This window comes from Equus przewalskii, chromosome 12 (assembly GCF_037783145.1).
Source record: "Equus przewalskii isolate Varuska chromosome 12, EquPr2, whole genome shotgun sequence".
NCBI lineage: Eukaryota > Metazoa > Chordata > Mammalia > Perissodactyla > Equidae > Equus > Equus przewalskii.
In genome coordinates, this window is record NC_091842.1 from 35,037,350 (window position 1) to 35,264,072 (window position 226,723).

Below are 226,723 nucleotides of genomic sequence, written 5' to 3' on the forward strand. Positions count from 1 at the left end.
CCCGTCTGTATATTGCACAGTCCCACTTCTTGGATGGACACATCGAGCCTCCGGGTCTAAAGGACAACTTCCAAGTTGCAAGGCCAGCGTGCCCTTCCTCGGGCTGACGGAGCTGCGCGGGGGAGGCCCTGCGGCCCGGCGCCCCTCCGGGGACATCGCCCCTGGACACCGCAGCGGCCGCCCAGCCGGTCCGCGAGGCCGAGAATAACCCGGAGCCGGAGAGGGGGTGCCCTCGCGCGTGTGGCGGCCCCCGCACCTGTCCTGAGCAGCACACTCCCGGGCCACGTGCGGCCGCCCGCGTCACGCGCCAGCCTGCGCCTCCTCCGGCAGGAACCCGCGTGGCCGCGCCGAGTGGGAGGCCCGGCTCCAGGGGAAGGTCCTGCGCCGGCCTTGTCACCCCGCCGTGCGCCGTCGCCCTGTCCCCGCCCCCTACACCCCCCAGCGACGGGGGCTGTGCGCCTGCAGTAGGCCAGGCGCGGGGCTGTGCGCCCTGGTCACCGGCCGGGGCGGCCCCCGGGGCGCAGGGTCTGGGGAGGAAGCGGCCACGTAAACCGGCGATGACCGCACAGAAGCAAACGGGCCCTCTAGACCTACACGCGGGCGGCGGGGGCAGGAGGGCCCCGGGGGTCCGGAGGAGTCGGCCACCATCTCCCGCTAGCTGCCTGAGTGCGCCCCTACCCAGCAATCCGGCTTTACGCCTTCGGAATTAAATCTGCCCTCCTCGCAATGGCCTAAAGGTCCCTGCAGGATCCGGCCCCGCCTCCTCTGTTCTCCTCTCACGCCATCCTCTGCTGGCTTATGCAGCCTGGCCGCACTGGCCTTCTTTCCGTGTCCCCAGGACGCCAAGCTCTTTTCTGCCTCAGGGCCTTTGCCCTCGCAGTTCCCTCTCTCTCGGAAGTCTTCTCCTCCTCCTTAATCCTCAAGGCTCTGCTCAAAAGGCCCGTAAGCACACAGAGTCCTTGTCGGATCAGCCTGGATAACGGAGCGCCCTCCACTCGCTCTCCGATTGCCTGGCTTTGTTTTTTCAGACCCTGTATCACTATCTGAAATGATGTGCTATTGGTGTGTTTACTTAGGGGTCTCCTCGCACCAAAAAAAGTAGGTTCTTAGAGGGCAGGGCTGTTGGTAGCCGTGTTTCTGGCTGAACCGTAGAAGATCCGTAGGGTTTAGGAAGAAAGGGAGATGGAGGCCATGGCAGAAAGGACCTGCCAGGCGGAAGTAGAGGTTGTAGGGGAACCCCAAGTTCTTTTATTGAATCACGTTCAATAAAACACGGTTTATGGATTCTATAATATGAAAAAAGGGTTTTTCAATAATGATTACAAAAGAAAAAATCGGAAAATCTTCGCTTATTTTTACAGCAAAAAAAGTTTCATCTGAGTGCATTTTAATATGTCTTCTGTGATAAGAGGTCTTTCTGAGACCCGCTAAGGTCTTAAATGAGTCTGTCTCTCACACACACACACACGTGCACGCACGCACACGCGAGCACACACACACGCGCACGAGATGACTCTGGAGACCAGGCTACTGGCAGATGATTTTTCTCTCTTTCTAGACTGCGCTTTATAAAACCTAAGCAATGTTATCACACGTCAGCACCTGGTGGGTGCTCACAGCTGATCAGCAAGAGCTGTGGAGGGAGGCTCACAAGCTGCCACAGAGAAAAGCGGCATGTGCCAAATGCCATGAGGGCATAGAGTCAGAGTTGTGGGCAGGAGAAAGCCTACTTCCCAGTGGCGGGAATCCCGGAGGGCTTCCTGGGGGAGGAAGCATTTTCACTAGGCCATGAAGTACAGACAAGGCTCCTGAAAGGAGAGGCCCCTCAGAGCAGAAGGACACGTAGATTCAAAGGCACAGCAGTGGAAAAGGCTTAAGGAACCAGGAATGATCTGGGTTGATTTGAACCACATTGTCTTTCTGGTGATGACGTGGTATCCTGTAGTATGGCTTCCTAAATAATTGTACCAGCACTTCCTAGCTGAGTGACCTTGGGCAAATTACTGAGTCTCTCTGAGCATGATAAATGGAGATGGTGACAGGAACTCACAGGGTTTGCTCTCAGGATTAAATAATAAAATATAATAATAAGTGAGAAAAGAACAGAGTGCCGTGCCAGCACACAAAATCACTCAATAAAGACTAGCACTCAAGGGGCCTGGGAAAGTGCCCCCGGATGAGCCTCTAACCTTGGAATTGGGAGGCCTGTATGTGCCACGATGAAGATGACATCTCTCCGCCGAGATCTGGAAACGTCACATCCGTTGAAAATCACTAGAGCTTGATGACTCAAGAAAATGTGGGTTAATGTCTACTTTCCATTTTTAACATCCTTCCAGACTTTTAAATATGTATATGTAGACGCTTTTTAACATAAAAGATGCATTACAAAGCTTGTTGTGAAACCTACCTTTTCTTTTCCATTTTCTATATCTTGGACCTCTTTTCCATGTCAACAGTATAGTTGCCTTATTCTCTCTTATTAGCAGTCACGTAGCGTCCCCAGGTCTGGGCACATCATAGTCTACTTAACAACTCTCTCCTTAAGGGCGTCTAGGTTGTTTTCAGTGTCTTAATCTCACAATGATACGTCCTCAGCCTCCTTGTAGAGTCGTCTTTGCACACTCGTTCAGTTACTTCCTTTGTATCAATTCCGTAAAGTACGGGCTGGTCCAGTGGCGTAGTGGTTAAGTTCATGCGTGGCCCTGGGTTTGCTGGTTTGGATCCTGGGCGCAGGCCTACACACTGCTCATCAAGCCATGCCGTGGTGGCGTCCCACATACCAAATAGAGAAGGACTGGCACAGATGTTAGCTCAGGGCCAATCTTCCTCACACACACACAAAAAAATCCATAAAGTAGAATCACTTGGTGAAAGCACTGTATTTTTCTGTATTCACTGGTTCTGTTATTATTACCACAAAAGCACTTGTTTCGCCTGAAGAATTCCAATTGCACAGAAGAACACAAAGCAAGAAGTACAAGTCATTCTACCTACCTTATTCCAGATCCTCCTCAATCCTATAACTAAGAAATAACTTGTGACCTTTGGAAACTGTGTCCGGGTGTATGTCATGTGCATACGTGTATACATGTAACTATGTACATGCATGTCCCCCTTAAGTGCAAAAAGGTCATCATTTTATATGTACTATTATACAAACTTTTTTCCCTTGATGTAATTTGGACATGACCCATGATACAATATAAATTCTTTTAAAATACTGTAAAGTATTTCATTGTGTGGACTGATTATTATGAAGTATTTAACACATTCCCTATTGATGGAAATTTTGGTTGTGACCAGTCTTTGGCTGTTATAAACAGGGCTGTAATGACCATCCTTGCATGTATGTGCTACAGTGAACATCTTTGCCTGTGTGTACATGGATGCATATGCAAATAGCCTCAGAAATAGTATTTTGGCATCAAAAGCTATAGGAATTAAATATTTTATAAGAGACTTTTTAAAAATGCCCTTCAGAGAGGCAGAGCAGTTGGCATTGCCTCCAGCGAGGACCTGAGTGTGCTGTTTTTCCACAGTCCTGTCGATACCGAGTATCATAAACAGCTTTGTACTTTGCTAGTCAAAGAAGCAAAGAAAGGATGTCTCCTTGTGGTTGTATTGTGATTAGCCCAGTTTCCCAGGTTGTTATTGGTTTTTTATTTTGTTTACACTTTTCCATTTTTCTTGCCTTGCCAATTGTTTTGTAAATAGGCAAATCTCTTACTATAAAGCTTCTGAGTTTCGCATCAGGCTTAGAAAGCCTTTCCACACTCCAAGATTATTTGTTAGGGTGACTGAATCAAAACCGAAACGGGAGCCCATCTTTTTCCTCACTTGCATGACTCGCGAACAGAAATGTCAAGTGATTACAGGATCCCAAGAGCTTCTCATATCTAACACATGCATTCATCACAGTAGACAGCAAAAGCGGTCTCGTAGATTATTTGCTGCTAAAAAAGGTCAAAGTTAGACTCCAAGGCATGAGTCAAAAGGGGAAAAGTCAAACAATATTGTAAGCACAAAAAGGCAATACAAACAGCAAGATAAAACATCCTTTATTTAACATTTAACAGCATACAAATCAGCAAGCATGTTTAAATAAGAGCAATGTTTTCGTGAGTTTTACTACATTCCCCATTCCAGTTTGGGACCAATGTTGACACAGTGATGCATCCTGGAGTCGGGTCCTGCATTTTGCTTCTGTGGCATGAAATACCGGAAGTCCAGTCCTGCACATGCAGCTTACAGCAGAGGCAAGAGCGCAGCTTGCCCATCCTGCTGCCTTTCGGCCCTGCTTCAAAAGTTACACGCCGCTTCACATTTGACGGCCCACATCTTTCCACGTGCTTGTCGGTCATTTGTTTATCTTCTTTGGAGAAATGCCTGTTCAAGTCTTCTGCCCATTTTTTATTTGGGTTCTCTTTTTACTATTGCATTGTCAGATTTCTTGATATATTCTAGATACCAGTCCCTAATCAGATATATGATTTGCGAATATTTTCCCCTGTTCAGTGAGTCATCTTTTCGCTTTATTGATGGTGTCCTTGGAGGCATAAAAGTTTTTCATTTCGACAGAGTGCAATTTATCTACTTTTTCATTTGCTGCTATGCTTACATACTTTTTTTTTTCTGCTTTATCTCCCCAACCCCCCCGCCGTACACAGTTGTATATCTTAGTTGCATGTCCTTCTAGTTGTGGGATGTGGGACGCTGCCTCAACGTGGCCTGACGAGCAGTGCCATGTCCATGCCCAGGATCCGAACCCTGGGCCGCCACATCGGAGCACGTGAACTTAACCACTCGGCCATGGAGTCGGCCCCCCACATACTTTTTTTAAGTGAGCTAAAATTCATATAACATGAAATTAACCATTTTGCATGCACTAGAAAAAAATAATTTTCCCAACAATGGATAAATGGATAAGGAAGATGTGGTATATATATGCAATGGAATACTACTCAGCCATAAAAAAGACAAAATCATGCCATTTGTAACAACATGGATGGAACTTGAGGGTATGATGCTAAGTGAAATAAGTCAGACAGAGAAAGACAAATACTGTATGATTTCATTCATATGTGGAAGGTAAACAAACATTTAGATAAGGAGAACAGATTGGTTGTTACCAGAGCGGCAGGGAAGGAGAAAGGGGGAAAGGGGCACACATATATGGTGATGGATAAAAAGTAGACTATTGGTGGTGAACACGAGGCAGTCTGTACAGAAACTGAAATATAATAAGGTACACCTGAAATTTACACAATGTTATAAGCTGATACGACCTCGATAAAAAAAAAATTTGTCGCAAAAATGCAAGTGGCATATTTAAAAAAAAAAAAAAACACCCAGGAAAAAAACATTGCTAAAATCTAATATTGTTGCAATCTGAAGAGAGAAAAAGGATCATGATTATCATTTATTGAGTGCTAACCAAGCACCGTGCAGAGCTAAGTGACCTGGCTCAGTGGTTCTCAAAGAGGGGTGATTTTGCCCCCATCAGGGGACATTTGGTAATGTCTGGAGATATTTTGGTTGTCATAACTCGGGGGGTGGGGTGCTACTGCATCTAGTGGGTGGAGCCCAGGGACGCTATTAAACATCTTGCAGTGCACAGGACGGCCCCACGACAAAGAGTTCCCTGGCCCAAATGTCAGTCGTGCTGAGGTTGAGGAACCCCTGATCTATTTCCATCAATTGTCCCCTTTGACAGATAAGGAGACTTATCTTAGAGAGAGTAAAGAACTCATGTGAAACCACGCAGTTGTAGGCAGGAGGACCAGGACGGAAGCCCAGGCAGCCAGTCTCCAGAATGCCCATCCCTCCTGAGGCAGGACATCAGAAAGAGGATGACTTTGTGAGAAGACCTCTTGGAGAGGAAGGAATCCAAAGGTTATCGCTGAGAAGTCTCGCATTCCTAGTCCACAGTCTGATCGTTCATTGAGCCAGCATCGTGCAATGAGCAATCGGGTCTAGCTAACCTGAAGCTGAGCAGGATGCTTTGCTCTGGAAAATTCTCCAAAGGCAGGCAAATGGGCTCCATAATAACCTCGATATGGTTCTAGAATATGCGTATTTTTGCTCCTCAGAATTACAATGGGGCTTTGTAGAAATATAGGCCCCTGGGGCCCAGTCAAAGCTGTGAAATGTCATCCTCCGGAGTGGGGCCCTGGAATCTGCATTTTCAAAAGTCCTCTGGTTTCTCAAGTGCAGTATTCACGCAAGGACCATATCCTGGGGTAGCTAGGACTGTTTTCAGATGTGTGACTTGTTCCTCTGGCCTGGATCATCCTCTTGATTGTTTTAATCACTTCAGGATTAATAAGAAGCTTTAGGAACTCTAGAGACAGAAATCAACCTAGGAATATCTCTCTCCACTAATTTCCTCCCAGATAATATTTAGCAACGTCGAGTGTGTTCGTTATCTACTCTTGTGTAACAAATAATCCAAACTTAGTGGTATAAAACAACAGTAAACAACAAAAATTCAGGAGCAGCTCAGCGGGGCACTCCAACATGGGGCTCTCTCATGAGGTTGCAACCAAGGTGTCAACCGGGCATCTGGTCATCTGAAGGCTTGACTGGGGCTGGAAGATCCACTCCCAAGATGGCGCCCTCGCATGGCTGGCAAGTTGGTGCTACCTGAGTGTCCTTAAGACGTGGCAGCTGGCTGCCCCCAGAGTGAGTAAGCTGAGAGATAACACGAGGCAGAGACTATCCTTTTTATGACCTAGCCTCAGAAGTCATGTAGCATCATTCTGCCACATTCTACTTCTCTGAAGCAAGACATTAAGTCTGGGCCACATTCAAGGGGAGGGAAATTAGGCCCCACTTTTTGAAAGGAGGGGTGTCGTAGAATTGGGGGACATATTTTAAAACCATCACATCCAGCTCTTACCCATGCTGCCTTCAGCTCTCTGCTGAAGGCGAGATTCTTTGACTGTCCGTACACTCCTTGCCTCAAAAGGTGGCATGGCTTGCCTGGAGAGGAGGGTGGGCCCAGAAGGCTCGCCACTCCCATTCCACTGCCATCATGTACAGGAACTGTTCTAGCAACAAGACGGGGAAGAGATGTGTTCTGATCCCTTTTTAATTCCTTTCCTGGGGCAGAAAGGGCAAGCTCATGATGGAATCTGGTCACAACTCACTCGCCTCATTTGGTACACTGAAGAACGTGTTTCTCCCTGAACTCTTTTTTAAATAGCAACACAGATTAAAAACAAAGTTAAATTTTAAAGATAGAAATTTTTAGCGGGAAAACGGAAGGCTTATATGTTCTCCTCCCCTTGTTATGAAATGCAGAATTTACTGGGTAAATAAATTCTATCTGCCTTAAAAAACAATAGAAAACACTGCTAGTCTGTTATCTGTGAGACAGAAAAACTTTTACCCAGAAGTGTCAAAGAATCTCAGACCACCCATCAATGGATGAATGGAGAAAGAAGATGTGGCATACAAACAATGGACTACTACTCAGCCATAAAAAAGATGGAATCTTGATATTTGCTATATAATGTTATAAACCTATGTTACTTCAATAAAATACATATATATTAAAAAAAAAAAAACTCAGACCTCATGGGGGAAATGGTGAATTTTCCTAAGAGTTTCTCAAAACTGAGTATGTATTGGGATAATATATACACAACAGAGTTTGCTAGCTCCCTTCCCAATATCCATTCCACAGTTATTCTTTGCTAACAGAGCCTAAACTGTACTCAACTGGGCAACGTGCCCAGCTTAAGAACTACATTTCCCAGCCTGCTTTGCAGCTAATGGAGGATGAGGAAATAAGAAGAGGAAGTCACTGGGTGGGGCTTCCAGGAAAGCTATTTAAAGGAAACTGACTTAGCTTGCCTTCTTGCTCTTGCTACTTCCTCTTTCCTGCTTCCTGGAACACAAACAAGAGAGTAAGGGCTGCAGCAGCCATCTTTGACCATGAGGTGACCTTAAGGAAGGAAGCCATATGCTAAGGATGGCGAAGCAGAAAGGAGGAAGTTTCGGGTGAATTTGTGGGTGTCCCTGGGCTACCTCTAGACTTTTTTTTTAAGTAGCGAAAAAGCCCTCTAATTTATATAAGCAACTGTGGGCAGTTCTCTGTACCAACAGCTGAAGACAATTCATTACTCTTTGTATATGTAAAGCTCATGGTAATTTGCACAGTGCTAATTAAATGGAATAGTCCATAGTTTGGGGGAGATTCGGGGTTGTTTGTGCGTTGGCTTTGCTTTCACCCACTGTATTTATGCAACTTTTCCCCATTACAACAGGGTGTTCCCTCCATGGCCGGTCCTCAGCCTGCAACTGTGGCTGCAAGGTGCTGCTGGTTACCAGGTAGGACTCAGGTTAAGAATGGGACTCTCATTCTGACTCTCTCTGAGGGGTGGCTCGCAGGCAGTTAAATGCCCTTTCAGAAAGACTGCCCGCGGTCTTCCTACTTGCGGCAACTTTGCGGGTGGTACCCAGAGCCCGGATGGGAGGCACGGTTCAGCACAATGGTGATGTCACGAAGGGGGCCTCATAATAGACTGTGCTTCTCTGGTCTCCTGCTGCTGACTGATGCCTTGATGTCCCTGAAAAGTGTGACAGCTCTAAAAGCAAAAACAAGGCTCAGGTCCGTTTGCCGGGGCGGGCATCATAAGCGGTCCAGCCTCTCCCTGAGGCAAGATGTCTACACAATAGATTCGCACTGTCTGACCACAGCCTGCATCCTGAAACAGCAGTCACTCGGCCCTCATATTCGATCCACTGTTCCGTGATTCTCACACGAATCCCCTCGAGGTAGCGTGGACTACAGAGTCTGGTTCTGTCCGTCTGGGGTGGGGCCCAAGTCTGCTTTTCCAACCAGCTCCCAGCAATGCCGAGGCTGCTGGTCCACAGGCCTCATCTTGAGCGTGAAGGCACTTTCTGGCTCTTCTCACCACACAGATCCCGGTCTTTCAGGCACCTTCTGGTCATTCAGGTCTCCGTTCAAACATCACTTCCTCCGAGCAGCCCTCCCTGACCAGCCAGTCCAAAACAGAGCTCCCCAACCCCCTTTGCTTTTTGCCACTTCACCCAGAGTTCTGTTCCTGGTGCTTATGCATCTTGGGATGAACAAGGCATATTCATTCTCTCACTTGCGTGTCCATCTCTCCTCAAACCCACTAGAACATTCCATGAGAGCAGAGACCATGTCGGCCTGCTGCCCTGTTCATCTCTCCATCTCCAGCGCCTAGAACAGTGCCTGGCACACAGTAGGTGCTTGGTAAATACCTTCAGCCAGAACGTCCTTCCAGAGATGAGGTACTCACTCTCTGATATCTTACGACTTGAAAGAAACATTTATTTCTGTTGAGGAAAGTACTGTGTCTGCTATGAAGAAAACTTCAAAAAATATGAAGAAGAGACAATTACCTGGGGTGGGTTCTCCCAGAGGTGGAACCTGAAACAAGGATGAGACGGCAAGTAGTTGACTTGGGAGGTGACCCCGGGACAGGGAAGCCAGGTGAGGAAGGCCAGGAGATAATTTGGGTATGTTAATGAGCAGGTTATTCGCTGTGGGCAACTGGGGTTCAGTCCCACTGGGGACCTCCAGGACTGAGGAAGCTGGGGCCCTGTCCATCACTGGTTGAGGTTTGGTTGCCCCAAGGGCGTGTGCATGCCATGGAGATACAGGCGAGCACCAACGGGGTCTGCCGTGCAACAGGTCTGTCCGGTATACAACCTTATTGTCTTCTCTAGGAACTGCCTGCCCACCACCCTATCCGCGGGTCACCAAGAGGAACCCCTAGAAGCCTTGTTTTGGGGACCACCACCAGCCCACCCATTTCCAGCCTATGTGCAAACTAGGACAAAGTTCCTCAAATTATTTTTTTCATTGAGACGTAATTCACACGCCATTTAATCCACCGTTTTAGGGGCCGGCCCGGTGGCATAGTATGTGCGTTCTGATTCAGCAGACCGGGGTTTGCAGGTTCAGATCCCAGGCGTGAACCTACACACCACTTATCAAGCCATGTTCTGGCAGCATCCCACATAGAAGAGCTAGAAGGTCTTACAACTAGGATATAAACTATGTACTAGGGCCGTGGGGAGAAAAAAAAGAGCAAGATTGGCAACAGATGTTAGCTCAGGGCCAATCTTCCCCACCTAAAAGCATAGCTTAAAAAAAAAATCTGCTGTTTAAAAGTACTCAGTTCGGTGGTTTTAGTATATTTCACTGTGTTGTCCAACCATCCCCACTGTCCGATTCCAGAACATCTTCGTGACTCTCATAGGAAACCCCACGCCCAGCAGCAGTCACTCTCAATTCCCCCCTCCCCCAGCCCCTGGCAATGACTAATCTACTTTCCATCTATGGATTTGCCTCTTCTGGATATTTCATAGAAATGGAATCGTAAAACGTGACCTTTTGTGTCTGGCTTCTTTTGTTTACCATAATGTTTTTGAGATTTATATATGTTGTAGCAGGTGTCAACACTTCATTCTGTTTTACAGCTGAATAATATTCCATTGTACGGGTAAACCACAGTTTGTTTATCCATTCATCCGTTGATGGACGTTTGGGTTGTTCCCACTTTTTAGACTATTATGAATAATGGTGCCATGAATAATTTCGTGCACGTTTTTGTGCGAACATATGTTTTCAATTCTTTTGAGTATCTCAAATGATTTTTTGTAAGTGTCCTAAGTAATTCCTGTGGCCGGGGGGCAGCAGCCCTGGCTGAGGCTCAGAGACGCCCTCACTTTTACCCACTTGAGGGCGTCCCAGGACTTACAGGCGTCACCAGTGTGTCAATACCCCACTGCCCTCTCCTTCAGATGAGACAGCCATGTCAGTTGGGGTGGAGGAGGCTCAATTGGTCCCCTGAGAAACGAGGGGCTCAGGAGATGGCCAGCCACGTGTGTGCATATGTAACAAGACTCCAGAGTGTGTACATGGCCATCTGTCCATGGGGCTCAGAACGGGGCTATTCCCTCGCTGCCTCGGGACTCAGAAGCCCAGGATTTCCAGGTCTGCCTGCATTCTTTCATATGAGTTGATATATGTCTATGATGTCAGTGGAACCCCCCCCAGATGTGCCCCTCCACACAGGACGCAACCTGGACACCTGCATTGTATGGGCCCCCCCACACCCCACTTTATATGCATCCTTCCCCCACTCCCACCACAATTGACATAAGATCGTGTTGGCTGATTTTGTCAGTCAGGAATTGAGAATTTGGGTTGAGACCAGAAATAGGGCCAGGTTATTCTATTCTTCTTGGAGGGCATAAACTAGCCCAGGAGCCGCCCCCTCAAATTCGGTTCTTATTAAGCTGGAGCTTGATGGTTTCTATATATGTATGACCCCACTATGCTATCATTAGCATCTTAGCATTCTTCCTTCCAGTCTTTTATATTAATATAATTCTTTCCAGCGGTGTGCTGGAGCTGGCTCCTATGGGCTTGGCTAGCCAGTTGTGTACATCTACCCAACTCCTCTTTCAGTGACATCTTGAGGTAGCTTGAAATCAGCCATGATGGGGGTCTTTCCACCACGGAAATTGGCAAATGCTACAGTTGAGGGATTTTCTTTTCAGAGACTTGGGTGTTAAATGTTTATCCTGTTTACCTAGTTGATTTTACATACAAGACATCGGTTTACCCATTCACGTGCCTGCCAACCATCTAACACTCTCCTTAAGAATACCAGGAGCTGGGCCGGCCCCGTGGCCAAGTGGTTAAGTTCACACGCTCCACTTCGGCGGTCCAGGGTTCCACTGGTTCGGATCCTGGGCGTGGACCTAGCACCACTCATCAAGCCATGTTATGGTGGCATCTCGCATAGCAGGGCCAGAAGGACCTAGAACTATGTACTGGGGGGCTTTGGGGAGAAGAAGAAGAAAAAGAAGATTGGCAACAGATGTTAGCTCAGGTGCAAATCTTTAAGAAAAAAACAAAAAAGAAAGAATACCAGGAGCTTACGTCCTGGTAAATAAAGACAGATGATATATAAGTAAACATGTAAACAAACAAGATCATTCTAGGTAGATCATATGGTATTTCTACTTTCATTTTTTTGAAAAATCTCCGTACTGTTTTCCATAGTGGCTGCACCAGTTTGCACTCCCACCAGCAGTGTGCAAGCGTTCCCTTTTCTCCACATCCTCTCCAGCACTTGTTATTTCTTGTCTTGTTAATTATAAGCCATTTTGACGAGTGTGAGGTGATATCTCAGTGTAGTTTTGATTTACATTTCCCTAATGATTAGTGATGTGGAACATCTTTTCACGTGCCTGTTGGCCATCTGTATATCTTCTTTGGAAAAATGTCTGTTCATATCCTCTACCCATTTTTTGATTGGGTTGTTCATTTTTTTGCTGTTGAGTTGTAAGAGTTCTTTATGTATTTTGGAAATTAACTCCTTTTCAGATACAATGTGATCTAGCTATTCCACTACTGGGTATTTATCCAAAGAATGTGAAATCAATAACGTAAAAAGATTTATGCACCCCTATGTGCGTTGCAGCATTATTCACAATAGCCAAGATGTGGAAACAACCCAAGTGCCCTTCTATGGATGAATACATAAAGAAGATGTGGCATATATATACTGTGGAATACTACTCAGCCATAAAAAAGACAAAATCATGCCATTTGCAACAACATGGATGGACCTTGAGGGTATTATGCTAAGTGAAATAAGCCAGACAAAGAAAGACAAACACTGTATGATTTCACTCCTATGTGGAAGAGAAACAAACACATGGAGAAAGAGAACAGATTAGGGAAGTGGGTTGGGGGAGGGTAAAAAGCATAGAGAGGCACATATGTATGGTGACAGATAAAAACTAGACTTGGTTGTGAACACGATGCAGTCTATACAGAAACTGAAATACAGTGATGTACATCTGAAATTTACACAGTGTTAGAAGCTGATATGACCTCAAAATAATAATTAAAAAAAGAGATAATTGGGGATGGCCCTGTGGCCTAGTGGTTAAGTTCAGCACACTCTGCTTAGGCGTCCTGGGTTCATAGATTCAGTTCCTGGGCACGGACCTACACCATTTGTTGGCAGCCATGCTGTGGTGGTGACCCACATACAAAATAGAGGAAGATTGGCACAGATGTTAGCTCAGGGTGAATCTTCCTCAGCAAAAAAACATAATAATAATTGTAGGTAGTGATAAAGTGTGAAGAAAATTACATGAAACAGCTGATATGTTGAATATACTCCTTTTATCCCTTTTTTTGTTGTTCATATCATATCATGAACAATTCCCCAAGTTTTAAAAAGGTCTCGGAAGCATTCTTCTGAATGGCTGCACAATATTTCTTCCTTGGGAGAACAGTCTACTTTATCGAAGCATTCCCCTCCACACACTGTAGGATGTTGATCAGCATCCCTGGCTTCTACCCCCCAGGTGCCAGTAGCACTGCCCCCTACACCAGTTATAACCAAAAATGTCTCCAGATTTTGTCCCCTGGCAGGGGGGGCAAAATCACATTGACTTTAAATTGACAAATTAAAGGCTTCCAGTAGGGACATGGGTCTGAGTGTGGCCACTGGACCAGCAGCATCAGCACCACCTGGGAGCTTGATAGAAATGCAAATTCTCAGGCTCCTCTCCAGAACGTGAAATCAGAGTCTCCAGGGTGGGGCCAGGCAATGGGTGTTTTAACAAGCCCTCGGGGCTTCTGATGCATGCTCCTGTTAACAGGGGGCTGAGGATGAAGGCTTTCGAAGTCAAAAGAGTGTTTGAGCATGGGTGGCATCCTGCAATGTGTGGTTGTGATTGCATCATGAGGATGTTTTCGCCTCCGGCTGAGCCAGGGCTGGTGTGGGTGATTAGTGCAAATTAGCTGAGTTCAGGTGTCCTTTTGACTTAAGTACCACCTTTCAGCTCAGGATTACCAAACACCACTTATTTTCACCCGAGGGAGGCTCTGGGAGGCTCCAGGGCCAGAGAGAAAGTTAAGAATAGAAAGCAAATGGGTCACATGACTCTAGGCTCTAACCACCACCGTTGTGTTTCACCACCGCCTATAAAGCTTGGTTCTTTACATAAAGAGCATTTTGGTCTTTTCAGAAACTGAAGAACCACAAAATGCAAGACCAAGCCAAGATGGTCACGAGCGGCTACCTCTCGCTCTTTTTACCGTGTTGTACCTCCAGCTACCATGGATTCAGTTCAGAAATATGGGTTCAAGAGTTTTCTCCCATGGTTCCTAAATGGGGGCTTACCCTTGCCCATGGCTGGAAAAGATCCTCTGGTGCAGTGGTTCTCAGCCGGCACAGCACTGCCCCATCCCAAAGGGCATTTGTAAGGGGGGTGCAGGTTGGGTTGTCACAATGACTAGAACCTCTGGCATTTCGTGGGTTAGCGCCATGATTGTCAAACATCCTGCAGAGTGCTCGTGAGAATATAAAGTGGTACAATCACTTTGAAAAATAATCCGAGAGTTTCTTTTAAAATTACACATCCAGGGGCCGGCCCGGTGGCACAGCAGTTAAGTTCACGTGTTCCACTTCCATGGCCCGGGGTTTGCCAGTTCGGATCCCAGGCACAGACCTATGCACCACTTATCAAACCACAGTGCTGTGGCAGGCATCCCACATATAAAATAGAGGAAGATGGGCACAGATGTTAGCTCAGGGCCAATCTTCCTCAGCAAAAAAAGAGAAGGATTGGTGGTGGATGTTAGCTCAGGCTAATCTTCCTCAAAAAAATAAGTAAAAAATAAAAAATGATAAAATAAAATAAAATTCAACATCCACTTAGGATAAGACCCAGCCATTCCCCACTTAGGTATATACCAAAGAGAAAAGGTATATACCAAAGAGAAAAGAAAGCATATGTCCATACTTATGCAAGAATGTTCATATCAGCTCTACCTGTAATAGTCCAAAACTGGAAGCAACCCAAATGTCTATCAACAAACGAAAGGATAAACAGACTGTGGTACGTCCATACAGTGGACCACTGCACAGAAGTAAGGAGGAATGAACTTTTGGTTGGTACACAATACAACATGGGTGAATCTCAAAATAATTATGCTGAGTGAAAGAAGCCAGAGAAAAGTGTATGTGCTTATGATTCATTCCCTTTACATAAAATTATAGAAAATGCAAACTAGTCTATAGGCACAGGAAACAGATCAAAGGTTACCTGGATGTGGGAGAGGGCAAGGTGGGAAGAGAAGGGGGATTATAAAGGTGATTCCATTGTGCTCTCCTTTGGGAAAGGAAGTAGTTTGGGGGATAGTTATATTAATTAACTCTCCATGGGGCAGCTCACAACCTGGCAGCTGGCTTCCTTCAGCAGAAAGAGAGAGAGAGAGGGAGCCCAAGGCAGAAGCCACAGGGTTTTATAACTTACTCTTTTTATTTTTTTAGCCCTGAGCTAACATCCACTGCCAATCCCCCTTTTCTCGCTGAGGAAGACTGGCCCTAAGCTAACATCCATGCCCATCCTCCTCTACTTTATATGTGGGATGCCTACCAAAGCATGGCTTGATGAGTGGTGCATAGGTCTGTGCCCGGGATCCAAACCAGCAAACCCCAGGCCACTGAAGCGGAGCAAGCGAACTTAACCACTGCCCCACCAGGCCAGCCCCTTTATAAGCTACTCTTGAATGTGACATCCATCACTTCTCCCGAATTGAATTCATCTGAAGCAAGACAGTAAATCTAACCCACATTAAAGGGAAAGGAATTACACAAAGGCATGAATACCTACCAAGAGGCGTGAATCTTTGGGACCCCTACAAAGGCTGTCCACCACTAGTAACTGATGCAGACAGGAATACGAGAATGCAAACATGTGCAGGGTCCCCAGCTCTGCCCAAACGAGGACACGTTCATCAGGAACTGGCAGATCAGAACCATTCACAAGGACATTTTCTTTCCTTCTTAAAAAACTGGCACCATGGCTCCCGCCCCAGAGGTCCTACGAGGGGATGGTGCCCATCCAGTTGGCAGTGTGTCTGTGGTTGCTCCCAGCCACTGCAGCAACAGCCCATTGGAAGAGATCAGGAGAGGCCTGGAAGGGCGGTGGGTGGGATGAAAGATGCGAGAGGTGGTACCCTGGATTCCCCAAACTGGTTATTTTCTGGAAACATCCATGGATAGGTTGTACCAGTCAGGATAGGTTATGCTGCTGTGAATGAGCAAACGGCAATGACGAGAAGATCTACTGGCTGGACACCACAGAAGTTTATTTCTTGCTCAGGCAAAGCCTGCTCCGGGTCCAGGCGAGTCTCCGGGGCTGCCGTCCTCCACGGATGACGCACGGTGACTCAGGGATCCAGGCGGCTTCCGTCTTGGGACTCCACCCTCTCAAAGCCAGGCCTCCTCCACAAAGGGGAAGATGAAGCCTGGAAAATCTTGCAGAGGCTTTTTGCTCCCTCAGAAAGGAAGTGACACATCACTTCTGATCACATTCCATTGGTCAGCTGTCATGTGACCCTAACCCAAGGGGACTGGAAAGGATGTCTCCACGTACCCAAGAACAAAGGAGAACTGGATACTGTTACGTTAACAATATGATATGTTAATAATGATTTTTTTTCTTTCTTTTTTTTTCTGAGGAAGATTAACCCTGAGCCAACATCTGCTGCCAATCCTCTTTTTGCTGAGGAAGACTGGCCCTGAGCTAACATCTGTGCCCATCTTCCTCTGCTTTATATGTGGGATGCCTACCACAGCATGGCTTGCCAAGTAGTGCCATGTCCACACCTGGGATCTGAACGGGTGAACCCCGGGCTGCCTAAGCCACCAGGCCGGTCCAAATAATGATGTTTTAACAGAGGGTCCCTCCACCACACATACCATTCCACATGTTTTAATATTTATGGTAAGTCTTTTGTGTGTGTTAACTCATTTGATGCTGACAATTCCCCAGTGAAGTTGGTATTTTTATTCCTATTTTAAAGATGACGAATTGAGGCCCCAAGAGGTTCCTGAGACCTGTTTCTACCCACAAAACATTTCTGACACCAAATGTGTGGAGGTTTTTCCCACACCAACCAATTCTCCAACTCTGAACAAGCAATTCAAGCCTGACTCTAATAACCTGGAATTTTCTTTTTTTTCCTCCCCCGTAGCAGCTAGTTATATATCCTAGTTGTGGGTCATTCTAGTTCTTCTGTGTGGGACGCCGCCACAGCAGGGCTTGATGAGCAGTGTATAGGTCTGCGCCCAGGATCCAAATGGGTGAACCCTGGGCCGCCGAAGCAGAGTGCACGAACTTGACCACTACGCCATGGGGCCGGCCTCCTACCTGGGATTATTGTCAGACCCCACACGTTAAGGGCTCAGTCCCACAAGACTGCCCCACTTCAGGCGCCAACCCCGAGTCCAGGCCTCCCGTACCTCTGACTGACCAGCTGTAAATGGGGGGTTCCCACAACCCCCTGCTCGAGTTCCATAATTCACTAGAAGGACTCCCAGAACTCAGGAAAATAGTTTTCTTACTATTACCAGTTTATTATAAAGGATGCAACTCAGCCCCGCTCCAACCCGTCCTGGAGGCCGGTGGTTGGGGCTAAAAATTCTAACCCTCCCATCACTTGGTCTTTCTGGTGACCAGCTCCATCCTGAGGCTACCCGGGGGCCCCACCCTAAGCCACCTCATTAACATAAATTAGCATAATAAATTAGCATAAATGCAGGTGTGATGAGGAGGAGCTGGTTATGAATAATGGAAGACACTCCTGTCACTCAGGAAATTCCAAGGGTTTTAGGAGCTCTATGCCAGGAACCTGAGATGAAGACCAAATATACTTCTTCTTATGTGACAGAGGTTAAACAACTCCTCCAAGGTCACGTGGCCGTTGTGCTGGCGGTCCTCTGACCACCGCCAGATCCACTCTACACCTTCTCCTCTCTGCTCTCAGCCCCATGAGGTGGACCCGTGCGGCCCGTGTCAACAGAGGGCTGTGCCCTCTCGTATCTGATAGTCTCAGCCAATGGGGAGCCCAAGAAGGAGAGCAGAAGGAGGAAGGGACAGAAGTTGGGGTCCTTATTCCCCCAGCTCCCTACCCGTGGGGTCGCAGCAGGTTGGTCTGTGCCGGGACCCAAGAACTCTCCATGGGGCTGCCCAGTCTGAGTTCTGGTGGCCGCTCTCTCTCCTCAGCCTTTGCAACACGGATGTGGTGACTCAGCTGTCATTGGCCTGAGAGTGTGACATGAGCCCTTGGACTGCACTCTCCTCAAATCACCCAGTCTGAGACGCCATCTCTTTGGCGCGGGGCCCCCGGCTGATCCCATGGAGCTGGGACTGGCCTGGTGTGAAGATGAAATTCTTTGTCAGGTTTCTTTCTAAAGTTCGCTTTGATGGCTGAATACATAGACGTCACGTCATTGAATACAGTAAATCAAAAATCACTTTTAAAATGAAACCTAATCTTTCCTTATCACAAAGTCAAAACAGATTAATTGCAGGGAAGTTTGAAAATACAAATAAATGGAAAGAAACAATCAAACTGTTGGCCCACCATCCAAAGAACAAATGTAACATTTTCATATATATCCTTCCGTTGTCTTTTCTGCACATAAACATATATATCTGTTTGTTTAACAAAGTTAGAATTTCCCTAGACACACTGGTTTTCGTTTTTTTTCCACTTTATAAATGGTGATCGTGTTTTTATGTCTTTACATCCTTTTAAATAGTGGTTTGGCTTTGGGTTGTGGGGTTGTGTCATCAATTTTAAAGCTGATTTCCTTTTGGGGACGCTTAGATTATTTTCAATTTTTAGTTCCTATAAATAATAGCATCATGAGTTGGGTTGTTTTTGTTTGTTTTGGGGGTTTGGGCCAAATCTTTGCACACATACCCATTTTCTTCATATAAATTTCTAAACACAGGGTTGATAGGTTAAGGCGGCACGTTGTAAGGCTTTGGGTGTGATTCCTAAATCTCTTCCCCGTCTCCACTCATGCCCCAGACAGCCTCTGCAATGTCTGTGTCTCTACATCCTCACCAACACTGGATATTAAATATTTGTTTAAAAATGTCAGGGCCAGCCCCGTGGCCGAGTGGTTAAGTTCGCGCACTCGGCTCCAACAGCCCAGGTTCACAGGTTTGGATCCTGGGTGTGGACCTACACACCGTTCATCAGGCTACACTGTGGCTGCATCCCGCATAGTAGAACTGGAATGACTTACAACTAGGATATACAGCTAGGTACTGGGGCTTTGAGGAGAAAAAAAAAAGGAAGATTGGCAACAGATGTTAGCTCAGGGCCAATCTTCTTCACCAAAAAAATAAAAGATCTTCATTTAAAGTGTGAATCCAAATCAAATAGTTAAAACTCCTCTTCCTTTGAATAGATCTGTGCTGCAAAAATGAATCTTAGAATTATAGCCACCTGGCCAGAGTGAAGAGGAAGCTGGTGCAATTGTCTATTAAAATCAGGCACTTTCCAGTGGAAAAACTGACAGCACTACCTGCGCCAGGTGAGCAGAGTTGGCATCCAGCGTGAGACGTCATGGTGGAGGTAGACACCTTTGAGATGAGTGATAAGAACGGCACTTTAGGGGCCAGCCCAGTGGCGCAGCAGTTAAGTGCACATGTTCTGCTCCAGTGACCCAGGGTTCACTGGTTCGGATCCCGGGTGCAGACATGGCACCGCTTGGCAAGCCGTGCTGTGGTAGGCGTCCCACATATAAAGTAGAGGAAGATGGGCACAGATGTTAGCTCAGGGCCAGTCTTCCTCAGCAAAAGAAGAAGGATTGGCAGCAAATGTTAGCTCAGGCCTGATCTTCCTCAAAAAAAAAAGAAAAAAGGAAGGGTACTTTAGCTCCATGGTCTTCCTCCCAAAAACCCACAACCCCAGCAGAATCGTGAGCAGCGCATCAGACAAATCCCAACTGAAGGACATTCTACAAAATACCTAAGCGGTACTCCTTAAAACTATTTAGGGAAGGCATAATAGCCAAAAGTGACGATGCCTATCAATTGATGAATTGGATAAGCAAAATGTGGTATATCCATTGACAGGAATATTATTCGGCCATAGAAAGGAATAAAACGCTGATAGATGCTACCACATGGATGAACCTCAAAAAGACGCTCACAAACGCAGAGGGCCACAGGCTGTATGACTCCAGAATTGCTGGAACAGACGGACCCATAGGGACAGGAAGTAGATTAGCAGTCGCCAGCAACAGGGGTTGGAGGAATGGGGAGTGACTGCTATGTGGGTAAGCGGTTTCTTACAGAGACAAAGAAAATGTGCTCGAATTAGATAGAAGCGATGGTTGCCCGATTTTTTAATATGCTAAAACCCAATGAATTGTACACTTTAAAAGGGTGGATATCATAGTATGTGAATACTACGGTGTGTCAATTAAAGCAAAAATCAAAGAAAGTCTGAGACACTATCCCAACCAACAGCAGCCTAACCAGATGTGGCGCCTGAATGTCCTGGGTCCCGGATGGGATTCTGGAAGAGGAAAAGTGCCTTAGTAAAAACTAAGGGAATCTGAACACAGTGTAGACTTTTGATAATCAGAAGGTGTCGATATTGGCTCATTAATCGTGACAGATATACAGTAATCATGTAAGATGTTATAATACAGGAAAATCACAGAGGAAAGACAGTGTGGAGAACATGGGAAATCTCTTACTGTCTTTTCAACTATTCTATAAATCTAAAACTGTTGTAACACTGAAAGTTTATTTAAAAAAATCAGGATACACGCAAAGGTGACAATTTGGGCCACTTTGAAAAAAAACAAGGGTTCTTACTTCTGGCTGTAAAGACACGGGTGATTCTGGTTCTGTCACCAGGAAAACCACCCATTTGGAAATTGAGCCCCGCTGTGGCACGGCGGGTCACTAGGGAAGCTGTTGGCTGGGCCGAGGATAAACACCCACGATTCTATTCTCAGTAAGTGGCTCTCACCACTAACCATCCTTCTGTCCCCTTCAGTTTGTCTGTATCATGCCTGGGTCTGAATTATCCTGTCTGGGCAAGTCCTGGTTCTAGGAACCTCCCAGTGTTGAAAAATATTAGAAGATTTCAGTGGATTTGTGCGAAAAGAAAAATCTCACTTTTTTTTTTTTTTTTTTTTTTTATGGGTGACTAACTTCGACATGAATGCCAGTGCTTATGACCATGGAAATCCGATGATGCAAGGTGAAGCAAGAGTGTCAGACTTTCAAATGACACGGGACTTTAAGTGACATCCAGGATGCGGATTTGCAAGCGTGCACTGGAGCACAGCCATGGGAAGCTGCTGCTGCAGAAACACCTAGGATATTGACGTATTAAAGGGAAAATAACCCCTTCAAACTTGGAAGTTCGGGTCTTGAGAAAGTTTACGTCAGGAGAAATGGTAATGGAAGAGCTTAAAACCATATGGAAAAACAGGGTTGAGCTGTCACCTCTGTGCCCATTCTGAGAAATTATTTACATCCGCTAAAATTATTATTTTAACAACAATAAAAATAGCAATGGGTAATATTTTTTGCACATGCAGTAACGCTACGTCTGTTCCCCTTTTTAAAGAAACCCTGTGACCCCTCTCTCCACAAAACCAAGTACTGAGGCTGAGGCCTGAGTCCTTCTGGTTACACCGCTGGGAGAGGCTTGATCTAACCCAATTCTAAAACAGAAACCCCCAAAGAGGCAAATTCTTGGCTTTTATGAGTTCCTAGGCAGGCTTTTGAAATTCACGGCAGAGATGATCATCTTGAAGGCCAAGGCTTTCGATTTGCAAGATTTGCAAAAGGAGACTTTTTTTTTAAAGGTCTCAACTTTGGTTTTGGGTATCAAAACTCTGGATTCAAGAGCAAATCCTTGAAGGAAGCTTGGAATAAAGTCTATGCCACAACAGACCGTCCATCTGCAGGGGAACTGATGAGAAGTCAGGCGACCCTGTCCTGAGGCTGAAAATTTTCGAAATAAACGAAAAAAAAAACCTGGGGAGGAGAAATGAACGATTCCAGGGGGCTGAGGAGCAGGTGAAACTGGACTGGCCGTGAGCCGATCATTGTTGAAATCGCGTTCATCATTCTGTTCTCTCCATTTTTGTATGTTTCTTGAAATTTTCCGTAATAAAAATTTTGCTCTGGTTAGCGTTCGTGTGGAAGCTGGGAGACCAGCAAGAAGATTATGGAAATCGTGCAGACGAGAAGTGGTGGTGCCTGGACCGGGCTAGCCATGATGGAGAGGATCGAGGATGCTGGAGAGAGGGGAATGGACTCAGACTACATCTGGTGGTATCCACCGGATTGTTACTTCTCGTGCCTTAAATCTCTATGCGTTTTCCCTCCTCCTTCACTTTGAGAGCTTACGGTACCCAGCAGTGGGCCCTCGGGAGAGAAGATGGGTTGGTAGAAGAGCGATATCCTGTTCACCCTGGGAGGCGTCCTGGGAAGGGTCTCCGTGCTGGACACCATCTACAGCCTGAATAACTTTAGGAAAATCCGGATGCCTTTGGGCTTCAGTCTAGGAACCGTGGGAACCTCAAGGGGTCTTCAATAGGCAGTGACCTGAGCTGATTTTAAAAGTCCCCTCTCCCCCAGCTACCGCATAGAGCACAGTTTGGGGTGGGCTGCCTGTAGAAACGGACCTGTTAGGAGCCACTGTAGCATTCCAAGTACTTTATATAAACATTCTCTTTTACTCCTCAAAGCAACCCTCTGAAATGGGGATTATTATCTTCATTTTGAACATAAGGTTCTGAGATCAGAGAGGTTGAGTGATGTACCCAAGGTCACTCAGCAGTTACCTGTAAGGTTGCAGATAAAATACAACAAAACGTGTCAAGAAACATACTTATATAGTACTAAAAATTTATTCGTTGTTGTCCTGAAGTTCAAATTTAACTGGGGGACCTATATTTCTATTTGCTCAATCTGGCAACCCTAGTTACTGACCAAACCAGGATGGAGTCTGAGGTCTGGCCCCAAAGTCCTGGTGCTTCCCCCAAACTGCCCCGACTGTACGGCAAGGATTTGCTCTGGTTCATTTTCATATCCCCGCTCATAGCCTCGCTGGGCTTGCCAACAGACAGAGTCCCCAGCAAATGTTTGTTGAGTGACTACACAGGAGGATGTGCAACGTCAGAGGATTCTGGGGCCTTTCGGGACTACCAAAAATTCTAGCAGAGCACGTCTGGTATAGCGGGTAAAAGCGAGGATTCAGATAGCAACTCCCTGGGTTCAGATCCTGCAACCATCACTGACCTACCGGCTGTGTGAGTTTGGGCAAGTCACGGGAACCCTCTGTGCCTCAGTTTCCTCATCTGCAAAATGGGGATGATAATAATAGCGCTAATAATGGCACATCCCTCACGGGTCTATTTCGAGGATTGAATGAGTAAAGCTGAGCTACGCCGTGCTTCAGAGAGAGTAAGAGCTCAGGGGATGTGGGCCATGACTGGGGGTCAAGAGGAAGATAAGGAAGCGACGGAAATGCCCCGAACCGTCCTCACACTGCCCAGAACACACAGAGAATTCGCTGACGTCCCCAGGGGGGGCGCGGAGAGCCCTGCTCCCAGTAGGGGGTGCACTAAATATTGATTTGATAACTAAATGAGCCCAAGAGGACTTTCTATAGAAATAACCAAAAACTGGGCCAGCCCGGTGGTGCAGCGGTTAAGTGCCCACGTTCATGTTCAGCAGCCCGGGGTTCGCCGGTTCGGATCCCTGGTGCACACATGGCACCACTTGGCACGCCATGCTGTGGTAGGCGTCCCACATATAAAGTAGAGGAAGATGGGCACGGATGTTAGCTCAGGGCCAGTCTTCCTCAGCAAAAAGAAGAGGATTGGCAGCAGATGTTAGCTCAGGGCTAATCTTCCTCAAAAAAAAAGAAAACCCAAAAAACTAAAAGAAAAACAGAATCCCACAAAAACAAGAACTATATTCAAAGGAAATAATTGGAGGAGCGACTCCTGAATGTGCCAGTGAGTCAAGCATCGATGACTGAAAACATCGTATTTTGAGATGAATGTTTGATGGCTCAGAAAAAGAAAAAGGGTTTAGGGGTGGCAAGCACAACAAATACTGTCATTAAAACAAAATTGGCACCGGGCTTCAATTCCAGAGGTTACGAAACAGCCCGGCTGAGGTCATTCGTGCCTAATTATTGTGCCTAATAATCACCTTAACTAATTAGAGCCAAGGTTTTGGAGCACGCTTCTATTCCCAGAGATGGAGTCAGCAGCGACCCGGAATAAATCATTTTGCTCTATTTATGTCTTGGATCATCCACGTGGAAGCACCCTCGGCCGCCCCCTCAGGGAAATTCCAAAGCCTTCATTAATTAATATTTGGAAAACAGGATAGCTTGTATTTGTCAGGCCTATAGAAACATGACATCAGTATGTTTTGGACGTTGGGTTCATTTAATTACTCAGCTCTGCTCCAGGTGCACTTAATATTTATTATTTATCATAAAGTATTAATAATGATCATACTGAGATGGGATCTGAAGGCGCAATAGCGAACGAGACAGGTGGGCCCCTGTCCTCATAAAGCTTATAGTCTAGCAATGGAGACAGATGGTAAGTCAAGCATCAAACAAAATAATTGCATACTGTGAAGTACTCTGAGGAAAACAATAGAACTCTGCCCTAGATAGCTGCAGGAGGCCCCTCCTTTTGATAGATGATCATGGAGGGCTTCTCGGAGGAGATGAAGCCCCAGCCGAGACGCGAACAATGGCAAGAAACAGCCAGGTAGAGCCGGTGCCCTGCGTGCATGGAAGGCACGCCAGGAAGCAAAACCGAGTGGGCAAGAATACTAAGTGGTCGTGACAAGCACAGGCCTTCTGGGTTTGAATCCTACTCTGCCGCTGACTTGCTGTATGATCGCAAGTTATTTGCCGTTCTTCCGTGCCTCAGTTTCTCCCTCTGTAAAACGGGGATAATAACAATACTAGTTTCGGGGTGCTGTCATGAGGAATCGGTGAGTTGATGCTGGTGAAGCACTGAAAGCTGTGACGGGCAGGGGTCACGCATCACGCACAGAAGGATCCCAGAGGCTGTGGATACTGCCGACCCACCTCCCCTCGCTCACCTGAGCTCACCTGCAGCTGCGGGCGAGACGGTTTCCGGTCCTCTCAGCACCGCCCGCCTCCGCACCTGCAGTTCTCCTCTTCTCCGCCTGGGGCGCTCTCGGGCTCAACCGCGCAGGCTGACACTGGAAATGTGGGGGGAGACCCGGTCCCGAGGGCCGCCCTTAATCAGTGAGGATCGAAGCTGGTGGATAAAGGCCCCAGGCTCTCCGCCCTCCCTTGGGGCCACCCTGACCTGCACCCCACATGATCTCTCAGGGGAGCCCCAGTGAAACTGAGCCCCAGCTGTCTCCGATGTGACCTGCTCCTGAACACACCCTTTATGGGTTCTCCTCCACCCACTGTCTCACTTCGGTCCCTCTCAGAGCTTCCTGGAATCACGGCCCGGGGCTGGGATGAGGCAAGCATGGGTCTAGAGAGTAAAATTTAAGGAGGCACTTCAATGAGGAAGAAACAAACAAAAGTGGGGGGTGGGGCGGGTGGGCACAAACGGTGAAGGGTTGCACCTACAACACGACTGACAGACAATAATGTACAACTGAAATTTCACGAGATTGTAACCTATCATTAACTCAATAAAACCTTTAAAAAAAAAAAAAGAAAAAGAAACAAACAAACAAGAGGGATCCATGCCTAGGATGGAATAGTATTCAGCCATGAAAAGGGATGGCGTTCTGATACCCGCTCCAATGTGGATGAACCTCAAAAACATGACCATCAGTGAAAGAAGCCAGACGCAAAAGGTCACAAATAGCATGCTTCCATTTCCGTGAAACGTCCAGCAGAGGCAAATCCACACACGCAGAAAGCGGACTCGTGGTTGTCAGGAGCCAAGGAGACGGGGGCCATGGGGAGTGACTGCTTAGTGGGTACAGGGCTTCCTTTCCAGGTGCTGAAAGTGTCTTGGAACTAGACAGAGGTGATGGCTGCACAACATTGCAAATGGACTAAACAAAGTCACTGACTTGTTTGCTTTATAATGGTTCGTGTAAAGTTCATGTTACGTAAATTTCACCGCGATAAGAAAATATATTAAACACACAAACTGAGTGGCTTCCTCTCCACGGCCCTGGGGCTGGGGATCCCCGTCCGGGAACGCTGTGTGGGAGTCGTCACCTTGCAATGTCCTCCCGGGAGGGGACGTCTGTTCAGTCCTGAAAACCGTGTGCCCCTTACTTCCTACACCACAAGAAGGGGAATTCCTATTTGCTGACTGAGGCCCTACTGTGCGCCAGACACTTCATAGGAACCCTCCCTATCGATCCTCTTGACCCACTCTTGCCTCATCCATTGAGTTTTTCTTCACTGTGCTTGTCACCAACTGACATCACATTGTACATATTTGTTCAGTGTTGTTTTTTCCCTCTAGAATGTAAGCTTAGGAGGGCAGGAACATTGTCTTGTTGACCGTATCCTCGAGCTGATGAGGTGAAGGAACCTTGCAAGACAGGCATTAGCATCTCCGTTGACAGCGGGGGAATTCGAGCTCAGCGATTTGCGGTTAGTAAGGAGCAGCGACTGAGTTTGAACTCAGGGCCCCGGGGCGGGGGGCACAGCCCGTGCTGTGGGGAGCTCTCCTTCAGCAGATTCCTAGCTCCTGCTGGGACGAGTTAGGAGTCTGAAAACTGAAGGGACAAGCGGATGACTCATCTCTGAGGCTCAGGGGAGGGGATCCTGACCCAGAGCTGAGTCATCACGGCCGCCTCCCTCTGTGCTGACTCGCTCATACCTCCATTTCTTGGCCTCCCCGAGTGCTGGGGTGAGGCCAGGGGCTCAACATAGGCCGGGGCTCCTTTCTCATCTCAGCTCTGCCCTCTTGGCTGGGACGGTCTGACCCAGATGAAACCACAGATGTGGGTCCGAGCCAGCAGTCTCCAGAGAGCCATGCAGATCCGGACACAAGAATCCAAGGCTGTTGCTATGTCTGAAGGAACGCTGGCGGGCTTGAGACCACGAAGAGCCCTCCTATTAGCTTTTCTTCGGTGGATGGCACCAGCAGCAACCCTGTGCATACCTGACTTACTGATTGCATAAATTAAATCTTTTTTGTTGTTGTTGTTTTGGTGAGGAAGACTGGCCCTGAGCTAACATCTGTTGCCAATCTCCCTCTTTTTGCTTGAGGAAGATTGTTGCTGAGCTAACATCTGTGCCAGTCTTCCTCTGTTTTATGTGGGATGCAACAACAGCGTGGCTTGACAAGCGGTGCACAGGTCCACACCTGGGATCTGAACCTGCAAACCCCCGGCCACTGAAGTGGAGCACTCGAACTTAACCACTACACCACTGGGCCAGCCCCATAAATCTAATTTTTAAAAAGAACACAAGCCTTAACATCAGAAAGAGATGGGTTTGAAGCCCAGCTCTGCCACTTATTAGCTGTGTGACCTTGGGCAGGCTACCTGACCACTCTGTTCTTCAATTTCCTCATATGGAAAATGAGGTAATAATATTATCTGCTTCCAAGGGTTGGCAAGAGGATGGAACAGGACATTTTGAGTGGGAGGCGGAAGGAGGAAAACACGCTCTAAGGGCATAAAGACAATGGAGTGTTGAGGACTGAACCCCATGGCAGAGACGGCAGTGGGGTGGGGTTGGAGGTAAACAAGTTCTGGGTGTGGGCCCCAGGCTGGCCAGTGAGTCAAGGGCTGAGGCTGGACAAGTGGCTTAACCTCTGGCAGCGTCTCGTTCTCCAACTGTACAAAATTGGGGATTGGATCATGCTAGAGCCTGCTCTGTCCCACACAGAATTAGAACATGATGCCTCACACGGAATGAGAATATTTCACAAAAGGAAGAATGTTAATTGACATCTGGTTGCGGATTTGAGGGTGGGGGATATTAAAATTATTACCCTAGTAATACATGAATATATTTTTATCCTGAAAGATTCTAACAATCCAAACCCATGTAGGGCAAAATATGAAATCCCCCTTCATCAGCTTCCGCCATCAACAGTTTGGAGCACATGCTTACAATTTCTTTCCTTTGCATTTATGTAGATAAGTTGCACAGGGCTAATAGCTAACACTAACTGGGCACTTAGGACATGGCAGGCACTGCTCCAAGCAATTTACATAGATGACTTTATTTAGCCTTCACAACCAACACCTGAGGCAAATTCTATTATTATCTCTTTATAGAGGAGGAAACTCAGCCCCAGAGAGGTGAAGTAACTTCCCCAAAGTCACACAGCTTTGGAGAGGATGAGTTGGGATTCAAACCCAGGCAGCCTGGCCGCAGGGTCTATGTACATAACCATTGCGTTCTATGGTCTCTCAAATATTTTCTTTTTTCCATAAATGAGATCCAACCTTATGCATCTTTTGCATCTTGGTTTTTGCATTTGATATATTTTAGAGAGGATCCCATGTCAGTTCATACAGGCCTACTTCTGTCACGCTAATGATGGCACAGTCCTGAGTGGTATATCACAGCACAAAGATGCCATAATTTATTTGTCCATTCCTTGCTGATGGACTGTTAGGGTATTTCCACTCTTTGATTTTTACAAACAGTCCTTTGACCATCATGATTTGTACATGTCTGTGCACTCGTAGCTATTTCTAGGGATTTCTGGAAGTGAGGATTTAAATCTTTGAGAAATATTGTTAGATTGTCTTCTCAAAATGATGCCCCAGTTTACACCCCATCATCAGTGTAGGAGCACCCCATCCTGACACTCTTACCAACACTGATGGATATAGCCTTCGTTTATTGCCACTGGATGGGGGAGGTGAGACTGTTATATCTCATTGGATGTTTTCCTTTGCATTTCCCAGGTTACCTGTGAGCTCAAGCATCTTTTCAAATTTTTTTTTATTGAGGTCACATTGGTTTATAACATTGTACATATTTCAGGTGTACATCATTATATTTCAACTTCCGCGTAGACTATATCGTGTTCACCACCAATAGTCTAGTTTCCATCCCTCACTGTACACATGTGCCCCTTTACCCCTTTCACCCTCCCTCCCCCCACCTTCCCCTCTGGTAACCACTAATCTGTTCTCCTTATCTATGTGTTTGTTTGTTTATCTTCCACACAGGAGTGAGATCATATGCTATTTGCCTTTCTCCATCTGACTTGTTTCACTTAACATAATACCGTCAAGGTCCGCCCATGTTGCCGCAAGTGGCAAGATTTCATCTTTTTATGGCTGAATAGTATTCCATTGTGTATATATACCACATCTTTATTCATTCATCTGTTGATGGACACATGTATTTTCCGCATCTTGGCTGTTGTGAATAATGCTACAGTGAACACAGGGGTGCATACATCTTTTCTAATTAGTGTTTTTGTGTTCTTTCAATAAATGTCCAGAAGTGGACTAGCTGGATCATATGGTATTTGTATTTTTAATTCTTTGAGAACTCTCCATACTGCTTTCCGTAGTGGCTGCACCAGTTTGCGCTCCCCCCAGCAGTGTGTGAGAGCTCCCTTTTTCCACATCCTCTCTAACACTTGTTATTTCTTGTCTTTTTACAAATAGCCATTCTGACGGATGTGACGTGATATCTCACTGTGGTTTTGATTTCCATTTCCCTAATAATTAGGGATGTTGAACATCTTTTCATGTGCCCGTTGGCCATCTGTATATCTTCTTCGGAAAAATATCTCTTCAGATCCTTTGCCTCTTTTTTAATCAGGTTTGTTTTTTTGCTGTTGAGTTGTATGAGTTCTTTATATACTTTAGCTATTAACCCCTTATCAGATATATGATTTGCAAATATCTTCTCCCAATAGGTAGGTTCTCTTCTCATTTTGTTGATTGCTTCCTTTGCTGTGCAGAAGCTTTTTAGTTTGATGTAGTCCCATTTGTTTACTCTTCAAATGTTTATGATGACCATTTCTATGCCATCTTCCGTGAATGGCCTGTTAGAGTGTCTTAGGGCTGTGGATGTCTAGTCTTTCTTTCTCAGTGCACCCCAATTCCACCCTGTGGTGGCCAAATGTTTTGCGTCTCTCCGAATCCTCCCCCTTTCCTGTGCTAACAGTTCTTGTGTCCTTTTCACCAGGCTCCTGTGTAGTCAGATTCACAGCCTTGACCTAAAGGGAGCCAATAGGGACACTCCATTCCCCCGGCCGTGGTTACCGGTCCAGGGCAGAGCTCAGGAACCAAGAAGGGCCAGCTAGAGAAAACAAGCTCCATTCCTGGACTTGTTTTCAAGCTATTGGACAGAGAAATTCTGTCCTCTTCTGCATTTGGTTCAGTGACATGGGGAACCTGATGTTGCCAGGGACCCCCAAGAGGAGCCAGAAAATGAAGACAGCACAGAGAAGGCAAAGCTGAGGAAGGCAGAGATTCTGAATCTGGATGGTATTATCCCCTGAGCCCCTGGATCCAGCCTCATCTGAAATCAAACTACCCCTGAACTTGTCGATTGCATAAGGGAATACATTCCTTTGTTTTAATTATTATTATTATTGTTGTTGTTGTTGTTGTTACTGAACAGCGTAGATGGAGATTGTTGGGTTTTTGGCTTTTTCTTCTTTTCGTTTCCCACCTTGCCTGAGTCCTAATTGATCCACATGCCCAGAAGGAAACAGGTTCACATTCAGTGGAACTCTCAAGCCTGAAGGCGCGTGGATATGCTTCTAGACCTGCCCAGAAGTGTGATTTTTTTTTTAATGCTAAGCCAAACGGAAGGAATGAGCCCCCACTGTTTTGGAGGGAGGCAAAGTAGGCAGAGAAAAGACAATGCCCGACTTAGCAGATCCTTAGAGACTTGATTTAAAAAAAAAAAAAAGGAGCTTTTGTGATCTGAGCTAACAGCATGGGTGGCAGGAACAAACAGACCTTCCGTTTACTTTTTGTTTGACTCAGGTTTTCTGCAATGGAGGGCTGGGGGTGGGGGGTTGGTGATAAGTGGGCTGGTGGCTCTCCTTTGTGGAAAAAAACCACAGCTGTCACCAAGAGCGGTTTTCACACATTCTGTGAGCAATTGTCTTTGAATTCAGATTTTTCTTCCAAATGAAAAGGAGTGCTCTTGAGATTAGTCAGAGGTCCCCAGGCTGGGAGAGAGGAGGCTGCTAACCGGTGATAATGCCGGCGTTCCCCCAGAGCAAGAGAGTGGGGAGGGCGGAAGTGGAGTGGAAAGAGCTGGGGTTCCCAGTTTCAAACTCCAACCCCCCCACTTACTAGCTGCTCCAGTTGCAGCACGAAGTCCCCCCAAACTTAGTCCCGTAGAACAACCACTGACTACGCTTACCAATGCTGTGGGTCAGGGATTCATGCAGGGCACATCAGCCGTGACGGCTTGTCTCAGCTCTTCCTTATCTGAGGCCTCAGCTGCAAGACTCAAGGGCCGAGGGCTGGATCATCCGAAGGCCCCCTCACTCACACACGTGGCGGGTGATACTGCCTGTAGGCCGGGCCTCAGTTTCTCTCCACCTGGGCCTCTCCGCGTGCTTGGCTTGGGCTTCCTCCCCACATGGTGGCTGGGAGCTAGGGCCACACATCCTGAAAGAGAGAGAGGCAGCTGGGAGTTGTACCACGGTTCACGAGCTAGCTTTGGACATTACCTGGCATCGCCTCCCCCGTATCCTACTCATTGAGGCAGTTTCAAGGTCCTGCCCAAGTTCAGATGGAGAAGAAATAGATTCTGCTTCTTGATGGGGAGCGACAAGGTTCTGGAAAGGCACATGGGACTGGAAATATTGCTGTGGGCATTTTTGGGAATTACAACCTGCCACTCTAACTGTATGAGCGACAAGGCAAGTTGCATCACGTCTCTGGGCCTCATGTTCCTCATCAGTAACACGGGGGTAATAATAGTGTCTACAGTCTAGAGAGGGAATCACATGAAACAACGTGTATAAAGTATGCAGCCTGGTGCCTGCCACACGGCAAGTGGTCAGTGAGAATTAGAAGTTATTGTTAGTAACAGTTATGATTGAACGATGAGGCGTCTTGGTATGGCTGACACAGGGTATTGGGGGTTGAGTTGTGTCCCCCAAAAAGATATGTTCAAGTCTTGACCCCTGGTACCTGTGAATGTGACCTTATGTGGAAATTAGGTCATTGCAGATGTAATTAAAATGCAAATTTAGAACTCCAGGGATTGCCGGCAACCCCCAGAAGACAGGAAGAGGCCAGGAAGGATCCCTCCCAAGCGCCTTCAGGGAGAGTGTGCCCTGTGGAGACCTTGATTTCAGACTTCGGCCCTCCAGAACCTTGAAGGAATAAATTTCTATTGTTTTAAGCCACTCGGTTTGTGGTGCTTTGTTACAGCAACCAGAGGAAACTGACACACAGGGTTTGCCTGGAAGCCAGGAGGATGTGGGTCCTAACCCCAGAGCTGGCTCCATTTAGACAAGCGATGTTGGCATCTTCCCTTCCGCTCTCTGAGTCTGTTTCCTCATCTGCAAAATGAGGGGCTGGGTTTGCTGGTTTCTAAAGTCCCTCACTCTCCAGGATGCTGTGATACATACAAGGCACGAAACTTCAAAACCCGTCATCTTCTGAACATTCTCGGGCTGTGACGCCACTAGAAACGTGTGACATTTAATGATGAAGGTGATCTTTTTGCCTCTGACCCTGAAGGTGGTTCCCAAACCCTCTTTCTGCACCTTTCCCAACTAACTTTGTTTTCTGATTAAAAACATTATTTTCAAATTAATTTGGCAGAAACAATATAGGAGTTATTGTAAAAACAAACAAAAAACAATACCAAAGCGTGTAAGTTAAAAAGAGCAATCCCTCTGCAGTCACCCATCCCACTTAATGTGATAAACACTGCTCACAGTTTGGCCTACATCCTTCTGTATATTTCTATGAATATGTTTGTAATTTGTGTACCATATGCGTTCTACAAAAACGAATGTGCGTAAAGCGTGTGTTTTTCAACAGTGAGATCCTGCTGTCCGCTCTCTTTTACTACCTGCCTTATTCAGTTAACGTATCTGGGAGATCAGACGAGGACTGAAGCCAGGACCACCGTGTGGCACAACTCCAGAGGGCGTCTTTGTAGAGAATACAATATGAATGGGTTAGAGAGGAAGCACCACAAGAAATAGCCTGGCCGTGAAGATTCAGCACTGTGGGCAGGGACAGCTCCCTCCTCCACTCCTACTCCTGGTAGTAAGTTGTTTGGGTTCATAGCAGATGCAAAGGTGACTAAAACACAGACATTGCCCTCAGGGAACTCACAGTCTTATGCGAGAGACAGCTACATGGTTGAATAATAAGTTAATAATGATGTATGTGGATTACACCCATCCAAGAAAAAGAATAGCAATAATGATCATCATCAACATTTATTGAGTGTGCTCACTGTGCTGAGAACTTTGCCTCATTCTCTCGGTTAATCCTCAGAACCACACTACAATGGAGATAATCTTCTGATCCTATTTTGCAGGCAAGGAAACTGAAGCTCAGAAAGGTAAATTAACAGGGGTGAGCAGTCATGCCCTACAAATGCACACATTGCCTGCTAGGGAAAACTCTAGATGCGGTATTTGGGTGGCAAGTACCTGTGGCCGGGCATGACAGCCAGCCAACTGGCCTTGGGCATTGAAGTGCATCCTCACAGCAGATTTGCCTCATTGTTTGGCTCTTTATTTGTTCAGGCCACAGTAAGGAACTGCTGCTGAAACGCACTCACCTTTTACTTGTGGCAGCACAGGAACAACAAACACGTGTCTCCTGGCCCAACGTGGCTGTGGTGTCCTTGAGGGCCATGGCCACAGCCACGTCCTGTATTGGCTTTGTTGCCGGAGATGACCTCTGCCGTCTTCCTCTCGCCCCCTGCTATCTGCTTTCCATACTACAGCTGGTGTCGGCTGTCTAACACGTGTGTATCTCTCCCACCTCTGTCACCCCTCTGGTGGCTGGGGACCCACAGTTCTTGGGTTGCAGTCAAAATGCCTCACCCCACCCCCAGCCTGGCATTTAGGCCTCACTTTGTGCGCTGGCCCTGCACCACTCCAGCTCCCTGTTTTTGCTCTGACGACATGCACTTTACAGTGTGGCGATGCCCAGCAGCTGTGGGCACCCTCACCCTGCAGCAGGTCAGCCTCGTCAAGCTGGCCTGTCTCCCCAGAGGGAGGCGTTCTCCACAGGAGAGGAGCCTGCTCTCCGCCGCTCCTGGCAGGCTTCCCGGCTAGTCACACCGAGGACCTTTTGTCCTTGTCACCATCCCCATCAATAGCGGTGGGACGGTACTCAGCAGATGCCTTTGCAGAGCTACAAATCATTGCCCAGGAAGCTCTGGAACACAGCCTTGCTTCCTCTGCTGAATCAGTTCCCTGGAGGAACTGGGAGGGCCTCAGGACTCTGGGGGAGGCCTCCGTCTGCCATCTCCCCTTCCTTCTTCTCCCCCTTGCAAAAGTGTCTCCCGACTTGTCTCTACAGATAAGCCAAAGCCTTGGAGCCCTAGTGCTCTCAGCCAGGGCCCGCAGAGTGGCTAAGTCTCAAGGAGGACAGAACCCCAGCAAGCGCCAGACCTCTCCCTATCTAGGAGAAAAAGCAAGTGGGACGAAATCGGAACCATATGTGATGTCTTCATCCATCCGGGTTTCTGTAACAAAAATACTGTAGGCTGGGCGGCTTCAACAACAAACATTTATTTCTCACAGCTCTGGAGGCTGGGAGGTCCAAGATCAAGGTGCGGGCAGATGTGGTGTCTACGAGGATGCTCTTCCTGGTTTGCAGATGGGCATCTTCTTGCTGTGTCCTCACATGGCGGAAGGGACCAGGGAGATCTCTGAAGTCTCCTTTATAAGGGCACTGATCCCCTTCATGGGGGCTCCACTCTCATGACCTAATCATCTCCCAAAGGCCTCACCTCCTAACGGCATCATGGCGGGCGGTAGGATTTCAACATAGGAATTTGAGTGGGGAGGTGGGGTGGGTGGGGACACCAACATTCAGTGCCTAACAGGCACCTTGGAGAGTCTCGTGTCTCTTTCTGGAAGACAAAGGCCTTTTGCTTAAGGGATTTGTTAACATTGGTCGTCAAAGAGCTGTAGTTAGACGCTCCACATCATTAGTCACCAGGGAACTGCCAATGGAAACCACGGTGAGACACCACTTCCCACTCACCAGGATGGCTGTAACGACAAAGAAGGAAAAGCAAATGTTGGTGAGGATGTGGAGAAACTGGAGCCCTCGCGCACTGCTGGTGGGAATGGCAAATGGTGCAGCTGCTGTGGAATCAGTTTGGTGGGTCCTCAAAAAGTGAAACAGAATTACCTTCTGGCCCAGGAATCCCACTGCTACGTATGTACTTAAAATAATTGAAAACTGGCACTCAAATACATATGTGTACATATATGTTTATAGCATCGTTATTCACGATTGCCAAAAGATGGAAACAGCCCAAATATCCATCAATGGATGAACGGATAATCAGTGTGGTCTATCCCCACGATGAAATATTATTCAGCCATGAAAAGGAATGAAGTTCTGACGCATGTGACAACGCGGATGAACCTTGAAGACCTCATGCTAAATGAAATAAGCCTGACACAAAAGGTCACAAATTGTGTGATTCTGTTTATATGAAATAGTCAGAATAGGGGAATCCATAGGGACAGAACATATATTTGTGGTTGCCAGAAGTTGGGGTTCAGGGAGAATGGAGACAACCCGCTTATGGGTACAAGATTTCCTTTAGGGCTGATGAAAATGTTTTGGAATTAGAGGTAGTAGTTGCATAACATTGTGGATGCAGTAAATATCACGTTAAACGGTTAATTTTATGTTATGTGAATTTCAACTCAATAAAAAACAAAAACAAAAAGAGAGAGAGCTGTGGTTATAAGTGCAGTTAACCTTGGGCCTCGGGCTAAGGCAAAACGCCTTCCTCGTGTCCCTCCCCTCCGACCCCGTGCCCTCAGCACACAGGCTGTCCACACTCACAGCCCACATCCGGATCAGCACTGCCTGCCAGATTAGGACACACACCACTCATGTACGTGTAAATTCTCCAGGAGCCACATTTTCTAAAACTAAGAAGAAAGAGGTGAAATGAGTGTTTATATTTTATCTAACCCAATATATCCAAAATATTATCCTTTCAACATATGCTCTGTATTTTTTAAGTGACTCATGGGATATTTTGTGGGTTTTTTTTTTTTATATCAAGTCTTGAAATCCTGTTTGTTTTACACCATCAGCCCATCTCGGCTTCGGGACTCTCCATATTTGAAGGGCTCGTTAGCCACACGTGGGTCACCCTGGAACACTAGTTCTCAACAGGAAGTTATCCCCCCGGGGGAACGTTCGGGAAATTTCAGGGGCCCCTTTTGTTCCTACACTTATTGGGGGCTACTGGCATGGAGTGAGCAACGGCCAGGAATGCCAACCATCCTGCAACGCATGAGACAGTGCTACAAAATGAAGAATTGTCCTATGTCCTCTTTGAGACTTCCGAATCTCCCATGGAACATTCACGAAAGTGCTAAAAAATAAAACTATACGCCTTGAACCTACCTCTGTTTTGTGTATAACCATAAAGTGCATTTGGTACAACGTTGTCATACGCAGAATATTCGACGACGTTAACGGCCACGGAAATCCTGGAACAATCAGCCTTCGCTTTGTTTGGAATTTGACAGTCATCTACCGTCTTGGAAATTCACGTCCCCAAAGATGGTCGCCGAGCGGCTGCACAACACGCCATCGATTTGCCTTCGTAGCTTCTGGCCGCTGCTTCAAGTCTTGGAGAAAAGTTGTGCCTAAGCATTTCCTTATAGAAATGCATGTTATTTTTTATTACAAGTGGCTTTCTTTTTATTTTTCCTTTTGAAAATACAGTTGAGGTATTGTATTCATTTTTGTAAATTCTGTGCGGAGAGACGCTACCTTGTCCACGCATTTTCTTTCAGTCGAGTAAAGTGAGATTACAGAATATCTGTATTCAAAGGGAGTTTGGGGTTGATGAGTTGCCTGCCCAACCCAGGCTCTGACCCAGCCCAGCTCCCGTGTTGGGCTTGAGGGGCTCAATTGTTAACTGTCTTTTCACCACCTGGGTTTTCTAGGGCATCGCTGATGACACACTTTGATTGTGTGTCCCAAACCCTAAATGATCTGGGAAAAGCAGGCAGAACCGGGTTGGGAAGAGCCTTGAAGGCCGTCCGAAGGGCTCCTAACTTAATCCTGAAGGCAGCTGGAAGCACTGGGGGGTGTGCTATTTGTCCTTTGTTTTGCTTATTTCAAAACTCCCATGCCCAAAGTACCTCTTCAATTTTCCCCATTTTTAACAAAGTGTTTACTTTGAAATAATTTTAGGCTTACAAGAGGTTGCAAAAAATAGTGCAGAGACCGCTTATCAAGCCATGCTGTGGGAGGCATTCCACATATAAAATAGAGGACGATGGGCACAGATGTTAGCTCAGGGCCAATCTTCCTCAGGAAAAAAAAAGAGGAGCATTGGCGGCGGATGTTAGCTGAGGGCTAATCTTCCTCAAAAAAAGAAAAATTAGTGCAGAGAATTCCTATATACCTTTCACCCAGCTTCCCCTAATGATAACCTCTTACATATCATATTAGTCCATTATCAAAACCGGGAAATTAACATTGGTGTAACGCCATTCACTAAATTACAAACATCATTCATGTTCATCAGATTTTGCATGCATTCCCTGTGTGTGTAATTCTACGAAATTTTGTCAAATGTATATTTTCCTGTAACCACCACCACAATCAGGATACAGGCCAGTTCCATCACTACATACGTGTTTTTAACACCTGTGTACTTTACTGTGTATTATTTCGGAGGGACGCATAGTACATCATTGTATTGATTATACAGACAAGGAAGAGGAAAAATGACAGGATGCTTCCCTCTTTATTTCCTTTTGACCACGAAGTTGGTGTCATGTGTTTTTGAAAGGGCTAGGAGTACCGTGTCCACGTTTTTAGCAGGCTAACGTTCCACTCCCTGCTCAGTGATAATAACCTTGTTTCATCAAAGTTTCTTATCTTTATCAAAGGACTTCAAACTAGAAACCAGAATATGCGGGGTGGCATGACACATCCCCTTGCCGTATCTTTTTAAAAAGGAATCATAAGAATAATTTGTGAAATAATTTTGATAATGATTCCGTACCTAGAATCTCAGAACCTGTGAACCTCAGTCTTGACCACACAATAGAAACAGAATGCTGGAAAGAGTCTATTTCTTAAAATCCCTATGTCCAGGCCCCAATTTAGACCAATTAAGTCAGAATCTTTTGGGATACTGTCCAGACATCAGTATTTTTTTTAACCTTTAATTTTGAGGTTATTTTAGATTCATAGGAAAGTTGTAAAAATAGTCCAAAGTGTTCTTGTTTACCCCTCACCTGCTTCCCCTGAGGTTAACACCTTGCGTCATCTCAGCACAATGATCAAAACTAGGAAATTAACACTGGTACCATAATATTATCTAAATGACACAGTTTGTTTGGATTTCACCAGTTTTTCCAGCAATGTCTTTTTTCTGCTCTGGGATCCCACGTTGCATTACATCATCCTGTCTCCTTAGACTCTTTTTTTTTTTTTTTTTTTTTGAGGAAGATTAGCCCTGAGCTAACATCTGCTGCCAATCCTCCTCTTTTTGCTGAGGAAGACTGGCCCTGAGCTAACATCCGTGCCCATCTTCCTCTACTTTATATGTGGACACCTACCACAGCATGGCTTGATAAGCGGTGCCATGTCCACACCCGGGATCTGAACCAGAGAACCCAGGGCCACCAAAGCAGAATGTGCGTACTTAACCGCTGCGCCACCAGGCCGGCCTTTCCTTAGTCTCTTCTTGGTGGTGACGGTTCCTAAGTCTTTCTTTGTCACTTTCCTTGACACCTCTGAGGAGTACTGGCCAGGTGTTTTGCAGGGTATTTCTCAATCTCATGACTGGATTGAGATTGCACATTTTGGGCATGAACATCAGAGAAGTCAAGCTCTATCCTTCTTGGTGCTGTGTCAGGCGGCCCATGATGTCCGTGTCTCCTTTACCGGTGACGTAGACGCCGATCACTTAGTTACGGTGGCGTCTGCTGGGTTTCTCCACTGTGAAGTTGCCCTCTTTCCCTTTGCAATTAATAAATATCCTGGGGGAGATCCTTTGAGACTCTCTTGTTCCGCCTCACCCTTTCCCCACTAATTTTAGCATCCAGCAGTGGGTCTTGCCTACAGCAATTATTTCTCTTTCCCTCATTCCTTCTCCATTTATTAATTGGAATTTTTCTGTAAGGAAGAGCAAAAATTATTTATATCAGGATGGATTCCTGCATATTTAGTCTATCCTGTGGATTAAGCAATCCAAGACCATCATTATTGCCCAAATCGTTCCAATTTTGGCCATTGGAAGCCCTTTCAGGTTGGCGCCTGTGCCCTTTCTACACGTCCCCATCCTTTTCTGAGCACTTTCTTCCTTTTTTGGCACCACAAGATGCTCCAGGCTCATCTTGTATTTTCCCTGCCCCGGTCCTGGAGTCCCACGGAAGGTTTAAAGTAGGCGGTGACATGAGCGGATGTGTTGTAGAAAGACACTCTGGCTGCAGCGCTGAGGTTGGGTTGGTGGCAGGGAGAGAGAGAATGTGGCAATCTGCCAGGAGCTTGCAGCATTCTCTCCAATTAATTATTGCTTTCCAGTTAAATATAATCACAGCCCTGTCTGGAGCAGTCACCCGGGAATGGACAAGAGGAGACGCGTGTATGAGAGACTGCAGACACACCTCGATCCTCAGAGAGCTGATGAAGGAATTTGGAAGAAAGGTGTTCAAAGGTAAGTTAACTGTCAGGCTTGGGTGACTAGAAGATGGGTCTGTCTTTTGACTTCAAGGACGATGAATGAAGCACCTACTATGTGTCAGATCCTAGGTGCCAGGTGCTGAGGACACAGAGTTCTCTTCTCCAAGAAGTTCTGAGTCCTAGTTGCTATGACACAGGGAAGGACACAGACCAAGGAGAGCACGGGTGAGGGCTGCAGTAGCCAGTGTCCAAGACGGTCAAAGCTCGCATCGCGTCCTTCCAGAAATCTGCTCTGTTTCTACAAGCATCATCAAATTAACATTCTTCTTAAAAATACCATAGAACTTAGATCATTCTATGCATTCGTCCCACAACCTACTATTCCAGCTGGATCTATCTTGGAGATGGTTCTATTTGGGGATATTCCCAATTTTTTGATATGACACTGCCTCAGGCACGTTCGAACAACTGTTGGACCAGGGTCAAGGTGAGAAACAAACCAAGTGAATCATGGGAGAGTCTTGTTTTGACCTGTGACAGATATTGCCATTTGGTTTTGCCAAATGATTCTCTTCTTCCAGCACAAAATGAGGACGTCCCTTTCTCTAGAACCCTCTCAGCTCTTGCACTATGGTTATCAAATTTTTTCAACATTACCAATCAAAGAGGTGGAATATGCTATTTGTTATAATTTATATTTTTAAATGATGTATGATATTACTTTTCTAATAAAAAATGCATACACTTATAAACAAAGATGATTTAAATCAACGTTTAGAAGATGGAGACAGACGACAGCATCTCTCCTCCAGACCTAAGATGGAGACGGTGTCTTACTGAGATCCCTGCTCCCCTGAGATCCCAAAGGCTCCCCTCCACCACCAGAGGGCGCCTGACTAGATGTTTGGAGGAACGAAGAGATTCTTTTCACCAGAAGACAAGCCAGAAAGTCATTTCAGGTCCTGGGGCCCAGACAGGGGTTTGCGGTGGATCCACATTCCTGCTTCCTGCTTCCCACACCCGGGGAAGCCATGGCTAAGACCTGAGATCCCTGCCTCCATCCAGACAGAGGAGTTAATGTACTGGCTTCTGTGCTGTGGATGGAATAGAGGTGGGAGAAGGGACAGCATCCCACGAGGGGGCAAAGGCATGCAGGGAAGTTACTGGAATCAACCCCAATCCTAATAAAGGTAATTTTATATAAGAGTTTCACATAGACACTGTAACAAAGGAAGAGGGGCCACCACTTAGATGGGTAGGCCAATGTTGGGACAGCTGGATCTCCACATGCTAATGAATGAATTTGCCTCCCTACTTCATATCATATACAAAAAGAGAACTCAAAAGAAATCAATGACCTGCATGTAAGAGCTAAAACCATAAAACTCATAGAAGAAAATACAGGCATAAGTTTTTGTGACCTTGGATCAGTCGAAGCTTTCTTAGATATGACACCAAAAGCACATGCTACAAAAAACAGATAAATTGGAGTTCATCAAAATTTAAAACTTTTAGGCATCAAAGAATATTACCAAGAAAGTGAAAAGACAACCCACAGAACTGGAGAAAATATTTGCAAATCATCTATCTGATAAGAGCCTAGGATCCAGAATATATAAAGAATTCTTACAACTCAACAACAAAAAAACAAACCACCCAATGAGGAAATGGGCAAAGGACTTTAACATACGTTTCTCCAAAGAAGATATACAAATGGCCAACAGAGCACATGATTGAAAAGAAGCTCATCATTAGCGATTAGGGAAATGCAAATCAAAACCGTAATGAGATAGCACTTCACACCCATAACAATGGTGCTAATTTTAAAAATGGAAAATAACAAGTGTGGGCAAGAATATGGAAAAATCAGAACTCTTGTGCATTGCTAATGGGAATGTAAAATGGTGCAGCTGCTGTGGAAAACAATCTGGTAGTCCCAAAAGTAAAACAAAGAATTATCTCGTGATCCAGCAATTCCACCCCCAGGTATATACCAAAAAGATGGAAAAAGGTGTTCAAGCAAATACTGGTATGTGAATGTTCACAGTAGCCCTGTTCACAACAGACAGAAAGTGGAAACAACCCAAACGTCCAACAATGGATGAAGGGACAAACAAATTATGGTACACGTGCAATGGAATATTACTGAGCCATGAAAAGGAATGAGGTATGGATACATTCTGTAACATGGATGAACCTCAAGAACACGAGGCTAAATGAAAGTAGCCAGTCATGAAAGGTCACATATGGTACAATTCCATTTATTCAAAACTTTCAGAATGGGTGCGTCCACAGAGACGGAAAACAGATTGGTGGTTGTCAGGGGTTTGGAAGAAAAGGGAAGGGGGCGAAACTGCTTAGCGGGTGCGGGGTTTTTTTTCGGGGGGTGATGAAAATGTTTTGCAACTAGATAGAGGTGGTGGTTGCCCAACATTGCAAACGCACTAAATGCCGCTGAGCTGTTCACTTTGAAATGCTTAATTTTACGTTAGATGAATTTCACTTCAATAAAAACAGAAAGAAAATAATAATTCTACCATAAAAAAAAAAGGAACAATTAGGCAGGCCAATGTGGTAGGTAAATGGGTAGATAGACAAGAAGGTAGACAGACAAACTGACTGACAAGGCCCAAATTTTACCCTCTTTCCATTCGCCCGTTTCCAGAACTTTAAACCGGCACCCAGCATAGAAGCTGACACAGAAGAGGAGTCCAGCAAGTGTTAGTTAAATCAGTACGTTAATCTATAATTATTGTCAAGTATTGACTATGACTTTGAAAGCAAGAAATGTATTTGGCCAAACTTCTGGCGTTTGACATCTGGCAGTTTAGTTAACCTCTAAAAACCTCACTTACCTCATCTGCAAATGGAACTGAAAAGAGTACTGTCACAGCCAGCCTCCAACGTGGCCCCCAGGCATCTCGTCTCCTGATTTTCACGCCTTTGCATGGCCCCTCCCACACTGAAAAGGGCTCGCCCAATGACCAATAGGACGTTGAGGAAATGACGATGCCTGACTTCTGGGGCTGCGTCATAAAGATGCTGCGGCTTCTGCCTTGCTGTCTTTTGGATCGCCTGCTGGGGGGGCGGCGGGGGAAGCCAGCTGCCACGTTGTGAGAACACTCAAGCAGCCCCGTGGAGGAGTCCACGTGGTGAGCAACGCTGCCTCCCGCCAATAGCCAGGTAGTAAAGATGCCGCCAGCCCACGTCAGGCCTTTAGATGACCACAGCCACAGCCAATATCTAATTCCGGCTTCATGAGAGATCCTGAGCCAGAACCATCCAGCTGAGCTGCTCCTGGATTCCTGACCTGGAGAAACTGCGAGATAACAAATGACCGTGGTTTTGAGCCACTAAATTTTGGGGTTATTTATTATGCAGCAATAAATAACTAATACATGGGCCTACCTCATCGTTTTGTGAAGATTAAATTTAATAATGTATAAAAGTCTTAGCATACTGCCTTACATAAGTGTTGGTGAATGTGTGTAAAAAATATATAATATACACACATGCACAGAGATCACAGCCTGATAGAGACCAATGGGACAGTGGCAGAGGGACAGGGGCCATCAGAATGCCTTAAGGAGAGGAAAGTACAGTGGTTATTGATCAAAGTCTAGAGAGATTGCTCAGGAAATTAAAGGAAAGAGGATTGCAAACTGGTGGCCTGGAATCAGAATTTAACCCAGAAATGTGTTTTTGTTGGCCCAGCAAAATACTTTATAAAATAATTGAGTCACTATGTAAAACTCAAGAAATTGTTTTAACGTCCAATTCCGCATATCTAGTTTCTCTTGAAAATTCTTAAGATATGGCAAAACGGTGCCCACATTTGGCCTGGAAACACCAGCTGGAATTCGGTAGCAACCGCCCCTTTAGAAAGGGAAAGGATGGAATTCCAGTTACTGCAGTCCCCACCCCTCCCTACAGCCCCCGCCCTGAGGCTGAGGCTGAAATCCAAACACACATTATTTGAGCATTTGAGTGGCTGTTTCTTTCAGCAGAGCGATATTTCTCAGCACCCACTTCTCTGTCAAAAACGGGAAAGAAAGTTAAATGAAAAGGCTCTTTCTCCCATTTGAAAAGTAACCCTAAATACTGTATTATGCAAAGAAAGATTACTCACTGGCTCCCTGGCATTTCGTTCCACGAACTTACCTTTTGAACTTTAGATTCTTGCTAACACCTGTCAGAAGCTGAGAAGACAGGAGGGAGGGGGCCGGGTGTGGGGAGCACGGAGAGCAGAGGAGCGAGGACAATTTGCATGGTCGTTGCAATCCCAGATGTTAGGGAATGCAAGAGAACTCTGGGCGGCTCTGAAGAACAGGAGACGGACCAATGGTTGTTTTCTTCAAATTCCTAAACGGAGCCAGCATTCTTGGCATGCGCTGAATCGTCTGAGACCAGAGAAGGAATTTCTCAGCAATGCAGGTTAAAATGTAAGGACTTGATTCGGGGCATTTTTTGCCTTCTCTGGGCAGAAGTCTCTGTGTACATACTCCTAGGAATTATTGCCTTGAAAGGTGTTTTGTGTTTTTTTTTTTAAAGATTGGTACCTGAGCCAACATCAGTGGCCAATCTTCTTTTTCCTCTTCTTCTTCTTCTCCCCAAAGCCCCCCAGGACATAGCTGTCTATTGTAGTTCTGGGTCCTCTGGCTGTGAAATGTGGGACGCCGCCTCAGCATGGCCTGATGAGCAGTGCCGTGTCCGCGCCCAGGATCCGAACCGGGGAAACCCCGGGCCGTCAAAGCAAAATGCACGAACTTAACCACTCGGCCATGGGGCCGACCTGAAAGGTATTTTTTTTAAGATACGAGGAAAGAACGAATAAGAAGAATGAGAGTAACCGTTTATCTGATCACCTACTTAATGTGCCACGTGCTTTAACATACTGTAAATTTTCTCCCCGTGTCTCTGCTTCCTCTTTCCTGAATTCACACTGAAGTCAGCCCCGCGCTCATTGCCTCAGGAGAGAGACGTGGCAAGAGATAAAGTAGAAATAATCAGGTTTTTTTAGTGAGGAACATTAGCCCTGAGCTAACATCTCTTGCCCATCTTCCTCTTTTTGCTTGAGGAAGATTGTCCCCAAGATAACATCTGTGCCCATCTTCCTCCACTTTGTATGAAGGAAGCATGGCTTGATGAGGGGTGTGTACGTCCGCGCCTGGGACCCAAACCTGCAAACCCTGGGCCGCTGAAGCAGAGCGCGAGAGCTTAACCACTAAGCCAACGGGCTGGCCCCAGAAATAATCTTTGGGGCTTTTGTTTTCGAAAGTCGAAAGCACGTTATGTGGAATGATATCCAAGACATGCTGTGAGGTGAAGATGCAGAATGGCTCGATCAGCTTGCTACAATTTGCGTGTGGGGAACAAAGGAGTCGGTGTAGCCCTCGTGCGCAGACGGCCCCTTGGAGAAATGGCTGATTTCAGGTCTGAGCAGGAACCGCCCGAGGCGAGTACGGCTGCTCTCAGAGACCCCTGGGCTCATACCAAGTGGCCCCCCGGTGCCAAGTTCGAGAGTCTCTCACACGCCAGAGGGGACCATTTGAGCATCAATAAGGACAACTGACATGGGTTGAAACACAGCAAATATATTTAAATCCATAAACTCATAATCATACTTTAAAACAGCCTTGCCTTGGAGGAGGCTAAGGAACCACCTGCTTATTTTGAAAACCGGTAAATGAAGGGAAAGAAACAAGCGTTGGTTCTGCCTTTCTTCTCCGAATGGCACCTCAAAAAGTCCATTAAGAGAAGATTCCACCTAACACGGGAAGAAGGAAGAGATTGAACCAGAACGTTACCGTTTTGCAACTTTTAATGAATTAATAGGTGGAGGCAATGACCATTAATGGCATCCAATGTGACCAAGAGAGACGACCTGAGATTGGCTGCCTCCCGATGGAAATACACACACCAGCCCGAGGAAGTCGTCTTGCTAAAAAGTGGAATCTGATTCTGATCAAGCCGTCAGATCTATAGATTGTGAGAGAGCCTAGCACGGATTACATACTAGGAGCCTTGGCACACAGATTCCATCTTAGGTGCTGATTTAACGGAAGGACAGGGAACAGAGGAACATACGAAACAACATAACCGGGGATGCAATCAGCGAAATCTTACAAGGAAAAAAGAGAGTGAGGGGGCGGCCTGTGGCGCAGCAGTTAAGTTCGCACATTCCGCTTCGGTGGCCCGGGGGTCGCCGGTTCGGATCCCGGGTGCGGACGTGGCACTGCTCATCAAGCCATGCTGTCGCAGGCGTCCCACATATAAAGTAGAGGAAGATGGGCACGGATGTTAGCTCAGGGCCAGTCTTCCTCAGCAAAAACAATTAAAATAAACATATAAAATAAAATGGATTTACTGATGAAGTCAGACTGCCTGAGCCAGAAGCAAAAAGAAGGGTGACGCTTCAGTTCCCAGAGCAGAAGAAGACTTCTCTTGTCTGAGGACAGGAGGAAGTGGAGGGGCAGGAGCAGAAGTCTGTGGGTCCTGGGATTGAGGGCTCCACCTTGAGCAGAGCTCCCGAGAGTGGGATGCAGGATGCTGGAGAGATCAGCTGGGCGCTGCGTCCCAGCCAAAGGGATCTCGGAATCTTCCCTCCCCATTTCACAGGTGAGGCAGCAAAGGCTCTGAAAGGTGAAGTGACTTGCAAATGGCAAAGCTAAGATTGAACCCAGGCTCCCTGGAGCCCCGAGCAGAATGTAGAAGCAGCAGAAAATTCCAGATCCTTAAAGGCCACGTAAACCAAGATGGTGGATGTCTCCACGACGACCTGTGTGGATCCAAGACAGAGGGACACTTTGGCACCATGCAAGACTCAGGACCACAGCACAACCATGGGGATGGGGGTGGGGGGTGGGAATCCTGGGAAAGACTGGGGTTGGGATGAATCTGGGTTCTGGAAAACCAAGAAAGTGGTATTTTTGCACACCTGCATTTGTGGCCTGTATATTATAGTAATGAGCCCTGGAATCAGACTAGCCCAGGAGCCCATCTTTCTGTGGCTCCACTTCCTTGTCTGTAAAACCAGATTAACGAGGATCCACTTCCTAAGATCATCGAGAAAATTCAAAGATACAGTGTATGCAAAATACTTAGCACACTAGATGAAGGTCTGGGTATAAAGGGGGACCCATATTAGATAGAGGAATGTTAGAGAAGATTTCTTTGAGGAAGTGATATTTATATTGAGGCATGAAGAGTAAGTAGGTATTAGCCAGGAAATGAGTGGTGTGTTAGGATAACAAGGTCAGACTAACGGGATAAAACAAGATAGATGTTTATTTTTCTCTTATGTAAGTCATCTCAGTCCAGGGCTGAGAGGGCAGCTCCTCAGTGTCAAGGATCCAGAGGGTCCCCTCATAGTCCAAAATGGCTGCTTAAGCACCTGCCATCACACTAACATTCTAGCCAGCAGGAAGGAAAAATGGAGCGCATGCTTCTTTCCTTTAAGGCCATGACCTAGAAGGTGAACGTTTCACATGGCTCACATCCCATTAGCCAGAATTTAATCGAGTGAGAAATACAGTCTTCCTTTAAGGGGCTGTGCGCTCAGTTAAGACACAGGGATCTAGTATTAAAGGAAGGAGAGGAGGATGAGTATTAGGGGACAGTAGGTGGTTTCTGCCACAAGCAAGAGGAATATTCTAGGCAGAGGGAACTGCATGTGTGCACAAAGGCTTTCAGAGCAAATGATACTCGAGCTGGGCGTTAAAGACCGACTAGGAGCGAGCCACGCAGAGGGCAGCCCGGGTAGAAGCATGCAGCCCTGAGAGATGCCAGCCTCTGGGGACACGCAGATTCAAGAGAAGTCTCCAGAGATGACGCAGCCGCCCCACCCTCCCTGCGTTACAGGTCACTAAAGATCAGAGAGGTTAAGCAACTTGGCCAGGCTCCCAGTGTGGACCCTGTGAAGTCAGGACTCGCACTGGGTTTACAGGACGCTTACGGGCTTAAAGTTGCCATTCGCTCAGCAGGGTTTTTATTTGTTCTTGTTTCTTCTCTGCATTAAACCACACCCCCAAATCCCACACCCACCCCCCCCCCACCCCCACTCTCCCGCATGGGGCCTGGGTGTCAGGACTGTTTTTAAGCTCCCAGGAAATCCCAAGGAGCGTCAGGATTGAGAAGAACCGTGTGGGGCGGCCCTCCCGGGTCCCAGAGCACGTTTCGGTGATCCCCGATTCCTTCCTCCTACTGTCCAGATGGATGCGGTTTCATCCCACCTGCTGAACGCGGGCGCCAAAGCCGAGCAGCTCGGGCGCGGCAGGACGAGGCTGGCCGATTTATTCGCGCGTCTGTGCAGCCCACGTGCAAGAAGGGAGCTGCGCGTGTCCCCCGCCTCTGATTTTTGGCTTTGCTTTTCTCCTTTTTCTTTTCCACTACGACTCCCACCCGGGGAGAAGCAGGAGGCGGGCCTGGCTGGGCGGGGAAGGCAGGCCGCTGCTGGGGGGCCGCGCTCTCCCCGGAGCCAGCGCGGAATCCTGACTCCCCAAGTGGTCCAGCCCCACCTCCCGCCCGCCCCGCGGAGATGGAGCGCTGCCCGGCCTGCAGGGCTCGCCTCCTGCGCCTGGTCGCCCCTGGGCTGCCCGCGCTCGATGCCCCTTCTCGCTTACCCAGGGACCCCGTCTCTCTCTCTTCTTTCCTATAGCAGACCACAAACCCCAGGTAATTGTGTGGAGCAGAATGTTACCCTGGCTTTGAGAGTGATCAGAGACAATGGTCGTCGAGGGCAGCAAACTTCCTATTCAGAGTTAGAGAACAACCTTAAACAGTCCGCGCTCACTCGCTTTGGTGTTAGCTAGGAGGGTTCTGGCTGCAAGTGAGTGAAACCCAGCCGAAATGGGCTTAAGCTAAAAAGGAAAGCGATTGAGTCACGTGATTGGAAAATCCAAGGTAGGATTTCAGGTCTGGCTGGATCCAGCACCTGTGTGAAGCTGGGTGCCTTTTCTCTCCTGTCTCCTCTCTTCTCTTGTCCCATTTGGTGTCTCTTCTCTTTTCTAATTACCCTCCCCCTCCTTCCCCTCCCCTTCCCTTCCCCTCTCCTCCCTCCTTTACTCACTAGATGCCAGTAGTGCACGCGTGTGCGCGCACACACACACACCCCCCCAGATGTGACAACCCAAAATGTATCTAAACATTGTCAAAATGGATGAGGATGAGAATCACCACCCCCTCCCCGTTTGAGACCCACTGGCCAAAAGGAAGAGACCTTTAGCTGTGAGATGATCATGGGCTGGAGCAGCCGCGAAGGGAAGCCTCTGGACCCTGAATCCAGGTTTCTCTAAGGATGAGATTCCTACGGCCATCTTTTCAGCTGGTTTGGGGAGAGCCTGCGGGAACTCACCTCTCCTCAGTCCCTTCTGGGCCTTTGTGGTTGTTTGTCTGATCATATTTTAACGCTGTGAGAATAAAAGAGATGATTATTTGAAAATCTATAGCTTGGCAGAAAAAGGACAAGATTTTTTTAAGGTCAAGCAAACCAATCATGGGAGCAGAGTTTGATGGTCACCTCTGCCTCAAAATCGTGGCTTTTAAAGATGTCTTACATTGTCCCTTTGATCTAATAATTGCCTTCTGCTGTGGTGGGGCCTCCACCCTGGAACCAAGAGCCACCGTGAACTCCTCCAGCTTCAAGAAAAACGCGATTTTCTCAGAGTACAAGTTTAGGAGGTGATGACTCGCCCAGAGTTGAGTTCTAACTTGACCATTTTTTCCCTAGATTTTGGCTGAGGATAACAATGGGCTCCCTTGTGAAATCAGCTCCTTTGACGCCAAAAAGCCCACAGTTTCAGTCTTTCTCTTTTTACCCTGGATTCCTGGAAACAACCAAACTTAAGTGCAGTGGCTGTCAAGGGCATTGACCGGCTCGTCCTGGGCCCCCAGTGCGATGGTCCTGTCTTCCTTCTAAGTGGTCAGAGGTGACTGTTTGTCCTTTATTTTAACATTGTGCTTGCTCTGGGTCGTCCTATTTCAGGAAGGAATCTCTGTAGATCCGTTTGGGGAAATGAGTAAGTAAATATGTGAATTGCTGGATTTTCAGCGGAATCATATGAAATTGACTTTGGTGGGTCAAAAATAGCTGAACATCTGCAATTTCACATGTCACAATCTAGTGTTTATGGAGCCCTGGAAAAGCCACAGGAAGAACAGCACTTCCAGCTTCTGGACGCAGGCTGTCAGGAGTGTCATTTCGTTGGAAACAGTCCCCAAACCCCAGCAACCCTTGGAAGGGCGTGTGGTGGGGCAGACCTGCAGCTGCCAGCTGCAATGCATTCGGGTGTGCTTTCCTTTCTTCCTCACTGGATGTAGGTGTCAGTGGTTGCTTGGAGACAGGAAGTAGAGGGGAGGGAGGAAAGGCGGGGGAGGGGTCACAAAGGGACCCGAGGAAATGTTTGGGTGAGGGAGACGTTCACTCTCTTGCTTGTGGTGATGGTTTTACAGGTGTATAGATATGTCAAAACTCAAAATCAAAATGTATATTTAAAATATATTTGTCATTTATTATATGTCAATTGTCCTTCAAAACGATTATAACAGGGGTCAGCCCAGTGGCGCAGCGGTTAAGTGCGCATGTTCCACTTTGGTGGTCCAGGGTTTGCCGGTTCAGATCCCGGGTGAGGACATGGCACCACTTGGCATGCCATGCTGTGGTAGGCATCCCACATAGAAAGTAGAGGAAGATGGGCACAGATGTTAGCTCAGGGCCAGTCTTCCTCAGCAAAAAAAAAAAAAAAAAAAAAAAAAGGAGGATTGGCAGCAGATGTTAGTTCAGGGCTAATCTTTCTCAAAAAAAAAAAAGATTATAACACATTCTGCACTGTTTCAATCAAAGAATATGTATCATTTTTTTGAAATTATAAAATGATGACTTCACACCCATCAGGATGGCCGTTATCAAAAGAACAGAAAATAACAAGTGTTGTCGAGGGTGCAGAGAAGTCAGAACCCTGGTGCACGGTGGCTGGGGATGTACAATGGTGCAGCCGCCATGGAAAACAGTATGGAGCGTCCTCAAACAATTAAACATCAAATTACCATCTGATCCAGCGGTCTCACTTCCAGGCATCCACCCAAAAGAATTCAGAGCAGGATCTCAAAGAGCTATTTGCACCCTCATTTTTATCACAGCGTTATTCACAGTAGCCAAGAGCTGGAAGCAGCACAGATGTTCGTTGACACGTGAATGGATGAAGAATATGTGGTGAGTGCTTGTGATGGAATATTATGCGGCCTTCAAAAAGAAGGAAATCTTGTCACATGCTTGAGGACATTATGCTAAGCTAAATAAGCCAGTCACAAAGGGCCAATACTCTATGATTCCACTCACATGAAGTATCTAAAGTAACCAAAATCATAGAAACAGAAAGTAGAAAGGTGGTTACCAAGGGCTGGAGGGAGGGGAGAGGGGGAAATGAGTGTTTAGTGGGTATAGAGCATCAGCGTTGCGAGGCAAAAAAGTTCTGGAGATCTGTTGCCTAACGACGTGAATATACTTAACACCTTTGAAATGTGTACTTAAAAATGATTAAGATGGTCAATTCAATGTTATGTGTTTTTTACCACAATAAAAAACATTATTTTTCAATAACTCCCAAACTAGAACAAGCTAAATGTTCATCCTCAGGAGAATGGACAAATAAATTGTGGCCCATCCAAACAGAGGAATACTACTCAGCAATGAAAAGGAGTATACTATAGACACATGTTGCCCTAATGAGGAATACCTTCTGAGAAACTAGGTGATTTCATCATTGTGTGAACATCACGGAGTGTCCTTACAGAGACCTAGATGGTACAGCCCACCACACACCGAGGCTCTATGGCACTCATCGTATGGGACCACCATCGTACGTGGTCTGTCGTTGACCGAAAAGTCATTATGTGGCACATGACTGTGTGGAGACGTGCCACAATGCTGATGACTCTCAAAATCATTATGCTGAGTGAAACAAGCCAGACTTCCAAAAACTAGAGTACATACCGTATGATTCCTCTTGTAGAAAATTCTAGAAAATGCCAACTAATCTATAGTGGCAGAAAGCAGATCAGTGGTGGCCTGGAGATGGGGGAGGGGGAAGCAGAGGAGAGAGGGAGGGAGGGTCACAAAGGACACGAGGAAACGCTTGAGGTGATGGAGGTGCTCCCTGTCTTGATTGTGGTGATGGGGTTACAGGTGTCCACGATGTCACACTCACCAAAATGCACACTTAAAATGTGTGCCATTTATTTATGATATGTCAATTATCCTTCCAAAGGAGCTTTTAACAAAACAACTACCACGTTTTGAATGCACACCAAGCACCGTTCTCGTCGCCTTATATCCATTATCTCAGTTAACTCTTATCCGGCTCCACTCTACAGATGAGGAAACTGAGCCTCAGAACAGTGAAGGGACTGCCGAAGGCCACACGGCCGACAGGACATCCATCTGACTTCCGAGCGCATTCTCTTTCTCCTCTCGCCTAAAGCAGTGTCCCTGCCACGTATATTGCCGCTCATCTCCATTATCCCTCACCAACGGCTAAGTCCTTGGCTCATGTCCCCTCGTTTACTCCTCCCGGGAGCGAGGCTTGGGGAGTTTGAGCTTGCCCAACGCCACACAGCAAGTCGAGTTGGGATTTGAACCCAGGGAATCTGAGGCCAGAATCTCGTGCCGAAGGCAAGCGCTACCCACAGGACCCCCTGCCCAGTTTCTCCTGGGAGCCCTCCTTGACTAGAATACTCGTCCATGAATCTCTGTCGCAGGGTCTGCTTCTGGGGACTGAGACCTCAGACAGCACGAGGATAAGAGGTTTCTCCTGAGCACAGGTGTTCTAACCAGCAAGAGGAGGGCGTGCCCCTTTAGAGCCCAGAGTCACTGCTGTAACAACAGAAATTAGAAATGCAGCATTTTGGGGCCAGAGGGTGCTTCGAGAAACAGGGATGCGGGTAGTGGCTGCAAAGCCCACTGCACATCCCCAGAGGAGGGGCTTTGCCTCGTTCCTCTGGTGACGTGTTCTTCCTCAACGGGACAGTTCTGTCGCTGATCAGTTTGACAATTTCAAATTGTCCCCCAACCCAGTGTGGCTCAGCCAGGGGGCTGGGAGGGGGACCTCAATTACAAAGGAAGAGATGCCCATCCATTCATTCGCTCAGCAACATCCACTGGGCTCCTGTCCTGGGTATTGCTCTTGGCAGTGGAGGGGTCCAGCGGTCTCATGGAGCTGGGGAGACAGCCCCGGAAACGAGCCGGCTCCACGGCACAGCGATGTGATGGAGGAAACCACAGAGTGCTGCGGAGATGAGATGAGAGGCATCGATTCCAAATGTGGTCCACGGACCTGCAGCGTCAGCATCACCCGGGAGCTTGTTATAAATGCAGGATCCCAGGCTCCACCCCAGACCTGCTGAGTCAGAATCAGCATTTTAACAACGTGCACTGAATTCACAGGAAAGCTTGAGGAGCATTTATCTCACGGAATCAGGGGCAAGGCAGGCGGAGGGATAGCGGGGCTCAGACAAGGCTGCCCGGAGGAGATGACACCCGAGCTGGACAAATGAATGGGAGTCAGCAGACGTGGCAGAGATTGGCTGGCTGTTCTCCAAACCCACTTCTTGCTGTGGGGCTGGATCGTATTCCCAGCTTCCCCTACTGGCCCGTGTTCAGGCCACGGGACGGGGTTCAGGCCACTGGAACATGAATGGTGCCTTGGGTGCCGTTTGCAATCCTGGCCAAGGAAAACCTCCAATGCTCGATCCTCTTTGCTCTTTTCCTGTTTGCCAACCAAAGGGAGAGGACAGCGAGGAGGCCACAGCCACAGGACGGACAGAGCCTGGCTCCCTGACTGACCGTGTGGAAGCTGCCCGCTAACCAGGGGCACCTGAGTGCACAATGAGCCAGAAATAAAATTCGATTGTGGTAAGCCCCTGAGATGTGGCGGCTGCTTTACGGCGGTTGGCCTGTCCCCACTAACCCAGCAGGCAGCAAAGGAGGGGGGCTTGCTATTTGTTTGTTTGTTTTTATTATTTTTGGAAGTTGACCAGAGGTAGAAACGGGCGCGATCATGCAAGCGGCAGAGGTCATGTTAAGAAACAAGGACTTTGGGGCCAGCCCAGTGGCGCAGTGGTTAAGTGCGCACGTTCCGTTTCGGTGGCCTGGGGTTCACCCGTTCAGATCCCGGGTGCAGACATGGCACCGCTTGGCAAGCCATGCTGTGGTAGTCGTCCCATGTATAAAGTAGAGGAGGATGGGCACGGATGTGCGCTCAGGGCCAGTCTTCCTCAGCAAAAAGAGGAGGATTGGCAGCAGTTAGCTCAGGGCTAATCTTCCTCAAAAAAATAAAGATAAAAAAAAAAAGAAACAAGGACTTTCAGTGATTCGTAAGCTTCTGGGGGGTTAGAGTCAGAGACCCCCTTTCTAACAGCCGATGGAAGTTACAGACCCTCTTCTTTCCCAAATACACACACTTAGGCAATTTAACATTATTTCCGAGGGTCTCTGAAGCCCGTCCTTGGAGACGCAAGCGGTCCATCGGCTCCAGATTAAGACACATTTCAGGTGATGGGGACCTTCTTTAAAAAGGGAAAGTCGAGGGGCTGGCGCCGTGGCCGAGTGGTTAAGTTCGCGCGCTCCGCTGCAGGCAGCCCAGTGTTTCGTTGGTTCAAATCCTGGGCGCGGACATGGCACTGCTCATCGAGCCACGCTGAGGCAGCGTCCCACATGCCACAACTAGAAGAACCCACAACGAAGAATACACAACTATGTACCGGGGGGCTTTGGGGAGAAAAAGGAAAAAAATAAAATCTTTAAAAAAAAAAAAAAAGGGAAAGTCGTGTCAGATGTATTTAGAGAAAGTTTTCCTAGCAGTCAATGAAGGGTTTTCTTTCGTTTGTTTTTTTTTTCTCATAAGAATCCATCTTCAATTCTATAGTGAAAAACAATGAGGAAAAAGACAATGAGATACCACTACCATCTGTTAGAACGGCCAAAATCCAGAACACTGCCAACACCCAATGCTGGCGAGGATGCAGAGCAAGAGGAACCCTCACACACTGCTGGTGGGAGTGCAAAATGGTGCGGCCCCTTTGGAAGACAATTTGGTGATTTCTTACAAAACCAGACATCCTCTTGCTACACCATTCAGCAATCCCGCTCCTTGGTATTTACCCAAATGAGTTGAAAATTTATGTCCGCACAAAAACCTGCAGACAGATATTTATAGCAGCTTTATTCATAATTGCCAAACCTTGGAAGCAACTCAGATGTCCTTCAGTAGGTGAGTGGCTAAATAAACTGTGGCACATTCAGATGATGGAATGTTACTCAGCGCTGAAGAGAAGTGAGCTGTCAAGCCGTGGAAAGAAGGAGGAACCTTAAATGCATGTGACGAAGTGAAAGAAGGCAGTGCGAAAAGGCTCCATACTGGATGGTTCCAACTATGTGACATTCTGGAAAAGGCAAAACCACGGAGACAGAAAGAAGATCAGTGGGTGCCAAGGGCTGGAAGGGCGGAGGGATAGATAGAGGATTTTTAGGGCCATGGAAATACTCTGTATGACACCATAATGATGGAGCCATGTCATTATACATTTGTCCAAACCCATAGAATGTCCAACACCAAGAGTGAACCCTAATGTAAACTACAGACTTGGGGTGATAATGACGTGTCAGTGTAGGCTCATCGATTGGAACCAATGCCCAACTCTGGCGGTGATGTTGGTAACAGGGGAGGCTGTGCCTGTGAGAGGACAGGGGATATCTGAGAATTCTCTGCCCTTCTCTTCAGTTTTGCTGTGAATCTAAAACTGCTCTAAAAATAATAGTCTTAACAAAAACAACAAGGAGAAAACGAGATTCCCGCTACAGCTAACACGGCTGGGCACATCTGTTTGGTAAGACCACGGACACCGCGTTTATCCAGTGCCATTGGTCCTTAGAAAGAGCTGTCTGACTGCGACCGTCCATTCTTCTGTGTTGTCTCTTCTCTTTACCCGGTTGTGCAAGGACGGGAGGGTCCGACTTTTCAGTGCCAGCGGGACCCAGCTTCCAAATCTGCTCAGAGCCGCTAGGTGACCCTTTCCTCGCCGTGGCCACTAGAGGGTGCAAGGCCCCTGAGTAGCTGCGGAACCCCGGAACCCCGGCGCAGCCCAGGCCGCTGGGGTCAGGGCTGAGGCTCCTGATGCAACTCTGGAAGGCCCTCCGCCCTCCTGAGGAGGCACGCAGGCTCTCCAACGCCCCAGGACCACAGGTAAGCACCCCAGCTCAGAGCATCTGCTGGCATCTGATCCAGCCATGCTGAAGACGGCCCAGGGTGGCAGTTCCAGGTGGCCCAGAGGAACACCTTCTGGGGTCTTTGCTCCCCCTCCGTTCTGTCTTCCTGAGCCTTGACCCCATGGAGCAGCCATAGGGCAGCTTGGAACCCTCCCAGCCCCTCTCCAGACAGTCTGGCTGTGCCCAGGGCGCCCAGGTACATTACAGGCTAGAATAACCCTGTAATGGATCAGGCTGTGCTTCCTGTACGAGTCTTGGTTTTCATTTACTGTAAGTAATCCTGCTTCTCCGATGAGACCCGGGAGCAAGAGGAGGAAAAGGGCAGGAGCGTAGCCAATGTGGCAGCCAAAGGAGTGACTGGGAGCCATCTAGGCCTCTGAGTATAATCTAATGAGCCTTGAAGACGGGTGGCACTGGGAAGTGCAAAGGGCCTGGGGCTCCACAGTTGGACAGACTTGGGTTCCAACCCAGCTTCCCAATCCAACAGCAGTTCTGGTTACCTTCCCTCTCAGGGCCTCAGTTTCTTCATCTTGAAGATGGGGGTGATACTCAGGACAGGGATACGAGGCCCACACAGTAGGGCCTCAACTCATGATAGCTACAATTGGACAGTGGCTTGAAACAGCCAGCTTGTTGTCCCCCCTGTTCCGTGGGTGGACCGGGCTCCTCCTCGCTGGCCTGGTCCCTAGCTGATCTTGCGTGGGGTCTCTCGTGCAGTCTGACAGGTTGGGGTCATTTAGAGGCTAAAGTGGGATGCTGGGGAGACGGGGCCCCCTCCACTCCACACGGCCTCAGGGTCTCTCTTCTCCACGTGGCCTCTCCAGCAGGACTGCCAAGCTTTATCCACTGCATCTTGGGGCTCCCAAAAGTGCAAAAGTGGACATGCCACGTCCTCTTGATGCTTGGGGCTGACCCAGCCTCCCATCCGTCACCGTCCATTGGTAAGTCCTGGCAGCGCTGACTCAGTGCCGGAGGGAACTACCCCAGAGAGCCAGCATCAGAGATGCCGCTAACACCGGGCCACTGTTAGGGACGAGACACCAGCGAGGCATATTAGTGTCGTTTTGCTGCTGTAACAAATTGCCACAAACTTAACGGCTGAAAACCACACACGTTTGTTATCTGACGGTCTTGGAGGTCAGAAGTCTAAAGGAGTCCTCACTGGCCTAAAGTCAGGGTGTGCCGAGGCTGCATTCCTTTCTGGTGGCCTAAAAGAGGACCTTTTCTCTTGCCTTTTCCAACTTCTAGACATGCCCCGGTTTGTGGCTCCCCCCACATCTTTAAAGCACGTTACTCCAACCTCTGCTCCCATCGTCACATCTTTTTCCGTCTATGATTCTCCTGCCTCCTCTCATAAGGACCCTTGTGATCACATTGGACGGATCTGGAGATTCCGGCAGAATCTCCCCCTCTCAAGGTCACCTGATTAGCGACCCTAATTCCATGCCAACTCCATGCCACGTGACGTAACATCTTCACAGGCTCCAGGCATGAGGACACGACAACTTTGGGAGAGGTTATTCTGCCTACCACAGGTAGGAAGAAAGACACTTTATTGACTTTCCTACATTTCTTCCCAAAACGTTTTTTAGAGGTAAGATTTATCGTGAATCATGTTTCAGGAAAAACGTTCCTCACGCTCTTACAAAAACACTCCATTTGGGTTTTTTTCATTCAACAAACATTGCTTGAGCTGCAATCTACTGTGCTCGAGACCGGCCCAAAACAGATGCACAGAACTTCGTCCCTGCCTTCGAGAAGTTCACGACTGTGGCTCCCCCAGAAATTATTTCCCTTTCTTCCTGCTCATAGGATCCCAATTTTGTGCAGACTGACACGGGTTCAACTCCAGGGCATGAATCACGATTGGTTTGAGCTATGGTCAGAAAACCATGGACCACAGGTCGAGCCCAGCCTGCTGCCTGTCTTTGTAAATAAAGTTTTATTGAGACACAGCCACGCCCACTCATTGACACACCGTCTGTGGCTGCTCTTGCACTGCAGGGACAATGTGGAGTGGTTGCGGGAAAGACAGTGGCCCACAAAGCCAAGAATATTTACTACGTGGCCCTTAGTAGAAAACTCTGCTGACCCCTGGTTTAAGTCCATGGCTCTTAACCCTGGCTGTACGTTAGAATTATTTGCGGAAAGTATCTTTTAGAAAGTGGCAAAACCCCGGGCCCCACTCCCAGAGCTTGTAATTTAATTGATCTGGTGGTGACCCTGGACATCAGTATTTCTTAAAAGCTACCCAGGTGATCGTATTGAGCAGTTAGGATTGAGAATCGCTGGTCTAAGTCAGTCATGGCCATCTGTTCCCCTTTAACAGGAGCTGACTTGGGAGTCAGGTGGGAATGAGCACCAACTCTGGCTGATGGACCACAATGGGAGGTCCACTGGGTGGTGAGAGTGGATTCTGGGAAAGCTTTCCCATCCTGGTATAAAGACAAGCATGAGGTGGAAGTGGCTCTGTGGGCCGCCTTCTCTCCCTTTCTGCTGTGGATGCTGTTGTGTAAGAGTTTGATGGTTGGAGCTGTGGCAGCCATCTGATGACCATGAGGGGATGAGATTGAGGTTGAAAAGCCACAATACTGAGCGTGGTAGAGAGGGAGGATAACAAGAGCCTGGCTTTTTTATGACATCTCTGAGCTGCCAGACCAACCCTGCATGGCCTCTGTCTGCACTTCCTCGTAAGTACCAATAAGCATCGTTGTGATGTGAGCCCTGCTGGGGGAGTTTCCGCAACTTGCAGCCAACTAGATTCCTATATGACACGACATTCTGGTGGGGAGACGAAAGGAAAGCAGCAATTACGATGGAGTGGGCGTAGTGGGTTGAATGGTGGCCTCCCAACAATATGTTCACATCCTCATCTCCAGGACCTGTGGACGTGGCTTTATTTGGAAATAGGGTCTTTGCGATGTCATTAAGGATCTTGAGAGATCATCCTGGATTATCCAAGTGGGCCCTAAATCCAATGCCAGTGTCCTTATGAGAGACGCACAGAGACAGACAGGAGGAGGCACAGGCCATGTGAAGACAGAGGTGGAGACAGCGATGCGAGCCACGCGGCCACGGGTCGCCGGAAGCTGGAAGAGGCGAGGAGCAGATTCTCCCAGAGCAGCCGGAGGGAGCACAGCTCTGCCGGACCTCAGACCGCTGGCTCCCAGAACGGGGAGAGAAGGAATTCCTATTCTTTTAAAACACGCAGTTTGTGGTCATTTGCTGCAGCTGCCACAGGAAACTCAAACAGTGGGGAAGCATTACAATGAAGCTATGAGGGAGGCGAGGCAGAGAACTCCGCCAGGAAGCCATCAGCTACATTTTCGTGAACAATCGACTCTTAAACTCATCCGTTTCTCCAACAAATGTTTGGTGAACCACTGCTCTGGCCTAACCATGGGATAGACGCAGGGGTTGTGGCACTGAACAAGAGAGACCGCATTCCTGAATTCACAGAGGAAGACAGAATGTCAAACAAGCCATTAGGACCCCACGGCGAGTGCCATGAGAAGGGGCTGTGGGGCTACACTGAGGGACATTCCGTTTTTGGTGGTCAAGGTAGGCTTCCAGGAGGAGGTGGCATCTGAGCTGAGAAATGAATAAGAAGTCAATTAGCAAGTGGAGGGAAAGGGGCACAGAGTAGGCCCTCAGATGGCAGCTCCTTTTCTTCCTTCATAGTGTGTCCACATCTGGCCTCTGATATGTAGAAATGGGTACTACAGGTGGACCGGACCAGACCACAAGCCCAAACCGTACCAGGCACAGACGCCTCCCAAAGCTCAAGGCCAGTGCTGGGTGCATCCGGCATGCTCAGGGAAACCTGAGTTCAAGTCCTGGCCCTGCCTGACACTGCCAGCTGGGGTGTTCAGAATGTCATTTCACTTCTCTGAACCCAAATCTCTTCTTTGATTACTCCTTCTTGGGCCTACCACGCCCCGAGGTCACGTCCTCCAGGGTCTAGATACAGACACTGGATTTCATTTGTCTCAGACAAGGTCATCAAGGTCAATGCCTTGGTTAAACAGAGGTGGAGACAGCCTAGGGAGCACCCCTCTAGGGAGCACCCCTTAGGGAGCACCACTCTAGGGAGCACCCCTCCCTGGGCAGTTTTGTAGCAGAATTGTCTGCAGCTCCAGCACTGCTCCCGGTTCCTCCAGTGCCTGCCTCCTGAGCACACGTGGCTTTCCTGGAGTCCAGCTCCTCTGTTGTGGGCAGCTGCTCCTGTCCTAGGCCCCTGCAGTGCACCAGCAGCCACCGACTTCCCCCTGACGCCCCCCTTGGATGGTTTTGTAGTGGAGAACCTCCGGGGAGACACCTCCCTGTGCGCAGCCATCCCCAGCACCCTAAAGAGCAGATTTCCACCAAGTTCCGGAAGGCAGATTTCCAGAAACATCTACCACCTCACTACTGAGGTCTGGATGTCAGCCCTGGGACCAGAGGGCGTCTTCCCTGGGTGTTCTATCTCATCTTTAGGGGCCAATCCCTCATTTCTTCAATCCCCTATTATAGTTAATAATTCCTTGTACTAAAGTTTCCCTGTTTTAATCACCATATGGTTTCCTTCTCCTGGTTGGGCCCAGACTTATGCATCATGCATATATGTATGTGTGCGTGTTTGTGTACACACACATGCACATGTACACACACATGTAAAGTGGCACAGGAGGGGGGTTCTTTCTCACTTCTAATTTAAACATTCTTATAATGGCTTAGGTTTTTTTTAAACAGTCACGTGTCCCCTTCGCAATTTTAAGGGTAATTAGGTTGTGAGGCGCAGTGGTTGAGAATACAGGCTCTGGAGCTGGGTGGAATGTGGTCAATCCCAGCTCTGCCACGTACTCCCTGTGGGATCAGGAACAAGTCACTTAACCTCTTGGTGTCACAGTTCCTTCATCTGCAAAATGGAGGTAATAATACTCCCCATTTCCTCTGGGTGTTCTTTATGCGTGCAAAGCCCTCAAAAAAATATTAGCTGCTGTGACATGTTTTAATGCAAATTGGGCGTGAGAGGGAGGAGGAAGACGAACCAGAGAGAGAAGAAGGAAGGACATGCTGGCGGGAAAGGTTGCGAGGAGCAGGGAGGTGCCAACAGTTGAAGGCGGGGGATGGGAATCACGAGTAATGGGTCCTGGGATAAGAGGAGAGCAAGAAAGGGAGGCCTCCGTGGGCCGGGGCGATTAGGAAAGGCAGCACGAGGGGAGGCAACATTTCAGATGGGCCTCAGGAAGGAGTGGAGAGAATGGGAGAGAGCTCACTGGGGTAGGGAGAAAGATACGAGCAGGACTCAGAGAGAGGTAGCGATACGGCGTGGCTGAGGCTTGAGCTCTGTGACTGAACAGTCATCGGTAATCCCTATAGCCCCAACTCTAACATGGGTATAGCAACATAGTGCAGCCGTGTGCCGCATAACATTCTGATCAACGATGGACCACATGCGCAATGGTGGTCCCATACGATGAGTGCCACAGAGCCTGGGTGAGCAGCGGGCCGTGCCATCTCTGTTCGTGTAAGTGCGCTCTGTGACGTTCACACAGCAATGAAATCACCCAATGACACATTTCCCGGAACATCTTTTTGTTGTGAAGCGACACACGGCTGTAGCATTCGATTTTTGTGAATTTGAAATAGTACGATAGACCAAATATTAACGAAGCTTGCTTGGTGCACCCAAGTTGAAACAATTCGGAACCCCTTCCCCCTAAATTTTAAATGCATCGGGAATCATCAAATTTCCAAAACGACTCAGAATGTGCGGCTGAGGATTTTCATTGATTTGATGACCCCTGCTCCATGCATGTCTTTGAGATATAGAAACATTTGCCAGTTTGGGTCAGGCTTGGTGGTGAATTCTATAAAATTAAAATTAGGCCAAATCTTTAGGAGCAAGCCCTAGATACAAAAGGTGTGCCATCCTATCTCTGCTCCATGGTCCAGTGTCCAGGGCTGAGTTCTCCATGAAGGACACCGGCAAACGGACTAGGTGCCTCGATACTTTTCGGGGCCCATGGAAATATTTTAATTTATTTTAATATCAGAAGAAAAAATTGAATTGTCTTTGTACCAATACACTCATAAAATATAATGGATTTTTTAGGGAGGAAGGGCCCATGAGAGTCATAATATGGCCCCGACAGTGCCTGGCACAGAATAAGCCTCACAGAATAAATGTGTTATTACGTGGTCCTTGTCAACGTTGCAATTATTGGCAAGTAGGGGCCACTCCTCTTTAGGGTGTGGTCATCAGACCAGCCCCGTCAGATGGAAGGGTAAATACAGACAAAGGCATAATGTGGACCAACAGTGACAAGTGCTGAATGGTACACGTAAACACCTTGCTTTGCACTAAAAACAATGGTCTTGTCTTATCCTCCCAACATCCCCACGAGGTGGGTATGTTATCCCCATTCTACAGGTAAGGACCTGGAGGCCAGAGCTGTTAAGACGTTTGCCCCAGATCACACAGCTGGTAAGAGGGGGAGGCAGGCTTTGCTTCCAGGTCTCTGGGATGCCACTGCCGGGTCCTCTATGTGCTAAGAGAGACAATGCAAATCAGAAAAGAGAGGGGCCTGCCTGGTGCCCTAGTGGTTAAGTTTGTGCACTCTGCTTCGGAAGCCCAGGGTTCTCAGGTTTGGATCCCAGGTGCGGACCTACACACTGCTCATCAAGCCACACTGTGGGGGCCGGCCCGGTGGTGCAGCGGTTAAGTGCACACATTCTGCTTTGGTGGCCCAGGGTTTGCCGGTTCGGATCCCAGGTGCAGACATGGCACCACTTGTCAAGCCATGCTGTGGCAGGCATCCCACATAGAAAGCAGAGGAAGATGGGCACCGATGTTTGCTCAGGGCCAGTCTTCCTCAGCAAAAAGAGGAGGATTGGCAGCAGTTAGCTCAGGGCTAATCTTCCTCAAAAAAAAAGAAAAAGCCACGCTGGGGCGGTATCCCACATAAAATAGAGGAAGATTGCCACAGATGTTAGCTCAGTGACAATCTTCCTCAAGCAAAAAGAGGAAGATTAGCAACAGATATTAGCTCAGGACCAGTTTTCCTCACCAAAAGAAAGGAAAAGAAAAGAAAAGAGAAAAACCCTCTAGGGACAGTCGTGGGAATTTGGATTCAATCATACAGTTGAGAACACTGGGAGGTTTTCGGCTCAAATGACATTTTGGGAGATGAATTTGGTAGTGGTGCTTGGAGTCTCGGAGAGTTGTCGTAATAATTCCAGAACATTCCAAGAGGTGTCTAAGATTGAGGATGGGCCCTAGCCACACAAGGGTAGGATTCCTTGTCTCTGGAAACAGCTCATGTGGGGCACACTCTGTCAAGTCTCTGCCCTCTCAGAGCTTAGGTTCAAAGGAGGGAGCCCATCCCAAAGGAAACATAAGGAACTAAAATAATGGATTGAGGGCCCGGCCCTGTGGCCGAGTGGGTAAGTTCACATGCTCTGTTTTGGCGGCCCCGAGTTCACCAGTTCGGATCCTGGGCGTGGACCTAGCACAGCTCCTCAAGCCATGTTGTGGCATCATCCCACACAGGAGAACTAGAATGACCTACAACTGGGATATGCAACTATGTACTGGGGCTTTGAGGAGAAAAAAAAAGAAGATACTTCTTAAAATAACAGACTGTGACCAGTGCTAGGAAATGAAGAGAAGGCTGCTTACAGGAAATGGAACAGAGATGACTGGTTGTCCCCGCGTATCTCTTCTTTTTTTTAAAGTCATAGATTCCCCCCAATTTGTAGCTGGGCACATGGCCACGCAGCATTTCCCAGGTTCCTTTGCAGCAGGCGTGGCCACGTGACCAAGTCCTGGCCAGCTGAATGAGTGTGGGCCCCTGGACTTCACCCACACATTCTGAAAGAGTGGGGTGGGGACTTTCCTTCTCTGGCTGGAAAGAGGCTGGAGCATCCATCTTAACCATGAGGGGACCTAGGGACGAAGGCCACACCCAGCAGAGTAAGGAGATAGAAGCAGCCTGCGTTTCAGACACGGCGAAGGCCCGTCCCAGCCTGGAATTGCCCACTTTCAGCCTTTTAGATGACAGAGAAATAAAGATCTATAACTGGAATCCATCTAGAGGGAGAAGGCTTACTCTAGGTGGGGTAATCCAGGAAGGCTTCCTAGAAGAGGGGGCATTAGAACGGCACCCCCCAGTAGAATCATAACGCAAGTCATATACACGATTTCAGATTTTCTAGCAGCTGCATTTACAAAGCAAGGAGAGACAGGTGAAAATAATTTTAGCAATATGTTTTGTTTAACCCAATATGTGCAAAATATCATTTCAACTTGTAATCAATATGAAAATTATGGATGAGATATTTTACTTTTTTTCACGCTAAGTCTTTGGAACCTGGTGTGCATTTGACGCTTATGGCGCATCTCAGTGAGGACTAGCTCCATGTCAAGTATTCAGGAGCCACATGTGGCTGGTGGCTTCTGTGTCAACACAGCGTTGCAGATGAAAGAGCCAAGGAGAAAGGCTGCCAAGAGCATTTTAAGCTGAGACAGTCAGGCTGAGCGCAAAGGGTCAGCATCAGGTCTGAGGACCAAAAGTCCTCGCTTGATAGAATCTTCAGCAAACCCAGCATCCGCCCAGCAGGAGACTGGCATGCTTTAACTAGTATTTCGAAAGCTCTCTGAATACCATAAAGTTTCCTTTCTTCCCCTAGGAAGTGTAATGCCACGGTCCACCATAATGAGTGATGAGTCAGCCTTTCTAGGTTCAAATCTTTGTTTTGTACTGCTGTGTGACCTTTGGCAAATCACTTAATCTCTCTGTGCCTCCAATTTTTTTAAAGGGTGGATGATTATAACAGAACTTAGCTCAGAGGTTCTTGCGAGGAGTGTATGTTAAGCACTTAGAACAGCGCTGGGCCTGTGGGCAGCATCCTTTAGATGTTGGCTGTAAAATGGGAATTGTTTTCAGCTCCTAAGTTACTGATGTGCAAGAAGAAATAAGTAGGAGATGAACCTATTGCCAGCTGGGTTTCCTGAGCTTCAGACAGGAGAGGGAAGAAGGGAGATGGCTGTTCCAAGAATGTAATTCATTTAAAGTCATAACATAAGGAAGTGGGTGGCAGAGCAGATACAAAAGCGGACTGGAAAAAGTTAGCCACCAAGAAAAATAAACCAGGAAATAAATGGACACAGAAAAATAGCGGCCACTATTTTTTCCCTCCCTGCTATGCTCCAAGGTTTGGAAACTCGAATGCCTCTAGGAGCGAGGCTGGTTTTGCAAATAAGTGAAGCAGCCTGAGTGTGAGACGATAGAGTGTGGTGGGGTCTGTGGCAACAAGTTTCTGGCCTCTGTTTAGCACAGTGAGTAAGACCATTTACTGTTGGAAGCTCATTAGCTGTGTGACCTTGGACAGGTTGGTTAAACCTGTGCCTCAGTTTCCCCGTGTGTTAAATGGGGACAACAGGAACTATTTAAAAGGGTGAATGCAGATGAGTTACTTAGAACAGTACCTGACACATGGTAGACATTCAACAAGTGGTAGCTACTACTATGGCTCTTGTTGTTGTTAGTTGCATTACAGAAATGGGGCTGTGGGACATGAACGCTCAAGCGAATCCCCGGACAGAAGTGACTAAAAGCATTAGCCTGGAAGTGAGACAGACCCAGATCTGCCACTTACTAGCTGAGTGACTCATTTCCATTATATAACATCCTTGAGTTCAGTTTTCTCAAATGTAAAATGAAAGTGAATTCTACGTGCAGCCAGATGTTTTCGCCTGTAAGGAACAGAAATTTGTATCAAACATAAAACAGTGGATCATCTAACATAGCAAAAAGCCCAGAGGTAGGGTGGCCTTCAGGAATGGCTACACCAGAAGCTGAATCTGGCCATCAAGGACCCAGAAAGTTCCCATCTTTATCCAGGATTCACCTTCCAACTAAAGTTGAGTTTCTTTTGTGGTTGCTAAGTGGCTGCTGGCTTCTCGAGGCAATTGAGGTCACACGCCCTGCTGTTCATATCCAATGAGCAATAGAGCATCCTCCCCCGATCACGGAATAAAATTCCTTCCTCCCGGTGCCATTGGTCCAATTGAGCTCTCATACCCGCCCCTGGACTGAGAACCCAGTCACTGGGGAAGCCTGAAGCTGATTGGCTTAGGCCTGAATTCCTGAGCCAATCACAGGCAGGGAAATGGGGCTGCCAAGTTTAGACCAATCAGAGCCCACCCTGGAGCTGGGGGTGGGGTTGGCATGCCCTCAGTCACGTGGGCCACATGCGGTTCTGGATTTCAAGAAAATGCAGGCTGCATGTGGAGGAGGCAATCAATGATGCGCCCCACACTGCCTCCCGGGGTTAGCAAGAAGATTAAACAAGAAAACGTCTTTAAAGCTCTTAGCACAGGGCCTCACACCTATTATTAAGCTTATCTGTGTTGTTAGTGGGAGCTGAATTGAGTGCCGAGAACTGCTAAATTGGTTTCCAAAGGAGAGAACAGAGAGTACTAGCTGGATGGATTTTTTTTTTTTTTTTGATACACTTAAAAGAGGAAGAGTATAAATATTCTTAACCATTTGCCGGTTTACCAGGTGTCTTGCAGACTCAGAGACTAATGCACTTAAGAGTAGTGCTCCAGCTTAATCTGATATAATATCCAGAAAAAAAGTAACTAATGCAAACAAATAAGATACAAACAGAGATGCCTTGGGGCCAGCTGGTGGCACAGTGGTTAAGTTTGCACATTCCACTTTGGTAGGCCGGGGTTGCAGGTTCAGATCCCGGGTGCAGACTTATGCACTGATCGTCATGCTGTGCTGTGGCAGCATCCCACATATAAAATAGAGGAAGACTGGCACAGACGTTAGCTCAGGGCCAATCTTCCTCCAGCAAAAAGAGGAAGACTGGCAATAGATGTTAGCTCAGGGCCAATCTTCCTCACACATAAAAAAAAAGAGAGATGCCTTAATGTGAAGATCACGGAGCTTGAGTTGGGTGCCCTTATTTATCCCTTCCTAAGCCTTTGCAGGGGCCCTAGCAATCTTTTTGTTGTAGATGTTGTGTTTCTAAAGTCCTGTGTCCCCCTTGGATGCATTAGATCAGGGGTCAGCAAACCATCGCTCTTGGGGCAAATCTGGCCAGCTGTTTGGTTCCTACCGATTTTATAATCATAATTTGACTTATTTTTCCTTAAGAAGTGCCTCTCCAAAATCATGTAAACTAGAGGCGCCGTAAAATGTGACTTTCTCCTCTGAATACAAACCCAAAGAGCTTAGCCAGAAGGAAATCGATGGGTGGATGTCACTGGGAACTTCAGGGCTGAGGAGGAGCCGTCTCCCTCTTTCCGTTTCTCTCTCCTTCTCTGCTCTGCGAGTTGAGTTGCTGTCTGGCTTTATTTGCATGGATCGTCTCTCCGTGTAGTGGAAACAACGACCTCCGGCGGCTTCAGATGCCCCGTTGAGCAGCCCCATTAGAAGGACAGCTTTTGCCTCTTAATATCTATCCGTCAGTCCTAGAGAAGATTCTGATTGGCCCAGCATGTGTCACGTGCCTATATCCTGAGCCAATCCACAGCCAGGGGGATGGGCTACACTCCCCAGCCTGAGCCACATGGAGAGAAGAAAAGGAGGGCAGCCCAGGACCACAGGAAGTTCTCCCAGAGGAACTCGGAGAAGGGGAGGTGGGAACACCCAGTGGTTAACTCCACAGCGTGTTACACTGAGGGACTGCACCCACTTATTCTGTCCTGTGACCCAGAGAGGGGACATTTCAATTTACACAAGTTTACCCTGGGTTTGTACAGGAGATCAATCAGTACTATGAAATCACAGACCTGATATAAGGTAATCCTATCCTGGGGCCAGCTGGGTGGCATAATGGTTAACTTCTCATGCTCCACTTCGGTGGCCCAGGGTTCACGGGTTCAGATCCCGGGTGCTGACCTACATGATGCTCGCTCATCAAGCCATGCTGTGGCAGCATCCCACATACAAAAGAGAGGAAGATTGGCACAGATGTTAGCTCAGGGCCAATCTTCCTCACCAAAAAAAAAAAAAATCTATCCCCACATGCCTGGGTGTTTAAGCACCATGATTACCGTGACACTGGATATGGACTCATCATCCCGGGCCCTGTGACCCAGAAAAACCGGAAAGGCCTGGAGTCAGCCTGTCTAGCACGACTCTTTCAGGGCTCATCAAAGGGATTTCTTTTCATATCCTCACAGAGGCTTCTCCTCATGGAAGCCACTCTCTGCTGCCAGAGCTGCTTTCCGAGAATAGCTACAGCTCAGGGGGGCGGAGGTGGGGATTTTCTCATCCATCCACCACAGAGAATCAGATGTCGCTTTCCATCGCTTCCTCCGGGGACACCGGCACCGCCACCACTCCCCTTCGCAGACAGGGGATAATCCTAATCTCACCTCCCCAGGGTGTTTGGGAAAAGCGTCTCCCAGTCCACCGGGGAGAATGATAGCTGTAACCAAAGGCTGCCTCCGTTAGCAGGAGTCCGCTGGGGCAGGAACTCTGGGAGCCTAAGCAGAAGGCGGGGCTTGCTCTAAGGATCTGGAGCATCTCACAGAACCTTAAGGCCCCAGGAGGGTTCACAAATGGAAAGCCATCAGGAACGCAGCCTGGATTTGCATTTCAAGAGCCTCTTGGCTCTGTTGCTCTCTTCAGGTGGGATTCATTCTCCTTTCTCTCTCCAGCCTGACTCCCTCTGCTCCTGGACCACTCCAAGGACTGTGGCAGCTCCAGAGCTCAGTCCCAGCCACACAGTGTCTTTCTCTCAATCTGTCTGTGTGGCCTGGTAGAAGATATTGGGTGGTCATGGATAGTTAAGCAGGTTCCGCACTGCACAAAGGCCCTGAGCAAGGAGGCACCTGGAGAGTGAACCCCACTTCCTCCTGTGCACATCAAGCCATGAGCCCAGGCTCAGGGGCACATCCACATGCAAGGAAGGTCTTCCTCTAATTCAACAAAGCTTGGACGGGTTAGTGGCGCCCAGAATGAACTGTGATGTGGACACATCCGCCAACCACAGCCCTGGATTTCCCTTCAAGGAACTGCTCCTTCCAGCTGCCTGCCGCTTGGCTGGGGTTGTCAATCGAGCCATCAGAGGGTAAGGACGTGCTGGGACCAGACTTGTCTTGGAATCTGAATCTTGGAGCCCGCCAGCCCCACAGTGGTGCCCAGGGAGACTGTGGGTTCCTGCCTCCTGGACCCCCTAGGCTGCTCTTGTCCCTCGCTGACATCTGGGTTGTCCAGTTTTCCTTCAATTCTCAGATCCATCTTGTCTCCTTCCAACAAACGCCCATTTTTTGGCTTAAGACAAAGTTGTATCTCGCTTGTACCTAAAGAACCCTAACTTAGGACCACAACCCATACCGACCGCTTGCTGTGTGCCAGGCACGGTTCAAAGCACATGATGAGTAAACTCACCAACTCCTCACAACAGCCCTGCGAGGGAGGTACTGTTGTCACGATCTCCATTTCACAGATGTGCAAACTGAGGCCGGGGGAGGAGAAGTGACTTGCTCAGGATCGCCCGGGTGTTAGGAAGTGGAGCTGGGACTCAGGTTCAGGCAGCCTGGCTGCAGAGCCCACGTTCTTTTGTGTGTGTGTGTGAGGAAGACTGGCCCTGAGCTAACATCTGTTGCCCGTCTCCCTCTATTTTGTATGTGGGATGCTGCGACAGCATGGCTGGGTGAGTGGTGTGGAGGTCCACACCCGGGATCCAAACCCATGAACCCCGGGCTGCCAAAGCAGAGCACGTGAACTTAACCGCTACCCCACCGGGCTGGCCCAGAGTCCACATTCTTATTCAGTCTCAATTCCCAGGGAAAAGATTCCCCTTTGCCCAAAATGAGCCAGATGCACAACCTTAGTCCAGGAAGTAGTGCAGGGGGCTGTACAGACATGGCTGCCAAGACTCCAGGCTCAGGGTGAGGAGGGCAGCATGATGTTCTCCAAGGATTCCTGGTCCCCCTTCCTAACTTCCCGCCCCTCGTGGGTGTGTGGGGCGCTGCCATTAGTCTGGCTGATGAGTCAGGAGTGGAAGTGACCGTGTGAGCCTTTTAGCAGCACCCCCCGCCGTCCCTTTGGCACTGCATCCGGCCATCTTAGCCTGGGTCCCGCAGTCACCACCAGGAGCAGAGCCTTCAACACCTGGCAGTGCATGTGAAGCATGAGCCAGAAGTCGATCTTTGTGGTTTTAGGCCACTGGGTGCCCAGGGTCGTTTGTTACTGCAGTGGAACCCAACACACCCTGACTGACACAGTCACAGGTGTCACCTTCAGAAGGTGCTCACCTGCATCAGTTGTGACGCCCGGCGTCAACGTTCTGCACAGTATTACTTTCCTACGGCTGCTGTGACAAATCACCCAAACCGTAGTGGCTTCAACGACACAGATGTATTGCCTTCTAGCTCTGGAGGTCAGAAGTCGGCTGTGGGTCTCGCTGAGCTCAGACAAAGCTGTCAGCAGGGCTGGGTGCCTTCCTGGAGGCTCCGGAAGAGAATCTGTTTTCTTGCCTTGTCCAGCTTCTCGAGGAGGCTGCCCACGTTCCTTGGCTCATGGCTCCCTTCCCCCTTCACAGCCAGCCACGGCCAGGCAAGTACTTCTCACCCTGTCGTATCCCTGGTTCTGACTTCTGCCCCCCTCTTCCTTCCCCTAAGAACTGTGATTGCATGGGTCCCCACTGGATAACCCAGGACATGAACCCCAATTTTAAAGTCAGCTGATTAGCAGCTCAGCTCCCCCTTGCCGTGTAAGGTAACATATTCACAGATTCTGGACATTAGGGTGTGGACAGCTTTGAGGGGTCACAATCCTGCCTCCTCCGACGGCACGCCCCTGAGGAGGTCATTAACCAGGGCAGCTACATATCAGATGTCATTTCTTTCTTTCTTTCTTTTTTTGCTGAGGAAGATTAGCCCCGAGCTAACATCCGCCACCAGTCCTCCTCTCTTTGCTGAGGAAGACTGGCCCTGAGCTAACATCTGTGCCCATCTTCCTTCACTTTAGATGTGGGATGCCTGCCACAGCGTGGCTTGATAAGCGGTGCATAGGTCCGTGCCCGGGACTGCGCAAAGTTAACCACTACGCCACGGGGCCGGCCCCAGATCTCATTTCTGTCAGTTTCAGAGAAAGCCCAGGCTCTATTGACTGCCCTGAGCCGCCCTGCCCCACAGGGCACACGTGGCCATCACAAACTGGAAGAGACGAAACTAAAGATGATCTCTTAGACATCTCTGACCTCTACAGAGAGAAGAGAGGGGCACCAGGTGGCCTTCCTCCTGCCCACATGATCTTCTCGCTCAGGCCAACTGGATCTACTGTCTGAACATTTTTAGCAATGACATCTGCCCTTTTCAGGGGGCTGCTATGCTAAAAACAAACCTAGTGCTTTTTGGATCCAAACTGTGGTCCTGCCCCATCCCCCATGCCCATGCATCAAAGTCCCAACCACTTCCCCTCAATACTGTCAACAGCATCCTCGCAATTAGGGACGTCTGATAGAGGTCTCTGTCGCCGCTGGAGGAAAAGACAAATGCGGTCCCATTGCCGACTCTATGCCCCGGGAAATGTCTCCTGGGGGTGCCCGCACTTCCTGTTTGTGGCGCTTACCGGAACCTGCCCCCTGGTCAGCGCGTCTGGTGTGTGAAGGCAGATGGCATGGTGGTTAAGCGCTCAGACAGCCTTGAGTTCAAATCGCTGCCCTGCCGCTTCCTCGCGGGTGACCTTGAACAGGTTATTTTGTTTCCTCCTCTGAAAAAAAGAGATGATCATTATCGTACTGTCTCCTGGGAGTCTTGTGAGGCTCAAAATGCAAATTTCGTGCCGATTCGCCTATTAGGTCCTAAATAAAAGTTTGCTCTTGCTGTTACTGTTGTCTCAATCGGAGTGAAGGAAAAGTAAGAGCGCAGACATTTCCAGACCCGGGCGATCTGTGAGCTGGTACAAACATGAGCAAAGAGGGAAAAACTCACACCTAGTTTAGCTCTCTGCATTTAAGATAAAAACACTGTATTGTATTCCCACGGTTTCCCTAGGACTGGGGTTTCCCCAAACCCACCCCTATCAGAGTCAGTGTGTGTGTGTGTGTGTGTGTGGCTAAGAGGGGCCTGGTGGAATCTGCAGGTGCCCAGGTCCCAGCCCAGCCGGACGAAGGTGGAACCGGGGAATCTGCATTTTAAAAAACTCCCTGGGGAACCTCGTGCTTATAAAATTTGAGAACCACTTTCTTGGGGCCGGCCCGGTGGTGCAGCGGTGAAGTTCGCATGTTCTACTTTGGCGGCCCGGGGTTCACTGGTTCAGATCCCGGGTGCAGACATGGCACCATTTGGCAAGCCATGCTGTGGTAGGCGTCCCACATATAAAGTAGAGGAAGATGGGCATGGACGTTAGCTCAGGGCCAGTCTTCCTCAGCAAAAAGAGGAGGATTGGCGGCAGATGTTAGCTCAGGGCTAATCTTCCTCAAAAAAAGAGGAAAAGAAAATAAAGAAAAACAAACTGCTCTCTTTGTAGAGAACCACAGCAGGGATAAGAAATTACCGTTGTTCGGGATGTCATGACTATCTCGGCAGAAGGCAGCCTGCGGGGACCAGGTATGCGGCTCTTTGTCTGTTCTCCAGACACGCTGCCTGGCGTCCCTCTGAGGGCAGACACGCAGAGAGGGTACTCAGCACCTGGTCGGAGTCAGCTCCTGGCTGCCCACATCAGGAGTAGGTGGGTGCTTTGTGGCTTCTCCTCAGGCGGCTCAGCCCATCAAGGTCACAGCCGGTCGTGCGGCCCCTGGGGAAAAGGCAACCCAGAGGTTCTGTGACCTGTCGCCAGCCCAACAAGGTGACAGCTGTGGCAGAAGAGGCTAGGCATCAGAGTGGAGGCAGGCAGACGGAGCAAAGAGGATGCCGTCTGGGCATCTGCCCTGCTTTCCTGCCAGCAGCAGGCCCGTGTCACCAGGAGGTGGCTCCCGGATGGAGCAGAAACCCTACCCCAGGTTTTCCTTGGGAAACTTTCGTTCCTTGTTTTGCCCTGCTTCTGGGGAAATACTCACCACTCTGGCTTCCCCTGAGCTTGGCATTGCGCAGAGGTCAAGAGTATAGATCCTCAAGCCAGAATCCATCCCTGGCTCTGCTGTGTGACCTTAGGCGAGTTACTGAACCTCTCTGTTGCCTCAGCTTCCTCATCTGTAAAATGGGGACCATAGAGGCTACACCTTAGTGGGCTGGGGTGAGGATTGAATGAGTTAATGTTCGTCAGGGGCCCAGAGCGTGTGCTGCCTGTCATACAGCAAGTGCGACATAAGCGTTCCTTGGTACCATTGTCGATACTCATACTACTACTAATGAAAAACGTTCCCCAGGCACTTCTCAACCCCCAGCCTGTGCTGAAAGCTTTAGGCGCATGACATAATCCTCATGAAAACCCAGTAGGTTCTGCAACCGCTGGATGATGATGGTTGCACAGCAGTGAGAGTGTAACGCTAACGTTGTCGGTGCCGCTGCATTGTGAACTGTGCACTTTAAAACAGATAAAATGGTCAATTTTATGTTGTGTATATTTTACCACACACCCCCCCAAACCCAACAGGGTACGAGCTTTTGTGATCACTCCTATGTCACAAATGAGAGAAACTGAGGCTCAGAGAGACCACGTGCTCGCCCGGGGTCGTGAAGCTGGGAGCGGCTCAGCCTGGATATTATCCTAGTGGGCGTGACACTGTCGGGAACCCAAAGACCCTCTGGGCTGCACTGTTCCTGCCCCCTCGTCCACATCCTTTTATTCTTTCGTTCCACAAATGCGAGTTGTACCCCTCCTGTGTGCCAGGCCCTATAGCAGATGCTGGGAATCCAGCCAACGGCAAGAGAGACGGTCGTGACACACTTGCCCACAGGAGCATGCATTCACAACCAGGGCAAGTGCTGAGAAAGAAAGAGCCTGGAGACTGGAAAAGAACTGGTTTGAAGTAGTCAGGGGAGGTTGGGGATGGCATCCTGGAGGAAGAGACCGAGTCAGCAACTGAGAGATGAGGAGGAGTCCCCGAGTGGAGATAGGAAGAGAACACTCTGGGCAGAGGAAACGGCCACTTGTGCAAACACCCTGTGGCCCGTGTGGCTGGCGAGGAGAGGTGGGGGAAATGGAAGAAGCCAAGGGCAAGAGGACCACAGGGGCCGGGCCACGCAGGCTGCCCCTCGAGGCTCGGGCAGCTTTGCCTGTGTCCTAAGAGGGACAGGGGCTCTCCAGAGTTCAAAGCCGAGGAATGACACAATGTAATGCACCACCCCTGGGAAAGCCCACCTCTCCCAGCCTTGACATCCCACCGGCAGCAACGAGGAGACCCCTCCACAGCCTGACCCCCACCACACACAACGTCCCAGCCCCGCAGCCCTGTGCCTCGGCCCTCCTCTGACTTCATTCCTCTCCAGAGACCCCCGTGACCCTGTGTATTTCCTTCTCAGCCTGTCTCTCCTCCGACTGGAATGAAACTCCTCGAGGCCAAAGATTTTTGTCTCCGCGGCACCCCTGTCACCCAACAGGGCCTGGCGTCTGTAAACAGACCCTCCACTCTTGAATGAAGTCCTAATGCCACCTACAGATGGGGAGGGAACAAGAGTGGCCGTGCAAGCAGGAATCTCCCTCAGGAGGCTGGGCGGGGCGATGGCGCCCACACGGGGGCTGCAGAGAACTCAGAATCTTCCAGAGATGGTCGGGAGCAGCCCTGGGAGGGCGTCTCAAGATCATCTTGGCCCAGGAGAGGAGGACATGTTTCCTTGTTGGGGGAAAGGTGGCCCAAGGTCAACCTGAGTGTAGGAGCAGAACCAGATAGAAGCCATCCAATGGGCACTCAGCAGCACGAGCCGGAGCTCACCAACCCCGAGAGCCAGGGGCCACCCTCCAGGTCGCCCTGTCCTGTCACCTCTTCGGTTCTGCCCCTCCCTCTGCGCCTAGCTTCAAGGCACAGCTTAAAAGCCAGTCCTCAAGAAGTGTGGGAGGGGCTGGCGGGGGAGGGAGGGAGGGAACAAGGGCACAGGAGGGTGCCTTTGCTTAGTTCCCAGCTTGTGCCATGAACGGAGGAGTAAGCCCACTTACCCCTATACAGAACATCCAAAGTAATAATAATCATTATTATTATTGGGGGGGCGGGGTGCGAGGGTGTTTTGACCTGAGAAGCAAAATAGAATGAGACTCCTGTCCTCTGAGGACCAGGCAGGACGTCTACTCACTCATTCAATGCGAATTTATTGAGCCCCCGCTGTATGCAGGGCTGCGGAGATGGGGGACAGTGGAGCAACTCTTATCTTGCCCCCTGGAGGCCCTGTTTGGTTCCATCCCGGAGGGAAAGAGCCAATCCCAGTTCGCTTCTAAGGTAAGAACACAAGGCACAGGCATCTCTTTCCGTCTTGTCTTAATTTTTTTTTTTTTTTTTTTGAGGAAGATTAGCCCTGAGCTAACATCTGCCACCAATCCTCCTCTTTTTGCTGAGGAAGACTGGCCCTGAGCTCACATCCGTGCCCATCTTCCTCTACTTTATATGTGGGACGCCTACCACAGCATGGCTTGACAAGCGGTGCCATGTCCGCACCCGGGATCCCAACCAGTGAACCCCAGGCCGCCGAAGTGGACCCTGGACACTTAACCACTGTGCCACCGGGCGGCCCCGCATCTTGTCTTTAGATTCACTCATTCATTCGTCCAGTCGTTCATTCTCCAAATGGGTCTCGAGCCCCAGTGATGTGGCAGGAGGCACAGGGAGCTCCTCCTGCTTCGTGGAGCTGAAGGTCAAGTGGGGGAGATGGACGTGAGCTAAACGTCTGACCGGATTATTACAATTATTATGATTCTGGACATTCTGCACTGAGGTGAGCTGACCTCGCTCCTCAGTCCGTGGCACAAGGTCAGAATCTGAAGACGTCGTCCTAGAAACACAGGGCGCCCTGCCCGGCCAGCGTACTCAGGACAGTGACATTCAGGTTCCCTGCACGTGGCTTTGTCCCATCAGCAGAGTCACCCCAGCATCAGTGTCTCCATTTTTCAGACTCCGAACACCGAGGCCCAGAGGGGTCCCCCTGCCCAGGAGCAGGGCTGGCGGTCCGCGAAGGCGGGGCTGTCTGCCTCTCACTTTGCACGGGGCCTCCTCGGGAGGCGCTCCTGGACCACCGGCTCTGCCAGGGCCCCCTGCCCCCTCTCCTACCCTCAGCCTGCCCTGCCTTCCGGGCCGGCTCTCCTAGACGTGCTCGTTTCTTGGCTGGCTCCTCCACACGAATGCGAAGCCAGAGGACGACTCGCAGATGAATCATCGCCTGCTGGTGGCATCGTGAGCACAGCTGAAAATAATTGGATTGAGACAGAAATGAGTTCAATGGACTTTGATCAGCCCTTTAAAATCGGATCGCTTCCCGGAGCTCTACTATTCAGGGAAATGGTTGCTAGACTTGCTTGGGTCGCACCCTCGTTCCAGGGCCTGGCACCATGCAGGGCACACGGGAGGGCACCAGAAAGATTGGTGGAGGAGAGTGGTGAGTGATCAAAACTGCTTTAGTCTTCCTTTCACTGCCAAGTTATATCCACATTGTCTTCCTTCTCTTCCTTTCTCCCTCTTTTTTTTTTTTTTTTTTGCTGAGGAAGATTGGCCGTGAGCTAACATCTGTACCAGTCTTCCTCTACTTTGTATGTGGGATGCCACCATAGCACGGCTGATGAGCGGTGTTCAGGTCTGCATCTGGGATCCAAACCTGCAAATCCTGGGCCGCCAAAGCAGAGCATGTGAACTTAACTACTATGCCATTGGGCCAGCCCCTTCCCTCCCTCCTTCCTTCCTGCTGTCCCCAGTGCCTGAGCCCCTACTAAGACGCCAGGCACTTTTTTAGAGCCTTGGATAATACAGTAAAAGTGATATGAAGCTCACAATAGTGGGTTCGACAGATACTTTTTAAATTCTCTTTAATATGATGTGCTAAGAACTATTTTTTCTCTTTTTGTTTTTGGTGAGGAAGTTTGGCCCTGAGCTAACGTCTGTTGCCAATCTTCCTCTTTTTTTTTTTTCTTCCCAAAGCCCCAGCACATAGAGGCATATCCTAGTTGTGGGTCATTCTAGTTCTTCTGTGTGGGACACCACCTCCGCGTGGCCTGATGAGCGGTGTGTAGGTCCGTGCCCAGGATCCGAATGGGCAAACCGCGGGCCACCAAAGCAGGGCACACAAACTTAACCACTCTGCCACTGGGCCGGCCCCCTATTTTATTTATTTTTCAGTCACTTGCTTTTTCTTTCAGCTTCATTGAGGTATACTTAATACACGAAAATCGCACATATTTAATGTGTGCATTTGGGTGAGTTTGGACACGTGCATTCGCCCATGATACCATCAGCACAGTCCAGGTAATAAACATATCCGTCATTCCCCAAAGATTTCTTGTGTCTCCTTGCTTTTTTCTCTTTTCCCTTTTTGGGGGCAAGAACTCTTAACCTGAGATCTACTCTCTTGACGAACTTTGAATTGCACAGCACCATGTTGCTAACTGCAGGCCCTGTGTCGTCCGGATCTCTAGGGCTTACTCACCTTGGAGCTGGAGCAAAGCGAGAGGTGGGAATAATCAATTCTTCCGGGAGCGGGTCGGGGCAGAGTATAGGCGGTGAGGAAGGTCCCTGGGGAAAGCTCCAGAAAGAGCAGAATTTTGAGCAAGACCCTGAAAAGGACCAAGATTGCCCCTCCTGCAGACCATGGCGAGTGCAGGAATAAAGATGTCACTGTTGTGACGACAGCAGGAACTGGAACTGCCGGGTGGGCTCTAGGGTGGGCGGGGCGAGGGGCTGTGTAGGGAGGAGCAGGGTGTCAAGGCAGCGAGTCCTTTTCGTAAGGAATTACTCATGCAGCTGCGTATTGAACGAATGGTTCTATCTGTAGCCGATTTTACTCAGCCATATTAGAAGGGTTTTATAACTTTATTGAGCTATAATGTACGTATCATAATATTAACCCACTCGAAAGTGTACAATTCAGTGATTTTTAGTGAGTTGACTGAGTTGGGCCACCTTTGCTCTAATCTAATTTTAGAAGCTTCCCGTGGCTCTAGAATGATCCCTTGGGCCCAGTTACAGTTAATCCTGTTCCTTCCGCCAGCCCCAGGCAACCACTAATGCACTTTCTGTCTCTACGCATTTGCTTCTTCCGGACACTTCATATAAATGGGACCCTGCAGTATGTGGCCTTTTGCGTCTGGTTTCTCTCACTGAGCGTGATGTTTTCAAGACTCATCCATGTTGTAACATGTTTGGTACTTCGTTCCTTTTCATGGCTGAATAGTACTCTGCCGTATGGATAGACCATGTTTTATTTATCCCTTTATCACCAGCTGAATGGATTCAGCTGCTTTTAGTTTTTGGCTATTGTGAACAATGCCGCTGTTTAATGTTCCCGCACAAGTCTGTATGGCTGTAAGTTTTCATTTCTTTGGGGTGGATACCCAGGAGTGGAATGGCCGGTTGTATGATAAATTTATGCTTCTTAAGAAACTGCCAGGGCCAGCCCAGTGGCATAGCAGTTAAGTGCTCACGTTCCGCTTCCGTGGCCCAGGGTTCGCCAGTTCGCATCCCGGGTGTGGACACGGCACCGCTTGGCACGTCATGCTGTGGTAGGTGTCCCACATAGAAAGTAGAGGAAGATGGGCACAGATGTTAGCTCAGGGCCAGTCTTCCTCAGCAAAAACAGAGGAGGATGGGCAGCAGATGTTAGCTCAGGGTTAATCTTCCTCAAAAAAAAGAGAGAAAGAAAGAAACTGCCAATACTTTTTAGAAGTGTTTTCTTAAGATGCAGAGAGTAGCTTGTCCGGGTCTCAAGACCTCACAGCTAGATGGTGGTGGAATTAGGACTCAACCGAAGCTGCTGGCCCGTAGAGGCCACGCTCTCACCACACACTCACTCTCAGACGCCCTCTGTACATTTAGAAACTTGAAATCTACCCTCACTCGCATCGTTCTGGAAAATTCCCAGGCAACAAAGTCTTTTCCCAGGAGGCAGAGACTCTCTCTTTTGAAAGAACAGCCCCGGGAAGCGTTGGGGGCAGTGATCAAAGTCTGCGCCAGCCTTCTTTGTAAGGTGATCTGGTCCTGAAAGCACGGTGACCACTCCGTGCTAATGCTGATCAGCCTGTAAACTTGCTATTTGACATTTTCGAGCATTTTCAGTTTTGCGTAGAATATGTTGTTTGGTCAGTGGGTTGGTGTCAGATCGGTACTTTGGACTGAGATGGTGTCACCATGACAGACTGTCTCTCTGCCACCAGCTGTCCCTATTAACAGATGGTTCTATTAACAGAACCATTGACAACAAATAGTCACTGGGTGTCACCTATACGTATAAAATTAGACTGGAAGCTAAGCAAGGGCGGGGACTGAGAACTTCCCATCTTTGTACTCTCAGTACTTATCACATTGTCCTGCATATAGTAGGTACTCAGTAAATGCTTGTGGAATGAGTAAGTGAGTGCGTGAATAAATGAATGCATGAACAAATGAATGCGTGAATAAATGAATGAGCGAATAAATGAATGCGTGAAAGGGTGGGAGTGTAGCCCCTAGTAATGATGATCTTCAGCATTTGCTGAGGCCACACTTTGTATCAGGCATTGTGCCAGGAACTGGCTAGAAACACAATCAGAGCACTGTCCTGGCCCCCGTGAGGCCCTCGGGCCAGTGGGGAGCAGGCATGTCCTGGACAGTGACAGTCAGGGTGGCAGGTGCTATTGTCGCGGTGGGCAGAGGGGGCTTAGAAGCCCAGAGGAGGGACGTCCACCCAGCCCAGGGGTTCTGAGATGTCTCAGCCCAAACCTGAAGGACGGGTCAGAGTTGCCCCATAAATCTGGGAGAAAAGAAGGGATGGAGGGCACGTCAGACTGAGCCGACAGCACGTGCAGGAGGCAGGAGAGCCAGCAGGTCACATTCAGGGGCCCTCAGAAAGGTCAGCGGGACTCCAGTGAGAAGAAATAGCTGGAGGACAAGTGGGAGGTGTATAAAAAAGGGCCCGAGGAGGCCCAGGACTGGGAGGAACCCATGACCAGGCGACACCTGGTATATAGGGGGGCTATGTGCACAAGACACAAAGGCATCCTTCCAGATGCAAGAACCGCAAAGAGGCACCCCTTCCCCGGATGGGGACCTGGGGACCCGAGGCTTAGTGAGCTGGCCCGTGAAAGCCAGGCCGCATTTCAGGCCCCACTTACTGCCTCCGCTGCTCTGCCCAACTGTGGGGGGGCGGGCCGCCGGCTGGGACTGAGGTGGCTAAGTTATTTTTTCATTTTTATTTTTTGAGGAAGACTGGCCCTGAGCTCACATCCATACCCATCTTCCTCTACTTTCTATGTGGGACGCCTGCCACAGCATGGCTTGACAAGTGGTGCCATGTCCGCACCCGGGATCTGAACAGGCGAACCCCAGGCCACCAAAGCAGAACATGCGAACTTAGCTGCTGCACCACCGGGCCAGCCCCTGAGGTGGCTAAGTTAAAAACAGGACTATAAGATTTCCTGAACGCTTCATGTGGTAGAATCCAGGGCGGAGGAGAACCATTCTATTATTTACAGGCTGCAAGCAAAGATGTTTCCAGCCAACCAAAGCGTAACCAGAAATTAATACATCATTGATTCTAATAACTAAGAAACTGGAAATGGCCTAGATGGTCATCGATATGTAGATTTATATGTTCTGAAATGGAAAGATGTCCAAGATAAATTTTTTTATTTTTTGGTGAGGAAGATTGGCCCTGAGCTAACATCTGTGCCAATCTTCCTCTATTTTGTACGTGGGATGCCCCCACAGCATGGCTTTATGAGCAGTGTGTAGGCCCGCACCAGGGATCCAAAGCCCACGAACTCCAGGCCACTGAAGTGGAGCACGCGAACTTAACCACTGCACCACCCGGCTGGCCCCTCAAGATTTTTTTTTTTTTTTGAGGAAGATTAGCCCTGAGCTAACTGCTGCCAATCCTCCTCTTTTTGCTGAGGAAGACTGGCCCTGAGCTAACATCCATGTCCATCTTCCTCTACTTTATATGTGGGACGCCTACCACAGCATGGCTTGCCAAGCAGTGCCATGTCCGCACCTGGGATCCAAACCGGCGAACCCCAGGCCACCGAAGCAGAATGTGCAAACTTAACCACTGCGCGACCGGGCTGGCCCATCAAGATATATTTTTTAAAAAACAACCTACATGGCAAGGCATCATGAGCACAGGATGAGATGAGGTACATTTGTGTGTACGCGTGTTTTAAGGACACGGGGGCGGGACCAGCTATGTAACTGGCAGGGTCCAGTACAAATGAAAATGCAGGGCCTCTAGTTCAAAAATTATTCAGAATTTCAAGATAGCAACAGCACAGCGTTCAACCAGCACAGCGACCTTCTGTGTGCAGAGCTGCCTGAGAAGCATAGGTTGCACACCTGGCAAGCCAGCCATGTGTGTAGGTTTATATACGCATGCAACCTTTCTGAAAGGACATACCAGAATTGTTAATACTGTGTGAAAGGGGCCAGATAACATCACTTCTGTGTCAAAAATTCTTTGTTGATACCCCATGTCACTCAGAGTAACAGCCAAGTTCCTGCAGACCACCCCTCCTCCTACCTCTTGACACTCACCTCCTGTCCTCCTCCTTGCTCTCTCCACTCACGCCTCCTTGTGCCTTTTCTCCAGTAAACTTTACACAGTCCCGCCTCAGGGCCTTTGCACGTGCTATTCTTCTCCTCATAGTCTCTTGGCTAATTCCCTTTGTGCAGGGGTCACCTCCCAAGAAAGCATTTCCTGACTGGTCTGGTTAAAGCTGCCACTCCCTCCCTCTGGTACTTTACACCTCCCACCCCAGACTCCCTGTTTCTCCACAGTCCCTGTTACCTTCTAATGGATTTAATAACTGAGTTGCTTTGTTTTGTCGCCCCTCCCCCGACTAAAGTGTAAGCTGCATGAGGGCAGGGATTTGTGTGTGTGTGTATCTTTTTTGATCTCTGCTATGGCCACAGTGCCCACAACAGCACCTGGCCTATGACAGGGGCTCAGTCACAGCTTACTGAGGGAAGGCAGACTTCCTGTGTACAGGCAGGTGCAGAGTAAGCCTTGAGTTAAACGCTATCATTAGTCCCTATTTTTATACAGTCACGCGCCACTAAACAATGAGCTCACATTCTGAGAAATGAGTCGTTAGGTGATTTTGTCATTGTGCGAACATGATAGGGTGTAGTTACACACACCTGATGGCACAGCCAGCTGCACACCTAGGCTCTATGGTGCTAATCTCATGGGATCATCGTAATATGTGCGGTCCGTCGTTGACCGAAACATCGTTATGCAGCGCATGACTGTATGAAGAAACTGAGGCATATTAGGGCGTCCGACTGTCCAGATGCTAGATGCAACCTTGGGACTTGGGGGGCGGAGCTTGTGCTTCTTGTGCTGTGCCTTTCTATACTGTTAGAATTTTTTGTTTTTAAAGACTTTGTTTTTCTTCTTCTCCCCAAAGCCCCCCAGCACATAGTTGTATATTCTAGTTGTAGGTCCTGCTAGTTGTGGCATGTGGGACGCCGCCTCAGCACGGCCTGATGAGCGGTGCCATGTCCACGCCCAGGATTCAAACCAGTGAAACTCTGGGCTGCCGAAGCAGAACGTGCGAACTTAACCACTCGGCCATGGGGCCGGCCACAATATACCATTAGAATTCTGATTTTTCACCATGTGTCCATCTTCTTTCTATTTAAGAAAAAATTCTGGGGCCAGCCCCATGGCATGGTGGTTAAGTTTGGCACACTTTGCTTTGGCAGCCTGGGTTTGTGGATTTGGATCCCAGGCGTGGACCTACACCACTTGTCAGCCATGCTGTGGTGGTGACCCACATACAAAATAGGAGAAGAGGGGCCAGCCTGGTGATGCAGTGGTTAAGTTCACGCATTCTGCTTCAGTGGCCCAGGGTTCGCTGGTTCGGGTCCCAGGCACAGACCTGTGCACTGCTCATCAAGCCATGCTGTGGCAGGCGTCCCACATATAAAGTAGAGGAAGATGGGCACAGATGTTAGCTCAGAGCCAGTCTTCCTCAGCATAAAGAGGAGGATTGGCAGCGGATGTTAGCTCAGGGCTAATCTTCCTCAAAAAATAAAAAATAAAACAAAACAATATAGAAGAAGATTGGCACAGATGTTAACTCACGGCAAATCTTCCTCAGCAAAAAAAACCACCAACAACAAAACTCTGCTACGATTTGCTAGGGGAGTGATCTCAAGAGCCTGTTTTTAATTTCTGAGAATTCTGTCATTGATTTCATAGGGCAGTGTCTTGGCATACAAGAGGTACTCAATAAATGTCTGTGGTGTAAAGGGAGACACGTTATACACTCAGCAGAGGGAGAAAATGAGAGAGAGAAAGATTTAAGAACAGTGCTGGCAAGTAAGTCTGTTTCTGAAAACGTGCTGGATGGCAAATTTTCTGATGCCGAGAGCTACACTCTATTTCCTTAAAGCTTTCTCCACTGAGTTATATAATAGTTTATCCTCATTATTCGTGGATTCTGTATTTGTGAATTCACTTACTCACTAAAGTTTATTTGTCACCCCCAAATCAACACTCACTTTGCTACCGATGTCATTCCCAGACACGTGCAGAGCAGCAAGAGATGAATCGCCCGACAGGTCGGTCCCCAGCTGAAGTCCAGTAAGGTGACTGCTGCTCTGCTTTTCATTTCAGCTCTTATAACGTGAGTCTATTTAGTACCATGTACTTTGCCTTCTTGCGCCTTTTGTCGATTTGGCTGTTTAAAATGGCCTCCAAGCAGAGTCCTGAAGCGCTGTCCAGTGGCCCTCAGTGGGAGAAAGCTGTGATGTACCTCCCAGGGAAAATCCACGTGTGAGGCGGAGCTCCACGCAGGCGTGAGTTGTAGCACTGCTGGCGGTGAGTTCAACGTTCACCACTCAACAGTATCGATGAAACAAGGTGTCTTTAAATAGAAACACACATTAAACAATGTTATGTATTGATTGGTTGAAACTGTGACCAGAGGCTCACAGGAACCTTGCCCTACATCTACCCTAGGATCAATGGCGCAGCCATCGCTAATTCAGCGTTTGAGGCAACTTTGTGGAACACAGCTACCGCGAACCAGAATCAGCTTACATACAGTGCAGTGCGCTCATCTTAAGTGTCCCGCCTGATGACTTTGTACATATATACACATCCCACAACCACTCTGTAAAACTAATAGACCATTTCCAGCACCCCACAGGTTGCCTCCAGCCCCTTCCCAGGCAGCACCCACGCCCCATCCAATGATAACCGTGATGCCAAGTTCTAGCACCATCAATTAATTTTGTCTGCTCTTATATTTCATATAAATAGAATCAAACACATTTGTGAGAGTCACTCATGTTGTTACGTCTCCATAATTTGTTCTTTTTTATTGCTGTGGAGTGCTGTATTCCCTTATATGATTATCCTAAAAATAATTTAGCCATTCTCCTGCTGATGGCCACTTGGGCTGTTTCTAGGTTTTTGTTTTAGTTATTAGTATATCCTATTATTTAAAAAAGGAGTAGGGGCTGACCCCGTGGCATAGCGGTTAAGTTCGCGCACTCTGCTTCGGCAGCCTGTGGTTTGTAGGGTCAGATCCCAGGCGTGGACCTACACACTGCTTGTCAAGCCACGCTGTGGTGATGTCCATATATACAAAAAATAGAGGAAGACTGGCATAGATGTTAGCTCAGGGCCAATCTTCCTCACTAAAAAAATAAATAAAAATTAAAAAAGAATAATGTGCTCCCAGCTCACAATATGTTCTTAAAACATACTACTATATGTTATAACTACTGCTAAGGACTTCTGCAAAATGTAAAGCATTTAAAATTACCCGATTAGGGGGCCGGCTCCGTGGCCGAGTGGTTAAGTTCACGCGCTCCGCTGCAGCGGCCCAGGGTTCGGATCCTGGGCACGGACATGGCACCTCTCGTCAGGCCATGTTGAGGCGGTGTCCCACATCCCACAACCAGACCTACAACTAAGATATACAACTATGTTGTGGGCGGGGGGGCAGGTTTGGGAAATAAAGCAGAAAAAAAAAGAACAAAGAGATTGGCAACAGTTGTTAGCCCAGGTGCCAATCTTTAAGGGAAAAAATAAATAAATAAAATAAAATTACCCGATTATTTCCCACTAGTGAACTCATTAGTGGGAGCAAAGTGAAGTAGGCATCAATATTGTATAGTATGGCACGCCATCCTTTTATTTGAAATTATGTTTCCTTTAACCATGCAGAGAACCTGTACTGCAACATAATTAATGAAATAATTTGTTAAGCATTATACGGATATTATCGAGAGTGGGCTTGATTCGGTAGCCCCCAAGGTACCCGGCAGAAGCCAACACTGAGACCCATTAAGAGCTAAGTCTTTAGGGGAAGAATGGGTAAGGTGAAACACACAATGTTGAAATGGCAGACACTTATTTGCATCATTGCTAAATTTATTCTTTATCTATCTGTCTATCTAGCAAAGTGTCATAGCGAATATTTGGAGTGAAAGTCCTAATATGAGGGGTTTTGCAGCTTACTTGATAAAAAGGTGGAGGCGGCAAGATTCCTTTTGAGTAGCCAGTTCTTTTGTGCTGGAACCGCCCCCTGAGTAAACCTTTAAGTTATGCAAATGAAGCAAGGATCCAGACCCTGCCTTTGGACCTGCTTGTGGATTGGGTGGGTGGGTGGCAGGGGGCCTATATAAGGCGAGGACCAGATCTCTTAACCTTCTCTTCTGGGTGGCTCTGAGTGGGCACAGGACGCTCTGTGAGGCCCCAGAGAACTTGATTTCATGAGATTGACCAAGCAGTCAAGGCCGCCTCAGAGACAAATGTCAGTGCCTAGATCGAAGCGTAGCCACAGGCGCAAAGGGCGGCCTCTCCCCAAAATCCTGATGGAGCTTCCCCCTGGGGTCCCAGCCACCAGCTTCCAATCCAGGTGTTCACTGGCTAGCTTTTCCTGGAGGGACAGCCACAAAAAACAAGGTACGTTTTTTAGAATCATATTTTCCAACTCGATCGCTGGTTCATGAGATAGCTGTTGGTTTCAGGAATGCGGAGTAGATTTCGTCATTGGCGCCTTATGGAAGTCTTGCATTGCCTTCGATAGGTGCTTTGTTTCTTCTCTGGAGGGTTTCCGGTGTGCAAGCGTGTGATTTGCAAATAAGCGTTTGGCCTCTTTCTCTGCAGTGGAACTTGTGTCTCAATCTCTTGCCTTTGGCGTTGGTCCTTTGGAAATTGACTGGATTGACCAAAATGGAGTTGGGTCTTTCCGTAACTAGTGGAAGGATGGATGTGGGGACAGAGGTGAGAGGCAGAGTGGAGAGCAGAGAAGGGTGAGCTGTTATCAGGTCTAACCAAATAACGGTTAACGGGCTCCTACACAGCACTCAGGCTCCGAGATGGTACAGATGCCAGTGTGGTCACGATTCCCCTTGAAAATCCCTTAAATCACCTTTGTAATGTCTTTTAATCCAATTCTCTTCCAAGGTAGAAACAGATTCCCTCAAAACAGACCATCGTATTGAGTACCTCTGAATTGACTACTGTATTTGGAAGGGTCATTTCATCCCGCCTCCAAAAAAAAAAGTGTTTTCTTTAAATCCGAGAATCATACCAGTCCAGAGCAGAAATCACATTAAGTTAACATTAAAATCCTGAACATCTGTTCTAGCTCCACAAACTCGCAAGGCGCTTCCCCTCCCCGCTGTCATCTGAAGCTTGGGGGCCCTTAGTCCCATTGCTCTGTAATTGACAGCCTGGCCCACCACCATCCTCATTTCCTCCTGCACATTTTCTTGTGGTTCCCTGTGCACAGGATGCCCTTCCTTTTTCTTTTTCTTTCTTTCTTTTTTTTGAAGGAAGATCAGCCCTGAGCTAACATCTGCCACTGATCCTCCTCTTTTTGCTGAGGAAGCCTGGCCCTGAGCTAACATCCATGCCCATCTTCCTCTACTTTATGTGTGGGACGCCTACCACAGCATGGCTTGCCAAGCGGTGCCATGTCCACACCCGGGATCCGAACTGGCGAACCCCAGGTCACCGAAGCAGAACGTTAGAACTTAACCGCTGCGCCACCAGGCCGGCCCCCAGGCTGGCCTTCCTTATTTTGCCTACTAAGAGAATTCAGCCTCCAGAACCCCAGAGACAGGGAGAGGGTTGTGTGCCAGGCGTGGCGTTGGAGCGGGAGCGAAGGAGGAGGGTGCGTGGCTTCACCGCTGTCCATGGGGCAGCTACCAAGCTCTGGCTCCTTCCCACAGCTGCCTCAGACATTCTGGCTCCCAGAAACCTACAAATGAATCTGTTTGTTCCTTCGGGCGATATTTGAGTCTTTCCTGTGGATTCTACCTCCAACGAGATAAGCCTCATGGAGGCTACATTCCAATGAAAGAGAAACTTTTTTGAAATCTACATTAAAAAAATTTCAACTCACATTTTTGAGCACTTATGTGTGCATAGCCCTGGGGACAGGGGATAAATGAGGCAGATGCGGCCCTGCTTAATTCAAGAAACTCCCACCTTGGGGCCGCCTGGTGGCGCAGCGATTAAGTTGGCACATTCTGCTTTCCACTGCCCGGGGTTTGCTGGTTTGGATCCTGGGTGTGGACATTTACACCACTCACAAACCACGCTGTGGCAGCCATCCCACATATAAAGTAGAGGAAGATGGGCCCCGATGTTAGCTCAGGGCCAGTCTTCCTCAGCAAAAAAGAGGAGAATTGGCAGCAGATGTTACCTCAGGTCTAATCTTCCTCAAAAAAAAAAAAAAAAATCAGTAGAAGCAGCTCCCATCTAGCAGGAGAAAGGCAATAAAGACTTATTAACTTGTGTAAACTCATCAATGCTTCTTATCAGTCACTCGCAGATGGCTACCAATGGCACCAGCTGCTGTGAAGGAGAGGTATAAAGAATAGTGATGGGGTGCGACAGGTGACCCTAAGAAAGTGACTGGAGTCACTCAGGGCACAGGTTGCTGGAGGGAAGGGGCTCAGGCATCTTGGGAAAGGTCCTGAGGCCAGAGGCACTTCCAGATTCAAGGTAGGGCAGAAAGGCAGGCAGGGAGAGGCCAGATCAAGCAAGGCCAGATCTAGGAGGTTTTTTCAGAAAGGGAGTTACTCTGTCAAATTGCATTTTGAAAGGATGACTGGCTGCTGTGTGGAGGAACGGCTTAGAGGTGGAGAACGCCTAGACAGGCTTGGGAACACCCTTAGGAAATTGCACTTGGCCCACGGAGGGGGAACGACAGCAAGAGGATAGGAGGGTGAGAAGGGATGGTGGCCTGAGCTGAGGCAGGCAGAGATGGGTGGAGACGGGCGACTCATTAAAGAGATTAGGAGGCAGAATAGAGTTACGGATGGGAAGCAAGAGGGACAGACATAATGGACGGGCTTGGGACTTGCCCAGCCAGGAAGTCTGAGCTACCCGGAGGATGCAGCGATGAAAGAACTACATGGACTCGAGGACTATATTGAGAACTGGACCGGCACGATGCTAAGCACGGATGTCCATCAGTTCAGTTAATCCTCACAATCACCCGCTAAGACAGTGTTGCCAACGGAACTTTCTGCCATGATGGGAAGGCTCTATATCTGGGCTGTTCTGTGTGGGAGCCACTAGCCCCACGTGGCAATGGAGCCTTTTGAAATATGACGAGTGCCACCTAGGAGCTGAACTTCTAATTGAATTTAATTTTAATTAATTTAAGTTTAAAAACTGATGCTTGATTCTGCTACTGGAAAACTTTTAAGTGTGTTTGGAATAACTTGGATCTGTGGTTCTACTTTTTTTTTTTTTAAAAGATTGGCACCTGAGCTAACAACTGTTGCCAATCTTCTTCTTTGTTTTAATTCTTCTCCCCAAAGTCCCCCAGGACATAGTTGTATATTCTAGTTGTGAGTGCCTCTGGTTGTGCTATGTGGGACGCCGCCTCAGCATGGCCTGACGACCGGTGCCATGTCTGCGCCCGGGATCCGAACCAGCAAAACCCTGGGCCCGTGAAGCAGAGCGCGTGAACTTAACCACTGGGCCACGGGGCCGGCCCCTACTTTTTTCTTTCTTAATTAATATGTTATCTTCAAAGGAAATTTGAAAAATTCTGTAAAATACCATTTAAACAGCTCCTGATCACATTTTGACTCTACCTTTTTTAAAGGTAAATGTTATGACATCTAAATGCAGATCAACTATTTCCAATGAAATTTTAGCAGAAATATATACTAGATTTAGAAGACTTAGAAAAAAATAGAATGTAAAATGTCTCATTAATAACTTAAGTCAGGGGCCGGCCCCGTGGCCGAGTGGTTAAGTTCGTGTGCTCTGCTTCGGCGGCCCAGGGTTTCGCTGGTTCGGATCCGGGGCACGGACATGGCACCGCTCATCAGGCCACGTTGAGGCCACAACTAGAAGGACCCACACCTAAAATATACAACTGTGTACTGGGGGGATTTGGGGAGAAAAAGCAGGAAAAAAAAAGATTGGCAACAGTTGTTAGCTCAGGTGCCCACCTTTAAAAAAAATAACTTATGTCCATTACCTATTGAAGTGATCATATTTTGAATATAATGGGGTTAAATAAAATATATTATTAAAATTACTATCACCAGTTTCCTTTTCATTTTTATACGTATTTTTAATTGAGAGATAGCTCACCCAATATTCACTCTTTTAAGGTGTATAATTCTGTAGATTTTAGTATATTTACAAAGTTGTGCAATCATCACCACAATTCTAATCTCAGAATATTTTCACTGCCCCCAAAATAAACCCGTGCTCGTTAGCAGTCGCCTCCCATTCCCCACTCCCTGGTCCCTGGCAACCACTAATCTACCTTCTGTGTGTGGATTTGCCTATTCTGGATATTTCGTATAAATGGAAATATACAATATGTGGTCCTTTGTAACTGGCTTTTTTCACTTAACATAAATAAAAGTCTCTCTCTTGTTCACAATTGCCAAAGCCTGTTAATTGTTCTTCCAGCTCCAGGGCCCAAACTGCACCCAGCAGCCCAAGAGATATTTTTAAAAGTGTAAATCTGATCATGCCTTTCCCTGCTTAAATCTCTTCAATGGTTTCCCATTGCAATCACCTCAAATGTAAATTCTTTCCCATGGCCTGGCACCCTGATGCTCATGAAATATTTGTTGAATAAATAATGGAAAATATTTTGTCTTTTTGTTCCAAACCCATATATATTTTAAACTTAAAGACATTTTAAATTTAAAAATGTAAACCATGGGGCCAGTCCCATGGCCGAGTGGTTAGGTTCACACGTTCTGCTTCGGTGGCCCGGGGTTTCACCGGTTCGGATCCTGGGTGTGGACATGGAACCGCTCATGAGGCCATGCTGAGGTGGCGTCCACATAGCACAACCAGAAGGACCCAGAACTAGAATATACAACTATGTCCTGGAGGGCTTTGGGGAGAAGAAGAAGAAGAAGAAAAGATTGGCAACAGATGTTAACTCAGGTGCCAATCTTTAAAAAGAAAAAAAGGTAAAACACTTTAAATGATTATTCGGGGAAACATTCCACGTACAATGTATGTGCATTTTCCTGCATCTTCTCTATCACTGGGTATTCTTTTCAATTTTTAACCATGGCCAATCCACTGGGTGAAAAAGTGTCTTGTATTTAATTTGGGTTTCTTTGCTACTAACTAGGTTGAGCATCTTTTGTTTGCTCAATATTTGTTAATTGGTTTTATGACCAAATTAGTGATTATAAGCTTAGTTTGTCTTTTTTTTTTTTTTTTTTAGGTGAGGAAGATTGGCCTTGAGCGAACATCTGTTGCCAATCTGCCTCTTTTTTTTTTCCCCTCCCTAAAGCCCCAGTACATAGTTGTATGTCCTAGTTGTTGGTCCTTCTAGCTCTTCTATGTGGGACCCCACTTCAGCATGCCTTGATGAGTGGTGTATGGGTCTGCGCCCAGGATTTGAACTGGCGCACCCTAGCCCGCCAAAGTGGAGCACAGGAACTTAACCACTTGGCCACCGGACTGGCCCCTGGTTTGTCTTTACCTAAAAGTATTCTTTCCACACCAAGGATCTCCATCCTTTGTCTATGTCATGAGTATTTTTTTCCTATTTGTCATTTGTTGGGTTAACGTTTTGAAAAATATAGAAGACGACACATGCTCACAAATAAACCTAATAGTTCAAAAATACAGGAGGTTAAAAAAAGTTTGTGTATATTAGGAACACTGTTAATAAGGAAAAATAAGTAATAGCTGAAATTTATATGGCATGTGCTATTGTACCAAGAGCATCCTTTATCCTGGGGGCCAGCAGTCTTTTTCTATAAAGGTCCACACAGTAGATAGTTTGGACTTTTGGGGCCATACAGTCTGTCAAAACTACTCCACCCTGTCACTATAACAGCAGTAGATAATAAGCAAATGAATTAATAGAACCTTATTAGCAGACACTGAAATGTGAAATTTATATAATTTTCATGTCACGAAATATTATTCTTTGATTTTTTTTTTTTAACCATTGAAAAAATGTAAAAACCATTCTGAGCCCCTGGGCTATACCAAAACAGGTAGTGAGCCAGACAATTGTGGCCCATGATCTGTAGTTTACCAACCTCTGCTTTATCTTATTTGAACTTGACTATATCTTGGCGAGGTGGACGGGGAGGCACGATTCCCCACTTTCCACACGTGCAGAAGCCCATTCAGAGAGGTGAGGGCGTGGGGCTCGCTGGTCTGGCTCGGTCCAGCTGTCCGTCTCACACAGATGCTCAAAGGAACAACAAATGAGAGCAAAGGATTGGATGGAAGCCAAGAGCTTCTATTCAAATCCAAACCGTTTTTAACGAATCTAACGTTTTAACGATTCCACCTTAGGGAAAATACGTGTGTGTGTTCATAGACCTAATACTTTTTTTTTTTTTTTGAGGAAGATTAGGCCTGAGCTAACATCTGCTGCCAATCCTCCTTTTTTTGCTGAGGAAGACTGGCCCTGAGCTAACAGCCGTGCCCATCTTCCTCTAGTTTATACGTGGGACGCCTGCTACAGCATGGCTGCCAAGCAGCACCATGTCCGCACCCGGGATCCGAACTGGTGAACCCTGGGCCGCCGAAGCGGACCGTGTGCACTTAACCACTGCGCCACCGGGCTGACCCCCCAAATACTTTTAAAAAGGAATACTTTATCCCTTTGAGAGTAGCTATCTCAATACTTTGCTTGCCCAACTGAATCCGATCAATGGTACCCACTTTAAACTCAGAGACGATGAGAGTTTCAAAGGACCAGGGTAACTGGAGGGAGGGGAGCTCTCGGAGGTTGGAACATGTGAGCCCCAGCTTCAGGGGTGGACTGACTGACTTAGCATCCTGGTTCCATCCCTTATTTGCCGTGTGACTTCGGACAAGTTGCTAAGTTCTCCCTAAAAGAAAGATAACCATAGCAGATTGTTCCTTTCCGTGTAAATTTGAATCAATGCCATAAATAAAAGGGGAAGTCTCACTTTTTGTCTTAAAGTGAGATCATGCAAATTCTTTACACCCCACATTAATTGATGGATCCAGTAACCTCAAGGTGGGTAGGACCGAGAGTCCCACAGCATCCTGTGTCTACACTCTCACCACGAGGGCAACCCCACTGAGCTGGTAAATAGAAACATCCACCCTCCATTGTCAAGGTTAGTCTTAAATGACTAGCTTTAAATGTTGCCAGATCTTCAGGCACATAACCCTTCCAGAAAACATGGGAGCCTGGAACCCCACCTGTCTGGTGGTGTGAAAAATGGAGTTAATATAAGAAAAGCGGCAGGCACAGAGTGAACCAAACAAATGCAAAACAATGGCTATTTTGTATTAATTCAGTGGCAAGGTGTTAATTTAGGAACTCCTTGGATGTGAGTTTTGAAATCTTACAGGCCTGCCCAGGTGAAGGCAACCGGGTGTGACCGTTAGAGCTCCCGTGGAGGGACACTCAGGCTGCCAGAGTTGAATTTGCTTGTTTGTTTAAATAACAGCTTTATCAAGATATAATTCACATGCTACACAATTCACCTATTTCAAATATATAATTAATTTAGTGGTTCGTAGTGTTTTCAGAGAGTTGCGCAACCATCATCACACTCAATTTTGAACGTTTTCTTTCCTCCCCTAACATCCGGTACCCATTAGCAGTCACTTCCCCTCCCCCCCCCCCCCCAGTCCCTGGCCATCACTAATCAGATTTCTGCCTCTACGGATCTGTCCACTCTGGATATTTCATGTAAATGGAATCATACAACACGTGGCCTTTTGTGTCTGGCTTCTTTCATTTACCAGAATGTTTTCAAGGTTCATCCGTGTTGTCGCCTGTTTCGGCCCTTCATTTTTTTTAACGGCTAAATAATATTCCGCTGTATGGATATACCACATTTATTCATCCATTCATCTGTCCATGGACACTTGAGTTGTCTCCAGCTTTTGTGGATTGTGAATAAAGCAGCTACGAACACTTGGGTACAAGTTTTTGTTGGAGATTGCCTTTTGAATTTTGTTGGCTATATACTCAGGAGTGGCATAGCTGGGTCACTCTTTTCTAATTATTCTATGTTTAACTTATATTAAGAAACCTTTCTCCTGCTATTTATTACCTCTGAGACCCTGAGGACTGTCCTTCCCTGTGCCTTGGCTTCCTCCCCTGTAAAGAGGGATGGATGACAGTTTTATTTCACAGGGTGGTTGAGAGGATTAAATGAATGAGTTGACTTCAAGTCCTTGGATGGTGCCAGGCGTGGGGAAGCACTCAATAAACACAAGGAATTATTATTGCTCTTACCTGGTTGTGAGGATCAAGTAAGATACCACGTAAAGCATGTTACCTGCTCTGTGAGCAGTTACTTACTATTTGGGTTACGGTTCGTGCTGAGAAAATTCTGTCAAGAATGTACTTAACGTGACAAACTTCTAGGCTAAGCTTGGCCAGATCAAAATACAGAATGATTGCCTTTCAAGCGAAGGATGGTTCCTGAAGATGCGTGCTTTTGATTCAAGTGCAGCACTGCTGAAAGATGGCCTGTATCTGTCCTCCAGCCAACGTGGATGAGAAAATAGTGTAAACACAGTCGGGAATTTATGGGATTCCTGACTCATGCTTTGGGTGGGGGAGGGGCAGTTCACATTTGGGGTATGTCTCTTATTTCTATTTTTCTATTGCGGTATATGGACCCAGATTGGCTGGGTTCAAACTTGGGCTGCTTCTCTTTTACTGGCTGTGTGACCTCGAGCCGGTGACTTAACCTGGACACTGCCTCAGTGACCTCATGCGTAAAATGGGGACACCAGGGCCTGCCTCATGGGTTTGTTGTGAGAATTGAATGAGTTAATAATCCACGTGGAGTACTTTAAAAAGAGCTTTAAAAAGCTCACAGTGAGCGCTACTGAACCGCGCACTTCAATTGTTTCTTTCAGAATCACGTAACTGAAAATATCGCATTGTTCCATACTCTAACCCTGTTAAGAGGGTCTGACTGAGAGATGTGGCAATACTTGGATTCATTCTCCTAAAAAAATGAAGAAGAAAAACAGGCGGAAAAGACAGCAGCCTGGGCTGCCTGTGCGCTCACTGGCTCTTATTATTGCAACTTTGTTTTTAAACTTTGAGTCAACAGGTCACACTAGCAAGGCATATTTTGCAGCTGTTTTTTTTAAAGAAATAAACAAGACCCCAACATTGACACACACACCTGGCCAGCCATGAGCAGTCGTTCCAGCCAAGAGCTTGTTGCATTAACAGCATTAACATTTTGCCATTGCACAGCCCAGAAGAATGCTGGTCACGTGACTTTAATGGGCCAGCCCGTGGTCGTTTTGGCCATTTACCTAACCTCAGGGAGCCCAGTCCCTGGCACATAGTAGGTGCTCAACCTATGACCAGTTTTGAGTGAAAGGACGGTGGCTCAGGAACTGACGGCTGGGGTCTCACCTCCTTGCCTCCTGCTCTTTCCATAACGTCTCACATTGTCTGCACAGTGAAGCATTCAGTGAAGTCTTATCTTTTCGTTTGGTTTCCACAACAGTCCTCCTCATTTCCCTGATAAGAGCCTTGAGTTCAAAGAGGTTAAGTCAGCTTCCCAAGTTCAAGTTTCCAGAACCCTCTATGGAACCTAGATCCTGAAGCCCCTTACTCTCCCAAACCCCTTCCAGCTGCACAACTCTGGCCAAATGCCTCATGTCTAAGCCCAAGTCGTCCTCACTCACCTTGTGGTTGGGGGCGTTAGGTCACCATTCCAGGTATGGATTCTAACTTAGTCATACTGGAAGAAAACATAGCACCTGTCATCCCCATTTCTTCTCTGACACTTCTATTAAGTTACTTTAGACCCTGACTGACATAGCTTCCAGGTAGATAAATATTTTGTTTCTCAAGAAGAAAAACCAACCGGCTGTTTATGCCAAGTCATGGCACGAACCCCGGGAGCAGCAAAATATGTTTTGCTCCGAGAGTAATGAGAGGGTGGCTCCTCCCTACGCTCGGCTGGCTCTCCCTAATGCCAAGTCCGGCTCTCTAGCCGTTCCTGTCGCCCCGGTTTTGCACCTCTTCCTGAGGTCCCAGTGTCTGAACCAGGAGAGGAGTTATGAAATTCTAAAAACTTAGCAATGACGAGAAATGGTGCCCTGAGTCCTGTCGACCTTTGGAGCCCTCCAGGTCCTTTGTGGCATCTTGGCATTAAACGTCCCAAGATGCAGGCATTACTCAGCTGATTGGCTTTTTCTGCAGAGTCCTTCCACACACACTCCTTCTGCGTGCAAATGGGCTTTCCAGCTAATGCAGACATAATTCTGCCCGGGGAAGAAGACAGCAGGCTAACAGAGCCCTCTGGAATAATTGAGGTCCTCTTCAAAGGACACTGGTTCTGCTTTCCTACCGCCTATGGTGGCCTAGAAATGAGCTGTCCACTGACCATCTGCTCCTCCATGAAAGATATGGTCAAAGCAGGAAAGAGCAAAGAGTTTGGACTTTTTCTTTGTCGCATTTGTGACAACATGGATGGACCTTGAGGGTACTGTGCGTGAAATGGGTCAGAGCGAGAAAGTCAAATACCATATGATTTCACTTACAAGTGGAAGATTGAAACAACCAAAGCAACAAACACACACAGATACAAAGATTAGATTGGTGATTACCAAGGGAGAAGTGGGGAGAGCGAAAGGGGTGACAGGGCACACGTGTGTGGTGACGGATGGTAATTAGTAATTAGTCTTTGGGTGGTGATCAGGATGTACTCTATGCAGAAATCAACATATAATGATGTACACCTGAAATTTGTATGATGTTCTAAACCAAGGCTACCTCAATAAAATAAAATCTCAAACGAGGTTAATACATCTTAACGGCAGGACAATGAGTTCGGCAGTGCCAGCCATGTGAAACCTAAACTAACAAAGAAAAAACATGCAAGTACTGTCCTTCCCGCCTTTGTGTCCCAGCCAGCCCTCAGCTCCTAGCAAGCAGTCAGCACACATTAGTTGAGGTGACATCGTTCATTCAGCCTTTAGTGAGCATCTACTCTGTACTAGGCACTGTGCTGGGTGCTGAGGATAGCGCTGTGCAAAAGACAGTATGTCTCCAGTCAAGATGCTCCTAGGACGGGAGGCAAATTATTTACTTGTTTTCGGTTTTTATTGCTGCGAAATAAGTTACCACAAGCTTAGAGGCATAAACGACACCCACGTATGAGCTCATAGTCCTGTGGGCGGGAAGTCCAGGCCGGCTCCAGTGGGTTTTCCTCTTAGGGTTTCACAAGGAGGAAGCCAAGGGCTGGGCTCTCCTCTGACAGCCCTCGCGAAGGACCATCTCATTCAGGCTGTTGGCAGAATTCAGTTCCGAGGTCCCCGTTTGCAGGCTGGTGGTCCGGGCCTGTCCCTGAGCCTGCAGAGGCCACTCTTAGGTCCTTCCATGTGGCCCCCTCCATCTCACTAATGGAGACCCTCCTTTATGTTGAATTCCTCTCATCTTCGTCACCTCTGACTGCCTGCTCTGCCACCAGCCAGAGGAAACTCTGCTTTTTTTTTTTTTTCTTTTCTGAGGAAGATTAGCTCCGAGCTAACATTTGTGCCAATCTTCCTTCCTCTAATTTGTATGTGGGTCGCTGACAAGTGGTATAGGTCCACGTCAGGGAACCAAACCCAGGCCACCTGAAGCAGAGGGTGCCAAACTTAACCTCTAGGCCACAAAACTGGCCCCAGGAAACTCTGCTTTTAAAGGGCCCATATGATTAAGTTGGACTCAATTGGTTGATCTCACTTGAACTCAACTGATTAGCAACCTTAATTACATCTGCAAAATCGTTTAGCTAGGTAATATAACACAGTCACAGAAGTAACACATTGGTGGAGAGGCATAGGGGCCGTTTTAGAACTCTACACAGCACGCTATGCAGACAAATAATTGCAGTCATTGTACATACTGGTACGAAGGATGAAAAAATAAACCAGGCACTGGGATGGAGTGACTAGGTGGATGGGTGAGGGGCCGACTTGAGATAGTCTACTTTGCCGGTCCCTCCTTTTATCAGTCTCTCAATATGGCCCATATCTGCTCTCTCACCATCTCCCTAGGTGGCCTCCAGGTTCCCAGCCTGTCTCCACACACCTCTACCTTCAGCTCAGACTCCTGTTGAACTAACTCCTGGCCACCTCCCTATGGATGTGTAACAGGCATCTCAAACGTAATACAGCCAAAAAAAAAAAAAAATGAGGAAGCAAACAAACAAAGAGGAACAATAAAAAACCCCCAAAACAAAGCGAAAAATACTCACTCTTAATTTTCCTTCCAAAGCTGGGCCTCCCCCAGTCTTCTTCCTCGTGTTAGCAATTGGCAACATCATCCCCCCAGTTGCTAAAGCCAAAAATCTGAGAGCGATTCTTGATTCTTTTTTTTTTGGAGGAAGATTAGTCCTGAGCTAACATCTGCCACCAATCCTCCTCTTTTTTGCTGAGGAAGACTGGCCCTGAGCTAACATCTGTGCCCATCTTCCTCTACCTTATATGTGGGATGCCTGCCACAGCATAGCTTGACAAATGGTGCACAGGCCCACACCCGGGATCCAAACCAGTGAACCCCGGGCCACTGAAGAGGAACATGCGAACTTAACCACTCAGCCATGGGGCCGGCCCAATTGATGCTTGATTTTTCTCTTTCCCTCCCACCCAACTCCAGTCCATCAGCAAGTCCAGCCAATTCGACCTGCCAATATGCCTAAACCTGTCTTCTTTTCTCCATCTCTACCACCACCCTGGTCCAATCCATCCCATCTCTTGCCTATGAACTTTAGACTATGAACACTGTCCACTATGGTCTTCCTCGCTCATTCCTGTCCTTTGCAAGACACTCTTTTTAAAAATTTTATTTATTGAGATATGACTCATGTACCATTCAACAGTTTTTAGTATATTTGCAGAGTTGTAAAACCATAACCAGAATCAAATTTTAGGATATTTTCATCATCCCCCAAAGAATTCCTGTACCTAGTAGCCGTGACTCCCCAAACCTTGAATTAGTTCCTATAGCTTGATTTGCCTGCTCTGCACATTTCATGTAACTGGAATCATACACCGTGTGGTCTTTTGTGTCTGGCTTCTTTCATTGGGCACAATGTTTTCAAGGCTCATCCATGTTGTAGCGTGTACCAGTGCCTCATTCTTTTTTATTGCCAAATAGTGCTTCATTGTATGGGTATACCACACTTAATTTATCCATCATGCAAGGTATTCTTTTTACTCCTGATGATTGCCTGGCTAGTTTTGAACCCAGCCATGAAGATAAGGCTGGCCGGTGTGGGACTGATAGGCACGGATATCACTCCCCGGCACTCCCGCCTTGGCCAGAACCGTCTTTCTGCCCTCCCCCAAGTCTCTAGAGAGCTGGAGAGAAGGATTCCTTTGCATCTGAGAACTGTTCATTAGCATTTGTGAGAATTTGTGTGAATAACAACACCTCTTCAGAATCTGGGATGACCCAGCGGCAGGGATCAATTCCTGATGAAGTAACTCCACCCCTTTTGCCTGCTGCTTGCTTCTTTGGTCTAGCAGGAAATTCTCTGGAAGGAAACCTTCAATGGATGCAATGATTGGGGGGGATCCAGTGACATTTCAATCATACATTCACCCAGCAAATATTTATTGAGTACTGGCTGTGTCTCAGGCATTTGGGATACCACAGCGAACAAAACATTCTTTTGTGGGTGGGGAGATGGACAGTAAACAAACTGGAGAAAAACGCCGGGAAGGAGATAAGGAGATGGGACAAGAATCACAATCTCCTGGCCATTTTAGGGCAACTTATATTCTCCCTTGAGACAGTCACTTAGATGCAGAGCTGTGTAGAGACGTACATCCTTTTCCTCAATTCTTATTCCCCCGAACTGTCTTGGTGACCATGGAAAAGTTGCGACCCTAATCACCAGCCTCTCAAGGATGGGAGGACACAGAACGGGACAGATAGTAGTCGCTGAACACTTGCAGGAATGAGAGAGGCCCCGGGTGAAGGATCTTAGGCAGCCTGGGCTGCGAGGGAGTCAATTAATGCCAAAGGGAAAGCTTTTCGGGTTGGTTTTGGGGGACTAAACTTTTCTGCTTTGGACTCTGGTGAGAAAACAAGCTCTCCCGCGTTAGGTCCTGCGTGGATCAATTATACACCGCTTAAGGGGGGGTGGGAATAATACTAAAAGCAGCAACTGCTCGGTCTGGGCCCCCTTCTAGGCGGTCTCCGGGCACTACGGGCGACTTGCCCGAGGTCACAGGCTGGGGGCAGGTTTTAGCCCCTAGCCCCGGCCGCCACGGGGTCTTTCTGGGGGAGCCGATCGCCGGGAGGCGGCGATTCCGGGGCACTGCGCCCCGAGGGGTGGGGACCGAGGGGGCCCGCGGCGGGCCGGACGTGAGGCAGGGGCAGGGGCAGGGGCAGGGGCAGGGGCAGGGGCGGGGGCAGGCACCGAGGTCGGCGACAGGCCGCCAGGGCCGCGCGGGCGGGAGGGCCAGCCGCCCCGGCCCCGCCTCCCGCTCCGCCCCCGCCCCGCCTCCCGCCGCCGCTCCGCCCTCCGGCTCGGCGCCCGCCCGCCCGCTCTCCGCGCCGCTCGCTCGCTCGCTCTCGGCCCCCCATGCGGATGTGACATTTCACGCCGCCGCCATTTTGAGAGCGAGCCGAGCCGAGCCGCCGGGCGCCGCGTCCGCCGCCCGAGCCCCGCCGCCGCCGCCGCCGCCGAGGAGGCCCGAGCGCGGCCGGCCCGCCGCCCGCCCGCCCGCGCCGCAGCCGCCGCCGCCACCGCGCCCGCCGGCCCCGGCCCCGCAGGCCCGCCGCGCCCGGCCAGGCCGCCCGCCCGCCGCCGCGCCCGGCCCGAGGCGGGGCTGACGCCGCGGCCCCCGCCCGGCCGCCCTCCGCCCCCGGCCGGCCCGCGGCCCCGCGGCCCCGGCCCCGGCCCCGGCGGCGGGAGGCGGGCCCCGCGGCGGCGGCTGCGGCGGCGGCGGCGGCCGCGGCGAGCGAGGAGGCCGCCCGGCCCGGCCCGCCGGCCGCCCGCCCGTCTCGGCGCCGCGATTGGGCGAATCGCGAGCAAGTACGTGCGCGTCTCCCTGCCGCCGCCGCCGCCGCCGCCCGCCGCGGGCCGCCCCGGGGCCGCCGCCGCCGCCGACGACGCGCGGGAGGAGGAGGAGGAGGCCGCCCCGCCGCCGCCGCCGCCGCCGCCGCCCCGGCTCGCCGCCGCCCGCCCTCCGGGCCCGCAGCCCCGGCCCCCGGCCGCAGGCGAGGCCCAGGCCGCGGCCGACATGAACCACCAGCAGCAGCAGCAGCAGAAGGCGGGCGAGCAGCAGCTGAGCGAGCCCGAGGACATGGAGATGGAAGGTGAGGCCCGCGGCCGGCGCGGCGGGGCCGGGGGCGCTCCCATTGTGGCCGCGGAGCCGCGGGCGCACGCGAGGGGCTCGCCATCTTTAAGCAGGCCCGGGCCGCGGGCCTGGCCTGGCCGCCGCGGACCGCCGGGCGAGGCTGCACCGTCATGCCGCGCCCGCGGGCGGGGGGCGGCCGGCGGCCCCCGGCCGGGCTCGGGGGACCGCGCCCCCGCGGCACAGAGCGCCCTGAGGGGTCCGTGGGGGCGCTCGGGCCGCAGGCGTTTGCTCGCGGCGGGCTGCCACCCCGCCGCCCGGGTGGGGAGCGGGCTCCGGGGACCGTCCCCCTTCGCGGGCGTCTCCGGGGCCTGCCTCGACGGGCCCGCGGCCGGCCGGTACGCCCGGGGAGCTCGAGGCCCCCTTGGCCGCGGGGGTCGCGCACACCTGCTCCGGTGCGCTCCCCCGGAGGGCCCACCCGGGCCTGCCGCGTCCCCCCGAGCGCTGGGTGGCCGCGCTTCCAGCGCCGGCTTCGTTCTGCAGCCCCTGCAGGGCCCGCCGATGCGCTCCTCCCTTGCGGCGGCCCTGAGTTCCGAGCCAGGCGCTCCTCGCCTCTCAGTTACCTGGTTTTCGGGGAGTTTGGTACCTGGCTGTGTGCGGGCCGGTCAGCATCCGGCCAGGTGTGTCTTTGAAACTCCGCGAAAGCCCCGCCACCCATGGCTTCCTCCATCCGAATCAAACCTGACTCCAAAGGTAACTTGGTTTTCTGCCCAGGTGGCGGCAATTTTCCCAGGCGCTGCGCTTTGAGATAATCGAGTCCCGGTTACAAAGGTTTGCTGTAAAGGTACCGGAACGGAAAGGGTCTTTGATTCAGGCAGCTCAAGCAGAGTTGGTGGTTGGCAGGCATCTTTTATTTCCCACGGCCTGAAGTACTTAAAGGGGCAAGGTCGCAGTAGTCTTAAAGGATAGTTTCCTTACTTACGTTCAGCGGTCGGCCTGGCAGGCATCCATAGGGGGCCACCTCAATGAACCGGGCGTTGAATGTTCTTGTTTTGCTTTTAGCAAGAGATCTTGGGTCGCGTAAATGAATGGAGGCGCTGAGGAAGCTCAGGTGAAGCAGCGTCGGTCCTGTGGGTGGCCGCACAGGTGGGGCCCTGCACACTCGTTGGTGGGAACACTTACCATAACCACCGTGAATGACTGACTGCCAATAATTGGATGTTTGCTGAAAAAAGGGCTTGCCAGATTGCAGAAGGCAAAGTGGCGGAGATGCCTGCAGGAAGCGCTTCCCAGTGGTACTTGGGAAAGCAGTAATGGGGGACAGGAGAGCGGGTCCAGCCATGGGCCTGGCCAGCTATTTCCCTTGGCCCCAGCAAGGCAGTAACTTCCCAGAGCTTGTGTGATTAAACCAGCCAGCTGAAGGACTGCGTTGCTGAGAGAATTTTATATCTGCCTTTTATGCCACACAACAGAAAGGGCTGCTTTCCAGTTTCTTTTTCAACTGTCACCCGGTCAAGTTAAAAATCCAAATAGTGCTAGCATATAGATTTCCCACGTACCCTGTCTTCCCACTTTTCAAGTGTTTTTGAACACTAGTGAGCATTAATAAACACGGATCTCAGTGAAGAGCATATATTTCTGGTACAGAACTGTGTCCTTGGGGAAATACTCATGTCCACAAGTTCTAAGGACTTTTCTGTAAGACCAGAGAGTATTGAAGAGCAGTGGAAGAATTTTCAGAAATCCCTGCATGCTTTCAAGACTGCTCTTTCCTCATGGAGTTTTATTTTCGTATCAGAGTTTGCCTTGGAAGGGTCGCCCCTAAAATCATTAATCTGAAAATTTGCTAGAATCTCAAACTGGGTGGCAAAGGTTGCAGTTCTTAATGCTGATTCTTAAACTTAACACACTTGTGTCTTTCGAGTGGGACTCTGACCCAGATTCATTATCCAGAAGTACCTTTGTAAGGCTTATGGTTGTGGACACCCTGTGAACACCCACAGGTGTGTGGTTTAGAAAACTGGCTGTGTCTTAGGCAGTCTGTTTCAGCCTGCCTGAGCTTTTCCACTCCTAAAATGTGGTGCTAGGTTTAGACATTGTAGTTTAGGATCAGGAAAAGTGAAGGAATTCTTCCTATTAAAAAGCCAGAAGCGTGGGACTTGGTGAGTAGCAACTCTGGTTGGCTTCGAATGCCAGGCTGTGATAGTGACATGCACCTGTTTGGTGTCTTTGCCCCGATTCCAATAGAATCAGCAGCTGGAAACTGTCAGGAGTTCTGAGCAGCTTGGGCAAAAGATGGCTTTGTCAATGAGGAGCTTTCTGCCCGCCCTCCTGGGCAGGGTGGTTTCGAAGGAGCCTGGGAGACTGGTTTGGTTGGTTGGCTTTTCCTATCAATAGGTCAATGTTAGTTTGCGCTCCTCCTGCTCCACTTAGGATTCAAGTTGCATTTGCTTTTGACTGAACTCTGCAGAGTCCTTGCATTGCATATCCATCCCCTGGAGAATGGTAATGCTCAGGATTAGTTATTTTTAAAATGTCATCTTCTGAGCATTAGGAAGGTTATGAAGGGTAGAGGGCAGAGAGGGAAAAGATGAGGGCATCTTGGCAGTGCCTTGGGGTCGGGGCCACATGCTGCTTGTAAGGCCTGACCGCAGCCGATCGTGCATTTCGCGTTGGGAGGCAGAAAAAACTGTGGGGGGGGGGGGCATTGTTCGGTCCAGCGAGGAATGAATTTGCTTGGCAGTTTATTTATTCGCTGTAACTCAGAGGCAGTGCAGGCCGTGGGGCTGAAGGAGTGACTTGCACAGGCCTCTGCCCTGGGAGTGCTTGGAGAGGTGAGAATCTGGTCTGTGTTATGCCCTGGCGAATCAACAGGAAGTTTTCCCAAGGCCTTGCTTCTGCAAGCTGCAGGCTGGCTAGCACAAATGTAAATACCCTGCTGTTTGTTCCCTGGTGTGGTTCCTCTGCCCGGGTGAGTAGTCCGTTTCAGAGTGTAATCTCTGGGACTCATGGGACGGATGGTCTTGTTAGACTTTTGTACAGCGCTCAGACCGCTGCCATCAGGACACCAAGCTGGGAGCAAATCAATGAGTCATCTGTAGTTTCTGAAAAGAATTGATCACTGACTTCTGCCTTTTTGGTTTGGGGGGCAGCAGTGGTCGAATTCTTTTTCTTCCGAACTTGTGTGGGTCCGTGGAGCATCCGGTTACTTTTCTGCTGAAGCAGGTTTGGGAGTGGACAGCAAGTTCTCTTGCACACAGGCACCAGGTAAACCAAACTTGCGCATTTTGTTGTATCTAAAGCGTAAGTTTCCTTGTCACATAGTGGGCCGTAACAAGATAAAAATCAAGTAATGGGAGAATATTGATTTTCCTCTCACATTAGCTTTGGTTGATAAAAGAACTCTTTGTGAAGCTACAAAGCGAATATTAACTCGGAGCACCCGGAAGGATAGAAGAAAGTAGGCCCAACTTGGGAACTTCTGAGCCTGTCAGGGCTCAGGAGGACCGGAAGTCACTCTGCCCAGGCCTCAGCCCTCCTGATCCTTTCAGGCTGCTGATCCTGATTATCTGTAAACAAGTAAAAGATGGATAACAGCATATATGGGGAGAAAGTGTATACTTGTACCTTTGATTTTGTTTTTTGGAATCAGTGTTGTGGAAAGGGGGAAAGAGGTGGATGGGTTAAAACTCACGCTGGGGCAGTGCGGTGACTGAGAACGGGCCCAGGGCCAGGCCTGAGCTTGAATGTGGACTTTGCCATTTAATTGTTGTGTGACCTCATGCACGTTGCTTAAGCTCTTGGTGCCTCGGTTTCTGCATCCTAGAAAAGGAGGTCAGTCACGTCTTGCCAGCCAGGTTGTTGTGAGGGTGGAAGCATGAGGCCTGTGTAAAGGGCCAGGCCCAGAGTTGGGAGCACAGAGAGGTTCACTCAGTGGTGTTGCTGTGATGGTCACACCTTTGCACCTGTGGAAGGGCTATACTTGGGTTAGGAGTAAAGCAAGGCAGACACCACAGGTGGGGTGAGTTCATTGTCAGTGGTATGCAAAAATGTCCTGTGGCAACTATACCCTAATGTGAATGGGGAAGAAAGCATAACCAGCCCCCATCCAAGCAACACTATTTATGAACTCCTGGGCTCGATGTACCTAAATAGTGTTTAGATTAATGGTATAGTGTTTTAAGAAGAGCCTAATGGAAAGCAGGGCGCATGCGTGGACTTGGTGCGTTGTGACACTGGTAGTGAGGCTGGGTCCGATTGGTAGCCTTCTCTGCTAAGAGTGTTCTTGTGCTTGCGCTGGTGTTTGAGCATCTAACGATTAATTTGATGAGGTTGGGAGTCAGGTGGTGGCAGTGCAGCCAGGTCACCAAGCCTCCAGACTTTGGGAGTTGGCCTTGAATTCTTCTCTCTGATCCCCACATCCTGTTCGCAAGCCCCTTTGCTTTTCCAGCCGCCACCCCGAAGGAGGCCCCTGTTGCCTCATGCTGGGACTGCGCAATGGCCTTCCTACTGGTCTCTGCTTCCATCCTTCCTGAACCCCACACAGCTACGAAAACAGACTGCCCACAGGACGGCTCTGTCGTGTCACCGCCCTGCAGGAAAGGACTCGAGTGTGCTGCCTTCCCTCTGTGTGGGAAGTCTGCAGCCCAGTCTCGGCCACTGGGGTCCTCAGGATGGCCTCAGTGTCCTGTGTGTGGCCAGCTCCTGGAACACACGTGCCCTACCGCATGGGCTCCGACTCCGGCTTGCTGTCCACACTTGTACAGGTGGCAGCGGCTTCTCCTTCTGGAATGCAGACAGGACAGATACCCCAGGAAGTGTTCAGAGCCCCTTCAGATGCCACCCTTTCCCTCCTCCTTTCTGGTGGCCACAGCTACTTGGCCTTGCCTAAGCGCCGAGTAAACCTGTGTCCTCGTCCTCCCTGTGGGGCCGCCGCTTGTGTGCCCGTCTTCCTCGCTGTTGGATCGTTTGTGCTGAAGGTCACCATCTTCGGTTCCTTTTTTGTTCGGTGTACTTGCGGGAGAGCCTCCTTCAGGAAACAGCAGTTCGAAGGCTGAACGGTAGGCCCGGAGATGGCTGGCTGGCAAGGTGGCGTGTGAAAGGCTGCTGAAGCCATAAACCCATGCTGCTCTCACAGCTGCTAATTCAGTTTTATTGTTTTTAACGTAAGTTGCTTGAAGTGGCATTCTTGATCCTCTTGGAAGGAAAAGCTTGATGGGCCTTCATAAATTACTGAGGGTTTCTTTTGAGTAGTTGAGAGTTTTTGTTATTGTTTCTGGGTTTTTGGATGAGCTCTGTGTACCTGGCTGCTTCTGCTTGATTTCCAAGGCAAAGAAATTGTACTCTGGAGCCCGAGAGTAGTAACAAGGTATTTCTTGACGTGCACTGTGACAGAGTTAAATGTGAAATGTCACCTGCTTCATAAACTTCTTGTTCTGAACTAATTTGGACTTAGGAAAGTTGGAGGAAGCAGGATTTTAAGTGTCATGCGTAGGCAAGAAAGTCAGTTATGCCATTTTTCTAGTAAGTTAACACATGCCTTGGCTAATGAGAAGTGAGGCGTGTTGAAATGCTCCTGAAGAGGTGCGAGCCCGCTTTTGAAGGCTGCCGACTTAACCTTGGAGGCTGGGGGTGGAGGCGATTAGAAAGTTTCTTCTGTGGGGAAAGACACCGACCCGAATGCTTCTGGAATTGGTGAAGACACTGCTGAGTGTGAGACTAGCAGGAACTGCAGAATGGAGAGGGGAGAGGGGCCTCTGGGATGGGAGGACACACCCTGAGAAGATGTGCCCTTGTCCACGTTGTGGGGTTGACACGAGCTGGGAAGCGGAGGCCACACGGGCTTGCAGGACGGGACAGCTCCTTGCCTGGTGCAGGCCGAGCCCTCCCGGGCGGTGCGTGTGCTGCCTGGTAGCCAGTTCGGTTCTCAGGTCAACACTTGAGGTGTGGGGACCGCCGTTGTGAGGTCACAGCTGTTAATATTCACAGGGGTGCCCAGGTGTCCTGTCAAGGAGCTCCCATGATCTGATTGACAGGAGCTTTATCTCACTAAGTGGCTCAACTGTGAGTGTTGTCTGCGTCCCTGGGTGGTGGCCCTCCCTTCTTTTTGGGTCATTGAGAATCTCCTGCTGTACAGAGAGGAGGTTCCTGTGTGTGACCACAGCAGTCCGACGTGATGTTCCGGCCTGCCCTCCGTTTCGATTCCGTGCCGGTGACTGCCCTGGTATTCCTGGCATCCTGATGCTGGGAGGGCAGTGTCCTGCGCTAGGTACCAGCCCCGGAATATCGACCAGGGGAAGGTCTGGCTCTCGCAATAGCTTGTTAAACTGGGCTCTGGTGTGGAAGGCGCTTCAGTGAGTGTGTGAGGGTGACCTGCATTGCAGAGTGGGGTCATACCTAGGGAGTAGCCACAGGTGTCCGGGGGTCATCTGACTTCTCTTGGCTCGCCCCACCAGCCGGTCCTTCGTACCTTCGGAAAGAGCTGAGGGGGGGCCTTCCCAAGGGAGACCACGTGGTGGTGCTTCACCGTGTAGGCTGCGCAGCCTCCCACTCTTGGCCCTTTCCAGAAAGGCTGACGGGCCATTCACCTCGAGTTGCAAGTGCATTTCATCAATGTGACTTTGGGGAATAAATTATGTTTCAAGGCTCTTAACTGACTGTGCAAGTCCTGTTTTAAAACAAGCACATGTAACACTCCTGAACGTGTTTACACGCTCACACAGTCCAGCTCTTCTTTTTGCATAGGGTAGGGTGGGTAATTTTTGAAGTGCTTGCTTCTTCCAGTTGATAATTTATATCATCTTGGAGGAGAAATTAATTCAATCAAGTAAATCGTGTGTGGTTAAAAACATTCCACCTTCTTCTTTTATAACCATCATAGAATTCTCCCCAAATATTCTCAGCCTTTTCTCTTCTATCTTTAGCTTGTAAGGACTAAGGGGGTGAACAGATAGGGGCTGGAATGCTTGCCCTGCCCTGCAGAGTGCCCTCAGAGGCAGCTGGGGCAGTGAGGGTCGCTGCGGCCTCTTTGTGAGTGCGCCCCAGCCTTGGGGCTGTCCCTCCCTCAAGTCTGTGGCACGCTCGTGGCCAAGGGGCTGCTGCTGCTCCTGCCTGGTGTGGTATCCCCCCCTGCCCTGGCCAGAAGGAGCCCTTATTTCTCTGAAGCTCTCCAGGTCACCTGTTGGTACTGATGAGAACAAAGGGGCGGTTTTCCTGCTGAGACCCGTCTTAGGGCACGGGGAGATGACGTGGGGGGTGAGCCGACTCAGGGTTTAGCCCTGTGCTGTGCAGTGTGGTAGCCATTCGCCACGTGGTGGTGATTTCAGCTTGACAATGAAAAACCCTGTTCCTCAACCAGCGAGCCACATTTCAAGCATTCGGTAGCCACACATGCTGGTGGCCGCCTCATTGGGTAGTGCAGAACACTTCCATCAACGCAGTAGGTGTCAGTGGCCAGCGCTGGCCTAAACAGTTGGATCCTTGGCTGGAATGTGTTTCTGGTAGTGTTAGTGTCACATTGAACGTTGGAAAGATACAGTGTGTACTGGAAAAGCCAAATTAAAATGAGTAAAACCATTAGAAACTTGTGGATAAATAACTCTTGGGCAAACCCTAAAGAGCAGGGCTTCTCCAGTTATTTGTGGTGAAGAACCAGTTTTTTAAAAAATTTCCAGTCCATCGTGGACAGTTGCTAAACTATATCTTAGAGAAATACATTGCAAACAAATTATTTAAGTGAAATCAAATAGATGTACAAAATAAAGCCCCAGTTTATTATTAGAGTCAACAAATGTAAAGTTACCACTTAGCACTTAGAATGAACACACATGGGGAAAAACTGCGGAAACCAGAGTGTTCATTGAAAGTGTGTATGTGGGCTGTTAGTGTAAAGAAACGCTATTACACTGTAACGTTGTCGGTCCAGCTTGGTAACTAAACAGAATTACGTGTGCAATAGCAGTTCCTGTGTGAAGAGCCTGTATGCAGCCCTTTGGCCGAGTCGGCATACGTGAATAGCTTTTGAAAGAACAATCTTGCCCTCTCCTAGGATGGATGGCATTCCTGCTGCCCGGAGAGGATGGTGTTTATCCCAGCCGTTCCTCTGTTACCAGTACTCCTGAGGATCCAGTGCCCCAGAGGTGTACCGATGACAACAGAGGTTTTTAAAGCAGTTTTCCAGAGCTTATCTGTAGAAAGCTTCAACTATATCCCATAAACTTACAGCTAAATTATCTTTTATTAAAGGAAGTGGATTCTGGGTTGTATCTGCTTTTGGGTTGCAGTTAACACTCTAACCCTAAAATCTGCCAAGCTGTCACGTGGTCCTCTGTGACGTGTGGCACACCACGCCAGCTCGCCAGCACCCGCATGAGCCCCTGCTTGGGTGTTGCAGGAAAGTCTGGTTGCTGGGAAGTCTCCACACTTGTTCTTCATCTTGGTTAGTTCCACGGAGGGGCACCTGTTGGCAGATTCCGCACGGGGCATCTTTGCTCTCGGCTCCGCCCTTTTGTGTGCTTCTCTTGATTTCCACGTGGCCCGGGGATCATGGTCTGCTCCTGGCTCTGTTGCACCCCGGTGGTGCAGAGCTGTCCTTGCTGTGCGCTCGCAGAGCCTGCTGCGGGGCTTCTGTTGACAGACGGATTTATGAAACCCCTCCCAACATGGCAGGAACGGTGCTGGCCGCCCTGCTGGACTGGACATCCTCATGGGGTGAGGGTGCCTGGCACACGTGCAGGGGAGGGCCTCGGTGAAGCTCTCTGATGAAATGGTGAGGGGGACATGGCTGTGCCACAAAGGAAAGACAGGGCTGGCCTGCGATGGGGAAGGGCTGGGCAGCTGAGGTTTCACGGGGAGGGGACACCGCTGAGTTTGGAAGGAGGGAGGGTCTGGAGTGGTGAGAGGCAGGAGGTGTGGAATAGCACGATGGGATCGGGTCTGCACATCTCTGTCCTGAGGGCTTTCGGATCTAGGCAGAATAACGGCCCCCAAAGATGTCTGTGTCCCAGTCCTCGGAGCCTGGGACTGTGTGACCAAATGTGACAGAGGGCCCTCACAGATGTGATGAAGTTAAGGACCCCTAGATGGGGAGATTGTACAGCGTGATCCCGGTGGGCTCCTTCCGCCTGAAAGGATGGAGGTGGGAGTGTCAGAGTGGCGTGGTGTGAGAAGGACATTGCTGCCTTTGAACATGGAAAGGGAGCCAAGGAAAGTGGGCGGGATCTAGAAGCTGGAAAAGGCAAGAAGATTCTCCCCTCCAGGGTCTGAAAGGAACACAACCTTTCTGACACCTCGATTTTAGCCCAGTGAGACCTGTTTTCAGACTTCTGACCTCCAAAACTGTAAAGAATAAATGTGTTGTTTAAGCCACTAAGTTTGTGGTGATTTGATCAGCACTTGGAAACTAATACAGGCTCCAAGGAGTGGGGGTAAGAAGCAGCACGTGGGTGCCCAGTAAATGGAGCTGGCCTTGAACCCTAGAGAGCTGCGAAGAGGCTTGACGAGTGTGGCCACTCACCCTCACTGAGGACTCCTTACTGTGTGCCAGGCCCTGTGGTGTGAGGCTGTCCCTGTGTTAACTCACTCGCTCCTTACTGCAACCCTGAAAGCGCCGTGTCCTCATCCCCACGTTAGAGCAGAGCAAAACGAGACTGTGAGCGAGTTCACTAACTTCCTCAGGTCAGCGACGGGCTTTGAACCCATGCAGTGCGGCCTCACAGCCATTTGCGATCCATCGTAGCCAGTAGGCACCATTGGTCATAAAAGTAGTGGTGACTGCTTTGTAATTTAAACACCCCTGCTGCCTTCTCCCACGTTTCTTAGCTCACCGCCCCACAGTGTAAGCTGCAGTGGGGCTTCCAAGTCTGAACGTTTTGATGTGGTTCACCGCGTACTTTGAATATAGAATGTAACTCACTGCCCGCGTCAGCTGGGGCCACCTGGACAGTTCAGCTAGTGGAATATGGGGGCATGAGAAGCCAACTAGTATATATTTTTAAAAGTAGATGCCCTCCCCCCGCTTCGAGAAGCCCAGTGACTGAATCAGGCCTTCAGTAACATGTTATAATAAGATCCTGAGCTGAAATGAATCATCCCTAACGCACACCATTTGGGGCTCGGGGGATATGGAGAGATTTAAATTTGAGAAGGCTTGTCAGCTGGGGCTCCGGGCACAGTGGGCTGCATTTCAGAATACCCAGTTCTGCAGCCTGCAGGGTTAGCTGCTAAGGCACCTTGAACCGAAGTGCAGACCTCGGCCGCTCAGGCCCGCCGGCATCCTGGCCCCCTGACACTGCCCGACGGAGGAGCAGACTGGGGCTCCTCCGAGCACCTCCATGAGGATGGCCCGAACTTGGCAGCCCCCCGCTGCTCCCCGGGCCGTGTCCTGTTGTGAAGCCCTGACCAGCTGTGTTTGTGTCCTCCCTGTCGCGTAAATCACCTAGTTTCCTTCCTAAGACAGCCGCTTTCACAAGGTGGAAGGAAGACTGGGTCAGAGGTCCCGAGCCCCGGGATCCCTTAACTGGGCAGGGGTGGAAAGAACCCAGGTGGCCTGGAGGCCGGCCTCCCTGCTTCAGGAGCTTCCGGTGAGCTGTGTGGTGGTGTCTGTGTGGCATACTTCCAGTATTTTCCTTTTGGGTCTCTTCCCTGACAGTGAATTTTAAAATGCAGTCTGTATTGTCGTAGGCAACTTTGGGGAGCACGTTCAGCTTGTGAAGCGATTGTAGCTGTCCCAACCTGTAAAAGCTACAGCAAAACAGGTGTACAGACAGGAACCCTTACTCGGTTTGACATCAGTCTGTGCCTCTTAAGTCTCTGATTGAAGAAAACTTGAGTAAGGGTGGCTTTTTGGTCTTAGCTATTTTTCCCAATTCCCCTCTGCTCACACAGTGCAACTCGAGACGCGGCTCGCGCGCACCGGGTCTGGGATTTCCTCTGAAAGCACCCCTTTTGGACCTGGCATCTGAGGGGTGATTTCAGTGACTGCGCAGGTAGATTTAGGGTAGTTATTGGTCATCAGTTGTGCTTGAGTTTCTGCAGGTGAAAAATGGGAAGATGAGAGATGCAAGTTTTGGCCTCAAGGAACTTGGTCAGGACTGAAGACGTCCACAGCACAAATGGTGACGCGCAGCCGGGCGCAGATAACTGCTAATGCGTTGAGCAGGGGCTTGGCAAAATTGAGACCTTTAAGCGAGTTGATTTGGGGGCGTCTGGAGAAGATGCAAATACGTGAGGTGACCTTTTGGGGGAGATGCAAATTAGCCTTGAGGTGACTAGTTCAGCTTCAGGTTGCACGGCGCCAGTCACACGTCTTCTGTGTCTCGGACACAATAGTGCCAGTTAATGCCGGGTGGGCGGGGAGGCGGTGGTGATCTTCTGCTCGGTTGTAGTCTCCCGGTTGTAGTCTTCCTCGGCACTCAGTTCCTGGGAATTGTGATGTTCAAAGCGTGGTCCCTGTGAGCTGTTTAAAGTCTTGGGGATTATTCTAAAGTCGGTTGTTAATTGCCTTGCGGGGAACCTGGCGAGAGGAAGAATTAGTACTAGAAATCTGAATGTTTTCTCTGTGGCCAGTATTTCCTTGGAAATCAGAGGCTATTATTTAAAATTGACTTTCTATTTTGATGAAGTTAAGTCCTATAATTTTTTTAAGACCTCTTATTTTTCTTAAAAGACTGTTTTCATTTCGGGTGTGTTGGTATCAGAGGGCGCTCGGTCATGTAATTTTGTTTTAGAGCAGAAAGTGTCTGTTATGCCCCTCCTCTGCAGGTGAAGGAACCAAGCTCCCAGGGATGAAGCGATTTCTAGACCCGCACTGTCCAGCCTTGTAGCCGCTAGGCACTCGTGGCTGATTAGATATCGATTAATTACTCAGTTCCTCAGTCTCGCTAGCCACAGTCCGGGGGCTCCATAGTGCCGTGTGGCTGGTCGATTCCATATTGGATGGCATTTTCTTCCGTAATAACCTAGGAAGAAGACTGCCCACATGGACTGAGCGTTGTGCGAACTTGCTGGTCATCCTGCAATCGCTGCTTCAGGCCCTGGGGGCTGGGGGTTTAAAACGAGGGAGAAGTGATAAGATGTCTTTGCTTAAGGAAAGTCAGCAGGGTATGGACAGGTCGTGGGAACAGGTAATTAATGCAGGATAGAAAGTGATGGCCGCCACCAGAGGTGGAAAGGGGGCTGTGGAAGTGGAGGGGAGAGAGATGGCATCCGGGAAGCAGAGGGCTTGGGGAGGCGGGGCCTGTGGAGGCGGGCCGTCAGGGCGGGTAGGGGTAGGGTTTGACTTCAGGGCGGTGTGAGGTGAGAGTAGCAGAGGCAAGGCTGCTGGGCAGGTGAAGATAGAGGCGCCGTCCTTGTGTTGCCTAGGCATGTCCATTGTGTTGTCATTAACACCGTGTTGTGTTTCTTTGCTTTTCCCCCCATTGGCCTTTGAGGTCGGAGGAGCAGGGACGAGCCCAGGTAATTTTCTGCACCTTCAACAGTAGTTTCTCCCCACAGAGTGCCAAATAATCAATGCATCGCATTTTTGTATTTTAGTTTCAATCAGACTGGAACATGCCGCAATATTAAATACCAATTAACCTTGATTTTACCTGTTTTGCTAACAATTATAAAGGGTTAGATTTGCATCTGCCCTTCTCTAAGTCTTTTTGATTTAAAACGTATTAGTAATCACCATGATTTTTAAAATAGCAATTTATGTTAAGATATAATTCGCATACGTCACAGTTCACCCACTGAAAGTGTACAGGTCCGTGGGTTTAACTTTATTCAGTTGTGTAACCATCAACACAATCAAAATTGAACGTTTTCCTTACCCTAAAAAGAAACTCTGTTCATGAGGTCTCTCTGTCTCCCTGCAGCCCTAGCCAGCTCCCAGTCTCCTCTCTCTTCAGCTTGGCCGATTCTGCACGTTTCACATAAATGGGATCATACAATCGGTGGCCTTTCGTGTCTGGCTTCTTTCACTTGGCGTGACGTCCTCCAGGTTTATCCACGTCGGAGCAGGTGTCAGTGCATTGTTCATTCTGTTGCGGAATAGTATTCCATCGTACGGGACCTCATCGTGATTTATATTGGATCAAAAAGATGTACGGGTCCTCATGATTGTGGCATCTGTAATAGGTTTTATTCAGTATTTTTTAAAAGGACTTGGACCACCTTTGTGCTTAGGAATGCGCTTCGCTGCTACATTGGATGAGCTAGGTGGCATGGGGTGGGGCTGGCCCTGTCACTGAGGATGCCCTCAGCAGCAGAGTAGCGGGAGACACGAAGGGATTTGTTAGATTGTTACCCTGCACCGCCTCTCACAGTCCCTTGCTTCTGCGTGTGGGGCTGGAGCTGACGTCCGGGCATGCAGTCTGCAGGGAAGTTGGGTGGGAGGTGGATGAGACTGAGCTGGACCCGCTTCCATAGGGGCCTCTCGGGGCGCTTCCAGGGGCCCGTGGGCTCAGAAGGCGGAGAAACCCCCAGGCGTAAAGGAATCTGGGTTCCTTTACTCCCGCCCTCCAAATGACTGGTCTGGTGTCTCCTAGGTAGGGACTCTGCAGGGCGGCACCGAGCCACCATCAGACTGGTCTCTGGCCTGTCACACTTTTTCTTGTCAGCATCCTGTTAACAGTTTTAAAATTGAGAACCCCAAAGAGCTTTTGGGAGGTGGGGTATATCTGTCATTATTTGCCATATTAAAAATTGAGGGGCCAGCCCCGTGGCCGAGTGGTTAGGTTCACACGCTCTGCTTTGGCAGCCCAGGGTTTCACTGGTTCGGATCCTGGGCATGGACATGGCACCACTCATCAGGCCGTGCTGAGGTGGCGTCTCACATGCCACAGCTAGAAGGGCCCACAACTAAAATATACAACTGTGTACTGGGGGATTTTGGGGAGAAAAAGCAGAAAAAAGAAGAAGAAGAAGCCGGTACATGGTAACACAAATAACATACTTTATATAGGAAATGATTTTTTTCCAAAACAAAAAATTTAATTAGAAATGACATTGCTTTTACATTTTTGCAGATTTCTTATTGTTTGTCTTAATAGGAGACAGCTGAATTCTCATATCTGCTTCTGCTGTCAGTTGCAATGTAATTTTAGTGGAAATATAAAGAAAACCCGGCCTTACAGAGGAGTACAGTTAGAAAAACCTTTTCAGATAATTGTAGCAATTCTTTGATACTATACCAAAATTTGGTAGCTTCTTAAGGTTAATCGCAATGTGCAGTTTGAAGCCCTATGAATTAACTTTTCATGCTCCATTGCATTAAAATTCATTGGTCTGTCTTGCACTTTGAATGGAGCTTTTCCAATACCATCGTTGGTCATTTGGAAACTATTGATTCATTGAGTTATTCAGATCTTGTGAATGTTGCCCTATTTCATCATACAGTTACATTTAAAAAGTCGCTTGCGAGTACCTACTAAAACCTCGCATTCGTGTGTGAGCAGCCTCATGCGGTTACCTCACTGGGGACACGGGTGTAGTTTGAACTCCAGAAAGCTCACTGGGACCAAGGGAGCAGTGAGTTCCATCTCTAAGAGTCTTACCACTTTCTTGGCAGAGTGGGTGAAGACGGTTGGATGGTGATTAGCGGCAGCCCATTGCCCGCAGCAGCACGGTGGCCACTTCTGTGTCCCCAGTGCCACGGGGATGGGGAGCAGGCTGTGCTGGATGGTCCCCTGCAGTGGGGAAGTGCCATGGATTGGGAAGTGGACACCAGAACTCTCCTGTGGTTTGGTTTGGTTTGTTCTTTACTTAAAGGTGTCTATAACATGGTCCTGTTAAGATGAATAACAGGTGTTTTGTGAGAATTCAAGGAGAGAGTGCTTAAACCAGAAGTAATTTGCAATTTTGATTACTTTGCTTTCTAATCCTTCATAATACCCATCACACATTCCGCTTACTAATATTTATTGTGTTCATCCCTGTTTCCTCATTTTCCAGTAGCTTGTGTGGAACAGTTGAGACTCTTTGGGGCATTGGTCTGAATTTACACATGACTTAGAAAACAGCGCACGTCGTTTACGTACGTGAGTTTATTGGATGTGTGTGTTGTTAAACCAGTGTTTCTGTGGATCTTTTCTTTCCGTTCCGTTCTGACCTTCCATTTTCCTGGCTCTGTAAGATTTGCAGCTCCCTCTCCCCCAAAAGAAAACTTGTTTTGATGCAAACATTTGTGTACTCCTTTGTATGAGACCACCTGAAGGTCTTGGGGCAAAAAGATTCAGACCCTGCATCTTTTATAATCTTTCAGTTCTCTTTTCCCAAATAGCTAAAAGATCTGAAACCATGTGCCAAAGGAGAGTTTATCGAAAGAGTCAGCAGATCCTTTCTTACTCTCCTCGCTGGTCTTTTCTTTTTGTTTTTATGTTACTATACAGTAAAATTGACTTCGGGAGGATTATGGCTCTATGAATTTTGACACATGCGTCGGTTTGTGTGACCGCTACCACAATCAGGATACACAACTGTTCGCTCACCCAAAAAACTCCCTCACGCTGTCCTTGTGTAGTCACGTCTTCCACCTGACATTCGCAACCTGTGGCAACCCCTCAGGTGCTCTCCATCCCTTACCGTTTTGTCATTTTGCACATGCCATGTAGCGGAGTCATACCGCATGCGACCTTTTCAGGCTGGCTTTCTCCATTCAGGATAGTGCCTTTGAGGGTCATCTGAGCTGGGTGTGTCAGTAGTTCATGCCCTTGTTGCTGAGCAGTGCACTCAGCCCACTGTAACGGTGGGTTCCGCATCCGTGGACTCAGCCACCCGCGGGTTGGAGCTTAGAGCCTTAGAGGGCCCACCCGGGGGCTGGAGCATCCTCGCCGGTTTTGGTATCCCCCACGGATACCGAGGGATAACTGTATTCCGTTGTGTGGACCTGTCACTGTTTATTTATCCATTCTCCCACTGAAGAACGTCTGGGTTGTCTCCAGTTTTTGACAGTTGTGAATAAAGCCGCTGTAAATATTCATGTAAGGTTTTTGTGTGAACACGAGTTTTCATTTCTCTAGAATAAGGTGTAGAATTGTTGGGTCCTATTGTAAGCTATGCTTAACTTTAATAAGAAGCCACCAAACTAGTTTCCAGGCGGCTGTGCCATCTTGCATTGCCACCGTCAGTGTATGAGGGTTGATCCACTTTGTCAGCACCTGATACTGTCAGTATTTTTTATTTTAGTCTAATAAGTGGGTGGTGGTAACTTATTGTAGCTTTAATGTGCGTGTATCTATTAGCTGATGGTCAAACATCTTTTCATGTTTTTATTTGCAATCCCTGTATCCTCTTTTGACGTATCTGTTCAAATATTGAGTTGTTTTCATTAACTCTCAAGTTTTGAGAGCTCTTTATATTTGGGATACAAGCCCTTTGTCAGGTATGTGATTTGCGGATATTTTCTCCCAGTCTGTAGACTGTTTATTCTCTTTTGTCTTCCTGGAGCAAAACTTTAGTTCTAATGAAGTCTGGTTTATGAAAAAAAAATTTTTTTTCTGGGTCTTTTGGTGTTATGTCCAAGAATTCTTTGTCCTGCCCCACGTTTTCTTCTGAAAGTCTTATGGTTGTAAAATTTCTATTTACACCTCTGATGCGTTCTGAGTGAATTTTTGTGTAACGTGTGAGGTGGGGTTCTGTTTCTGACCTGTAGCCGTCCACTTGTGCCTTTAGGACTAACCTTTTTCCACTGAATTGCTCATACCCTTGTCAAGTCAAGTAGTAGTGTTGATGTGGGTCTGTTTCTGGACTCTTCCATCAATCTGTGCCTGTCCCTTTGCTAACACAACACTGTCTTGATTACTGAAGCTTTATAGCGAGTCTTAAAGTCAGGCAGTGTAATACCTCAAACTGTGTTCTTCTCAAAATTGTTTACTTTATTTCCTGTACATTTCCATGTCAACTTTAGAGTCAGCTTATCTACAGGTACAAACAAATCCAGTTGGGATTTTGATTGGAACTGTGTTCAAACATGCGGATTCACGTGGGGGAGCTCACGTCTTTACTAGGTTGTCGTCCGGTCCATGAACATGGTTCATGTCTCCTGTTGCAGTGACCTTACCTCTTGAATGTCTGGTTTCCCCAGGGGACATTGCTAGTGCAGAGCAGATGGCCAAGGTCTCCGCTGATTTGTAAACTGAGCTGTCCCCCCCACCACTCCCCTTTTTTTTTCTTTTAAAGTAAAACCAGATTTTCTTTGCTACTCCTTGGGAAACTAGTCTTCCTCCTAGGAACTTTTTTCAAGATTTTATTTGTCCTTTTCTCCCCAAAGCCCCCCGGTGCTGTGTGGGACACGACCTCAGCATGGCTCGATGAGCGGTGCCATGTCCGCGCCCAGGATTTGAACCGGCGAAACCCTGGGCCACCGCAGCAGAGTGAGCGAACTCAACCACTCAGCCACAGGCCGGCCCCCTTCCCAGGAACTTTTAAACAATTTCTTTGGACACTAGTTTTTCAAAAAGTCTTGAATCTGGATGTTCCTTGGTAGCCCAGGTGGGGCCCCTCAAATGGAGGGTAAAACCTGAGTGGTGGTCCACCTGCACCAACACGTGAATTGAAGAGAAACAACTTAGTCTTCTGTCCTAGGTTGTTCTGTTTGTGGGGCTTTTTTTGTTTTTTGTTTTCCTAAGGAAGATTGACCCTGAGCTAACATCTGTGCCAGTCTTCCTCTCTTTTGTATGTGGGATGCTGCCGTAGCATGGCTTGATGAGCGATGTGTGGGTTTGTGCCTGGGATCTAAACGGGCAAACCCCTGGCCCCTGAAGCAGGGTGTGAGAACTTAAACACTGTGTCGCTGGGCCGGCCCCTCTGTTTGTGGTTTTATTCAAATAAAGGAACCCATTTGAAATTGGTAGTGTTTGACTAGATTTAAAAGTTTTAATTAGTACAGTCAAGAGTGTGTTTAAAGGGGCTGGCCCCGTGGCCGAGCGGTTAAGTTCGCGCGCTCCGCTGCAGGCGGCCCAGTGTTTCGTTAGTTCGAATCCTGGGCGCGGACATGGCACTGCTCATCAGACCACGCTGAGGCAGCGTCCCACATGCCACAACTAGAAGAACCCACAATGAAGAATACACAACTATGTACCGGGGGGCTTTGGGGAGAAAAAGGAAAAAAATAAAATCTTTAAAAAAAAAAAAAAAAAAAAAAAAAAAAGAGTGTGTTTAAAATCTCTCCTCTACCTCTGACCTCACTCCCTGCCCCCAGACTGCCTTGTCTTTTTAACTGTTTGTTAAGGAAGATCCAGGCATTTAAGAGAGGTGCTGCCATGGGCCACGGTGTAAAGAGAGCTTCCAGGCCACGAATAGTTGAGGTGGTCCTTTTGTTCTGGGGCCGTTGGAGGGTTCCCTTTGCCCCCTGACTGCACGTGGGCAGATGGGGGACCCTCCTTCCCCCTCTCAGGTTCCACTTCTAAGGACTGCTCAGGAGGGGTCTGGCCTCAGGCCGTGTTTCCGTGGTGCCTTTTTGCTCTGTGATTTCCCTTGCTTTCTGTGCACGCGTGTTTCCTTTTGTCATAAAGGTAATGCGTGTTCATGGAAACATTGAGACAGGATGGAAGCAGGGATACAAGGAAGAAGGGCTCCATTCCTCGGAAGTAAACACTGTGTACCTAAGGTATTGCAGGTGTTGTCCCAGGTCCATACACGTGGCTTCCCTCATTCTGTGAGGGCAGCCTGGTAGTTTATTCAGTGATCGCTCCATCGGTGGACATTCCCCCTTATTATAGCTTTGCTTTCTTTAAAACTTACATGAATGTAGAGTGAACTTAGACACGTAAGTAGGTTTTATAGATAATGAAGTTTGTAAAACACCAAAACGTTGAATTTTTTTTATTTATTTATTTTTGGTGAGGAAGATCAGCCCTGAGCTAACATCTGTTACCAGTCTTCCTCTTTTTGTTTGAGGAAGATTGTCGCTGAGCTAACAACTGTGCCAGTCCTTGTCTATTTTGTATGTGGGATGCTGCCGCAGTGTGGCTTGATGAGCGGTGTGTAGGTCTGCTCCAGGGATCTGAACCTGTGAACCCCAGGCCGCTGAAGCCGAGTGTATGAACTTAGCCACTGTGCCACTGGGCCGGCCCGTTTAATACTTTAAAGAAATACTGCAGAAATTGGAGCGTTTATACGTGGCTCAGTTGTTAAGGGTGCACTTGTTTACTTTGCACAGCCTTTAGCAACAACTGTGACTTGTGGAATTATTTGTCCCTATGCAAAATGGGCCCTGTTTCTATTAAAGTTTTGTCCCCACCCTCGTTTTAAATATAGCTTTATTGAGAGATAATTCCCATATCTTGCAGTTCACTCATTTAAAGTGTACAACTCAGTGGCTTTTAGTGTATTCACAAAGTTGTGCAACCACCACCACAGTCAATTTTGGAAGATTATCTCGCCACACAGACACACCTGCACTCCTCAGCCGTCACCCCTAGGCCTCCCCGGCTCCAGGTGACCACTGACCTGCACTGGTCTGTCTGTAGATCTGCCTGTTCTGGACACTTCACATAAGTGGAACCATACAGGGGCCCCTGGTATTAAAGGACATTTTTCTTGTTAATTTTTCTTTGCAAAAAATGATTCTTCAGTGTAAGAAATATGCTTGTGTGTATCCTTGGGCACATATGCTAGGTTTCTTTGGAATGGATTCCTGGAAATGGCATGTCGAGTGGAAGGATATTTGACTTTTTGGTTTGAGTACTGCCTTTGGGGAGAATAATCTGGCTCTGGCCAGCCATCTGACCCCACTCGCTTTGCAAGACCCTCAGTATCAATGGGTGTGTTTTTCACTGTTAATCTGACAGGTGAGAAATAGTATCATGTTAATTAGGGGAGTGGAGCATATTTGTTAGTCATTTGTATTTCTTAGGATTTCTCCTTTGTAGTTGGGTTGCTTTTTCTTGATTTTTAGGAACTCTGTATTCTGGATTTTTTTTTTTTTTTTTGAAGATTGGCACCTGGGCTAACAACTGTTGCCGATCTTTTTTTTCTGCTTTATCTCCCCAAACCTCCCCCTCCCGCCCCGTACATAGTTGTATATCTTAGTTGCAGGTTCTTCTAGTTGTGGGATGTGGGACGCTGCCTCAACGTGGCCTGATAAGTGGTGCCATGTCCGCGCCCAGGACTCGAACCCTGGGCCGCTGCAGTGGAGTGCACGAACTTAACCACTCAGCCATGGAGCTGGCCCCTGTATTCTGGATGTTACCCTTTGGCTGTTGCGCATTGCAGATACTTTCTGCCCTCCTCCTGCAGCTTCCGTGGAGCTCTGTCTCTGCTGGGCATGCCGGGGCTTCCTTTCTTTCCCACAGGCGGGCCCTGCTACACAGTGTAGCAGGTGATGCTGTTCTCTTTCTCTGGAACAGGACTGTGTGTAAGAAAGCAGCACAGACGTGATTACGAGCCCTTCCATTGTGCAGGGGTGCAGGCCCCTCCGCGCCCCGCTGCGTTCACGCCCGTCAGCAGTCAGGGCTGGTGGGACAGGACAGTCCTCCAGGGAACAGGTGATTTTTACATAATCAGGCCAAACTGAAAGGCCCACACAAATCATTTTATTTAAGGAACACCGGTTGATCTCTGGCCTTCTTTGGGGCCTTATTTTCCTGTGACTGATTTAAATCAGGATTATTTCAGACTGCAGAGCTAACTGTCAGCTTTCAGTATGGTGGCTCTACTTTGAACCTTCAGGCTCCACCACTTAGGAGCTGGCGGGCCCTGACCTCAGGCCCTGCGGTGGCCCACCAAGGGCAGAGGACCAGAGAAGTCCCGGTTTCGTAGGACAGGACTGCCACCTGGAAGCGGGCTCCCAGCCAGCCTCATGTAGCATCAACAGAGGAGTTGATAGTCACTGGAAGCTGTGCTGCCGTCCTTGGCAGGCTGGCCTGGGGGCAAGAGCCCACTGAACTGCGCCTCCCCCACTTCCTCCACAGGGCAGCACGGGGGCTTCTGCAGAGGGACCTCTCACCTATCTGATGATCAGGACACACTTGACCAGATGGAGCTGGCAGTGGCAGCCAAGGTCTGAACGTTGGGACGTGTCAGCTCAGAGATGGGAGCACTGTTCTTTCAGCGTCATGGAGCTTTCGAGCTTGGGTGGCTTCCTCTTCATTTGGTCGGGCATGTGCCGGCGGGAACACTGCGGGGGATGCCATTCAGAGTCCTTATCATGGCTTCCAGGCCCTGCCCGCCTTCTCCCTTGCCCACCGCCCTTGTTGCTGTTCACTCTGTCTAGAAGGTGCTTCTCCAGGATCTCTGCCCGGCTGGTTTTCATTGTGTGGGCTCGGCCCAGATGTCGCCTCTTCCTTCATGGCTAGTGGTGTGTGTCCAGGCCCTCTGGCTCTGTCACAGCACGATGTCCCCTCTACTGAAATTATTCCCTCTTGTCTCCTCCCACAAGCAAGTAGCGCCTGGAGACCAGGGTGCTTATCTGGCTGTTCCCTCGCGAACCTCAGGGCCAAGCCCAGCTCTTGGCACAGACCAGACGCTTGATAAGTAGGTCGACTAACTTCTGAGAGAAGTCACTGGAGGCGTGGGCTCCCCTGGGCCCTGCCCAGCTGTGGCCGGAAGTGCGTGCCTTTTACACCTCCCAAGTTATTCCCACCTGGAGAAGATGTGTGTTGGGAAAGAGATAATCAGAATGTTGTCTTTGTTACTAGAGTTGGTACCCTAATTGCAGGCAAATAGGGCATACCTCCTTTTAGGAGGATGTGTGAAATCCTGGGGAACGTGATGATAATGGATTAGAAATGATCTTTTTGAAGCACAGTTGACATTTTCCACTTAGGCCCACGTTCAGAAATTGACTGCTTCTGAGAGGGTTCCCTTTCCAGTCAGGCCCAGGGCGTGGGGGCTGGAAGGCATTGGCCGTTTAGTGTGGTCTTTTGACTGGGAGGGCAAGCTTGTTGGCCGACGGGCCACGGTGCCTCGTCAGCACCTCCTTTCCGCCCAGTGGCCTTGAGGGTGGTAAAGTTTGGAGCAATGAGCCCTGGAAGGGAGAAGAGGCCACCTGTGGGCCTGGGGTGAGCAGAGGTGGTTGAGACTTGAGATTCCTCACCGTCTTGTGCCCCTTGAGGAACTTCTCCCCTTGGTTACCTCCAGGCTCTGCGCAGCACTGCGTATGTCCCACCGTCCCATCTGCAGCCCAGCTCTGCCTTGGAAGAGAGCCCTAAAGGAGACTGGACATTTCCCAGAGTCCTGTGTTTTCTGGGAGAGTCCAGAAGTCGATTCCCAGCTCTCAGGAGGCGTGGTTTCTTAGGGAGTGAGGCAGCTCGCAGCCTGCGGGGTCCTGATTCTGTGGATGCCTGCAGAGTTCCCCACGTGCTCCCCGATGCAGGGGCCGGGACACAACTGCCCCACCTCCACCCTGGGTCACTCGGTCCCAGAGGTCACTGCAGCCCTGGCTTCTGGACCCCTCCCTTCATAACCAGCCCCGATTGTTGCACTCCACTTCTCAGTCGTGCCGAGTACACCTTCTGTCTCTCACTGTTGGCTCGGCAGCTGCGTTTGCTCCTCTTGATGAGCTTAGAGCCGGGTTCCGTCATTGAGGATTTGTTGTGGACCAGAACCTCTGGAAATCAGTTGTATTTGAATTCTCCCAAATAAAAGTAACAGGGCTCTGCGTACGATCTGGAAGAGTTCTCCTGAACGGAGTGTGGATTTTGTGCAGGAGGTGGGTCACGTGATCTAGCTGTCCAGAGCCATTGGTGGTGTCTTCTGGTTCTTGGATGCATCGTTGACAATTGCCAGTGGGAAGAGAATGGCTAAGTCCTTGGGTCGGGGGGAGCAGGGGGTGGTGGCAGATTTTTAAGAAAGATGACCTGGTTATAAAATGTGCAGCAGGACAAAAATCATAGTCCAGTTATTTGCTGTAGCATCATTCAAGTGGCAAAAAACAGCAAAAGAGCTGGAAATGGCCGTCTGTAGGGGAATGTTTGAGTAAATCATGACTTCCTGTTCAGGTGCCCTGCAGAATTAAATCCACGTACATATTCGTGCGTGTGTATATGCATGCTGAGTTGGGATAGCTGTGATTTACCCAGGTAAGGTGAAGAATGTATCATTTCTTGTTCATGAGAAAAAGTGCGTGCACATTGTGCCTGTGTGTATATACAAACACTGAGAAAGCCTGGAAGATGACACAGCCATCAGTGGCTTCCTTCACATTAGGCTCCGAGTGGGGAAGGTCATCATTTCCCCTGTTCACCTCTGCAGCCCTTTGTTACTGTGAGCATTTAATTCTTTAAAATACAAACGTAGAAGTAAGTGTGAAGCCAGGACCTGCACAGAAATGTTTCTAGCACCTTTTTTCATGATATCCCGAAACAGATAGCAGATGAATGGTCGATGGAAGGTGTCCCTACCGTGGAACCTCCCCAGCAACGTGAAGAACCCAGTTGTTGACTGAGTCTCAAGGGAATCACGCTGTGGTCAAGGCACTTCAGAAGGCTGCATCCCTCCCATGTGTGCATTTGCATAACAGTCTTGAAATGCCAACGTTTGGAGAGGATGAGTTGTTGCCAGGGGTTTTGGGAGGGCGCATGCACAAGGGAGGAGGTGGGTGTGGCCTGAAAAGGGCAGCCCCAGGGCCTTGGGTCAGAACTGCCCCTATCTCTACTGTGGTGGGCACACAGACCGCTCACAGCGTCAAGCCAGTGTGAGTAGACGGCGCAGTATGAGTGCGCTGTAGCAGCGTCAGAGCCCTGGCTGTGGTCTTGTACTAGGAGTTTGCAAGATGATGCTGGTGGGGCCGATCGGGTAAGGGAAAGCAATCTCTGTTATTTCTGTAATAATTGTCAGTGTGCAGTTGTCACACGATGAGTTTAATAAAAAAGTGGAGTTGGGGCGATCTGGTAGGAATCATGCCGGGGTACAGGTTGTGTTGAGGGTAGGCATTGAAGAAGATTGTTTCCAGTTCGGGACTTTCAGCCTTCTCACACCGTTGTGCCTTTTTACTTGGGACTTTTCTCTTAGTTTCTTCCCGACTAGAGCCTCCGGATTCAGTGGGGAGCCCTGTCCCCTTGTCTTTTACCTCAGGACTGAGCGTTCCTCCCTGAGGAAAGGGCCGGATGGGCGGGTAGCTGTCTTACGGAGGCAAAGTAGAAGAGGTGGAGAGAGCAGCTGCTCCGTGGCCTGACAGCCCTGGGCCCTCCTGTGGCCATGCCCTGCACTGTCCAGCTGTGACCCTGCTCTGGTGGCAGAACCGCTCTAAGTCTTCGGGTCCGTCTGTAGGCAAGGAGACCCTCCCTCCCCCGGGGCTGCGGCCGTCACCCGAGGGGCTTTGTGTAGGGTGTTTGCATGGAGCCAGGGCCGGGAGATGGAGTTCCAGTTCATGAGATACTGCAGCACTCTGTGGGTCCTCCTCGTGCCCGGGATGTTTCTCTGCTGCTTCTGCCCCGGGGAGCTGCTCCCAGCTCAGCTCTCAAGCTGCATTCTCTTGCTGCCTGTCATGACCTGAGAATTGCAGGCCTGCTTCTGTGGATGCTTCGTGTTGAAAGTTTTCGTAAGTTTAGTGTTAGTTATATCCCTTCCTTCTTAGGCTTGAGGGTTTTCCACGTTGTCTTTTTTGAATGAACTTTGCATTTGGGATCGATTTTAGGTGTGCAGGAAAATGGCAGTGAGTGCCGCGTGCTCCCATGTGCCTTTTGCCCGGTTTCCCCAGTGTCAGGTGCAGATACCAACAACTGAGGAGCCAGGGACCAAACTCTAGATGACTACTTTATTTTTTTCCCCCATTAACATCGTTTTTCTGTTTCTGGACCACTTTGCCTTTTGAAGGTGATTCTTGAAATCCATGAGGTGGGTGGAATGTTTCTGGTCCTAATTTTGTGGGGAGCTTTAAAAAAAAAAAAGAATTCTGGGATGGTGCTCCTGGAGATTCTATGCAGTCACTCTGAGGTGGGCTTCCGGAAGAACCCCTCTCCAGCCCCAGCACATTCTGCCGCAGAGCCACGCGGACATGGCGGGGAACCACAGGCTGGGACCAGAAGGTGACTCAGGACTTCAGATTGGAGTCCTTAAGGCTGATGGATTTCCAGAACCAGTACTGACATTTGTAAACTGTCCTTCTGAAATATATTTGGGATTGCCAATTAAGAAATGAACATGCAGGGGCCGGCCCTGTGGCCGAGAGGTGAAGTTTGCACGCTCCGCTTCGGCGGCCCAGGGTTTTGCTGGGTTGGATCGTGGGCGCGGACATGACACCACTCGTCAGGCCACGTTGAGGCGGCGTCCCACATGCCACAACTCAAGTACCCACAACTTAAATATACAACTATGTACTGGGGGTTTGGGGGAGATAAAACAGGAAAAAAAAGAAAAAAGATTGGTAACAGTTGTTAGCTCAGGTGCCAATCTTTTAATAAAAAAAAAAAAAGAAGAATATGCAGAAAGATACCAGTGTCTTGATTTACCTTGATAACCTCTGCTTCATGTAATATTCTTTAAAATGGGTTCAGTGCCAGGAGAGAGGAGAGGAGGAGGAGGAGGAGGAGGACCAAGCAGAAGCCTGGGGGGTTTTGCCTTTGAGTTGAAGGTGAACTGGTCGAGTTGGGATCATGGTGTGCTGTGGGGCTCCGCCTGACCAGTCTGAGGCCTAAGCCTTGGCCCGGTCGCTCCGTGTGGTGCTCCATGCCTTCTGCCCTTTAACCGAGCCCTGGTTTTGCTCACTGGGTCGTGTAACTAGTTGGAAAACTCAAGGAGGGAACCTGGGGACTGAGTGGAGAGTGAGCTGGAGGTGCAGCTGGATCTTTGTGGCCCAGGCACCACCTGGCGAGCAGTGTGTGAACTCTGAGTTGGGAGGCTGTGAGGTTTCACTGTGGTGTTTGATCCCACACCCTGGCCCTTTGGGGAGAGGTTCAAGAAATCTTTGTGAAGTGACGGAAAATACCAAAGCCATCAAATTGGAATCCTGTTCATCTGTCACCTCATCCAGGAGTGAGATGCAGGCGTTAGGGCTCTGTCATTTCCATAGCAACTGGCAGGTGTTCTTGGGGTAAGCAGTCCTCTGTGTTATGACGTCATAGATGGAAATCAGTGGGAGAGAAAGCTGAGTATAAACACGGGCATCCTTGGTGAGAGCGGGAAATAAAGGCTTCGCAGGTAGCCAGGGAGCCTTCTGTGTGTTTCTAAACTCACTCTTTAAAAAGGTATTTTGTGCCTTTTTATATGTGTTAAAATGATGCCTCTGATACTTCCACAAGGCTTGTTGTCAAAGGTTACCTGTCACAGTAATGGAAACGACCTGCTGCTGCATTTTGGGGCGTCTCGTGTCTGTTTTGGATAATTACTTTTTCCCCCACAAACATTTGGCATATCAAGGACTTTTTGAGGCATTCCATGTTGTCGTTGGTGTTTGTCAAACGTATCCCCAGTCTTACCATTTGAGATCGTTGTGTGTCAGAAAATAAGTGTTGTCGTTCATCTTTGGTTGAATAAGAGTTGACACGTCTGGGAAAATTCCAGCTAGGCGGGACGTGAATCCAGGAGCGGGGGGACTTTACATGAAGTGATAGTACACGTGCGTGCCAGCCTTGCACCTCCTCCGACGGTAGAGTCTTCATCACTTAGGATAGTTCTGGAAGTCTGGTACAGACTTTTTGTGGATATCAGGTGCTTTCATCGTTTAATTCTGGTCCGGGGATTTACCATGTCTTAATTAAATTTTTAATCCTCTTGTTGAACTAACATTTCTGAGGAGCTTTTTAAAACTGGATATTCAGTCCCTCGGGAGCTAGGCTTGAGTTGCCAGCTTTTCCTACAAAGGTTCCATGGCAGTTGGCTGGGAGCTTCGTGAGGCCTGTCATTGGCCAGCTTCCTCATGTACGTGGTGGACCACCCAGGGACTTTTTCCCATTTCACAGCCACTGGTCTTGACCACCATCTGCGTGCTCATGAAGGGTGGAGAAGAGCAAATGGGTCCGCCCAGCAGGAGTGTGTTGAAGGGGGCTCTTGCTCCAGAGAACCCAGTCCACCTGTGCAGCTCTGCCTCTTTGCCTTTTTGGGGCGACTGCAGAGAGACCCTGTCTTCCACTAGAGCAGGATCCCTCGTTTTAGAAGATATTAGGCTTTCTTCAGTCACCACACTGCAGCTAATCCCAGTGCTGACACACTGTGGTGTAGTTTATTCAGTCGCACCCCCCCCCCCCCCCCCCCCCCCCGCCACACACGCTCAGAGAGTCAGGTGTTGTGGGTGATGATCCCTACATCTCTTGAATCGATCTTGATTTTTATTATTACCTTAACTTCTGGTGAAAAAGTGCTCCCATCTCAAGTCACCAAAACAAGCCCTTAAAGATACCTTCTTGGGGCCGGCCCGCTGGCACAGCGGTTAAGTGCGCACGTTCTGCTTTGGCGCCCAGGGTTCACCGGTTCGGATCCCGGGTGCAGACATGGCACCGCTTGGCAAGCCATGCTGTGGTAGGCATCCCGTGTATAAAGTAGAGGAAGATGGGCACAGATGTGAGCTCAGGGCCAGTTTTCCTCAGCAAAAAGACGAGGATTGGCAGCAGATGTTAGCTCTTCCTCCCAAAAAAACCTCCTTTCACCTACAATCTGAATTCACCTGGATGTCAGCATCTTCAGAATCAAGGGTCAGTTGTAGAATTCTCTGACTTGCCACAGTTTAGACTGCTTACACTGACATATCATCCTAGTTTTAAGAGCAATGCTTTGTTTTGTGTACAGAGAATTATGTCATTTTTGCATTTGTGCAGTATAAACCATATTTTAAAGCAATTGTAGTACAGATTTGAACCGAGCAGCTAAATTAAAGTACCAGGCCTACATCAAGGAAATTAAGATTTACAGAACACTCCTGTGATGTGAGTATGTGCGTGTATACAGCAAAGAATCACCCTGCCACCGCTTCTGTAGAACCTCTGAATAGTTTCTGATGTAGTCTGCCCTGTTGGCTTATTCATGTAAAGGGAAATAAGAATTCATATGTTCCTATTCCACCATATACTCTCTCTTTTATAACAAAGGTTACATGTGATGATCTTCGTTCCTTGGTGTCTTAATTTTTTTTAACTTAACTTAGAGAACTTTCCCTATAGGTATATTGAGAAACCTTTTCAAGAAAAATTACTGCGTAATGTTCCATTGGTGGAATGTGCCAATTATTTTGTAGGCCTTCGTAGGAGTTTTTCCTCATAAAATATTTTTATGACGGTTTGATGTAGTTAATTTAGGAGGATAGATGTGCATGAAAGCACATTTCAGTCAAAGTACCCAATTTTTTATTTTGCTTTTTTTGTCTGTGTTTGAAGAAGCTTTGCTCTGAGCTGACACCTCTTGCCAATCCTCCTCTTTTTTTGCTTGAGGAAGATTAGCCCTGAGCTAACATCTGTGCCAGTCTTCCTCTACTTTGTGTGTGCGTGCGACGCCTCCACAGCATGGCTGAGTGGAGCAGGTCCACACCTGGGGTCCGAACCTGTGAACTCCGGGCCACTGAAGCAGAGCATGTGGAAGTCCAGCCACTCGGCCCTGGGACTGGCCCTCATCTTGCTTTTTAAGCACGTGTGTTTTCGAGTTTAGAGTTTGAGCCAGTTAAGCATCAGCAAAAGGAATTTCTTCTTTTGCTACTCCCCCCCACTCCCCCCACCCCCCGCCACTAGTTTTTCTCTCAGGGGATGGTGGTTGAGGGATCAGTTTAAAAATGTATGTATGTTTGTTTTAAAAAATATCTTTTAACACAATTGTTAATTGAGTGTGTATATTGATATTTAATAAAACAAGGGTATCAAGCTTGGAAGTGGTCTAAGATTGGGTCGTAATACCTGTTTTCTTGGGCTTCCGAGGATTTATAAGGTGTATTTTGAGGTCATTAAGATGGGAAAAAGTGCGGTTTAGATTCAGAAATTGTTTGAGAGGTGTAACCTGATGGATCAGGGGTTTGGAGAGAGTCTGGAGGGGGCAGAGGGTGCTCTCCGTGGTGCTGAATCAGACCGACGGCTCGTCTGGATGGTGGAAAGGCTCAAATGCTGGAGACCAAGGACACACCTATGTAGCCATTTCAGAAACCTCTTGTCCTCTTTGTAGCTGAGACTCTTAGTTTCTGTTGGAGTGTCTGACGTACCAGGGAAAGCTGACTGGACGGGCAGTACATGGGGGCCGACGTTAATGAGATGCAGTGTGCTGTCCTGACGTGTGGAACGAGAGGATTTAAATGTGAGGCATGGTCCTTTTGGCCAGTAGAGGCTGTTTAAATCCTAAGTCTTGCCATGGTTTTTCCTTTTAAATCATGGACCTATGTCAGTAAAGGGATTGTTTTGAAATTAATGAATGAAAATAGTGATGAGAATGCGACAGTTGGAGTTTACACCCTGTGTTTGCCATCGTGCTTAAAAGTTTTGAAGCCACGCTTCTGATTATATGTAAATATTTTTCAAGCCAGATTTCAGCAGGCATTTAGAATGGCAAAACCATTTTATGAGTTTCTCAATCCTTTCCATCTTCTTTATATGTGCCCATCCTCCCAGGGACCTCCTTTCCTCGTTCCCTTTGTCCCCAAAACTCCAGTCCTGGTTTTTGCATGGGTTTGTACTTTAATTATATAGTGATTGACCAGAGACACTTTGAGAATGACAGTTTGATGTTTTAAGTACCCGTGGTAGGAAGTTCTAATGTATACCGTTTTGTGTGTATTAGGTAAACTCTCAGTATTTTCTCTAGGATTGAGCTTTAGTGAATAGGAAGCTTATTTCAAAATAGATGTCATTGCAAATGGAGCAGATTATTTTGTGGTATGGTGTGTGTTCAAATCCCATTTAGCGTTTTGAAAGCAACAAAAGCTCATATTTAGTGAACACCTTTTGGGCTAGAATGCGTTTGTTATGGCACAGTTGGAACTTATTAGTGACTGAAAATTGTCAAAAGTACAAATATGTTTTTATTTAATCCAAGCCATGAAGGTAAACACCGTGGAATTTCTTTGTTTTCTTTAAAGCTGGAGATACAGATGACCCACCAAGAATTACTCAGAACCCTGTTATCAACGGGAATGTGGCCATGAGTGATGGACACAACACCACCGAGGAAGACATGGAGGATGGTAAGTGCATGCGCTTGCTTCCTCGCATTGGCAGAGCACGGTCAGAGGCACAGACAGAGGCGATGCGTATTTCTTCCTTGAGTACTTCTCAGTTGCTTAGGAGTAGCTAGTTTTTAAGAGATTGTATCTGAGGAAAATTTAGGAGCCTGTTTTGGTTTTGAGTTTCAAGATTGCCTACCAATTTCAAGGTAAGTTGATTCTACCCAGCCTAGGCAAGAAGGCTTAAATACAGAAGTTTGTATTAGATGGGTATTTACTCAGGCCTACAGTTTTCCAGCCACAGCTAGTATTCAGGACAAGTATATCTTACAATCCTTTTCTTTTTGTTTGCAGCAAGGTACTTCTAGACATTGGAACTTGGCTTTCCTTGGCATTCTTACTGTAGTGTGTGCGTCAGTTGTCTGTAGCTCATAGTCCCTCCCCGTTCCCGTTAGGGGTGAAATCAGAATTGGCCTTCACTCTCCCACGCTAACTTTTGGGCTGTATCTTCCATGCAGAAAGCGTATGCATATGTACAAGCGTGGACATTTTGTGCCTAGGAAATCACTGTCTTTTGAGGCTATTTCTTCTTTATAATTTGTCAGTCTATGTGACCTGTACATTTGCAAGGTCAAGATCGTGAGAAGGTAGCAGCCAGTAATCACTTTAGGCAGCCCCTGGAATCTTGCAGTGTAATATGAAACCATGTTCTGTCAAAAGCATGTCCATCAATCCTCATGAGGGTTGTGTCCTTCCCAGGGGTGTAACGGGGCAGTTGAAAGAAACCATCAGTCACGGGCTGCACCACCAGAAGGACTCCTGTTCAGACCTCCTGCCAAAAGTTCAGCCTCCATGAGAAACTGCAGCCGTAGTTGAGAGTTCTCTCACAGTGCGGTTTACCCCTGGCAGCTGGCTGAGGCAATATCTGAGGAAGGTAACGAGGCGTGGTCTAAACCCGCTGCTTTGTCCCGTGGAGTGCGCTTTCCACTGTAGACGAGGGCAGCGGTGTGGGTGTGGTCTCTGTGGTGGCTGGGCTCTTGGTTTTATTTCAGACACCGGAGATGCCGGAAGTGGTTCAGAGAGCACAGTTGGGAAGGCATGGCCAGGTCTCGTGAGCCAGGGGTGCGTTAGGGATCGATTCTAGAACGTGTGGGGCAGTGGCTGGCCCGCCCGTCACTCACACTCCAGTCTGGTCTCCACAGAGCGGTTTCAGACTCACATTTCCGCACGTGTTTTCATCCGGGAGGGCTTGGGAGGAGGCACGAATGTAGATGAAGGGGCAGGTTTCTCGGCCTCGGCACCGTTGCCTGTTTGGGTGGATCAGTCTTTGGAGTAGGGGGCTGTCCTGTGCATTCTATAATGCCAGTGGCATCCCACCCATATGACCCCTAGTTGTGACAACCAAAAATGTAGACAGTGCCAGATGTCTCCGGGGGGCCCAGGTGCCTCATTTGAGAACCACTGTTTTGAGATCGTAATGTACATAAATAAAATCCCTTTCCTCTTGAGGCAAATTTTACTAAGTTATTAGCAGTAAATAGTGGTGCTGACCCATAGAACCTAAGAGTGCAAATGCCCCTGTTGTGAATTACCAAACAGGAAGGCATATTACAGGAGAAAGGAGAGTGGGCTGTGGCAGCCTTGCCTCCTGGTTTGGAATTTAGGTGCCTTCCAAGGGCCCAGGGGTGATAGAGTGAAAGATCCCATCGCTTTGGTGGCAGAGGGGTGGGAAGGAGATGGTCCTGGTCTGGGAGAAGAAGGCTTAGTTTACGGCAGCATTCTCCCAGCCGGGCTGGGTATTTTGAGGCACTCCTGCAGGACGTAAGTGTGTTGTGAGACGTGTTCAGAAATCTAGGAAATCCGAGGACTGCTAGGTTACCGAGTTTCTTATTTGCAGTACTTCCCAAGCTGTCGGTATCCTAACGGCTTTCTCCAAAAGACTTCTTAATGATTCCCCAAGACTCTGAACTGTAGAAGGCCTTTTTCCTGAATCTGCTTTTCGCATCTTAAAGTTGAGCGCACAGTCTGGAAACACTGGATTGGAATTCTCAGTGCCTGGACCGTGCAGAGGCCTTCTTAGTAAGGGAAGTTTCTCATGCGAAAGTTGAGGAGCTGACAACACAGGCTGGAAAAATGTTTAGTTGAGGTAGAGAGCATTTAAAAATCCTGTTAACTTAGAGTTCTGGGCAAGTCTCAGGATCACCTTCTAGTTGTATCTGCTTACTTGAGTTTAGTTTCTGACTCAGTGTTTCCTTCAATGACCAGGAGACGTTTTTCGAGGAAATGCAGCCTCTGCAGACCTAGATGGATCCAGATCTAGGTTTTTGGTACCCACAAAACAAACGTAATTCCTGGGGATTAACTAGGACTTGCGAAGACTCGTTTTAGAGCGAATAATTGGGGTTTGATAAGATTACTGCAGGTGCGCCATTTGGGAAAACTACTGGCCAACCTTTCTGGTTGAAACACCCAAAGTATTAAATCTTCCTGTACTTTTTCATACAACTGAACCCCAGGCCGGTCCGTTAGCCTATCCCCAGGAAGAGGAGATTGGTGTAGGAACGGGCACGCGGGTAGCTTTGGGCTGTGTGAGAGCTGACCCTGCCCTCCGGGGCCCGGATCGGAAGGTAGTGGGTGGTCCAGTTTCCTGACCGAGGCTGTGAGGCCTGCCGTCAGCACAGCTCGTTGTCGTGGTGTTCACAGTAGGAAGATGCAGGAGTGGTGAAATCGGTGCTCTGCCCCAGCCGGGCAGCTCACACTCTGTTGGGATGAAATAAGCAGTTCTGCAGGATATGGACTGTCCTTCATAATCCCAAGTGTACCCCTTTAAAAAAGTTTTCTACTTTTGAAGTAACTTGAGACACGGAGGAAGTTGCAAAAATGGTAGGTAGGTTCCTGAGTACCTTTCACCTGTTTTCTTGGGCAAAGACATTTATAGCTGTCAGTAATTCCACATAGGAGGGTAGTTAGGGCAGCCATGTCTGCCCAAGATGGGTTTCAAGTCTGCTTCTCTTTTTTGTAGACCCTTCTGTCTTGACCTTTTGGTATTTAATACAATTTTTTGATTGTTCAATTAGTATGAGGTTTAGAACCGTAGGGTGCCATTTTCATTCACATGAAATCTCGTGTTAAACTTCCTGATTAGCATATTTCAGAAGATACATCTGTTCTCAGAACGTGCCTTAAACGTGGGGCAGAGTCTCGCATCTTGCTTGTAATTCGAGTGTGAGCTGAGCCCCGGGAGCAGGGTGGTGCCTGGGCATGGGGTGCCGAAGGGCCTGCCGCCCCGCGGACTTGGTGCCACGCCAAGCTGGTTGTTGGATCCTACCTGATTTTTAAAGATTAATTCAGAAATTTGACTCAAATGTGGGGTGGAAGTACAAAAAAGCATTTATAATAATTATATCAATTTTTGTCTGTATAAAAATCTAATTCTACAAAGAGCTAAATTGTATCTGAAAAGAAAATAGATGCGTTAGCACAGAGATGAGCCCTTGTGACGTTGAACTCTTGAGGTCCCGGGAGTGTGTGTCCTGCAGCGATTTTCATTCCTAGTTTTCAGTTCTGGGGTCCCCGTAAAGCAGGCTGGTTTTGTGGGGTCTGTGAAGGTGGAGCATTAAGTTCAGCTCTGGAAGGGCATTTTATAGAGCAGAGGCGGGGTCCCTGTGCTCAGTGTCCACAGAATCTTGGGCGTTGCAACCCACTGTGGTCACTTTGTGAAACACTGCGGATGAGATAAAGCCACTTCACCTCAGCGAGCCTCACTTTCCTCCTCTGGAAGGTGAGAATTCACATCTGGGCCTGCCTGCCCTTGCAGGATTTACGTGCTGCTCGGATACGATCTGTCTGTCTGAAAAAGTGGCCCACTTTCCTCCTGAGCCAGTCTAGACCTCCTCCTCCTGAGCAGGTTTCTTGCCTTTTCGGTGGACTTCTGTCCCTCAGAGCAGCTAGGGCTGTCCCTGCCACCTGAAGAGGCTCGAGTTGTTGACACCCCGCTCAGGTGGCTCTCCCGTCAGCTGCCCTTCCTTCCGGAGGCCCTCTCTGTCACCTCCTGAGATGGGCTGCGTGTAGTAAAAAATTGGGGATGAAGAGTGTGGAAAAGGAGGTAGAACGCTAACCGTCATGTAGGCTTTTGGCTTTTTCCTTTGGTAAAGAGTACTACCCTCTCATGAGGACTGATGGACATGTTTTCTTAAGAACGAACTCAGCTAGTCACGAGCGTCAGCCGTTTCTGGGCACTGAGGAGGCTGTGTCCTGAGCACTCGCGCTGTTAGGGAGGCTTAGAGACTGGAGGATGGAAGAGGGAAGCGTGTTCTTGACATGCTCCTCTTCCCCAAGCCTGCGAGTCTCACTTTGTGCTTCAGCAGCCTGGGCGTCAAAATAGTACCTGGTTCTAAACCAGAGAAACCCTCCAGGCCCTTCCTGTCCTATAGACCAATTGTGGCTCCTCCAAGTGTGGCCCTTGGCCCCTGCCGGTCTGTGAGCTGTTCGCAGGCTGCAGCGAGATAGGTAGTGAGCGCCGAGAAAGCGGTAAGAGCCGCGTGTAGCGGTTCCACCTGCTGCGGCTGTTTGGTGCCGTGCATGAACGTGCCGGCCAGTAAGGGGTGCGCACGGTGGCCTTGGGAGGACTGCTCCCTCACGCAAGGAGTTGGAGAAGCACGATGTGGCACTGCTGGCTTTGTCCAAGCCCTCAGCGGCCGTGTCGCTTGGAAATGGTCGCCGTCAGTAGAAGGTGGCGTTCTGAAGTGTGGCTGCTAGCTGAGAGTGTGCTGGAGGCGCTGTATCCGTCCTTGGCTTTTTTGGAGGAAGCTGCAGTTCCTCGAATTGGCCTCGGCCTTGTTGAGTACCTTTCACGGTTTATACTCTTCAGGTTGAAGAGAATACCAGTTTCTTTCTTTTTTAAAAAAATATTCTCCTTAGGGAGTCCAGGCTGGTATTTCACAAAAATCGTGAACTAATGAAGTTGACGTTTATTTTTAGGCTAACTTCTTAGCAGTCCTGCCTCTCGCCAGCGCTGCGCTGCTGCGGGAGGGGCTGTCGCCTGCTCCCTCCCGAGGCCGCGCGCCGGCAAGCTCCAGCCCCTCGCCTTCTCCCGACTCACCCAAGTCCGAGCCTTTTTCTTCTCCTCCACTGGTCCTGTCCTTGGACAGGTGTCACACGAGCCATTTCATTGCTTCTCCTGAGTCCCTCCACTCACTGAGGATCACGTGGGAAGTCCGATAGAGCAGCCTAGACGTTCTTGTCCTGCTGAGCTCTGCAATTTGGGAGGGAAGGCAGTGTGTGTTGTTAGCCCTCTGAGTTGTGGATTTCGTTCACACAGAAGCTGTATGTTATCTTGCTGTTTTAGGTTATTGATAAATTAGAAACGACGCTCTCAATTTGCCAAAGACTTAGGCTTTAGCAGTCAGGTTGCGGTTGTGTAGAATAGTTCATCCCAAGTGTTTTGGTGCTTTCAGTGTTGTTTCCCCGTGCCCGGGCTCTGAGACTGACGCAGTGTTTTCTTGCAGACACGAGTTGGCGCTCCGAGGCAACCTTTCAGTTCACTGTCGAGCGCTTCAGCAGACTGAGTGAGTCGGTCCTTAGCCCTCCGTGTTTTGTGCGAAATCTGCCATGGAAGATTATGGTGATGCCACGCTTTTATCCAGACAGACCACACCAAAAAAGCGTAGGATTCTTTCTCCAGTGCAATGCTGAATCTGATTCCACGTAAGACGGTTTAAATGATGCAATTACAAATCCACAAATAGTTATAATACCTTATCGGAAGCCAAATTTGATCAGCCTGACTCTTTCTGAATTTCTTTTTGAATTTCCTTGCTGCCTCTACATAGCCCTTTGATTTTAAATTAGATTAAATACATTTCCCTCTTTAAAACTCCACTGGTAGGTATTATATCCAAACTAGAAATGGTGTGTGTTTTTCTTGGAAATGAAAATTGAAGTTTGCGTGTTAGAGTCTGCTAGCCCATGGAACGCGGAATGGGCCCACCTGCACCAGCTGACTCCTGGATTACCAGGCTGAATTCTTAGTCTACCAGTAACTGCCTGAGGGGAAAATTCTGGTTGAGGAAATTCCTCAGGCCCGACATCCTCTTCATGGTGTGTTAACCAGTTCCCTGTGGGTTACTCAGAAAGTGCAAATTAAAACATTCTTTCAGGGTTTTACAACATGGGCCTTTCTGGCTTATTTTGGAAAAACTTTTTTTTTATTCATGTAATTTCTGAAAAGAGGCATATATAAAATGTCTTAGAATTGAGAAAAGTCTTGGTGGTCCCTCTGTTCAGATGAAACTAAAGATTAGAGGCTTCACATTTTCTACCTCTTGATTCCATCTCAAAAGTTTGCCTTTTCCCCTAAAAACTGTCACTGTCCAGCCTTTATCAGAAGCCCATTGTCTGAAGACAGACAGTGTTTGAAGGGATCCTGGATCAGTGTGCCCCTGTCTCATTCCACATCCGAGAGTCCAGGAAAGCTGCTTGCTTGGGCCGTGTCCATCCAGTCCCCCCGCCACCCCCAGGTGGGGACCCTCCATGAAGACTGGTCCCCAAGGCACCGGCTCCAGCTGTTCGTCAGAGCTCCAGGGAACACAGTTCATTGTGTTTTTCTTTTGACTTGAGTGTTTAAGAAGTGCCAAGCCAATCTCGTGGTGCGGCCAGGGCCTGTATAGGGGTGACGATTTTTTCTTTCTGTGTTCACCTTATGACCTCATCTGATGTTGGGCTGGATTTTAGTCCAGCAGACAACTGTACCCGAACAGGAGTTTGGAAAAGCAGCTAGCGTCTGCTCTGCGCTTGTAGTCGAGTCTGCAGCCAGGGCAGAGTGCGCTGCGACATTCTTCTGTAAAGCTCCACCATAGTCGTAAACTTTAAGTGGACTTTGAAAGTGGTGTATCTTTTTGGTTTTTAAACATTTTAAGCATTGGTCCAGGGTCCCCGAATTTGACTGCACCCACAGTCGTTTCTTCTGCGGCTTGTGCTTTGGGGCCCAGCTTGGGGTTCCTCGGGAGCCCCCAGCACAAGCCTGCCGGGCAGCCTGTGTGACAGGTGCTCTGGGGGGACTGGAGAGCCACAGAACCTGCGAGCTTCAAGGGCACGAGGGACACCCAAGGGGACACCTTTATTAGGAAATCCTAGGGCTTTCTTAAGTCTGTTCATCTAAAAAAAAAAATAATAATAATCAGTTTTTTCTTTTTTATTCTTTTCAAATCGTATCCATAATAGATACTAGAACCAAAAAGCTGTAGTCTCTTACAAAATCTAGGACCAGTATTCCAAGTTCAGAAACTTGTATTTTATAGATATCAATCAAAAAAACTTGGCTTAAAACTTCTTAGAAGTTAAAAAATAAATAAAACTGTGAGTTGGATCACTACACCACAGGCTGCTTCCGGGGCACCCCTAAACCCTGTTAGCTTCTTTCTCCATTAAAGATAAACATATCTCCTGAACTCCCATCCCGCCAAAAAAAATAGAGAAAAAGGAAAATCAGTATGGGAGTTTTTGTGCGTATTTTTAAAAGCATAAACCTCAGTTAGATATCAGCACTCAGGCTTAGATTCTTCTCTCTGGACAGGTCGTGGTCTTGTCACGCACAGGCAGTGCTGAAGATCATAAACTACAGGGACGACGAGAAGTCCTTCAGTCGTCGCATTAGTCACCTGTTCTTCCATAAAGAGAACGACTGGGGATTCTCCAATTTTATGGCCTGGAGTGTAAGTACCAGCGCATCCAGACTGGAGAGCCTGAGCGTCAGTCCGTGTTGCTATAGTTCTTTTATTCTTCAAATCCTTCTCTCCGTTTTGGAATCAAAACGTTTGTTTAAAGAGTTGGACAGGCATCTGAAAATGTTTCCTCCACCTTTGCTAGCTGAGGTTTTTAGCAGCCGCAGGACTTGTGTCAGGCGCTGTAAGGTAGTCAGTAGCTTTCCCCGTAGGCCAGATTTCCTTCAAAAGAAATGCTGGCTGGGGCTCTTTCCTGAGCCAGGCGTAGCGTGGAGTGTTCACACAGTGGCATTACTTCCCGAGGCCGTCATCTCGGCTGCTCCTTGCAGAGGTGGCGGCCACTGGAGCGTCCCCACGCCCTGCTCCGATGAGCAGGCACCGATGCTTCCCATCCGTGCTCTGGCGCGGAGCCCCTGTGCCTCGGGCCGCCCCCTGAGGAGCCAAGCTTCTGCGGTTTTTGTTCAGAGGACACTTTTTAGGACAAATCACAACACTGCAGAACTAGAAGCGCCATTTGGGTGTTTGAGAAAGTAGTATTTTAATCTGTGAAGTCCAGGGTAACTGTGTCTTTGGAATGAAATGAGTATTTGAATCTTCTCACACAAGTTGGATATTCTCCTCTTTTATAGGAAGTGACTGATCCTGAGAAAGGATTTATAGATGATGACAAAGTTACTTTTGAAGTCTTCGTCCAGGCCGATGCTCCCCATGGAGTTGCGTAAGTTTCCCCTTCATTGGGTGCTATTAAGAAATGTCTTTTGTGCTGTGGTCAGAGAGGCATTAGCATGTTAACAGATGCATATGTTCAGCAGACGAGCCCCCTCCGCTCGCCTGCCCCTTGGCACACATGTGCAGGATGCATAGATGTGTGTGCCAGCTTCACGTTCGTTCCTTTGTTTAGCAGAGTGATGGAGCGGTTTCCCTATGTCGGACCGTCCTGTGCACTAGGAGTGTAATTCTGGTCGACGAGACAGCCATGGGTTTCTGTCCTCAAAGAACGTACAGACTGGTTGAGTGGAGGAGTTAAGACCAGTCTGTAAATAACCACAGCAGGAGATGCTCTGTTCTTATTTGAAGAGGGCAGGCATGTGAAAATCTGAGAGTGGCCTCAGTGTGTACTGCTGGGGAAGCAGGGGCGGGTTGAGCACTGCTGATGGGTTGAGGTGGCGAGTGAGGTAACGGGGCCTGGAGGAGGACCTGCGGGGGACACTTCCGTCACTCAGTCCAGGGAAGTCTGGGACAAGAGAAGGGTTTGGCCTTAAAAAATGTATGGGATTGGGTCACTTGTTGACAAGGAGGGATAACAACAGAATTTGGCGGTCGGTAGAGCAACATTAAAGACACCAGCAGTGAAGTTTGGGACCGGGCAGTGATCAGGACAGTGTGGAGAGCGGACTGAGGGCTGACGGTAAGCTGGGACCAGCTAGTAAGAAGACCAGCGACCTTTTGAAGGCCTAAAGGTGAAACCACAAGACGCTGGGGTGGGGGGAGGTGTGGAGTGGCAGGCGCCAGCCTTTTGCTCATGTCGTTTTCCTCCTCATGTGGCCCTGTCCTCTGGCGAGAGTGCCTGGGTGAGCTGGGTGGAGTGGGGCGGAGAGTGGGAGGGCGGCTGAGGAGGAGCTGTCTCCTAGGCCGGGTCCTGGCCAGCGTGGCCTGGGGTGGAACTGGGAATTTTTTAAACAGCAAAGATTTATTAGCTTTTATATTAATCGGGTTGAGGCAGGAGGACTCAGACTTTTCTTAAGTGGCCCTTTCAAAACGTAGGCTTGAGTTGTGTTCGGATACCAGGAGTGCAGGGCAAAAACAAGGTTTTCTAGTTAAATTTTTTGTGGGTTCCCCCCCCCCATTTTAAAAACCTGCCCCTCTATTTAATGATACATGTCTCTTGGCTAAAAAAGTGGTTCGGGTCTTTCAGCTTTACCAGTCAGAGCAGATTTCTTGCTTTAGTCTCGCTTGTCAAAACCTGGTCAGCCATTATCACCTGAATCTGTGACTGGAAAGTAACTGTCTGTAACTCAGGATTCTTGCATTTTCTTGCCAGTTTGTGAGATGATTTGCCCACTCCTGCATTTTGACCAGGGCCATTGGTGAGCTGAGCGCGTCTGTAAGGCCTGGAGTCGCAGGGTACTGCTGCCCTGACCGCACGGCACATGTTCCCTGTGTTGGTCACGCTTGGTGGAGGCCACGTTTGTTCCTGTCTTTGCATTATATACAGAGGGAGGTGGGCGGGTGGTTCTGCTTTCAAGTGGCGTTCTCGTTAGCTTCCTGTTAGTACTTGGGGGGAGGGAAGGAAGGCAGAGGGGACTGTTAACTGAGAAAATCTGCCTTTTCTTCTAACCGACCACCAAGATAGCGGACCAAAGAGACAAAGCTCGAGGAGTTTAGAAATCTGAACTAAATTTGCCAGTGTACGTGCCTGTCTTTTCCTGTATCTGTGACTCTACGGAAGAGAGGGGTTTCTGCTGTTTCCATGTCTGGCTGACTACACCTGTGACCTAATATGTGTGTAACAGAACTGCTTTTACGTTGGGGGTCGGTTTGATAGAAACACCCAGAACTTAATTAGTGTCTGAGTGCTATCTTGGTGAATGATGGCAGTGCTGCTGCTGGCAGACAGCGTTTCAGCTGCCTCTTGAGTGCTGGCCTTGAATTTACCCCTGTCCATGCACTTGTGACCATCAACATTGACCATTGAAGAGGGGCCGTGTGATGAGAACTCCTGGCCTTGGCGTCGTTGGTGCCTGGTGATGAGTTACTAGCCTGGAGGGGCACTCGGACTCCCGTCCCGGGTCAGGGTGGTGGGAAGGAGGCAGTGGTGCGCAGCACTCAGGTGTGGGCTGCCACCCGGCGTCTCGCCGAATCGCTGTCCACACCCTGCAGAAGCGAGGGGCCGTCCTGTGCCGTTTGCCCTCAGCCTCACACTGATCTTGTAGGTGGGACTCGAAGAAGCACACGGGCTATGTCGGTTTAAAGAATCAGGGAGCAACTTGTTACATGAACAGCCTGCTGCAGACTTTATTTTTCACAAATCAGCTACGAAAGGTAAATGGATGGTATTTCCCTCCCTCAGCCTTCTGCCCACCCTTTTCTCTCAAATGTTAGGAACCAGCACAGTCCTCACCAAATGTGGCAGTGTCTCCTGCTCGAACCCTGGTGCTGTCTCCTGAGAGGGACCCCACTTCTATGCTTGCACAGAGCTCTCCCCCTCGGTGTTAGGGCACTTGTAAAGCTAAGCTGGGTGATCGAAAGTTGACTACAGCTCATAGACCTGACTTTAATTGTGCTAGAAATAATGCAAGACATAAACTGTTTTTAGATACGAAAGTTATTAGCAGCAACATTTGAAAAGTTTTATATCAAAATTGATTAGTTGAAAAACTACTGGCTTCAAAGTCCAGTTTTCACCAATTGTGGATAAAACTTATGTTTCTAAGTATTAATGAAAAGAATAGACGTCCCTTGAATCTAATGGAGGGTGGTGTTTGTACTTCAGGCTTGTCATCTGCACAGTATGAAGTGGCGCAGATAGCGTGTGCTCCTGGTCCTGGGGACCACTGGCTGGTCTGCTGGCCTTTCGTATTATACTGGCACTGTTTCTAGACAGCAGCACTTAGCAGGGTAGGATTATATTGTGGGAATAGCAGAGTGTGGATAATTTCAGTGGCATTTAAGTTTCGTCAAATCTATTGTTCCCAAGTAATGTTAAGTTAAAAACTGTTGCTCCAAGAAGTACAAAATAAATGGTTCTCTTTGGATGGGAGCTATAGGTAATTTTTAATATTCTTTTTTACTTTCTTGTATTTTCTAGATTGTCTCTAAAGACTTTCATGATTTTTAAAAAAACTTCCTGACCTGTTTGGGGGATAGTTAAAAGCCCTAGCAGCTGGCGTACCCATTGTGATATTAGACGTGATGCTTTCACGTGAAGTTCCATTTTCATTTCTGCGTCGATTCTTTTAGGCTGTGTACATGATGCCGACCGAGGGCGATGACTCGTCTAAAAGCGTCCCTTTAGCGTTACAGAGGGTCTTCTATGAGCTGCAGCACAGCGATAAGCCCGTAGGGACAAAAAAGCTCACCAAGTCCTTCGGGTGCGTATGGGGCCCGCCCGCCTGGTCGGCTGCCTGCTTTAGGGCGAATGAGCGGAGGGGGGAAGAACTGAGAGCATAGCGTAAGCACTGAATTAGGGCAGTGTTTTCGTCATCGCGCTTTGTCTGACCTCTTTGGAAAGAGAAATTTTGTTTTAGAATTTTGCATGAGAAATAATTCACTGGAAGTTTTACTTTTCAAGAAAAGGACGCACGGAGTTTTCAAACGTATATACAGTTACTTGCCAACATGACCTCCCGTTGTAGTAAGATTGTCAGAACAAGATAAACTTTTGACCATCTCGGTGTCCTGATAAAATTCAGTTTATCTTTGAATTATAACCCCCAAAAATAATGTTCTCAAAAAATGAATTTAAGAGTAATGGCTGATTGTGCAGTTTAGGTTTTTAAATCTACATTGATTGATAATTTACTTTCACTTGAAATTTGGCAGTTTTAATCATAAGTGTTTCGTTTTGTCTTTCTAAGGTGGGAAACTTTAGATAGCTTCATGCAACATGATGTTCAAGAGCTGTGTCGAGTGGTAAGTTTTAAGCCATAATTGTATCCTGCTTACATGTAATTCTGAGGCACTGTCAGAAGTTGCTACCAAGTGAAACCTCAAACCTACTTCACGTCACTGTCACTCAGACACGCCCATCTTGTTCAGGACCAAAACGAGGCTAGGAGGAAGAGGCAGCATCTATCTAGTTTAAAAGCTAGAAAGAATGGAAAAAAAGGATGATTCTTTGAAGATGAAGTGTGAGGGGGATTAAATTTCAATATAGTAGGAAGTGTCCTTTAGCTTGTTCAGTTGGGATGTCCGTCTGAGTTGTTAATCAGAAACAGCAGGTTGGCCTGCGTGGCTGTCCTGGTTGTCCTCCTACACTTTAGAACAGTGGCTCTGTTCTTACTCTGCAGCCTCAGGCCCCTCCTTCACACAGAGGTTCTTACTGAGGCAGACCTCTGTGTGGGGGGTCCTCCCCCAAACCATCTTGTCACTAACAAATTCCCATTCTTTCAGTCGTGATGAAAGAAAGACACCCACACACATACCTACACACACACACACACAGGAAATGGCTATTCAAGGTGATTGGCTGGGCAAGGTGTGTTTTCTTTTTTGCAGCACTAGCTGGATTGAATCCAGTTCATTAAATATCCATGGACAAACCAGTCAATCCTGTTGACAGGCTCAACCTCATTAATCTCTTGGTGTGGACCAATACGAGTTAAGTTTAGTGCTCAATTTACATGCTTTTCCACGGAGGTAAAACGAATATAAAAAATGCTTCTAAAGGCACTACAGATTACTAATTCATCCCAAGGCTGTATAAAGGGTTAATCTCAACTGTTGCATGTAGATATTTTTGTAAATATCCAACCAAGGAAGAAGATCTTGTATGTTTTTGATAATTGCATGCCCAAGGTCATAATATTTATAGTCTAGAATTTCTTTGACCATTGAAATTTCCATAGTCGAGTTTCAAATTACTGTATATTAATTAAGTATAAAATTTTCTTAAAGCCAAAACTTTCTTTTCCAGTTGCTTGATAATGTGGAAAATAAGATGAAAGGCACGTGTGTAGAAGGCACCATACCTAAATTATTCAGAGGCAAAATGGTGGTACGTGATTATCAGTTTAAAAGAATGGTTTTAGAAGATTTTTGCGATGGGAGTATTTTGACAATTAATACTCAAGGCGTCTTCTTTTCCTTACTTGTAGTCCTATATCCAGTGTAAGGAAGTAGACTATCGGTCTGATAGAAGAGAAGACTATTATGATATCCAGCTAAGTATAAAAGGAAAGAAAAACAGTAAGTTCTCAGTCCACGATGGCACGGCCTCTCAATGCTTTCTCTTTTGTTTCATGCTTCATTTACACAAGCGATTTTCATCGAAATATGGCATAGATAGAGAAAACTGCCCAAATCGTGAGTGTCGAGCTCATGGAGTGAACGAGAAACAGAACGTTTGCCGGCCCGGGTGTTGGTCCTTGCCGGTCGCCACCTCCTCCTCCTCAGAGGAAACCTATCCTGGGGTATTTCTGTGTCTTTTAAATATTTACGGACACGGAATCACGTAGGGTGTTGTCTCTCCTGTCATCTGCTCAGCGTTCTATCTGTGCGATGCATCCGTGTTGGGAGGAGCAGTGGTGTCATCATTTTCATCACTTCATATGATTGTATCAGAACTTTTTGGAACTGTTTTTCCTCTTGATAGATCTTTGTGTTTTCCGTGGGAGGCTATTAGGCATAAGGCTCACTGTCTCCAGTGCACGTATGTTTGTGGTTACGGTGAGCGGAGTGCTGGCTCCTAGGGTACGCACGTGTTCAGCTTAATAGAGAAAGCCAGCAAGGTTCCCAAATCTGCTTATCGGTTTTGGCCCCCCCCCGCCCCGGAGCTCGAGTTGTCCACGTCCACACCAGAATTGTCGCTTGTCAGACTGTGAACATTGTGGTGGCAGTGTGGTGCTGCCTCGGTTTGAACCTGCGTTTCCCGGAAGATCACTGAGGCGGCCATCTTTTCAAGCGCTTACTGGCAGTTTGGGCATCTTAGTGAGCGTATGGGGTATAGTTAGTAATGACGTCACGTCCTCGTCTCCTCATTCTCTCGCTGGTTTCTGATCTCTCTCTGTCCTCATCATGGGCTGTGTTTTCCGCTCCTTCGCGTGTCTGGTGCTCTTCCCGGATCACAGCGTTGTGATCTGTATCTTGCTGTGTGTCGGATAGGGGTAACCGTCGTTCTGGGGCGCGGTGAAGTCACTCGAGAGCAGCTCGGTTCTCTGAAGGCCTGTTTTCAGGCTTCGTCAGGTGGGAGCACCGCAGCTCTTAGTTTAGGGCTGATTTGTCCCAAGACCTGAGGTGGCAGCTCTCTGAGTTCCAGCCTGAAGTCACGTGTCCAAGGTTGTCCACTGTGGCTGGAGGGAATGTAGACTGTCCCAGGCCGGTGTGAGTTCTGGGGACCATCCCCCCGATCTTTTTGGTGGTTCTTCCCCAGCCCTAGGTAATTTCCTTTCTACTCACTGACAGTACTCCCTGACGGCTCCAGGAGAGCCCTCTGCCCGTCGCTGAGCTCTCCTCCTGTGCCGCTTTGTCCTCGCGGGCCCTCCCTCCCACAGATTCCAGCCGCCGTGGGTCCTCAGATTCTCACGGTTGTCCCCTCAGTCCCTCTGGAGACTCTGGCCCTGGTCGGGGTTCTCGTCCCTGTGCTGCAGCCTGGCCACGCCACACGGTGACCGGGCAGTTGAGGGGCCCTCTCGGGTCACCGTCCTGCACTGCCTGTTGTCCAGTGTATGCGGTTTTCCCCGTGGTCCGGTGTCCTGTCGTTCACTGCAGGAGAGTGAGTGTGGTTCCTGTGGTCCAGTCCTCCTTGTGTCTGGACACTGCTTCTGGGTGGATTAGCGAGACCTTCCACCAGTGTGGGCCTGCCTTGCACTCTTTCAGTGTTGCCATTTGTTTAATGGGATTTCATAATTTTAGTGAAACCCAGTGTTATCAGTCTTTCCTTTTGTGTCCTAAGAACATGGGCCCTGGAGTCCTAAGATACTCTTATCTGTTATTGTTTTATCTTTTCTGTTTATCTGCAATCCACCTGGAATAGTGTTTTTCCCATGTGATGGGGGGTCGACATTGATCCCCACCCCTGCCCTCCCGTGTGGACATCGGTGGGGGGGTGCGGGGGGAGACCCACGTGTGCCTCGTTGCTCTGCTGTCAGCCGTTCGTGTTTGTGTAGATGTTTCTAGACTCTTTCTTCTTGTTATCCTTGGGTGAATTCTACATTCATTCTTATTTTCAGCCTTATTGTGGTTTAATAGACACATATTATAAGATATTTAAAGTGTACGCCATGATTATTTGGTACATATTACGTTGTGAAAGGATTGCTCCCATCGAGTTAGTGAACATGTCCATCACCTCACTTTTTCTTTTCTTTGGTGAGAACATTTAAGCTCTACTCTTAGCAAATTTCACTTATATGATGGAGTGTCGTCAACTCCAGTCACCGCATTAGACATAGATCCTCAGTCCTTTTGCATCTTAGAGCTGGAAGTTTGTGCCTTTTGACCAGCCTCTCCTTATTTCCCCCATCCCTGGCCCCCACATTCCTACTCTCTTTCTTCATTGTCTTAATAATTTTAGCTTTATAATAAGTGTTTTGGTCAAAATTGGTACTTCACAGTTAGTTGATTTTGTTATTAAAACATTGACCCCATGTTATCGTTTGTAACACCTTTAGGAAACGACGTTAGTATCCTTAGAGTGTCGCCCTCTGCTGGGTCGGGAAGGTGGGGATACGCGTGGAACTTGCCTCCCATGGAGGCTGCATGTTACTGCTCGGAGCTGCCCTTGCGCCTGCTCTTCCCGGGCGTTCCCCAACACGCTGGGTTGGCTTATTGTAGTCGAAGCTTTCCTGATGATTTGGCTGACTTTGCTCTCTTTCTCTCTTGAAGTATTTGAATCATTTGTGGATTACGTGGCAGTAGAACAACTCGATGGTGACAATAAGTATGATGCCGGCGAGCACGGCTTGCAGGTAACGTGGAAACTCTGTACTCGTGTCCCGTGTGACTTTTCACTTTGTTTTCAAACCTCTTGCGTAATTGAGAACTAAAAACTCACTTGCACCTTTTCATGGGCTGCTAGGATTTTCTCTCTTAGTCTGACCTTATATTTTAGAGAGCCCTGAGCGTGCCTCGATGGAGTTGAACGGGATGGGAGGGAAGGGTCGGCGGGAAGTTCAGGTGCAGCTTGTTGGAGGCCCGTCCCTGTGTCTGAAGACGTTTTCCTCAGTTCTCCCAGGCATCGCTAGAATTTTTCAGTCACTTGGACTCTGTTTTGCTTTTTTTGTGATGGAGTTCCAGTTTTCTGAGGATCGCCACCTCTGGAATGTTCGGTTACTTGCTGTATGAATACTTGGTGTCCCTGCTTGTTTCCCCCATGACCCCACGGGGACTCTGGGCAGAGCAGTGAGTGTTGGGAAGAAGCGGCCAGTCCGTGGTCTGTGGAGGGACGTGGTCGGTGGGTCTGCAGCATCCTCACGCATCCAGCCGTCCAGGGTCTGTGTGGCAGCCTCATAACCTTGACTCACTGGCTTAACTGATTTACGGTTTTCCAGACCGTCTTCCAGACCATTTACCAAGGCTGCCTTTATAATTCATGGTGCCAACGTACCCATTTTGCAGTGGGCCACAGATCTGTTATTTTCCTCCTTGGTCGGGCCGCTCAGGACGCCAAGTTGTAGATCAGAAAGTCACTTTGCAAACATGCAGTTGGATATTAGGAAATACTTTCAGTCAGTTCACAAGGATTGCCCTTATCCACACTGAATGTTTTAGAGTCTGGGTGAACAATACGTGTGTTAGACTCCTAGTCTCAGTGACAGTGGTGGAGGAACAGAATTATTTTATTCTTCAGGTTGTATTAAAACCACGCCATTGCTTTGTGTGGCAGTAGGTTCCTGGGTTTTTGTTTTTCTTTCCAGAGATAACCCTGTCCTCTTAAATACGCTAATGTACATCCGAGAGCATGGCCAAATAGGTGTGCACTGTCAGAGCCACCGGTTCCTCCAGGTGGACCTCGCTAGCAGGTGTTGAGAATGAGGGCTGCAGCTCAGCAGGGAGGTCTGAACTGGACATCCAGCGTGTGGAGCCCCCCTGGCCGCCTGGCAGGGGTTGACTTTGGCAGAGGCTTAGTGAGGAAAACAAAGTGGGCTGAGGTGCAGCAGAGATGGAGCGTGAGGAGGGAGAGCCGTGGAGCCCCGGGTCCCTCCGGAGAAGGGCATGTCTGGAAGTCGGGGGTGTCCTGCAGCACAGAGAATGGCAGTGAAGGGCCTTGCCGATAGTGACACAGAATGTTCTCTAGACGCGGGATCGAACAGTACGCCCCGAGCGTCTGCTCCACAGCACGAGCCTCCTTCCGTGAGCGTCAGCACGTCAGGGAGAGGCACCTGGTCCCTGCTGGTCCTCCCCACCCGGAACTGTTGACCTGTGCTTGTTCAGAAGGTCGGACGCCGTCAGTACACCTAATCTGACATAATTGGAACCAGAGGCTTCTGCTTTTCCATTTCGTGATTTTTGCATATTTCTCATATTGTTTAATGACAGGATAATAAGGCAGCAGGTGACTACGCCTTACTTTACTTAACTCTTCCCTTGTTGCCGGTCCTCAGGATAGAATATAGTCCACACTGAGAGGGGCTGTCGCACACAAGGTGTGGCAGCATTATTTTAGTAGCAGCCGGACACGGATCCGACAGAACACTTGAGAGGATCCTGGGTGGAAACCAGACCCCCACCTCTCCCCACCAAAGGCCCAGCGTGTCCCACTCTTGGAAACACTGTTGCTTTCATTGCCTCAAGCAGAGGCGAACTAAACGTGCATTTCTTTTTCTGTGTTCAGGAAGCAGAGAAAGGTGTGAAATTCCTAACGTTGCCACCAGTGTTACATCTGCAGCTGATGAGGTTCATGTATGACCCTCAGACGGACCAAAACATCAAGATCAACGACAGGTAATCTGGGGCGGGCTTGAGATGGAGACATGGTCGCCGTCCTGCTGGGGCTTCGCCTCAGGGCTGTGGTCGGTGTCCACAAACTCTCTTTAAAGGGGTCATTTCACTAGGAGATTTCGAGGTGCCCCCTCCGTATCCCTCTCGAGAAACCCTGTCCCCTCCACCCGGGGCCAAATGGGAGTCCATGTGAGGAGAGGGCACTTTCTGCCTTCCCCCAGAGGTAGATGTTGATTTCAGTGGATTTGTTAAATAGGCCTCTCCAGTGTTTTCTAGTCTGAGTCGGTGCTGACTTTTAGAATGCAGAGTTTTTCCCCTGACCGGGCTGAGAACCAGCCGTGTGGACTAGACTCGAGGGAGAAGGTGGCCCCAGTCAGGTGACCAGCACCTGCGGGCCTTTGCTGTGGAGCAGATAAGACGCCAGCCGGTGGGCAGCCTGCAGCCCACGTCCCGCCTGCTGGTGTGTTTCGATGGGTCCTCACCTTAGTTTTGTTTTTATTGGAATTAGTTGCCAATATTTAAAAAAATCATGAGATTTCCCATAAAAGTCCAGATTTCTGGCATCTTTTAGGAATTCAGAACATTTGGCAGCACTGAGCCAGAATTCCCGAGGGCAGGGTGGCTGGCGCTGTGTGGCGGCCGCCCCTCGGTGCCCAGTGCGCATGCTCTGCCGCTCCGTCCTCACCTCCCGTCCCTCCCTTCCTGCCTTGGGGCTCTCCTGATGATGAATTTGACCGTGTAATTAAAATGTTTATGGAGCCAGTAATGTAAAAACAAGTCGAGTTCAGGATGTCTTTAGAAATCACAGGGTGGGGATTATTTTTTACGTTTTTTCCGTCTCCAACTTTATCTTTTCCACCTTTCTCAAACCTGCAGGATATCCTTAGTGGTCTGAGTTCCAGACCATCAGTCACTCATTAATACATTCGGAATTACCCACTTCCTGGAAAAGGCTGTGTTTACCACAAAGACTGACTTGTGTAATATCTTTGAATTTGAACTTAAAACCTGTTAGGTGTCTCTGCTTGGTAGGCATTTTCCTCATGTCTGGCGTCAGGTTTTCTATCGACATGTGAATAACTCATTCTGATGAGCAGGAGCCACCTCAGAAGTAGCTCATGGAGCCCCCACTCAGATCCACCCCTCCCTTTCCACCTGAGTGTGGGCCAGTAAATATGGCCTGAAGGTGAAATAGTTCACGTGTAAGTGAAACTGCGATTTCTTTAAAAATTCTTTTCAATAGGTTTGAATTCCCTGAACAGTTACCGCTCGATGAATTTTTGCAAAAAACAGACCCTAAGGACCCTGCCAACTACATTCTCCACGCGGTCCTGGTTCACAGTGGAGACAACCACGGCGGGCACTACGTGGTGTATCTCAACCCCAAAGGGGACGGCAAGGTGAGTGCGGCAGCACAGGGAACTCAGGCTGCGGGCGCCTGCGGCCTGTCCTCTTCCCCCTGATGGCCTTGATGGCGGACGAGTCCTTCCTGGCCTGTGATTGATCCGTATGTTCTGACGTAGATTAAGTCACTGATCCTTTAAAGGTGCATAGTAAATTAGTGATTGGACTTTAGTCGGACTTTCTATCTGCTACGAGGCACTTTATTTTCCACTTATGAATACCAAGAGGACAGTGATCCACGGCCTGGGCATGGGCAGGGGTGGCGGCGTGGGTTGCGTGTTACTTTGTGTGTCCCGCTGTCGGTGCTGCATAATGCACTGTCTCTCCCTGGTTCCCATGGCGCTCATTGCGTGGTTTTCAGGGAGCAGAGGCGGGTCTCAGGTCTGCGTCCCGGCGCACAGGGCCAGGGAGGAACAGCACAGGCTGAGCCTGCCTAGCTCTTGCTGAGGGCATCTGATGGAGAGACCCCAGCACCAGACCCGTGTGAACCTTTGCCCATGGATCGAGTGCCGTTTAAAAGGACTCAGTCCACGACGACGAGATGGGCGGCTAACTGTTGGGTGCCAGCTCTGCTGACTCACCTCAGGCGGGCCCTTACTTGCTGTCATAGCACGTCATGAGAGCAGGTCAGATGTCCCGGTCAGTGCTGGGACCCACCATAGCCTTTCAGTTCCACTGGCTGGGCTAGCTGCACTCTCCGTGGCTCTCGATTCTGTGGAGAGTTGTGGCGTTGGTAGATTGAATGTCAGTGGAAACGGGCTGTTTGAATAGATGACAGAGTTGCCACTGGGTGAGCATCAGCCGTCCCCCCGAGTGCCGGGTGAGGAAGGCGGGAGACACGATGTGTAAGAGGGCTGCATCAGGTTGCGCCCTTTAGGACAACGCGCCCGGTAGTCGTGGCCTTGTCCACGCACCTGTCTCCCGCTCATGCCCCTCGCGCCCTCTGCAGTGGTGTAAGTTTGACGACGACGTGGTGTCGAGGTGTACAAAGGAGGAGGCCATCGAGCACAACTACGGGGGCCACGACGACGACCTGTCCGTGCGGCACTGCACCAATGCCTACATGCTGGTGTACATCAGGGAGTCGCGGCTGAGTGAGTAGGGCGCTCGCCACGGCGCGCGGAGCTGCACCGCCGGCCCCGGCTCTCCACTGCTGGGTGCTTAGGCCACGTTACCGGGGACCTCAGCTGTGTCACCCGTCCACACCCCTTCACCGCCGCTTCTGCCTTAGTCACGACGTTGAGAGGCTGGCTGGGGTGGGCTCGTGGGTTTTGATCTAGAGTCCTGGCACCAAGAAATTCCACTTGAGTGAATGCCTCTGTTAACTCTGACGTGAAAGTGGGATCCTCTAAGGAGGGGTGAGCAGAACTTGCACAAAGGTGAACAAAGGCCATCTGTCCTGCAGGTGAGGTTTTACAAGCTGTCACCGACCATGACATTCCTCAGCAGCTGGTGGAACGATTACAGGAGGAGAAGAGGATCGAGGCCCAGAAGCGGAAGGAGCGGCAGGAAGCCCATCTCTACATGCAAGTGCAGGTCAGCCTTTTAGTGTCACGTGACCCTCTGGTCCCCGGGCGGTGGGGCCCCTGCTGAGGGGAGCGGCTCTGGGGGCTTGGGGGGCCTTGGGCTCCTTCCCAGGGGTTGTTGACAGACGGGCGGGGGTCCTGCCCTGTGCCGCTCTGGGCAGCTCCTTGAGCATTTTTAACTGAGCAACTGCTCAGGCCTGTTCCCCGACGGCATGGAATATCTGGATGTCAGTTGTGGGGTAAGGCGGTGGAGTGAGGAGGACTCAGGCCTCAGACAGAGCACCGACATGTCGGAGTGTTGAGCAGTGAGAGGGCTCAGGAGCAAAGGCCCCAGTGGAGGATGCGTCAGCGGGAGAGCTGCCGTCGCGGAGAGCAGAGCCCGGGGCGCGGGGCGGGGGCAGACGGAGCAGGAAGGAGCCTCGCACCTTGAGGCGAGCTTCCAGGTGCTGGGGGTGCAGGATTCACTTGCCATGTTAGGAAACAGAGGCATTTGTTGTAACCAGTTGCCTGCCTGGGAAAGAGGCCCATGGTGTGGGCTGGCTTTCTAATGCTTGGGGGTCCCCGCACACAGGGGTTTCCAGCTGGCGCTTCTGGCTGAGTGGAGTGACCACGCGGATATGAAGGTTCTCTCTCTTCCAAACCCTGGTGTAGTTCCAGGTCACTCTGGTACTTCCCTCCTTGCATCCTCTCAGGGAGGCTCATCGGAGCAGAAGACGAGCTGTTGTTAGCATTTCACTCTTGGAACTTAGTCTTGACCAGTGTTTGATCTTATGTGTCAGTTGTCAGATGTAAACTCGGTTCTGTGTTTTCGTGCGTGTGTTCAGATAGTCGCAGAGGACCAGTTCTGTGGCCACCAAGGAAATGATATGTACGATGAAGAAAAGGTGAAATACACTGTATTCAAAGTATTGAAAAACTCCTCGCTGGCTGAGTTTGTCCAGAACCTCTCGCAGACCATGGTGAGTGCCGCTCGTTCTGCTCACGGTTCATTGTGACTCCTGAGTCCCAGCTTCCTTCTTTCTGACCTCTGGGGTCGGCGCTGTGTCCGCTCACTGCCCGACAGGTCGGGTGAGTGACCTGCGCTCTTTCCTTCTGGGCTGGGCCTGCTTTTGCCCTTTGACCTCATCTTTCAATAGAATCTCCAGTGAAGGAAGTTGAATGTGATCGTGAGTCTCCGCCTTTGCAGGCACATCTCCCCACGTTTTTTTTTCTTTTTGTAAAATGGGCACTTTTGCGCCCTAAAATGATGCTAGTGATCCTGAAGGCAGAACACTGTTGTCCAGATGAGTGGGGAGTTCTAATTATGGTTTTTTTCTTAGAATCATAGAATCATTACATTGATACAGAATTATATTATGGGCTGATTTTGTTTGGCTTAATTTAATTTTTTTTTTACCCCTAGGGATTTCCACAAGATCAAATTCGATTATGGCCCATGCAAGCCAGGAGCAATGGAACCAAACGACCGGCCATGTTAGATAACGAGGCAGACGGCAATAAAACGGTGAGCGGCGGTGACCTGCCTCGCGTGCATGCTGCTGGCCCAGTTGCACAGACGTGAACGTTTTCTCAGTCCTCGCATGTAGCGTTCCGCTCTCAGCCATTCGCGTCCTCTAACATCAGCGTCTCTTTGGCACTAGATGATTGAACTCAGCGATAATGAAAACCCCTGGACGATATTCCTGGAAACAGTTGACCCGGAGCTGGCCGCCAGCGGAGCCACGCTACCCAAGTTTGATAAAGATCGTAAGTGCCCACCGCACGCGCAGACCCCTTCAGAGTGGGGACGTGCGTTCGTGGACTGTCGCTTTGGACTCCCGGGGTTAAGCGTTCGTCCCTTGCAGAGAAGCCTGGTTAGTTCCACCAGTGCTCCTTGAGCCCCGCCGTGTCCAGGGCTCCTTGACGAATCCGAGTGGGAGCCGCTGGGTTCTGGTGTCGGGGAGTGAGGAGAAGGCGGGAGCTCTCTTGAGCCCCGTGTTCCATGCTGAGTCTCGGCCCCCGTGCTTTGCTGGGCTTCTGTTAAGGGCAGATAGTACGCATTTCGTGCTGGTGGGCCCCACGGCCTCTGCCTGCCCCTGCAGTGTGAAAGTGGCTCCAGCGAACGGGTCAGTGACAGGCTGACTGGAGTCCAGCACCAATTTACCAAACATGTGGGTCGGAGTTTGCCGACGCCTGCTGTAAAATGGTAGATTTTGTTGCTACAAGTGGTCACGTGTTTGGCAGAGACACTGCCGTTAAAGTGTTCCCATGGGAGCCTGCGGCTGGCCAGTTAGTGCCAGGTCTTAGGCTAGGAGTCCTAGTTCACTGCACTGGGTCCGATCTGCTGCCTCAGAGGCAGAGTTTGCCGCGGGGCTGACGTCTGGAAAGAGGCTGCACACAGGACCAGCCTCTCGAATGGACCCCACCTGACCTGGTGGCTTTTAGGTGCCGGAAGCTGTCGTTTCCACTGCTGACTAAGCTTCCTACAGATAGGTTTTTAAACAGTGTACTGAGTGTTAAGATGCTAACAAAACCTGTTTATTAACCTTGTAGATGATGTGATGTTGTTTCTGAAGATGTACGATCCCAAAACACGGAGCTTGAATTACTGTGGGCACGTCTATACACCCATATCCTGTAAAATACGTAAGTGCGGGCCGCACTCGCCCTCTCGCCCCGTGCGCGCCAGTCTCGGGGGTCTCACAGCGGCGGATTCTTGTTCTCTTTCGTCCAGGTGACTTGCTCCCGGTTATGTGTGACAGAGCAGGATTTCTCCAAGACACTAGCCTTATCCTCTATGAGGTTTGGAGGGTTTATCTTTCCACGGTCCCTGTGCTGGTGGTGTGTGGAGGGTGGCGTTGGTTTGCAGGCCCTGGATTTGTTAGTGTTTAGCTGGTGGGACCTCGGGCACTCTGGAGTTGAGGATCACGTTAGTAGACTGTTTTACATTAAAAATGGTAGATTTTGTAACAAAAAACCACATTTGTGATTTTTTTAACCAATTTAGGATCAGCGATTATTACATCTATGGATGCTAATGTTTCCCATTGGCATTTTAACTTACTTAAAGCGTAGGGCTGATAGAATTGGGTGTAGAGAAAATACAGTTACGGCCATGTTAAGCCACAAACGCTGCATTGTAACCATGTCATGTTTTTTACTCCAGGAAGTTAAACCGAATTTAACAGAGAGAATTCAGGACTATGACGTGTCTCTTGATAAAGCCCTCGATGAACTAATGGATGGTGACATTATAGTGTTTCAGAAGTACGTACTTTCCAGAGGCTTTCACCGCTTTGTGCTAATATGAGGAGCTTTTTTCATAAGCCCTGGAACCAAGAAACAAAGTTGTGTCTGGAGCCCGAGTGGCGTTGCGTTTGCTGTGTCTCAGGATGCTGACCAAAGTGGCCAGCGCTGGGGGTGGAATTGGGGCCAGTGAACGTTATCATCACTTAATGCTCTTGTTCCCTGAAAATGTCTGCAGTGAGCAGGGTGGCAGAAGTCTTTATGCAATACCAAAGTGGTTTTCCTTCCCTTGAAACATGAGATTTCTTAGACAGCACCTGCTTAGGCATTTCACTGAAATCTGCCTGCATGCGAGGCCAGCAGGTCTGTGATCTCAGACACTGTCTCAGAAGGCAGACTGACGTTGCTCTCGGCTTTTCCCTTGCTTGAAGCCGTCCGGCCAGGGCAGTCCTGAACACGGGTTATGGGAGGCTGCGCAGTGCAGTGGCCAAGAGCAGGGCCTGGCGGTAAATATTTTAGACTCGCGGCTTCTCAGTCCTGCTGCCTTAGTGTGGGTGTGGTCATCTGCCGACTCCTGGGCAGAGAATGGGCTCTGCCACGTGCAGACTGCGTGGGCCCGGCTCTTCATCCTGAGCCCTTGCCCTCGTGTGCAGGGGAGGGGAGGGCACCATTCTGTTTCTGTGTCGAGATCAAGAATGGAAAGCAGGCAGTGCTGTGCGGGGCTCAGAGCGCCCCTTCTCTTGGCTTCTCGTCCGGCGCGTTGGGTAGCTGGGGCGGGCTCCTGGCCGCCTCTGCCGTGCGCCTGCCGCCACACCCCGCCGTCTGCGTCGCTGCGGCCTGAGAGGTGATGCTGTCTTCTGCCGGTGAGCCCGGCCTGGACGGTGCTGCAGTCTGAAGACTTCTTTTTCCCCCAGGGATGACCCCGAAAATGATAACAGTGAGTTGCCCACCGCAAAAGAGTACTTCAGGGACCTCTACCACCGCGTGGACGTCACCTTCTGTGATAAAACCATCCCAAACGACCCTGGATTCGTGGTCACGCTGTCCAATAGAATGAACTATTTTCAGGTATCCGCGAATGCTCTGCTCCCTTCAGATGCCACGCCGCAAGGACCGAGTTCTTGTTAAAAATGCCTGCTTGGGAGGCTGTGGTGGATTTGGGTCAGGAGGAGGGGTTGGAGGGGGTGGGCACTCACGTCGCCCCGGGCTCAGGAGCTGCTCCTTCACGGCCCCGTGCCCAGCGTGTGGCACCTTCTCAGCCGTCCAGGCCCTCTCCCCTGGGCGCGGTTTGGTTTCAGAGGGGATGGTTGTGACGGCTCCTCGCTTCAGTTATAGCATGTCAAGTGTGAACCATTAAAAAACTTAGTTTTTCTAAAAAAATTAGAAAATAAATCTAGAGACCTCACCGTTAAAAGTGAAGGACCCTTTACATGTTACCGTCACCGGGTGTGCTGCTTCCGTGGTGACGTGTTAAGGAGCGTAGTTTATTCCTGTTAGTACGTTTCTAGGGCGTTGAAATTCACCTGCTCACGTCGCACTCTTTTAAGAACGTAGGAGAATAAGTGATGGTGAAGTTTATTTGCAGTTTTCAGTTTGTTCCCCAGCATGTCCGACTCCTGCTCCTTTCCCTTCCAGGTGGCGAAGACCGTCGCACAGAGGCTCAACACCGACCCCATGTTGCTTCAGTTTTTCAAATCTCAAGGGTAAGCCTCGCGCGTGGACACCCGGCGTCTGGTCTGACTGCATGCTCTTCATGGTTCATCCAGACATCTTGAAACTAATTGTAACGAGTAGCCGGCCACTTCACCTGACATGCCATTTCTTGCTTAGTTTGAGTAGAGACTTGCCACCACTCACATCTTGACCACGCTACTCCAAGATGTCGGAGTAACTGACAGCCTCATCTAAAGCCAGACTGACTTTAGTTACATCATCAGTGCGTCTCCCATGTGTCCCGCTCGGTCCGTCCCTGCCAGGCTTTGTGTGCAGTGTCGCCATTGCAGCGAGCGTTCGGGTGTGACAGCCAGAGGGCCCTAGGACTCGGGGACCAGGAGCGTTAGAGAGAAGCCCTGTGCCAGGTCCACAGTGCGAGTGTAGGCGTGAGGCCAGGGGTGTGCTTGGGTGCTCGCTCACGGGGACTTGTGGCGGCCGATGAACAGGTCATGTGTTTCTGTGCTGTTTTCTCGTTAGGTATAGGGATGGCCCAGGGAACCCTCTTAGACATAATTATGAAGGTACTTTACGAGATCTTCTCCAGTTCTTCAAGCCTAGACAACCTAAGAAACTTTACTATCAGCAGGTATGAGTCCAAATTCACGTAACCTGGGTGCTAAAGAGAAGGCTCGGCCTTTGGGGACGCGCATCTCAAACGAATCTCTGTTTTCTTCACAGCTTAAGATGAAAATCACAGACTTTGAAAACAGGCGGAGTTTCAAGTGTATATGGTTAAACAGCCAATTTAGGGAAGAGGTAAGTTGTTTAACTGGCACGAATTTCTATTTTTCTGGGAGCTCGTTTATTGTTTCTCTCTCCATAGACCTTGAAAAGTCAAACAGCAAAAGAAAGCCTCATAAGTGACAGTGTGCTAGCGGCCGTCTGGCCGCAGAGTTTGAGAACATGGGCCCGGTGGCTGGTGGGGGGCTCTCTCTTCCCGCTCCTGCCACCCTGAGGCCTGGGGGCCGATGACCACGTCGGGCTGACGTCGGGCTGCCCGCCCTCCGGAGCTCTTTCTTGCCGGTCAGCAGATCTTGACGTTGCTGCCCTGCTGCCTGGTCTGGGCAGTTTTTCCTCAGGCCCTTCTGCCTCAGCCGGGCCTCAGTGAGTGCAGGCCTGCGAGCAGAGCCACCTGTTACTCCACTGGGCGCGTGCTTCTGAGCTTAACTGCCGTGGCCACTCCAGCGTCTCTTGCTTGTTCCACCCGGAAGACGTGTCCAGCCGCACTTTGAGTGGCTCCTCCAGGAGTTCTCTGCCCCCTGGGACCTTCCTAGCTCCCCCAGTTTTGAGGGAGAGTTGAGCCACGTGCCGTGAACGTTCTCGCCAGGGTGGAACTGGTTGGCTGAAGCACAGAGGCCCCATCGGGCCGTGGTCTAGCTCAGCCTGCTGTCTCACTGTGCCGAGAATTTGGACAGGCTGTAGAGGACCCCGCAGGGGGGTGATTCCCGGAGAAGCTGGCCTGCGAATGGCAAGGCGATTGCCTTTTGCAAAGTGGCCTTTCTTTTAAACTCGGCCGGTATGGGTGGGTCCCGGGTTCAGGTTGGGAGGTGGTCCACGAGAACTCACACCGGGGGTGGGGTCAGGGTGCAGGTAAAGTGGCAGGCGCTGGGCCAGCCGAGACCCTTGGAAACTCGGCTGCAGGCTTTCATCTCCTCGAGCAGAGTTGGTCGTTGCAGCAGACCCCCTCTGTCTTCTTTTAAAGCCTTTGTTTCGTCTCGTCCCTTCTTAGGAAATAACACTATATCCAGACAAGCACGGGTGTGTCCGGGACCTGCTAGAAGAATGTAAAAAGGCTGTAGAGCTCGGAGAGAAGGCGTCAGGGAAACTTAGGCAAGTGTTTCTGGCGGGGGGCAGGGGGTGGAACCAGCCCCGGCGTGCAGCTTGTCCTTGGGAGTTGGGCCCGGCCGGAACCACGCGCACTGTTGCCAGCCTCGTCTTTCAGCCTGTCCTTGGCAGCAGTCTGTGAATATTTCAGTCGGCCATGTCTTCCTCCTTCTCTGCCCATACGAATCACTTGTAGTAAAAAGGGGTGGTTTAAGCCAAGCAGAGGAAGGATATGGTTGAAATAGAATGATAACCAAAACTGGGGAAAGCTAGTTGTATTTGAGAAATTGGGCCGCTCCTGATGAGCGTAGCCACCATCCAGGCCGTGGGAAGAAGCCTCGGGTGTAATGGGAGTCGGCTCGCGTGTCAGTTGCCTGTCAGTCCGCTGGCAGGACGAGACAGCCTTGGCTGTCTGGTTCCCAGAATGTCTTCTTCGTAATGTTACTAAAAGAATGAGATCTTTATCTTGTTCTCTAAAGAGCGCGAGAAAACATCCCAGGCCCGCCTAGTTCAGAGCCATTGCAGGAAGCATTTCATAATAAAAATGTTCTTTCGAGAAAACTGTTCGTCAGTCATCTTTTTCACAGGAGCTTCTGTCGCTCCCCTCCCCCCTTGTCTTGCACAGGCTGCTAGAAATTGTAAGCTACAAAATTATTGGTGTGCACCAAGAAGACGAACTGTTAGAATGTTTATCTCCCGCGACAAGTCGAACGTTTCGAATAGAGGTAACTCCCTTGCAGACTCCCAGAGCCCCCGGGGGCCCTCGTGGGTGGGGCAGTCCACCCGCCGGTCGGTGAAGCATCGTGTCGACCTGCCCGAGTGGCTTTGCCTGGGTTGGTGTACCGGTCACTGAAGTGATCCTCAAGGTTAATTTTATTCTTCCAGATCTTGAAAAACAGTAAATGTTTTGTGGTGGTAAAATATACATAACATTAACTTGACCGTTTTGGCCGTCTTCAAGCGCACCGTTTGGTGGGTTCAGTATGTCACACTGTTAACGAGCATCACCACCATCCCTCGCCACAGCCTCGTCACATTCCCTGCCCGAGACTCCGCGCCCAGGAGCGCTCCTCTGTTCTGCCTCCTCTGAATGTGATGGCTCTAGATCCCTCACAGGAGTAGAATTACACAGTGTTTGTCTTCAGGAATTAACGTTAAATATAGACCACCAAGCAAATCTCATCAAGACTGTGGGTCCCTCTTGATGTTCGAGTTGCTGAAATTTCCACAGTAATGGGAATAACGCATTATTTGATCTCATAAAACCCGCAGTGTTAACAACTTGGATATCTTCTGGCTCTGAGTTCTTATCGTTCTCACAAGACTTGAACACGGCATTTTGGCAAAAATATGAGCGAGCTAACTTGTTGGAATAGCAAGTCAGAATTGAAATGTGGTGTTTTATATATAAATTTTTTTTCTGCCTTTTCTCCCCAAATCCCCCCAGTACATAGTTGCATATTTTAGTTGTGCGTCCTTCTAGCTGTGGCACGTGGGACGCTGCCTCAGCGTGGCCTGATGAGCGATGCCATGTCCGCTCCCAGGATCCGAACCAGTAAAAGCCTGGGCCGCCGAAGTGGAGCGTGTGAACTTAACCTCTCGGCCACAGGGCTGGCCCCAAAATGTGGTGTGTTGTCTGCATCCACTGCGTGACGCTTAACTGTTTGTGTTTCTACTGTTTGTCCTCAGGAAATACCTCTGGACCAGGTAGACATAGATAAGGAGAACGAGATGCTGGTCACAGTGGCGCATTTCCACAAGGAGGTGTTTGGGACGTTTGGAATCCCGTTTTTGCTGAGGATACACCAGGTGAGCTGCTTTGGTGATAGGCTGAGAATCTCGTCTCAAAACTGGAAGCTTCCTACCACTTCAGATGAGCGTTGCTGCATTTGGTTTTCGGCCTTGCCGGACTGGTCCTGGGCTTTGGTGGCATCTGCCTGGCCATGGGAGCTGCCAGTGTGGCACAGATGAGCACACGTGTCCTTCACCCTTCGCAGGGCGAGCATTTCCGAGAAGTAATGAAGCGGATTCAGAGTCTGCTAGACATCCAGGAAAAGGAGTTTGAAAAGGTGGGTCTTCTCAGCCGCCGTGAGTCATTAACGGGCAGCGCACTCCCGTCTTGACCATAAAGAAGCCTGACTTGTTTAGCCAGAGGAATGAGTTGCGCCCACGTCCAGGATTCATGGAGGAGGTCTCATTTTTGTCTTCCAGTTTAAATTTGCCATTGTGATGATGGGCCGACACCAGTACATAAATGAAGATGAGTATGAAGTAAACTTGAAAGATTTCGAGCCTCAGCCTGGTAAGAGCCCTCCCATGGTGTTTCTTAAGCGTGAGCTAAGTCTCGGGAGCAAGTGGTAAGTGGCTGGAGGCCAGCGGCCCTGGGTTCATGCGCCAGCTCGTGTGTGTGCGCAGCCGGGGGTCCCAGGCCTGCCTCCCTTAGCTGTCAGGGAGCGGTTGCAGCCTGCGGCCGACGGATCTTTAGAGATGGAAACACTCGGCATGCATTAGTCGGGGGCTAAACAGACTGAGCTTCAGCGTCACCATGTTGGTGGCCCTGGGTGGCGGGCGTGCTGTCCGGCTGTGTCGCCCATGGGAGCCGCTGCGGGGCTCCGTGGCTGTGGTTCCCTTCCCTCTGCGTGGTCCTGCGCTCGGAAGTCCTGGCTTCACCGGGACCCACACCTCGGGGTTGGCGTCCGCAGTGGCCCCCGGCCCAGGGGTCCAGGTCCGCTCTTGGTCTCACTGTTTCTCTCCCCCAGGAAACATGTCTCACCCTCGGCCTTGGCTCGGGCTCGACCACTTCAACAAAGCCCCCAAGAGGAGTCGCTACACCTACCTGGAAAAGGCCATTAAAATCCATAACTGACCTCCTGCTGCGGTGTGCAGGGCGAGGCCCAGCTGGGTGTGTGCCCCTTTTTAACAGCCGAGAACTTTGGCCCAGTGCACTCGATCCGTGTCCCAAGTCTTCAGCAAGAGGATTTGCTGCTGGTGTTAATTTTATTTTGTCGAGGCTGTTCAGTTTGGCTTCTCTGTATCTATTGACTGCCCTTTTTGAGCAAAATGAAGGTGTTTTTATAAAGCTTGGATGCCAATGAGAGTTATTTTATGGTAACCACGATGCGAGGCGACTGGCTGCGTCCGGGAGAGGAGGGCGCCAGCCTCTGCCCGGGGGCCTGAGCTGCCCGCCGCCTCCTGGGGCCCGGCCACCAGCCCTGCAGCCGCCGCTCTCACGTTTAGGCTCACCCGCCGTCTTTCCTCCAGTTACACTTCCCATGACCTTTTGTGCATCTGTAAAGGCGAAACAGAGAGACTCGCAGCCTAAGAAACAGCTCTGTCCTCCAGCGCGCGTCCGTCGCCCCTTCCTCGGTCCTCCTCTCCTCCGCTGCCGTCTCAGCCCGTCCGCTCCGGCAGCCCCTTTGCAGAGCGGATGCACTGAATCCAGTCCTGACAGACGTTCTGGGGTCTTTTTATTAAATTGCAAACACTGTTAAATACAATTAAGGTGTACTGTGCTGCCTCTCGGCAAACCTGATGAGCTCAGCAGTTCATAGGCGCAGGTGAAAACATTATAAATAGCGTTTCCTTCCAGTGGAACAGACGGGACACAAGACAGGAGAGCCTTTTAGCAAAGAGGGCATGCTCACTAGTGGTTAGTAAGCTGTTGACTTTGTACAAAAGTTAAAATAAAAAAGAGAAAAAAAAAGGAGAAATGAAATTGTATATTTAATGAACGACCATGTACACTTTCCCCGGGAGGAGGTTGGCTTTCTGTCGGGCGGTCTGCAGGTGGCCCTCACGGATGTGGATATTCATTGTGTGTAGTTTTCTTTCCGCCCCGGCCTTCGATTCTGGAGCTCGTGCCAGCCGCGTGTCTAGTTTTGAGTGCAGTAAAATAGAATCAGCAAATCACACTTATTTTTCACCCTTTTCCAGTATTTTTTTGTTTCTGTAGCAGCAGTGTACACCAACTCTTCCTGTATATTGCCTTTTTGCTGGAAAATGTTGTATGTTGAATAAAATTTTCTATAAAATGATCCTTCAGTGAGTGATGTGGAGGTTGAGGGTTTCCACTCCCCCTGGGGCTCGGCCCGGGAAGCCCCTTCCTTCCTCACAGGGTTTTGCCGAGAGAGTCTGCCCTGATTCAGTGCTGATGTACAGTTCTGTTGGGGGTGGGGGTTGTCTTGGATTTTGGGGGGTTTTCTTTGCCCCGTATAGTCGTGTTTGAGAAATAAAAGGTTTTCCAGGAGGGAGCTGTGTACAAGTGTGACTGGAAATACTGAGACGTTGAAGGCATAGTCCAGGGCAGGGCTGCACCCGGGGGACGTGACCCTCCACGGTTCGCCCAGTGCACAGTTCCTGGTCTCTGGGCTGGTCTGTCCCTCGGAGCGACTTGGTTTCCAGGTTTCCACTGTGGCGTGTGCCTTTGCGCCCGAGGCCTGCCTCCCACCCGCGCGTAGACAGCTCCCGTGGGCAGGCCGGCAAGGATCCCCCGCCAAGTGTGGGTCTTTCAGTGAACGTTCAAGTGTTGGGTTTTTAGTTTTAGATTTGGCCAAGGGTTGGTGATAGTCATAGGTAACTGAAACTTGGTATTCTCCCTTATTTTTTATGGAAGATTAGCTCTGAGCTAACTGCTGCCAATCCTCCTGTTTTTGCTGAGGAAGGCTGGCCCTGAGCTAACATCTGTGCCCATCTTCCTCTACTTTGTATGTGGGACGCCTGCCATAGCATGGCTTGATTAGTGGTGCATAGGTCCGCGCCCAGGATCTGAACCGGCGAACCCTGGGCTGCCAAAGCAGAGCCCGCGAACTTAACCGTTGTGCCACCAGGCGGCCCCCAGAGATGAAACTTTAAAGGGAGAAAACCACTGCCTTTCAGAGGCCTCCCTCCAGACCCTTGAGGATGTTTCATTCTCCCTTCTAAGATGTGTCTGCCATCTGAGTCCCTAGAACCCTGCGCCCCTGGGAACCACAGTGTTGCATTAATGAGGGGCTCATGGTCACTGTGGGCCATCCCTGTGACTTGTACACAGAGGCCTTGTGCTGGGAGAAATGGCCTTGTAAAATTGAGAGCAGCCGAGGGGACAGGGCCGCCATCTTCATCTTTGACAGTAGACTCTCACGTGCCCACGAGCATCCTTGGAGCATTAAGCACCTTCCCACTGTCCCCTGATCATTGCGCTTGGGGACCGCCTTTCAAACGAATTGCTGGCATTCTCTAAGACTGAGTCAGCTGTCATGGGGACCACCACATCCAGCAAGAAGAGAGTGTGCATCCCCAGCTGCGTTGGTGTCACTGCTATATGAGTAGATACATGATCACGTTTAAGGAGTCTGTACCTCTGGGAGGCGTGGTGTTGGCCTGTAACAGAGGGTGAGGGTGAGGCAGCCTCCTGCAGAGTCGCTCTGTGACACACGAGGGTCCCTCGGAGGGGGACCTGGGCCGGGGTTCTGGGCGTGGGGAAACGGGCTGGTTGCAGGGCCCTCTCCCTCAGCAAGGACCCCCGGGGCTGCCCTCGTGTGTGGCTCTCCCCGCTTCCCTGTCCCGCGCACGTGTTCGTGCTGCGTTGGCGTGTGGGTTTGAGATCCATGAGTAGTTGACTGAGGTCTCAAGTTTGAAACCGCCTTCACATCAGAGTGTACGATACTGGGTCTCGGCTCTGCAGCGCTGGGCGGTCCCGTGGTGACCACGCAGCTCTGCCGGAGCAGTGAGGCAGCCACGGCCGCACTCCAGTGCACGCGTGAGGCTGTGTTCCAGTGAAGCCTCAGTTGTGAATGAGGACAGGCAGAAGTCAGCTTGGCTCTCCAAGCCCCAAATCAGCCGGGAGAGCAGCCTGGGGCACTTCAGAGCCATCTGATTGGCAGGGCCGCCCGCAGAGGAGGAAGAAGGGGCCTCAGTGGCCCTGGAGCCAGACCGGGCCCCTCACTGAAAACAGGTTTCACATGTGGCCAAGTTGCAGCCACACGGCCCCATGTCTTTGTGGGTAGCTGCAGCGTTTCCTGCCAGTCTTGCCATTTTGCTCTAACCTAGTGCTGTCCACTAGAACCTTCTGCCCTGGTGACTTTCTGTCTGCACGGCCCGGTGCAGGCGCCACCCGCCACAGGCGCTAACACTTAGCTGCGGCCTGCTGAGCCGCTGGTCAGGCTTGTGCTGACTTGGCCTTCACGCCTTCAACCTTGAGTGAGGCCCTGACACCGGACCGCAGGGGCCTCTGGGACTGTCTGAGCCGAATTGGGCCTGCAGCTTCCGGAGGAGGGGTCCCTGCTCATCAGAGCTCCAAGGGGCCACTGACCCATGTGGCCAGGAACTGTCAGCCGGTGGTCTAAGGGTGGGCAGAAGGGCGTTCACACCAAGATCTTTTCGGATTTGATCACTGTTCACATTTTTCGTAATGAAATGTTAGGAGAGAAAAACCCACGGAGTCAGACCCCCCTACGGATGGAGCCCACTCCCGTAGTGAGAGCGGTGCTGGCCCACCCCCGTCCCCACCAGTAAAGACAGGTGTCCTTCCACCATCCAGACGCATTGCTGCCCAGCTGTCGGAGAGGCTGGGCGGCGCCGCAGGAAGAGGTGAGGGTCAGCTGTGGCCCCTCTGTGCACCCCACCCCACTGGGCCTTGCAGCTTCCTCCTGGCCTCTGTGCACAGCACAGGCAGGCTCGAGGAGATGCCACCCGGCAGGCCTCTGCCCACAGCCACCTGAGGCGGCCAGCCACCGGCTTCCACGAGAGCTCGGGGCTGGAGGTGAGTGCGAGGTGTCCCCTGTGATGGAGGCGCACTGGTCCTGTTAGTGGCCTGCTGGGGGCCAGCGCCGTGCCCTCCAGGCTGCCCCTGTGATGGGGGTTGTTGTCTCTTGGCTCTGGCTCTCTGGGGAGAATGGAGCTAAGCACCTGTCAGCAGTCCTCGTAACAGTTGTCACCCTGAGCACGTCGCACCGCAGTTCCCAGTGAGGCATCTGGGCAGCCTGAGTGACCCGGACACCGACTCTGAGAGGCTGAGCAACTGGCTGGGCTCTCGGGGCTGGCCAGGTGCAGAGCTGGCCGTGACCAGACTCACTGCCACCTTGCTTTCCAGGTGCCCCCACCCAGCCTCGCTGGGAAGGAGGGAGGGGGCCGTCCCCACGTTCAGATGAGGAGCTGCGGGAGCCGAGGGCAGGGCACTGTCGCCCTCCCAGTCCTGGGCCCTCCTGGCCACACCTCCAGGCCACGCCTGGCAGGACCCAGAAGCTGGTGCGGAGGCAGACCGTGAGCACGGAGGACCAGAGGGAAAGGTGTGCGGGAGAGTGAGGCCATGCCCGCCACACCGCCCCCCCCGCCCCCCGGGGCCGGGTTTTGCAGCCAGCTCTTGTGACAGGAGAACCAAGGTTGCCCGGGGCCAAGGCCTCAGACATTAAGACTAAGAAAGGGGAACAGTGGCTTAAACCCAGTTGTCACTCAAGGCAGTGAGTGAGGAGGTCCTGGGATGGTGGGGACATGGGGACTGGGGGGGCTCAGCCAGGGGGACAGCCGTTGTTCAGCGTGATGGTTGCTGAATGTGGGTCCTATGCAGCTGGACCTTCAGAGTTTTTTTGCAAGAAGCCGAAAAGTCTGGATTTTCCATGTGAATAAATATCCCAATTTTTAAAAGCTGACTAATGACTTTTTCTTTCTTAACACTGGACAGTGTAAGTGAGAAAGGCCTGGGGGCTGACCGTGGACTGGCAGAAGGGTGCTGGCTGGCACTGGGCGGGACCTCATTGAAGGCACGGTAGTGGCCAAGCCAGGCTTGTGCAGGAGGACCTGGGCCGCCACCCACGTGGTGGGCAGCACCCTCACGGGCTGCATCCCGCTTGGCGTTTGCCCTGGGAAGTGACTGTAACAGGACCGAACGCTCAGGTCTGTGCACCTATCTGCGAACCCAAGTCAAACCCAGCAAGTTGCTTGGAGCATGGACTCAGAACAGGGGCCTGAGCTCTGCAGATGTGTCAGCCCCGGCCAGAGGCTGACCATCGGGCACACCCCTGACTGTCACCCACAGGGCCCGGGAGCCTCTGCAGAGCTGCGGACCTGCTCCAACCAAAGACTGGCCAGGTCCCAGGTCAGGACTCTTCCTCCGGATAGTGGTGGCTGGTTGCCCGCCCCCGCTTTCGTGACTCGCTCTCCCTTTCAGGATGGACCCTCTCACCGTTTCTCCTGTAGACACGGAGACCAGATGGGGGGCCACGTGTCTTGTCGACCTGGGCCCTTTCTGCCTCCTTGGGTTCCCTTGGCACGCCCCTCCCCATCCTGATCGGTTCCCAGGTACTGGGCGCCTCGCCTGTGTCAGATGCTTCACCTTCTAACTCGAAACATGTTGTTCAGATGGGTCCTGTTTGGATGTGCAGACTGAGGCCCCCTGTCGTGCAGCGGGTGCTGACTCAGAAGTCAGTGCTCTCCCCGGCTCTGCAGGGCATCTCGGGGAGGGGCCGGGGGAGACGGCAGAGGGACAGACATTCACATCTGGAGACCTCTGTCCCCGGAGCTCGTCCTTCCTCCTGGCTGGTGTGGCATGAGGACCTGCCAGTGCTGTGACAGCAGGCCACGGGCAGAGTGGCTCTCACTTCACACACACACACACACACACACACACACACACGCAAGCACACACACACCCCTCCCCCGCCTTCCCTGGACAAGCCATCCCTCGGGCCTCAGCTTCCGCATCTGTAGGACGTGCTGGTGAACATCACAGAGGACCACTGGGCCACGTTTTAGTGAAGAAAATGTACGTCACACCTCTTCCTCCCCTGGCCCCTAATTCTCCCATCACTTCCCTGCTCCCTTCTCTAGGAAAGTTATTTTAATTAAAAAGATGGGTGAACAATGTTTTGCATATTTTGCTAAATAAAAAATCCCTTCGTTGCACCCCTGGGTTTTCCCTTGGCCCATCCCTGTCCTGGCCTCATCCCCAGGCAGATCCCACTTCGCCAGAAGGGATCCCCTTCGTAACCAGCCTGGGGCCTTTGAGCATCCTAAGCATTCGCCACGCTCCCACACAGCTGCGTGTGCAATACAGGGCGGCTGCCTGCTTGGCCCTGGAGGAATTGTAAGGATTAAACGGGAGCAAGGACGGGATTGAGATTCCCAGCTCCCGTAAACCCAGCTGTCCCCGCCAGGCCCTGAGGGCACCAGGGCCTGAGGAAAGTGACAAAGGCCCAAGAATGGTTGGTGACACTGCCGGCCAGCCGGGGCTGGAAGGAATAGGCAGAGAGAAGGGGCAGGCAGGGCATTCCAGAAGAGGGGAGAGGAAGTCTGGACGCCTGGGGGATGGGCAGCTCTGGGTTCTGGCTGGCCGGAGCGCAGAGCGGGGGAGGGAAGAAGAAGCCAGCCCACAGACGGCCTCCATTGACCCCAGGTCAAAAGTCTGGACTCGGTCCTGACGGTGGCCGGTTCCAAGCAGGTGTCTGGCGTCTTCAGAGCTGAAGTTACTAATTATTATTTTTTGCGGGGGAAGATTAGCCCTGAGCTAACATCCGTGCCCATCTTCCTCTACTTTATATGTGGGACGCCTGCCACAGCATGGCTTGACAAGTGCTGTGTAGGTCTGCACCTGGGATCCAAACCGGCGAACCCTGGGCCCCCAAAGCGGAATGTGCAAACTTAACCGCTGTGCCACCGGGCCGGCCTCCTGAAGTTACTAATTCTTACTTGGGTTAACTAAGCTTTTCTGTGCCAGCCACTGGCTGCTGGTGCAGACGGGAAGGAGCAGGTCAGACCTGGGGCAGGGAGACCCGTCGGGGGCTGCTGCCTCCTTCAAGGAAGACCAGGTGGGATAGAGGAGAGGAAGGCATCATTGAGGGGCAAATAGCCCGGGACGGAAGGTCGTGCGCAGGGCCTGGAGGGCTCTGGAATAAGACGGGAAGCTGCAGGGAGGCGGCGGTGCCATCCCCAGCCAGCAGGGCCACACGAGGCGGCAAGAAGAAAGATCACTCTGAGACCTGTGGGGTTTGCGGGGCCCTTGGGGCATCCAATGTTGGGGGGCGGGGGGGTGGAGGCTGTGGGATGCCAGAGGTGAGGACAGAAGCCTCAGGAGTGATGTCAAAAGAGAAGAGGCCCAAGACAGCACCCTGGGGGCATCAGTGAAGGGCTTGCAGAGAGGGCGCACGGGGCGCCCTGCGGACTGCAGGGAAGACCGCAGCCTGAGGCTCAGGGGCTGCAGAGAATCCAGGCAGGTGGATGCTGGGTTTCGCAACGGGACATCATTGGTCAACCAGGCAGGGCAGGGGGCCAGGCGTGAGCCCGGATGAGGTGGAGGAGGGAGGGGCAGGTGCGTGGGGAGCCGGTTTCATAAAGATGCAGGAGCTCGAGCTGATGGAAGGAACCAGAAGAGATGGGAACTGATCAGTGGACTGTGGTTTCTAAGGGGTCGGAAGAGGAGGGAACCCCCGAAGGAAGGGCCACCACCCTGCCAGCCTCCATTCGGCCACTGCTAACTGCGCACCCGCTGTGCACCCGGCACGCGGCTAAGCGCCACCCTGACCTGCCCTGGGGACAGGAGGGCAGAGGGAAGGGCAGGTGGGCAACGCCTCATGGCCTGCGCCACCGCGGGGAGGAGGGACCCTGCAGGACAGACGTGGGCGGTTGAAGGTCGCTGGTCAACATTTATTTTGCAGGGGTCACAGGCGCTGGTAGCGGAACAGCTGGTGCTGGCACACAGGGCAGGTGTGCATCACGTCCATCAAGCTGTCCACGCAGAAGGGGAAGAAGCAGCAGCCCAGGAAACACCTGCAGCCTCGGGAGCATCGGGCAGGGTGGGGGTGGGGGCGGGGGCGGGCCAGCCTGAGGCTCCCACCAAGGTTGTACGGGACTAGCCGGGGGCGGGGCCAGGCCCGGGGGGGGGGGGGGGGGGGGGGGGGGCTCTGTCCTTGGTCCTGCCCTGCCCCCCACGGGGCCCTCTGCCTCCGCCAGCTCCCCCAAACCCACAGGGTGCCTGTGCAGGCCATGGGCGCGCCACTCACCCAAACAAGCAGAGCCCCGTGCACAGCAGCCAGGTGAGGACCCCCGGGACCGGGCGGGTCACCGTGATGATGTAGTTCCCGCAGTAGGGACACGAGAACTGGATGGGCATGGCCGACTGCATCGTGGTCATGTTGGTGAACAGGGCTGGGGGTGCTGGCGGAGGGGACAGTTCAGCTGGGCCCCCTCTGCTCCGCCTCCCCAGTGTCCACCCCTGGGCTGGACCTTCTTGCAGGCTCTCCGTGCTCCTCTGAGCCCCCAGGCAGTCCACATGGGCCCCAGTTTCTCCTCCAGTCCCATCCCCCCCCCCCCCCCCACCACCACACCAGCTCTCAGGGCTCAGAGGCCCCCTGGTCAAGACACCTGCCTCCCCTGGCCGAGGTCTGCAGGGAATTTGGGCGCATCCCTGGGTTTGCACGGGGTCCCTTCACTTCAGTGAGTTCCCTTTGGGGTTTGTTCAGTTAACTCAGCCAGAGTCGGTTTCTAATCCCTGCGCTTAAAAAGCCCTAACTGACACCTTTGGGAAAGCAGTTGGCCTTGTAAAAAACCAAACAGTGACCAAAACCCTTCCTGTTGGCATTCTTCTTGTCTCTTTCTCTTGCGTTGGTACAGGGGGACCCAAAAGTGTGTGTTTAGCTATTTGAAACACTGCAGCCGTTTCTACAGCCTTGGGGTTGCCAAGAAGGAGGGCCTGGGTGCCGGCTGACTTTGTTAAGAAAACACAATTCCATTGAGCTTTGGTGTTCTGGACCGAGGGCTCCGGGTCAGCCGGGATGGACTGTCCCGAGCGATAAGGAGGGGTCTACGGCCGGTGCACACTTTGGCTTCCTCTGGGGCCCGGGGTGAGGGGCTGCTGGGGTTTGGAGTGCCGGAGCCCCGATTGTGGGGGCCTGGACCTCCCCAGTTTGGCAGGGAACAGGTGTGGCTTGTAGGGGGCGACCCAAGGGCTCTCACCGGTGCCTTCTAATGGGGAGGTCATCATTCTCCTTCTGCCCACTGGGAACTGACAGCCCAGCCCAGCAGCTCTCACCTTTAGAGCGTTCCTGAATTCCTTGGCAAGTTTGTTTAAAAGTCCCAAAGCCCAGGCCCCCACTCGGGGCAGGGGTGTCTACATTCTCTTCCTCTGTGGTTGGGGGGTGGTGCATTTGCCCAGGAGACGACAAGATTTCACTCCATAAACATTCCCCCAGCACCTACTTTGTCCAGCTGCCTCCCCCAGTGATTTCACATTGGACAGAAAAGCTCGCAGCCACGGGCAAGGTGGCCACCGACCAGCTGTGGGCATCGGGGGAGGAGGACTTGCCGGAAGTGGTCGGGGCAGTCCTGAGGACGAGACCGAGAAGCCAGGAGGGGAGGCTGGGGGCAGCACTCACCGGTGTGAACCACGTGGGGTCCTTGGGGGTACTCTGGGACAGAAGCCTGAGTTTCTGGAGGCCGAGGGCAAGGAGGAGGAGGAGGAGGAGGAGGAGGAGGAGGCTCTGGGAGAGAGGAAAGAGGACACCCTCAGATCTGAAGGCCTCCTGTGGGTGTACAGCGCTGAGCCGAGGCGAGGCCCGCCGGAGGGAGGCTCCGTTTACAGGAGGGAGAGCTGAGGCCTGGAGCCCAGAATCCAGTTCCCAGCCGGTGTACAGCTCGTAGGTGGAGGAGCTGAGATTTGAACCCCAGTGTTTCTGACTCCGGTTCTGCCCTCTAGTCGTCGGATGGAGGATCTTTCTAGAGGCAGTGCCGGGAAGTCAAGGATGCACAAGTAGTGGGGGGCCCCCTCACCCCTTCTATTTTGAGTATCCAGCACTTATTACATGCCCAGCTCTGTGCTGAACACTTTGCACACCTCCGTGGAGTCTTGGCAAATCCCCAGCGAGGAAGCTGTGTGGCGTTATTCCACTTCTGCAGTTGTGGAGACGAGGCTGAGAGAAGTTAAGTGACCTGTCCGAGGTCACCCAGTAAGTAGGTGTCAGGGCCAAGGAGGGAACTTGAGCACGCCTGCTGCCAGGGCACGTGTTGCTATGGTTACGGCCCTTGCCTCTGGTCCAGAGGCTCCAAAAAGGGAGGGCGCATGGGTCCCAGGCCCCCTCCATTCTTCCCAGCCTCTGCTCCCTCCTGACCCACAAGGTGTGTACACACCCAGCTCTGTCCCCTACCTTCAGGAAGGCAGCCCCCGGGCCTTGGGCAGAGGCCCCACACAGGCCCTGGAAGCAGGCATAAGGCTGTTTGGACAAGGAATTCTGGGATCGTGGACACCCAGAGTGTGGTCTGGGAGAGGAGAGCGTGGGGGCCCCATCATCTCAGTGAAGGTGTGGGCAATGGAGGGGGCTCCCCTGGGTATCTATTGGAGCCCACACGGGTGCTTTGCACAGGGACCTGCTTCGCCTGGGAAAGGGGCCTCGAGGCTGGAGGGGGTGCCCGGGGTCTCCTCCCAGAGTGGGGCCAGCAGAGAGCAGGCAGCTGCTCCCTGCTTCTCGCCCCACAGCCTGGAATCCGTGGCACAGGGAGAGGCTTCGTGTCCATCCAGCGCCCCCAGCAGCCCTGCCTGGGGACCCATTTTACAGGTCAAGAAACTGAAGGTCAGAATTAAGTACCTGGCCCCGGTCTGGTGAACGGAAAGTCATTCTGGTCTCACAGTGAGTTAGCCCCTGCCCACCCAACAGCCCTCATCTCTTCTAATTCTCTCAGCCATCTTCCAGGTGAGAAAACAGATCCAAAGAGATTCGGCGACTTACCCATGATCACGTGAGCACAGCCAGGACCCCACCCACCCGGCCCCCCCCAGTCAGCCTAGGTTGTCTCTGGCCACCCCGGGGTGGGCTGGGGGGGAGGCGGGCAGGTTGTACCTGATGTGAGGGAGTCATGAGTCTTGATCCGAGACTTCTTTTCGATGCTTTAAGAGAGGGCACAGGATGTGGGAGGCCCCACTTTGTCCCCATTGGGCCACGTGGTCCCCGGGTTGGTGGGGGACAGCAGGACTTGGGGAGGGGGCTGAGGCCCCAGTTCCGCAAGGTGACCCATAGTGTCCTCGCCAACTTCCCGAGGGCCCCACAGTCAACTGGTCACCTGAAAGGGGGGACCCTCACCCTGGGGATGGTTCCATCTTGGTACACTGGAGGTCCTTTGTGCCAGCAACGGTATCCGGGCAGCATCGGGTTCCGAGCTCCGAGCCACCGAGCGCTTGTCTTGGGGGAGGTCCCCATCCTGCCAGCAGTGCAGGCCTCCCCCAGCGCCTCCTGCTGCGCCTGGCTCAGGTGGAACAGCCATTGCGATGTGTGTCCTCACGGTGGCCAGAGCGGTGGGCTTTGTCCCCATTCTCTGCAGGAGAGGGGCGGGGCCTCCCAGCCGCCCAGCTTGAGGGACCCTTGAAGATGGCCTTTCCACACCGGCCTGGAAACTGGCGCTGTGGTTCCGAGGACAGGTGGGAGAATCACCCTGAGCCTTAAAAATGGGAATCTGATCGGAGGCAGCAATTCTGCTTTGAGGAAGTTCCCCCAGTGTGTGCACAGATCTGTGAGGATGTTCATGTCCCTCTCTTTAGAAGTGTAGGCAGGTGTATGTACATATGTACACACTCATATATATGTACGTACATACACATGTGTGTATACACACACGTATACACACACACGCGCGGATATGTGCATACATATATGTACCTGGGCTGGCTCAGTGCTTTACCGGGGTCACAGCCTGGAAGGGCACAGCCGGCATTTGTGGAACAAAGGCGCAAAGTGACGTCTGCACACTTGATCAGCGAACCATATGGTTTCTCACGTGCTCCAAAATACTGGGGACGTCCGAGAGAGCCCTGCCTGCTGTCAGACCGGCAGAAGCCAGGAGCTATGGTGAGGCTAAGGGACAGTGGCCTTCCCACACACCCACCCTGAGGGGGCATTTGGTTCCATCTAGCAAAGTTACAGATGGGGGACCCTTTGATCCAGCAATACTATTTCTAGAAATCCACGCCAAAGATGGACTAGCAAAAATATCCAATGACGTAGGCACAAGGCTATTCAATTCTGCAGAAAAGGCTAGAAATAACCCAAATGTCCATCCATATAACTACTCTGCAGCTACCAAAAATAAAGGGAGGGAAGGAGGAAGGAAGGAAAAGAAAAGAGAGAGAGAAAAGAGGAAAGTCTCCATGGACTGTTATGCAGTGTTCTCTCCAGGATATATCATTACAAAACAAGAAGACGGGCTGGCCCCGTGGCCCAGTGGTGAAGTGCGCGCACTCTGCTCTGGCGGCCCAGGGTTTCTCTGGTTCGGATCTTGGGCACGGACATCGCACCGCTCATCAAGCCACGCTGAAATGGCATCCCACATGCCGCACACAACTGGAAGGACCCACAACTAAAAATACACAACTATGTATCAGGGGGTTTGGGAGAAGAAGGAAAAATCAAATCTTTTTAAAAAAAACACAAGAAGACAGAGATATATGTAATGCGTTACTTTTGGGGTAAGAAAATGGGGAGGGAGATGCATAATACGCAAGGAGAAATAAAGGGAGGGTTAATGAGAAACGGGAGCCGTTGGCGTTGAGGGAGTCAGGGCCGGAAGCAGCCTTTCTCCAAAGGTACCTTGCTTTATTGATGTGACTTTGGAACCATAAAATTATTTTTACTAATTTGAAAGGAAGTATATAAAAAAGAAAAAAGCGACACCGAGAAGCGGAGAGCAACCAAAAACAAACAAATGTGACCGTTGATCAAGATCTTACATGGGACACAAAGCACAAGCCATAAAAGAAAAACTGGAAAAATGACTTCGTCAAAGCCGAAAACACCTGCTCTGTGAAGACACGGGAGATAAAGTAAAAAGGCCAAGAAGGAAATATTTGCAGTGCGTCTTTGTGACAAAGGACAGGCATCCAGACTATAAAGGAACTCCTTCAACTCAATCTTAATAATTTTAAACACGCAATATTAAAAGCGGGCAAGAGGGGGCCAGCCCAGTGGCATGGTGGTTAAGTTCTCACACTCCACTTTGGAGGCCCGGGGTTCACAGGTTCAGATCCCGGGAGCAGACCTGGCACCGCTCATCAAGCCATGCACGCTGTGGTGGCATCCCACATAAAATAGAGGAAGACTGGCACAGATGTTAGCTCAGTGACAATTTTCCTTGAGCAAAAAGAAGAAGATTGGTAACAGATGTTAGCTTAGGGCTAATCTTCCTCAGGAGAAAAAAAAAAAAGATGAAGTTAAAAAAAAAAAAGTGGGGGGCTGGCCCCGTGGCCAAGTGGTTTAAGTTCACGCGCTGCGCTGCAGGCAGCCCAGTGTTTCGTTGGTTCGAATCCTGGGCGCGGACATGGCACTGCTCATCAAACCACGCTGAGGCAGTGTCCCACATGCCACAACTAGAAGGACCCACAACGAAGAATATACAACTATGTACTGGGAGGCTTTGGGGAGAAAAAAGGAAAAAATAAAATCTTTAAAAAAAAAAAGTGGACAAAACACTGGAATAGACACTTCACAAAAAGAAAGAGAAGTATGGCCAATTTACAAGTGGAAAGGTGTTCACCATCACTAGCCATCTAGGAAATGCAAATTAAGAACTGTATGTACCACTGATTAAATAAAAAAAAAAACGGACAATCCCAAGTGTTGACAAGCATGGGGAACAACAAGAAGCCTCGTACACTGCTGGTGTGAGTGTAAAACTCGCTGTTTCTTATAAAGCCAAACATACATCCACCCACCTGTGACCAGCAATTCCACAGTGAGGTCTTTACCCAAATGAAAACGTATGTCCAAAAAACCTATAAGAGAAAATTCATAGTAGCTTTATTCAGAATAGCCAAAATTGAGAAACAACCAAAAAATGTGTCAACAGGCGAGTGGATAAACAGATTGTGTATATCATACGAGGGAGCCCGTTCAGCACGGGAGGGAGGCACTCGGATGTATGCAGCCAGAGGAACACGTCTCAGAAAATGATTTTGAGCAAAAGAAACCTGGCCTAGGATTGTATTTAGTTGAAGTTCTAGAACACGCAAGCAGTCAGGTGGTAGAAGCGGAGGGAGAGCGTCTGGCCGGGCGGCAGGGGTCTGTGGCACGACCACGGGCTCGGTCGATTCGTGAATCATGACATCCGTTTTTCAGCTGAGGGAGAAAGCGTCTTTTGGAAGCTGTTTCCTGATTCCCACGAAGGCCTCGTCCTCATGAAAACGGCAGTGCCCCTCGGGGGTCTGGCCTCGCTCCAGCTCGGCCTCTGACCTCCTCGCTTGCCAGCTGCCACCAACACCCAGGGCGTCCACACCCGCCAGTCTTGAAACAGCCCGCTGGGCGTTCCTGCCCAGGCGCGGGTCTCTTTTGTCCCCACGTGGTGACGTGTCACCCTCTCCTCTTCTCACTCTGTCCTCGGCACCTGTCCTTCGAGCGCATCCACACCCCTCTGTGTATTGGTGTCGGATATTGGGTGCCTGCTGCCTTTCCTGCTGCGTCCCCAGCACCTGGCCCGGGGGGGAAATGCTCAATTAGCACAGGGTGAATGTGCGAACGAATGAAGGAGCGAACGAATGAGTGAGCTGCCTGCTCCAGTCATGGCAGCCCACCCCATTTGCCCAGGGTCTTCGCATGGTCTTGAGGTTAGGCACCTTGGGATGGCGTTGGGGACTGCCTCCGCTGGGGGGAGTTTGAGGACCACGGTCCCTCTAACACCCGGACTGAGACCCCGGCGGCCGCGTCTGAACAGGGCGCTGGGGGACAACCAAGGAGCGAGCAGACGGGCGCTGCACTCGGGCGCCGGCCATCCCAGCCATCGCCACCGGGGGGCAGCACCAGCCTGGCTTCCTCGCTCTGGGCTCTGCGGGGCGGAGCGGTGGCCATCCTGGGCAGGGCCACCCTGCCACCCCCCCCTTTAGGGCGGGCCTGGCCCCACCGGGAGCCAGGAGGCCTCGCTGGGCCCCTCCTGGGCCTCTTCTGTGACAATCAGTTCTCTGCGAGGCTCGGGGCTCCTGGAGACTGTTTCGTTTGTTTTTAACTTTTGTGTCCCCAACATAAGGCCTGGCATGGATGGGGAAGGAGGGGTTTTACGTAGCTGTGTGACCCCCGGTAGGCGTCTTCACCTCTCTGAGCAAAATGACTCTAATAATAATAATCCTTTCTGCCAAGAGTGTTACGAAATTCGATGAGAGTTTTGCCTTCTTGCCTCGTCCTTCTCCTGTGCCTACTTTCTGTTCCTTCACCCACCCCTGGGCCTTTGCACTTCCTGCCACTGGGAATGCACTTTCCTGAGCTCTCCCGGGACCCCAGACTCATTCTCATGGTCAAACTCAGCTCACGTGCCACTCCTCATGGAGGGTCGCCGTGGACCCCTCGGCCAGAGGAGCCAGGCACCCTCTACCATCCCACCCGGTTCAATTTTGACGACAGTTACCTCTGTGTGGAATTAGCCCACTCGTGGATTAAGGTCTTCCCTCATGGTCTGCTGCTCCTACAATGTCACAGTGTGAGGACAGGGGCCACGTTGATTCTGCTCACCGCCATCTCCCGGGGGCCTGGCCCCATGCCTGGCACAGAGCAGGCACTTAACAAAGATTTGCTGCACGAAAAACGAGTGAAGGAAATCCACGCCGGGCGCTCTGCTCTGTGCCTGACGCACGGACGCCTTGCGATGAGTTAGCGATTAGTAATGATAATCACCGTGACGGTCAGAAATGAAACAAGCGGAGTCAGAAAAGCCAGGACGGGGTCAGGCCGTCCAGGAATGGAAGGAGCCTGCAGTTTTGGCAGCTGAGGGCCCTGGGAGGCGCCCCTGGTCCTCTCCTGCTGTGTGACCCTGGGCCCCTCACTCACTCTCTCTGCGCTGTGCTTGCCTCTCCAGCGATAAGAAAGACTCTGCAGCTGGGGTTGCTTAAGGGAAAAAGGAAACGGGACTTTTTTTTTCCCTTCCCGCTCATCCCCTCTTCCCAGAAGGGCCAGCCCAGCAGGGAGGTGATGCGACAGGAGGAGGGAATCTGGCGAATGAGTAACTGCTGTGATTGTGCAAGGAGATGGGGGTGCGGAGGGGCTGGGCTGCAGGAGCTCCCGTTCCTGCCTGCAGAGGCGCCCGGAGCCCTGGGCGGGCCCTGCTGGTCGTACTGGGCCCTTCCCTACCCTCTCTGGGCTGCTTTGCCAGCCCTGCCAGCTCCCATCCTGGGGTGAGCTGCTGTGGACGCCCCCCAAGCCCCCTGCTGCCCTGGGGAAGGAAGGGGGAGAGCTGGTCCCCGGGCACCAGGGAGGCCTCTGTCAGAGGGAGGACTGGCGCCCCCATGGGGCCGACAGGGACCTCTCCGCCCAGCCCCGAGGCCTGCCTGGAGGAGGGCAGGGTCCAGTCTCAAGAGCAGCCCGGAGGGGTCAGGGGGCCGGGGGGCGCAGGGCAGAGGGCAGGACCCCCGCCACGGGCCTCCTCAGCGCCAAGGGTGCAGCCTGCAGCTTCCTCTCCACTGTGGGCTCTGCCAGTGCCCCTTTCCAGAAGGGGAAACTGAGTCATCGGCCAGGCCTCTCATCCTCGACGGCTCTTGCTACATCCTACAACACTGTGGCTGCCCTTGGTTCTTCAATATGCATTTACGGAGCACGTACTGTGTGTCAGGCGTACAAAACCGGTCAACAAGTGATGGGACAGACTGGGGGGCACTGCGTGGGGTTCAGGCTGGGTTGAGGGTCCCCTTATTTGAGGTGTAATGACCAGAAAGAGGCAGCCTGGGAATATGTCGGGGAAAAGAGTTCCTGGATGAGGGGATGGCATGTGCAAAGGCCCTGTGGTACCCAGTGGGCCTGGACTGGAGTGAGTAGAGGAACGTGAGGTTGGACAAGGAGTGCCGAGACCCCATTTACATTCAGAGAAGACCCCTCGGGCTGCTGGGCAGAGGGGCGGTGGCTGGAGGTGGACTGAAGACAGGGAGGTGACTGTCCAGAAGGTAGTGGCCCAACAGAGACCAAGAGCACTGGCTAAGGGGAAGGAGGTGTTGTCAGAGCCCAGGGTCCCAGCCCTGCTCCAGCCCAGGGAGGCCCCTCTCTGAGACCCCAGGTGGAGTGACGCATCCTGGTGTAGGGACTTCAGTCCAAATGGCCTGGAGGGGTAGCACCTTGGCGTGTCACCCGGCCACACTCAGATCCCAGCCTGACCAGTTATTGCTGTGTGATGTTGGGGAAGTTGCACCACTGATCTGAGCCTCGTTTCCCCAGCCGTGGAGCGGGACGATGATTCTCCGGGGTTGAGCCGAGCGTTTGACAAGTTAAGCTGTGCCGATCTCCGAATGTGACTCAACCGAGGGTGTACAGTGAGTCTGGCATCGTAGGGGCCCGGAACCTGGTGACTACTGCCGTCCCCAGGGCCACACCCAGGTTCAAGCAAGAAGCGAGGTAAACAGGAAATCACAGTGATACCGACCCCTCACCGTGTGCCAGGCTGCGGCCTAAGCGCGCCGCTCTCACTCTCTCACTTCCGCCACACGAGGCCGTCCCCATGTCCCCATCTTACAGATGAAGAAAGTGAGGCACAGGGAGCCGGTGGCAGGGTCCGGATGGCCCACCGCCTGTCCCCAGAGCGCCACTCCCGGCTCAGCCCAGCTGCAGGGCCCTCCTCACCCCACTCCCCAGATCTGTTCCAGAAAATGGAAGGGGGCTTCTCAAAATGATGACACGAGAAGGACACAGCGAATGCGGCAGAATGTTCGACTGACCTGAGCAGCGGGCGGAAAGCCTGGAGGCCGCGGAGGCGGGGAAGGACCCGGATGGGGCCCCGTGGGGGGCGGGGTGGGCGGCCGCCCGGGCCGTGGGTGATGCGGCCTGTATCCCGGGTACCACTCTGTCTGGCGGGGATGCTGATGTCTGGCGGGGATGCTCATCGTGGGGGAGGCCGTGCACGCGTGGGGACAGGGGACAATTCGGGGCCGCGCGTGTGGGGCGGGGTGCCGGAAGCTGTGATTCTCCGTGGAGGACCGCGCAGTGTTCCAGCACCCCCGGAACCACGGCCCTCCTCTCCAGACCCTCGGTGCCCCGCCACACTCCCAACGCACCCCGGGGGCGGCGGTTCCTCTCTGAGCGGGAGGAAGGGAGGACGAGAAGTGGCCGTCGATTATGCTGGTCCCCTGCCTGGAATGCCCTTCCCCGTCTGTCCAGACTCCGTGCACGCATCCCCTGCAGGAGTCCCTCCAGAAGCCCCCGGACAGGCCGAAGGAACAGATTCACTCCAGTCCCGCAGGTCTGCGTTTCTGTGCGTCTGGAGAAGATGAGAAAAGGGGCTGTGGGAGAAATGGGTCGTGCACACGTCACTTCACCCACTCATGTATTCAGTCACTGCCACAAGCGTCCTTATGGAGACTCTCCTCTGTGCAGGGCTGGGCAGCTAGGAGCTGAGCCAGGTGGACAATGTTTTGTGTTTCCACAGTTATGGTCTACTGGGGAGACAGAAGATTAACTGGTAGACAAGATAATGAAAGGTTTAGAGGAGAACTCTGAGAGGCGTTGTCCTCTGGACACGGGTGTCTGAGACTGAAAAGACACTCTTTTGCCTCTCCCTGCTAAATGCACATGCTGATGTGTGATGGCTGGAGCTCCAGCAGCCATTTTGGATTGTGAGGCAACCTTGAGGCTAGAAGCCAAATGTTAAAGGATGGTGGAGCAAGAAAATAGGAAACACTCAAGTCCTTGAGGACTCTAGACATGAAATGTCAACCCTGGATGTATCGACCCCAGTCTTCCTTTGCCTGGCAGAAATAAACCTCCAACTTGCCTAGGTTACTTATTGGTGTTTTCTTATATGTGGTTAAGTCAGCTGTGAAGTGTTACAGCGTGAGAAGAATTTGGATTTTATTTAAAGAGCATAAGGAGTTAGTGAGCGGGGGAGGGACATGGTGGCAAAGATTCTCTCCCTGACCAACTTGAATCAGGGCTCCTTTGAGCCCTCCGTTCCACTATGACCCAAATTGAGCTCCTATCTCTGTCCTTGTAGGGTCCGGTTTTAGCAAGACTCCTGTCTAGTCGGTTTAGCCAGAATCCCCCTCCCTCCATATCTGATCACCCACAATATCTGACCAAATTCCTCAGCCCCGCCATCCCCCGGGTGATGTCTGATCGCCTTGGCCTGCCGTCGGCAACCATCTTGCTAGGATTCCATCATGATGAGCCTGCACAAACTCTGCCTGACTGTTTTCACAGGTGTCGTGAGTAATTTTTTAACAGAGGTGGGATTCGTGCCTTTGAAAGATCACCCTGACTGCTGCAGAGAAGATTGGCGCGTGGGCACGGATATTGGGAGGGTGGAGGCGGTGGCGGGGGATGCTGCTCCTGGTGAGACAGTAGAGGCCTATGTCAAGGGGTGAAGCCATGGGGACAGGTGGGTGGGCTCAAGTTACACTTTGGAGAGAGGCGTCTCTGTTTCAGCCCTGCTTACGCCCTTCCCTGGCTGCCTTGGCTCTTAAAGATGACACTCCCTAATTGAGACCCATAAATTTAGCCCATTCTGGCTCCTACCATCTCACTGCACACTCTCTGTTCTGGCTCTCTGTCCTAGCCCTGCCGTGCTCCCTCAGGGCCTTTGCACATGTTCCAACCTGTCTCAGGAATGTCCTTTCCTTTGTTGAATTCTGGATCTTCCAGATCTCAGGTCAGTCAGCACTTTCTCCAGAAGCCTCTCCTGGCTCCAGCCTGTCCCTGCTGTGGGTCCCGGCAGGATTTGTGTGATTATGGGCTTAACATCTGCCTCCCTATTGGAGTGTAACACTCCAGGAGGGCAGGCCGCCGTGAGTTTTGTTCAGTCCACGGCGTGGAACAGAGCTTATGTGCAATAAATACTTGTCAGCTGCCTACATGGATGATTGGTCCTTATTGGGCACAAAATTCTGGCCATATCCTCTCATCCGCTGTTGGCCCAAGTCTGGCCACCAGGCCAGTGCCATCCGATGGGGCCAAGCTGGTGGGCTGATGTCACCGGCTGCAGGAGGCTTAAGCCACCGCAATTTTGGACAGAGAGCTCCTCCCTGGGACCCGTCTTATCTGCCAGGCCCGAGGGTGGGCACTCACCGAGCCAAGCCCACCGCCTGCCATCCTGGTGGTCGGTTACCCACCCGTCTCTGCCTCACCCACCAGGCTGCAGCTCCTCTGGGGTGGGGACTGGGTGGCATTTATTACTGTGGATGCTCAGTGCCCAACACAGAGCCTGGCACGGACGACACCCAATGAAAGATGTAGACCCGAACTGCACCAAATTTGAGTGTGAAATTCTGAGAGGCGTCAATTAGTGGAGAAGCTGAGGCGGGCTTCGGGGAGAGAAGGAAGAAAAAGGGACGCCCTTAGCCTGTTCCGGCTGCCGCCACAAATTACCATTGACTGGGTGGCTTACACGACAGAAATTTATTTCTCCTCGTTTTGGAAGCTGAGAAGTCCAAGACCAAAGGTGCCGGCCACTTCGGTTCCGGTGGAAGACTCTCTTCCTGGCTTGTAGATGGCTCTCTCCTTGCTGTGTCCTCAATGGTCTCTTTGTGTGTGAGTGCAGGAGGGAACAAGGGAGAGAGAGAGGGAGAGAGAGAGAAGACGAGAAGACAGAGCTGGTGGGCTCCAGCAGGGGTCCAGGGGTCCCCGTACAGTCACAGGATACCTCCCCCTTCCCCGCCCCTCAAACACCATCCTGAGCCCGGGTCCAGGGCTGGCCTCGCTGTGATGGGGTCTCCTCCACTCTCCTGTGAGGTGAGAGCACTGGCACCCACCGGCACACACGGAGGACTCAAGGAGGGCGTGGAAATCAAGGCCAAAACAAAGCAACAAACAAAAAGAGGACGAAACCCACAGCGTGCCCCGGTCTTTTTGTTTTCCCCTTCTTTGCATTTGCTTTTCCGTTTACCTCCCCCTCCCCTCTTTTCCTCCCCTCGGTTCTGTGCTTGTTTGTTTCCCTTGGGCCTCTCTTCATTCCTTTCTCTCTTTCTTTCCGTTCAAACGGAGGGGCCGCGGGCCCATCCGGATTCTGGGGCGGAGGTCCCCGAGTCCCCCCACTTTTCCGGGGAGTTTTGCGAGCCGCGGTGCAGCCCAGGCCGGCATCCCCGGGCGCGCGCCGCGCGCTCCCGCCAGCCGCGCGGACACAAAGCGCCACCGGGACCGCCTCCGCCCGCCCCGCCCCCGCCGCCCCGCCCCCGCCGCCCCGGGCTCCGGCCGCGGCCCCATTGGCTGGGAGCCCCTGGGGGCGGGGAAGGGGCGTGGCCTCGGCGGACCCGCCGGAGGACCACGCCCCCTCCCCAGTTTCTCGGCCCCGGCAGTCGGAGCGGAGCAGCTGGCGGAGCGGAGCGGAGCGCCAGGTAGGGAGCTTCCCCGGGGCCCCGGGAGGGCTGGGGTGGGGCGCGCCCGCCCCGAGGCCCCGGGCGCCGCCGCGATGGGACCTCGGCCTCCTCTGCCGCCGCTGTCCCCCTTCGATCCCCTCGTGCAGGGTCCTCCGGCTCGCGGGCTGGGTCTCTAGGCCCCTAGGAGATGCGCGGGCCGCGGTGGCCTGTTTGGAGAGAGCGGGTTACTCATCCCCCGGGGAGGGGTGGGTGTGGCCGCGGCGGGAGGGATTTGGGGCGGACGTCGGGCACTTCCCGCCCGGCCACCTGTTTTCTGCGTGCAGGCGCAGCCTCCCCTCCTCCTCGTCCCCCTCGTCCCCCTCCCCACGCCTTCCCTGGGGGCTGGAGCGTGAATGGGGTGACCGTGGTGCGGCGGGCCAGGCGCGGGGGGCGCCGCTCGGGGAGGTGGGGCCAGCCCCCTCGCCAGGCCGGGCCGCGCCAGCTGTGGGCCGGGTGCTGGGAGCGCGGCCAGGCCCGGCGGGGAGGTGGGGGCCGTCCCGGCGCCGCGCGATTGGCCGCATCTGGGGGAGGAGGAGCCGCCGGGCGCCCGCCGAGTGTCTGCGCCCGGATGGGGGGCCCCTAGGCGGAGCCGAAAAACTTCACCCGCGCCCACGGGCTCCCTCCCTGCCGGCCCCGCTGGCAGCCCAAGTTTGCAGGCCGGAAGTGCAACGTTCTTTTTTGATTTTTTAAAAGGAAGCCCTTGACCCCCACAGCTTTACTGGGCTTGGAGTGGATGTGTGTCTCGGGGGGAGATCAGCCCGCTGCAGGCTGGACCTCGGTTCTCATAGGTCGGGGTGTCTAGCTGCAAAATAGGAGGCCTCTTGGAGCCTCAGTGTCCCCATCTGTAGGCTGGGATGGAACTTTTCCTGTCGTAACAGGGCGGGTAAGGATAAAAGGAGGCGGTTAACCCAGTGCCGGGAGAAACGTGAGCTACGGGTCTATTTTTTACTGGCTGTTTTGGTATTTCTTGGTCTCTGCGCTCCCGGTCTTGCCCCTCCCATCCGTTCGCCGCTCCGGAGCCAGAGGGAATTTGTAAAAACAATCAATTCAAATCAACCCCCGGCTTAAAATCGTTCTCTGATGCCCGCATTGTCTAAGTCCCAAACTTTTCAACAAAGCTGTCTGTTTGCCCCCGCCACCTCTCCACCCCGCCCCCCGCGACCTGCTCCAGCCTCTCTGCCCCCTGCCTTCCGTCCCCCGGGCCTTTGCCCCTGCAGGTCCCTCTGCCGGGAATGACTTCCCCACCCTTGAAGTGGTCCTTTCAGACTCAACGCAGCCGCTTCCTCCTCCGGCCAGGGGCCTCCCCACCTCCCTCTGCGCTCCCGCTCCCCCGGCGGACTTGCTGGCCGCGGGTTCTCAGTGCTGGCCTGTCTGTCCCCCTGTCCCCCTCAGTCCCAGCTGTCCCTGCGCCCCTCCAGAGCGAGAACGGGGTCCTGTAGCGTCGCAGAGCCCTGCACGAGTAGGTCAGGGATGGGTGTCTGGCATGAGGATGGGAATGAGCTGAGCTAGGCCGAGTGATGGGCCCCGGGTGCTGGGGCGGGGTTGGGGGGGTTCCCTTGGGAGGGGAATGGTTTTTCTTTGTCCTGGCGTGTGGCAAAGTCAGGGCCTTTGGTTTGTGTCCCATCAGCAGGACAGGAATGGGAAGGATTATTCTAGATGGCCCCATGCGTGACGGTTCCACCGTTTATGGCTCAACTGTTGTTGACTGCGCCCACTGTAGCTGGCGCGGTCTACACAGCGTCCTCGGGCCTGGGAGGCTGCACCATTATATACTGTCCCATTTGCCAGATGAAGAAACTGAGGCCGGGAGCGGTGAGGGCGCTTGCCAGGGGTCACAGAGGGAGTGAAGAGTGGAGTCAGGCCTGAACCTCAGGTCTGCAGCCAAAGCCCCGGGAGACGGAGGCGGGGGGTGGTGGGGGGGTGTGGGGGAGGAAATACAGGAGCGCTTGAGGCGGCCCATGGGGTGCAGGGTCGCCTCTGGTTACGAGCATGGCGCTGGGCTCGGGCTGTCCAGGCTGAGGGCTGGGTGGGGGCGCTGGGGGACCCTCTCTCGCCTTGGTTTCCGGCCTCTGCCCTGCGCGCGCCGGGGCCGGGGGCCTGGGAGGGGGCTCCGCGCCGGGTCTCTGCCCGCCCGCCCCCGCCGCCGCCCGCCCCAGCCGGCTGCACCCTCCCCACCTGTCTGTCTGTCTGTCTCCCTGCAGCTGGCTCGGCCGGCGCGGGGTCGAGGGCCGGCCGAGCGCGCGTTTGAGCTGGCTGCCCCGCCTCCCCTGACTCCCCGCCCCTCCTCCTTGACTCCCCTCCCCCACTCCCCGCCCCCGCCCACTTACTCCCTGCTCCCTCCGCCTGACTCTCCTCCCCCTTCCCCTGCTCCTCGCCCCCTTCCCCTTCTCCCTGCCCTCCCCCTCGACTCCTCTCCCCTGACTCCCCTCCCCTCTCCTCCCCACTGCTCCCCGCCGGTCCGGCCCCTACCCCTCCCCGTTCCCCTCCCTCCCGCCGGAGCCGGCTCTAGGAACAATGGAGGGAGATGTGGCAGAGGCCCGCCTTGAAGCCCCGTCCAGCCCTGGCTCCCTGGGGCCTCTCTGGCCCCCTGGGACCCCCGGGCTGGCCTCGGCTGACCTGCCCCGTGGCCTGGGCTCCGCTGGGGGCTGGGCTCCGCCGGGCTGGTGCCGGGAGGGGGCGCAGTGTCTCTGCCTCAGTTGACAGGCGAGGCGGCCGCGTGCAGTAGGGTGACTGTGTTTCGCCTGGAGCCTCGCCTCTGCCCCGCTTCCCTTCCACCCTCTTACACCGGCTGAGGGCGGGGCAGCTCGTCCGCCGCCGCCGCTCTGTGCTGTGGACCAGCAGCATCTGCCGCTGAGCCCTTAGAAATGCCCACCTTTCAGAATCAGCATCTGCGTTTCATCACCGCCCCGGGGACCCTGGGCACACTCAGTGTGATGAGAGCTGGCTTCAACCTGTCTGTGCCTTAGTCTCCTCCTCTGTAAGATGGGCATGATAAGTGTCTCCCCGGCTGGGCTGACTGAGGATTAGTCTACTTAATGAATGTAAACGCCCAGCTCCGAGCCTGACGCTGAAGGCGGTGGGCAGTGGGGTGGGCAGGGGACGTTGGCAAATAAAAGCACACCCTCACTGTCCCCTGCCATGGTTGGTTCTCCCGTGCCCTGTTCCTTTTCTTCCTCTGGGCTAGCAGTCATTCCCACCTGCCAGCAATGGCCTGGCCCTCGGGCTGGGAGGTGTTCGAACACGATGCCCAGCCCTGGCCTCCCCCAACCAGAAACCCATGGAAGGTTCAGGACGTCCCTGTTTTTCAGAGTTGGCTTGGAGAGGTCTGGCTCTGCTGAGAAGCATGCAGAGAATGAAGCTCCCAACTTGAACCTGGCTTCTCCCGTCCCCCCATCTTCCTGCCCTCAGGGAAGGGTCTGAAAGCCACCAAGTATGGAGCCTTGTGAGACGAACTGCAAACTCCCTCTTACTAAAGTGTAAATGACTGATAGTACCGCCAAGGTTCCCCTCCCTGGATGAAGCACCTAGCAACTTGGGTCAAGACAGACTCTGCCTTGATGTGGTTGGTGGGCTTTGAGGCAGAGAGGAGGGTTAACTGGGGCTCTGCAGGGTTGGCTCTCTTGTCCCCAGATTTGTGGGTGGGCAGAGGAGAGATCAGTTAGGCCCCAGCCTGCTGCCCGGCTGAACTCTCAGAACCTTCCAGGAGGACCTGCAGGGCTGTGGAAAATTCCCAGGCTATTTTGGGCTGAGGCCCCCTTCTCCGCCCTTTCTCAGGATAAGGGCCCCACGGACACTCCCCTCTGAGGCAGTCGGGGTGGAGTGGCTTCCTGCTCCCCACCTCCAGGCCCTGGGTCCGCCTCCCCCAGCTGGGCACTCTGCAGGACCTGGGGGGCTGATGGGGGTGGGGAGGGTGGGGGGGGCTGGTGAGGGGTGGAGCATGGCCCACTGCTCACCTCGGAATGACCACCTGCTCTGCAAATGCAGCCCCCCCCCCTTCTCCTCCATGGCGTTCCCACTGCCTGACATCCCGTGTGCTCCCCCAGTTTATTTATTAGCTGCGGGACCGGGCGAGTCACTTGACACTTTGTCTGGGTTTTCCCGTCAGTGCAAAGGAGATGAAATGAACTGAGGTGTGTGGAACCCGCACAGACGGTGGTCCCCAGGCGCCTGCTCTTGTCATCCTTGTCCTGGGGGTCTCCCCTCCCTGGACGCAGGCTCCCGGAGGGCAGGAGTTTCGCCGTCCTGGGTTCTGTGTCCTGCACAGAGTGGGTGGCCCGGGAACTGCCGGTCAAATCGGAGGCAGCGTTCGCCAGGGTCCTCCAGTGCCCGTGCCTACGCCTGGCGCGTCCCACTGGGTCCCCGGGTGCGCACATCAGGCAGTGACAAGCCCGTGCATGTGTACACGTGCGCGCGTGGGTGCAGATGCACAGGTGGCTCCGGAAGGCCATGTGCGCTCACACATACATGTGCACACACACCACACACGTGCAGAGCCAAACGCACCCATACAGTCATGTGCACACACAGCCGCACACCTGTACACGTGTGTACAGACACACACAGACGGGCGCACACGGCACAGCAGCCCCGTGTGCTTGGGCATGCCGCTTCGTCTGAGTTTGCTGCGGGCGGAGGCCCCTCCCAGGTCTGGCTGGCCTAGAGCCTCCTCACAGAGCTTCAGGCACCTGCATGCGGACTGTCCCCAGCTGGAGGGGGTGGGGGGAGGGCGGGCCTGCCTCCTCCAGGGACCAGGCCACCCTGGCGGTGCTGGGAGAGCTGCTGCGGTTGGGGAGGCCCTCCGGGATGTGCCAAGGGAGGGGCCGGGGCTGCCGCGTGCCCGCCATCTTTGTGTGTGTGTGTGTGTGTGTGTGTGTGGAGGGGGCTGCAGGGGGCTGAGAGCAGGCTCCCGAGGGGCTGGCTGCCCTGCCCCCAGCCGTTGTCCCTACGCTGGACTTGGACCCAGCCTCCCCATGCTGTGACCGTCACCCTCCTCCGCCTCCCTGCCGGCTGCCCCAGCTGCTGTCTGGCCCAGATGGGCAGGAGATGTGGGGGGGTGGTGGCTACAGCTCTTGGGGCTCCCAGGCCAGCCCTCCCCGCTCCAGTCCCTGGTGCTCTCCGTGCCTCAGTTTCTCCCGCTGCCGGGTGAGCCTGAATGCTTCCGTGGACAGCAGGTGCACAGTGAATGCAGCCCTGGGCTTTGGGTTCCAGTGCTGGGTGAGGAGGGGTCTGGTCGTTCCCGGACTGTCCCCACAGCCTGCCCAATGCCAGCCCCAGTGCTGGCCCTCGGGATGGAGAGGGGGCCGTGCGGCCCTCAGTTCCTCACCCACCGAGGCTGTGGGCCTCTGCTGGCCTCTCTGAGGGACCGCGTGTGTTTGGGGAGTCGAGGGGGCTGAGGCGGAGAGAGAAAGGGCCCCAACTTGGGCAGCTCCGTTAACCAGGGGGAGGCCGACATGGTAAGGGCTGGGGACAGACAGACAAATGGACATGAAGGAAGGCAGACGGACATGGTGGTGAGGATGATGATGCCCCAGAGTTCCTGGGCTGGCCCTGCCCTCCTCTCCACCTTGCCCCTCACCCCTCCATCCGCTGTGCCTACCAGAGTCTCCTTGCTGGTCTTCAGTCACACCTAGGCCCTTGCCAAACTCAGGGCCTTTGCACAGGCCCTTCCCCTACCTGGAAGAGCCTCCCTCTTTCAAATAGTTGACTCTTTCTTATCGTTCATGGCCCAGCTTGCACCCTCGCTAGAGAAGCACCTCTCCCCTGTTACTCTTTATCTCCCTCTGTGTATATTTCTTCCTAGCCCTTTTGGCAGTCTGGAGTGATCTTGTTTATATACTTATTTACCTGTTTATTCTCTGGCTCCAAATTCAGGCCTGTGTCCCTAAGGTCTGGCACTGTGCACATGTTTGTTGAATGACTTTACGATGACAATTATAACAACAATCAGTGCTGACATTTATTGCTCACTTGTTCTGGGCCGCTGATGTGCTGAGCGCTTAGCATGTGTTATTTCATTTCAACTTCATGATAATGGTGTCAAGTCAGGACTGTTAAAATCTCCATTTTCCAGAGGGGGAACCCGAGGTCCAGAGAGGTTCAGTAACTTGCTCAAGATCACACAGCTGGCAGGTGGTGGGATTTGAAGGCAGATGCACCTGACTCCAGACAAGGAGGGAGACTGTGGGTAAAAGTGGGGAGGGCAGACCCCTGCCTCACTCTGGTGTCACCAGGCCACTGTGGCCCCACCTGCTGTCCTGGGAGGCCTGGGCGGGGCCCTCCCTTCTCTGGGCCGGCCCCGTTCCAGAACCCCAGGCGTTGGAACATTCCGGGACTCTATGACCTGTGCTGGTGGGTCATGCTGGATGGAGCCCTGACCCCCAGCCTAGCGGCCGGGGCCTTTATGAGGTGGGGGCTCCCCAGACTTGCGGTCCTCCTGGCCGCGGCTGCAGCGAGACAAAGGTCGGGAGGTAGCTATGCCACTTCCTCCAGGAGGCCGGGCCGCCCCCTCCCCACCCAGTCTGCTGGAGCCAAGGCCCCACAGGGGAGTGTGGGGGCCTGGGGAGGGGAGGGCTCGGCTGGGGCCGGGCTGCCTTGGGCTGGGGACAGAGGGAGCTACTGCGGGGCTGCAGGCTGAGAACGCGGGGCCCTGGGGCCCGCACGGTTCCTGTGAATGGGGGGCGGCAGGCTGGAGAGCGGGCTTCAGGGCCCGCAGAGCTCCCAGCGTTTCTAAGACGAGCTGGGACCCGGATTCGGAGGCAAGCTCCTGGGATGCTGAAAAGCTGGCTCACGTTTTAAGTTGACAGCCTCGCATGAGCCACGTAAAGCCCATCGGGGCCGCTCTGGGCCACCTTGCTGTGTAGACGTGGGTCAAGTCTGCGTTTAGGCCCTGCCTCACCTGGGTCCCCACCCGTAGCCCTCAGTGGGTGCCGGATGACGTGCACCCAGCGGCCCCGCTTTGGGGATGGGGCAGTGATCCCCGAGAGGGGACCGGTGGGCGCCCCCTGGTCACAGCGTTGGGTTCGTTGGTACCACGGCCACATCCTGCTCTTGGTGAAACTGCTGGAGCAATGCAGCCACCGTGGAGTCCACTCCCCTCCAGCCCTCGGCGCGCCGGCTGATGCGTGTCCAGGGTCCCTGGGGGAGTTTGACGTCCTGGCAGCAAGCCAGTCCCTGGGCTGGGGGGAATTCACTGGAAGCGCCTGGATCTGAGTACGGGCCGGTGGAGATGCTGCCTGTGGAATGCTCCTGCCACTCTGGGTCCCTCTCCTGCATCAGACCTGTGACAGCCTCAGACTGGGGTCTGAGCCTCTCCTTGGCTTGTGTCCCGGGGTTTCCTGGAGGCAACCTGGGTGTCATTTCCTTTTCTGCCTCCCCCTTCTCCATCGTGTCTGCCACTGAGCAGGGCTCCAGAAATGTTTGCTGAGCGCTGGAGTCCTGATGTGGGCAGCTGGCATCAAGCATCCTGGCCTGCCCGGCTCCTTGGTCCTCCCCCCCTTCACAAGTATTTGCCAGGGGCCCGAGGGTGCCAGGGTCTGTGCTGGGTGCTGGGGACATGGAGGGGAACCTGGGTGTCCTTGTCATGGGGCGAGCTGGCATCTCTGTGCAGGGGGCCCTCGGCTGCTGCGGGAGCCCAGGGCAGGCGCCTGACCCGGCGGGGGCAAGCTGGGCTGTGTCTGGAGAAGGCGACCTCTGTGCTGCGGGGCCCGGAACCTGCGTTCCATGGCTGCCGGGAGGCAGGACTCTCAGATGGGGTGGGGTGCAGCCGGGGCTCCGTGCAGGACGCAGGCCCCTGAGAGCTGTGTGTCTCTCCAGGTCAGCCATGTCATCCGAGCCGCCTCCACCAGCACAGCCCCCCACCCACCAGGCTTCGGTCGGGCTGCTGGACACCCAACAGGCCCGAGATCGCTCCCCGTCCCCTCTTCGGGGCCATGTGGTCCCCAGTCCGCTGCCCACTCGCCGGACGAGGACCTTCTCCGCGTGAGTCTTGGGTCTTGGGCTGGCTAGGGAAGCTTCCGGAGATGGGTCTCCTGCCTGAGGCCAGGGAGTCACTGTCTCTGGCCGTCTCTGTGCTTCAGTGTCCCTGTCTGCGAAGGACTCACACAGTGCCTGGCAGGTACAGACCTCAGGCCCAATGAGTGGAGGCTGCTCTTAGTAATAATTAGTCTTCAGAGGGATGCTGAGAGCTTTTAGTCTCACCCCTTCTTTCTAGATGGGGAAACTGAGGCCTAAGAAAATTTGCCAGGGTCATCCAGAGAGTCACTCTGTGTGAATGGCTCCCAGAGTTGTGCAGTGCACAACCTGCATGGCTGTACATGGTGGCCCTGGCCAGGACACTCTGGGCCACAGCTGTGGCTGGGGACCGCGATGAGCTGGGCGTGCCCCAGGAGAGTGGGTGGCTGTCCTGGAGGGCTGGTGGGGGCCCCTCACACTTTCCCCCTCTCCGTCAGGACGGTGCGGGCTTCACAGGGCCCTGTCTACAAAGGAGTCTGTAAATGCTTCTGTCGATCCAAGGGCCACGGCTTCATCACCCCTGCTGACGGCGGCCCGGACATCTTCCTGCACATCTCAGAGTGAGTTGGCGGCCGGGCTGGGCGGGTCGGGGCTGGGGCGGGCGCTGCCTCGGCCTCTTGGAGGCTGGAGAGTGTGTGACTATAGTGGGTTCTGGATATGAAGGTGTTAAGGGCAGGCGTGTGTGACTGGGGATGGGGTTGTGACACTGTGTACATGGTGGTGGTGTGTCGGAGGCTGCAGGTGACCCTCTGCCTGTATGTGTGTGTTTGGGGGTCCTGAGTGCCTGGGTGTATCTGGAGGGTGGGAGGGGTGTCCCTGTGAGTCGGGGAGCTGTGTTGGGCTGGGGGCCGTTTCCTGCCCTCCCCCGAGGGAAGTGGCGGGTGAGGCTGGGGGCTGCCCCGCCCCTCTGCTCCAGGAAGGAAGTTCCGAATGGGACCCTTTCTCCTCTCCTTGCTCACTGACGTCCTTCCTTCCTGAGTGTCTGGAAGCCCATGGGGGCCCAGGGCGGGCCCCCCATCCTAGGCCTCAGGCCTGGAAGGCGTCCAGCAGCCTGTGCTTCCCTCCTGATCTTGTAGGCGCCATCAGATGGGTGGGGACCTCATCTGGCACCCCCGCCCCTACCCCATTCTTTGGCCTCAGCACCTCCAGTCTTTCATTTCCGTCCGTGGCGGGCAAAGTCCTGCCCCGCACAGCAGACCTGGCAATATATAGAAAATAGGGTCCTGTTGCTCATCTCTGCTGTGACGCGAGTTATCCCTTCCTCACCCTCCCCAACATTCTTACACATCAGATCTCAAATAATCTGTCCCAAATCTGTCCATACGTCCCTAATCTGCATGGACACGAGAAAGTTCCTAACAATGCGTTTTCTGTCTGTAGGAACGCATACAGGGATGGTTAAGTGTATTTCCATATTGCATCTTTCCAGAAAGCCTCTCTAGTGGTTTACAAGGATATTCACAGTGCAACATGGAAAATAAGTTCGTAAGGAAAACAAGGTGGTGGTGGGCAAACAAGGAAGATGGAGAGACTGTGATGTCTGGTTCCACGGCTAGAAGTGGGCTGCACATTTATCCCTGAGCTTCCTGGTGGCCAAATCAAAGAGGGAAGCCCCATTTGCTGTGCGATCCTTTAATCCAGACAGACCAGATCCCAGGGAGCTGGCTGGCCCTGGCCTTCAGAGTCTGAAGGGGATTTTGCTCCTGGGGCCTCATCAGGGGGCATCGAGATGGGCACCTGGCCAGCACGGGTGAGATGTGACTTGTGTCCTATGGAAAGTAAGAGGATCTTCCTGAGTGGTCACAAGGGAGAGGACCCTTCCTGGAAGTAGGCTTAAGCACAAAAAGGACTTTCTCGATAGCTCACTGGGTTCTGGGGGTGGAAGAGCCGAGGTTCAGCCTGGGTTCGGGGCTCCTGGCCCAGGACACCCTGCGGGCCGTCTCTAGCTGCGGTTTTCCTTCTCTCTCTCTGGCTCAGACCGGCCCTGCCTGCTCTTCCATCCACAGGCCCATGGCATTCACGTCTAACCTACAGCCTGAGCTCCCCCAGGGGGCTGTGCTCTTGTCTCAGTACCAGAGGCCCCAGGGAAGGAGCCGATGGGGTCAGGGGCTCCTCAGCCACAACCGGAGGCTGGGGTGGCGTGGCGCCACTGACGCCTGGTGGCCCCCCTGGTGGCAGGATGGGGTGGGGGCCGCTTCTCTGCACCAGCAGGGGGCTGGGGTCCTGGTCGTGGTGTTGTGTGTGGCTTTTCTGAGTGCTGGGCCCTCAGTGCTCTCTCCCCACCCCGCAGCGTGGAAGGCGAGTACGTGCCGGTGGAAGGCGACGAGGTCACCTATAAGATGTGCTCCATCCCGCCCAAGAACGAGAAGCTGCAGGCCGTGGAGGTGGTCATCACCCACCTGGCGCCGGGCACCAAGCACGAGACCTGGTCGGGCCACGTCGTCAGCTCCTAGGAGGGGCCGGAGCACCCCTCCTTCCGGCTTGCGGGAGACTCTGGGGGGAGGAGGCGGCAGGACCAACCTGGAGAGGACTTTCCACCGCTTGAGATGGGGCTTCAAAGGGGGGAGCACGGGCCCTTTCAAGTCTCTCCTGCAAGAAGGGGTGTGGGGCAGGCACGCGGGTGCTCTCGGCCACCAGCACGGCTCTGACCATCACGACCTCTCACCATCTGAAAAGCATTAAAAGCATTGCAAAAGGAGAGGTGCCGGCTGGTGGCTGAGTGGAGGGTCCAAGTCCAGCCCAGGGGATGGGTCAGGGGGTGTTCCTTTGTCCCCTGGAGGCTCAAAGTCCAAGATCCGGCCCACCGGGGGGTGACATGGGCCCCAAGCGTTTCCCTGCGATTAATTCCCACCGAGCGCCCGCCCTTGAGTCTCCCCTGGGCCCTGGGTAGGGCAGTTTGTTCTGATCTTCGGCTTGGTGGGCTCTAGGGGAGCGCGTTTCAGGGGGTCAGGGGTGGGGACACGGGGGTGTTTGGTGCCTTTGCCGTGGGAGGTGTCACAGCTGCGTGTCAGGGGAGCCCCGAGCCCTCGCCTGGCAGTGCTGTGCTTAGAGCTGAATTCTCTCTTTCAGAGCCTGGTCTTTTCTGTCCGTCTGCAAGCTGAGTGCCCATTGCCTTCATCTAGGCGAGGGGTGGGGGTGGGGAGGCAGTGGGAGAAGGGAGCGTGGAGAGGGGAGGGTCTCTGCTTAAAAACAGACCTTTCTCCCGCTCCATCCGGAAAAGAGTGGGTAGCTTGTTTCCAGAGAACCTGGCCAAGTCAGAAGTGGAAGGAGAAATACACCTTTGGTGAAGGGGTCCCTTTAAAACTGGTGTGAAGAAATGCTCAGGATTTCTTTCTTTTCTTAAAAAAAAATAACTAAAGCTCTCACCCAGAGCCAGCCCTGTTTGTACTTTGGGCGACATTGCAAACTTTTCTAGATACTTCCAGTAAACCAATCCTTAGGATTTTCTTTGCTGTGGTTTGGTTTGGCTTTAGTTGTGACTTAAAAATAGAAATAGCTGGGTAATATATTTGGAAATACGTGGCCTGTTTGTAGCCGAGGATCCATTTGTCAACACAGGAAAGTGAACTCTTCAAAGCGGGCTTTTGGGCAGATGAGGATGTTCCAGATGAAGAAGGCGATGATGGCGCGGGAGGCAGTAGCGCCTCATCGGGTCTTCCTTCTGTGGACGGGTTTGTCTCATCCCAGGACCTGCTTCATTTGAAAGGCGGTGGAAGGCTAGACCTATTTTACTGATGCTGGTGGAGCTGTTTTCAAACAGGCAAAAAAGTGTTTTGAGGATGTGTGTGCAGTGAAACGCGGTTAAGTGGATCCGCCTGTCCCGGCCTCTCAGGCCTCTTGAAGGGTCCCCTGCTTCCCACCTCCGCCATCTGCTGGGCCAGGGTGGCTTTTTCCCCTCCAGCCTCGGATGTTGCCCAGGGGGCCCCTGGAGGCCTCTGTCTGTCGGGTGCAGACCACACTTCCCAAGCTGCTTCTGCCAAGACCCGTCTGGGCTCCCGGAAGTCGAGAGCCTGCATCTTCACTCCTGCCCCCCTCCAGGTGTCTCTCAGGCCTTGTCCTCACCTTCGGACACAGTCTCGGCTTTGTGTGACCCCCTAGGCCCTGCCCGACAGTGCCCTGGCAGTCGGATCCGCTGTCAGAGGTGACCTTTGGAGTCTCGCTGGGTAGAACCCAGCGGCTTGCTCTGTCGGTGGGACCACGTCTTCTCCAGTCGATGGGTATTCTAGAACTGCAGGATGTCAGAGCTGGAAGGGACACCCCCTCCTCACTCAAGCAGAGTCTCCATTTATAGAAACTTCTCGAGGCTCTGGGAGGATGGATGGTGTTGGGGGCAGAGCTGGGAACAGAATCCAGGATTCCTAACTCCACATCTTTCCTCCCACCGGCCACCGTTTTCTCAATAAAGTTTGTTTTGTGCAAGGCTGTGTGTGGCTTGTTAATGTGGAGGCTGGCAGGTCAGGGCGTCTTTGTCCGACCAGGCTGACAGTTATCCTGCTCCGAGTCTGGTTATTCGGGGGATGGATAAGATGATGGGATGGTCCCTTTTCCCTGGATCATCACTCTCAAGCATAAGAAAGCTGAGCCGTAGAATGTGGCTTCGTGACAACAGAAAGCGCCATTTACTCGGTCAGTTGTGGACACGGGCCCTGCCGGTGCATTTAGACTTTGATCGGGTCAGTGTGAGTGACCTTGTCCCAGCGCACACCTGTGGGAGAGGCGGGGGTCGCAGTGCTGCCTGGACTGAACCCGAACGCTGAGCTCGCTCTTAGTCCGTCCCTTGTGCACGCCACAGACGGCCGAGGAACGCGTGCTGCTCTCCGGGCGCTGGGTCGGGGCTGGAGATCAATGCGGCCATCCCCGCCATTGAGGATCCCAGGGCCCCCAGGCTGATGCGCTCTGGCATTAGGTGGGGGTGTGCTAGGTGCCACAGGGGCCTTGAGAGGAAGCCACCAGGCCAGCTGGGGCGGAGAGGGCTTCCCGGGGGGCTGTCTGAACCCACCCTGAGGAGGACTGGGGTGTGCTGGTGGAGCGCGGGGTGGGGGCAACGCAGAGGGGAGGTCAGAGCGGGCGGTGGGAAGGCCCCCTGTTGGTCTGCGGGGGCGGAGAGGCTGGGACCGAGGCAGGGCAGCTCTGGGAGGGACTGTCCGGCTGGGAAGGCCTTCCCGGGCCAGCGTTTCCCAAGGGAGGGAGGAAGGGACTTTTGGTGGCACTGAGATGAACATTTCTACTCTAATAAAATATTGATTTTCAAAGTGTTTTAGGAACAATTATAACTAGCCCATCAGACCTGTTTAGGGAGGGGGCACAGCAGGCGTTTAGCTCCAAACAGCGAGAGCTGTCGACGTGCCCTGAGCGAGTGTGACACGGGCTGGGAGGGAGGGCTCGGCAGAAACTGCAGGTGTGCCAGGAGGACTGCTGTGGGGAGACAGGCTGAGTGTAGGGGTAGAAGGAGTTCCCCAACGTGCCTCTGGGTGCTGCGGAGGGCGGGGCCGAGGTGGAAGGGAGCCTGGAGGCCCTGCCTGGCCCAGGTGGCCTGCCCGGGCCAAGATCAAGGAGCTGTCGGAGGAGGAGGAACAGGAAGCAGGTCTTGGAGAGGAAGTGATTCAAGGCCGCCCGGGCCCACCCGCCCGCCCACCCGACTCCGACTACTGCTGCAACCTCTGCCCAACTCGCTCCTCCCCGGCCCCTCCTCCGGTCACTCCCCACCCGCAGGCTGGAGAGACTTTGCAAAGTGTCACGCAGAAGCTGAGCCTCCCCGGCTCCCCTCCCTGGGGGCCTCTCCCTCCAGCTGCCGCCCCGTGTCCCCTGTCCCCTCCACCCACGTGCCATCCACATGGGCCTTTCCCCTGAGGCTTCTGAAGCCCTGGGTGACCTTGAGTCCAGGGCCAAATACCTGGGCAGCTTCTGCAGTGCTGGGTTCGGGGGGCTCACTTGGCTTTCTTAACAGCCCCAGGCTGGCCTGCGGCAATCTGGGCGTCCCTCTTACACAACACTTAGCTGCTGTGTCTCAGTCTTTTGTGGTCGTGTCTTCATCCGGTGACCTCCAGGAGGCTGGGCGCAGGACTGCCCTCCTGCTCATCTGGAAAGCACGGCGATGGGGCTCCCAGGGGCTCACCTGAGTCAGCAGTGGCTCACACACTTGGTTCCAAGTGCTTTGCCAGAATTCCCTCATCTAAGTTACATAACGTGCTGGAGGAGCTCGGCCTGCCACACAGCTGGCCAGCAGCAGAATGGGGATCTAAATCCTGGCAGCCCTGCTCTTACCTGCCAACTCCAGCTGCCGCCAGTCACTCGTCTTTTAGCTGTTACTACTTGAGCCTGGGGAGGTCCTGGTTGGGGAGGGAGGTGGGTATGGAATGGCTAGAGACAGGTGGAATCAACGACTGGGGAAGGTGGGACTGGGATGGGATGAGGTGCTAAGATGACAGAAGCAGGGGAAGGTGGGGTGGGGGGAAGTCCAAAGTGGTCTGGAGGGGAGAGCAGGTTGAGGCCACTCTGAGGATGCAGAGGGATGGAACGGAATGGAACGGAGAGAGCAGCAGCCACTGTGGGAATCAGCAGAAGGCCCGGCCTGCCAGCCTCAGGGCACCGCCCGGGGCAGCCCTCTATCTCCTGGTATAAAGATGAGGCCCAGCTGGAGTGAGACGCTTCTGCACAATATGGAGACTTCTGGGGAATCGGGGATCCTTGCCCAGTGGGCAGAAAAGCGAAGAGGCAGGGTCTGTGCCAGCCAGGAAGGGCGGCACCCTAACCGGACAGAAACCCCAGAGCCTCAGAGAGTGGCTCGCAGATCAGAAGGGCTGGGACTTCCTTCCAGAACGCAAGACGATATCATAGCTAATCTTTCACTTCACCTCTCATTTAACAAGGAGGAAAAAGTACTCAGAACGAAGAGTAGGAAACAATAAAATCACTTTAATTTGATACTTTTCACTTTGAAAGATTACAGTACCATTTGCAAAATTCAACAAGGAAAGAAGCCACCGGATGGCGTGTCCTAGGGACCAGGGAGAAATGGCGATCCTGTGTGTGGTGAATGGGCGGGCGAGGGGCGGACTGCACCCAACCTGGCCCCCAGCTCAGACCAGCCCAGGGCCAGGTTTGGAGGGAGCCAGGTTCCTCTGTGACCAAAGTGCCCGGGGAGGTTGGGGGCGGGGGCGAGGGTACAGAGCACAGGCTCCCTGGGCCAGGGGTCAGGCCAGCTGGCCCCCAGCAGAGGCCACGCTGTGGATGGAAGCCGGCCCCAGCACTGGTCTATGGAGGGTCTGTGGGTCCTGACATTTCCAGATGCTGAAAAGTGACGTTTCCTTGGAAAGCTCTTCCAGCATGTTCTCGACAAGGGCCTGGAGCTGCCTTCCAGTTTCACAAGGAACTTGCGGGTGGCCGGCCCAACCACAGCCGCCCCCAGCCCTCAGGTCCAGGCCTGGGTGGGCACGCTCAGTTATTAAAGAGCCGCAGAGAAACGGAGCAGCTCCCATTCTGTTAATCATCTGGGCTCTTACACGATCCCTGAGAAACCAGAGGCGAAGGCGGCCTCGGGGAGCCCCGTCCAGCCCCAGATGGGGAAGGGTCTTTTGGTGAAGTGTCATACCGAACCTCGTGTCTCGGGGCCTGGGCGCAGAGCCGGCATCCGGGGAGGGCTGTGTGCCAGTGCTTGAGACGGCTGTTGGCTGTTTCCCCATCTCCACGGTTACAGAACCAGCAGGGGCTTTTCAGGGTGGTGAATGCAGAGCTACCTGCTTCTGAGGCCAGCCAAGGCATGAGCTCCTTGGGGTCGGCTGGCGCTTGGCCAGCAGTCCAGCCACAGGCCCCGCTGAGGTCTGTGTGTCACAAACAGGAAGCAGGTGGGAGAACAGAGCGCACGCAGTCAGTTCGCTCTCAACCCGCCCCACGACCATGACCACAGCGCCGCCATCAAGCCCCCCCAGCTGGCACTTTCCAGGAGGGGTTTCTGAGCTTCTGTCCCGGGGCTCGATCGCTGTCAAGTCCCGTCCGTTCTTTCCCATCACCAAATCCCCTCTCGCATTGAAGCAGGAAGTCCAAACATTACCACCTGTTACATTTTTCACAAGACCCCTGAAGAGGGAGGGTCCAGGCACCTTCGTCCTTTCTGCATCATTCTAGAATGCTGGGGAAGTTTCCCAGAAAACCATGTGTCCTGTGATTGCAGTATCGGGGGTGTGAGATGCAGGGTGGGGGACAAGTTCCTTCACTGAGGTGTTCCTTGGAGCCATTCCTGACTAGTCCTGCCCGCTCCCTGGGGCTGTTCTGGCAGTGGGGGTGGAGGGTGATTCCCTGCAGAGTGGCGAGTGACAACATGGCTGTTCAGCCCGGTGTGAGGACTGGACTGAACGCCGAGAGCCTGGGGTGGGCCGGGGGCAGCGGGATGCGGGGGGGAGAGGGTGGTCCTGGCTTTGGCCACCGAATGACCCTGTCAGGCTTGTTGGCCGGGCCTCCCCCGCTGCCCCGGGAAGGGACCGTCAGAAGAGCTCCTCACAGATCCTGCGCGTGTCCTCGGGCGCTGTCACCGTGTAGCCCACAGTCCTCGGGTCTGTGAAGATCTCATGGTCATTCCCACCCTGCAAAGACACGAAGCAGACGTAGGGCCACCTCGTCTCTGCCCTGAGCCGAGGCTGCTGGAGAAAGGAGGACTCGCGAGTTGACTGGGCGGGAGGATTTCTCAGCCCCCTTTTTCTTAGCTTCCAGGAGAGGAAAGACGAGCACAGTCAGCACTAAGAAAGGGTTTATCACCTTCTCTTGACCTGCAATTTAGCTTGGAACATGTAATTACGCCTTTGAAAGAAATCACGATGTTCTTGTGAAGATCTGAGGCTTATGATACAAAGCAAGCAAGCACAGCAGGTGACAGCATTCGCTCTGCCATCAATTTGTTTGAACTGTGCCCAAACTTCTCCAAGTCACAGGAGAGTGTGGTGGGGCAGGCAGTCTACGGCAGCACTGCCCTTGACCTGTGGCCACGGACACGTCTGTCTCTGAGCTGACAGAGGCCGCTGGCCACATGCGCTGTGTGGCTAGTGCTGACATGACCCGAGTTTCATTCTGATTCATCTAGATTTAAACTGCCCCACGTGGCTGGTGTCTGAGGCGGGGGCCTGGTTGAGACCCTGGTTCCACCACCAGCTGGGGGTGTGCTGCCGCAACTTCCCTCCTGTAAGATGGGGCAATGGGGGACCCCGCCCGCAGCGCCGCGGGGACTGGCCACTGAGGCGATGGCATCCAGGTGAGGCCCCCAGGAAGCAGCTGCCGGGCCAGCACCAGCACCTACTTCGGCTTCCCAGTTTTCAGTGTTTCGCACGGTGTGTCTCCTGGGGCCGGGGGCAAGGCTTCTGTAAGGGCCTGTGCCTGGGAGGACCCGGCCGTGCTGCTGGGAGGTCCCAAGACGGTGGGCCCCCAGCCTGTGAGGCAGCCCCAGCCCCACTGCTCTCGGGGGAACGTCCCAAGATCCCAAGCACTGCAGGAAAGTCCTGGGTCTTCTCATGAAATTTCCTATATTTTCCTCATAAAATTGAAAAAACCACTTAGTTTATAAGAAAACGAAAGTAACTGCTGAGAAAATGGATTTTTCTCCTAGGGATTCTGTAGGAAAATCTGACGTCCTCTGAAAGGATTACCTGCCACTGCAATTACTACTGTCTCATTTGTAAGAGTCACCCACCCCCAACAGACAGCCCCCAGGTGGAGGGGAAGTCCTTGCGTTCAGGAGGGACCGCTGCCAGGGCCCACGGGACTCGGGGTGCGGGATGCACATTAGGAGGCATGAACTTGGAGCCACTTTCGGGCAATGTCCCTCCCTGGTGCCGACTCAGAAGCCTGCGGGGGGCCTCACAGTCTCCTGCTGTCAAGGGCTGTGGTCTCTCGGAGGGCCCTGAGCTTCAGGGCTAGCAGCTGCTACCTGGGCAAGTAGACGTGAAACCAGTCCTCATAATTCATATGATTAAAACCAGTCGGCTTTCTGTTAGGAATGGCGTGGTAGGTGAAATCCACCACAGAGAACAGAACAAAGGAGAAGCAAACTATCACACTCTCCACAAAAAGCGGCCAGCTATCCGGGACCCGGCAGTCCCCGGGCACTCCCGACTCGGGAGGGGAGTCAGTACTCCTGCGTGAACCCAACAAACCACGGAGGGCACCTCCTCCCCACCAGGCACGGTTCTAGAAGCTGGAGACACAGTGGCAAACAATCAAGGCAAGGGCGGCCTTCCCAGCTGCCGTGGGGGCGGGGCTGACGGTAAACAAACAACTCTGTAAGGCTGTCTGCAAACAGCAGGGGGAAGGGACCCAGAGTGACAAGGGAGGGGCCTCTGAGCAGAGACCTGGAGGAAGTGAGGGGACAAGCCACATGACTGGCGATCTGAGAGGGCAGCTCAGTGGGCCTGGCCGAGAAGCTGCTGGGGAGGAGCCGGGGAGGGAGCAAGCAGGGCTCGGGGCCCGCAAATCCCAGCCCGAGTTGGGGTTTTAGGAGCCACTGGAAGGAAGCTGCAGGCCAGGCTCCCCTCAATCAGACTTACCTTCAAGAGGGTCTTTCTGGAGAATGGATGGGGGATGAGGATGCAAAAGCGGAAGCTATAAGGACAGGGCCATTGCCCGGAGAAGGCGACCTCTGAGGCACAAAGGGAGGGTTTACAGCTGCCACGCCTGCCCTGCCCTGGAGGGGACGTCACGTGTCGGGGCAGAGGTGCGCCCAACAGATGCCTAACTGGACGTGACTCTCCTCCCATGGTCCTGCTAGGGCTGCGGTGGGGAGCTGTCTGTGGAATCCGAGGGGCCCTCTGAGCTCTGCGAAAATGCATTCCCTCGTCAGATGTGTCTTCTCCGCTGCTGTGCAACTTGCTGACACTTAACAAAGCCAGTCCGGAGAATCAACTCACGCCCAGGAAGGCGGGACCTCCCCCAGCCCCGCCGGGCCGGCTCTCCGGGTCCTTTCTCAGCTCTGCTTGCTTCCAGAGGGCAGCAAAGCTGGCAGGAGCGTCTGCACCACGGACACCACCAACCTCGGACCATCCTTTCTCTCCAGCCTCCTCCTTTGTGACTCAAAGCGCACAGGCTCCTTCCTGGGGCTGCCCGGGGCTTTCAGATCAGACTGGGAGTGAGGTCAGGAGAGGCAGAAACACTGAGGCAGGGAGGGGGCCACCCTCTAGAATAACGAGGCATCAGAGAACCAGACATTGCAAACACCGGATTTGCATATGCACCAAAGGTTTCTTGATTCCAGATCTGGCAAGCTCAGCCTCCTGCAAGCTCCAAAATCAAACCTGCTTCCTGAGAGAAGATACAGGGCAGGAAGGGTGAAGGCATGAAACACGGGTCACAGTCCTGTTAGGGTGTGCCTGCTAGGCCCACAGGAGAGGCCAGAGCTCAGTGCAAAGGCCCATTAATATGGAAACCCTACCAGGCCAGGGCCACGGGTGCAACAGGAGGCAGAGTGCTTGCCATGCAGACACCGGGGCTCGGGAGAACCCTCACCCCCCTCCCCTGCCCCCTGCCCGCACTGTCACTGAGCTGATGTGAAGAGGGTTGTGGGGGATCAGAATTGGCCATCCCAAGATGTGTTTCTTTGCCTTGACTATTTTTAAGAACAAAAGACTGAAAGAAACTGTGACCTTGCCTCTAACTGCCCAAAAGAACTTAAGACAGAAGGCCTGTCCCAGGAAGGAGCTGTCACCACAGGGAATTCTAGGGGTGGTGGACAGGAAGGCATCTAGCAAGGGCGATTTTATCCAAAGATCTCTTCTGGGCCCCCACTGTCTACAGATCTCCCAGCAAACATTTGCTTATAAAACATTTGCATTTCCACCTCCATGTAAATTGCCCCCCAACCTGTTTGAAGCCCCAAACCACTACCCCCAACATCCTCCTTTGTCTTTAGCTGAAGATGGTATTTAAGGTGGCAGCTTTGACCATTTTAGCGAGTTACTCAGTTTTCTTGGGTTTCTCCCATGTATACGTGTTATCAAACTTTGATTTTCTGCTGTTCTTCTGTCTCATGTCAATTTAATTCTCAGACCAGTCAGAAGGACCAAGAGGGTAGAGGAATGATCTTCCTCCCCTTAGTTTGGCGACGAGGATAGGATAAAACTTAACTGGCTGGGCAAAAGGCTGCAAATTTGGTGGACTTGGGTCGAGCAGTACAGAGCCATTAGGGTGCTCACCACCTCAAGGAGACTGCCATGATAGGATACGTTGGTCACAGCATGCGGAAAATGACATAGGTCAATGTCAAGAAAATGTCCCCGAAAGGAGGTACTCTGTAAAACAAACACACGGTCCCCAACCCTGCGGCACCTCCCATTTCAGTACTAGTTTGGCTCCAAGAGACCCAAAGCTTAACTAAGCTGTTAATGTGCATATAAGACGAGGTTTTCTTCTTTTGTCCTGTTCTATGTCTTGAGAGCTTGGCTTTGTGACCTTTAGGTCTCTGTCGTCCGGATGCACATCCTGGTGTGCATCTTGGTAGCCAGCTGGATAGACTGGGGTTCTGAGACACACTCTCTTTGTCCAGCTGTCCAGCTGTGTCAGCTCTCAGGGGAGTTTGTCATAAGGGTCCCAGCTGCTTTCATAAGGGGCCTTTGTCATCTCAACCGTCATTGCTTGTACTGCCTGTGCAATGCAGGCCTTTGCTTTCATAGACTATTTTTGGGAGAGAACTTTCCAGATCTTGTGAGGGCTGCTTCTTTCACACTCTCTTTTGGGGACGCCCCTCATGTCCATGGTAAAGCTGCAAAAGGCTTATTGGTATGAGTCGCTATTAAGATCCTACTTGTCAATGTGACCAGATAATGGATCATTTAAATTGGCAAAACTTTTAAGTTAAAAAAAATTTTTTTGGAGCTCTCATAATTGTTTTATTGGTACCGATGAAAAGGCCAAATTAAAAAAGAAATACCAAAAAAACCCAAAAAACGACTGGCCTTAAGACCCTGACTCAGGTTACAATTAAATTGAGAAAATGTCAAAGTATAAGTGTTGATAAAATTACAAAGGTTGGAATGTTTGAATAATTTTAGAGAAAGAGGTTATATCAAGCTTGCCTGAGTCTGTTTTCAAAATGTCTGGTGAGAATGCTTCCCCATCCAGCATTCTAAGACCAAGACTAAGACCAACTGATAAAGTCCTAAAGGAAGCTATGATTAGAGGTCTAAGAGTTGATTCATTCAGATAAAACTCTGTAGGAAAATTGACATATTTATGGGCTTTATGTGAAATGACTGCATCTTTCTGCCTGACTGTATTACAGGTTGTATCGTGGGGACAGACGTTGTGTCTCACTGGGGAACATTTCCCCTGCCTGACTGTAAGACAGCATATAAACTTGCCCTTCAGACAATGCTAATTAAACACACTAAAGGGAAGTCAACAGGCTGCCTGAGCCCTCATCCCATGGGATAAAACTAGAGGCTGTTATCAGGTGCTAATGAAAAAAGTAATACAAGCCCCCCACCAGCGTCAATTGGTCTAGGGTTAAATTGTGCACTTAGAAAAAGGGGCCTTTATTAAATGCTTTGTGCAGACTTTTAAAGGTGTGATACACTGTCCTGAAGTTTTAGAACATAAAAATCTTTTGATTCACCTTTTAAGTTAAAAAATTTCCCTGATATAAAGAAGCAATTGGAAAAACGCTTCTGGAAGGATGGGTCAACCTCTTTCGACACTCAGACTGCAATTCAGTTCTTTGGGGAACTGGAAGCAACCGGTCTTTGTTAACATGATATGAAATAATCTTTGGTAAACAAGAGCTTAAGTTTCTTAGTTTGATTAAAATAGGCATGTCCTTAGAGTTATCAGCATTGGATATGATGCAGACACAGAGCCTGGGTTTACTTTTCAAATATGCTCATGTTACAAATATGCTCCCTGTTACAAATCTGTCAGGAAAATCGCTTAAAATGATAGCTAATTTTGTCTAATGTCTCATGAAGTTTTCCTGGATAATCTAGACATAACTGTTGGGAGCAAATAATTTAGATGTGAGATAAGAGTTCACAAACTTTCAGCAATAATTATAGTTTATGATGTATACTTAAAAGAGCTTCCAAAATCTCTCTGGTAACTTGAAACTTTTAAGTTTTGCTGGGTGAAATTAAATGGTAAAAAATTCACTGAATATCTAGATCATTTTCAAATAAGATAAAATATTACATTAATTACTAAATATAAGTTTATCTACTTTTGGCTTCCTATTAGAGAGAAACTAAAAGGTGTTTTGTCTATTAGTAAACGTGTCTTGTGTTTTATTACAAGATTGTATTATGAAGTAACATGTTTCTAGAAATTATAAAAAGTATTTATAAATTTGCCAAGCCAGCGAATGCTAATGAAAAAAAATTTTTTGTTTATAATTGCTTAGTTTTTACCCAAAAATTAAGGGTTAGAAATTAATATATATGATTAAAGCTACTAAAAATTAATAAGGGAAACAAGGAAAGTAAGATGTATGTTTTGGTTAAAAAAGTTGTAAAAGGTTTGTAAAAAAGAACTCTGAGAAGAGTTCTGTACATGGTCAAATTGGCTAAGACTGGAATAAATCTAATTAAGTAAATGAGTTTTAATATCAAAAGAAAGCTAGTGCAAAATCAGAATCTGTTTTTTTCCCCTCTCTTAAAAGGATAATTTTCTTGAACTTTTAGTCTGCTCTTGGTAAAGAGATTATGAAAGGCTTTCCCTTTGAGTAGTCCACCAGAAGGGTAGGGATTTTACGTTTTATTAAAATTAATTCCCTGTATTGTTTTTATCAGATCTTTAGTCACAGGTGCTAAGGTTTTTCTTACAGCTATTTAATTCTCTGCATTCACCTAAAAATCTTTGTCACTATAGTTAAATGGATAACTAAGCATTGTCTCATTAGGGCCTATAATATTATGTTGGTAAGCGTTACTGATATAAGTGTTTTAAATTCCTCATATGAGTGGAGTCATACACAGATTATCTTTCTCTTGCTGGCTTATTTCACTTAACATAATTCTCTCAAGGTCCATCCATGTTATTGCAAATGGAATGATTTTGTTCTGTTTTGCAGCTGAGTAGTATTCCATTGTAATGATATAAGTGTTTTAAAAATTATACAACATTCCTAAAATTCCAATCTGCCCTGGTTATCAGTCATAATTCTAGTTTATTAAAGTGTTATATGTCAGGAATAAACAAGTTTCTTTGTCAATTGCCATTTTAAGTCTTTTGTCATTTACAGAGTTAATTTTTTACTCTGCTTTTGCAAATATGTTTCATCTTCAGAGATTCATGGAAAGGACTCTGACACTCCAGAATACAGGTTTCTGATAAATTTTAGGTCATATAACTGAACTGGGTAAAAATTACAGAACTCTAACAGAGAAACTGATGACTTCACGAAACCGCTAACAAAAGATCAAGACCAAGAGCTGATTATTTGGGACTGAATAAACTGATGAGGATGATTATAATTTTTATGACTTTTCATTTGAAATATTGCTGATTTTTCAAACGTTTTGTTTTTTCAGATTTAAGGAAATCTTTTTCTCTTATGCTAACTATAACTTATAGTAATTTGATAAATTATACTTTTGTAAGCAGAATCGAAACATTTATCTTTTTCTCCTTACCTGATCCCTTCAGAATTTGGAAATTCTGAGTGAGTGAATATTCTTATTTTCATGGCAACATAGTTACCTGCATAAGTTCAATAAGAATCTGTTCTTATAACAGGACCCAACTGGAAACATTGGTTGTTACCAAAGCTTTGACTGGAATGTCATATTTGGGGAAAAAAAATAGACTCAGATGTGGCCAAACAGATTTTGAGGAACAAAGATATCTGAATACCTACAAAAGATGCTTTGACCCTGACATTTAAACATCTTCTTGACAGGCTGCACCCCTGGACTGAGAAACTGGTTTATAATTTACTCCAATCATTAATCTTGTTTTTCTTTTGTTCCATAGAAGAGCTTCTTATTAAATAGCTGACTGCTTGCTTATACAATGTAGGCCTAGCTTTGGGAGCTCACTTGCATCACTGCCTCCTGAAATGAATTTAACTGGACTGATCTATTATCAGGACTAAGAGACATGTTTAGCGAGATGGAACAATCTACCAACTCAGCTTCTGGGCTGTGAAACTTCTTCAAATTTCAAAGGCAGGACGATGGGGGATCAGAACTGGCCACCCCAAAATGCATCTCTTTGGCTTTATTTTTCTTGTGAGGAAGATCGGCCCTGAGCTAACATCTGTTGCCAAACTCCCTCTCTTTGCTTGAGGAAGATTGTCCCTGAGCTAACATCTGTGCCCATCTTCCTGTCTTTTGCATGAGGGATGCCACCACAGTGTGGCTTGATGAGCAGTGTGCAGGTCCACACCCAGGATCTGAACCCATGAACCCAGGACCACCAAAGTAGAGCATGTGAACTTAACCACTACTCCACTGGGCGGGCTCCTGGCTTGATTATTTTAAGAACAAATGATTCTGAAAGGAACTCTGACCTTTCCACTAACTGCCTAAAAGAATTTAAGATAGAAGGCCTATTCCAGGAAGGACCTAACACCATAAGATAAGTATAGTATAATGTAAAATAGCTGTGATAGAAAGGCACCAACAAGCCTGTTTTTATCAAAGTTCTGTCTCTCGGGTCACATTGTCTGTAGATGGCCCAGAAAACACTTGTTAACAAAATTTTCATTTCCATCTCTATGTAAATTGCCTCCTCCATCTGAAGCCCCAAACCACTACCCCCAACATCATCCTTTGTTTTTAGCGGAAGATGATATTTGAGGTTGCAGCTTTGGCCATTCTGGCGAGTTGCTCAGTTTTCCTGAGTTCCTTCCATGTATATATGTTATAAAGCTTTGTTTGATTTTCTCCTGCTATTCTGCCTCATGTCAATTTCATTCTTAGACCAGCCAGAAGGACCGAGAGGATAGAGGAGCTGTCTTCCTCCCCTACAGCATCCAGATGCTGCTTCTGTGGACATAAGTGACCATACCAGGGGACTCTGGAAAGCCAGCCACACTCCAGGGGGCCTGAAGCCTGTGTCTACCTGAACAGAAGAGTTACAACACGGGATGCTCGTCCCTCAGGACTTGTCCAGGCAGCTACCATCCTGTTCTCAGAACCAATGAGGCCATGGATGCTGGTGTCCAGAAGGCAGGCACACCATCAGGGACTCCAGCAAACACCTGCAGCCTGTGTTCCCCTCCATGGGAGCCTGCTTCCCGTACTCCCAAAGGGGACCCAGTGGGGTCTCCTCAGCCGGGTTGAGAACCTTTAATCTGGTCCTACCTCCTCCAGCAGGCTTAGACCTTGGGGAGCAGTAATTCACTCAGTGTCCCTTCAGGGGCAAAGGACTCCCTGCGCCATGCTAACCTAAGCCTGCCACTAGCCACACAAGACCTGGGGCTTAGATTCTGCCACAGAACCATGAGCAGTAGGACAGGCCTGTCCACAAGACATAGTCTGCGCCCTCATTAGCCCCCAGGAGTCTTGAGAGCATTGGAGATGCCAGGCATGGTGAGGAAGTCCAGATTTTGGCCAACTCCTGTGTGAAGCCTAACCAGGAACGTGAGGTTCGCTAGTTAACACTTAGATCATGCACTTAAAAGGGCAACCCCCCACCCACCCTGCAGGCCCCCAATCTCTGAGAACAATCTCAGGGACAGGTGACTCTTTTCACAATGTCCTTAGAAGTGGCAGAGTCTGCTGGCAGGGCAGGCCCCTGCTGGGAAGGATGCTCGTCCCACTGCCTTCCCTGAGCCTGGCCCTGGGGTAGCCACCGTCCTTGTCAGACCTCACTGCATTCTCATTCCTTCAGAAGAGGAACTGTGTCCCCAGTGGACTAACCAGGACACCCAGGCTCACGGAGAGACAGAGACTTGCGTGTGGTCACCATGCTGGGCAGTGTGGGGCCAGATTTGGGTCCTCTTGGTTTCAAAGCCCACTGCCTCCTCCCATGATGCTGGTAGGGACCTCTTTTAAGCTTATTTTAAAGGCAGAGTTTCCTTTTTAACATTTGTGGAGAAAAAATGTTGCATAATTTGAAATGAGAGGGCAGCCTTGGTATTTTGGAAGTGACGTGGGAGATTAAGAGGAGCAGCAGCTTTCAGATCCCGCTCAGCGCTCAGTCGCTGACTCCCTGAGGCCCCCGCCTTCTCAGATGCCGCTGCTGCCGGCCGCCTAGGCTGCAGCAAGGACTGCCGGGGATAACGTGTCAGTGTCCAGCTCACGGTCTGACACTGAGGAAGTGCTTGAAAATTTCACGTTCCTTCCTTTCCCCAATCTGATACTTAAAAAACTTACTTTTCAATAGCTAGCACATTTGCTTAGTTCCAAATTTAAAAACAGGATACTGTCGAAGTGGTCAGTCTCTCCCGTCCTCATCCCTACCCCCACAGTAACTCTGTAATTGGTTTTTTGGGTATCCTTTCAGAGTCCCTCTGTGCATTTACAAGCAAACATCAAGAGAGTGCTTCTCCCTCTTTAGACAAAAATGGAGCATGTCACTTACACTGTTCTGTGCCTTGCTTCGCTCAGCTAACGTTAACGCCCCAGAGCTCGGCCTGCATCAGCTGCTTTTGCAGCCCCCTGGCATTTGGCTGTGGGGCTGGACCGCTGTTCATGTAATCAGCCTGCGGAAGGGCAGGGCTGTCTCTCATCGCGCCCCTCTGTGTGCACCCTCCCACACAGGCAGGAGGGAACCAAGAGCTCCATTACCCAAAGCGGGGCTGCTGAGTCAGAGGCCGTCAGCAGTTAATGTTCACGAAATGTTAGGATGTTTCATGTTGCAACTGCCTTAAAGCCAAGATGTTTTCCACAAAAAGCATCAAATAAGCAGCAGCTCTGGCTCGCCTGGGAACTCAGAAAGGCTGAGGGTGCTTCGGCTGGCACAGCCCCTGCAAAGCCATGCAGAGCAGTTGGGGTGTGTCCTTCCGTACCCGGCCATCTCCTTCCCCGGGCAAACCAAGGTCCCCCAGGCTGGGCCCAGGGCCTCCAAGCTGAACTCAGAGCTGGATTTTAACAGACAGCAGTGGTTGTGGCTGACAGGAAGGATGAGGGGCTTCCAGGGCGGATAAGGCTTTAGAAAAGGGGGAGCCGATGTCCTATTTCTTCACTGCTCTCTGGAGGTGCTCCAGGCAGGGGGCGCCCCTTGTGTCAGAGCAGACCCCGTCAGATAGAGGCTGTGCTGCCGGGCAAGGGCAGGCTGTCAGGCAGGCTTCCAGGCCTGTGGTGCTGGCAGGGGAATGGCTTTCTACCGACAGCTCTTAGCTCAGGTGCCATTTCCCTGGAAGCCAGCAAAAACATTCACCTTGATACAAAGAAAGCAAACAGCTTTCAAAAATCCTATCACTGGACATGAAAAGAAGTCTAACGCTAGTGTTTGGACGGCTCTGTGCCTGAGTTTCAAGAACTGATAGGCTGCTAAAAGGTTTAGATGGTCGGGCTGTTAACTCTCACTTCCAGGAAACCACTGACAAAAGGGATCAGAGATGAGAGCAGAGAATGATGCAAGAATGTTTATAACAGTGTTAGTTACAACACCAGAAACCCACAATCCAAAAGTGCCTCTACCAGGAGACGGGTAAAGGACGCCTAAATGACAGGGTGTTACACAGCTGTTAAAACTTTGTTTCAAAGGACGTTCACTAACTCGAGGGCACTAAAATATGTTCGGAGAAGAAAAGCAGAAAATAAAACAATGAACACGCAGGGGTCCCACAGGTGAGGTCACACCCATGCAGAGAGCAAGGCTGGAGGATGCAGCTGGGGTCACAAGTGGCAGATACTGTCTACTTCATACTTTCTCTAACTTTCCACAATGAAGGAATATTACTCAAGAATCAGGGGGGATAAAAGCCTCCACTATATAGGAGCCATTTTTTAAAAGTAGGTAAGATAAAAAAAAAAACAGAACTGATGTGTGATAATGCAATGGCTAAACAGCATAGAAAACTCTAATTCCTAAACCAAGAATTCCTCAAAGGAAGACATTTTCTGAGTCTCTCAATCGAGGCTTCAGATGGCTGTTTACAGACAGCAAGAATGTCATCACTACAGAAAAATCTGTTTTGGTCCGTCTGAATAGCTCTCTTCTCAGCCTGTAAGAAGTGGCACCAAGTTGGAAGGACCGAAGGAGCTTCTGGCCATTCCTGTGATCTTGGGTGTCATTTCATGAGCTTATTTTTTCTAAAGACATCAAGACAGATGGTGACTTTTTTCAAAGCCTGCCTTCAAGACATCTCTGCATCTAAAGCATTTCACCAAAAGGATGTGGTGAGAAACCATTTCTCTGTTATCAAGAATAAGGCTGAAGGGTACGCCTCCTGAAGGGGTCCACATCAACTTGGGAATGAGAACAGAATCTTTTCCACACGCTAGTTTGTTCTGGTGCCACCAGCTCTGTCACTAGCTGTGTGACCTTGGGCAAGTCACTTACTCTTTCTGAGTCCCAGTCTTATCATTTTGAAAGGAGGACATGAGACTATACTATCCAGAAGTCCCTTTCACGCCAGAAGACTACAATGTGAAGACCTTGCTGAAGGGCAGGTCGATCCTGGATAGACCTCAGCGGAGGAGCAAGTATTTCGGAATGGATCAGAGATCAGAGGGATAAAAACTCCATACATGCAGCATTTATGAGGTGCCTGCTGGGTGCAGGATGGCCACAAAGCCTGAAATGGGACACCTGCTCATAAGGTAACTACCACCATGGGGCAGCACATGAGACAGAAGCACAGAGGGCACAGAGTGCAAGAAGAATTTCAAGGGAGACAGCCCAGAGATGCTGAGCCCAAGGCTGGGTGGGAAGCAGCTGGGCCTGAGTTTCCTCTTGGGACACCTCCCCGACCTCCTTGGGGCCCCTCCGTGCAGGGGCAGCCTCGCTCTGCTGCGATGGCGGCTCTGGGGCATTTCTTCTACCTACTCCTCCTGCTGGGGCTAGCTTTGAACACTGGGCTCTGCTCTCAGCTCCCGATTTAGATTTAGTCCCAGACTTGGGATTTCCGAGCCCCTGGGACAGCTCTCCATACCCCGCGTGTGACGCGTGGGACTGACCCCTAGCTCTTAACTGTCCGTGGTGCCCTCTCCTGAGTTTCAGACCCGTGAGAGTCCCTGTCCTCCTATCGTTTAGAACTCCTAGTGCCCACTTGTAGTGAACTCCCCTGGGGAAGAAAATACAGAATAATAAAATAAAACCAGCAAGGGCTCTGAAATGGAAAGAGGAGTTGACAACACCCTGGGACTGGAGTTCCGGAAGGCACTGGAGGTGGGCAATATTTAATTCAAAAGATGAACTGAAAAGGCTTGATTCTCGCCTCCAGTGAGGCATCAGGTGTCCACGGAGGGGAGGGTGGCTTATCCACACCCTGTCATGGAACAGAAGCCACCACTCTGTTTGAGCTGGGCCAATGGGTAAAGGGTGGGTGAGGGCAAAAAACGTCCGTCTGTCCACTTCCCCACCTTCAGGCCCAACTTGCAATGAAACTGCAAAACCTCTTCTATACTTACTGGCATAGTTTTGTCTCCAAAGAAATAAATGGTCTTATAGCCGTCCTTCTCCACATGTTGCAGGCAATACCTCTTGTCCCATCCCTCAGGAAAGACATCGAAGCTGATCTGGCCTCCTGCCGGGCGGGGAGGGGAAGCACAGAGGCCAGGGGTGAAAAGGGGGCTGCTCTGAGTCACTGAAACCAGGGAGCAGGTCACTCCTGCCGGCAGTTCAACAGCCACGGCTGGTTTTCAAGGCCCTCGTTTACTCCTTACACTACTTTTGGGAGGTTCTAGAAATGAATTCTACGTTATGTTTTCTTCCCAACATTATTTCACCTAAAGTCTAAAAATTTAAAATCTAAAACTGAGACCTAGAGTGCCAACCGGGAGTGAGGAATGCTTTTGCACGGGAGCGCTCCGTGAGGCGAGCGCGTTTAAACGATGCACACTGGTAACAATCTGACAGCAGCCTCAGTCAGCTGTGCTCACCGGGGGTTTTAACACGCTCAGTGGAAAACGTCTGGAAGAGGGCTGCATCCAGCTCATCTTGCAGGCAAAATGAAAATCACAACGAAGGTGATTTACAGGCAGCTTTCATCGGCAACAAAGACCCTTTCAAAGCTTTGTCAGAAAGATGTTCATCTCACAGTTCAAGATACTTAAAGATCCACCCATTCATCTATTATACATAATTCTTTGCAACCCCAGTTTCCCTGCAGCCCGTACATTTATCAGGGCTTGTAAAATGAGACGGCTTTGAGTAATCACTCATCAGCACTGACAGGAGAAGTCGGTGTGCTTAAAGCATTTGACAGTCGTATTCGACCAAAAACAAGCCTGAGACGTCAGCTCTGCAGGAAGAACTCGGCACCAGCCAGCAGAAACGTTCATGCCTCAGTCTGCCATTGCAAACAAAAGCCATGTGAACTCAGACAGCCCCTTTTCCATTCTGGCCCTTGGTTTCTTGATTTGTAAAACCAACCCAAAGGACTGCTAAGGTCCCTCGCCGTTCAACCACTGTATGACTCCAGAACACCTTCAGCCTAATTTATCCAATGGGCTCCCATCCCATCTCTCCCCTGTGCAGTTCACCATCTGCTTGTCTTCTGCTCAAAGGTGTGAGGACAGTTCTGACTCTTCATTAAGCAAGACACTCTGATTTTTGACCAGGAGAAGTGCAGGCAGGAAGAAGCCTGCTGGGTGGGAATTTCGAAGCAGCCCCGGCAGCCTGGAAGTCATATCCTCACTGGGCAAACCTCTGCTGGGGCTGATTATGCAAGCGAGTGGTTTTGCCCTGCAGACGGACTGCTGGTTAAATCCTCTTCCCCCCCCAGAACAGTGGGCAGAGTCCAATTTCAGCTCACTGGCCCACAGCAACCTCCTGGCAAACCGACAGCAAAGCTTGAAACGCATTTGAATATACAATACCTATGGAAAACGTGAGGCCTTTTCCTGCGAACTCTTTCTGCAGATCCGCTACAAATTTTTGTCTTATATTTTCTTTCTGAGGAAAACAAAAAGATAGCAATTGTCTATTGTACTGCAGTTCAGAAAGCACACTTTAACTACTGGCCACAAAGTGGCACACCTTATCTTCATAAACCCGGGGTATTTCAGAAAGACTCACTTTATCCAGTTCATGGAACTCAATGCGTTCTTCCTGGCTGCAGCTTCTCCCAATAGGGGACACATTTAACATCCCGTTTCGGAATTCAATGAAAGTGCCCCTGGGGAGGAGAAGGCAACAGAGGTTGGAGAGAGACGTTACTCATGTGGGTAACAATATAGATGGGTAAACAGGTAAAAAGTTGGGCAGTTCTCAAAAGCAGAGGCTGGTGTGATCAACATTTCTCAGAGCTGTGTGGGACCACATGGTAGCCATGAGCCACACGTGGCTAATCTGAACTGAGATTAGATTTCAAAGAATTAGTACGAAAAAGGAATATAATCATCATTGATAAGGTTTTATATTGACTGTTGAAATGATTCTATCTTGGATATAATGGGTTAAATAAAATATATTATTAAAATTAATTTCACCTGTTCCTTCTGCTTTTTTTTTAAACGTGGCTACAGAAAACTTAAAATTGCATGCATGGCTCACATTATATTTCCGTTGGGCAGAGAAGGTTATAGTTCATAAAGAGCTATGACAGTGATTACCAGCTCCTCAAGAGCAGTCATCACTTCCTGAGGAGTGTGGAAACACACGCCCCAGACATTACTTCATATTCCAGCCAAGCCTCTTTACTAAAAGCAAACCCACCTCTTCTTTGGGAGTTTAATTTTCGAAATGTAGCTCAGACAGTAGTTGATTAAATCTTGGATGAGGGCCTCACCCAGGTGACCTTGAATACTCTGCATAAAGAAAATGAAGGGGTTACTTGATTCAGCGGGAGGCATTTTCAAAACGGCCTTCCGGCAAACCCATGGCTCCGGCCACTATCTGTCAGGGGTCACTTGGCTGACACAGGGGGGAGGGCGACACGCCCCACTGCCTTTCTCCCTCTTTCCCTTCTTTCTCTGGTTGAAAACATTAGGCAAACCAGAAAGGGCTTTAGTCAAAACCATTTCCTGCCTCGTTACTTAGGATTTCTGTATTCGTTCTCTTCCAAAGGCTTCATGGGAGGCCCAGAGTTTACTGATGCAGCTTTTATTCAATGAAAACATCTACAGACACTGATAGAAAGTGTATTCGGTGCACTTCGGCTTTCTCTTATGTCTGAACAGAATGATCGCACTACTCATAAGAGCTACATGGTACCTCTTCAAACAGCTGTAGCGAGGCAGCCTGCCTTAGTCGCTGCTATCATAACAGAAATATTAGATTAGTATCCTCAAAAACAATTATAAAAATTGAGTTAACAGTCTGGAACATGTAACAGTCACATGGTTCAACACTCAAAATGGAAAATACAGGGCGAAGAGTCATTCCCACCCATGTTCCTCAGGTCCCTAAATACCTCCCAGAGGCACTCAATGCCAAGTACCCTTTTAGAAAGCATTTTTCTAGAAGCAGACACCAGTTTGGATAGTCAAGAACCTACCTGTTTACACACGAGTTTCCCGTCCTTGTACGCTACCAAGCCATTTTCTGGAAACACATAATCGTATTTTTCAACCACTGCAACCAAAACAAAAGAAAACTTAGAATGCGATGAATCGAAACCTGTGTTTCTATTTCTTAATTAACACCTATCGCCAATAAGACTGCTAAACTCCAGTAATGACTATGAAAGGCTATCCCATCTTAACAGACCGGGAGAGTGGAAAGAAGCTCCTTAAAATTTTTTTTAAAAGGCTCTTCATTCTTAGTTTAAAATCTGATGTCTGGGCTGGAGATCGGAGACTTGGGAGGGGCCATTTCACGCCTCTGCCTTCAGCCTGCCCATCTGTAAAGACAGGGACCACCGACGGCTCCCAAGCCTCTCTGTGAGTCAGCATTGCCAGGGCAGCAACAAAAACATGCAGGTTTCTAGGCTCTGTTCTCAGGCTTTCTGAATCAGAATCTGCAGGGGCCAGACTAAAAATCACATTTTTTTTAAAAAAAGCTCTTTAGGTGATTCTTGTATTCATGCAGATTTGGAGGCCACCCACATAAATCTTAACGGATGCTCAAACTTCAGGCGCTTGTCAAACTGCAGACTCCAGGCACCGTGTGTTGGACGGGGGGGGGGGGGGGGCGGCGCCCATATCTGTATCTTAACAAGCTCCCCACGTGATTCTGATACAGGTGGGTCTTCAACTTTCCTCTAGCTTGTGAATGTTTCGATTCTGTCATTTTGACTCACACTCTCTGAAATGTACAGACACTGTCCTACCCTGACACACAACCTCGGGGAGCCTGTGGTTAAAGACATGAGCAGACACAGAAAGGGGACTCAGGACCAGTGACAGGATTTCCGGCCCTACTGTGCCCATTACGCTGTTTACAGCGTGTCTGGGCAGAGCACCTACACGGAAGATTAAGTGTAAGCAGAACAGAGTTTTCAACAGGCAGCACAGACTACTCTTTCAGTAACTGACCCACTAAGGACAGTCCACACAGATGGGACTTTAAGACGTTACATCTTCAACAGCGGTTCTCAGCCGGGGTGATTCTGCCCCCTAGAGGACACCTGGCAATGTCTGGAGACATTTTTGGTTGTCACACTGCAAGTGGGGCTACCGGCATCTGGTGGGTAGAGGCCAGGGATGCTGCTGAACGTCCTACGGTGCACGGGCCAGTCCCCCACGACAGAAAATTATTTGGTCCAAAATGTCAACGGTGCTGAAGAGAATGATCAATTCATGTTTCTCCACCCACTATTTCTTATAGGCTGGGCACCCTGGAGGTCCTGGGCCGCGAGATGAATAAGCCATAGTCCCAGTCTTCAAGACGAACACATAAGCAGACAGTTCCCAACCATCTGAGAGCGCCACGCTAGCAGGCTGTGCGTCAGAGTCTCTTGAGGGGAGTTGCTAAAATATAATTCCCAGGACTTAGAGAAGACCTGTCGAGTCAGAATCTCCAACGAAGGGGCCAATAAGAAGCCCACCTTCCCAGGGTCCTGTGCTAGGGACTCGGGTTCAGGAGGTGGGGGAGGGTGCCTCATGACTGGGAACTCTGGGAAACCCGTGTGAGGCACAGAGACGAGGCACAGAGACCCGGAGCGCACCTCAGCCCCGGGCCGAGGAGGATGACCAGGAGATGGAGCCTGAGCTGAGGCTAGAAGGGCAGCAGACGAGGACAACGAGAAGTATGCCAGGCAAAGACACAGACACTCACCCTTCTAGGTGAATCTACCAATGGATCTGAGTGCCTCGTGCTCCATCAGCAACTCCAGAAATTTATTTAGAGGATTAAAAACAGAGAAAAAATAAAGGCAGAAAAAATGTTTCCCCAAACAAGGAAGCAGGAAGCCTGTTATACGGAGATGAGGGCTCAGGCTATCTATGATACTTAATGGCTACAGGTCCCAATATGCTCATAAAAGTTAATCTTTGGGGCCCACCTGGTGGCGAGCGGTTAAATTTGCTCACTCCGATTTGGTGGCCCAGGGTTCGCCGGTTCGATGGTTCCCAGGCACAGACCTGTGCACCACTTATCAAGCCATGCTGTGGCAGGCATCCCACATATAAAGTAGAGGAAGATGGGCACAGATGTTAGCTCAGGGCCAGTCTTCCTCAGCAAAAAGAGGAGGACTGGCGGTTGACGTTAGCTCAGGGCTAATCTTCCTCGGGTGGGGGGGGTGGTGGTGAGGAGGAGTTAATCTTTTACCAAAATGTAATTAGCAATGTATAGTTTACCATCATTTCCCAGTTGTTCCTGCACTTTCTCGAAGTCTGACCCGCCTACTACTCCGATTTTGATCTTCTGCCTCAATTTCTGTAGAAAGTCATCCATTTCTTTGGTAATTTTCTACATTTCAAAAAGGAAAATAAAAGTCATGAGCCAGAAAGTAATCAGGAGATGAAAATTGCAAGAGTGACACTACCCTTGCTTTCATACACGCCAATTCAGTTTCTAGGTCTGTAGACAAGTCCATATATTTTAGTTGTGATTTTGGGACATTGACCTTTTACTGGAAAAAACTTGCTGAATTTTACTTAGTTTAAAACATGCCAGTAACATATGAACAGCTGTTGTGTCTGTTCCAGGTATTTTTCTATGCATTTACACACTCAGTCTTTGTCCTGTGCAGTAACTTGCTTTTTCTGTACGAAGTTGTGGTGATCTTTCCAGGCCCAGACACACAGATCTAGCACATTCCTTTCAAATGCTACGCTGTACTCCATTTATAGATTTAACATAATGAGATTAAACAGCAAGTTCAGAACTGATTTCTTATAATTATACAAAACCAAAAAAAAAGTACAAAAATAAGATCACTAGATGTTTCAGCCTCTCCTAAAAGGCAAGCTCCTATCTATAAACAGGGGTCTCAAAGGTATAATTTTATGCCAGTTAAATTCCAAACTGTGTGCTAATTCAAAAGAAATTATAAACTAAGATGAAAAGATACCCCTGTATTAAGACAAATCACAATGAACTTTTAAGTCTTATTTTATTACTTTTAGCAATTTTAATTATACACTTAGATGGAGTAACTTTACAAATAAAGTTACCAGAAATTAAAACCAAAAAACTCACTTAACTTCAATAAATAAACATCTAGAGTTCAACCTTCTCTTTTTCTTAGAAACATTTTTTTTACAGTAATACATATACTTGTGATTAATTAAATAAAATTGGACAGAAAGGCTTATAAGAGAGTGCAATCTTTTCTACGTCTTCAAGCGGGATCTCGACCTAGTAGACAAAATCTGGAACTGCATGAGCGGCCTCTACGAGTCAGTGACTGTGAAAATGGGACCCAGAGTCCTCCAAGTGGTTGACTCAGACCTGACGTCAAAGTGGGAGGAAGTAGGGCAAACGCTTTTGATTGCAAAACATTAAAAATCCCATACTAACAACAACAACAACAAAAGCAATACCTCCAGCTTCAAACAGAAGCCTACGCGTAACATTAGCCCGTGTGCACACTGGTGAGCTAGATGGTACTGTGGGCAGCCATCAGACCTGTTCTGCAATGTGAATGGGTTACAGAACACAACTTGTCACTTCCAAGTGGCAGCAAATACTTTTGGACGGGAAATAAGACCCAGTTGCTTGTGAGCACAACAGAGCATCTGAACTATACCCCACTGCAGGAGAGAGCTTTACAAATAACCACATAGGGGCCGACCCGGTGGCACAGCGGTTAAGTTCGCACGTTCCACTTCTTGGCGGCCCAGGGTTCGCCGGTTCGGATCCTGGGTGCGGACATGGCACTGCTTGGCATGCCATGCTGTGGTAGGTGTCCCACATAGAAAGCAGAGAAGATGGGCATGGATGTTAGCTCAGGGCCAGGCTTCTGCAGCAAAAAGAGGAGGACTGGCAGCAGTTAGCTCAGGGCTAATCTTCCTCAAAAAAAAAAAAATTAAATAAAAATAACCACATAGCAAAACTGTTGTGATTTCCCAAATATCTCTTGTGCTGATAATTACAAGGAATTCTTTATAAATCACCCAGACAAAATAAAACACAGAGAAAGACCCAAAGATTGAAATTAGTGTGACAAAATGTTAAAAATTCGCCTTCCAAAAAATATATATATATATAACAGGTTTTTTGGGGACGGTTAAGGAGAATTGACTGAAGCAGAGGACGAGTCAGCACTGTAGGGCCCGTGCACCAGGATCAGCCTCCTGCCTGTTTCCGTAAAGGACAACTGGAGCGCAGCCGCATCCACTCATTTATGAAGCGTCTGTGGCTACAACAACAGAGTTGCGCAGTTGTGACAGAGACCACATGGCCTATGAAGCCTCAACTATTTACTATCCGGCTTTTTTTCCTTTTTCTCCCCAAAGCCCCGCAGTACATAGTTACGTATTTTCAGTCGTGGGCCCTAGTTGTCGCATGTGGGATGCCAGCTCAGCATGGCTTGATGAGCGGTGCCATGTCCGCACCCAGGATTTGAACTGGCGAAACCCTGGGTGGCAGAAGCGGAGCACACAAACTCAACCACTCGGCCATGGGGCCGGTCCCTACTATCCCGTCTTTTACAGAAAAGAGTTTGCTGATCCCTGGACTAGGGTAGAGAATTAGAGAATTGATGATAATTTTCTAAGGTGTGATGACGACACTGTGATTACGATAGATGTCCTTGTCCTCAAGAGATGCAGGCTCAAATATTCAGGGGTGAAGTACTGTGATGACTGCAGCTTAGAAAGTGGTACAGCAAAGACCAAAAAAAAGAGAGAGAAAGTTAACACCAATCATTGCTGAATTTAAGTGGTGGGGATATGGCCGTACTGTTTTTCCAGTGATTCTGTATGTCTGAAATATTTCATGATAAAAAGTTGGGAAATCAGTCACCTGGAAGCCCCTCTTCTTTTTGCAGGCTTTTGTTCAAAGTCTCAATTGCTTTTAGATGGAATGGCGTTTCTTAGGAAAGTACTCAGCACAACAAAATTCTACTAACCCAGTGAAATGTGCGAAGATTTTAATTAGATTTTACCTGTTTAGGTCACATCCTGTTTCAGCAGCTGCAAGGAAAGAGAACTTACTCTCCCGCTTCTGGATTGTACTGTGCTTATCAATGTTGGAGAATGCATGTTTTGAGGAAGGGAAAGCTTGTATAATGAATAGATCTGTTGCTAAAATATTTTCATTTTTTATCTAGAGCACCCAGCACACAGAAACAATCCTCTTTTTAACTACAGATTTTTTAGCGTAAAAATTATTTATGTTCAGTGCAAAGAATACTGTTTCAAGTGTTTTAAGGGAATAATGGGGTTTAATGGGTTGCCTGGTTTCTTTACTAGTTCATACTTGATGCTTATATACCCGGATTCCTTCTGGGAATCAGAAGCACTTTCCTGAATGGCATACTCAGCAACCAGAACAGCTCCCACCTTAGAAAAGTGGCAGAAAATGGCAAACTTAGCAAATAACAATGCCCGGAGGCCCAAGAGACTTGCACCAGATCTGCTGTGTGAAATCAATAAGATCATGCTTTCACTGAGTCTCAGTTGCCTTATGTTCAAACGGTAATAACAACCATCCTACCAGGGACGAAAGAGGGAGAAAGGCTGAGAGGGTCCAATGCTATCAGGTAAAAAGGCTTGGACTGTACACCCTAGACCATCACGGCCAACAGGCCAATACGAGCAGCCGTTTGTTTTGGTAATAAATAAATAAAATTAAATTTTACTGGAACACAGCCCCGCTGCGTCTACATGTGGTCTCCGGCTACTTTTGCATTAAAGTTGCACTAGTTACTACAGACCGCCCGGTCAGCAAAGACAAACGTATTTGCCATCTGGCTCTTTACAAATAATGAAGCGCTGACCTCGGCTGCGGACCTCGGCTCTAGACCGCTATGGGCTTTTAACAAGCCCCAAGTGTGTGTTGATCACCGAACCTCAGAGTCAGAAAGGACCTTTGGAAAACTTACAGTTGAGTATCATCACTAGATACATCAACCCTGTGGCTCAGAAAGGTGAGTGACACGTCCAGGGTCATGTACAGTGGATGTGGAATTCTGGAGCCCACTGCTGCCACCACCCAGCCAAAACTAGGAGGGGTGGGGATAGAACCTGAAGACAGTGGGGGCATTTGGGCCCAGTCTCAAGTTCGAATGGCTGGCATTCAGTGACCAACTTGTGCAAGGGGCAGGCCAGAGCGAGCTTGAACACAAACGTTGATCTTAACTGAAACCTATCTGTGCCCCTAGCAGCAAAATCTGGAAGTGGGAAGCACGATCCAGGAGTCCGAGGAAGGTCGGCAGGCAGCCTGTAACAACCTAGGTCTTCTCTGTCACCCTAGTCCACTGCGGGGACCGGAGAAGGGGGGTGGTGGCGGCGGATGACATTTATTTAATATCACTGAACACAGCCTACTGTATGCAAGATACTTTCATGAACTCATTCGACTACATTCGATCTTTGCAAACACCGTATGGAACACGTAATGTCCCCACTTAAAGCTGCAGATGCTGAGGCTCTGGAGTTAAGTGACTTGCTCAAGGTCACACAGCTGTCAAAAGGTAAAGCTGAGCCTCTACTGGGTCTGTCTGACTTGGAAACCTGTGTTTTCCATCTCAGGCTACAAGGCACAGCCCAGAGTTGACCCAAGCTTGCGGTGAGGGTCCAGAGCGGCACTTCCCAACCCAACACGAGCCTCTTGCTCTCAAGAGTTTTTCGGCCCCGTCCCATCTCTCCGAGCACCCTGAGGTCTCGAGGAGCCGCTGAGGGCTCCGTCTCATCCCTCCCGGACACCCAGAAGAGAGTCCAGCCCCGCCAGGGCAGGGAGGCGGTCCTCGGCAGCCCCTCGACGCCCACCCCGGGCGGCCGTGGGCCTCGCCTGAGAGCAGCAGTGGGCTCTGCACCGGCTGCCGCCAGCCCGCCGGGCGCCGCCTACCTGCCGCGGGGGCGTTAGGGTCCCGTCCACGTCGAAAAGGCACAGCGCTGGGCCGGGCGCCGCCATGTCCCTGGCTTTCTCGCACACCTGGCACGACTCGTTGGCACCCGGAACTCGACCCGGAACTTCCGGGTTCAGCCCCCGTCCGCAAGGCACGCCGGAAGGAGGAGCATCCGCTCTCATAATACCCGGGAAGAGTGTCAGCTAGTCTCTCTGGACCACACACCCCAGAATGCAACGCGCCGTTACGCCGGCCTACTATCGAGCATGCGCTCTTAGAGGTTCCGGGGGCAGGTGGGTTTCACTTCCGGCAGCAGGCAGCGGGGCCATGGTAAGAAGGCGAGTAACGGGTACCGAGGGAGGTGACGTGGTTTGGGGGTCAGGGCTGGGGCAGGCAGGCAGACGCCTGGGGTTCTGATTCGGAGACTCTGCGGGAGGGACCTCCGGCGTGGGTCGCGATTTGCAGTAGCCCAGCTTCGTCTGCGCTCAGCTCACGTGGGCCATCAACAGGGATAACTAAGTGTCACTGAGCGCTCACCGTGCAAGCCATCAAGTGCCCTTGAGGGCTTTAGAGCCATTATCTCAGTCGGTGCGTTCTGAGTCCTCGTTTTGAAAGATGGAGAAACTGAGGTGCAGAGAGGTGGAGTAACTTGCCCGAGGACCCAGAGCTAGTGACTGCAGGAGCCAGGATTGGAACCCAGATCTGGCCCCAAGGCATCTTTCACTGCACTTCTCAAGGTGTAGAACTGTGCAGCTCATAAAATCCTTGGGCTGCGGGTTGGCGCCTCCATCCCTGCCCCCTCTCCATGACTAGGCTAAGAACACAGTGTTCCCCTTCAGCACTCGAGGTGACGCGGTAACCTGGCAGACACTTGGAAAGGTGTTAGACGGATCTCGCGGATTTGTTCTCCACTAGGACGTTGATTGTTCCGGGAGATGTTCGCACAGCCTTATGGGTCCAGCGCCGAGCCCAGAGTTGGCCCGCCCTGGGTACTTGTTCAATGAATGAAGGCTGTGCCTCCTTTCCTACACCTCCTTGAACCTCCTGGAGGAAAGAGGACCAGTTTGAGTCAGACCCTGTCCCACTCACTGGCTGTGTGTCTTTGGGTGAATGTCTTACCTTCTCTGGGCTTCTCAGTGGTAAAGTGGAAGTAGTGGTCCCTGTCTTGCGCATCTTGCGTGAAGACCCCACGAGGTAAGGCATCTGGCTTTACCTTTCTCTCTGTCTCTGGCAGTAATGGCGACCTCATAGGATGGGGGGGAGCCCCATGTAAGATGCTTTGCCAGCGTTGGTTGTGCGGTTAGCGTGGTTGAGTCTCCTCAGAGAGAAATGGTCTCCTGTCTCCCCTCCAGGCTGCCCTTCTCCGAGCTGTGCCGCGGATGCCAGGGCCGGCCGCCCGGGGAGGGCCTCTCTCCCGGCTGTGGTGCTTCCCTGGGCAGGATCCTAGGAGATGGCTGGGGAGCAGGCCACCCACCTCCCAGGAGAAACCGCCAGGCACAGAGACAGAGAAATTCCAGATGGTCTACCGATTTGATGCCATCAGAGCCTTCGGCTACTTGTCGCAGCTGAAGGTGGCGCAGACGGCCCTGACAGTGGTGGCCCTGCCGCCCGGCTTCTACTGGTACTCGCAGGGCCTCATGACCCTCGACTCCCTGTGCCTCGTGGGCGGGATCGCTGGCTTCGCCCTGGCCATGCTGTGCTGGATGAGCCACTTCTTCCGGAGGCTGGTGGGCATCCTGTACGTGAACGAGTCGGGCACCGTGCTGCGGGTGGCCCACCTGACCTTCTGGGGCTGGCGACAGGACACCTACTGCCCTGTGGCCGACGTGGTCCCCATAACGGAAACCCAGGACCGGCCCCAGGAGCTGTTCGTGCGTATCCAGCAGTACAGCGGGAAACACACCTTCTACCTCACCCTGCGCTACGGCCGCGTGCTCGACAGGGAGCGCTTCATGCGGGTGTTTGGGACATTGGATGCACTCAAGTGAGCCGCTGGGAGCCGGGCCTCTGGGTAGCCCTGGGCCACCTGGACCTCCACCGGGAAGGCGGAGGGTGTGGGTGAGGCCGAAGAAGGGGACGGGGCACTGGAGACTGCCAGGGCCCCCCGGGGACTTGTCTTTTGGGACGTGGAAACTCACAAGGCAGAAGCTAGTGACCGGGCTTAGGGAAGGGGCCTGTAGTGGGAATTCTTACTGCACTCGTGTGTGACATTCAGTCAGACGAGGCCCGGAAGTTTCTAGGAGCCAGGCCTTGGAGGAAGCTATGCCAACTCCGTGTCCTGGGGCAGGTTATTGAGTCTGTCTGAACCTTGGTTTTCAGATCTGTAAAATGGAAATCCTGCCTGTGTGTGGGATGGGTGTGAGAACAAACGAACGTCAGGTGTTAGTTCAGAGGTGACGGGGCGGTGGAAGGCGTCCAGCATTCAGTGGGGTTTCCTGAGCCCTGTGCTCTGCCCCTCATGGGCCCAGCAGCAGAAGGGACTGGGAGGAAGGCGAGAGCTGGGTCGTCACGTCCTGCCAGGATGGTAGCTGCACAGTGACTGGGGCAGGGACGTTGTCCGAGCGAGCACAGCCCCCTGCTGGGACTGCTGGCCGCCCAGAGGTCTAAGGGCCTGCATTTGCAGTGTGACAGAGTCAGGTGGACTATACGCCAGTGCATTATTTTATAAACTAAAGCCAGTTATCTGTGCTGCCCCCTATAAGTAGTAATATATGTTTATTATACAATTTGTAGCAGAGTAAGGAAGTATTATGACCTTTATAATTCTGCCACTGAAAAGTCAATAAATATTTTGTTCTGTAGCCTTTCAGTCTTTTTTTTAATTGTAGTATAATATAGGTAACTTAAATTTATCCTTTTCACCAATTTTAAGTGTCTAATTCAGTGGCATTAAGTACTTTCACATTATTGTGCAACCATCACCTCTGTCCATTTCCAGGACTTCTGTTCCCATTAGTTCTGTTCCCATTAAAAGTCTGTTCCCATTAAACTCCAACTCCTTATCCCCCCGCCCCCCAGCCCTTGGCACCCACGAATCTGCTTTCTGTCTCCACGGATTTGCCATTTCTGGACATTCGTAGAAATGGAGTCATACGCTCTGTGGCCTTTTGTGTCTGGCTTCTTAGACTTGGCGTAATGTTTTCAAGGGTCATCCACGCAGGAGCCGGCATCAGAACTTCATTGCTTTTTTATGGCTGAATAACATGTGTAGACCACCTTTTGTTTATCCGTTCATCTGTCGATGGGCATTTTAATGGTTTCCACCTTTTGGCTGTTGTGAATAATGTCGCCCTGAGCGTTGGTGTACAAATATCTGTTTGAGTGCCTGCTGTCAGTTCTTTTGGATACATACTGAGAAGTGGATTACTGGATCATATGGTAATTCTATGTTTAACTTTTTGAGGACCCCCCAAACTTTTCCATGGCGCCTATTTTATATTCCCAGCAGCAATGCACGAGAGTTCCGGTTTCTCCACATCTGTTCTTTTTTTCACAATAGCCATCCTAATGGGTGTGAAATGATATCCTGTTGTACTTCTAGTCTTTTTTTAAAACATAGATGTTTTACTATGTCTGAAATTGTTTGGTTTTTTGCTTCATGTTATAACAAGACTATCTCAGTTAGAAACACTCATTAAAAATATTCAGTCTCAAGAGAAAAATGTAACTATGTGAGATGATGGATGTGAACTAAACATTTTGATAATCATTTTGCAATATATGCGTATATAAATCATTATGTTGTACACTTTAAACTAATACAATGTTATGTGTCAATTATATCTCAATAAAACTGGGAAAAAATAATAGCATACCTTACATAGAGACAAAAATAAAAGGCCCAGATAATTTGATTTTTTTAATTTAAATACTTTTTATGAAAAAAAAATCAGGAATTGCAAAGTATCCCACTGAGTGGATGTAACTGGTTCTTTACTATTTAAGTCATTTCCATTTTTCATTGCTATAAAGAATGTGATAAGCATCAAATATGTGGGGAGAGATCCTCTGTGTAGACTGAAAATGGCATTTTGAGGAAAGTGACTTTTTCATAAGAGAAAACGGAAGAAGTGAGGTTTTCTTGGTTAATTGATTGCATTGCAGATTCAAGTAAAGCATGTCATTCAAGACCGTTTGTTCCTGCCGATGTCCCCATCAGTCAGTCTCTCCGCCCAAACCCCTTGTGCCAGGTGCTGCTGGGGGCTGCAGACCCGTGGGTCACAGAAGAGGAGATTTCCGCCCCTGTGGGACGTCCAGTCCAGTCCACAGAGATGGTGACAAGGGCAGT

General features: G+C 50.5%; 6 protein-coding genes and 3 long non-coding RNA genes across 31 annotated transcripts; 4 read left to right on the forward strand and 5 right to left on the reverse strand.

The window, feature by feature from the left end:
* Nucleotides 1-7,860: 7,860 nt before the first annotated feature.
* On the forward strand, nucleotides 7,861-22,059 carry LOC103556243 (uncharacterized). Of its 6 annotated transcripts, none has more exons than XR_011524530.1 (6): nucleotides 7,861-8,007; nucleotides 8,274-8,337; nucleotides 9,154-9,288; nucleotides 16,566-16,827; nucleotides 19,308-19,433; nucleotides 21,087-22,059. It is a non-coding gene; the product is annotated as an uncharacterized lncRNA (long non-coding RNA). The 6 variants fall into 6 exon arrangements; XR_011524531.1 differs by lacking the exon at nucleotides 19,308-19,433 and adding an exon at nucleotides 20,770-20,869; XR_011524528.1 differs by lacking the exons at nucleotides 16,566-16,827; nucleotides 19,308-19,433 and adding an exon at nucleotides 20,770-20,869.
* Nucleotides 22,060-31,219: 9,160 nt separating this feature from the next.
* Nucleotides 31,220-44,027, reverse strand: LOC139074782 (uncharacterized). The gene is made up of 4 exons (XR_011524533.1): nucleotides 43,849-44,027; nucleotides 42,543-43,006; nucleotides 33,614-35,060; nucleotides 31,220-31,470 (listed from the first exon to the last, which is right to left on the reverse strand). It is a non-coding gene; the product is annotated as an uncharacterized lncRNA (long non-coding RNA).
* A 56,506-nt stretch (nucleotides 44,028-100,533) lies between these two features.
* Nucleotides 100,534-162,786, forward strand: USP7 (ubiquitin specific peptidase 7). 9 transcript variants are annotated; one of them, XM_070566800.1, is made up of 31 exons: nucleotides 100,535-100,770; nucleotides 130,657-130,761; nucleotides 136,248-136,446; nucleotides 138,314-138,452; nucleotides 139,091-139,179; nucleotides 141,395-141,503; nucleotides 142,422-142,552; nucleotides 143,039-143,093; nucleotides 144,097-144,177; nucleotides 144,278-144,368; nucleotides 147,006-147,088; nucleotides 148,954-149,063; nucleotides 150,304-150,460; nucleotides 151,414-151,558; nucleotides 151,870-152,000; nucleotides 152,815-152,949; nucleotides 153,393-153,494; nucleotides 153,631-153,736; nucleotides 154,523-154,615; nucleotides 154,704-154,771; nucleotides 155,136-155,236; nucleotides 156,130-156,283; nucleotides 156,851-156,918; nucleotides 157,406-157,514; nucleotides 157,607-157,684; nucleotides 158,658-158,758; nucleotides 159,378-159,477; nucleotides 160,442-160,561; nucleotides 160,750-160,821; nucleotides 160,964-161,054; nucleotides 161,512-162,786. In XM_070566800.1, exons 1-31 carry the CDS (start codon nucleotides 100,695-100,697, stop codon nucleotides 161,616-161,618), a joined length of 3,306 nt encoding a protein of 1,101 aa, XP_070422901.1. In that variant the 5' UTR covers nucleotides 100,535-100,694; the 3' UTR covers nucleotides 161,619-162,786. The 9 variants fall into 9 exon arrangements, with proteins under 9 accessions (XP_070422902.1, XP_070422901.1, XP_008526470.1 ...); XM_008528248.2 differs by lacking the exon at nucleotides 100,535-100,770 and adding an exon at nucleotides 101,012-101,501; XM_008528249.2 differs by lacking the exon at nucleotides 100,535-100,770 and adding an exon at nucleotides 125,581-125,698.
* A 6,539-nt stretch (nucleotides 162,787-169,325) lies between these two features.
* LITAFD (LITAF domain containing) lies at nucleotides 169,326-172,837 on the reverse strand. Of its 3 annotated transcripts, XM_070566808.1 has the most exons (6): nucleotides 172,792-172,827; nucleotides 172,552-172,598; nucleotides 171,552-171,646; nucleotides 171,094-171,198; nucleotides 169,723-169,876; nucleotides 169,326-169,489 (listed from the first exon to the last, which is right to left on the reverse strand). In XM_070566808.1, exons 5-6 carry the CDS (start codon nucleotides 169,851-169,853, stop codon nucleotides 169,381-169,383), a joined length of 240 nt encoding a protein of 79 aa, XP_070422909.1. In that variant the 5' UTR covers nucleotides 169,854-169,876; nucleotides 171,094-171,198; nucleotides 171,552-171,646; nucleotides 172,552-172,598; nucleotides 172,792-172,827; the 3' UTR covers nucleotides 169,326-169,380. The 3 variants fall into 3 exon arrangements, with proteins under 3 accessions (XP_070422909.1, XP_070422908.1, XP_070422910.1); XM_070566807.1 differs by lacking the exon at nucleotides 171,552-171,646 and having other exon boundaries at nucleotides 172,792-172,837; XM_070566809.1 differs by lacking the exon at nucleotides 172,792-172,827 and having other exon boundaries at nucleotides 172,552-172,688.
* Nucleotides 172,838-175,475: 2,638 nt separating this feature from the next.
* Nucleotides 175,476-177,655, reverse strand: LOC139074784 (uncharacterized). Its single transcript, XR_011524534.1, has 2 exons — nucleotides 177,092-177,655; nucleotides 175,476-176,165 (listed from the first exon to the last, which is right to left on the reverse strand). It is a non-coding gene; the product is annotated as an uncharacterized lncRNA (long non-coding RNA).
* A 4,277-nt stretch (nucleotides 177,656-181,932) lies between these two features.
* On the reverse strand, nucleotides 181,933-185,973 carry LOC139074973 (synapsin-1-like). Its single transcript, XM_070568942.1, has 4 exons — nucleotides 185,625-185,973; nucleotides 182,540-183,175; nucleotides 182,023-182,176; nucleotides 181,933-181,958 (listed from the first exon to the last, which is right to left on the reverse strand). Exons 1-4 carry the CDS (start codon nucleotides 185,850-185,852, stop codon nucleotides 181,933-181,935), a joined length of 1,044 nt encoding a protein of 347 aa, XP_070425043.1. The 5' UTR covers nucleotides 185,853-185,973.
* On the forward strand, nucleotides 182,868-195,437 carry CARHSP1 (calcium regulated heat stable protein 1). 5 transcript variants are annotated; one of them, XM_070566810.1, is made up of 4 exons: nucleotides 182,868-182,987; nucleotides 190,821-190,985; nucleotides 191,456-191,578; nucleotides 193,309-195,437. In XM_070566810.1, exons 2-4 carry the CDS (start codon nucleotides 190,828-190,830, stop codon nucleotides 193,469-193,471), a joined length of 444 nt encoding a protein of 147 aa, XP_070422911.1. In that variant the 5' UTR covers nucleotides 182,868-182,987; nucleotides 190,821-190,827; the 3' UTR covers nucleotides 193,472-195,437. The 5 variants fall into 5 exon arrangements, with proteins under 5 accessions (XP_070422911.1, XP_070422914.1, XP_070422915.1 ...); XM_070566813.1 differs by lacking the exon at nucleotides 182,868-182,987 and adding an exon at nucleotides 183,565-183,891; XM_070566814.1 differs by lacking the exon at nucleotides 182,868-182,987 and adding an exon at nucleotides 184,688-184,881.
* Nucleotides 195,438-197,913: 2,476 nt separating this feature from the next.
* Nucleotides 197,914-222,683, reverse strand: PMM2 (phosphomannomutase 2). Of its 3 annotated transcripts, none has more exons than XM_008541519.2 (8): nucleotides 222,435-222,683; nucleotides 217,778-217,889; nucleotides 215,536-215,612; nucleotides 214,755-214,846; nucleotides 214,116-214,215; nucleotides 213,917-213,992; nucleotides 212,507-212,622; nucleotides 197,914-199,597 (listed from the first exon to the last, which is right to left on the reverse strand). In XM_008541519.2, exons 1-8 carry the CDS (start codon nucleotides 222,615-222,617, stop codon nucleotides 199,499-199,501), a joined length of 855 nt encoding a protein of 284 aa, XP_008539741.2. In that variant the 5' UTR covers nucleotides 222,618-222,683; the 3' UTR covers nucleotides 197,914-199,498. The 3 variants fall into 3 exon arrangements, with proteins under 3 accessions (XP_008539741.2, XP_070422917.1, XP_070422918.1); XM_070566816.1 differs by having other exon boundaries at nucleotides 197,914-200,535; nucleotides 222,435-222,665; XM_070566817.1 differs by lacking the exon at nucleotides 197,914-199,597 and adding an exon at nucleotides 210,502-212,364 and having other exon boundaries at nucleotides 222,435-222,665.
* Nucleotides 222,684-222,705: 22 nt separating this feature from the next.
* On the forward strand, nucleotides 222,706-226,273 carry TMEM186 (transmembrane protein 186). 2 transcript variants are annotated; one of them, XM_008541518.2, is made up of 2 exons: nucleotides 222,706-222,765; nucleotides 223,788-226,273. In XM_008541518.2, the coding sequence occupies exons 1-2, from the start codon at nucleotides 222,763-222,765 to the stop codon at nucleotides 224,421-224,423; spliced, it is 639 nt and encodes a 212-aa protein (XP_008539740.2). In that variant the 5' UTR covers nucleotides 222,706-222,762; the 3' UTR covers nucleotides 224,424-226,273. The 2 variants fall into 2 exon arrangements, with proteins under 2 accessions (XP_008539740.2, XP_070422919.1); XM_070566818.1 differs by having other exon boundaries at nucleotides 222,744-223,629.
* The last annotated feature ends 450 nt before the right edge of the window (nucleotides 226,274-226,723 follow it).

Excerpts from the sequence above, each read along its gene's own strand:
- USP7 (XM_070566800.1), top strand. The coding sequence starts at position 100,695 with ATGAACCACCAGCAGCAGCAGCAGCAGAAGGCGGGCGAGCAGCAGCTG. Across the intron at positions 154,772-155,135 it reads CTAGCCTTATCCTCTATGAG|GAAGTTAAACCGAATTTAAC; the intron begins GTTTGGAGGGTT and ends TTTTTACTCCAG. Across the intron at positions 158,759-159,377 it reads AAGGCGTCAGGGAAACTTAG|GCTGCTAGAAATTGTAAGCT; the intron begins GCAAGTGTTTCT and ends TGTCTTGCACAG.
- LITAFD (XM_070566807.1), bottom strand. Across the intron at positions 171,199-172,551 it reads TCATGACTCCCTCACATCAG|AGCCTCCTCCTCCTCCTCCT; the intron begins GTACAACCTGCC and ends CCTCTCTCCCAG. Across the intron at positions 169,877-171,093 it reads ACCCCACGTGGTTCACACCG|CACCCCCAGCCCTGTTCACC; the intron begins GTGAGTGCTGCC and ends CCCCTCCGCCAG.
- LOC139074973 (XM_070568942.1), bottom strand. The coding sequence starts at position 185,852 with ATGCTGCTGGTCCACAGCACAGAGCGGCGGCGGCGGACGAGCTGCCCC. Across the intron at positions 183,176-185,624 it reads GAGCCCAGGCCACGGGGCAG|GCCACCGCGGCCCGCGCATC; the intron begins GTCAGCCGAGGC and ends CTCTCCAAACAG. Across the intron at positions 182,177-182,539 it reads GGAAAAGAGGGGAGGGGGAG|AGACCATTGAGGACACAGCA; the intron begins GTAAACGGAAAA and ends TCACACACAAAG.
- CARHSP1 (XM_070566811.1), top strand. The coding sequence starts at position 189,409 with ATGAGGTGGGGGCTCCCCAGACTTGCGGTCCTCCTGGCCGCGGCTGCA. Across the intron at positions 189,468-190,820 it reads GCGGCTGCAGCGAGACAAAG|GTCAGCCATGTCATCCGAGC; the intron begins GTCGGGAGGTAG and ends GTGTCTCTCCAG. Across the intron at positions 191,579-193,308 it reads ATCTTCCTGCACATCTCAGA|CGTGGAAGGCGAGTACGTGC; the intron begins GTGAGTTGGCGG and ends CCCACCCCGCAG.
- PMM2 (XM_070566816.1), bottom strand. The coding sequence starts at position 222,617 with ATGAGAGCGGATGCTCCTCCTTCCGGCGTGCCTTGCGGACGGGGGCTG. Across the intron at positions 212,623-213,916 it reads AGGCCTCACGTTTTCCATAG|GAGGCCAGATCAGCTTCGAT; the intron begins GTATTGTATATT and ends CCCGCCCGGCAG. Across the intron at positions 200,536-212,506 it reads TTGGAGACAAAACTATGCCA|GAAAATATAGGAAATTTCAT; the intron begins GTAAGTATAGAA and ends CAATTTTATGAG.